Source organism: Leopardus geoffroyi, chromosome A1 (assembly GCF_018350155.1).
Source record: "Leopardus geoffroyi isolate Oge1 chromosome A1, O.geoffroyi_Oge1_pat1.0, whole genome shotgun sequence".
NCBI classification, from domain to species: Eukaryota; Metazoa; Chordata; class Mammalia; order Carnivora; family Felidae; genus Leopardus; species Leopardus geoffroyi.
The window spans coordinates 8,858,494-9,146,851 of NC_059326.1; the positions used below are offsets into that span (position 1 = coordinate 8,858,494).

The following is a 288,358-nucleotide window of genomic DNA, read 5'->3' on the forward strand; positions in this document are numbered from 1 at the left end:
ACGCAAGCCAAGTCTGGAAAGAGCGGGAGGTGGGGAGATAGCCGCAGGGGATCCTAAATGAGTGCTGGGGGGGGGGGGGGAATTCCCTGGTTGAGGTGCTATTTCATGGAATGAGGCTTTCCACCAAATGGCCGAAGGAAAACGGGGCATTACAACATCCGGCTGTAGGGAAACGGGAAAATACTCAAGCAAAGGGAGAGATCTGGAACTCTCTATGGGGCACTGCCAGGCTTGGGGACCCAGCCAGGAGCGGCCACAATGCTTGAGAACACGCTGTAGCGGTAGACAGAATTTATTAGAGTTTGCAGAAGCATGAGATAATGTACCACAAAATAGTTCGATTTTACAACATATAGTAGGAGGTTGTCAACATACAGTGTTGTCAGCAAAAATGGGATACAGAGCAGAGTTTCACATTTTTTTAAAGGTGATGGATGACCTATACGCTTGTCAAAATAAAACCAGGAGGGGCCAGCAGAGACAGGCTGCTTTGCAGTTGGGTGTCAGAATCTTAATCTAGTATCACAATTGTAAGAAACTATAAGAAAACTATTAGAAAAATAGAACATCAAACAAGCAAAAAACATTATACAATTTACAGAATAAGAAACACAATTCTTTTAACAACGGCTGCACGTTCAGGAGAAGAAAAAGTTTACTGGAGAAACCACAGCTCTTCAGGTTTGATAATAAACCAGCCCTCACCAGGATCATCACCCTCTGTGCTTCTTAGAGCCATCGACGCTGAAAGGCACAACTTAAGTGGGAAACTTATTTTAAATACATATATTACAACTTCTCAAATGGGAAAATAAATCCCAAACTTTAAAAAAGAAAAAAGTCTGTCATCAAGAAACACAAAGTCATATACCTTGTTAATAATTTAACAAAGTCTTAGCGCGTCTTCCTGACCCTGTGGGACATGCTCATACCCTGAGAAATTCAATCTGGACTTCACAGCCAAGGTCTTTATTTCATGTGGGTTTTTCAACCGGCAGTTCAACACACTTACAGGGTGATCCAGGAGGGGTCCTTGATAACTGTGCCCTGAGACCCTTGGCTGGTCCCCGTCCCTCTTGAAAGAGAGCACTGCCACTCAATGAAGCGACGGGCACATAAACACTCTGGATTCTAGTGATGAATATGGTATCAAAGTCAGTTGACTTTTTTTTTTTTGCCTTACAAACCCATTATAGGCATCATAACTCTGATGATGAAATATGGAGTGTAGCCTCTTGCACCACTGGATAAAGCACTTCATTACCAAAAAAAAAGTCCACAAGAGTCCAACAAAAGGTCTCTCACTCTCCCTAAGGAGCCTTACTTACAATACTCTCGTGATGATGGCAAACACCCATCTTAAATTATACGTGACAAATATACGTAACACATATTCAGTTCCATCTGCTGGTAACTCTGTAACAGTTCCGCACACAAGCGTCGCACACCTGTGCCCGGCAGAGTGCCGACGTGCCTGGAAACACTTCTCCATCTGTGCCAGAACACCTCGGGGATGGGGCCTGACACGGAGATGGCCCTAGGGAGCCGACAGAGCAATCGGCTCGTACTAGATGTGTGAAAGCAGGACACGTGAATCCAGAAGATGGGTCCTGGCACAGAGCCAGCAGGTTGGCGAGGCCCCTGAAATGCCCACGAGCCCACCTAGTCGGGTGGGGCCTTTACGAGGCATGCCCACACGCCCCCAAGGAGCCCAGCTTCTGCCCCTGTGCTGTACCGGTGTTAGGCTCGGGGCCATCCTGGGCAGACTGCAAACCTCAGTCAATTCAGAACTCCCGTTCAGTGGTGGGGATGGCAGGGACAGAGGGGCGGGGAGAGAGCAGAGCCCAGGTCGCAGCCACGGCCACGGCCACGCAGAAAGCCCCACAAACGACCGCCAGGTACCTCGTCCGGGTGTGCACACGGGAGCGGGCCAGGGCCTGAGGAGCTCGGGGTGGGTGAAGCCCCCGCCGTGGTGCGGTCACCCGTGGGCACGTGGCAGGCAGGGGGGCTGTGATACCCGAACCAAAGCACCAGCACCTGGGACCATGTCCTGACAGAGGTGACTCAGTGGAGCAAAACCACGAGTCAGGGGGCCTAGGGGCTCTGGCAACAGTATCAGTTCAGCAGTCCTTCCGAAACAGCCTGGGAAAGATGGCCCTATCGCTCCCCGCTATTGGCTTGGAAAAACAAACGGGGCCCAGAGTTGGGCTGAGGGGTGTGAGCCGGTGGGGCAGGCTGAGGCGTGTGCAGAGGCCCAATCTCCTGCTGACAGTCCTCCTCCTGGAAGCGGGCTCGGCCTCCCCCACCCACGGAGCCCGACTGCCTCCCCAGCGACCCCTCGCACCCCTCGCTCTTCAGCAGAGGTCCTGGGGCTCCACGGCTCGCTCCTTTGTGAGTCTTCACAGGGTCGTGAGAACACGTAGGGCGGGGGGACCACGGGAGGCAGGAAGGGCTGCTTACTCAACACAAAAGGGTCTTTCCAACGCGGGTTGTTTGGGGCTGGGCCACAGATAAAAGCAGACACAACGTCCCCAAAGGGCATCTCTAGAAGTGTGGAATTTCTGATGATGTAGGAAAATAGTGGCCAAGCCATGACACCAAGAATCAGTCTTGCTTGGACTGGGGAGGCGGGGGTGGGGGGGGAAGGCCAACTGTCGGGCACTTCTGGTGGTTATTTCTTGCCTCTGTGTGTGTGTGTGTGTGTGTGTGTGTGTGTGTGTGTGTGTGTTTGCGGGGAAGGCATGAAGGCTGGGGTAAGAAAAAGCCTGTCCACACGGGGGAGGCTTACCCCAAACAGCGCTCGCGACATCACCGTCCTCGTGTACAGGAGAGGAAAGCTCTGGCAACCGCACAGAAGCTACTCTCAACAGAAGCGCAGTGACCTCGCCAACTATTTATCCATGCCCCCTCAGGTGTCCTGTCCTAAGCGGGAGGCTCCTGGCCCTGACAGGGGAGGCAGCGGGGGCTTTGCACCACCGCGCGGGTGAGCCTTGCTGAGGCACTTGCCGGCTTTGGGGTGAGGAAGGGGGAGACTCACGCGCCAGGAGGCCCTCACCCCGCGGCATGTTGTCTGTCATCAGGCAAACACACCTTGTCGGTTGCTAGAACGATCCACGATGCCAGCTGAAACGCCAACTGTATACACAGTCTGTTGTGTGCTCTCTTGCACAGACATTTCAGAAAGAGAAATTAAAGTTAAAAAAAAATTTTTTTTTCTCTTCCCTCCGCCTTCCGTCTTGGGCACTCTCTTTCCCTCAAGTTCTCTTTGCCTATGTGGAAAAACAACAGACGAATCAAGCAAACAAATAGCTAACAAACCCTACAAGACAGCAGACAAGAAGAACCCCAAAAAAATAAGTTAATATTTATCAAAATATTGTACAGCACCAATCTACATAAATTTAAATATCTTTCTTTGGAAACCCACACTTTGGGCTCTTAGGCCCCTCCCTCTGTAACATTCACAAATGATAATTTAGAATAAAGCTTCCGGCAAGGCGACCGGGGCCTAGAGCAGAGGCGGGCCGCCACCCCCCACCGACTGACCCTGCCATCTGGCCACTTCATGAATTCCTGCAATTCTCTCCAAGGAGCTACCGAGGGAGATGAGACAAGTGCCGCCGATTTATCAGGCTTCGTTCTACCATATTTGTGTCAAAGGCCAGAAGGGGAAGAAATGGGAGTCTGGGCTTCAAAAGCAGCATCTACATTTTCCGGGGGATCCACACGCCCGTGTCCCTCACCCGCCATCAACAGGGGGCCCTTCTGGCTCCTGAGCCACACTCGAATGGGAAGGAAGATGGAATCCGTGCTCGTGTTTCCTCAGGCTCCTATCCGCAAGAAGTGTGTGAGCCATGGAGTGCTCCAGTGCGTGGGAGGGGGCACGCTGTGTACAGGGACCCCAGCTGGCTCTCCAGCTTAAAACTTACGGAGACAGGAGGTCCGCGCCCGGGCTACACACCCATATACAAACCTGCAGCATGTGGACAACAGATACACGACAGGGACAGCAACAGGACCCCAAATTCTCACGCGCGGACCCCACACCGAGTAAATATTTGGCCATTTTCCAAGTTAATACTAAGCGCCAACTTAATTTGGAGCGATTCACAGATGCTAACGGGACTCAGCTCGATTACATAAAGAGAAGGGCCAAAGAGATCACCTCAGGGGCCAGAAGCAGCTGGGAGGACGGGCCACCGTCGCGTCGGGAGGAGCAGACGCCTGCCTTGGGAGCCTGGCAACACTCGAGAAACTGACCCGCACGTGCCAGAGGGAGGGAGTCAGCGCTTGGCAGAGACCCACAGAGAACAGCGCTTTAAGCTCTGCTGATCTCAGGCCAGGCCTACGTAAATGCAGCGTCACGTTCCGGTTGCTCGGGACACGCCGCCTTCGCCTTCGTGCAAGACGCCAGAAGCAGCAAGAACTGGCCTGGACCCGGAGGGAGTACACCTGGCGGAGGGCCCTGTGCTCAGGCGTGAGGAGCGGAGCCGGCCAGCCCTCGGTCCTTCCGCCTGGTTCCCGCAGTGGCCTCGGTGCCACCGTGGAGCGGGCCGGGTTCCGTCAGCTGTCGGGGCAGAGCCGCTGCCAGGAAGAGGAAGTGAGGGAGGGCTCACGTTCCTCACCACCCCTTCTGGCAGCACAGAGGACAGGAGTGGGAGAAGGAAACCAGTCCCGCTTCTCCTTTCTAAGCTGTCCTTTGGCTCCGGGGGTAGCACTACTGGGGACACACTGTCTGGGTGACTCATCCTGCGTGTACGGTCGGCCTTCAGGGTTGAGCAGGGAGGTGGCTGCGGAAAGTGTGGAGTATGCACGTGTCAGTGCCAGAGCGGTCCTGCGGGGGGGGGGGGGGGGGGGGGGGGGGGGACCTGGACTCCCAAGGTGACGAGAAAAGGTGGCCGCCATTCTGCGGCCGCAGCAGCACGGACACAGAGCCAGCGAGGACGGGAGCTGTTCTCTTTGTTCAGAGGGATGTCAGGAGACACAGTGGAAACCACAGCCAAATGGCCCCAGCCGGGGAGCTGAGAGAGGTGACTGGGACCTGGTGCCACCTGCCACGGGGCAAGTCTGTGCAAGACACACGGGCTGTGGGCCGAGGCTGCGTTTCAAGTAGCTGCACCTTCTGCTGCGGTGGGGCTTGGATGTGGGGGGGTCCTGACGCACTGGTGGAGAGAGCGAGGTGCTCCCGGGACCTCTGCGGGCATCCCTCGGGGCTGCTGCCACCTCTGGGGGCGGGGCTGTGTGTCACTTGCAATGGTCCAGATTGCCGTCAGGAGTCCTTGCTTGCTCGGCGGCCAGGGACGCCTCCTCGCTGTGCCACAGACCGTAGCCAAAGTAGATGAGGAAGCCTGCAGGCCGAGAGCAGAGACCGGGAGTGAACAGGGCAGGCAGGGCTCAAGGGCAGAGGGCAGAGCAGCTCTGGGGGGAGTCACGTGGCCCCGCAGGAAAGTCTCTCCGTGCTGCCGGACCCAGGCCTGCACCCACAGCAAGCAGCCCTGTGGGCTCACTTTCTGTATCTGGAGACACACGGGACTCCTCCACTCCAGCCTGCAAAGGTTTCGGTCTTGCCCCTCCAGGCAGCGAAGGCACGCTCCAGGGGCAGCCTCACACTGGAGCAGTTCCTGAGCAGGGGGAGCAGCCGGGGGGTCCCCAGAGGGGTGCTGGTCCCTCAGCTTCATCCACTGACCACCTAGTTGGTGCCCCGCGGCCACTGGAGGGGACAGGATGGAGTCCTACTGTTTCCCGTGAGGGTGGGATTTCCAACAGGGGTGGGGCTGTTCCAACCAGGGCTCCCCAGGCTATTCGTGTGGCCTCCACGGCCCTGACTGCCTCTGTTTCTCAGTCCATTCCAGGGTCGGGGGCTCCAAAGGTCTGTGGTGGGGCCCAGAGATCTGAGCTTCTAACTGGCCACCTAAGGACTGGGGCCCATGTCAGGGACGCAAGGAGAGCGGGCCTTAAAGGAAGGGCTCAGCCACCAAAAGCCCTGGAAAGAAGCCAACGGCTTGGAGCACATCCCGGGAGCTCACGTCTGGGACGCGGGAATGAGCAGCTCCCCCCGAGCCGGCTCTCTCCCAGGAAGGCTCTGTGGGGGCATCTGTGGAACCAGCTCAGGTTACACCGTGCAGACAACGTGGGGCCTGCAGAGCACGACCGTGAGGCGGCAGCTATCTGCCCCTAAGTGTGGTGATGCAGGGCCGAGGGCTTTGGCAGAAAACACAGGCCTAGAGTCCCTGCTCTTGCCAGGGACGCCGAGGGGCAGGACAAGGCCCGCTCCCCAGGTATCACTGCCGAGGACGGAGTCTGAGTCCATTTTCCGTAGTCCCTGGTGTCAGACGCTCAGGGAGGGGGAGGGCCACGGTCAGCCCCCAGCAGGGCCAGCAACCACACGGTCACTCCCAAGCCTCCCACAGACCCCACCAACACGCACAGCCCACATGGGCCAGTGGGCAGCTACTGGCCGGGCCGGGGGAGGCACAGTCCAGGCCTTCTCACGTCAGAGGAGGTGAATCGGTGCTTTGTCAACAGCAGACTCACAGCCTCGCTCTTGTTCCCTTCCACTTGCGCCCAATGACATAACTAGTTCAGGCAAGAGCTATTAAAATGAAAAGCATCTGAAGGGGAGGGGAGGACCCACAATCTACTAGGAGGTCCTTTTTGAGAGAAAACCGCGGACGACGTGTTTTCACTATGTTTTGAAATTTGAAGGGAAGGAGGCTCAATGACAAGAGGCACCCAGCCAAGTTGCAGGAAAGAGGACTGAGCAGCACAGCACCGGCTCTGGGGACTGGTGGGGTGGGGGGGCTCTGAGAGACGCCGTCACAGTGCAATCCAAGATCTCACGTACCTATTAGCATCCACACTGCGAACCGGACCCACGTGCCCTGGTCCAGCTGCATCATGAGATAGACGTTCACAAAGATACTCAGGACGGGAAGTACGGGCAAGAAAGGCACCTGCAAAGATACCAGGTGAGTGTCAAGTCTGCAGGGAGAGGAGCGCGTGGGGACGACGCCTTTTGAGTCCTTTAGCGAAACTACCTAGGAAACGATAGCGTCCCCGAGATTCGGACGGACTGTCCGATTTACATGGGGAGGAGGGAGTGAGCGTAGCCCAGCCCACATGCACACACACACAGACGTGCCCACACACGGGCAGCGCGGGTGGGAGTCTGGTTCTAAGCTACTAAGTGCTGAAGTGAGCTCTATTCTGATCCCCCCCCTTCCTATTCTCCTGCTAAAGAAAGGGCTAGAAGAGGGACTTCCACTTATCTCCAACAGTGGACTGCTTTATTATTTGTGTCACCTCCAAGACTTGGTGATGCCATGCGATCCCGCTGGATCCATGGATGAAAAGCCCCCGCGGAGAGGTGTGCTGTGACACCTGAGAGGCAGGGCAGGGAAGGGTGCCTTCCTTCAGGACCGGCCCCCCTCAGCAGGTACTGTCTGCGTCTCATGTTTCCGGAGGCTGGCCGGCAAGCCCCCCCTCCGCAGACACCTGAGCCTGGCAGAGCCCACGGTCCGTGGCACATGTGTGGGAACCTGCCAGGCGGCTCCCTAGGGGTCCCTTAGAGCTGCTCACCTTAAAGGAGAGCTTGGTCTTGCTCTCAGGCTGCCTCCAGATGATGATTGTCACCACTGAGCAGAGAAGGGCAGATATGGTGAGCATAAAGATTGCCCACAAGTCCCCTTTTGTCAGCGCCTCCTTTCCAAGCACAGCCACAATGCAGAAGGTGAGGATTAGAATTGCTAAGGAGGGGAGAGAGAGAGAGAGAGAGAGGCACGATTCAATGTTTCAAAACCCCACAGATATCCTCAGTTTTCCCCAAAACCTATGGAGAGGGAGGCTGTACTTCTGCAGCCATCAACCACCATCACGGTCCAGCAGCAAGACGCAGGCTTATCCTTTCCTGCACTCGCCTCCACCACCAGCGACAAGAAACCATACAATGCCAACGAGCAAGACCCCAAACACCTTACAGGGAAGGGCAGGCTCTTACCTATGAGGCTGGTTGAAATGTTCACAATTAGCCCGGAGAATTTGGAAGGCTCCATATTTCTGGGTGAAAGTATGGTTTTCAAAGAAAACCTTTCTGCTTCCGGTAAAAAGCCTGTCTGGGAATCACTGGTGCTCACCAATTCATTCTGGTCCACGTGGTCTAGTTCATCGGTGGTTCTGGCCATCTGGTATACCATGTTAGGCTGCTCTGGCTGATACCTGTAAAGAAACGCGGTGCATGACCGCCAAAATATGCTTTAAAAGGGCAGGAGGACACACACTAACTCAAGTCCTAAGTTGCTCAGGACACAAAGCATAAAATGGGAAGGAGATGGTCAGGATGATGCATTCTCTGACAAGGCAGATCCAGGGGAGGGGAGCTGAGTCCCCGCCTTCTGTTCCCGCTTCTGGGCAACACCCTCCTTGGCGTCTCGGATATGAGACAATTTGACCTCCCCCGTGAACCAGCCCAGAGGAATGTCCTGACATGGCTTCTCTTGCTCTGAGAAGTAGCACTGGCCCTTGGATGCTTAAGATATTAGGCCACTTCCAACAGAACCATGGCTGAAGGGAACTAAAAATACAAACGGAACTAGAACGCAGTAACATTAGGACCCTACTTGGTCTAGAGAGCCAGAGAAACGTGTCTGCACGCTGACGGATTTGAGAAATTCCGTTTGTGAGACCTAATTGGATCAATTTATTTTAAAACTCCAAATGCCTCAGAATAAATAACTATACAGCTGGCTAAAGGACTGAGCCTGTGGCCTGATTTCCAAGACACAAGCTTCCTGCAGGTAAAGCATTCATATTAAATGAGGCTCCTTATCTTCCACCCAAAACGACAGAGCTCAAATCGTTTCTACCAGCTGTGAAAAACAAGAGTGCTGGCGGAATTATTTTGCATATAATGTCAAAGTGAACATAAAGACACTTAACCAGTTTTTCACTGATTCACTTATGTTAACACCAGTCAATTAAGAATGTGAGGGGACCTCGGAAAAGACGCCAGTGTTGAGCCCTTAGGAAGGAATAAGTGGTCAGAAAACTAGCAAACCAGTTTTAGCTGATTCTACACAGCCGCTGCTGAGGCTCAACTGAGGCCTGACATACATTAGATGCTAAGCACGTTAGAAATGGAATTAACGATCTTGCAAGTATTCCAGGTGACCACCATTGAGAGTCTCCATGACTCCATATTCCCAGGCTAAGTGCTCCCTTGAGCCACTCCTGGTAGTGAGGAAGTAGAGCCCTGTCCTTTCAGAGCAAGGAAAATTGGAGCCTGGGGGGGGGGGGGGGGGTGTGCTCTGGGAGGAGGGCACTGCAGCAGCTGGGAAGGGGACACCAAGCCCAGGCCCAGAGCTACTTTATTATGGCCATCCTTGGGGCTGGTCTGGACCACACAAGGCTAAAGCAGCCAGAACCTGGAAAGTCTTATTGAACATCATCAACCTTGGCCGCTCCACACCCTACACAGCAGCTCACTCCTCCAGTGGTAGTGCAATGCTGCTGGAGAAGCCCCACACGGACCTCAGTTTCACAGAACTTGGATTCCTGCAATTCCCACCAAGACTAGTCCCCCATGCCAGTGCCCTCCGAACTAAGAACCTGGACCGAACCGAAACCATTACCCTAAGCCTTCAAAAACTCTGTTCCCTGGATCCAGGCCCAACAGTTGGGCGGAGAACCTGTCTCTATCCTCCCAATATCTCACCAGAAAAATGAGGGCACGTAATAGTGAGAGGCGGGTCCCCTGACTCTTCCTTTTCTACGACGTTCTCTGTAACTAGGCTCTCAGCCACCAAATCCCACCCTCTCCAGGAGAGTTCCCAAAGGAGCTATCAACAACCTAAAATTTACACTGTATAAACCATTAACTGGATCTTTTAAAAGGCTAACAGGGGGCACCTTTCTACCACGGAACCCAGAAGAGCCATACGTACCGTAAGACCAACACACAGGCAGCCACCAAAGAGTAAGCCAGGAGAGTGCCAATTGACATGAGGTCCACCAAGTCCTTCAGGTCAAAGAGAAAGGCCATCACAGCTGGGGAGGAGACAAACATCAGGATCCATGGATGGCCCTCTACACACACTTACAGCCAGAACCACCACCCATCCGTGATCCAGGCCACACAGGGGATGTTGCTTTTACTTGCTTTCTCACCCCAGCCCTTTCCATGCAAAGACATGCTGATATTGCTTAAAAGGAAGAAAAGCTCAGAATTAAATCACACACGCAGTCCTCAGCAGAGGGTAATAATAATTAACATTTATATAGAGAGTACTTTGATCAACATGACCTTTATTGATCCCTACGGCAACTTTGCAAGCTATCCCTACTCTACAGATGGAGAAACTGAAGTCAAACACGTTGGGAGACTTATCTAAGGTCACACAGCCAGAAAGTGGAAAAGTCAGGATCTCAGCTAGGTGCTTGTGGCTCTGAGTCCGGTGTGTCTTTCTCTATACCAAGCAGACTCACAGTCAGGTATATCTATCCATCTATCTACACACCATCCATCCATCCATCCATCCATCTCCCATCATCTATCCATCTATCCAGCCATCCAACCACTTATCCATCATCCATCCACCCAGCACTCATTGAGGGTATGCCAGTCGATGAGCACTAGATGTACACCAACAAACAGGGCAGACCAGATAGTCTCTGGCCTCCCTGAGTGTATCATCTAAGACTTAGGCATCAGCAGGCAACAGTAATGAGCAGGTGGGTGAAGTCAAGTCCAGTGCTCTGGGAGGACTCACAGGGGCTCCTAACCCAGACAGATGAGCATGGAAAGCAGTGTTACTTCCACAAACAATAGCATTAGCTTTACCATGACCCCACTTAAAAAAAAAAAAAATACAACATGCATGCTTATTTGAAAATCTTTTGTAATTTTTATGAGAGTATATATCTCTATTTATGTGGGTATACATGTAAAGTTTCCCATTTAAAAAATAACTTGGATAGACCTACTTTGGGATATTTTCAAATATCACATGCAAACAACGCAAGTTAAAACATAAACACAAAGCCATGACTTTTCCAAATACTTCTCAAGCCCCTATAGATCACTCCGACTACAACAAATTTGAATTGGGGCTAAATAACAGGATCAAAGAGCAATGCTGGGCCTTATGGACAATGAGAATAGTACCCGACCGTGCATGCCACAGATGCCAACGTTCCCACTCACACAGAAACTCAAGCCATACTTTTCCCATGTGGGGTGATTTTCGAAAACCAAACACTTCTTTCCCACCCCTGCCAAATGAAAAGAAGGAGCAAATCCCTGGTTTGGTGAATGCATGTGCTTTCCAGTCACTTTAAAGATTATAATTTGATCTCCCTTGATCAGCACAGGAAGGAAATTAAAGGCCAGTCTTCAATATAATCAAATTGCATGTAAATACTGAAAAAACATTTGCTATTTCCAATTCCTTAATCTCTTAAATATATTGGTCACATCCTGACGTACGGTGTCCCTTAACCTAACCACTGAGGTCACTGTCAAGATTGTACAATGACACAACAAATGTGTTCAATAATGAAACACCGGCTTTCTTTCATTATATAACATTAATCCACACGACTAAGCACACTTTGCTAAGGGCATAAATACTACTAACAATTCGTTCATGTAAGGTGGTCAAATGTCTTACCAATGGCTATATGGCAAGTCCCCGCAGTACAGACTAAACGTGTCCTGCTATACCAAAAAGACCCACTGCGCCACTCACACCCTGGAAGGAGCCAGCCACTTTGGCAGAAAGACAAACCAGGAACCAAGAGCCAGATCTACTGGGTGTGGGTGTACCTCCTCACTTCGCATCTCTGTGCAATGGGATAGTGCCTGCCCCATGGGGCTAGGAGGGGCTGTTATTAAAGGAGAAAATACAGAAAACCAACAGCATAGCGTATATGCACGTAAATTTCCTTTGAGGCTCCCCTTTTCTTTATCAGGAGCCCCTGGAATATCACATCACTCCAAAGGTTCTGTGGGCACTGATTTCAGCTTCAAAACTGTCCTCTTGGTGAGGAACCTGATATTTGAGAAGATAACCTGATAACCTCCTCTGAGCCTCTGAGGCTGCAGTATTTATAAACTCATACGGCAATTGACCCCAGCAACACCCTCAATATCTCCTGGAAAATAGCAGCACACTTCATAAGACACTGATACTAAGGGATTCTCATTTCCCCGAGAATTCCCAGGCGAAGATACCCAGACAATGAATTTCCAGGACTAAGAAAGTCACCTGGCTTATACCATGCACGAAGATGTCACCCCACCCAAGTCTACTCAGGGACATTCAGAAAAGGGGCAATGTGAACAGCTCTGAAGAAACAGTACGTGTTCCACGCCCTGCCCAATCAGAGGACAATAATAATAAAATAATTCAACTTTTTGAGAATTCCACCACATCCTCTGTACCACCGGCCTCCCCCTTAAGTCAAAAGGGCAGTTATCTGGCAGTAATCCAGGTTCCAACGGTGAAAACCAAACATGAAAAGGGCCAGTTCCAACTTCTCACAGACCAATACAACTCAAGATATTTCCCTGAGGACACAACAGTTAAAATACTGGCATGTGGAATTCTTACCAGCAATGGCACCTGAGGTCAACGTGGCGATTATTGGTGTTTTGGTCCTATCGTTGATTTTGGCCAAAAATTTAAACAGCAGTCCATCTTCAGCCATGGCATAGATAACTCGAGGCATGGGGAACATGGAACCTAAAAGACTAGACGGGAGGAAGAGGCAAAGTGCACCTGTGACACCAACTCGTCGGGAAAAAAGGCACCATAATGTGACCACTATGTGGTTTGCCATGACGCACGCCACCGAGAGGGAGCCCTGAACTTCTCGCCAAGAGCTGCCACCCTCCAAACTAGGTGAAGTCCACGGCTACGAGACAAATTTCAATACATCAACCCCGGAAAAAGCACTTACTGTGGCTGTGAGTCAGTGAATGGCAAATGTCTAACATAAACGAGGGTAGGGCCTAGTCATAATTTTTATGAAAGGGAAATTCTGTATTCATTCCCACGATAACTCTAGCTCAAACAGAAAATAAAAGGACTGCTGCGTTCACGAGGATCTCTCTGTGGTTAATCAATGTTTACCAAATATTCCCTATATATACAGGCCAATAGGAATTCCAGGGGCAAAATGTTTCTTATTAAAAGGCAATTCCCTTTCTCAAGGGAGCCTCTCCTCTATGGCCAAATTACGGTGTTCAAAGAGGTGGCCTGGTCCAGGGGCCAAAGCTGAGGACAGAAAGCCAGCCTTGCTGAGCAGATGATGTTAGAAAGTGGGCCCCCGACTCTCCAGAATGAAAGATCAATAACAGTTCGTGGTTTGGTTGATAACAACAAGGGGAGAAACCACATCATCAGGGTTGGGGTGCTGGTTCGACTTCAAGGGAAAAGAGTGACGTGAACAGCACCCCCTGTGCGTCAGGCCTCACACGGCCCGCTACAGCTTACCTTCCCAAGAGCTTCAGAGGCCTCACCTGGTAGAGAGAGCACAGAGGGAGCCGACAGCCACCGCATACTTGGCACCTTCCCAGCCCACGTGCTTGAAGGCATCGGGCAGGGGGCTGTCCTTGTCCAGGCAGAAGTACGGCATCATGAGTGTGAGGGCGGCAGACACCCCGAAGTAAGCAATAAAGCAAATCAGGAGGGAAGCGACAATCCCCACGGGGATGGCCTTCTGAGGGTTCTTGACTTCTTCACCTGGAAGCAGCAAGGAGTCAGGCCCAGGAGGGCGAGCCAGCGAGGGGCATCCCCACGAACCCAGAAGACGCCTGAAGACTTTCAGTGTCCAGAGAGCCCGTGCCCCCCATGAACGACTATCCCGCAGTGCTCGGCCCAGTGGGAAACACGGTCTTTCGGGCTTCTGGGACCCACGGTGGGGGCTCTCCCAACACAGACCGGAAGACCCAGACGCCCAGGGATGGCGTTCTAGGCCTTTACTCCGTGGTTCAGCCAAGGAAAAGACTTGTTTTCTTTGGCAGAGAAAATTCAGGAGGCCTGATAGAGCCCAGCCTATTCAATCACAAGAAGAACAATATTTTTAATGGCCTCATTTCTCCCGGATGATGCACAGATATGAAATCAGGCTGCAGCTACGGCTGTCATGATCCCATTCTGACGGCTGAACGGTTAGTCACGTTCATGATGCAGACTTTCCTGTCAGGCGCTGCCGCTTGGGGAAGTGACAAAGGGGGGGGAAGATTAGCAGGAAGCTACAAATCTACACGTTACTCATGTGTGAAGGAGCTGCAGCCGGCACATGCCCGCAGGAAGGAAAACAGCAACCCGTGGGTAAAGTCAGTCCAGCCCATCTGACCAGAAAGGAGGACCCTCCGCCCGGGCTCCGGACGGCGGGCGGGTGGGCGGGCGGCGTACCTGTGGTGGCAATGCAGTCAAAGCCCACGAAGGCGTAGAAGCAGGTTGCTGCCCCGGACAGGACGCCAGAGAATCCAAAGGGCATGAATCCACCATCACCAGGTTTCCCTACTTTCGTGTCACTGGAAGAAAAGAGCCAAAGACCATGAACACCCACTTCACGGTCCTGAAGAGAAGCCATTCCGGTCACCCCACCCGCTGCTGGGCAGGGGCGCTCCAGACCCTTAGTGAATGATTCCCGAGACAGCTGTCACCCCACCGGTCACCCGGTGGGCCACGGGCCTCTGCGTTGCCAGGCGCAGCCACAGGCGCAGTCGCTAAGCCCTTTCCAGAAGCATCTTCTAAATGTCAGCTTCGGGGAGGGGGTAGGGACTACGAGATAGGGGTGTCCAACAGGAAAGCGGGAAGAAACCAGTACGTGAGGCCTCTCCCCCAGGACACTCAAACGAACAACATATACTTTAGAACACAGAGCTGCCAACTGGGTGCAGGGCCCCCCACCCCAGGAACCAAATGTGAAGACTTTCCCATATTTACCAGTAACTCAGGTCTCAAAAGCAGCAGAGATACTGAGGTTAAAAAAAAAAAAAAAAAAAAAAAAAAAAAAAAAAAAGAACTGTGTTATTAGTCGACGAAAGCACCTCCTAAGCCCCCACACGCACGTGGTAAGCAGGGATGCCTACGTGGGTGAGGACCAGCGCCTACATGGCTCGGGCACATGGGCGGGGCTCGGGACATATCTGCCAAGGTAACAAATACCCAGTCCAACACATGTTGTAAGTCCTTTAAGATTCAGAAAATAGTTCCAAGGAAGTGAAACGTGAGTCTCTAAATAGTGTGTCCAGGCCCAGAACAGCCACACGGAGCCCGGGGCTGGCCATCACTCAAATCATTCTGGATGGCTCCTCCAGGCCCTGCCTGTCACCAAGTGATTCTAAGCCTCATATGCCCCGGTCCTCTGCCACCTCCTGAAAATCAGCAGAACTCCCAGCCCCCTTCATCAGCCATACGTTTAGCTGGCTGCCAGGCTGCAGGCTTTCTGTCACATGGTCACCTAATACAGAGTCCCAGAGGACAACTGTCCAGCTCTGCAGAGCAAGCTGCCCCAGACCACGTGACTTCCAAACATAAGAAGAGGAGCCATATAGAATATTCCAGTCCTACAGATGTTACAGTTGGGTTAGCAAATTGTTGGCCAAATTTGCTTTCAGAGGGATTTATCAACTAATAAAACAGACAGCCACTTTGGACCCAATATTTCCTAATAAAGACTGAGCCTGGTACGGATTCCTGGAGGGTTCCTGGTAACAGAACCTGCCACTGAGCCACTGGAAATTAGAGCGTGCAGCCAGTCCTCAATCTGGCACCTACTACCGTTCAGTAAGTAGCAACGTGAGGGAAACCCCAAGAAACACACAAGTGATAGACGTAGGAAAAATTGTTGCTGCCAGACTCAAAGGGAAGTTGTCAGTTTAAGCTAGGACTAAAATAAACTCACGACCCAAGTACAAAAACGGCAGCCCAGGACGAGTCAGTCAGAAGCCACAGGACGCACCCACTGCATCCACACATCACAAAGAACATAGAATGCCCTGGTGGGCTGACGCCTATTATAAAAAATTTTAGGCCAAAGCCCAGAACAAAACCGCTGACAGCCAAATCCCTCAGGAGAGAGGGATAAGAAGATAAACGAGGGGCACTCACCATCGAGAAGGCTTCTGGGGGGCTCCTGGAAGACTCTTTCGACTTCCGAACATGGCTAGAACCTCAGGTCTTCGTCAAGACCCAGCTTCCCTGTAACTGTCAGGACAGACAGACAGGTGTGGAAGGCCTCCAGATGCCTACCCGCCTCCGCGGAGCCCTCTAACATCAAGGGCTATGGAACAGCCGCGAATAAGAATAAATGAGCGCCAGGACTGACGAGTTTGCTTTAACAACCGTAAGGCAGAGGCACCCACAAAGGTTTTAAGAATTCCATTTGAAGGGAAGAGGAAAGTGCAGGACATTACAAACATCAAACCCTGGAAAGAGGCCTCGCAGAAGAGGGATAGGGCCAGAACGTGCCTTTGTCACGCGAACAGGTGAAGCGGTGACCGAGCACGGAGCTGGGGATGCCTAGCAGAGCACAAGAACGGCATCCTCCCTCCCCCCTCAGGACCGCAGCGGGGCAGGACTCCGATGGAAGGGGAGCGACACAGAAAGTCTGTCCCTGCATAAACTCCCGGGGCCACCAGCAAGAGTAACCAGATTGCCACCGACTGTGTGTCCCCTCCAGCCGGGGCCCTTCTCGACTCACTGGCCACACGGGTGCTCGGACACCACGTATTGACAACAAAGGACAAGGTCCTCGCGTGCGAAAAGCCCTGCGGGATATGCTAGCAAGGGAAGCACACGAGGTGCAGAACGTAGCTCTCTTTATGTGAAAAGAGAGGGGAATATACATATAAATTACGTATATGAGTTACAAAATAAATGTAAATGTATACTTACAATTGCTTGTATTTATACAAATAAAAGCTAGAAGCTTACACAAAAAATAGTAAAAATGATCACCTATGGCAGGGGGACAGTGAGGTAGATGAAGGAATGGGACAGAATTTCTCAGTGTAAACCTTTTTATAACATCACGACATACGAACCACGTGAAAACATTATCTACTCAAAAAATTAAGTTCAACGTTTAAGAACAGTGTGGGGATTCCGCTCTCGGTGGCAGCCTATCGCTGGGAAACCACCACAGAGCCCATTCTACTTTGCCTCGAACCAAAACATTTTGCAAAGGCTCTTTATATAGATCAATAATTAACCCGTGATCTGCATGCGGTGGTCGTGCCCGCTCGGCATCTGGCAACTTACACACGAAGAAATGGGGAGGCAGGATCGTGCCACCACGTGGCGAATGTCGCCTGGCGACAGAGCAGGCTGAAGCCAGATCTCAGACCGGTGTCCCCTCCCCTGCAGCCGGGGTGACCGGCTCCTGTGCACCCCACTCAACCGGTTACCCAGACGTTAGCAAATAACTGGCAGAGGAAGGAAGGAAGAAACATCCCTGAGCCTGGGGTGAGGACCTGAGAGGGAGCCTCCATGGTGGTGAGGGGGGTCCTCCGCCTGTGTGGCCTTTTCCCACGACATCAGTGGAAAACATCCTTCACCAAGACTCAACCGCTGTCACTTCCACCCACCAACCCTGACATAAACTGCTGGTTGTCCCCAGAAGCCACACCCCCTTCTCCTCCACAGTCCTAAAACTGAATTATTCTAGCTAGACATGGGAACACCAAGAACAAAGACAACATGCTTCTCAGATTCTCCAGCTACAAGGTGTAGCCACTTGATGTCAGCAGGCCTGGTGTATACAAGTCCTGAGAAACATCAGGCAAGTGAGGTGGAGAGGGAGGCTGCTCTTCTACTTTTCCCATTTTCTTCCTGCTGGTGGGAGCCATCTTGGACCCTGGGGTGATCTTGGGAACGTGGGCCGTGGACAAAGCCATCAGAGGGAAGAACCACCAAAGCAATATGCTGGACTGCCTGCAGATGTTCACTTAAGAGAACTACGCCTTTATCTTGTGGAAGCCAATGTTATTTTGGGGTTTTCGTCCCAACTGAAGAGAGACTGTCCAACCAAACCGTCTCAGTAGGTTTCTATGCAGTGCTGTATCTTTACACTTACTACATCTGTTATCCATCTACCAGACTCTGGAGAAGAAAGCCAGAGGGAGCACGTGGCGAAGGCAGTAGGGAACCAGCCAGACTGATGACATTCCTATTTCAGACCAAGAGACAGACTCCAGGTTCACGGGGGCCTTTACAGCCAGTCACGGAGAGAGCATCATAAAATCACAACCCGATGTGGTCAGAACTGCCACCAAAGCCACGCAGGCTGAAGCTCCGCCATGCTTAGTGGTTTGGTCGGGAAAAGCCCTATTGTTTCAAGAGACAAGCAATTTCATGCAAGGCTACATGGCCATGGTCAGAAGTACAAATCTACGGCTGGGGGGCGGGGGGGAAAAAAAAGAAAGCAGTTTAGAGGTTTTAATAAAATGAAAGAGACCCGCAGCACTCTACTGCAGAGGCAGTGTTCCCGAGGCTGGGGCCAGCACAGTTCATCACCACCAGGACACAAAGTGTGTGAGGACAACCAATGCTAATAAATACCATCAGCTGGCGCAAACCATCTCTTCGTAAACACAATAAAATTACATCTCGATTGACAACCAGGAAATAAGACCTGCCATCTATATTTAATTCCTGATCTGTAAATAGCAACCAGAAAGATAGTCCCCCACGTCTCAGAAATCTACTGTTACTTCCAAGCGTATTTGGAACTGGCTTCACTCCAGGCTGAGTTAATGAGCACCAATAAATGTGGCATAACTGCGGCTCAGGAATGCTACGTTAGAAATCCTCATTTCTCAGGGGTGCCCGGCTGGCTGAGTCAGTACAGCATGTGACTCTGGATCTTGGGGTCATGAGTTCAAGCCCCACACTGGGCAGAGAGCGCACTTAAAAAACAATTAAAAATCCTCATATCTCTGTAATCGATTTGAACCATCAACCACATAGTATTTCATGCATTCAATTCAATAGTTTCCTGTAGTGAACTAGTCACGCATCAATGCCTGTCCAGGGACCGGAGGACCACTGGAAGATATGACCGGGCCCTAACCGGAGACCAAGTTCCCCATGACCGCTCAGATCCCCAGCATGGGACCTCATTTCTCAGCCTCCCTTGCAGCTAGATGCAGCCACCTACTGAATTCCCACCAGTGGAATGTTGGCAGAGGGGACACGTATCTTCCGGATCTGCCCTTGAGAGCCCTGGGCATGCTCTCTTTCCCCCCCTTCCTCCTCTGGGACAGCTGGAGCTTGCCTGTGCCCACAGCCCAGGTCTGACCATGCAGAAGAGGACAACATCCTACCTAGGGCATGACGAACAATCAGGTCGACGACCAGGGTTCCTGAAAGCCTGTGTGCAGACAGGATGGCCAGTCAACCTGGTGTGCTCATGTCAGGATCTGAGACATCCTTTTAAAGCCACTGCATTTCAAGAGGGCTCCTTATCAGAGCAGTTTAACCTTTGGTCATAATTAAAGTAGAATCACAGACAAAACCTCACTCCCCCTTGTCCATCCTAGAACCCTAAGATTTACCTGAAAAATCTGACAACAAAGACCAAAAAGACAACATTCTAATTGGCTGGCTTTTCTTTCCTAGGTAATCTGAGCTTGCTGACGAGGCTTCACTGAGGGCCCTGAAAGAGCACAGGTCCGAGAGCAGGCCTGTCACCTGCCTCCCATCCCGGGCATCTTGAGCCAGAGACTGTAAGGGAGATGGGGCCACTGGCTTTCAGGGCTGGTGCACCCCAAGTCGAGGGTGGGAGAAAGAGACCATTATAATCACATTTCAACACTTTAGTCATTCTGTAAGCCTCTGATAAAAGCCTGTGATAAAAGTTTCACATATTTCTTCCCTCTGCATTATTAATAGGAAGACATTTCAGGGTCAAGTGACATCACCACGGTTTTGCAGAGAAAATCTTCTCTGAATGTAAAACTTAGAGGTTGGTCATGAAACAGAATGTGAGGAAAAACAGATAACTTACGGAGTCTGACAGAGATCCCCAACTATGTGTAATTTTAGAATTAGAATGAAATTTGTTTTCCTGAATAGCCTCATCATACAATGTTCTGTCGAGTTCAGAGAAATGAAACCTAACACAAATGTCAAACAAATAAAACACTCTCAGCTATTTTACTGCAAAAAAAAAAAATTAATTCAAATTCAAATTATATTTGTTGAAAAGGCGTATATTGTTCTAGCCGATTACATGCCCCCAATGCATGTGTGTATTGTTAAGTACGAATCAGTTGTCACATGCTGAGAGGAAGACGAACAACTCACTTGTTCAGGCAGAGATGATGGGATGTGTTCTTGAAATCCTCCTCCGTGAGCTGCCAGTTTTTAATCGATCCTTTCACGAATCCTGACACCATTATGAAGCCCAAGACCAGAACGTTGATACAAGTGAATATTTTGTTGACCATGGCTGACTCCTTCACACCGAGAGTTAAAAGTCCTGAAAAACCGCACAAATAAGAACATTTTGCCTGAGGGTGTTAACTTTGGGCCAGGCAAGTCCTTCCTGGGACAGGAACAGGGATCGGACGAGAAGGTGACTTATAAGAAGAATCCAAGTGGCACCAAACCTCCCAAGATTTCTGTGAGCCTCTGGGAGTGGGGATGACTCAGTAATCTTTCTAGAGGTAGGTATCAAAATAACCAAAGTCCATGGGTGGTTCATAAAGCTGTCGAAGTTGGCCTTCCAGGTCAACTCCCCTCTGGAGTTGAGGATGTCACCCAGGGGGCACCAAAGGACTGCAGAGATGGGGAGCACCACGGCCAACCACCCTGGAGAGCAAGCCCCCCACCCAGGGAAGAAGAGAAGGCCTCTCCTGGCACCCTCTCCCCCTCACTAACGTACTTTCCTGGGACTCCCCTCAGTGGGGCAGGAATTTTTTTTTCTCCAAGGAGGAGACACTTTGCTCAGTTTCTTGGTAGAATGAAGGGAGTTCTTCAGATGAGAAAATTATTCAGACTCACTTTGGAATGTTAGCAATGACAACTCTTGATGATTAGGGAACCACGGATCATGTGGTTCATCATCAGACTCAGTGTATGTAAAACAATGTCTAAGCTAGACTAATTGTAGCTCATAAACTCACATTAAAAAAAAAAAGGTAAGTGATAACAATACACAGGAACCATATGACAACACTGTCTCTGAGGCTTATAGGCCACAGGATCACCTTGGGGTGAATGTGCCATTTGGGGACTTCTGTGGTTAAACTCCTGGCTAGCTAAGAAAAGCTTGGAAAGGCGTCCAGGTGACAGGTGACCACCACTTATGACTTGAGACTGTTGCCCTGCCATGTACACCTTTTACACTTAAAATATAAAATGCATTTCACAATAGATTGAATTCTGAAGTGAAGGCAATAGGAGGGAAGTGAGCAATTAATCACAGCGAATACCTCATCGTGTTCTGCCCTGTCTTCTCTTTGGCGTCCCTCCCTCTCATGTTTATGAAAATCTCACTAGTGCGAACTTGATTTCTGATACGTGTTTCTGCCAGCTGGACCAGAATACTGCTGAGACTGGCCTGTGCAAGATGATTTCAATTACATGGTGCGTAAAATAAGGCATGTTGTTTTTAAAACCCACCCAAGGGGCACCTGGGTGGCTCGGTCGGTTAAGCGTCCGGCTTCGGCTCAGGTCGTGATCTCACGGTCCGTGAGTTCGAGCCCCGCGTCAGGCACTGTGCTGACCGCTCGGAGCCTGGAGCCTGTTTCAGATTCTGTGTCTCCCTCTCTCTGACCCTCCCCGTTCATGCTCTGTCTCTCTCTGTCTCAAAAATAAATAAACATTAAAAAAAATGAATAAAAAAAATAATAAAACCCATCCAAGATTTTCTAACCTCAAAGGGGAATTTATCTGCATTCAGTCTAATGCTTACACCGTAAATGCCGCATAGAACAAAACTCCCATCCTCAAGGCTGAGACACAGACAAACATCACTAAGAACAAGCTGCCATCCGCTGCGTTCAAGCAATATTTGGAATTTTAAAATTCTGGACCCACAATTCTGTCAGGAGACTTACCTATTTAAAGGGCGTTTGGACAGCTGTTAGGTGTAAAACCATCTAAGACTTCTCCAACACCCAAGGCACATGGTGGTGCTCCAGACCGACCTCACCCCCTACATCTTCGGGCTGAAGAATGCCACTTTCCTTTCCAAATGCTCATCCACCAAATCAAGGGAATTTGCACTCCTGGGTCACTTGTACAAAAAGCTTGCGGCCCTCACAAAATCCTACTCCACAAACCACTACACAAACACCCGAGACTCCCCTTTAATTAAATGACATGTGGCCTTGACAGCTATTAAAGTGCCTTGTGTGTACCAGAAGCCATTAAGACAAAAAAGACATCTGTATTCGTTATAGAAAGAAAAACAGAAAATGAGGGAAAAGGAGAAAGAGAAAGGGAAGAAACAGACCTAATGGGAGCCTGTCTTACCCCTCAGGCCCCTCAATGCAACCTGACGTGTGTGTGACTGTGGAGCTTTACCTGTTAAGATAAGAATTATGATCACAGCGAATATGTCTGGGTTTTCGGCCAGCACTCCGGGGGCATTCAGAGCCATGTGCATCCGTGAGAACTCCCCGATGGGTTTGCCAATCAGCTCGTCGAACGTCGCACTCCAGGCTCTCGCCACGCTTGAAGTACCTGCCACGAAACACAGGTACCAGAGGAAACTGAAGAAGAACGATTAACGGTATTTGTCATCGAGCTCAGCTCCGCCTCCGCGCGGGGGGTCACAGATGACGCGCTGGAACTTGGCGGTGGCAGCCGGACCCCGGTCTGTGCTAGCTCGGAAATGAGACTCGATGAGTGTCTGCAGTGAAGTGAGAAGAAAGGGCAGCCTTCACGGGCCTGGAAAGAAACACGACTTCCCATCACAACCCAATGTGAGCACGTATACTGTGTCCCAAATCTACGACTGACTAACAAACGTTTTCCAAAACAGCGTTATGACCCTTATCGCCTGAGACATGCTCTGATGGTATGTATTCAACTCTACATACTTTATTTTGTTACTGAAAGAAATACGGGTGGCAAACCATAGCATCGATTTTGAGATCCACTCACGGGGTGCGGTCGGCAGCCGGGGACACCTGGCTCAGGAAGCTCCTTTTCCAAGACCCTGGGACAACAGAGCTGATGGTCCCCGTCCACAGGTGAACGCTGTTCTCCCCGCAGGAGGGGGCCGACGAGACCCACCCAGGCTGACCCTCACGCTCAGCGACAGAGTCACCGGCTCACCCCGGAGCGGGCGTCAACCCGCCTCTGCCACTTGTGTGCCCAGACTGGACTCGCACCGCCTGACTCGGGGCCACGGGTCCCCAGGTGTCTGAACACAGACAACGCCAGCTCCACGCCCCCGCCATGAAGAACACAATCAGATGCGGCCCCTCAAATGCCGACGACTGTTGACTGCGCTCTCCTCCTATCAACCTGAGTAAAGTCACTGCTTTTCCAGGAAATGTCACTAAAATTCCAGTACTCACATAGAGCATTTTCCTTTGTTTCCAAAGGGGGCCTTGTTGGTGACTGTGGTCTGGATCATCCAGAGGATTTGGCCAAAGAGAACTACAGAGATGCGATGTTGTTATTTGCTATCTTGCCGAGTATTTTTCCATCAACTCAAAAATTTAACCATGTTTCTTCATCCTCAGCATCCAGCCTATTATGACTTCTGTCCATCAAGGCCACAGCCCCAGTGAAGAAAACTGGTCTCCCCACCACCTCCCCGACAGAGGCCAGCTCTCTGCTGATCAGACTCTGAAGCCTACTATGCAGGGTGAGGGGTTGCCCAGCCTTCCTTCCTGGCCTACCCCACTCCCTATCTCTGAAACATGGCTAAAAAAAAAAAGAGAAAGACACACACACACACACACACACACACACACACACACACACACACACACATTTTCTAGGAAAAACTGCCCTTCCCTAAAAGCTAAAGCTGAGAATCACCCACAAGGACGCATGCATGAGTCAGTCCCCTACAAGCAAACAGCACTCTGGCAAATAATCTTTCATTTGTCAGTGTGGAAGCCGTGGACAATTCATGCCTGTGGTTTTGCTTTAGGACCAGGTAAATCCTCTGGGAGCATAACAGCCCATTTCAGACAGCTATGTTCCCATACAGAGACTTGAGGTTGTACGAGCATTTGCGGTTCTAAGTTTTGCTGTTGTACTGAAGAAAAAAAAAAAACCCACATTATTAGGAATTTTATTTTTGAACTTAGAAGCGTGAGCTATTGTGGCTGTCATTTGGTACCACAGTCACTGAAAAGAAAGGGAAGGTGCTGCTCAGAGAGCCTGGTGGGAGCCCTCTGCCAGCTGGCCTGGGCAAGTGGCAGTGGGGGCCGAGGCCAGCACCCAGAGGGCAGCACACGGCCCCCTGCAACATTCCCAGTGTGGGGGACACAGGAGCGAGCCAGGACCCGCTCACCACATCCTCCTGTGTTTTGATGATATTACAGAAAGCTTGCTGAAATATAAGTGGAATGTTTAGTGGCTATTTATATTTCTACTTTTAGGAACTGGCCATTCATATCCTTTGGTTATTCTTATACTCAGGTGTTTGTCTCTTTTAAGTTGATATGTTCAACTCTGGTTGTATTCAAAATACAAACAACATAAAGAGAAACACCTTCTCACCTACCAAATTGAGAAGACTTTGTATTTTTAGTGTCTTTGTTGGTTTCTTATTTCTAATGCCAGTGCCCAGAGTCAGCAAGTACATGAGGAAAGGGGCCCCTGGCCATCTGGAGGATCACAGATAACACGGGCCTTAAAAATATATAAGCCTAAGGGGCGCATGGGTGGCTCAGTTGGTTAAGCACCAGCCTTTGGCTCAGGTCACGATCTTAGGGTTTGTGAGTTCGGGCCCTACACTGGGCTCTCTGAGCAGAGCCCACTTCTGATCCTCTGTCCCCCTCTCTCTCTGCCCCTGCCCCACTTACACTCTCTCTCTCTTAAAACTAAATAAATTAACTTTAAGGGAAAAAAGAACGGCTGACATGCTCAACACCAAAAATACATACACAGGCCTGGGGCACCTGGGTGGCTCAGTCAGTTGAGTCAGCTCAGGTCATGATCTCACGGTTTCTGGGTTCAAGCCCTGTGTCGGGATCTGCCCTGGTAGCACAGAGCTTGCTTGGAATTCTCTCTCTCCGTCTCTCTCTGCCCCTCGCCTCCTTGTGTTCTCTTTCTCAAAATAAATAAACATTTTTTTTAAATATGCAGCCCACTGACCTAGACATTCTGCTTCTTAAGACCATCTTAAAAGAAAAAGAAATCATGTCTATGCCCGAAGACATTAAGTGATTAACTGTTTACAACAATAATAACACAACTGGAAACAATCTAAATACCCTACAAAGACATCTAAAAATTTATGCTATATAGAGAAAACTATATAAGGATATACACTCATTTGGAATAATACTGCAGAAAAATCCTTAATAGTGTAAGAAATGCTTACTATACATTGCTTTATCAGTCACGAGACATACTGGACAAAAAAAATACATTTCTGTTTACAAAAATATTAACAACAGCTAGATCCCTAAACTCTTATGAACAGAGACTGTCTTATTCCTCCCTTGGGTCCCTAATATCTAGCATAATGTCTGGCACAGGGGATGGACTCGATGAATATTTGTTGAAAGAATGAATGAATAAGAATTAATTTCTCTGGGTTGTTACACTGGGCAATGTCTACCTTCTGCATTGCGCTTTTCTGTATTTCCCAAGTTTTCTCTATCAGTGGTATGTTTATGCTAGTAATTGCAATCCAAAATACTAAAAGGGACTACGCTCGTTTAAGTAACAACAGCTTCCCATTGATTCTACATCTCTTGTGTTAACAGGACTGACCTCCTGGTTGGTCTGGCTTAGCGTCACTAACAGTCCGATGCGCCTGATAGTTAAAAACAGGGGCACAGACCAGAAAGAGCAGCGATACCCAAAGGCTGCCCCCTCCTTTCATAAAAGGGAAAGGGAACATGTACAACAACAACAGTCAAGGGAGGATGCTAGACTCTTCGAGAGGAGTTAGACTCAGTCCATTTGGGGAGCAAAGCAGAGTATGGCCCGCCGCTTGGAGGTAAAAACAGCAGAGGGGTAAGGGAGCGGGCTCCAGGCCTCCTGGGACGTACCAATGATGTAGGAGAGGATTAAGTTCCAACCAGTGATGAAGGCCCAGAGCTCCCCGACGGTGACGTAGCTGTAGAGGTAGGCCGAGCCCGTCTTGGGGACCCGAGCCCCAAACTCTCCATAGCAGAGGCCGGCCAGCACTGAGGCCAGCGCTGCGATCAGGAAGGAGATGACAATGGCAGGGCCCGCGTCCTCACGGGCCACAGCTCCGGCCAGGACATACACGCCGGCACCCAGCGTGCTGCCCACCCCGAGTGCCACCAGGTCAAAAGTGTTCAGGCAGCGAGAGAGCCGGCTCTCTTCCCGGCTGCAGTCCACAACCTTCCGGCGCAGCATCTGATGGCCAATGCCGAGCAGAACTTTGCACCCCATTGTGCTGATCGACTCTGTGGGAGAAAGAGAATGGAAGCGCTCGTTATTGCCTTTCATTCCACCCGTTAACCTCATCTTATCACAACACAGACGGCCACCATGTCCTTCACTCTCATTTCCTGCTAACATGTTGTAAATCTCAGAATTCCACAGCTGGCTGTCAGAACATCCACCGGCAACTTGGCCCAGTCTCACGCTTACCCAGCATGGATAGAAATGCCCCGAGGCCAGTCTACCCAGCTGCCTGGACTTGGAGGTCTCTGGCCTTCCACATTTACTTCAGTTCTCAATTGAGAGCCTTCTATGGACAGAAATTACACAGTATGAGAACACAAATTAACGGCATTGTTCTTTTCCTCACTAATCACACAGTGAGTGCACCATGTAAAAGAAGATATTATTCCAAGTGGGATGCTACGGAAGGCAAACCGATCCAAACCCAGAGGCCTTGAATAGCAATGACGACGCCTTTTCAGACCTTTCTGAGATCCCGAGGGCAAGAACCAAGCTGCTTCCACTTTTAAGTTAACACAGAGTTAGGTACAGAGGGGAAAAAATTGTTGAATTGTTATAAGTTAGGGTTTTTTTTTTGTAACTGTTACCACTCCAAGAAGCCCTTTTCTTCTGGGCCAAAATATCAGCCAAATGTGCTACATGATACGCTTCTGAGCACAAATCAAGAGAGGGCACGTGTTCACCAATGGTTTATGTCCCCCCACCTATTTCACCCGGAACAAGCCCAGTGTGGGGCCCCAGGATGAGTGCACATCATGGACAGCATCCCAGGCCAGCATTCCAATCCCTCTCCTATAACACACAGGCCAATTCTGCCTGGGCAGCTCATCCCAAGGGGGCGAAGAGGGCCAGCAGGCACTTGGCCAGGATGTTAGCGCCCACCCTCAAACACATGGAACGTAACCCCCCAGACTTAAGGGTATTGCCCACATGACTTCCCTCCATAGAAGGCAGTCTGGAAAGGGCAGAAAAGAGTGGAGAAACCTAACCAACACTACCTCGGCCAGGGGGCCATGGTCAACAATGATAAACATTTGATTAGGTGATGTGACGGGAAGGGCACTTGATCTCTCTGATCTTTCTCCCCAAACCCATCACCCCAGTCTAATCATGAGAATAATATCAGAACGACGACAGATACGTTCTATAAAACACCTGACCAGTGTTCCTCATAACTGTCAGGTCCTTAAGAACAAGGGAAGGTCAAGAAACTGTCACAGCCAAGAGGAGCCCTAAGGGAGACATGACAACTAAATGTAACGTAGGATCCTGAAGTAGAAAAAGGGTAAGGGGAAAACTAAGGAAATCTAAATAAAGCACAAGTATCAATATTGGGTCATTAGTTATAACCGATCATCCACATGAAGGTAAGGTGCTAACAACAGAGGAAACAAACAGAGGTGTGGAGTATATGGGAACTCTTTTTTCTATACTCACAATTTTTCTATAAATCTAAAACTGTTCTAAACTGAAGAGTTTATTTTTAAAAAAACCATGTGCAGAGAGAAGCTATCATCATGACTTTTAGCTACTGAGGTATAAAAAAAATCACTGTTTTTTCATCTTTATTATCAATTGGCATTTACTGACCCAACCTTGCTACAATTAAGTCACCAGAAAACAAAATAACCTAAACAGAAAACGGTAGACCCAGCAAAGTCCACACCTAACCACCTAGAAGACCTGACCTGCTCACCCACACCCTGTGACCTCAGCCTCCGGACGCAGTTTGGTCTGGCACCCTCCCGGCCCCAGCCAGGACCCTCTGTGTCGTCACACAGGAACAGGGGTGGGCCTCTCCATACTTCATCTGACCGACCAAGAGTAAAAAAAAAAAAAATGTTGATCTCAGGACTCAGGAAGTTTTCAGGTAGGATGAGGAGTAACAGTCACGTGTTCTGATCCCCTTGTTCTAAAGATGAAGAAAAATGACTCAGAGAGCCAAGGGTCAAACAGGGTCATGGCGCTGGGAAGGCACAGTGGCCCAAGTGCTCATCTAGGGCTCCAGCATTCCAGGTGGGAAGGAAATGACATCACTGTGCAGTGAGGTGGGGAGGATGTGGGGAGGAAATGAGGAAAGACGACATTATTTGTGGAGCCACAGTGGGGCAGGAAGACCCCAGACACCAGGGTGTGACAGGAGCTGGAAAGGGCAGGGGCTGCGAACAAGGGAAGAGCAGGCACAGAGACCAGTGGCTCACCAGTCTGTTTCAGGCCACATGCTGCTTCCGAGGTGCCCCAGGACAGCAGCGAGCGATACCCGGGCAAGACAGGTTTCCCAGACAGTCAAGATGAGGCCCTCAGTGACCTCAGGTCCCGGAGAAGGCCCCAGCTCTGCTGAGAGAGCCCAGGGCGTGATTCCTCCCGACCCACCTTTTCTTTTCCTCCTTACAGGATTTAGCTGGATTTACTCAACTCGGTTTGTAAATCACAACAAAGCTTTTAGGAAACAATTGCTCGGAAAATGAGCTAAAGATGCACCATTTCAACACCACCGCTGGCAGAAAAAGCAGCGCTTGGGGCTGTGCAGAATGCCTGTAAAGTAACTTCTCGCCATCATTTTTGGCAGGGCGGGGAGTATGTGAAGTAGACAGGAATCTCAAAGGGAAGCGGAGTGTGAAAGGTCCTGGACTGTTGTGCACTTGCATGGTTTTCAAGCTGATCGGTAAATGCAACTGACATGTAGAGAGCGCCTCCCTGCTCCCCACCCTCTCCTAGATGTAGTCTGGTTAATAATAAGTAGATTCTCTCCCCCAAACAATAAAAGCCAGTGCGAGGCAAAGACAGTGTACTTAAACAGCATCCTCTTTCCTCGGCCTCGCAAAGCAACCCGGGGGCCCAGAGGGCTATGACGAGCCTGCCTTCCCCTGAAGGACAGACACATCTGTCTCTGTAATTTACACTCCGTTCTCCGAAGCTTGTTGTCTGGAGCAGAAGGAAAGGCTGCTGGAGCCCAGACACAAGCCAGGAACACACTCTGCACCTCCTTAGGACGGAAGGCGAACGAGAGCCCAGGGATCACCTCAGGCCGAAGTGACCCACCAAGACGTGCGGAGCTGGGCCCGGGGCCCCGTGTGCCTGTGCGTCGCCAGCACGGGGGGGAGGGGGGGGGGTCCGCGCCCGCCAGCCAAACACCCGCTCCAAGAACTCACTTCCTAATGCTGGGAGCTCAGCACCGTCTTCAAAACAAAGGGGGCAGGTTACTGCACACAGAAATTTAGACACAGACATTGGTTTTCAAACATCATGTGGAAAGAGAACTCTGTTGAGAGTACAAAACGTGACCAGACAGACGCAGTTCTTTTCTTTTAAACAGGCACGCAGTGGCTCTTTTCTCTGGGGACAGTCCTCAGCTGTTCCTCGCCCCCAGCAGTCCTGGGGAAAGCGGTCTGTGAACCACTGCGTGGACCCTGACAGGACACCAACCTCCCGCTATTTTTACCTTGGTTACTTTGCTTTGCTTTTCTTCTTTTTCAGTCTTTATTACTGAAGGACAGTTGACACGCAATGTTCTATCAGGACCTTGGTTATCACTGGAAGTACTTACTGCTTGGTTATCTGGGGAAAGGGTAGTAAGCTCAGGGAAGACACTGGAATAAAAATGCAGTCAAATGCTGCTGAGGGGCCCAGAGTTGACAGCCCAGGGAAGGAAGGGTCTCCAGTTAGTTTCTACTTTCCAGGGTAGCTGAAAATGAGATACCCACCATGTCCTGGGTTTATTTTTAAGAAATATCCTTCCTAGCTCCTTAGAAGTAGCATAATATTACATTCTCCAAGTGGCATCATCTGTCAGGATTTTGTACACATTATGCCACCACTTATGTTCGTGCTGAGACCCGAAAGCTCACCATCCGACCAACAGTGAGATTAAATAATACTTATCTGTACAAAACGAATCTAGCCATTCAACTCCCTGCAATGGTGGGTTGTCATGGCCTTCCTGCTGTGGGGGCTTAGACAGAAAGTTGCCACAGTGCTTGGAAAGCATTACCTGAAAATTAGGCTATCCTTTCTTGCGGGGAGGAATCTGCACAATGGTCAACACCTACACTTTTATTTGAGGTTTTGACAGAAATCTTGCAACAGCGAGAGTCTCAGATCTGTCTTACCCCCTGCTCACTTGTTACTAAAGAGCACTTACCTCAGGTGGTATATCCCCTAATAAAAGCAAAGAAAGTGTGTCTCTTTCCCATGGAAATTCTCACTCCAAGTTGTATTCTAGTAATCACTGTGTAGCAATAGGAGTAAAATGATCCAGTGGGTCAGGATTGTGGACATAAACACTGTTTTGAAGAGGTCTGATAAAGGTGGGCAGATGGGAATGTATGCCTTTTTTCAGTCTCAAACTTAATTAAGGCTTGAGGCAGGGAGGGAAGGGATAAGATATAGGCCTTTATACTAAGTTCGTAAACGCCGTCCTTTGAAGAAAATCTTAGCACTGAAATCTTTACTAGGTTAATGCTTTCACTGCCCCTTTTCAGTGGTTTTCAGAATGGCCCAGGCCCCAGATGATCTGCTCCCCCCCCCAGGGGGAGCCATCCAGAGTGAAATCCATGTGAAATCTACCACTCCCACACCACCTACACACACTGGGGTCTGCCTCCATAGCAGGCTAGAGGCAGCAGGTCCTTGCCAGGTGCTGGCCTTGTGGGGCACCACTAACGGGTGGGCACACAGAGCCCATTAAGTGGCTTCAGCTTCCCTAAAGCGTGAGCAGCTGGCCCATCACGCGGCGGGGGGTGTGGCTGCCCCAAGGCACCACAGAGGGCCACAGAGGGCCTGCAAGTCCAACATGGAAGGGAACGGACTGCTCACAACTATGACCTGCAACCAGGCAGCAGAAGAGGTCCAAGAAAAGAGCGTTCTAGGACGCAGGCTGTGGTGGGAGAAGACGAGACTCCCAGGGAGGAAAACAACCTGCTTTGGAGGAAGTACTCTTGCTCTCAACGTCAGATCCACATCCCCCAGACGTTAGGAGACCCAGAAACAAGAAGTTAAATTAAAACAAAACAAAACAAAACAAAACAAAATCAGAGTGTAAACAGGACCAGCAGACCAGTAAAGATGGAGATGTGAAGAAGCGCGCATGAAGCCATGAAAGGAGGTGCAAATGACAGAACCGAACCGGAAGTATGGGGCCGGGTGGTGGGTCAAGAGCGATGCAGCAAGCAGGCGACGGGCAGGGTTTGCCCTAGGGGCTGACTCACAACCACGCATCCTCCTGGGGGAAGTGGGAGTCCATCAGCCTGCGGTGAGAGATGACTTCAGAACCTGGACTCTTCTAAAGCCCCCAGGCAAACAAGGGACATGCCGGGGATCTAACTAAATTCCACCAAAGGTCACTGATCTCACACTGTTTTGATGCCCTGTGCTCGACCCAGTCAGGGTTTATGGAAATGCAGAAAGCCACAGTCCTACCCCAGGAAGCGGAGTGTGGGGGCGGGAAGAAATGAGCACACACGACGGCTCCGGGAGCTGGGCCCACAGGGTGACGGGACTCCAGAGGAGGTAGAAATCTACCTCAAAGGCCACTTCAGGTTTCCCCTGCTATCCGTTCGTATGGAATCTTTCGTAAGTGAAATGGGTTAAAGCAAAGAAACAATAACCATTAATCTTCACGGAAAAAATTTTGAGCATTCCCAGACCCAAAAGAATCACCTCTGTTAGGCTTTTCGGACACCCTAGCTAGGACACATCTTGCTAACGGATGCACAAAGTAGGTCGAGATAAAGCAGAGACGCTCACAGACACAGTTCAGAGCTCTGGTGAGGCTTGATGCAGGGGACAATTCCTGGGGAAAGAGCGTGGCTCTGGGCACTCTGGATCTGAGCAGCCTCTGTAACAGCTCGCTGCAAAACAAATGCTGAATGTTATTCTGGCTTTTCGCTTCTTTTGTATAAGGAAAAATCTTCCAATTACTTACGGTTAACAAAAACCAGGTAGGTCCTCGTAAGGGCGAAGCATATGCACAATGCAAACCTTCAAAGAGTGTGGGACACCTGTGCTTTCACGGGAAAAGAGGTGTGGTCTCATCAAGCAAGGACAGAGGCATAAAGTCCACAGGTCCACCTACTAGTGCGCTTGCTTCCATCAGAAGCTCAGTCAGAAAGATGCTTTATGCTTTTCTATCACAACCCACAGCTAATGTGGCTTCTCACTGGCACGGGCGGGCACAAGATCCAAGGTGATCGCCGAACCTCACGGTGCCCAACAGTCCTCCAGACCTTGGTGACTTTAACACCTTGGCCATCTCAGAAAAAGCCCCAGCAGCCCTGCCGCCCATGGCCTACCTCCTTCTACTGATGCAACAGGGCTAAATGCAGAAAGCTGCCAGAGGCCCCGTCAACAGCAACGTACACAGCCCGACACACGGCCATAAGCTCTAAGTCTGCGGAGCGGGGCTGCTGGACAGAGGGGTGGCGGGGAGGCAGGATGGCAGAGGTTCTGCCTCAGTGCCGACTTCCGGGCAACAGGGGGACAGGCCCGGGAGGAGGAGGCCATGGGGACCCCGCTTAGGTGCACGCCGATCCGGGCAGGACAGCTTCCAGGCACAGGGCGGGAGGCAGCCAGGGAACAGCACACTACTCTAGGAGCTTCCAGTGCAGAAACGGCAAAGAACAAGGCAAATGAGGACGGAGAGACTGACCGTGAGCACAGCACCAGCCTCACAGCCCGCCAGGAAGCACTAAGGAGCGGGGAACCTGGCTCCACGGTGGCCATAAGTGGTGTCACCACCCCACGAGCTCGCACCTCGCAGAGGACCAAGCAGATAACCCCTGGAGCTGAGAGTGGACAACACTGTTAATCAAAGAACTAAAACAAGATCTGTCAAGTACAAATCTGTTGCCGAAATGGTGTGCAGGCAGAGAAGTGTTTTCGATAGCTTTAATGTCCTGGGAAAACATCAAGCAAACAAGTATATTATTATGTATATCATCCCAGTGAGTATGTTGGGGGGGAGAGGTGTATGTGTAAAGTACCAAATTACTGAGATTACCTTTCAGATTATGGGTTGTTTTCTTCTTTTCTGTATTTGCCATACTATCTGTAATGAGATGTGTTACTTTTTAAAGCAGAAAATAACAGTAGTAATAACAACTAACGTTTGGGGCACTGGCCAAACGAAAGGTCCCTTCCATAAATTCACGTATTTCACCTTCACACCACTTTATCTGGCCAGCAATACTCTGCGTTCCAGAAAAAAGGGAACCCAGCATTACCGGACTCAGGAGGATCAGGTGGGGAGGTTTTTTAAATAAACGACGCCGCCTGGCCTACCACAGATCAAGTCACTTCTGTCACATTCCCCCAGGTAACTGGCCCAAGGGCACGTAGTCGGCGAAAGATGGAGCCGGGGCTCGAACCCAAGTCTTTCTGCCCCAAAGCCCCGCACTGTCCTCTGAAGCGGGCTCTCCGGGTGGAGGGGAGGGGCGCGGAAGGCGTGGCGAGGTTGTAGACGAGTGGGGACAGATGGCCCAGCTGACTGGCGGACAGGAGAGCCCCCGATGTGTCCCACCTGAAGGGCCGCATCCTAACCCGCCTCCGTCCCCCAGCACCCAGGAGGCATCATGACGTGCAGAGCACCCACAGGGGACACGCGGGAAGCATCGGCTGACTTCAATGGTAAGAAACTGACAGGAAACTCCATCGTAGGTAATCACCACCATAACCATCAATAGCTTATGAGGGTCTCTCAATCAAAGGAGATTTTATTGGCTGAAGAGTTCATGGTTTCACTTGCTAAAGAGCACCTTTCTGTTTCTCTAAATGAATATAAATGTAAAAAGCTGCCAGTTGGGTTAAAATCCACCCTAAGCAGCACAGTCTTGTCTACTAAGATTTGAAACAGTTCCCATTTTCTTCACAGACACTTTCTGCTATGGGGTGTATTCTATCTCCCACCTCCCTTCTCGCCCCAGCTGAGGACAGCTTTCCCACTCCACTGGGGGACAGCTTGAGTACCCGTGACACCCTCTGCCTAGGGTTTTCTGAGGTCCAAATTCATATCTTTAAGTCAGGATTTGGGGTCTCTGTTTCCACATCTAAAGATGAGGCAGTACCGCTGTCCTACTGTCGCAGGGCGCTAATGAGGGTTAAATGAGATGATGCATTAGGGAACACACTGGAAGGCCAAATTCGTTCTTCTTCGAACGCCAAGAGCTCCTGTTTTTGCCTCGCTGGTAAGCACTAATTCCTCACATTTCTAATCTTTCTTCAACATCTCGGTTTGTCAGCTGTCTCTGCCTCCGAAAGCAGAAGCAGAAAACCCTATCAGTGAACGGCTCCCGTCACGACAGCTGTTGTGGTCCCTCTTGAGAGGAGGCTGTGCCACAGATGCTGTTGTCTTCTTCACTAGGCTCAAATCTTTTCAACATTGTCCACTCAACTTGAAGAAGGACATAAAAAACAAGAAGCCAATGGGAGAATTGTTAGGGACATTTTCACAAAACCCAGATACAATCTAGAAATGCTCCTTCTTAAGCCAGCAGGATGTGATTAGACAGTATTTGGGTCTCTGGACGGTGTTTCCATCACTCAGGAAGGTTGTGCTGTATCAGGAGAGATGCCCTGACCCTGTGTATAGAGCTGCGTTACAACAAAAACATGTGTTCTCTTGGGAGGTCAGAGCTTCTTTGCCACATGCCTTTAATCACACTTACTTCTGTAGTATGTAACGAAAGTGCTCTGGATCTGCAATCTGAAGCCAGGTGACCTACAAACTCTGTGGGCAGGTCCAGGGGGAGACCTGCCATTGCCTGTCTAGTACAGTGTTGATTAACCAGAACTAAACAGAAGCCTGGTCCTAAGGAGTAGGAGATTTCATAAAATCGGCTTTATATGAGCTGTAAAGCACTTCATTTGGGCCTTAAAAACTGCTGTACATTTGGCTCTCAAATGGAAAAGAAATATCTTAAAGAAAGTTCCCCTCAGATTAGAATTCAGACTTACTACCACAACATTGCCTCTTTAATTCTCTAGGCCTCTAAGGTATCCTGAAAGACAAGAGTTTTCCATGGCTCTTTCCAGAAGCATCCTCTGTTTCCAAAAGCACAAGGAAAACTGGCATCTGGAACCACCACAAGGCAGAGGATTCTACGCAAAGCTCGTCTTTCACTGCATGTTCACACAGACCAATAGTTTTCCATTTACTAATGCATTCACCCGACAAAGCCAGGCAGTTCACTGATTTAGACCCCAAGCTCCTGTAATTTCCGCCCTCCCCCATCTTCCCATGGTCACAAGCAATTGTGTGAAAATAACCTGGAATTTCTAGAAAACGCACTGGTTCCAAAATAGACAAAGAAGCTGTGAAAAGCCAGGTCCAGCTCCCTGAACTGAGCTGGAGAGCAGCCGCGCAGGGGACTGGGGTCCGCTGGAAGCAACCAACATTCTACACCAGCTCCTCAAAAGACACATACGCACGAGTTCATTTAATCCGCATCAGAGACCGTCAATAGCAATTGTTACTCCTCTCGTGAGAGTAAGAGTGGAGTTCAGGCGGCAGGTGCTGTTGCCCACAGTCACCTAACCTGCATGCGGCAGAGCCAGGATTTGGCCCAGGTCACCAGATTCCAGAAGCCCTACTCTATGCCAGCTGCCAGACGCATTCCACTTTGACCAGGCCTATTCCCCGCTGCTGTCGACGATTCTTCATGTGTCACCCGGTCCTACAAATAAAAGATTCCCAAGAGTTAAGGGACACCCTCTTCCTGAGTGATAATTCCTCTGCAAAAATTAAGTCAGTTATTCACATGGTGGAGTGAATCAACGGACTCCACCCATTGGCCAAGACCCACCAGCTTCGAGTCAATAAGGAGCTTTATCTAAGGAAAAGTGAGTAATTTGGGTTGCAGGGCTCAACCAGGGCTTCAGGCAGCATTCCGGAAAGCATACAGACAGCAAGGATTAGAAAAGTATGAAAGGAAACAACCAGCCAAAGAAGATGGATTAAGCTTATGCTGGAGATACTACATCCTGATAAAAGTGGAGAGAAAGTGTCAAAAAAAAACCCACAAAAACCCATGCATAGCATCCCTGAGAAATAATAACATACTGAATATGAGTTTTTATAAAGAATGGTCTAGAAAGAAAACTGAAATAGGTGTTTCTCAACAGGGGACTTAGGGCATTTTTTTAGATTCTGCATTTTGACAATTTTCTCTAGAAGTGTGGTACTGCTTCTGAGTTAAGGAGAAGAAAATATTCTAATAAAACCAACAAACAAATAAGTGGAAAAAAAGGAAGGCATAAGGTCCAAAGACAAGTTGAACCATGTCAGGAGTCTATCTGGAGATGTGGACAATTGAGTACATGGGGTTTCATTATGCTCTCTCTCTATATTTGTGCACATTTGGAAATTTCCAGAAGTCAATGTGAAAAGAAAGGAATTCATCCAGGGCTGGCCCAGAAAACAAAGAGGAAATTCTTCAACAACCTGTATCAGGGCCAGGATAGCCCCTCAGCACTGTTAGCCATGGCCACATATTAGTTAAATAGTCTTTTATGTAGGATTAGGTTGAAGCATATAAAATCGTCAGTATTCAGCTATGTTTTACATAAAAACAGCCTAGAGCAAAGAATCCGTAATCGGCAGGCCTGGTCTTACCTCTTACCAGTCTCGTTCCTATACAGACTTGGGTCTGTATCATACACGGGGAATTAGACTGAAATCAGAAAAGGTAACATGAGTTCCAAAGAACAGTTCCAAGAAAAAAGGAGTGATTCTTAGGTTATTCAGAAGCTGGCAGCTGCTGAAACAGAGACACTTGTAGGGAAAGAGAGACACTTGTAGGCACGCCTGTGTTTGTGCTACATGCTATGAGGGACACAAGCACAGTGTTGTGGTTCATCTGTCACCACTGGGCGGGCTGTGGCCCCACAGGGGAGGTAAGGCACAGGCCTGCAGAACCGCCGGGACCACACAGGTGAGGCTGGCTGTGCGGAGCAGAGCGGGAGGGCAGGGCAGGACGGTCCATTTCCAGGAGTCTTGCACGGCCAGCTGAGGGATTTATACTCAGACCTAAAAATTTTAAGCAAAAGAAGGACATCAAAAAAATATTTTCTTGGGAGGCTTGATTTGGTCTTATTGTGAAGGACAGACCAGAGCGGGAAACAGCACCAGACCAGCGGGAAACAGCTCACTGCTCGTGGCTCAGCCTTCTTTCTTTGGGGGACAAATTCAATTATATTGGTCTTTTGAGCATGATATTTTAATCCAACTAATAAAGCACTTTTGAGCAAACAAATGCTATAATCTTTGATATTTACCTGCCGTTTGCTCCCCGTTTTTTCCTCAAGGAGCCCTGAAATACACATGCTCCTCACACCCAAAGTTACCATGGGAATTATCTATGTGGTGTATCATGCACAAATAATCCCTAAGCGGGAAATGGCTTCCTATACCCATATCTCACAGGCAGCTAAAATTTCAGGCATTCATCCCCAAAGAAAAGCATGTAAAAGTTGAAAGAAACACCACAGCCTTCTCGTGTCATTTGCCACCTCACCTGTCTTGGGTCCAAACAACTACCTGCCGCGCTTTTCGACCACGAGGTGTTTTTTTTATGTCATGTGCTTGGAGGAAACACCCTAGTGCGTGGTGACAGAACAGTCTCAGCAGAGACAGCACAGCAGAGAATGTGCTTCTCGTGGCCTGAAATGACTCTGAGGCACCAGAAGCAAATGGCCAGTGCCGCAAGGGTGTGTGCGTACCAGAACGCTGGACCGAACGGTCAAAGCCAGGGGAGGCCTGGCAGAGGGTCAGGCCAAAGTCAGAGGTGGACAAAGCAGCCCACAAAGTCGGACAAATGTAGTTACTCCCACTGGGCAAGAGAGCTGGACGGCAGCATTAGGTGTGCAGGGGCTCTTTTAGCATGTCAGACCACAGATGCATCGTCCGTCACAGGCAGTGCCACCTGCTGTGTTGTAATGCAAGACCCCAGTGCAATACCATAACCGCACTGTCCTACAGAACGCTACCCGAATTCAACCCCGGCGCCTGTCAATACGACAGCATCCAATTATCCAGGACCACATTCTCCTTTACAAACAACGCCAGAAAACTGCAGCTGGGTTCCGAAGCGGGTCACAGACAGCAGCAACTTAACCCAACATTCCTGATGTAGAGCCACGCGCTCTGGGCATCCACCACCCAGCAGGGACAGTGAGGGCAGGAGAATATCCAAATTGGTTAGAAGAATAAATGGACCCTTTAGGGTCGTGATCCTTTAACAGATTTAAAATCATGGATCACCGTGGAAAAAAGAAAGGAGCAAAACAGTTTCCCACAAAAATGGATAGCAGACGGGAACCACTCCTCAAAGAGCAAGGAAAGGCAATCAGTGGTACGCAGCCTCTAAGGTGGCCCCGTGATCCACTCCCGGTGTCTCCTGGAGTGTGTGTAGAACTGGGACTTGCTTCCAGTCAACAGAACGTGGCGACGGCGCTGGCCGTCACTCCACGGAGCTTACGTTACATGAGCTCCATCTTGCTAGCGTCCTCCTCGTCAGCTTAATGAACGCGGCGGCCACGCCAGGAAAACCCATATGGCAACGAACATGGCCTCCAGGTCGGCCAGAGAGAGGCCAGGGCCCCGGGTCGTACAATCATGAGGACATGGATCTGCCCAACAACCTGAGGGAGCGTAGAAGCAGATTCTACCCCAGCCATGCTTCCAGATGAGAACCAAGCCCTAGGCAACACGTTGACTGCAGCCTCGTGAGCCAGGCCGGGCCCTGACTTCTGACCACAGGAGCAATGGAACAATAGATGTGTGTTGTTTTGGGCCTCTACGTTTGTGGTGATTGTTGTGTGGTGACAGAGTACTCCTCCGTGGCCCCGTCATGAGACAGTGAGTGGGTTTGCATTCGTTCTCTCTTACACCTTCAAGGACTTAAAACCAGAGCCCAACATTTCTCCTCCTCTGTTTTAATGGTGGAGTTAACCTTTTCTGGACCTGAAACTATTTTTTCTTGGTTAAGGATGAACGATTTGAAAGCAACTGCCTCCTCTGGAAGCATGGTATGCACTAAATGACTATTATTTCATTGTTTACAAAATTGCGTATTTGCCCTGTGTCACTCTTCTGGGACTTACGGGAGCTACAAAGATAAGCAGCGCACCGTCCCTGTGCTCTGTCTGGAAAGAAAGACTAAAGCAACCATCTACCCATTCGACAAATATTTACCTTAAGCCTACTATAGGCCTCCCCCGCTTCTAAGTGCTGATGAAACAGCAGGGAACGGAACAAAGCTGTCCGCCCTCTGGGCAGGAAGACATTATGATAAACTGAAGCGCACAAACAAGTATGGCAGAGACCAAAGAGCCTCCAGGGGATGCACCACCTCTGCCGCCATCTGGCACCTGGTCTGTATCTCTTCACTCAAGAAGGGGCAACCTCATGGTGGTTTCCAGTAGGTCGTGAATTCCCCTGATTTAGTTGCAGTTCAGGACTTGTGCCGGAGGACCTAAGAACCATCGATGGCTTCCCCACACATTCGGTCACAGCATCCTGATCCTGAGAAACAGATCTGATACAGACTTTTCATTCCGATGTGAACACTCAGCACCACGTGCCAAGCCCTGGTATTAGGTAACAGGAAGGGTTTCTAAAATAGTCTGTTAAGATAGCAGAGACACATCTGACGACTGCAGGAAGGGGAGGAAGAATGCAGAATGAATTCACTCTAAGCACTCTTACTAAACAGGCCCTGAAAAGAGGAGGAAAGAAAAGGACACGCAAGGTTCACAATGGCTTCTGGCACCACACAGGATGTTCCCCCCTCCCCGGCCGCACTTCCCTGCCGGCAAGGATCCAGTTTTATGGTCTTTTGGGAAAGTACACCTGGTAACTGTGCACCTTGGTTTCTGACATTTACACAGTTGCAAGGGCCTCATAAACATGCGGTGTACTTCCAGCCGTGAGCCTCCCTATGAACTATGCGGTAGGAGCTTTGGGGAGTCTGGCCCCTCCTTCTTATTTCAAGGTCACTGCTCAAAGACGCCTACCTGTGGCAAAGGCCGCTGGCCATATCCCCCACAAAGTTCCTCTGATGAAGGATGGCATGGGCTGCTGACCCTGATTATGTGTGCATTCTTTTTTTTCAACATTAAAAGAAAAATTTTTTTTTAATGTTTATTCATTTTGGGGGGGGGAGGGGCAGACAGAGAGGGAGACACAGAACTCAAAGCAGGCTCCGGGCTCCGCGCTGTCAGCACAGAGCCCGACACAGGGCTTGAACTCACAAACCATGAGATCATGACCTGAGCCGAAGTCAGACGCTTAACTGACTGAGCCACCCAGGCGCCCCTACGTGTGCATTCTTAATACAGCTATTTTTGGAATTAAGAATATGAATGGCCGCAAAGGACAGTAAGAATGTGAGAGGGAGGGAGAGAAGTCAGGGGAGGTTCTTTTGTAAACACACGCACCTGAAAAAACTACCTCCTTTTGATGATGCATAAAATAGCAACAATAACAATGAAGTGCCCATACTCAGTGAACTTGTTATTTTAATCAAAAGCTAACAGGAGTAATAGCTCTCAAGTATTTTAATAGTAGAACCCATCTTTCCCAAACCACATCTGCCAAACCCAAATGTAAGAATCAAATAAAAGTGGAGCCTCTCTTACACAGAGAGACGGGAGCCACTGAGCCCCGCTGGCTAGCCCTGACCTGCCCCCGCCCTCCCTGCCTGGCCCCTTGGCCCCCCCTCAGGACTCTGCGGCTCCAAGGCCCAGCCTGAAATGCACTGGCCTATAGCAGATCACTACAACACCTGAACCTAGGAATAAGCTACGGGAGAATCTCTAAGTAAAAGGGGGGAAAGCAGAGGAATAAAGAGATAGGAGCAGGAGGAAAGGCTTGAGAGCAGGAAGGAAACTGGAGCCAGCCCTTGACCCTGAGAAGCACCAAGGCTCCAAGAGTCAAAGGCAGCACCGCAGTGCAAACCATCAGTGTCACGGCATTGCACACCAGCACGGACAGGCCAGGGGCCGCTGCCCAGAGTGAGGGCCACCAAGGGCTACACACCACGCAGCAGCCCTGCATCCACACCGGGAGTGAGCGGCAGGCTTCGGCAGATCCTCTCTCCACAGCTGCCCTGATGGACATAGATTTCACCTGGGATGTCAGTCTTCCCCCCCCCCCCCAGTTCCCAAGCCTTGCATTGGGCAGGGTGCTGGGAGTTCTGTCTCAAGGAAATGCAGAAATTTAATAAGTCCGCAAAAGTGAAGGGGCACTCGCGTTTTCTGACGAGGGGATGGGCCTGAACTGCTAAGGGCTCTGAAGAGGCAGAGCAGTGATAGATAAGCTTTAAAAGATGATGACGCAGGGTGTAGCTGTCAGTTAATTTATAAAGTCAACAGCCAACTGAAGGTCTAAACGGACAATCCATTTCTAGTGCCCAAGAGACCACCCTGCCAGCGTGCAGATGGGCAGACTGTACCTGGAACAGATGTGAGGACTTGTCACCTTGTCACCCGAGGATCGCCTGGGTCCTGGCGCAAAGACGTCTCAGGAGGGATGAGGTGGGCACTTCCGGCTCCTGGGAAGCAAAGAAGAGACGTTAGGCGCCACCCACCTGGGCCCCAGAACCTCCATGCCTGTGGCTGTGAGGCGAGGGATGATTCTGTTCAGCTCGGAGTCAGAAAAGACACCCGACCTATAACACCAAGCAAAGGTAGGTGGCATCAGAGGCCAGGCAGGTAAGGGTCCCTTCACGGGGACCGAACAGGCATATGGTGAAGCACCACTGGGCAGGGGACAAGACGGGAAACTGGACGAGATGTCCTCCGAACCAGAGATCTTACCATGTGACCTCGACCAACGAGGACCAAATCTCAAACAAGCATCACCCAGACAGACTCCCTCCATAGACCTAGGGCACAAAGGTAGATGGGTGGTAGGTGGGAAGGCACAAAGCCGTGTGGGGAGAGAATCCACCCCCCCCCCCCACCTCTGACAACCGCACTGAGAACTGAAAGTGGCGGGGGCAGAAAGTCTTATCTGGGTCCCTCAGGAAACAGACTCCACCAGTGAGTGGCCATCTTGCCAAAGACTCTCTGGACCAGCTGACGGATGGGCACAAACGTACGCCTGCCCTGGAGACGTCAGGATGGGCCAGGGTGCTCTAAATGTAGAACGCACGCTGTCACCATGAGCCTAGCGGAGTGGCCTGCAGTCCCACAAGGAATGGGATCGAGTGGCCGGAGCCCCCCCATCCGAAAGCAAGCTACCTCTGCTGATATAAAGTCCTCTGTCTCCTCAATCCTACCACTTCTACTTTGCACACACTCACGCGCTCACCCAGGAGCTGGAGAGGTTTAATTAAAGTCTCCTGACGTGATCTGCACTAATGAAACCCAGAGCGGATTATCATTACACCAAAGATGCACATCAAGACGCTAATCAACAGAGTTTTGGAACTTCCACAGCAGCAAACCAGATTTCCAACCACAGAGATCCTACTCTATCCCAACCCACACCTTTTGTATGCTCATTGTACTCAAGGCTTCGTTCTTTTCCGCGATTTGCAAAATGTGAAAACCTACAGAAACACGAAAGGAACGTTTACATACCCTTCATCTACATTTACCGACATTTCTCATTTTGCCGTGTTCGTTTTATTTTTATATAAACTTTTCTCGTGAACCATCTGATAGTGAGCTATAATAGCTACCGTGACACTTGACCTCTGTTTTGGTAACTCCTAAGAACAACATCTCCGGCAAAACTGCAATGCCATTATCACACCGAAGACACTGAACATGCAGTCGATGGCATCTAAAACACGGCCCATAATCAAATGCCCCAAATTGACAGCGTGTTGCTCTTTCTCTATCATATGCCAGGTACCACAAGGGCACTGACAGGGTCACGGCCCTGCAGGGGAGACTGACCTACAGATGCCTTACTGGGGACAAGGGCACTGAGGTGGTGTGGCTCATATGTGAGTCTCTGTCTTGGCTGAAGAGAAAGTGGTTGGCCCCACCTGAAGACGTGAGGAAAGGCCTTTGCAGTGAAGCCCTAAAGGACGAGTCTAGCCAACATATACACAGCAGGAACTGAACTGTGAAACTAGACAGGCTTGAATGTGGCTGCCAGAATAATACCGTCCCCCCCCCCCCCCACCAAACATCCAAATCCCAATTCCAGGAATTGGTGAATATGTTAGGTTACACGGCAAGGACGAATTAAGGTTGCAAGAGGAATAAAGATGCTAATCAGCTGACCTTGAGATGGGAAGATTTTCCTGTGGCGAGCCTGATGTAGTCACGAGGGTCCACCAAGTGGAAGAGGGGGCGGGAGAGTCAGTGTCAGAGGGATGCAATGTGACAAAGACACCATCAGCCACTGCTGGCTTTGAATGTGTCAGGGGACCAGGAGCCAAGGAAGGCAGGCAGGCTGGGAGGGACAAGGAACTGAACTGTCTCTCAAGAGTCCTCAGAAAGGAACACACCCCTGCCACCACCTTGACTTGAGCCTGGTGAGATGTATTTCGGACTTCTGACCTCCATCCAGAACCGTCAGGCAATAAATGTGTGCTGTTTTAAGCCAATGAAAAAACAAAAACAAAAAAACACAGAGGCTGGAAACAAGGCTGGAAACTATCAAAGTGCTGGGAGATAGGGGCAAATTCATCCAAGTCCTTGTGGCCAAGCCAAGAAAACTACACTTTGTCCTTCCGGGAAGGGAGAGAGAGCCAAGAGCCATGATCGGATCTGTATCTTAGGAATAAAACTCTGAAATAAAAGGAGCAGAAGCTAGAAGGTAAATAACTAACAATGCTTTGTTGCCAACGATAAAATTTGAGCTTTCAAACAAAAAAACAAAAAAACAAAAAAAAAAACCAGAATTTTGGAAAACTTGCATCCATCACCAAGAACTCAAAAGATTCCCAAAACTTAAAACAGTTTTCTGATGACACTGGTGGTGATGTTAACAAATGCGATTTTTAGAAAACAATTACATGATGAAATCTGTCAACGTTTGAAGATCTGCATAATTCATTAAGACAGTATTTCACTGAAACATGGACAAACGACTGATTCAAAGTACAAAGTGGAATTTTTGAAAAAAGTACAAAACAGACACATTTTCAAGTACAAAAAGCCTGTCAATATGGTTTTAGATTCCACTGTGGAACCAACTACCTCCTTTCAAGTTTTTGTGCAGTATCGAAAAAGAACACTCAGGGGCGCCTGGGTGGCTCAGTCGGTTAAGTGTCTGACTTCGGCTCAGGTCATAATATCGAGGTTCATAAGTTCGAGCCCCGCATCGGGCTCTGTGCTGACAGCTCAGAGCCTGGAGCCCGCTTCAGATTCTGTGTCTCCCTCCCTCTCTGTCCCTCCCCTGCTCACACTCTGTCTTTCTCTCTCAAAAATAAATAAACATTAAAAAAAAAAAAAAAAAAAGAACACTCATAATTATCCAAAAAGGCTACTATCCTTTTCCAAGTATCTACCTGAGGCCTATTTTCTTTATATATTTCAACTAAAACAGACATCAAAACCGACTGATGCATAATTAGACATAACAATCAAGCTGCCTTCTATTAAGCTGAGCATTAAAGAGATTTGTAAATATGTAAAATGACACTACTCCCATTAAATTATTTAGCAACTAGTTATTTTTCATAGAAATGATACATTAACAGTAAATGGCTTATTGTTATTTTTAGATGGATTAGTACGTAAATATTTGAAGCTGATCCCAACTCAAATTTGTAAGATGATTAATGTTGATACGTACCACCCACATAAGCAAGAGTTCCTTCGAGTCCTCAATAGTCTGTAAGAGCACAAGGCGGTTCTGGGACCGAACAGCTTGAGAACCGCTCCCTTATGGGCTGCCCAATCAAGTGAACACAGCACCAAGCTGGGTATATGCTCCCATCACACAAGGTCCTCTCCTGCTTCTTTGGGCATGATGAAGCAGCCTAAAGGGGATCCCCACTCTGCTCCCATTCTCCTGTCATGGTATGCAAGCAGTTAATGCTCAAGCTGGAAGTCCAGAAGAAAAGCATGCCATACGTTAATCCAGGCTGAACTCATCAGGATTAATGGGGTTGGAATGCATAGCAAATAAACTCATTATAATTGCTTTTCTTTAATCCAAGAATGTTCCAACCGATCATTCTACTCCTACAGATCTGGCGACTCACTTTTTACCAAGGAAGGAGAATGCTACATACACTTCAGACCTTAAGGATTCAATTTCACTTGTGTCATAAACACAGCAAGCAACATTTCAACACCACCCCTGACAAGCTTCACTGAAAGGGTGTGGCTATGACACCATGTGGCTCTGGGTAACGGGGGGCACCTGGCACACTGACAGGAAATATGTACATAAAATAACATGGAAACACCAGCAAACATACTTCCACTGAGTAATTTACACATCAAAGGGAATCAGGTCTTTTCATTAAGTACACTGATGAACCACTAAAAATGCTTTCCCATTTATGAGACACAACCCCCAGCTCTTTGGCAACTTAAGTACCTGCTTTGCCTGTGAATGTGATTTTATTCCATTCATTCTACAAATGTCTTGGGCGCCAGATACAGTTTCAGAAACCAGAGAGGCGGCAGTGACCTTTATTGGACCAAAATCTCTGACTTCTTAAAGTCTATCACTGGAAATACATCTTTGAAAACTAAGGATGGACGAAATAGTCACTGGAGGAAGAACGCTTCTGGTTTCCTAAAGCAACTGCATGAAATTACCAGAAGTAAGATGAGCCCCAACTACACACGGGAAGGTCAGATGTTATGGTTACTGTAAGGAACAAAGCTACAGACAGCACAGTTCAAGGCGATCGGGGGATTTCTGTTAAGTCCACGGACTCTCGCCGAGAACGCTGGCAAGAACGGAGCTCCTCTGGGAAGGCCCAGCAACCTATGGGACGCCCAAGGAAGTTCCCCAGCGGATGTGTGGGCTGTCAGAATCCTGAAGGCGGAGCATCTGTGGTTGAAAAAAGCAAATCATAATTAACTGTTTTCTTTGGCATGAATAGTTTTCAAATTTCACCATAAGATTTCTGTCGGTTAAAAGGGAACACAGGCTAAGAGGCTGAGTAGTTAAACAGAAACCACTTTTCTGCTCCAGGAACGACGGGGAGGATGGAACCAAAGCCCCAAGTACAGGAAGGAGCCTGCAGTGTCCCCAGAACCAGCAGGGCAGGCTTCCGGGCATCACCAAAGGATCCAGAACTGAGCTCAGAGGCTCTCATACTTTCGTCTCCTGGTCCCTGGGGAGCCTGCTGCGTGGGCACTGTAGGAACCGCATCAAGAACAGTCCGGACTGTCCCAGCTGCACCTGCAACCCGTTGAGAGAACCACAGGAATATGGGAGTGATCCCTTCTCTCCTTCGGCCTCCCAGCCTTAACCCCGCACTTTAGATCTACCCAGAAATGATCACACCCTTATTAACTGAAACAACATACCCTCAAGGGGCAGATCTGGAGGGTACCAGCATCCAAAATACTATGTTCTCCTATGTTTCCACTGGACCCACACTTCCTGACTTCCACAGCTCCATGGGAGCACAACACACACTGGCTTACCAGCTCCTCAACGGTAGGGGGGTGTCTTCTACCCGTGACCATGGGCTTTACAGCTGCTACTCAGCAGCTCCCCAGGAAAACTCGCAGAATAGATTCCAGCGTCCATCTCAGAATGTGAGTAACTCACCTCTTCTTCCAATTTCCAACGTCCGTCCTAATCCCGCCTGTATTTGGGACCTATACCAGTTTCTGTCTACTCCCTGAGACGGCAATAGCATTTAAGCATAAATGCTGTTCGAAAGACCACACACTCTGGTCCTACAAAACTTACTGGGGGAAAAAATGACAAACTCTAAAGGAAACATGGTCAAGGAAATAAGAGCAAGACATTTATCCTACCCCCTATCCTTCGATAACTAAAATTACTCCAGCCATTCTGCACCAAGGAAAAGACCGCTGGGCTCACAATTTGATGACTCAACCTTCCTCTGAGACGCAAAATACTCTGGGAAAAGGCCACAAACCCCTTCTTTGCTCTGCACTGCAATGGGCCAGTGAAGGGCGCTCTTCCCCATCGGCCCGTGTCTCCTGGTGATGCCAAGGGAAGAGGAGGGGTGGCAGGAGAAGCTGGCGGGGGCCAGTCAGAGGTCACGGGATGCAGTTCTCAAGCAGGGGTGACTCTGCTCCCACCAAGGGGCATCAGGCAGTGCCTGGAGACATTTCCAGTGGCCATAGCCGAGGGAAGCAGGTGTTGCCATCTAGTGCTCAGAGGCCAGGACTGCTGCACGGACAGCCTTCCAACAGAGAGGCTCGGGAGCACTGGGGTGGAGAAAGCCTGCCTTACGTGTGAAACTGCAGACCGCAAAGTGTTCCATAGAGTTTCCTTTTTAAGTAAACTGGTTTAATAATTCTATCAAAAAAAAAAAAAAAAAGCTACAATATCTGAAAACAAGCACATATTCACAAGAGAGCAAAACCTTGTCACCATATCCCTGGAGAACCCTCCCGGGTACCCAAACCAGGATTGAGAATAACTAAGAGGCAAGGAGACGACGGGAAAAAGTAAACGATTAAAAAACGCCGTGTGGACTAAGACATGCTCCCGTTATTAATCTGAGTTCTCACTTCTGAGGGTGAACTGGTATCTTGTAGAAGGCTTGAGACCCTCGCCCTCTGATGACTCTGCCTGGAAGGTGAAGGTCAAACCGTGAAGGGCTGATGGGACGGCCAGGCAGGGCCCCTGTGAGGGAAAGGAGCCAACCAGCTAAGCCCCACCACGCTCACAAGGTCCGCCAGGGAGAATGCCTCATCCCCAGGTCACGGGGCAGGCACAGAAGCTCCGAACGGCAGTGACCAGGACAACAGAAAGAGCCCACGGCCACTTTACTAAAAAGTCCTCTTGTTACGCCAAACACACCGTTTCAGTGTCTGAGTGGGAAGGACATCTCCACTCTGTGGTTCCGAGAAAGCACTGAGATGAGGCAGCGTCCAGCCTATGAGGAAGGTCGTTTCTCCCTCTCCCAGAAACGTTCTGCCCTCCAAGGAGCCATGGACATCTATTTTTTAATGCCCGAGATTCAAAAAATGAAATCACGAGTTCTAAGAGTTGGAAGGGACCAATCCAACATCTGATGCAGAAATCCTCCCAGGCTGTCACAGGAAACACTGATCAGGGCAGGAAAGAGAGGGGAGAATGGGGGAGGGAGGAAGAGCCAGGCTACTGAAGGCAGGCATGAAGAAGTGACGCTCCAGGCAGCCACTCCCCCCCACCCCCTTCCCAGTTGTCACCCACCAGCCTCTGAATTCTGCCTCTGAGTCTGGAGTAATAAACACGCATCTGAAGCCAGCCATACCCCTCATAAGCAATAACAACAGTAAGAATGGCTAACGTTCATGTTAAACGTCTACCATGTGCCGACACTCCCGTGGAAGGCACTGTATGTATGTGTACAACCTCATCTAACACTCAAACCAGGCCTTGAAGTTTACACAGCTGTCACACCCCCTTCACTTAGGGCAAGCCAGCTGTGTAAAGTAGTTATAAAGCGGAGCCTTGGTTCAAACCTTGGCGCATCCGACTCTAAACCCACCTGGATGCTCCATTATATTTAATGCTACTGAAACACTACATGAGATTATAATAGGTCCCCCAGGGCAATGGGCCATAACGTAATTACAGCAAAACTTTAATTAGACACGAGGAGGATCCCCCACTTAACAGTGACATGCAAAGGAATGAGGACACAGAGGTTTTCAAGGAGACAGACTTTGGTTTGAATCTCTGCTCAAATGCTGACCAGGTGAATGAGTTGGGGCAAATCATTCTGAATCTTAGTTTCCTCACTTCTCCAAAGAGGAAACTACTGTGAGGCTCATGCAATTGTTTAAAAACAACAATAAATATATTTATCCACATAAATGTATCATGCACTTTTGAAAGTAAATACATTCTTGGGAGACTGTCTCTGAGTAAGTGACATATTTCAGAAATACTTTTCTCTTCATTTCATACTGTTCTTCAAATGCACTGGTTCCTACGTGGCATTTTGAAATTTCTCTGCCAAACAGTTAATGAGCTACACAAATAGATAAATGCAGCCAGGGGGGGCTGCTATTTTAAGAAATTCTCCAGTTCAAGTGAACAATTGTTTGATGTGTGAATAATCGGCTCTTAATTACACGGTTTGTCAATATTTTAAAAGAATCATCTCGTTAACAAGCTGAGGGGGTAGGCTGTGGCACCTACCCTGACTTTGGTCATTCGATGTTTCTGTCTGCCAGTAACTGAACCTTAAGAGTTTAAAAAAATAGTCTTTGCCAGTGAGCAAGTGACGTATTATTTAAAAAAAAAAAAAAAAAGGTGAAACATACGAATACAATATAAACATTACAGGGCATTCTCCAAATGGGCAGCAGAGAAAGGAGGCATGGGGGAATTTCGGAGCAACAGACCCAGGATGGAGTGGTCAGGGGAGGCAGCGGACAAGGTGAAGGCGTGACAAGGCTGAGGGAAGAAGGCAGGCACTCCTCAGACAGGGGGTGAGCAACATGCAAGCTGGAGTCATGGACGAGCACAAGGGGGTCCCGAGAGAGCAAGGGGGCAGGCCTGCCAGGGCATGGGCAGAAGGATGTCGGGGCTCTGTTGTCCACGGCCTACACAAACCTTCTCCAAGATCTCTTCTAGTTCTATGATGGATCCCCGGAAACACACACACGCATATATTTTGGCCCTACATTGGTACACTCTCTTGAGACTCGGTGAATAGAACTCGTGATCGCTTATGTTCAGGATTCCCTGAGGCCACCTGTCAGAGCCCAGGTAGATCTGTTGATCCACTAGGAAAATAAGCCTCTTGTACTCCTGCTGTGTGCCCTGGAGAGGTACCTGGGAGGCACCCCAAGAATGCAGGCAGCAGCCCACCTCTCTAGCCCCCTACTCCCAGTTCTTGGGCAGCTTCTTCAAGTTACACACCCCCTCCCCGCTGCTGGTCTTAACCAACATTTTTTAAAGCGGTAGCATCCATGCAGAGACAGACCCTATGGTTTGGGGCCAAGGACCCTTCACCCATTCTAGCTCTCAAAAGGAAGTAACAGTGACTAGGCTTTTTACTAATCTGTCCCCCTCCCTTTGCCAAATCAAAGTTAAAGTTACTTCTCTTCGGGGGGCCAAGAAATGGTGTTGCTTGTTTCCTAAAAACCTAGGAGGAGGAATGTGGCGATGGCCGCACAGCATTGTGAATGTACTTAATGCCACTGAAACGTACGATAAAAAAATATTCATAATTTTTTTAAAACCAAGAAAATTCCTCAAAAAACAACACACTTACCATATGACCTGGCAACTCACCCCTAGATCTATAACCAAGATAAATGTGTACACAAATGTTCACAGCAGCATGACTGAGAATAGCACCAAAATGCTTAAACCACCAAAATGTCCATCAAATGATGAATAAACAGAACACAGAATATCTATACAATGGAATATTATTCAGCCCTTAGAAGGAGTGAAGCACTGACACCAGCCACCACATGGATGAACCTTGAAAACACCATGCTAAGGGAAAGAAACCAGGCACAAGAGGCCACGTGTTGTGCTCTTCCATTTATATGAAAGGTCTCAGATAAAGGCAGAAAGTGTATTACTGGTTGCCTAGGGCTGGGGTAAGGATGGAGGAGGGAATGCGGAGTCACTGTTACTGCTTATGGGTTTCCGTGTAGGGGTGAATAAAATGTTCTGTGATTCTGCTAATGGTTGCTTAACTCTGTGGATATAATCAAAAGCACGGAATTTATACTTTAAATGGATTAACTTTATGGTATTAAAGTATACTCAATAAAGCCGTTAAAAAATAATAAAAGCTAAGAAGAGCCCAATCCGCCAGAGACCTCAGCGTGGTTTTCTATTAACGGCACCTGGGCCGATTCCAGGACTTCCACACAAGTTCTGTGCAACAGCAGCATGTTCTCCGTGTACTTTAATTCCGCTTCAAGTCAAAATTCTCCCCCCGCCCCGGAAATCAATAATTGTAGCTCCGGTTGCAGTTGTGAGAGGAGCTCCACCTCCTTGCACAAGCCACTTATTATATGTAACAGTCATTTTGCTTTGAGCGTTTCACCAAGGTGAAAGTGACTCCTATTTAATACACCCTCCCTGCAAGCTCTGGGTCTTTTCTTGTTCTGTTCCACTGCAAACATAAGTTCCAGGTTTAACACACAGCAAAGATCCTTCATGGTGACAGGGCACAGGATAATAAAGCTGAGGAAGAGCGCAGCATTTGTTGGTTTAAATGACACACTTAAAGCTTTTAACTCAAGATACAGGAGACAGGAAATGCCTCTCTGTGCGCAGGATCTCAAGAAAATAGGAAGGCTTTAATAGGTAATCAGAAGTAAAAGATCATCAGGCGGTAAAAAATTAAGAAGGTCTCTTAGCACTAGCAAAGAATTTCCAAAGATCATCAAGGTGCACTCCCAGGACAGAGAAGTCACCAGTGAGGCAGGGAGCAGACATGCCCAACTTGGGGAGCTGGAAGGAAAACTGTCTGGGAAACAAATTTCAGGATACTTTCTGCACTGAATGTTCGGAATGCTCGCGAGGCTTGGTGGCGGCCTTTTGTCTGCCCAGGCACACCTGACAGGTGAGTTCATGCTACTCTCCGGGGCATTTACAAGCCCTGGGTACACAACTCCCTGCAGGCAGGCGTCAGCCCGCCCCTACCCTCCCACGGATGTGTCCCCAACCCTACGGCAGCGCTGAAGAAGCGTATGAAGACAAATGAGCCTTGCATGTGGCCAGGAGGGCGGCCCACATCCAGGAGAGAAGAGCCTGCCTGCGCCAGCCCAGTGATTACCAGAAAGAATTAAGCAAGCACTTGCAAGCCTCAGCCTCTGAATTTCTGTACTTTGATAGACTTAATTTGTTCTCCTGGGGCTAAATAGCTGGCTGTGTCGCTGCAGTCCTACACAGGAGCACAGTTAGGGAAACCTAATGTGCAGGGAATGATTTATGACTCCACGGGGCTCCCACCCAGGAAACCGTTCTCCCCAGGAGAAGCGGGGGCCAGGCAGACGGGTCACCAGACACACCTGCCATGTATCAGTTGGGACTCCACTTAAAAATGGCTCTGTTCTCTTTCCTCCCATAAACTTAGACAAAATTTCTTGAGGCACTTCTTGAAAACATTTTCATCTGTGTAAGATGGTCCCCAAATAAGAAACCATCAAGGAATCCCAGTGCTGGGAGACAGTCACAGGACCATCTAAAACATCCAAACCAGTCTATTCTCACACCTGCTTTGGGAGTTTTTGCTGTATCTTTGTAGCATGCATATTGTTACTTGTAACATTGTTTGTTAAAGGAATCCGGGGGCGCCTGGGTGGCTCAGTCGGTTAAGTGTCCGACTTCGGCTCAAGTCTCGATCTCACGGTCCGTGAGTTCAAGCCCCACACCGGACTCTGTGCTGACGGCTCAGAGCCTGGATTCTGCTTCCGATTCTGTGTCTCCCTCTCTCTCTGCCCCTCCCCCGTTCATGCTCTGTCTCTCTCTGTCTCAAAAATAAATAAACGTTAAAAAAAATTTTTTTTAAAGGAATCCACCTCTTTATAAATAAAATATTATTTTGTAGAAAGCTTTGTATTATTCCCAAATGGAATACCACCAAAAATGATCTGAACTCAAACATTAAACTCAGCTCCATTACCCAATGAAAAGTGCCATCTGTTTCCTGCAGGGCCCCTGATGGCTACAGCCGTACAGGTAGTGAGCTCTGGACACATCAGGTCTCTAGTTTTTCTAATCTATGTTACCATTTCACATACCTATTAATACAAAAATGTCTGTGCACTCCCTAAAATTGCACACAGGGCACATACATGCTGCACTTTGAAAAACAGCGACCCAAATCTATGACTTGGCAAACTATGGCACTTGGCCCACTTTCGTATCAATCCCAAATTAAAAGTGGTTTTCACTGGTAAGTCTGTCATTCTCTCCCCCACCCCTCTCTTTTTAAGGAGGAGGAGGAAGAAGAGGAAGAGAAAGATTATTATTCAAAATACCACATCGGAATGACTTAGAAGCACCTGCATGTGGGTCTTCAGGATTCTATGTAACTGAAGGAATCTTACCAAAGAAGCCAGGCGTGTAAACCCTTCCAAAATGGGCCTCTGTCCGATCACTTCAACTGTATTTTAAGAACTGAGCCTTGTCTAAAGCAAACTAAAATGTAAGGACGCACAGCTGACCTAAATGGTCTCTGTCCTCCAGTGCCTGAATCACTTCCTCTTCTGTTTGTCCCAGAGCCACCCTCCACCCTCCTCCACCACACCCTGGCAGCCCACCTGGGTGCACCCTGAGCTCTCTGGGCCAGCAGGAGGTGGGCGGCTCTGTGATGGAACATTCCCCCCAACACAGCCAGCTGTGCTCACCAAACCCTCTCCTGCCCCTCCAAGCCTAGGGTGCTGGGCCACTCAGGGCCCCCTCACAATCCCAGGCCACTAAAACCGTCGGACCACCCCTAACCCTGGCCTTGCCTTTGTAAACAGTGGCTTTACTACGCTCACCGCCAATTACCCAGCTTGAGATGGCCATCTGCTCCCTGCAGGAGCCCTGATGACGCCAGCCTTACGGGCAGTGAACTCCGGGCACCTGCAGCTGCTTCTGCCACCTCGGGAATGTGGGCATCCAGGCCTACTCCGAGCACAATGCCTCTGTTCTAGAACTGCACAGCTGGACGGAGTCACGGACCACCTGCGGATTCACCCTCCTCCTCCAAAGCGAGCTGGACCCGAGCTGTCTAAGACCTTGCGTGATCTCAAAAATGCCCAGAGAGATTCTAGTGATTAGTTACAACAACACGCTGCACTATAAAAAGGCTTTTTTCTTTAAAGTCTTCAACTTAATTTAATAAAATCTGAGCAGCTGCTATGTCACAGACACTGTCCTTGGCGTTTCACACACACAGAAGATCAACAATCAATCCTCATGTTATAAATGAGAAAACTGAGCCTCAAAGGGAGTCTGTGGTACTTACCAGAGCTCTAAGTGGCTGATGTGAGAGTCGTCCCCACCTTCTTCACCCAGCCAGGCCCCGACCTAAACCCACCTCTTGGCTGGCCAGCAATCCCCTCCCCGCCCTCCCCCCCCCCCCCCCCCACCCATCCCTGCCCACACCAGGAAACACAGCAAGGCCACCCTCCAGTCTATCCGCAGCCAGCCCAGTCACGTTACACAAATCAGGTTACAAGAAAGACAAGGTCAGGACCAGGGTCAGCAAGCTTTCTGACCCAACAGGGAAGCTCCCTCACAGCCTCATATACACAATCACATTCCCTGGGCCAGCCAACAGGTGAAAATATCTGGTACCTCCAACCTGAGTGTGAATTCATAGGCAGGTGCCTTCACGATGTCTCTGTGGTATAAAATGAAATGGCTGCTGTGTGCAGTGGTCCCTCTCCTGAACATTCTCTGCCCACAAACTGGGCTTGGAAGACAATGCCAGGACTCTGTGCACCTGGGTGGGAAGGCCTGGCAACTCCTATCAAGCTACATTACTGACTTTAAGTCACACCAAGTGGAAGGTAATTTTCCTATGTCCGATTTTATATCTGCTCACTGATCTGAGGAATCAGAAGGCCTGCCTGGCCCTAGCTGTGTGATCTTGGGCAAGTCACTTGACTTCTCTGTTTCAGTCTTATCACCTGAAAACTGGGATAAGGATACTACTTACCTCACCTACACCTCACCCCATCGCTGCCTCTTCTCTACTGTGAAAAATCAAGGAAGACAGAGGCAAGATAGAAATGAAAATCTCAGATGAAACTGGATTCAAAATTTGGTAGGCAAGTAACTTCTCTGAGCTTCCTTCCTCCCCTCTGCAAGATGAAGAGAATAGTAATAATAGCTACTTCAGAGTTTGAGGAGGCTCAAATGAATTAAAACGTACAATGCACACAAGAGCACCTGGCACATAGTAAGTGCTGTATCTTTGTTATTATTATGAGTTCCTTAATTTACAAGAGGTCTCATTAAGAGCCCACTCGTGAAGCGATGTGAAGATTAAGTACTCAGAATAACTGTGCATTTATTATATGAAGGCATTTGGTAATTGACAAAGCACTATTCAAATATAGAGGTAAGGGGCGCCTGGGTGGCTCAGTCGGTTAAGCGTCCGACTTCAGCTCAGGTCATGATCTCACAGTCCGTGAGTTCGAGCCCCGCGTCGGGCTCTGTGCTGACAGCTTGGAGCCTGGAGCCTGCTTCAGATTCTGTGTCCCCCTCTCTCTCTGCCCCTCCCCTGCTCATGCTCTGTCTCTCTCTGTCTCAAAAATAAATAAAAACATTTTTTAAAAATTAAAAAACAAAAACAAACATATAGGTTAAAACATACAAATAAGTTGACAGTCTGATTTATTTCTATCTACCCTCTAATTCAGATGCTAAAAGACTCCAGAGCTATTGCTTAGAAATATGTAAACTGGCTTAAAACTATTAAAAATATAAATATATTGGGGCACCTGGGTGGCTCAGTCGGTTGAGCATCCGACTTCGGCTCAGGTCATGATTTCACAGTCCGTGAGTTCGAGCACCGTGTCGGGCTCTGTGCTGACAGCTCGGTGCCTGAAGCCTGCTTTGGATTCTGTGTCTCCCGCTCTCTCTGACCCTCCCCTGTTAATGCTCTGTTTCTCTCAGTCTCAAAAATAAATAAAACATTAAAAAAATTCTTTTAAATATTTATATATAAATATATTAATTATATATATATAAACAACATAATTAACAATGACTGGGTCTTTAGCCACTCGCTTTTATTTTAAAATACTTCAATATCCCGGTTTCTGCAGCACTAAGACCGATGTTCTCTGCAGCGTGTGTGTTGGGGGCTGGCAGTGACTGTAGCCGTTGTAGATCTCAGTTGTGTCATTGAGGTGCCAGGAAATGCTCAGTGAGTGCCCCTTGAGGAGTGAGCAGGTCACATGCTTCAGGCCGTGTGGCACTCCCCCTGGACAACGCCACACCAGCCAGAGACCTTTTCGTCGGTTTGGCTCTTGGGCCAAACCTGGAAGTTTTCGCCTCCATTTAGAAAAACAAAATGCTTTCCTCCACCTGCTCTACCACAGGGGCGGCTCCTGTGACTTCTTCCACTCTGAACTCAGGCGGGAAAGAATGCCCAGTCAAGAGGCCACTTTCCTCCTTCCAGGAGGTCTGGACACTCACAAAGCCCAGTTATTTGTTTTGCCAAACTGTGTATACATTGAATGGAAATGTTTGTTTTCCGTGTCCCACTTTACGTCTCTAAAGACAAATGATTAAAGAATATTTCAGGGACGCTTTTTTTTTGCTCATCCCCTCCAACCTGGTTGTATCAAGCAGCCTCGCTTCCTGCCTTTTAACTCACATTCTGTCGGCACATCATCCACTCTTCTTTGTTGACCTTTACGTGTACAATGTTGCTTCAAAACCCTTCTTCAAAGGAAAGGTCAAAGTGAAATGTCACCGGGAAGGATGCCAGATGGCCAGAGGCCAGGCGGGCACCGGCTCCCGGCGCTGAGGTTACCTGTGGGGTGTGCAACAAGGTGCCAAAGGCAGGTAAAGAGGCACCACAGCTGGACCACCTCATCTAACGCCCCAGAAAGCCCTGTCCTCCAGCCCTGGCCCCCGGCGCTCAGGGCAGAGTAGGACCCTTCATCCAAGAGGCACTTCCTGAGCGTTCCATCACACGTACACTCTGTTAGGAACAGCACGGTACAGAGAAAGCTACGGGGTCCCTGCCCTAGGGGGGGCTGTAATTTAACAGGGAAGAAAGGACATATGAAAAAGCGTAGAGAGAGAACACGAAGGTGGATTTCAGAAGGACAGAGGGTTGGGGAGCTGAAAGCCACCACTATGGAGGGGACTGCCAAAGGAGAGTGGGACTAGAAAGGAAGGAAGATGCAGGTGGTGGGGGGGAAGGAAGGGCCAACAGGATGCAATGAAACACTGAACATAGAGGCAGGAGGTGAGAACAAGATAGAGGGAACTCTAAAACCGCAAGCCTGCTTGACAGGGAGACTGAGGATTCCTCGAGAAGCGATGTCAAGAAACAAAAGTGGGCAGCGAATCCCAGGTCTGGGTTTGGAAGCACCGAGGTGAGGTGAGATGAGGTGGCCCTGACAGTCTGAGTCTGCCACTCTCTCTCTGCTCTGGTTCATAATATACTAAGGGGTTAGAAGCATATGAGAGAAGAGAATTAGCAACACAGTAGACCAAGGATACCATCTAGAAACAACTGACACGGACACACAGAAGCCAACTCAGTGAAAACTTCAACTCTGCAAACCATGATCTAGGAAAAGTCAGACGTGGATGGAACGAGATGCACAGAACAAAGAGGGGCAGAAGCTAAACGGAGTGAAATCTGCTATAGATAAGGGCTGACGTGTGCAGAAAAACCTTTCCTGAAAATGGAAATGGAAAATAATTTACCCTGATGAGAATAATTTCTGAAAACTGCAAAACTTAGGTGGCTTATCTGCGCTCCAAACAAACATAACTGACTTAAGCTGAAGCGCACTCAGGGAAAAATTTTCATCAAAAATTTACCTGGGATGATACTGCTGATAAAATGTGTACATTCACAGAGTCAAAATAACCTCAGATCAAACCTGTGTGTCCAGCAGAGCCCAGAGGCCTACCCGCAAACAGCTGGACATGTGCAAGTCCGAAATGGAGGCCTCCCTGTGAGAGGTGAGTGTTGACAGGGAGAGGCCTTGTCCCTGGGAGACAAGGAGGGAGCATCACACTAGTGAATAGGAAAAGAGCAATTCCAGAAAGAGTTACGGACCCTCTAGGAGGAAGGAGTGCGGCTCCATGCATCTCTCTGCCGGCCACACCATCGCCTTGTGGCCAGAAGCCACAACACAGAGGAGGGTATTCATGCCAGCTTGGCAGAGAGTTACTAGATCAAACATAAGACATCCAGTTAAATCTGAATTTCATGCGAACAAAGAATAATGCTTTAGTATAAGTATGTCCCAAATGTATCATAATTGTGTCCCAAATATGCCAACAAATACTTTTTGCGGTTAAAAAAAATGTGATACTAAAAAAGTAGCCAGTGCTTATGTATAACCCAAATTTAACTGGGCGTCCAGTATTTTTATTTGCTAACTCCAGGAAGCCTAGCTTGGTGTTGACGGCTCAGGTCTGAGCTCCTCACCTTCTTGCCTTTAGCCATCAGCCCTGATTTCCAGACTACCTCTCTGCAAAGGCTCTTCCACAGTCCTAGCAGAGAGGGGGGACTCCCCCTTACATACTGTGAGTGCAGGGAGCCTGCTGCAACAGACCCAGAAAAGGAGAGATTCTGCAGGAAAAAGGAAAGACCAACCATATTATATATTTCAGAAAGGCAACATGGCGTGAGCACTGACGACCGATCACAGAATCTAACTGGAAAAAAGAGGCAACGGAAAGCAGTTTTAGTATAATAATAAGAGCCTACTTTTCAGGTGAAAGCAGATGGTGAGAACATGGCATTCACTCTAGTTAGCTTCATCATTAAAAAAAAAAAAAAAAGGGTTGTTAGCCAACTGCTTCCACCTTCACAGCATCTGCAGAGAACCCCAAGAAATCACGCCCCAGAAGGGCAAGCACTTGGGTCACTCGGTGTTAGCACCCACAGGCACGCAAACAGCGTTTGCTGAATGAATGAATGAATGAATGAATGCATGCATGCATAAACTCTACACTTCTCAAAAAGCTTGTTCTAAATTTGGAAATCTTATGTTTATCGAAAACGCGAGTCTAGGGTAAATCTGAACGTTTCATGGCAGTGTCACCACAGTGGCCAGCTAATATTCTTTGCTCTTTGATTGGTCAGCTGAGGATTACCTGTACTAGGAATCACAAGGGTCTGTGCTGGGCCTACACCAAACAAAGGAACAAAAACACCTGCTACTCCACCTGATGAAGCACATGTTAAGATTCACATAAATCAAGCAGAGAAGAAAGGCCACCACCTCCCAAACTGAAGTGAATCTGGTTCAGAGCGCAATTTTTTTTCTAGGCCCCTTTGTGTAACCGTTGCAACTGTTTTCTTCAGTTACAGGAGCGCTTAATCAAACAAACATCTAAAAACAGCACAATTTTCTTATTTAAACATAAAAGTATTTTCAACCCTGCACCAATTTCCCTTGATCTGTGTTGGAAGGAATCCCAGGGACGCCTTACCAAAACAATAAACTTAAAAAAAAAAAATGACATATATTTTCATAAAGAGTACTGTATGTATACTGCTTCTAACTTGGGATAAATCCCCAGTATATTCTGAATTTTTAAAAAGAACGCTTTATTTGCTTTGCTACTGTGGAACTTTCCATTCTGCTAAAAGGCCCCAAACTTAGAATTTACAAACAAACCTTGCCTGGACAAAGTGAAAACTGTACTTAGCTTATGGATATGCTAAATCCTGGCATAAAACAAACGCTCAATACCTCTGCCGCCAGACTTCAGGTATTTAATGACAGAGTTAGAAGACGTAGGCTCGAAGGAAGTTTATGTACAAATTAAACCAAAGGTTTTTCGTACCAGCACCCGAAAGGTTTAAATGCCAGACGGAGTCTACGTTCTCAGTACTAATTTTTTCAAAGTTGGTCTAAAGGAATAGATCTGCGTCCCGACACGGAGGACACTGGTGCCAGCTCTGGCAGCACTGCCTTGCGACTTCCAAGCAAGGGCTCCAGAGCTCCCCAGGCAGAGCTGAAGATACGCTTTCTGGTATTCATCTTCACCAAACATCACTGACGCTTCATGTTGCCTACTGCAGCCGTAAATGAGAGCATTAACTCGTGAGCCCGGCAGAGGCAGGAAACGCTATGCATTCTGCAGGTGGAAAGCACCGCCAACTGCCTCCGACAGATAAGACTGACCAGTTCTCTCACAGCTGGGAATTAATGCAACTGACGTGTTTCGCAGGGTCCCAAACTCTCCCTGCTTCCCAAGGGCACACCAACAATACCGCCTTTGACAAACCTGTACTTTGTGGGCCTGCACAGTGTCCACGCTGGAAGGGAGCTGAGCTGCTCAGGGCCGTCTGCCACACACCTGCACTGACAGGCTGCCGTACCCGTTCATTTGCTGGGGAGCCTTGTTGGAGGAGTGGGCTGGGGTTTTCCTGGACAACAAATGCACCATCTCTACCACCATTAGAAGGCAAACAGAAAAATAGGGAGTGATCTACACCGGGAATGAACATCTACTGCCCGACTGCTCAGTGTGAGGCTGGGTACAGGTCCCCGTGTCTGGAGCGAAAGTCACAACCCAGGTCTGTCTGGGACCCAAAGTCATCCAGGAAGCTCTAGGTCAGAAGAGTCCCTGCCCTTGTATCCACAGCTGATCTTTTAAATTAATGACCTAAATTTAAATGCCAACATGAAACTTTATAAACTATCAACAGTGAAATACAGGTCAATTCTAGAACTCCAATGAAGTTCCAAACATAATGTAGCCTTTTTCTTTTCTTTCTTTTTTTTTTTTTTTTTCCAAGTCTGCTTTGGTTAAAGGTACAGAGAACTGGACAGTCAGATGGGGCTGAAGGCTCCCCTTTGCCTGTGCCTCTTCTCTGAGGCCACCCTTCCTCCAGGGCAGACCACTCCTTTCTCCGCAGCTCTGGCCAGTGAGCTGGCTGCACTCCAGCTCTAACTCCATGCTGCCACCCAACTGGGTCAGGGTTAGTCGGAGCAGGGCACCTCTCTCAATGGCTCCCACAGTCAGAGCCAAATGCAGGAGCCAGAAGCAAGTACCCCACTTGGGGGTGGGAGAGGCTGTGGAGGGCACGGAGCAGCCAGAGGGGTGAGGAACAGGCACTAACTGCAGGGCAGCGGTGCCTGCATGGGGGTGGCCCTCTGCAGTCCCAGGTAAGGGAGGGCAAGGTGGAGAACACCCAGGAGACAGCCAAGGAATCTCCTGGAATTTGGTTCCAAGAGGGGGCTGTGTCCATCTTGGGGCTGCAACTCACTTTACAAGAACCACAGAATGTAAGTAAGACAACTCAAGGGGGTAAAAAAAAATTACAGAGAGGGAAGGAGGCAAACTGTAAGAGACTCTATTTTTAAATAGTGAGAACAAACTGAGGGTTGATGGGGGGGTGGGGGAGAAGGGAAACTGGATGATGGGCATTGAGGAGGGCACCTGTTGGGATGAGCACTGGGTGTTGTACGGAAACCAAATTGACAGAAAATTATATTTAATTAAAAAAAAAAAAAAAAAAAAGACAACTCAGATGGGCCTCCCAGGCACAAAGTCTGTCCTGCTCCTGTCCAAAATGCCAGGCAGCCCAGATTTGGAGAACCGAGAACATAAGAAATAACATCTCAGTCAAACTTGGCGTGCTCTGGACAAGAGTCCTGTCTTCAGAGAAGCTCACAAAGCAAGCTTTGTAAGCAGGCACGTCCCACGATAGCATTTGCAAAAGATCGGTGATAAACCCCAAGCATCCCTGGCTCCATCCAACTATCAAGAAGGACATTCTTCTTGAGCCCACTGCCCTTTTCTGCCTCTACTACCTCTGGTTCTGTCCATTTGTTATGGCAGAAAGCACGATTTTTTTTTAATTTTCTTACTGAAGAATAATTTTTTAATTTATTTTTTTAAGCAGACTTCGCACCCAGCACGGAGCCCAACGTGGGGCTCAAACTCACGACCCTGAGATCAAGACCTGAGCTGAGATCAAGAGTTGGATGCTCAGCCAACTGAGGCACCCAAGAGCCCCAAGCACTATTTGCTTTGTATTTATCCTAAGACATTTTGAAGTCCTGACAAGGGACAGCCTCTGACTTCCAGAAATGGCTGATAAATCTGCAGGCTCACCTTGCCCTGGCCTACGGGAGCTTCAAACTCTGGTCACACCTCTTTTTCCTGGTATTACCACACTGGGCAGTCCCAAATCTTCCAGTAAACTCTCCTACAAACTCTCCTCCATTCTCAAAGCCAAAGCCTTTGGAACTCAAAGACTAAAAATTTCCCCTCTTCTGTAATACAACCCTTATCGGATTTCTGTCCAGAGGGCAGATATTTAAGACTTCTGAACTTCAGCTGTACAAGTGAAATCTTTTTTTGCAAATTTGACTCTTTGCCATCCTTTGTCCTCCTTTGAACCTTATATGAACCCGGTGGCACAGCAGAGTGTGCTCTGTTTGATACACCGGTGTGTTATTTTTATATACGCACATCTGCATATCTAAATCAGAAAGCTCTATCATCAGCCGGATCACGTCCACTAAGGCAAATCTAAATCTAAAGGACTTTGGACAGAACGCCCTTAAGAAGGGCGGGGGGGGGGGGGGGGGGGCGGGTCCTTGAAGTTGAAGCCCGTGAAAGGTGCCCAATATCCTGCCGTCTGTCCCCAGGCCAGTCTGCCCCAGGAAGCAGCCACCAAGGGAAAGCTGCCCCAAGTGGAGACAAACGCGAGTCCGGGACCCTCCGCCCTCCACTGCTATTTCTCCCTGGACGTCAGGTGCTCCGTGCAGTCTGAAGACCCATCACCGGAGAAGCGGTGACCCTTCGATACCCCCCATACTGGCTCCCTGTCACAGCCTGTCAAAAGCAGCATGAAAAAGAGTCACGCGTGCCCTTTTCTCTGCATGTGATGCGAGGAAGCAGGCAAGAACCTGTCCCTTCTCTTTCAGACTTTTTTCTTCATTCCACTAAAGGAGAAATACGTCTCTCAGAGGAGGTGGGGGAGAAGCAGAAGCAAGAACACGGTGAAGGGTTTTCCATAAACACCGTTTCCGCAGCAGAAGACCACTGTCTGGAGACGACAACACGGAGCCTCGGAGGGGCTCTGCGTCTGCTGCTGCTGCTGAAGGGCTCACCCTAAACTCAGGCAGGGTGGCTTAGTGGGCAAGTTTGCTTTCTGTTTCCTTTGATGGGGGCTGTATATATTTTGACGTGTATGGCTGGCGAGTCCTGGGAAAAATCACGTCTCTCAAGCTTCCTCCCTGGTGAGATAGCGTGGGACTGGGCTGCTCATGACCTATCCCGACATTCCAGAACCTCCGCAGGAGACGCCCCGCACAGGAGGACACTGCTGCCAAGGGCCTGACACCGGTGGCCGGCTGCCCCTGCTGGAAAGTTCTTGCCCTTGCCCAAGGGTAAACATCCACAAGTGCCGTGCGGGACCTCGAAACACCTGGTCCAAACTCCTCACTCTTTCCTGAGATGCACTTAGGGAACGCACAATTCTGACCAGCACGGGCTCTTCTGGAAGACTCCTAAGGGGGAAGGGGTGAGTGTGGTGGACCGTGGGGATGCTGGTTACCAGGTCCTTCTTTTTTTTTCTTACAGGAGCCATTGTGTTCCCCCTGGCTGCAGTAGTCACCCGGCTCATCATTTCTGGACTAATACAGACAAGGGGACACTTCTTAGTCAAGACCTTTGCACCAACCTAACACCAAACCATCTGTTTTCTACTACATCAGATTACTACCATTCCCACTCCACACCCACTTTTATGGTATGGACACCAAGCCGCATGGAGCTCTTTAGTAGCTCCATAATCATGGAACATCACTAACTTCCTGCTTAAGGCCGGAAACCCCAAAGACAGTCTCCTAGTCCAATCTCATCTGAATGCGAAAGCAGAAAATGTGGCCTTCCTTGGAGAGGAAGACGTGATAAATCCCCAGGGGGACCCTGTGGCTGGGCAGCAAAAGACAAAGGACCTTAGGCGCTAACCACCTCTCATCAAGCCATGTTTAGAGCCCGTGCTTCCTCTCTACCACGTCTGACGTCCTTGCACATTCAGAAAAAAAACCTGTATTCTGGGGCAGCTGGTGGCTCAGTCGGTTGGGCGTCCGACTTCGGCTCAGGTCATGATCTCACAGTTTGTGAGTTCGAGCCCTGCATTGGGCTCTGTGCTGACAGCCCAGATCCTGGAGCCTGCTGGATTCTGTTTCCCCCCCTCTCTGCCCCTCCCCTGTTCATGCTCAGTCTCTATCTCTCAATAATGAATAAACATTAAAAAAAATTAAAAAAAAACAAACCAAAACCCGTATTCTACAAGTTACCCCTTGTATTCAGACAACACACAGACGGGCATGGAGAGAACATGCACTGGATGGTATACACAGCCTTCTCCTTTACAAGGTGTTTTTATACCTTAAAACATGTCTTAATTTCCTTACCTGGCCGCTGTGCTGAACTTATATAAAGCCCTATCTCTGCCAAGGCGATGAGTGCTACAGAGCCGATTGATTATTCACAGGCCCAACTGCAAAGTTTCCCCCGGGGAATTCATTGCTCATCTTAAGGCCTGGTGAGACAAATAAGCAATGTGCAGGTTTCTACAGACTGGAAAGTGTAAACCGTCCTCTACACCCCTGTATGAGATGCCATAAATTAAGGCTGATTTTCGCAAAGAAATGATGTTGTCATGGGATTTCATGCAGAAGGCAAAATGCAGAAGGTACGAGAGGGCATGGAGTGCGGGGCAGCGGTCAGTCCCCTCCACACCCTGACCGCACCATCACCACCGCCGTTCCAGGACCTCCCAACAAGGTCCGGTCTTGGCTCATGAGTTTTTACAGAAGCGATTACAAGCCCCAAATTTAGAGAAAAAAAAATGTAAATGATGCTTTTATATACCATTTGACAGAAAGATTTCTAATGAGCATATGAATTAATGAACCAGACAACACAACAAAAATAAAACTCACACTCGCTGAGTTCAATACCTTTAATTCCTGTTGCTTCTTCCTCACACCTCCCTCCCCCCCTTTTGTATCCTTGTGAAAAGGTATCAACACATTTTGGAGGGCTTCTGGAAGTTTTCACCCCATCTGCAGTGAAACATGGGGAAACAGGACCGTATCAGAGCTTTTGGAGAAACCGTTCTGCCTTGCTTTCTTTCCTACTTTCAATGTCCCAGTGCAAATACGTGTACTAAGCACAAACCTTCTAACTGAAAGACTGTCAAAAGCGGGTAAGTTCTCCCCCAGCTATTCCAAGTCCCTCCCCTTGGCCCAGCCAGCACCTCTGGGAGGCCGAAGGCGGATAGGATTCACGGACAAGCACCCCTTTTCCCTTCAGCCATCCATTCCTACAACTGCCTAAAACCAAACACACGGAACCGCAAGGGGGCTTAAACCCCTGAGCGTCCGCCCTGACACGGGCCCCCCTTTGCCAAGTGGCATCCTGGTTTAAGGTCTTGCGAGCAGGGGACGCGGAACCTCGCCTCCTGCAGCCGCTCTGGCACCGCCATGCCCCGTCCCTTGGCACGTCTCCCCCCACCCCTTAATTAGAAAGCGCCTGACATCCATCTCTTGCGCGAAGAATTTCCTGACTAAGAGAAAACAAGTAGCAACCTCTCCTGAGCCCACGTGCACCACTCCCCAGCCTTCTGGAGGAATCACTTTTGAGTGTTAATTTACACCTCCTCCTCCACCAGCAAAGTAACAACACATGTATGTGCAACCTCAGGAACTGGATGTTTCACTTGGCAGGACCCTCCCACGCCTACTGCAGCTTAACCCTTTATAGGCCAGCCAACCCTGATATAAAATACATAGCTCACATTTATTGAATAGCAGGCAATGTTCTAAACTCACTTGATCTCTTTGATCCTCAACACAGCCTACAACGTGGGGACTGTCACTTTCACCATTTTTCAAATGGGGAAACTGAGGCACGGAGCTGCAGACAGTCGTGCACACAGACCTCCTGAAATGGGGTCGGGTTGCTGGCCACCTTGCGGAAGCATCCTAAACCACAGTGGGTTTTTTTTAAATTATTTTTTTAATGTTTTTATTTATTTTTGAGACAGAGAGAGACAGAGCATGAGCAGGGGAGGGGCAGAGAGAGAGGGGGACACAGAATCCAAAGCAGGCTCCAGGCTCTGAGCTGTCAGCACAGAGCCCGACGCGGGGCTCGAACTCACGGACCGTGAGATCATGACCTGAGCTGAAGTCGGACGCTCAACCGACTGAGCCACCCGGGCGCCCCTGTTACTTAGTTCTTGCATCTCCTTTCATGTTGTGCCGTCCCTCTCCTGCTGCCAGGGCCTCAGCCGCCACTTGTCCCATGGTGAGGAGCCCCACCTCTGCTGGTGATTACCACTTCCTACCTGCAGTCGGCTGTCAACAGATAACCAGGCCAGTCAGACCTGAGTACACCCCTCCCGCCCCAAGGGCACTGAAGCATGCCGCTCTGTGACAGGCGCCTCAGTTCTTGAAAAGGTGTCTTCTGAGCATCTGCTCCACACCAGGGACCGCTCCAGGTTCTGGAGCCACATGTGCCCGGGGCCCTGTCCCGGGGAGCTGGAGGTCTCCTCGCTTGATTCCAGGTTCTGGCAGTTTTATGGATGCCTGCTAGTCCAAGAGATCCCAGGAGTTGGTCAGACACGCCCACCCCGGACCTGCTTTTCAGGGAGACTCCCCAGGGGAGGATCTCTGTGCACGTACTGGGCCGGGTGGTTAAAGGACACCTGAAGTTTGACTGTAGGCTATGAAAGCCTCTATTTTATTGCACTCACACGCTTGCTGAAACGTATTCCTTTTCTCTGTCTTTAATGCCTGCCCCATTACATCTGCCCAATCCATATGTGTGTACCTACTCCATGCTTTCTAGATAGTGACGGAGGAGTACAAGTAATAACGAAGGAGCGTATCGCAAAATCCAGGGACAGTGGAAGTCTCCTGCTTTGGGTACTACATTTCCAGAAACAAAATACTACATGCTTGGTCTCAACCCCAGGTTCAAATTTCTATTTTATTAGTGTACAACCGCATCTGTAGGTGCAGGCCTTCGGTGAGGTCTAGGCCTAGCAGGGCTATGGCTTCAGACCACGGAATTAAAATTTTTTTTAATGTTTATTTATTTTTGACAGAGAGAGAGAGAGAGACAGAGCATGAGCAGGGGAGGGGCAGAGAGGGCGGGGGGGAGACACAGAATCTGAAGCAGGTTTCAGGCTCTCGGCTGACAGCACAGAGCCCAACGCGGGCCTCGAACTCACAAACCGTGAGATCATGACCTGAGCTGATGTCTGACGTTCAACCAAGTGAGCCACCAGGCTGTGGAATTTTAAAGGAGCCTACATCCATGCCCACACACGTAATTAAGTGGACCACGCAGTCCTGCTATCTCAAGAGCAGCTGTTGTCTGGCAGCAAGAACAATTCTAGGGAGAAGGGGAGGGAACCACAGTTTCTGAATCACTGCTCATTTGAATTTGGGGCTGCATTGCTTGTTCCCACAACGCATCAGGATGGAGGGATCACTCCCATCCCTCTCTCCTTGCTCCCGTCGTCTCTCCAGGGCAAATGGTATTTCCTTCCTGTGCACAGCCACATACCTAGCTGGAAAGAGACCCCTCCTGAGGTGCCAACACCCCTAAGCCCTTAAGAGGCCCCAAATCTCCCACCAGCTCAAAGGCTCTCCAGGGTGATTCAGCAAGAGCTCCCTTGCAGATCCTCAAGGCAAAACAGTCAACAGGCAGCCAGGAGCAACGGGAAAGTGCTGGCCTCCCCAGCCTCTGCCCCCATTCGGAGTCACCCAAGAAATCCAGAATGGCAATCCCCCTGCCTTGACTCACCAGACATAGACCTGAGAGAATCCTACCACAAACTACACCTGATAACTTTCCAAAATTCTGATTGTATCCAACTCTGACACTAGGAAGACTTTCTTCCCAGTTCAATTCAGATAACCCAAAGAATTAATGAATGGTCTTGCCTAATATCATCCAAAATTGCCCTCTAGAAAGAAAGAAATGTCTTCCAACAAAAGTATTTTTTTAAAGCAAAACTAGCTGCTACAAATTTGAGATTATAGATTTATGGGGGATGTGTTAAGCAATTAAAATCATAGATTATCCCCTAATTCGCATAATGTTAACATATCTAAGATCATAAAATCAAGTTCATGATGATTCTTCTCAAATAGTATCAACAGTGGTGGTAATATTTGCATCTTACGGAAGAATTTTTAAAAGACTGTAAACTAAGTGCTCTGAATTCTTACAATAAATGTACTTTTATAGAGGAGCATAATAAATAAAAGAAGTTTACAAGAAACAAGGACAGATATTTGTACAATGTTTCAACAAAGGAGGCAATTTATCTTCTTCTGGTTCTGTTCTTTTACTATGCTTTTGTTCCTATAATCAATTCCCTTGATTTACAATTGTTTTAAGGATTATATACACAGCCTTGTCCTTAAAAATATTTATTTTCTAGGCAAAAAAAAAAAAAAAAAAAAAAAAAAATTCAAACAATTCTCAGGTAAGATTTACGTTTATGTAAAACCCATTCTAACTTTTCAAGGAAAACTAATGGCACGATTGCTATTGCTAATATTATAACACACTGTTCAATTTTAATCCATCAGATTTAAGAGCCCAAAAATTAATATTTCTATTAGAGTATCTTTTCTCCCTCTTCTTCCTATAAATCCTTAACTCTAAAAGGCTCATTGTTCAGAAAGGTTCTTCCTCAACTCATAATGAATACAATAAATTCAAAAAAAAAAAAGGCTTTCCAAAGTGCTGAAACTAACAAACTCTGAGCCATCTCTGAAAATTCACACACAGCCTGACCAGGCCACCTTCAAAACCACTAGCATGTGAGGTCAGCGAAGGCAAGAGCCATCTAGTTTGCATCAGCAGGAAACCACACGAGGAATTCATACAGGTCTTGCCCTGTGTCCCCATTCACCTTCTTGGGAATCGTCACAAACAAGAAATGTCCACTTCAGTTAGAAACTCCCCACGCCACCACGAAAAGAAACCTCTACCCTCTGGCTGTCTTTGTCCAAACCAGTCTGGACAGAGAATTACGCCCAGGCCCAAGCCCAGGGAACCTGAAATTCAGGACATCAAGGCGGAGTGGCAGGTGGGTTCGCAGGCTAGCGTGCCCAAGCCTAACAGTGTTTGCAAACTGCCAAGTTGCCACCAGCATTTTTTTTTCACGCAAGAGAAACAAAAAGTATCGGAGTGCACCGCAGGTACAAGAATGGGCGCAATTTCACAAAAACTTTCATTTAAATCTATAGACATGTATGTGCCTGTGTGTGTACTTGATCACAGGATACACTGATTTCTTACTGTGGATTGCAGCCAGAGGAGTCTGAAAGCCTCCACCCTCAGGAGAACCACTGTGTGGGCACGACCAGCCCTATCCCAAACACAGCCTGAAGGAAGCCTTCCCAAAGACCAGGTTTCCAGAACCCTGTGTGGAGGGCAGGTGGAAAGGCAGCCAGCACAGCTCTGAAAACTAAGTACCTGTGTCCTTCTGATAAGAACGAAACGATATCACCAGAGACAGGTATGGGCAGCTGGAACATTCATCCTCCCTGCAAAAAAATCACGACATCAGGGACATTTTCAAAGCTAACCTACCTTGCAGGTAAGAATGCGACGCTGTGTTGTTAAAGAACTTATAAATTAGAAATCAGGACATCGTGTAGGTGTCTCTTGGTAGGACTGATGCTCAAAGATGAGACATCCTAGACAAATCAGGTAAAAATTCTCAACAGGACAGGACAAGCCACTCTGATGGTACATCAGCTACAGAGTATGTAAAAAGATGTTGTAATTTTACCCCATCTGTGAAAGTGCCTAATAGCCAACCCAGGAAAAATTTAATATTCTGATACTCTAATTTCAACACAACAGGATTATTTCAAAACTAGAAATGTCAAAGTCACTCATTCGTAGCCTGATTGGTACTGAAGTACAAAATGTGGCACATATTTGTACCAAAAAAAACCCCAAAATAAACCCCAAACAGAGATGCCAGGGCAAAAGTACAATAAAAATTTAAAATATTTCTTATTCTTTCCACCTGCCAAAATGTTACTATTTAGCCCAAAGACATTTCCTCCTTTAGAACACTACTGTTTCACTAATTATGAAAATATTTATTTAACAAATATTTGTGGAGCACCACTTTAGGTGCTACATACAGAGCAGTGAACAAACCAAAGTCCAATTTTAATAGTGTTTTCTTTCTGCGCAAATACATAGACCTCAGATAAGATAACACTGAACACAGAAAATTGTATCCAGACTTCACTTTCACTTTCGACAGCAAAGTTTTTCCATAACATCAAATATTCTTTGAAAATACCATTTTGGGGAGCACCTGGACGGCTCAGTCAGTTCAGCGTCTGACTTCAGCTCAGGTCATGATCTCCCGGTTGGTGAGTTCGAGCCCCACGTCGGGCTCTGTGCTGACAGCTCAGAGCCTGGAGCCTGCTTCGGATTCTTTGTCTCGCTCTCTCTCTGCCCCTCCCCTGCTCACCCTCTGTCTCTGTCTCTGTCTCTCTCTCAGAAGTAAACATTAAAAAAAGAAAGAAAGAAAGAAAGAAAATACCATTTTTGGGGCACATAGACGGCTCAGTCGGTTAAGCGTCCAACTCTTGATTTCGGCTCAGGTCATGATCTCACGGTTCATGAATTCGAGCCCTGCATCGGGCTCTGCGCTGATAGTGCAGAGCCTGCTTGGGATTCTGTCTCCCTTTCTCTCTACCTCTCCCTCTCTCCTGTGCTCTCTCTCTCTCTCTCTCTCAAAATACATAAATACATAAAAAAAAAAAAAAACCACAGACATTTTCATTGGCTACGTAATATTCCATCCTGCATGGTGTCATAATTTACCAAAAGACATTTCTAAATGCTTACCACAAGACAAAAATACAAACAAGAGACACAGTCAAATATAGCATGTAAAACCTAGATTTAGGACCTTAGGTAGGGGAGACAAATACAATCTTACCAACTCACAGACCCCGGGCAGTGGACGTCAACACCTTCTTCACCTTGCACCACATGAAGGTCTAATTTGTGAATCTCCCTTTATAAGCCTCACTCCCTCTTTGATCCAAGAGAACATTGTCTGCACAGAACAATACGTTTTCATTTCAATTTCCCTTCTTTTCAGGAAAGGAAATGTTTGCACTTCAAAGGGTTTCTTTGAAGAGCAGCCCTCCGGGTCCTGGCCCATCCAGGTTAGGAGTTCCGTGGCCTCAGCGGGGTGTCTACCATCTGGGCGTCTGCCCACCCTGTCACCCTCAAGGCCAGCTCCTTCAAGGAGAGGGTCTGGTGCAGGAGAAGAAAAAATAAACACATGGAAAAATACTTGAGGCTTTTGATCACGCCCTTCAGAAGCCCTTTTTCACACATAATGTAGGTTTACAGCTCAGGGAAACTGAGGTCCAAAGGATGGGAAGCCGTGGACGTCGCAGCTTCTTGGAACAAAACCACTCAGCCAAGTCCCCTTCGGGGCCAGGAAAAAGAGGGCCCCTTTCAGTTACTGCTGGTAATGACTAAGGGCGTGGCCTGGATAAACGAAATGCGGGAGCGAGATCCACCCTTCACATGGAAGTTTTGGAACTTTCCCCTAGAAACTTGAGGGCAGCACAGTTACTAACAAAGAGCAAAATTCACAATGTAGAATTTCACCTCTGGGAGCCTAGGTGGCTCAGTGGGTTGAGTGTCCAACTCTTGATTTTGGCTCAGGTCATGATGCCAGGGTCGTGAGATCAAGCCCTGCATCAGGCTCCACACTGAGCACAGAGCCTGCTTAAGATTCTCTCTCCCCCGCCTGTGCCCTCTCCCCTGTCCGTGCACTCTCTCTAAAATAAATTAAAAAATAAAAAAGAAGAAGAATTTGGCCTGATTTCTCCACTGGCCCACTCGTGGGGGCCCAAGAGGTTCAACAACAGGCAAGCCTAACAACCATGTTAAATAACCACAAATTATCTGCCAAGCGGCCAGCGCCATTTCTTGGATCGAGGCCCTGTGCCCAACCTCCCCTTCTGCCAAGTCTAGGAAGTCAGGGGTACATAGCGGACAAGAGAAGACCTGCAACATTTCTTTTCAAGTCTTGAACAAGTTCTGGGTATATGCTAAGGATCTCCACTCTTGCCTACCCCGAGGTGGTTCAGTTCAGCTGCTCAGGGGGGCGACCGCCCAAGAAGTGGGCAGGAGCAGGGAAGATTCCACTCTGCCCAGCTCCAGACAGGGAGCCCGCTCCTCCTCACAGCCCAAGGACGCCATGGGCTCCTGCCCTGGGTGTCTGGGGTGCAGGTCTGGGTGACCAGGTCACCCTGAGTGGAAGTCTTCCACTCACCTTTCTGCAAGCCCCTTACCTGGCCTGGAGCTAAGCTCCTGCGCTGGAATAACAAATGGTTTTTGTTTTCCCGCTCTCTTCTATTTTTCTGGTTTCCAAATTTTTCACAACGAGCATTCTAACACTCAGAAACAATTTTTCTTAAAGAGCCTTATGAGATTGGAGTGCCTGCGTGGCTCAGTCGACTAAGGGTCAGACTTTGGCTCAGGTCATGATCTCATGGCTGGTGAGTTCGAGCCCCGCATCAGGCTCTCTGCTGTCAGCAAGAGCCCACTTAGGATCCCCTGCTCCCCCCAACCCCAGGCCTGTCCTGTGTGCACTCTCTCTCTCTCGAAAATAAACAAACATTTTCTAAAAAGAGGCTTATGAGAAATTTAGACCACAGTTCCTTTGAAAGATCCCCTCCAATACACACTAAAGTCATATATATTTTTATGCATCTACACATTAATTATATGTAGAGAGAGATGGCTATAAAGGACATTATCTGGACAAGTGAAAGTTGAATACGGACCATGGACTAGATAGCAACGTATATCAAATGTGTATCAATGTTCAGTTTCCTGATTCAGATAACATACTGTGGTCATGCAAGAAAACATCCTTATTCTTAGTAAATACACACTGAAGGCTGTAGGGGTAGGGTAAATAAAAGGCCTGAGGTCTTCAGCTTACTCTCAAATCACTCAGGAAAAAAAAACGCATATAGGTGTGTGCAGACAGATCAATGGAGATAAAGCCATAGATACCTACATAGAAGAATAGAAGGAAAAAGTTAAAGAATGGGTTAATTTAAGAAAGGGGTACACAGGGCCTCCTTGTACTACTGCAACTTTTAAGTTTGAAACGTTATACAAACAAGGTGGGGAGAGCACAGGAGAAATGGAGAAAGGCAGGAGAGTGTTGGAAAACTTCCCTCCCTCCACCTGCCAGCTTCATGGCCCTGGCTGCTACCCTGCCTGGGACAGCCAGCCTCAGCACACTAATCAACAGAGTCAAGACCTGGGTCTCCAGAAGGCGGCCGACTGCGTCCCACACGCCATCCCTGGTTCCCACAGAGGGCTCTCCTCGAGCCAAGACGGCTAGACTTGCAGCAGTAAAACAGGGCTCTCCCGTGGCCTGGGCAGCAAGTCCCATATCCATTCTGCTCCAGTGACGAGGATGCCAAACTGTGACCCAGGGAGACTGCGGCCCTCCTGACGTCCGACACCCACGCCGGCTCCCCGTCTGGACACCTCCCTGCACAGCTGCCCAGGGCACCAGAGCTCCAGCCGTGCCACGAACACAGGGCTCCGCTCTGGGCACAGAGGGGGATAAGCGCTGTGTTCCCGGCCAGCGGGAGTGGAGGAAAAGCAGGGCACCATCCAGTGGCACGGCGGGCTCCGTAGCTCCGGGACTCGCTCAGAAACAAGGGGGGTGTGGGGCTGAGCGGCCGCGGGTGCACGGGCCGAAACCTCAGGCCTGGCACTGCCTGCTGTGTGTGCGTGCCAGAACGCGGTCCCAGGAGAGGCCGGGGCCCGCAGAGGCTGCCGTGCACAGCCCTAAGGCACACTGACGGTCGGGACTCTGAGCCGGGCCCCGAGGGGTCCAATCCTCGCTCTGCCACCGACTGCCCGAGCGCGTGCCTGTGGGCAACTTGCATCACTTCTCAGGGCTTCCGTTTCCCATCTCTCAAAATAGTGGCATCGACCTCACTGGGCGGCTGTGAGGATTCCGTGAAGACATAAAATGCCAAGTACACAGTGAGTACTCACTACGCGCTTGTGATTCTTCATCTTACCCTGCCCTGGGCCTCTCCCTTCCTTCCTATTTGATGTAACAGACTCTGGCTAATGGTACTTGGTAGACAGATAAGAAGACACAGAAGAAAAGAACATTTCCAAGCTGACCTTAAGATGGGAAGACAACAGTTACAACACCGCGATGAAGCAACAGTAAGAGCGGGTAAGAGCGGGTTTGCGCCCTTCCCTCCCACTGCTTCCCCCCCCCCCGAAGCGTCCACCACGTCCACCCCAAGGCACTTAGGGGATCCCACGTTGCCACCTCAAGGAAGAGAGGAAATAAGGTGGAAAACAGAGATGGCTCTAACTGTTTGGCTACGGTTTTCAAACTCAAAGCCGTCAGGGTAATTTGGACAAAATATGTGGGGGATCAGGATGACTGACGAGGGCAGATCACCCCAGCACGCATGCGCACACACACCCACACTGTTACTCACATACGCGTGCACACACGGACACACACCAGCAAGCACCGAGAATGAGGCTGTGAGCTCCGCTTTCCAGAGGGACAAGGAGTGGCTAAACCCAAAGTGCGTGGATCTGACATCTAAAGGAACCTGACCTCCAACACACCCAGAGCAGTCCCTGATCCCCAGAGGGCTTATGGCTGCAAGGTCACGGAGGCAGTCAGAGCCAACACAGCCCCAGAGACCATGGTTCCTCCCCGCCATATCTCCCTTCCCCATTGTAGCAAAAAGGCCACAGAATGACCTCAACTGTAAAAGGACAGTGGTAGAGACCGCCCTCCAGGTCTAAAGGGGACAATGATACAGGAACTAAGGTCATATTCACAGATCCTAGACCTGGGTCAGCAGATGCCTCAAAAGCTCAATGTCCCCCCAAAACCTTGGCACTATGTCCGAGCCCCGCAATACAGACACAATTCCAAGGGAAAGGGACTATGTTTTAACCCTCTGGCAAAGTGGGAAACTGAAACAAACTTGTCCTAGGAATTACTTTTCTCCACACCTAAATCAAAGAACTGAGCTTTCTTTCCAGTATAATAGTTACCATTTATTTGAAGCACTTGGTATGTACCAGAAGCCATGTCAAGTACATAACATAGATTACCTCATTTAAATCCTCTCAATCCTACAAGGTTGGCACTAGAAGCTGATTATTATGCCAACAAAATGGAAAAGACTTTAAGTGTGAAAAATACGATAGGAAAGGCACTTATCCTGTAAGTAGACCGCACTCCAGGACCCAGAACTTTCTTCATGACAAGATCCATGGCATCTCCTTTGACCCCGCAGTGCATGGCCCCGTGGGGAACTCAGGGTGGCCACGCAGAGCAGAGGCTACCCCCCTGCAGCCAGAGTCTCTAGAACACCTGCTAAGTGGTCTCTACAATGGAGAACTCGCTACGCATGGAGAACACAGCATGCAGGTCCCATTCCTAAACAAATGGGAAAATATTTAGTTGTTCTCACAGTCAAGAACGTTATCTGAACAAATATTCTGGACAAAGCACTATAGCAGAAATATGGAATGTTAAGGAGACACAACCGCCCATGCCCTCTGCGCCTCCAGAAAAAGGGAGAAAAGGCTGACAATCCACTCAGGAAAAAGGGAGAGAGGATACAGAACTACACACGGCCCAACTAAGGGACACTCTTCTACCTCCAGGAAAGTCTACCTGGCAGCAGCCTTTGAAGGCTTCCCTGAGCTTGACTTCTGGTTCCCATAATCAGAATAATAGACTGGTAATAGAAAGAACTTACTCCACGGAAGAAATCTAAATGTATTGATTTGGGACCTTTACTCTTCTAAAGTACACTATGGAAGTCATAGTTTGTGAGCTTCTTTACTGTGAGGCCGAGGGAAGGCTTCCCCAGTCTGTGGATGGAGCAGGTCTACAGAGTTGGGAGAGTCTAAATGCTCTGGGAGCTGCACGCAGAGTAGCAAAGTGAGGACTCCAGAAGCCTAGGGTTGGTACTACTCGTCCTGGGCTCCCCAAAGCAACCTCCTTCAGGGCACATCATCTCAGGCTCCACTGAAGCTGTAAAGGTCTCTAACCACACATGGCTCTAGCTTGTTTACACAGTTCGTTCACCAAATGTACGATCTGGTAGTCCGAACAGTTACTGACAATCAACAGAGGGGGAAAGCCAAAGAACAGACACTGGGTGTGGCAGGATGGGTCAACTCTATGCCAGAATCAATCCTAATGTCCAGAAAGGTCTTTCCTACAGCCTATGCTTCTGGGAGGAATGAATCCAGACTAATGGGTAAGGTAAAGGGCTTCACTCACAGCTCTGCCAATGCGTATCTGAAGGAATGCCTTTAGAATGGAATGAACACATTTAGCAGTCCACCAAATCGTTTTACCAATCTGTTGCCCATTCTTCTGACCCACAGGTGGCAAATGCACTAAACCTCCTGTGATAAATCAGGGCGCAGTTTGAACAACTGCAGGGGTGCTTATATTCAAAGCTTCTTTGGAGTCAGCATTGGGTATGGGGGGGGGGAGGGTGGATTATGGAGAAAGAGAAAAGAAAAGCCCCTAAAGTTTACTACGAGGCTGTTAATCTGCCACGAAAGATGGTACTACTCTATCCTGTGACTGGAAGAGACCTAAATCGTTGTGCTGGATAGAACCTTGGCTGGGGATCCGATGCCAGTGACCCAAGGCACAAGAAACCCCTGGAAGGCAGGTGCCCTGAAGACCCAAGAATGGAAAAGGAGGCACACCCCACGTGGCAGAGGTCCCCATCCCAGCAGTGGGACGAACCCACAGCCAAGGTGTCCACTGGAGGGTGGTAGGGAAGCACAGGGAGTCTGCAAGCACAAAGAGATCCCCCAGTTAGGTGTGAGCCAGCAAGAAAGCTAGGTGAAAAGGAAGATGGTCACCAACCTGGGAGAGGTGGCTGTGACACAGTCATGTATTTGTGAGAAGGGGCCCCAAGAGGACAGATCTAGTTCAGCTCTGCCCCTTGAGGATGGAAATATCTAAAAACGGTCAGTTGTGACTTAAGGACAAAAAAAAAAAAAAAAAAAAAAAAAAGGTCCTTCCCAACATGCTCTTTCCTCTACCTTCCCCATCCCGTTAATACGGCAGTTCTACTCCTTGGAATTGTATTTAACTTCTTTCACACCACACACGGAATCCGCTGGCGAAGTTGAGTCTCCCTTTAAAATCTACAGATGGAACAAGGAGATAAGTCTAGAGCTGGGGCAGAACTCAACCACCTCAGGTTTCTACCACCTCCACCCCCGTCCAAGTCACCACCACCTCTCAGGGAAACGACACATGGCCACTCTCTCTTCTGCACAAATAACCTGGAGCTGGATTTTATTCCAGACTTAAGTTACACAAGTCTCTGAACTGGTCTCCAGGCTTCTATGCCTGCCTACTCCCCCCCCACCTCTGTCTCTTCTTCACAAACATTTCAAGTAACCCTCTGATGGTTCCCCGCTTCATCTAAAGTAAAGCAGAGTCCTCATGGTCCATGAGATCTGCCCTCGACTGGAACAAGGCAGTGGTAGAGACAGCCCCCAGGCCCAAAGAAGCCAATGACACAGAAAAACACTAGGGTCCCATCCACAGGTCCTGCTTGGAGTGAGGACCAAGAACCAGGTGGAATCATGAATAACTACATGATGCCTATAGGTTAGAGGAAAATGTTTCTCTCTATAACAAGGACGGACTTATTCCTATTTCAAATTCCTCTCTAGGATTAATAAACCAGTACCTCCAAATACATAGTAATGAAAAGGGATTAATCCAGTTAGACACAATGCTGGCCTCTCCAACATAGTTACATTATTTTTACTCGCCTTAGGCAAAAAGAAACTCCAGACTAGAACAATCAATAAACATGTATTTTTACCGAATATAATTAATATGTGTCTTAGAATTCAAGCTCCCCAAGGTCAGCAATCTTGTCTTCCAAGCCTTTTCCCACTACAGCAAATAGTTATACACGTAAGAGCACTCAGGTGGCTCAAATCCAGATTCAAACAACCGTGTACATTTCTGATCTCTATGAAGTTTTGTCCTGTTAGTCAGAACTCCTTCAACACTCTTTAGATTTCTTTATAATGACCAAATCTGATCTTAATAGGTTAAACCTTTAGAAACTATTTTAAGCCATTGTTGACTTTGTTCCCTAACTTCTATTCTGATTGTGTGTGACTTAAACGAGACCTTTTTGTTTTAATGACAGAGGGTGTGTTCATATAAAAATAACGATAATTTCCACTGAGACCAACTAAAAATATCAGGGGAATAAATGTATCATGGTTTCCTATTATCTGAACCAAACATAAAGGACAAGAAATGTTACGATAACTCCCTAATAAATTATAATTCCAATTAAAGACAAGGAGGAAATTCAACCACAGGCCAAAAGTACACAGTTCTGCCCGGTCAAATTTTAAAGAGCACATTTTTAGGGAAATACACCAGGGACTGAAATCCCAACCCTCTCCTCCTGTAACTAAACCTGCAATAAAACACAACCGTAGGTTAATTCTATAGGAGAGCCTGACCCTGTGTATTGGGAGGTGTAGTTTTCTTGCTGAAGGCACATGTCTGTATCCTAATCTTAACAAGTCAAACAGCACTCCTATCTCCCACACTCACTGAAAAGAGGAAGGAGCTAAAATAAAATAGCACGCTGCTGTAGTACTACAGCCTCACGGCTGCTCTGTGTACACACAGGTTTAGAACGCCTGCCTGACCTGCTCAGTCTGGGACGTTTTCTACTACGCAGAAAGGAACACACTGCGAATAGGTTGTCTTTATTAAGCCGGAAGAACTTCCTCTCGCTCCAAACCATCTGGAAGGCTTGAAGAACTCAGCCTTCGCAGGTCAAATCTAGTCACGAGGAAGCCCACCCAGGGGGGGCGGAACTTGCCCGAAATAACCCTGGAGACTCAGACAAGAGGTGTAGACGGGCCGGGGAGTGACACGAGGTCTAGGGAAGAAGGGTGGGCGCCGCAGGCAGGGTGCGGGGGTGAACCGCTATCCCCAGGCGGGCCACCTGCCGCGGGACCACCCCCCGCGGCCGCAGGGCGGGCTCCCACCGCTGCGATGACACATCGCGGACCTCGTGGCGGGGCGGGGTGCTCCGCTCCGCGCCATGTAAGGGCAGGCCTCCGGATGCCTCCCGGGCCGGCCCGCGTGCCCGCTCCGGCTCTCGCCCCCTGCCCACCCCGACCACCCCGAGCGTCCCGGCGCGGGGTCGCTGGCCGGCGCGCGCGCAGCCGGCATCACGGCGGCGCCGGGTCGTCCACGCTTACTCACTCGGTGTTGCATCATGCACCACACCGCGCCTTCAGGGAAGCAAAATGGACTCCGGTGGAGGAGACAGCCGCATGGGCACCGGCCCCGCGCGCACAGCCCCGCGCCCGCCCTGCCCTCGCCCACCCCGGAGGATGCCGGCGCCCCGGGCGCCCGCCCCTCCCCGCGCCGCCCTCCCGCGGCCCCACGCGGTGCCGGGGGCCCCTCCAAGGTGACCCGGACCCGGGCAGCCGCCCTGGCGCCGGCGGGGGCCGGGCACTCACCGCGGCGGCGGGCGGGCGGACTGCCGGTGGCAGGATGCGGACCGGTCCTCCGAGGGACTCAGGCACGCGCGGCCGGACGACGGCGGCTCGGACGGAGGCGCGGCGCGCGGGGAGCGGGAGCTGAGGTTAGCGGATGCCGGCTGGCCTCGCGCCCCGCGCGGCAGATGACCGGAGGCTCACACCTGCCCGCGCTGACTGAATGGAGCGTGGAGGGCGGGCGGGCTCCGGCGCCGGGTTTCATCAGCCGTGCGCCCGGCCCCCCGCCCCTAGCGCCCGCCCCCGGGCCCTGGCAGCCTCGGGCCCGCTCGCGCGCGTCACCGCCGGGCACCAATGGGACTGCGGCGCGGTGGCGGCGGCGGGCCCGGGGCGGAGGCCGGGGCGGGGCGGGGGGCGGGGCGGGGCGTCTTCGCGCCCTGCGCCCGGACCTGGGGTTCCCCCGGCGGGCGGGCCGGCCGGGCGGTGCCTCCTGGAGCTTTGGCGGCTGCCCCGCCCTCTTGTTGCCATAGCCCAGCCAATCGGAGCCCGCGGCGCGACCGCATCCTCCCGTCCTCTGACAGCCCGTCCGCGCGGGCCAGGGCTAGTGCCGCAGGCTCTGCAGTGCCACCCCGAGCGGAGCTGACACCGAGCTCGAGTCCAGTGTTCCTTTTCCAGAAATGAAACATCTGAGAGGCACTTCAAGGTTTCGTTTTGTTTTGTTCTTAATAAATCGTCATTTCTTTGTCATTGGATTGTTTTATCATTTGCTATTCCTGTGTTTTTAATAAGCAACTTATCCTCACCCTTTGCCAGGAAGCCTGAATCTGCCTGGGTCCCTTAGCAGTAGGACAAGCACACCTGACCGGGTGGCTTGATCACAGCGGCTTACTTCCAGAGTTACTCTTCCGGAGATGGCAAAAACTTTAGAACCGAACCCCACAGTGCTCACCTAACAAGCTCCCTGTTTACTGTCTCTCTTTGCTGCAAAAACCCACGCAAGAATCACAGCCTATAAAGATCCAGTAATCTGTGACACGGGAGACATGAACGGGTCAGAGAATCCCGCCAGCCTCCTAACTTTGTAAGAAAACAGAAAAACGATAGCACAGTGTTCATGACCTTGGAATCCTTTCCACACCTTCTACACACACCCCCTTCAGAAAGGTTTTAATGAACACACAGAAATGGGCTAATACTGGTAATGCACTGTGAACAGTGTTTGGTGTCCTAATAAGCAACTAGGTGTGTGTTGTTTCAAAACGAATTTCAGTTTCAGCTGTACAGTGCTGAAACCATCTGCTGGGGTTGCATTATGGAGGTCTCCCGTGCTGGAGCTCTTCCTGAATCCCACACAGCTTCCTTCACTTGCTGATAATGCCATCAAAGGATGTCCCCTTCCCACAGAAGGAAGCCTGGTGTGATTCAGGGACCATCCTCTTTGCCTTTGCACCAGATCTGGATTTGAATCTGAATTCTACCATTTGCTGTGTGGTCTTCTTTGAGCTATTCCACCTCTGTTTGGAGCATCTAAACCTCATGTTCTTTTTTTTTTTTTTAAACCCTATATTCTTATCAGAAGTCTATCCCTTAGTGTTTGAAATATGACTGCGGGATTTTTTTTTTAAGACTCTTGGCAGTAAAATAGAATTTAGAAGGCTGTAGAGGTGCCCTGCTTGGACAATACAGAGAGGGTACATACAGTTAAGACGTGTACATTCTTTTTTTTTCAACGTTTATTTATTTTTTTGGGAGGGGGACAGAGAGAGGCAGAGCAAGAACGGGGGAGGGGCAGAGAGAGAGGGAGACACAGAATCGGAAACAGGCTCCAGGCTCTGAGCCATCAGCCCAGAGCCTGACGCGGGGCTCGAACCCACGGACCGTGAGATCGTGACCTGGCTGAAGTCGGACGCTTAACCGACTGCGCCACCCAGGCACCCCAAGACGTGTACATTCTAAAAGCAAGTATTTCAGGCCCTGATGGGGGAGAACTTATCCAAGGGGATTTTTAGCACTGTGCTCAGTTTAGCAATCCAACCCAGCAGGCTTTGTCATCAGGAGGACAATAGGAGACCCTCAATGACAAGGCCCATAAGCAAGCAACTTCCTGGCAAAAAGGATTCAGTGTGAACCAGGGAAAGAACAAATATGCTCAAGGTCTCAGCAAAAAGGGGAAAAGCTTTAAAAAAAAAAAAAAAAACTGGCTGAATGTTTTCAGTAAAGCTAAATTTCAGGCAGGTTAGGATTCACACAGCAGGCCCAGAGGGACCAATGAGTGACAGGCAACCTTGATTAGAATCAAGGAGCAAATAAGCCATGATTTCAGAGACCATTAAGGAAAGGAGATGCTTGAATTTAGGCCCTGCAAAGCATCTTAGAAAGTTAAGCTTGACAGACCAGGTCCCAGCCTAGCACCATCAGGCAGCATGGAGATATAGAAAGTGCAGAGAATCAGAGTCAGACAGATGGGGTTTTCACGTCTACCTCTGCTTCCTGCTAGCTGCTGGCCGGAGGAAATTGTGTTTGTCCTCTCTCGGCCTCAGTTTCCCCAACTTCAAAGTAAGGATTTTACCACCTGCTGGATATGCGCAACTTTGTGGCGAGAATGAAAAATATGTATTCAGGAAAGCTGGGGGGAAAAAAGAAAAATACGTATAAAGGTAGAATGGAAAAGAGATCCCAGAAATAGATCCACAAAACAGTCAACTGATCTTTGACAAAGAGGCAAACGCAATCCAATGGAGAGAGGATAGTTTCTCCAACGAATGGTACTGAACAACTGGACAGCCGCATGCAAAAAAAAAAAAACAACAACAACAATCTAGACACAGACCTTACACCTTTCACAAAAGTTAACTCAAGATAAATCACAGACCTAAGTGTAAAATGCAAAACGGTAAAACTGCTAGAACATAACAGAGGAAACAATCTAAGTGATCTTTAGGTTCAGTGATGACTTTTTAGGTACAATGCCAAAAGCGTAATTCACAAAAGAAAAAATTGGGAAGTTGGACTTCATTAAAATTAAAACCCTCTGCTCTGTAAAAGCCACTGTTAAGAGAATGAAGAGACAAGCCATAGACTGGGAGAAAATCTTTGCAAAACACATACTGATAAAGTACTGGCCTTAAGAACTCTTAAACTCTTAAATGAACTCTTAAAACTCTTAAAACTCAACAATGAGAAAACAACCCAATTTTAAAAATGGGCAAAAGATCTGAACAGACACCTCACTGAAGAAGATATACAGATGGCAAATAAGCATATGAAAAGATACTTAACATTATAAGTTGTTAGGGAACTGCAAATTAAAACAACAATGAGATACCACTGCACATTCATTGACTAGCAAAAACCCCAAATGCCAAACCACCAAATGCTGGCAAGGAACAACTGGGATAGCGACTTCGGAAGACACTTTGGCAATTTCTCACAAAACTACACATAGCCCTGTCACGCAGGCCAGTAATTGCATTCCTTGGTATTTACCCAAGTGAGTTGTGTCTACACAAAAACCTACATATGAATGTTTATAGAAGCTTTATTCGTAATTGCTAAAACTTGGAAGCACCCAAGATGCCCTTCAATAAGTGACTGGATAAATAAACTGTGGTACATCCAGTCAGTGGAATACTACTTCTTGACAAAAAGAAATGAGCTAGCAAGGCATAAAAGGACAAGGAGGAACATTAAAGGTATATTGCCAAGTAAAAGAAGCCAGTTTGAAAAGCAACATGCTGTATGACTCCAACTTCTGGAAAAAGCAAAATTATGGTGACAATAATAAGATCATTAGTTGCCAAGGGCTTGTGGGGGGAAGAGGGGAGAGGGGTGAATAGGTGAAGCACAGGGTATTTTAGGGCAGTGAAACTACTTTAAAGGCTACTGTAGTTGTGGATACGTGTTATTATACATTTGTCAAAATCCCTAGAATGTACAACAGAAAGGGTAAACCTTAATATAAACTATGAAATTTAGCTAATAATAAGAGTTCAAATATTGGCCCATCAACTATAGCAAAAGTCCCACACTAATTCAAGATGTTAATAATAAAAAAACTGAATGGGGGGTAAGGGCGTATATGGGAATTCTCCACATATTCCCCTCAGATTTTTGTAAACCTGAAACTGTAGTATATATAGAAACACTGTACATAGTGTGTGTATATAAAAGTAAATTTATATAAATACCATGTATTATATACAGTATGATACTATGTAGTATAGTTATATATATTACTTATTATACATATAATTAGACTCTACCATTGACCCTTGAACAAAATAGGGGTTGGGGCACCAAACTCCCTCCTCCCCCACCCACTGTACCCCCACACAGTCTAAGATATGTGTATAACTTTTGCCTCCCCCAAAAACTTAACTACTTATAGCCTACTATTGACTAGAAGCCTTACCTATAGCATCAACAGTCAATTAACATATATTTTGTATGCCCTATTTTCTCTAGCTTACAATAAAGTAAGCTAGAGATCTGACTATTGGTTAGCTGACACTTAAAATAAAGTAAGCCATATAAAAATGTTAGGAAGAAAATCATAAGGAAGAGGAAATACATTTTATGGGTACTGTAAAATATCCATTATGTGTGGATCTGCACTATTCAAACCTGCGTTGTTGAAGGATCAACTGTATATTATGTACATTTATATAAAATATAATTAAGGATAGATAGATAGACAGACTATATGCAAAGCACCTGGTATAGGTCTACACATAGAAAGTATTCAGTTAATAATTATTATTAAGCAGATCAAGGAAACAGAGCCCGTTCGTTTTCTAGTGTTTCAAGACTGTGTAATGGATAGGTTAAGCACGTGGGCTCGGCAGTCAGAGAACATGGCTTCGAATCCTGGCTGTGCAACTGCTAAGTTACATATACTTAGGCAAATTAGTTCCTTTTCTCCCAGTTCCGCCTTCCTCATTTCTAAAATAAGGATTATGGTTCTGGTAATGAATAAACGATGATATGCACGCAAAGCATTTAGCAGCACAGCCGGCCCATAACGAATGCCCAGAGAACATCGCTATTCACTTCAACAACTAGACTGATTTGTGGGGTCAGGCAAAATACTAAATCGGAGCGTTTCATCTTCTATAATAAAGGACTATTCTTACAACCAGACACTTTGCAGGAAAAGGCTGTCAGCTGGCCCTTCAAGAACTGAGAGGTAAACTGTCACCGCCCTGGTTCCCTGGGGCCCCGGGTGGGGAGGGAAAGGACACAGTTATTACTGCATTCTTCAGAGGACCTCTACTGTTACCTGGCCAGCTCCTTTCTGTACTTCTGGAACCAGCATTATCTCCTTTTCTGGGAGATTCTGCTCTTGTCCCTCCCAACCTCCCCTGCTATTGTGTCTTCAACGGGCACTACCATCTCACGGGGTTCACCTCTGTCAGCACAGAAACGTTGTTGGGGTTGGGAGGCCCCTGATCCCAGCCGATCAATTCCTCCCTGGCTACAGTGAGGACTCATAGCGTGGAGGACAGATGACATAAATTGAGATCACCTTAGAAGCCGTCCCAAGCCCTTGAGGAATTGGAAGAAAGAGAAGTCTCTTTCCTCCTTGTCAGCAGAGCTAGACAGGGGTCAGCCAGGTGCCACCAGCAGCCACAGCAGCTGTGTGGAATTAGCCGGTCTGAGATGATGAAGTGGACACAAAGAAGTCTAAGGTGAGGGACGAAGTGAGTGCTAATAGTCCCCGTCCCGGTGCTCACTGGGGCTGCCCATCTGGGTAGAGATGCTCCTTTTTGCCAAAGCCATTTGTGTTGGGTCTCTGTCACTTATATGCAAAAGATTCCCAATTAATACAGCTTTCCTATCCTCGGGGCTTTCTACCCTGGGCCACATGGGAAGAATTCAGAGACACCTTGGCAAAATATTGCCCCTCCAGAAAAGACAGAGACGTGCCTGACGCCCATTGGCATGGAAAAGTCAGGCCTTTGGGCTTAGAGGATCTGACTGCTGGTTAGCTGACAGAGAATGAAATCAGAACTCTGCCAAATTTTCAGGAGACCTTTGAAACCGGCTATATGCACCACCGTGTTATGGTAGAAAGTGCTTCTGTTCCACCACAAACACAGTGGTGCGCCTACCCTCAAGCAGACGCGTTGTCTTTCGCACAATGTACATCTTTGTAAGAATATGCAGCTGTAAGAAAATGGTGAGAGATGCCACACAGGTTTATGCCCATGTATGTTTATCATGGGGTTATTGGCAATAGCAAAAGAAGAAAGTGCACAGAGGTCCAAATACAAATAATTGGTTAAATACACCCTGTTCCATTCATAAAATGAAACAGACTATTAAGCTGCCGTTAAGTATCACGTTTTCAAATGGTAGTTAATGGTGTGGGAAGTACTCAGATTATGAGAATGGGATAGAATGTTTTTGTCTGAAAAACTGTATATACACACACATACACCTATATTCACATATGTAAACATGTTATACATACATATCATAGATAATCAAGATGGAAACATGAAAATGTGGTCCCTAAGAGTTTTAACTGTTTTGTATACTTACTTATCTCAATATTCCACGTCGAAAATTTATAAGAAACTCAATAGCTGTTATTAAAAATCAGAACTGTAGCCCAGACATAAGATAAGATTCTGCCCCCAGCCCCATTTTCACCCCCAAATCTAGATAGTCAAAGAACACACACGCCTTCATTCTCAGCTCTCACTGATCTTTGTGGTTTGTCTAGAAACCAGCGCGGGCCTGCCATTCAGCTATTGACAAGCATTGCAGGCATTTAGTGCCGGGGAACCAGGGAACCAGGGCAGGAGCTCTGAGACGTTGATGATGCCTTGTCTTCTCCGTACATACTTAAAATAAAAATATTGAAATAAATTTGAGGAAGTCTAACCATTTCCATTTTTCCCCCTACTGCTGTGATTCCCTTCAATTTTTTTTTTTTTTTTTCCTTAACATCACATTTTTTTTCAAACGAAAACCTTTTGGAGCCCCTGTTTAACTAGAGCCCTAGGCTTGGGCTCGCTTTGCCAGGCCAGCCCTCCAGTACTGACGTAAGCTCTAATCTGAGCCCTGGGGAGGTCACCACTGAGAGAGGAATCTTCCTCACTCACCTTCCCAGTTTAAATTTGTTTCAAATGTGGAGGCCAATGATATATATTTCCTATTGGGTTTCCAAAGTGTTTGGAAGTTTTTTTGTGCTCCGTGAAAAAGTTTTTAACTAATCTTCCATACTTTTGCTGTGTCCTTTAACATACAAATGCTATATCCTTTGACATCTAAACTTGGGAAACACATGAGGACATTCTGCATTATACAGTGTTATGGACAAATTGGGCCCCCCTAAAATTCTTGAGTTGAAGCCCTAAACTACAAATCCTCAAAATTTGGATTGTGGCCCGTATTTGTAGATGGGCCTTTAAGGAGGCGATTAAATTAAATGAGATCCTAATCCAATATGACTGGTATATTTATAAGAAAAGGAGATTAGAGAATATGGAGAGACACCAGGGAAGTGTGAGCCCAGAGGAGGGGCCATTTAAGGACACAGTGAGAAGACGGCCATCTACAAGCTTCAAAAGAAACTAAACTTGGACCCAAGTCACATGTCGGCCAAAGATGGCTGCACTCAGGCTAGTCAAGCAAAGGTTGGAGAGAGCCCCAGCGTGGCCGAGGAAGCCCACTGGAGGCACCGGCTGTTGTGAGGAGAATATAAGGCCCCAGATGGAAAATCATGAACCAGATGATACTGTCAAGGAAAACTTAATTTTCTATATCATAACCAGAAAAATTAACCAACTCCCAGAAGCAGAAAGGAATCTACTTGAACATGGAAGAACGTATATTGGACACAAGGCTGCTTCCTGTGGTCAAATAGCAAATAGTTTTTTGACACCTCTTAAGTGTGACACAGGCTCCTGTAGCTGCTGGCTTACCCGTGGCAGCGATCCCATTTTTGACTGCGCACACAGCTGATGAAGGCTTTGTAAGTCTACCTTTGAATACAGGGGACTTGAGCTGTGAAGCTGGTACCACAACACAGGGTGATTGGTTAGTCTTGTTTTTGGCGGTCTGTACTCTATTTTCTTGGCTATACCTGTGAATGGAGGCCTAGCGGCCAGGTAGGAATCAGCCCTGACACCAGAGACAGGAAACAACTTACTAGATTAGAATTTCTAAGCCTGGCTTTAGAAAGGTGTTATTTCCCATTTTGCTCCAGACTTCGTTTACAGCAGACCCTGGGGCTAGACGATACAAGCGAAGTATAAAGCCTCTTCAGTTACCTGGCCCTGGCTTAGAGATTCAGTGACTGTTAAATAAACGTGTACATGAAAATAAAATTGTAATGTATGGGGAAAAAAAAAAAAAGAACAGGGGCACCTGGGTGGCTCAGACTGTTGAGTGTCTGACTGCAGCTCAGGTCATGATCTCGCGGTCTGTGAGTTCGAGCCCCACGTCGGGCTCAGAGCCTAGAACCTGCTTTGGATTCTGTGTGTGTCTCTCTCTCTCTTCCCCTCCCCCACTCATGCTCTCTCTCTCTCTCTCTCTCTCTCTCTCTCTCTCTTTCTCAAATAAATAAATAAATGTAGAAAGAAAGAAAGAAAGAAAGAAAGAAAGAAAGAAAGAAAGAAAGAAAAGAAAGAAAGAGAGAAAGAAAGAAAAAGACTAAACCCTCTGGACTCTCAGGCTCCAGAACTGTGAGAGAAAAAATCTCTGCTGTTTAAGCCACCCAGCCCATGGTATTTAATTATGGAAGCCCTAGCAAATTAGTATATGGTGGAAATCATATTTTATTTTTATTTTTTTTAAGTTTGTTTATTTTGAGAGAGGGAGAGAAAAAGAGAGAGAGAGAGAGAAAGAGTTGGGGGGGGGGGCAGAAAGAGAGGGAGAGAGAGAGAATCCCAAGCAGGCTCTGCACCGTCAGCACAGAGCCCAACGTAGGGCTCAATCTTACAAACCGCGAGATCATGACCAGAGCTGAAATCAAGAGTCAAACGCTTAGCCGACTGAGCCGCCCAGGCTCCCCAGTGGAAATCATATTTTAAATGGAGACTGACTGTCAGAGCTGAAAAACACAAGACCTAAGCTCCACCAGAGCACACATCTGGTTTTACAGAAACAGGGCGACACCCTAGAGTCCCTGTGGTCCTGGAACCAAGTAGAGGCAGAGCCAGGGCCCCTGAGGGCTCTTCTCCACCTAAGACCGATGTCTCCATTTGCTCACTGGTCAATTCATTGCTAGTAAAGTGTTTCCCACAACTGCTCTCTCCCACTTGGCTCCTGAGCCCAGTGTGGACGACAGGTAAACCTTCAAGGTTCTCTCCGTCCTCCTTGTCTATATAACTTGCAGTCTCATAGCTGTGCTGCCCACGAGCAGTCCATTTTCTCTCAGCGGATGTGAGCACTATGCTATGAGCTTCAGAAAACGGTGACTCTGTTGCTAGTCAACTTGTGACTTTGATCAAGTTCTTCCGTGTCTCAGGGTTCCCTTAAATGAGGGCAACACTGTCTACCCTTGACTGATATTGTGAGGATTGAATGAGATGATGTGGGAAAGGCAGGCAATGGTCCACAGACACTAGCTCACCCCTATCCAGTGTCCTTTCCTCTATCCTCCTACTCTTCCTTCCTCTTGCCTTCTGACCTGAAGAAAAGGAATCAAAAAAAGGTCACGCACCCTCGTACCCAGATTTCTGACTCTCTTCCGCTGCCCTTTCCATCTGTCTACTCAAGCCGCGAAGGTCTCCCTATAGATCTTAGGGTTCTGCATGGCACCTGAGGGCAGTTCACCAGATCATCACTGTTTGTGAGGCTTAGCTAATTTCTGCAGGAATTTGATCTGGCAGAAGCCATCTCTTTCTCTGGATTTCTAGGAAGGCATGCCATCGGGTGATAGGCCAGCTTCAGCCAAGCCTAGCACAGTGTGGTTCTTGCACTCTGGAAATGTTTATTGCTGATAAAGCTTCTTGCCGCATTAAGATAAAAAATTATGAGATCTCAAACACCCCAGAAGTCTCTACTTGATAAAGCAAAAGTAGAACTTTATGTGAAGACATTTTAAGCTTCTAAATAGCCTGCCCATAACCCTAGCCATCCCATTCCAGGCTTAAGCTACTCTCACCTCACAATCTTGGAATTAGGTCTCTATGTTTGCATCTCACACTGAACATTCCGTCTAGGAGAGTGGGCTATCAAGGTAACAAACCCAGTGTAGTGGGTGGTAGAGACAGAGTTACTTGCGGGACTTTCAGTAGGTAATTGCCCTTTCTAGAACAACTTAGTTCCCTCCTCTTAAAAAAAAAAAAAAAAATAGGAAAGCTAATGAGCTGCTGTAAGAGTTGAGATAAAGCCTAAAAAGCCCCTATGCAGTGCCTAGTACATAATAATAATGACTGCATAAAGGCTACCCATCATTGTTCCTACTATCATTAATATTTTTCACCTAACACATGCTTCGCTGATAAAAGGAAATACAAATGGAATACCTTGATTAGTCCCTGGTTATTTTATTCTCTGACCACTAAGAGGCTTAGTGGAGGAAAAAAAGCCACAGGGGCAGTAGTATTTATAAAGGCCTTTTCCATATGAACCAGTGGTGTATCCCCAAGTTGACAAGCTGAAAGGAGTCGCCAACACGACCATCTGCAGAATTGTTATAATTCACAGCATGGGTAGCTCTGGGGCAGCTGAGGATGTTAACTGGAGCAGGGTTCCTCGCTCTCTCCACTGTTGACATTTGGGGCCAGATAATTCTTTGTCGCCTTGCACATTGTATCGTACAAAAGTCAGCAGGATCCCTGGCCTCTACCCACTAGATGCCAATCGCACCCTCCCACAACCCAAAATGTTTCCAGACATTGCCAAATGGCCTCTGGAAGGCAAAATCACCGCCCCCCAACCCTCCCGGCTTTGAGAGCCACTGGCATAGAGGAACTCTGATGGTCTTTCACAGGGTGGTGAATATGGTCTCTTGGTGGAAAGAGAATACAGGATTGCAACAAGCAGGGCTGAGATTCAGCTGGCTGGTACCAGTTTAACCGAACCACTGTTTATAGTCCAATCCTTATTGATTGATTGGTGTTTGTGCCATACTGGTTAGCAAACATGCTTAATATAATTCCTACATTGTAGTGAACCTTAGGTTGAGGTTTCTCTAAAGGAGTAAAGGTTAGGGGCACCTGGGTGGCTCAGTCAGTTAAGCCTCTGACTTCGGCTCAGGTCATGGTCTCCCGGTTCGTGGGTTCGAGCCCCACATCAGGCTCCGTGCTGACAGCTCAGAGCCTGGAGCCTGCTTCAGATTCTGCGTCTCCCTCTCCCTCTGCCCCTTCCCTGCTTGTGCTCTCTCTCTCTCTCTCTCTCTCTCTCTCTCTCTCTCTCTCTCAAAATAAATAAACATTAAAAATGTTTTTAAAAAAGAAGCAAAGGTTAAAGGAGATCCTAGCTGTTCATGTACTGAAGACAAAGTTCACTCAAACAGCATCGTGGTGGCTAAAAGTACTCAGATGGTTGTTATTCTACCTCACAGCCTTCCAACAATGCCTCAATATGGTCTTTTCACTCATTGCTGTCTTCTTCCTCATCTTTCCCAACCATAGCACAGAATGGCATTTCAGACTGCTTGATGTTAATGATGACTACAGACTGCTTACCTGGTTCTAGAGTTTTGCAGAGCAGGTGTTAAGAGATGACTGTCTTCCAAATGTCTCTGGAAACAGAGATATACCATTTCTGATGATATATCCTTAGGCTCTAGGGTGATGCATGCATACCATGTTTCTCTACAGGATGGTTTCAGACTTTGGGTCCCAGAGAGCTTGCAGTGGAGATGGTGACCCTGCTATAAAATGAAAGACGTCCGGAAATGTTGCCACCTGTTTTGACCTATGTCCAGACACTTCTCCAATGTGGGGCAAGGGAGAGGGGGAACACAGGGAACGGCAGTACTAATGAATTCAGGACCAAGGGGAAGATAAAAGATCAATTAGGTTGAGGGATGCCCTGAGACCAGCCCATTTGCCAAATAAAATCACACAATTGCCACAGGCAACCACACAATTGCTGCAATGCTGTTAAAACCATTGGAATAACGGGCTACCCATGTGAGCCTTCCCAAAAAGACCAGTTTAGATAGAGGCATGGTTTTTGGTAAGAGCGCTGGACCACGGTTCTGGATGTGAGTAGGGGATTCAATGTCATTTATCATCCAGCCCCTTTGTCACTGAACAGGCTTATCAGTCTCTAGAAGCAAAGCTCTAAAAGAATGTTAAAGGGAGTGGAGAAACAGGGGTACTAAAGTCCCCAATTCGCTCACGTCTACCACCAAGTCCGCTTCCCAGAGGCGCTTCTGGGTCTGCCCACCTGCGCTTCCCCACCTGGGACAGCTCCCCTCCCGACCCACCTACCCAACACTCTACTCATTTACTACCTGCCTGGCTTTGAGGGCGTTACTTAACTTCTCTGTGCTTCGATTTCATTTCCTCTGAAATGGGAGAATAATCATTCCTGCTTCAGCATGTGGTGAATATCAAATGAGAATACATGCGTGAAGAGCCTGGCACATAGCAAGCCTGCAATAAATGTTACCTATTGTTATGAGACTTGTTATTCATCCTTCACATGTCCGTATCCTCCAATAAACCTTTCTTGATGCTCCTAATTAGGTACACATGTTATCTTCAGGGGCTGCCAAAAAGCATTCACGAGTATACCTCACGGGGGCACCTGGGTGGCCCAGTTGGTTGAGTGTCCAACTCTTGATTTCAGCTCAGGTTGTGATCCCAGGATAGTGGGATTGAGCCCCGCATCAGGCTGTGTGCTGGGCTTGGAGTCTATTTGGGACTCTCCCCACCCTCTCTCTGCCCCTGCCTGCTCGTACGCTCTCTCTTCTCTCCTTCTCAGAAAAAAAAAAAAAAAAGTATAGCTCACAGATTCGTAGTGCAGCCTCAGGATGTACCCACAAACAAGACCTGCCATGAATAAAACCTCAAAATTCTGGGCACAATTATTGATACAGCGGTAGGCATGAACCAAAAAAATAAAAAATAAAAAAGGCTATCTGAATAATTGAGGAGATTGCTGTGAGGACTGGGAGAAAAGGAGACCTCTTTTTACGAGATCTCATGTACTGAGGATGATGTTTTTCGGGAGTTAACCCGCCAGCAAGAGAGGCTGCCTGAGAATGAAGATGATGCAGAAGCAAAGGTCAGAGGGAGATAGAGATAGGAGAAGGAGGGCAATAGGGACAGAGAGACTGGGTTACGTTTTTGGGACCCTGGATCCAGCCAAGCCTGAAGACATGTGCCCGGGGTTGTAAAAAGACGTCAATAGCCTCTTTTTACCTCAACTAGCTTCAACGTGGTTTCTCTCATTTGTTAAGAGTCTTGATTAACACTGCATATTTCTCCATTCATGACACATATTACATTTCATCTTAAGTAATTGTTGAGTTGTCTATCTTCCCCCAGCTAGGCTGAAATTCCATAAAGGCAAGGCTCTGTCCTACCTGTCGTTGTTACGGAACGGAAACGTTTAGGATCTGCCAGGTGTACGTAGGGCTGAAGCTAAGTCCTCGAAGCCTGTCTTGTTCTCTCTGCCTCACAGTTTTTCTCCCGGCTGTGTTTTCTGCCACATCTGTCCTTCAAGAGGACTCCAGTGGGGTCTGCTCGCATCACTTGCCCGAGCGTATGCACCTTTCACTGATTGCAGTGGAGTGGCATTCTCTTGTGGGCTAGCCTGGGTCACACGAATACCTCTGTGTGGCCTGGGGACAATGCGGGGAGAAGGCCGATCGGTGGTTCCGCTAGCATCACAGAAATAAAGGGGCAGTTCCCAAAGGAAAGGAATGTGAGCAGACAAAAAAGAAACCGGTATCCACTATCTATTCCTGCTCCCCCACTTGCTCAGATGTGTCCCAACCCATTCCCAGGGCGCCCAGAGGGGTCCAAACCTTGCGTTCTTAATTGCCACATCTCCCATCTGGCCCCCGGGGAGCTCCCCAGCCACATCTGTCCTGTGCTCCAAGCTTGTCCCGGGTGGAGAAAATATGCCTAACATCCAGTTGCGCTAATTCTGACACACAGCTGCACAAACCACACACCAGTGCTGCCCTGTGCTGCCGCTGCATGGACAGACCTGTCACGTGTTACCCCTTCTTTTAATCAGTCTCTTCTTCCATGAAACCCCGGGAACGAGACGGAAGGATACAATATGAACAACCGGCCTATCATGAGAAACGTCCTCCTTCTTTCATACTGGCTTTGGACCAAACTTGTGAACGTGCACTTTCTCTCCTTAGTCTGAGCTCCACCCCAGAAGCTTCCTTCGTCTCTCATGCCAATAGGCTTCAGGCGGACCAACCCCACACTCCCACTAGATCAAGCTGGGTCACTGAGCATAGCATACAGCTGGGATCACTGCTGTGCTTTTGTCTTTTGTTTTTGTTTTCTTCAAGAGGAATTTCCAGAAGAATATCTTACTCTTACTAGATTTCCTATTTAAGTGTCACCAGACAGATTTATTTGTTAGTTATCCTGAACAGCTTCTACCCCACCATTGAGCAACCGTCAGACTGGCTGGGCGGTGCTCTAATCCGTTGTCACAGAAACAAAAAGCGTCCATGTCTCTTCTTGGAATGTTCTTTCCTTGGGGAGGAGGGGGTAGCAGGGATGCTTTGATTTGTACATCTCTGTTCCCATGTAATAATCTTAAGTTTTTAAAACGCTGTCCATAAAACATTGCTGTCACAGTTAATGTAACTGTTGACTTACCAATGGACTGTGGGCAGAACTGTTTTCAAGCCAAAGAGAAATACTTTGATTGACTCTACAGTGACCAAAGTATGTTTACAGTGGTGCCTGACCTGTCTCTACCAAAACTTTCTTCTCGTTCATGGGACATACTGTCAATGAAAGGGAACGATGCGATTAGACGTTGGCAGATACTCTGGGCAGTATTTCAATACGCTTTTACACTCTTGCACCCATAATGAGCAAACGAGCATGTACACTCACGTTGTGGCCAGGTGCCCATTCTCCCACCTAACATGCGTTCTCTTTTCCTGCCTTCCAACATATGTCATCACTACCCCCTAATCTGTGCATCTTTCCTCCCAGTAGACCTCATTCAGTCCCACTCATTTCCAGCATTGATTTCCATCTATCTGCCCATCGCAAATAACCACTCAGGAAACAGCAACTCAGGAGCCCTGCCCTCCAACGTACACACGCATTCCCTCACGATGAGCCAACCTTTCCAAACTGACATTAGCATTGTAACCAACATAAGGAAATGAAACAGGTAATTTAAAAATCCTTGTTTATCTCTCGCAATTACAACCCGTTGTTTTTCTGGTGTTGAAAATTACCTATAGGTTGGGGCGCCTGGGTGGCGCAGTCGGGTAAGCGTCCGACTTCAGCCAGGTCACGATCTCGCGGTCCCGTGAGTTCGAGCCCCGCATCAGGCTCTGGGCTGATGGCTCGGAGCCTGGAGCCTGTTTCCGATTCTGTGTCTCCCTCTCTCTCTGCCCCTCCCCCGTTCATGCTCTGTCTCTCTCTGTCCCAAAAATAAATAAACATTGAAAAAAAAATAAAAAAAAAAAAAAAGAAAATTACCTATAGGCAAAGAATCAAGGTCTAAGGCAAACACTTGTCAGATTACACCAACGATAATTGAGAGAAATGGACGACATTAATTCTGACAGTAAATCTGTCGTATTGCTTTGTCTTGGGTAGCAGAGAGTATAACAATACGGACATCTCCAGTTTTGCACATTCCTTCGTGTGTGGTACACACTTCATAACAATGGACCGGTTCTCCTGGCCACAGGCTAGTGCCTGGGGAAAGGTGGGCTGCTGATCGATACAAGCTGGAACGTGTGTGTCCGCTTGCCTTCAGAGTGTCCCAGAACCCTGACGCCCATGCTGGAAACTTTTCCTGTGTTTCTTCCACTCTAAAAACAGCAAAAGAACATATATTTTCCTTGTTCTTTGCCAAGTAATTCAACAAAGAAGTCTCTTAGGATACTAATAGAAGATAATTGATTATATGTGCATTTTAGCTGGGGCCTCCTCGAGAAATGCTTTAAACAAAATAAGGCTCACTGTTAACTTATACCTTCTAAGCACGATTGATATAAGCACCATGCTATTTGAGTCTCAAAGAAATCCCACAAGGTGAAGATTATAATTTTCTCTCCTGAAGAAGAGAAAACTACATGTTTAAATGGTTTGTCCAAAAGGCCTCACAGCCTCACCCCAGCTCCTTCACCACACTATGTGGCCCTAAGAGAAACTTGCTGCTGCCTGTAATCACATACTTGGCAGAAAAAGGTATTTGAAGAAATAATGGCAAAAAAAATCCCTGAATTTGATGAAAAATACTTATTTATAGGTCCAAGAAGCCCAGCAAACTAGAAATGGGACAAATACAAAGAAAAACACACTACCTCGCCAAACTGCAGAAATTCAAAGAGAAATTCTCTAAGGCAGCCAGAGGGGATGCGGGAAGAAATCTCACAAACACAAGAAAAAACCATGGATTTTCATCAGAAACATTGGAGGCCAGAACGCAATGGGTGACATTTTTGGAAACAAATAAATAAACAACCCCCCCCCCCAAATAGCCAATCCAGAATTCTGTATTCAGCAAAAAATATCCTAGGGTTGAAAGAAAGACAATTTTCTAATGAATGAGAATTGAAAGAATTTGTTGCCAGCAGACTTGCCCTAGCATTTCTCAACACTAAAGATGTTCTTTGGGCTGAAGGGAAATTATAATGGATTGAGGCCTGAATCTACAGGAAGGAAAGCATCCTGTCATAATGCTTTTACCAGGTTATTAGACACGTTTCTGATACCTGGAGGCAGCATTTTGAGTGGGGAAATAAGTGAGTTGGGGGAAAAAAAAGCAGAAACTAAAATATTTTAGAGTTACAAAGCAATGTCACAGGTCATAAGGACAGAGGAATCTTTTCTCTTTTTTATACTGTTGAGGATTTTTCCCTAGGTGATAGTTTTCTAATTCTATGACTTTTGCCATACAAACTTTCTATTTTTATCTAATTATTTTTCCTCATGTTATGTCTCCAGTTGCTTTTGTTTTCAGAAAGGTTTTCTTGACCAGGGACTGTGAGCCACTCACACAATATATGACTTTACAACTGCTTTTATAGACAATTATTTAACTTATCCCAGATTTATCAAATGTGAGCAATAAAGGGAGAATATAGACCTCCCCCACCGCATAATCTGTTTACATTTGTTGAATAATGCACCCCTTTACCATTGACTCATGACAAGTTCTCCGTTATATATTAAGCTTATGTTTTATAGGGTCTACTTCTGAGCCATTCAGGCTCTTACATTTATTTATTATTAATTATGTATATACCATTTCCTTTGGACAGCTTTATGATATAGCTCAATATCAAACAGGTAAATTCTTCCCTCTTCCTATTTCTCAATTTCTTCCTCTTCACATGAATTTATTCTTAGAATTATTTCACCACATTTCTTTCCTGCCACACACATAACTCTGGAATGTTGAATGGAATTTCTTTTAAACTACAAATTAATTTGAGAAGAATTTGTACCTTTGCTGTGGTCCATTTTACCACTAGGAATGTAAAATATCTCTTATCTTAATTAAGGCTCAGGCAATGAAATAAAGCTGAGAGCCTGCTAAAATGAGCAAATATAAAAGGAGACACTCCCTCCTGCATTCAAATGGGACCCAAGGGAAATATTCTGTCTGTGTTAAGGTGAAAAAGAAATAAAAACCAACATGCATTAAGAAACAATGGAGAAACCTTGACCTTGCTGTTCACTGAAGGGGTAAAAGTCTCTCTTGAGAATTCATAATCTTAGTCTACTCCCCACATAAATTTCGGTACAAGTTTATACTACCTAGGAGTCTGAACCACCTCAAGCCAGAAATAAATTTAAAGTAGTCCCAAATTAGCAGTGCCTTCCAGGTGCTGGTAAAAGTCAACACAAATCCTTTCCAAAGGAGCTCAAGCAAAAGCCCAAATAATTCCCACAGACAAGTGTATAAGGAAAATAGGAAATTCGTAATAATAATTTAAAAACTAAGCAGAGAAGAAAGCCACCACTAGTGAAAGGAGTAGTAAAAGTGATGATTGAAACTGATATACGAAAACTTCAAATACAGAAATATCACATTCAGAATAACAAATAGTCATATTTAATGTTATTAAATAAAATGAAATAAAAGTCTGAAAAACATGGAAACTCTAAAAATGAAAAACGTAATCACTGAAACTAAAGACTCAATTGATTGTATCCATAGGATGACTGTTATTAAAAACAAACAAACATGGGTGGCTCAGTTGGTTAAGCGTCCAACTCTTGGTGTCAGCTCAGGTCAAGATCCCACGGTTTGTGAGTTCAAGCTCCATATTGGGCTACGTGCTGGCAGTGTGGAGCCTACTTGGGATTCTCCCTCTCTCTGACCCTCCCCCACGCACTCTCCCTCCCCCCCCCCCCCCGCCAAATAAATAAATAAACTTAAGAAAAAAAACAAGGAGCAAATAACAAGTGTTGGCAAGGATAAAGAAATTGAAACCGTCTTGTACTGTTGGTAGGAATGTAACACGGTGCAGCTGCTCTAGAAAACAGACATAGTTCCTCAAAATATGAGACACAGAATTACCATATGAGGGGCGCCTGGGTGGCTCAGTCAGTTAAGCATTGAATTCCTGATTTTGGCCCAGGTCATGATCTTATGGTTTATGAGTTCAAGTCCCACATCGGGCTCTGTGCTGACAGTGCAGGACCTGCTTGGAATTCTTTCTCTCCTTTTCTCTCTCTCCCCCTGCCTCACTTGTGCACACTCTCTCTCTCAAAAATAAATAACAAATAAACTTTGAAAAATCAAAAAAAATAATTACCATATGATCCAGCAATTCAATTTCTGGGTATATAACCCGCAAAAATGAAAACTAGGGTCTCAAACAGATATTTGTACACAAATGTTCAAAGCAGCGTTATTGTCAGTAGCCAAAAGGTAGAAATAAGCCAAGTATCCAGTAACAAGCCAAGTATCCAATATCCAACAAGATAAATAAAATGCAGTACGTACATATAATAGAATATTCATCAGCCATAAAAAAGAAGGAAAGTCTGATACTAAACAACTAATAAGTCAATGAAGAAATAAAGAAAAACACCGCAAGACAAATTAAAATGAAAATACAACAGTTCAAAGCCTATGGGACCCAGCAAGAGCAATTCTAAGAGGGAAGTTTATAGCAATACATACCCACCACAAGAAAAATCTCAAATGATCTAACCTTATACCTAAAGGAACTAAAAAAGAAAAACAAAGCCCAAAATTAGTAGAAGGAAGGAAATAATAAAGATTAAAATAGGAATAAATGAAACAGAGACTAAAAAAGTAGAAAAAAATCGATGAAACTAAAAGACGGTTCTTTGAAAAGACAAAAATTTGATAAACCTTTAGCCAGACGCATCAAGAAAGAGAGAGGGCCAAAATAAATAAAATCAGAAATGAAAGAGGAGAAGTTACAATTGATACCCCAGAAATACAAAGGATAAGAGACTACTATGAATGATTATATGCCAACGAATTGGAAAACCTACAAGAAATAGATAAATTCTTAGAAACATAGTTTTCCAAGACTGAATCAGGAAGAAAGAGAAAATTTGAACAGACTGATTATTAGCAATGAAATTGAATCAGTAATTAAAAAAAAACTCAACAAACAGAAGTCCAGGACTTTTCACAAGTGAATCCTACCAAAAATTTAAATACTTAATGCCTATCCTTCTCAAACTATTCCAAATAAATAGAAGGAATGCTTCTAAACTCATTCTACAAGGCCAGAATTACCCTGATACTAAAACTAAACAGATACCACAAAAAAATATTACAGGTCAATATCCTTGATGAGCATAGATGCAAAAGTCTGCAACAAAATATTAGCAAACCAAATTCAAAAATACATTAAAAGGACCATACTCCATAATTAAATGGGATTATTCCAGATATGCAAGGATGGTTCAAGATCTGCAAATCAATCAATGTGATACAATATGTTAACAAAATGAAAGATAAAAATTCATAAGATCTCAATAGATGCAAAAAAAGCATTTGACAAAATTCAACATCTATTTATGATAAAAACTCTCAATAAAGTGGATTTTTAGAGGGAACATACTTCAACAGAATAAAGACCATAAATGATAAACCCACAGCTAACATCATACTTAATGGTGAAAAGCTAAAAGCTTTTCCTCTAAAATCAGGAACAAGACAAGGAAAAAGAAGCCTTAAGGGCAGAACTTTTCAGCAAGCTGAGAAACACATCAAATAGTGGCAGTTCTTAGGGGATGGTCCTTTGGGGGGCTCATTTTGTCCCCTCTAGTAGCTGCTAGGCTGCTGCTTTTCAGAGCTATTTTATTTAGTTTTCAAGGCCACTGAACAGCTAGGGAGATGTAAATGGGATTAGGTCAAGTTGAAAGGTCACAAGGTCACTCCATTTACTGAGATTCAGCTGTTTTTCTTGAATAAGCACTCATAAGATTGCTGAAGATTTTAATTTCCAGAGTTTTGGGGAAAAGTTGATTTTGACAGTTTTTGCCACTGTTCTTTGTTTTTCTGGAGAAGTAAAGGTTCAGAGGTCCTTAATTCCCTGTTCTGGAAGCTGCATTCATAATAAGAGACAGCATTATCTCTGCAAAGCTATTGTCTCCTGATCGATGAATACTACTAAACAAAAGACTTCTGGGACACCTGAGTGGCTCAGTCGGTTAAGTATCTGACTCTTGGTTTCGGCTCAGGTCATGATCTCACAGTTTGTGAGTTTGAGCCCAGCAATGGGCTCTGTGCTGAGAGCACAGAGCCTGCTTGGGATTCTCTGTCTCCCCCTCTCTCTCTGCGTCTACCCAACTCATTGTAGCAAAAAAGGTCTACAACTAGATAAAACATAGAGGCACTGTAGGTCATAAAAGATCAAAAGCAGCTCTGGAAAACAACCAGGAAAAAAGCCAGATTACCTACAAAGAAATGTCAATGAGAGTAAAAGCTTATTTTTCAGTGACAGTAACATAGTGAATTATTTTCATTGTATTAAGAGACAATAAAGAAGCATCCACAAAGGCAACTTTTAAGGAAATATGGAAAACATGCCCCAGATGGAATTGTAATGTCTAGGACCAGAAGAAATTGTGAGAAAAGATACTGCTAAATATACATAAATATAGATGGCATACAATAAAAAAAAAAAAAAGTAATACCCAATTTGGGGATGAGTGTAACAGACTAGAACTAAAATACTGAACAACTGGATGGGTGGTCAGGTTTGAGTGGTGCTTGGGTTAGAGAACAGATCTTAGGGCCAGACTGCCTCAGTTGGAATCTTGACTCTGGTACTTATTATCTAGTACTTACTAATTTGCTTTGGACAACTAACCCACATCTCTGATGTCTCTATAATTCTCTTAATATGAAGGTAGTATCAGTATTGAGCTCATCAGGTTATTGTGATGCTTAAATCAGTTAATATATGTAAACCACTTAGGACAATGCTTGATATAGAGCAAGCGTATTGGCCATGATTCTCAATAAAGCATTCTAAGGTCCTCGTATTGCCAGGTAAAAAAGCACAATCATGATGAGAGACTAACACACCTCTATTGACAGCAATAATCAAGAATATAAAAATACTATCGACAATCTTGTTTTAATTGTTCATTGCAAAACTTTGTACCCACCGAACTCCTAACACAGAGACTTAAAAAAAAAATCCATTAGTTTCCAAGATAGTTTCAAGAAGTAGAAATTGAACACATTGAGGAAGGTGCTGCTAGTTGCCTTATCAATGATCAGCCTGCCATTCGTAGGCACGGAACACTGATTTCCTGGATAGTAGCAACGTGTGGAGCTAAGGCACTCACTCTCCCAGGTGTCTTTATGGTTAAATGTGGGCATATGACCTAGATCAGATCATTGGGATTCAAGCGGAAGTCACTGGGTTGGATTTCTGGGAAAGCCATCTTAACCTTTATGCCTTTAAAGCGAATATGCCTCCAACCAATATGTTTCTCGTCCTTTGGCTCTGGTGTGTGTGGACACGTATCTTCAAAGCTCCTGCAAGCAGTTGATAACTCTACTTTAGTTCTTGCTTCTTGCTTGTGCAGAGCTTAAAGGTCAGCAAGAGGTGAGAACGTATGGCCTTCTCAGGTGTTCCTAAGAATGTGCACAACCCTAGGCCTGTACACAGCCATGTACACGTGCATGTAGCCTTTTAGGTTCACAGGAACATGTAGGAGCTTGTCAATGCCCCTCCCCACCCCCGCCGCCCATGGACTTTATTTTAAATCATCTTTATTCAAGGAGATTTCACTAAAAATTTCTATGACTTTAAAAATGGACTCTGATGAGTCGTTTCCTGAAATTGGCCAAAAAGAACAACAAAGTAGATTTGCTATGTCAGACATCAAAAGACTTTAAAACTACAGTGACTATAATAGGGTGCCATTATTGCTGACATACGTAGCATAATGGGGAAAAAAAGCCCAGAAATACACACACACACACACATTTTGTATATTTTAAATCGTATTTATGTAAAACTATAAAGGTATTTAATAAGCTTAGCCTGGGGAAGGAATTTTTTGAGGACAAAAGGAAAACAAGAAAACATAAAGACAAATCTTGACAAGTTGACTATATAAAAGTTAAGCACTTTTTTATACCAAAGGGCATTAAAGACAACAGGCTGAGTGGCAATTCTTGTAAAATATGCAATTTACTCTGGGGGGGGGGGGGCAATTTGCAGGATCTAATATAATCTTAAATGCGTGTCACTTGAATGCTAACCCACATTTGCACCGAATATTCTGTGCTGCAGAATATTCACATGTGCACAAAGGTGGATATGCATGAAGCTGTTTATTCAGTACTGCTTGTGACAGTCACCAGCAGGGAACTTGAATGTCCACCAGTATTGTGTGTAGAGCGGGAGAGAGGGAAGGAGTTACAGAAAGAAAACAAAAAAGAGACTTCAATAAAGATTCAAATGGCTTTACCGTGTTTTGGGGCAATGAACTTTTTTTCTCTATTACTTTTTTTTTTTTTTGGTGACCCAGAATGATGACATAACGACTTGGCATCATGGGCAACTATACCACAAGAGAGACCTCTATCTTGCATCGAATATACTTCTATGTGATTTACATTTTTTAAGTGATTTGAAAACAACAAAAAAGCAAGCTACAGAGCTGCGTATAGGTTCCCAATGGGGTAAAAAGAACTCCGCGGAAACAGATACACATTTGTTCGCCTACACCCGAGAAAAACACACAAGCGTTACCGGTGGCTGCCTCCTGGGAGGGCGGGGAGGTGGCGGGCGACGGAGCGGAGGGCTTTGCGCACATGGGCTGCACTTCCGGCGAACGTTTCCATGAGGTATGTTTCGCTGCTGAAATTAAAAAAAAACGAAAACGAATAAAATAACAAACACACGGCCACAAAGGGAACGGCGGTCGCCCCCAAGCTCAGAAGGAAGGCCAGGAGGTCTTTCAAGACCGGGGAAGCGTGAGCAGGCAGGCCTGACCGCAAAGGCCGCAGAGAGCATGGTGACGTGATGACGTGGTGACGCAGGGGGCGCTGAGATCCGTCTGCGAGCGCGGGCAGGGCATGCGCTCAAGGTCCGTGGCGGGGGGGTTAACATTGAGGAAGAGACGTGATCCACGAGGCAGAGCGTGACATGGTGTGCCCGGGAGACCGGAGACAAAAGTTGGCTTCCCGCTGGAAGAACGCGGAGCAGGTACTGAATAAATACCACCGGGGGGTGAATGAAGGTGTTCTCATTTTTAGGCGTGTACCCCTAAACTATGTGGGTGATTCTACTTCTGTGAAAAACAGAACAGCGTTCTTCAGTTGGAAACATTCTTGAGGGGCGCCTGGGTGGCTCAGTGGGTTAAGTGTCCGACTTGGGCTTAGGTCGTGATCTCACGGTGTGTGAGTTCGAGCGCTGCCTTGGGCTCTGTGCTGACGGCTCAGAGCCTGGAGCCTGCTTCGGATTCTGTGTCTCCCCCTCTCTCTGCCCCTCCCCCGCTCGTGCTCTTGTCTCTCTTTTCTCAAAAATAAATTTTTTAAAAAAGAAAAGAAACGTTCTTTACATCCTGCCCCTAGGCCTGCCACCTACCTGTGCCTCGGCTCCTGTGTGATTCCTAATGAATGACCCTTGGAGGCCGTTGGATCTCTTTATCTCTGGTATTTTATAGTTCTGCCGCAGGGCTGGGGATCTAACTTTTGCCAGAGGACAGAGGGACGGTGTGAGAGAAGAGAAATGTGTATCTGATAAATTAAACTGTGATATTAACATGATATTACTTTGAAGGAGACTGACGTGAGAAAATCGCCTGGTCAACATGCTATTTGTATAAAATACCCTTAAAAACCCATACAAAAATCTATACAGTCTCTCTGGACGTGACACAGAAAAAAATCGCAAGGATGCGTGCTGAGTTAAAACCAAGTAAACTGGAAGGAATTTGTGTTTGGGGGGAGAGAGACGTCATGTACCTTGGACTTAAGAACAGCCAGGCTCTTGCTGAAGGAGACACATATGGTATCTATTGTGCTGTGTCGCTTCTTATTCCCCTTGAGTAAGATTAAATAATTATTTTCTTTGCTCTTCAAAATTCCTCTCTGGTTGTTCTTTTTTTCTGGTGCAGCTGGCCAGCATATTCTGATCCACAGAAAGCGATACTGGGGGCCACGTCTTCCTTTCCCACTGCCTTCTCCGCACAGGTGAGTGGCTTTGAAGTTCCGGGCCACGAGGTCATAAAGCTCACTAAGCTAGACATATTTCTTGGAAGATACGTATGTTATGGCACCTTCTTAGGTGGCTGGCTTTTATACACAGCTGTGCAGTTTGGGGACCATTTTGCTCTCGCACCTGTCATCCTGTCCAACCATAAACAGTCCTACCTTGATTCTCAAAGTGAACAATTTGCGGTTTTAAATTGGGTGGCTCAGTTGGTGGCTCAGTTGGTTAAGCGGTCGGCTCTTGATTTCAGCTCAGGTCATTATCTCACGGTTTGTGAGATCGAGCCCTGTGTGGGGCTCTGCCGTGGAGCCTGCTTGGGACTCTCGGGACTCTCTCTCTCCCTGTCTCTCTGCCCCTCCCTCTCTCTCACTCTGTCTCAAAATCAATAATAAACATTTAAAAAATACAATAGGGAGGGGCGCCTGGGTGGCACAGTCGGTTAAGCGTCCGACTTCAGCCAGGTCACGATCTCGTGGTCCGGGAGTTCGAGCCCCGCGTCAGGCTCTGGGCTGATGGCTCGGAGCCTGGAGCCTGTTTCCGATTCTGTGCCTCCCTCTCTCTCTGCCCCTCCCCCGTTCATGCTCTGTCTCTCTCTGTCCCAAAAATAAATAAACGTTGAAAAAAAAAAATTAAAAAAAAAAATACAATAGGGAAAGCTAAAAAATAAAACCGACATGAGAAGTCAGTGAGATTTCATTAAATATATCTGGATGTTAGTGTACATCAAAGCACCAAATATTTGAGGTGCCTCCTGTGAGAACCAGTAAATATAACCAATGATCTTCATATGATGAGATCATATTGCCAGAAATTTTGGGGTCATAGCAGATGATCTTTCTTTTTTTCTAATTTTTTAAATGTTTATTTATATTTGAGACAGAGAGAGTACACAAATGGGGGGGGAGGGGTCAGAGAGAGAGGGAGGCACAGAATCCGAAGCAGGCTCCAGGCTCTGAGCTGTAGGCACAGAACCCGATGGGGGGCTCGAACCCACGAGCCATGAGATCATGACCTGAGCCTAAGGCAGACGCTTAACCGGCTGAGCCACCCAGGTGCCACAGACAGTCTTTCCTTTTATTTATTTATTTATTTATTTATTCATTCATTTAAATTTTTTAATGTTTATTTCTGAGAGACAGAGACAGAGTGTGAGTGGGGGAGGGGCAGAGAGAGAGGGAGACACAGAATCCGAAGGAGGCTCCAGGCTCTGAGCTGTTGGCACAGAGCCCGACGTGGGGCTCGAACTCACAAACTGCGAGATCATGACCTGAGCCGAAGTCGGACGCTTAACCGACTGAGCCCCCCAGGCACCTCAGATGGTCTTTCCCTTTAAAAGGTGAATTTTCAGGAAGAATTTCGAGTCTAGTCAATGGCATGGACCTGAGAACTCTTCTACCAAGTGATAGTAATGATTCACTTTGAGGTTTTGACAGCCCCTCCCCCCCCCACACCTCTTAAGTTTCAGTCATTTCTAATGTCCAATCCAGCTTCCAAATGCTGTCCTTCTGTGATAGACCTGACCTTGTCTCTGAGCCCAGGGCAGCAAATGAACACAACAGAATATTATTCAGCAGGGCTGCTATTATGAGAATGCATAGCCCTGGCAAAGGTTCAGAGAAGAAGCATTCTCGTGTATTGCCACTAGGTGTGTGCATTGCTGCAATTCGTTTTGCACAGCAGTGAGACAATATCTGGTACACTGGATAACTCACACGTCCCTAATCTTGAAGAAGCAGGGCACCGACGGAAGCAAGCAGAAAGCAACTCGTTTCTGTCTCCTCAATGGCCCTTCAAGCCTCTGGTGTGATTCTTTTTCCTCCTCCCTAGCTAAATTTGCAGGCATACCTTTTTCCGTCCCTTCCAAAAAAAAGTCTCTGGTCGCTTTTATTCACAACGTTTAAAACGTTCAGTCCTGTGTAAAAGTCAAAATTCTGGATTTTGCGTGAAGCTTCTCCCTGCGCCAGGCAGGCGCGGCAGAGGGAGAGGAGGGGCCGGCGGGCCGCTGGTCTTCGTCCTGCCCGCTTCCACCCCTGGCCCAGGCTGGAGGTAGGGAAGGGGAGGTAAGGATGAGGAGGCCAGGCAAGGCGTTGCTTGTCTGCTACTTGCTGTTCAAAAGTGGGGGGGTGAGGGGGATGCTCTTTGGGCTTGGTGGATCCTTAGAGGTGATGTTTCTCTTCCCATGGAGCACTTTCCTCGAGGTTTGGCCACTAGGAACCCCCCACTGCTACTTCTGCGATGTGCGGAGTGCCACCTGCATGGGCCACTTGAAGTGTCCTCCTCTGCCTGGGCAGCGTCTGCCACATTTACTCCGTGTTCGTAGATGCCCATCGCTCCCCCAGGCACCTCTCTGAGCAGGATTCGAACTTCCTCGAGGCTCCCCCTGTCCTGCACGTGCCGCATCTAGTCCACGGGAAACACCCACACTCTCTTGTCTCCGCTGACGGTGGAAGGGAGGCGCAGGGCAGAGGCAACTTACTACTTTGCTGTCTCAGGCGACTGCCGTCAGCCTCTTGACTGCAGAGTCTGAAACCAGCTCATCATGACCTCATATTCCAAGGGACACATACGGAGTTCTCATGGTGGTCCCCTGAAACCCCTCACTAGCTTGAGGTGGCAGAGACACATCCTGCAGTGTTCCCCTTGGGGTGACAAGAAGGACAGTGCCACAGCTGTCCGAGAACTCTCTGCACAGAGAGTGTCTCTCAGCCCGGCTTCTTCTATCCCCACTCCTGACTCTTTTTTTTTTTTCCCCAGAGATAGCACGAATGGGGAAGGGGCAGAATGAAAGGGAGACAGAGAATCCCAAGCTGGCTCCACACTGTCAGCACGGAGCCCGATGCTGGGCTCGAACTCACAAAACTGCGAGATCATGACCTGAGCTAACACCAAGAGTTGGATGCTTAACCAGCTGAGCCACCCAGGTGCCCCATCACTCTTGACTCTTAAGTGAGTGTTGGCCAAAAGAATTTGACCACCACCTTTGCAATTCCTGTACATACATTGGTAGAACCTCTGTGAAGTATGAAAAGGCCCACCATCTCTTTTTCTCAGACTCTTGGGGCCTCTGGTTAAAATCGAGTCCTGTTTTACCTCTTGTCAATTTACATCCCCTTTGACTTAGCCCTTTAGGGAATCTAGTCTATAGAAATAGAAGTACTGATGTACAAAGATATTTATAAGGGCAGCGTTTATAGTGGAAAAAAGAGAAAGAGGGAGGGAGGAAAAGGAAAGAAAACTTAACCTCCATCTGTAAAAGAATGGGGAAATGCTTGATTGAATCCAATATGTTTAGGGCAGTTGGGTGGCTCAGTCAGTTAAGCATCCGACTCTTGATTTTGGCTCAGGTCATGATCTCATGGTCGTGTGATTGAGCCCCATGTGGAGCCTGCTTAAGATTCTCTCTCTCCCTTGCTCTCTGCCCCTCTCCCGCTCAAGTGTGCGTGCACATTCTCCCTCTCTCTCCCTCTCTCTCTCTCTCTCTCTCTCTCTCCCCCCTCCCCCATCAGAAAAAAAAATCACAATATGTTTGTTTAATGGAATATTATATATCCATTAAAGATAATGAGTTGTACTCTCTCAGTTATCTGAAGGGATATATATTCTCTATTATTTGTGGGGAATAAAGGAGGTTTCAGAGTGATGTATATAGTATGTTTCGTTTTTGAAGAAACACTAGTCATTTGTATATGTCTGTGTGAGTGTAGAGGAGGGTGGAGAAGGACAAATAAAGTATTAAGAATGGCCACCTTAGTGGGTGATAATGACAGCAAGAAGGGGGGAGCGTCATCATTTTGAAAATATGTTGTTAAATTGTTTTGCATATTATGCAAGCATATATAATCTGGCCATTAAAGAGTGATGTTATAAAGAAAAATTAGAGGAAGAGAACTGAAATATGAAGCACAAACTATAAGAAGAAGGCACCCAGAAAACGTTATGGGTTCTAAAAAATCTTCCAGGAAGAGATAATTCCCATGTTATAAAAGCGATAGCAGAGCATAGGAAAAATGGAAACCTTCCGATTTAATTTTTGGACGCTAGATTTACCAAGATAACAAAACTGAAAAAGAAAATTAGACTGATTATTCATGCAAAACTCTGAAACGTTTGCAAATTGAATCGGTATATTGGAAGGATAAGGCAAGGTGATCGAGTTGAATTATCCTGGTAACAGAAGGTAGCTTAACAGGAGAAAATCTGTTAATATAATTCACAACCTTAACAGATGAACGGAAGAAACTATAGGTACGGAAAAATAATTTGATAAAATGTGGCAGTAATACCTATTAGAAAAAAAAAAAAAAAAGCTTGTTAGTAAATTAGGAATGTAAGGATCTTGCCAGCAGGTGATCCCATCGTGCTGCTCTATTCCTTGTGCCCTGAAGTCCAGTCTTCACCCACCTGTGTAGACAGGACAAGCACTTCCTCTCCTTGGCTGCATCCTCTGCTTCTATGCTGAGACTGACTAGCAGGAACCTCAGCAAGAAGACTGAGGGGAGGAGAGGAGTGAGTTCAAGGTATCTGTTCCTCAGTCTCCATCCCCCCCAGGTCACTGGAACTGTCACTGTGCCTCTCAGGGCAGTGGACTCCCCAGGACTCTTTGGGTTCCCATAATTGCTCCCTCCGCTGTTTTTTGACTGACTTTGAGTTGCTGAACGTGCCTCTCTCGTAAGCCCTGGGTAGGTACATTTCTCTTTGCGGTACTCTGGCACCCAAATCTTTGTAAATACAGATTCTCTTTATTCGCGGTTCTATAAAGTCACCAAGAACACTGAATTAGGGAATACCGAACCGTTGCTCCTAGGGGAAGGACAGGGTTAGTTTCCAGCAAGACTTTGGTCACAACATTTTTGTCAACTGGTCAACACAGAACCGTGTTTTACCTGTGTTTTCTGTTTAAAGGCACCTTATTGAATATATGCCATTGATGCGCGAACGTTGAACTCAGGGCCAGCAGCACTATAATGTGTGCCTGAATGAAGCTTATCTCATGCACAGATTTTCTCTATAAGGCACATTGCAGCTATTGTGGGTTTCAGAACACCAGACAGCACTTCAGCACTATGCTTGGGGGCCATTTTAAACAGCAAAATTGTCGACAAAAGTACAAAAATACAAAAAAGGTGTCGCCGTCACTCATCATCAGGGAAATACATATCAAAACCACACTGAGATGCCACCTCACACTGGTCAGAGTGGCTAAAATGAACAACTCAGGAAACAACAGATGTTGGCGAGGATGTGGAGGAACGGGAACCCTCCTGCACTGTTGGTGGGAATGCAAACTGGTGCAGCCGCTCTGGAAAACAACGTGGAGGTTCCTCCAAAACTTAAAAATAGATCTACCCTATGACCCAGCAATAGCACTGCTAGGCATTTACCCAAGGGATACCCAAGAGTGCTGATGCACAGGGGCACGTGTACCCCAATATTTATAGCAGCACTTTCAACAATAGCCAAATTATGGAAAGAGCCAAAATGTCCATCAACTGATGAATGGATAAAGAAGATGTGGTTTATATATACAATGGAATACTACCTGGAGAAAGAATGAAATCCTGCCATTTGCAGCGACGTGAATGGAACTGGAGAGTATTATGCTAGGTGAAATAAGTCAGTCAGAGAAGGACAGATATCATATACAAGTTTTCACTCATATGTGGATCTTGAGAAACTTAACAGAAGACCATGGGGGAAGGGAAGGAAAAAAATTACAGAGAGAGAGGTGAACCATAAGAGACTCTCAAATACAGAGAACGAACTGAGGGTTGACGAGAGGTGGGAGAGCGGAGGGAAATGGGCAATGGGCATTGAGGGGGGCACTTGTTGGGATGAGCACTGGGTGTTGCATGTAAGCGATGAATCACAGGAATCTACCCCCAAAACCAAGAGCACACTTTACACACTGTACGTTAGCCAATTTGACAATAAATTATATTTAAAAAAAAAAAAGTGTCATTTGTTTGCAGTATGAGAGCTGAAACAAGAATGCAGTGTGGCCTTGCCAGCTTCCGTTGGAAGGGTGCATGTCAGTTACAAATTTTTTGCCACTCTACACGTGTGTAGATGTGCAAAAGCACCACAAGTATTGATTTTCGGGTTACAAATACATTTTAACAAGCAGGCGAATTTGCAAATATGACTCATGAACAATGAAGATTGACTCTAGTCCCTTTATAAACAAATCCTTCTCAGATTATGATATTTCAAAATGCCATGGGTTTCTTACTGGAAGTCTGATTTTATAGATGTATATGCCAGAGATCTCCTGCAAATGCCACATCAAATGATGAAAAATTAGAAGTATTCCTATTAAAAGAACAAGGAAAGACTGCTATGGCATTCATTGTGCTAGAAATCTTCAGCCAGTGTGATAAGAAAACGAAATAAGATATTAATATTGGGCAGGAAAGACAAAAAATGCCTTTGACATAGGATGACATGATTATCCACCCATAAAATCCAAGCGATTACACTGAAACCTATTTGACCAATAGAAGTGTATCAGTGTGGCCGGGTGTAAAATTGACATATCAAAAGTAATAGCTTCCCTGTATGCTAACGCAAAGCAATTAGAAAATGTAATTGAGGGGCGCCTGGGTGGCGCAGTCGGCTAAGCGTCCGACCAGCCAGGTCGCGATCTCGCGGTCCGTGAGTTCGAGCCCCGCGTCAGGCTCTGGGCTAATGGCTCAGAGCCTGGAGCCTGTTTCCGATTCTGTGTCTCCCTCTCTCTCTGCCCCTCCCCCGTTCATGCTCTGTCTCTCTCTGTCCCAAAAATAAATAAACGTTGAAAAAAAAAATTAAAAAAAAAAAGAAAATGTAATTGAAAACAAAAAACAAAAAACAGTTCCATTCACGACAGCAACAAAGCCTCTACAATTCCTAGGAATAAACCCAACAAGCAAAATGTAACACTTGTGAGAACAGAAAATAAAACGTGTTAAAGAACAAAGAAGAGCATCAGATTCCTAGTTTGCATGACTCAATATATTTTAAATGTCACTTGTCCCCAAAGTAATCTGTACATTCATTCCAATACGAGCCAAAGCCCCTACTTCCACAGCCCAAATCTTCCAACCCATGTCAAATGTTTTCAAAAATTCATTAGGAGCAGAGCATGCACCAGACCAGCAAAAGGACACTAATGAGGGCATCAAAGTACATTATAGTTCTAGTCATTCTTAGAATATGACATAAAGGGAATAATAGATCCCTTAAATACAGAGTTCAGAAAATGGAGTCCAGAAACAGGCCTATGTACATACAGGCATTGTGTAAATGACAAAGGTGATCCTTTGAACCACGAAGTAAAAAATTCAGTGAATGATTTTAGAAAATAAATGGTGCCAAAGGAATTTGCAACATATATAACAAAAGACAAGGCATAAATATACAGACTGTCTAAGTAATCCCTACACATCAGTGAGAGAAAGCACCAAAGAAAAGTGGGCAGTGGGCAAAGAATGTGAAAAGGCAATGGAGAGAAAAACATCCAAATGGCCAACCACCCAATGACAAGATCCTCAATTTCAACAGCAATCAGGGAAATGAAAATCAAACAGGAATGAGCTATCATTTCCAACCATCAGTCTGGAAAAAATCGAAGAGACTGATAATAGCAAGTGTTAATGAGGAAGTGGGCAAATGGTTATTTTCCTGCCTCGCGGATGGTTCAGCTCTCTTGGACAGCAACATGGCAGTAGGAGATAAAATGTTAATATGCACACCGTATGATCCCAGAATGCATCTCTAGCTATCTAATATAAAGAAATACTCTCACGTAAGCTCAAAGAGATATTGACTGTTATAGTACAATAATCGGAAACGTCTATTAGAAGCAGTATCATTAAATCATCTGTTATACTCTTAATACTGTGGGTCAGTGTGGCCGTTTAAAAAAAAAAAACGGGATGAATATACACCAGCATTAAAATATCTCTGGTGTAGACTGTCAAATGAAAAAAGCGTATTGATGAAAATAGGTGCATCCTATGTAGTATGTGTTAAATCAAAAATCCACACAAATTCTATTTTTATCTATGTATTATGTAAACCTATAGAAAAATAATTGCAAGCATACACATCAAATTAATAAGCAGATGTCACCTCTGTAGAGGTAAATGAGATTGGAACGTGGTCATCCGGGAGACTTTTGCTTTATTTTCAATGTATTCTTAATTTTTAAAGTTTAATTATGGTTAAAAAAAAATAAAATTAATCATCTTCACCATTTTCAAGTATACAGTTCGGGAGTGCTGAATATACTCCCATTGTTGTGCAACAGATCTCCAGAAGTTTTTCATCTTGCAAAGTAGAAACTCTGTCCCTATTAAACACCCAACTCCCCACTTCGCCTCCTCCCAGCTCCTGCCCATCACCATTCTACTTTCTGTTACTATGAATTTGACTACTTTAGATACTTCGTTTCAGAGAAATCACTGAGTATTTGTCTTTTTGTGATTGGTTTATTTCACTTAGCATGTCTTCAAGGTTCATCCATGTTATAGCATGTGTCAGAATTTCCTTCCTTTTTAAGGCTGAATAATATTCATGTGTGTGTGTGTGTGTGTGTGTGTGTGTGTGTGTGTAAAACCACATTTCATTTATTCCTTTATTCATAGTTGGATGCTTGGGTTGCTTCTGTCTTTTGGCCATGGTGAATAGTGCTGCTATGAACATGGATGTGTGAATATCTCTTTGAGACCCTGTTCTCCTTTCCGTTGAATATATTCCAGAAGTGGGATTGATGGACCATTTGGTAGATGTTTTCAATTTTTTGAGGAACCACCTTATGGTTCTTGTTATATTTTTATCACCTAAGTATCTCACAACAAGAATATATTTATGTGTATTTTATGTAATTAAAGGTAAAGCAAAAAATTAGTTTAGGCAAGCTTAGTTCAAAGGACTTCAAGCACCAGGTGCCTGGGTGCCCGGGGTGCCTGGGTGGCTGTCTGTTAAGCGTCCGACTTCGCTCAGGTCATGATCTCACAGATCTTGAATCTGAGCCCTGCATCAGGCTCCATTGCTGACAGCTCAGAGCTGGAGCCTGGTTCGGATTCTGTGTCTCCCTCTGTCTCTACCCCTCCCTGCTTGTGCTTTGTGTCTCACTCGCTCAAAAATAAACATTAAATGGGGCGCCTGGGTGGCTCAGTTGGTTAAGCGGCTGACTTCGGGTCAGGTCATGATCTCGCGGTCCGTGAGTTCGAGCCCCGCATCGGGCTCTGTGCTGACAGCTCAGAGCCTGGAGCCTGTTTCAGATTCTGTGTCTCCCTCTCTCTGACCCTCCCCCGTTCATGCTCTGTCTCTCTCTGTCTCAAAAATAAATAAACGTTAAAAAAAATAAAAATAAACACTAAAAAAAAAAAGGACATCATGCACCAAGTAAATAGTGGTTTTGATGACGGCTAGGCATGGGCAGACTTGGCAGTCCCCAGCCTACCAAAAGGCCTGTGAATGAAAGATGTTGAAAACTATGAATCTAGCATTTAATTAGCATTACGGATTGTTTTATTGTTCATAAATATCCACTAGCTTGCCTTGGGGAGGCTTATGCTGGCATGGCCATCTGGCTTGGTCTGGCCAATGAAACATGAGCAAAAGTGCAGAGAACCGATGCATGGTATTCCATGTCCTGTTTGCCCTCTGCTGTGATAACTAGCAATGTCCCAAGAAGAGGTTGCAATGGCAGTTGGGATCCCAAAGGGAGGACGTATGCAGGAGAGCGACAGCCAACCTTTGATGCACATGAAGCATGAGTGACAGATAAATCTTGGGGGTTGAAAATGACTAGATTTATTCTTGAGGCCACAGGACAGTGTGGCCTGTCTGTCTCATGCAAGATGTTTATGTAAACCCCTTCATCTCCGTGAGCGCTGTGGACTCCGAGTGGGAGTCTGTAAACCTGAGGCCTCTTCTCCGGCAGCCTTTGGTCCTCTTCTGAAGATACGCGGGCACTGCTGCAGTGCCGTGGAAAATGCCAACACCAAGTACCCACGTTGTATTTCAGGGAAGTGGCCATGCAGCCCAGGATGCGGGACCTCACAGATCATGCAGAGCCCTGTTAGCCCGCAAGAGATGGAAGGTATAGCCCTGATCACTGCCTGGAGCCGAGATATAATTAGGACTAGGTTTAGATGCAGTGCGAATAAACCAAAAGAGGGTGCACCCACTCCGTTCCATCGAAAACCCTATTATGTTGAAGTAGAGGAGTAACACGTCCGTCTCATGAGTTATCTTGCCAAGTGCAGCTTTGAGAGACTTTACCAAAGCGTGAGCCATGAATCTGCTGGTCATGGGGATCCATCAACCCATTGCCTTTGGAGCGATGGAAAATGTAGGATATTGTAACTGCGTCCTGAGTACCTTGTCTCAACTGGAAAAGGACAGTCCGCTTCCTTCTGATGGGATCACACTTCTCTGCTTTGCTGGCAGGGTTGTGCCTCGCTGGCACTAGTCCAACTCAAGTTGAAGGTGACACCGGGTCCTGAGCTTAACTTCGTTCTGTGGAGATAGCTAAAAAATGTCCTTTAGATCGGTTAGTTGCCTCAGTGTCTTTTTTAACAAAAAAAAGTTCTGACAGATGGTTATGTAAGACAAGTATTTTAGACAAGCCATGGCAGAAGAAAACTGAATCATTACAAGAATTAATCATTACTGGCCAAAAAGAGCCTGATGTTAACTCCATGAAAGCAGCTATTAAATCAAGGGCATTGGATTCTTCCAGCTAATTTTCTCATTCTCTGGCCTATCCCCAGTTGGCTTGAAATGCTAACACAATCACTGAGAAATTGATGGCAAATCCAAACATAGTATAAATCCACAGAACGTCAGGGTTTCTGACATTCTTTGAAACAGTCTTTTTAAGCACGTGTCAATCCTCAAACCTCAGTAAAAGTATCCTAAGAATTTTACTGTCTCTAAGAAGACACATGATGTCAAAGATGAGGCCTACTCAAACGAATGTTTTCTCTTGACCTTCCTGTATGTAATGTTGCAAGTTTCCCAAGGTGCGGCATTAATTAGCTTTTTCTTAATTAGTATCCTTCAGTCTTATAAGTCAAGAGCATGCGGGCTGAAGCATGGTACACTGGGGGCTAGGAATTCAGAATTCTACCTCTGACTTCACCACTGACTAACAGGATCTTGGGCAAGTCAGAGCATCTCTGGCCTCACTTTTTGTCTATAAAATGAGGGTAAAATAATTATGGCTCATTCATATTATCTGATTTGTTAGGACAAATGTCATGACCACATCAGCATAAAATTTGGATGAGACCGACACTAAGAAGGTACACTTAATCAGGATCAAGATCAGGATCAGATACACTTAATCAGGAAGGCGAAGGGAGAGGGCGATCACAGCAGGACCTCACTGCCGTCTCTGGAAGGGCTTCCCCAGCGTGCAGGGGGCAGGGGCAGAGACCGGGGGCAGGACCACCCTTCGTAATGGCTATTTGACATTGTAGTATATTTGGCTCTATTTAAGTTAATTTTTACTAAGTTATAATACATAACACATTATGGTGTAAATGCTTATATATGCTCTATATTATGATCCCAAGAAAGGAAGAGAGAGAGAAACTTGATGTTTCAGATACTCTCAATTGATTTTTTTTTTTTTTTTGTCTTTTTAATTGTCCAAGTTAGAGGAACTCTGGACGGTGTTAAGGAAAGAGATTCGAATCAGATGAAGCTAATTCTGGTATCTTGATCAGTGAACCATTTCCATTCCCTATTCTGGCTCCATGATGGATGCATGAGGCAGACCCAGTGAGCACCTCTCTTTAATTATGAGAACCTAAGAGGGATCATTCTGGTAGGGGTATGCCATCCCTTCACATCTAGACCTTTTCAAATTGACATGAAAGCCGATGCTGCTAATTGGCATAGCACTAGGTATTTTCAGAGACAATGTATGTGTCACGTCCTGGGTACAATTATAAAATCGAGGGGAACTCCAAGCTTTATCACCAGGCACTAACATACAGGTAAATCAATATAGTTAGCATTATTTAAATTGTATTTCTTTCAGGAAAACAAATAACAACAATAACTGGAAATAATAACGTGCCCCCCCCAAAAGCAGGGGGTTAGAATGATCAAAAACAGAATCTTTGCCGTTAGGAAAAGTTCAGTTCGTGGTTCCTATTTATAGGCAATCTTTGCAAGCATTCTTTCGTCTATTTATGTAAAATCAACTTGGGCTTCATCAGATCTGCTGAAAGAACAAGATGAAAAACACCTGTAACCACCAGCAAGTGATCCAGAGGGGACAGATTCTTTAATTGCGTCATTAATTTCCAAAGGCATATCCATCACACTTGAGCTTGCAGAATGGAAAATAAATATATTGGAGAAAACCCAATTTCAAGTGCTAATAAAAAGAGGACACAAAAGGTTTCATTCACCAGCAATCTCTATTTCCTCTGATTTACAGTTTTCAGAAAGCAACAGTGTCATTCAGCTGCAGGGTCACAGAGCCGCCTTCCGGTAGAATGCTGATCTGATGGCCTGCCCCGATGTACACGCAAAATGAGTGGCTGACAGCCAATTCTTCATTACCAGGGGGCACAGCGGACACAGGGTCGTGGAGAACATGTTCACAGGGAGCTGGCCGGTCATTGCCCAAGGGGCTGCTGCCCCCAGAGTTTGTTGCTGACTTTGATTCGGGCATCCTCTCAACGAATTCCTTCTTGCCAAAGGAAGAGAGCATTATGCAGATAACACAAAACGGTTTAAAAAAAAAAAAAAAAGCCCAAGGCTTTCCTCAAATCCCTTCTCTCTGTTTCCTGAGAGGCATTTTCTGGAATTCCCATCTGGAAAACTTAGGGCAACTCCAACATCAGTTACTGTGTTGGTCACAGAATGATGAGTAGTTCTCAATTCTCTTGGAATTGTTGAGTAGAAATGACAAGGGAGGGGCGGGTGGGTGGGCACTCTATTGTATTAGCAATGTTTGATTTCTTAGGTGAGGAGGACATGAGTGTCCTTGTATTATTCTTTCTTTATCCCTTTTTTTTTAACATATCCCAACTATCACATAGTATATATTTTTTAAGTTTATTTAAACTTTATTTTTTATTTTTTATTAAACATTTATTCATTTTTGCAAGAGAGAGAGAGAGAGAGACAGAGCGCGAGCCAGAGAGGGGAAAAGAGAACAGGAGACACAGAGTCTGAAGCAGGCTCCAGGCCCCGAGCTGTCAGCACAGAGCTCGGTGAGGGGCTCGAACTCACAAACCACGAGATCAAGACCTGAGCCAAAGTCGGATTCTTAACCGACTCAGCCACCCAGGTGCACCTGCCTAGTATGTTATTTTTAAGAAAAGTGGACTCACACACGAGGACTTGGGGAACTAATTCGATCCTCTTATGTAATCAATGTCTGTGTACCCTTTGATTGTTCCAGCAAGAGTTGTTTCATGCAATTAAAATTTTCTCCACTCATCAAACATTTCTTGCTAGTTTAAAAATTGTAAAGACATACACAGAAGCAAATAGCAAAGACAAAGCAGTGGTTCCTCTTGGGCCCCTGTTCTAGCTTCACTCCCCTCTCCAAAGATACCCGCTCTCTCTGGTTCAGTGTATATCCTTCCAGACCATACTCTATATCTATATATACATGTATTTACACATATATGAATATAATATAATGTAAATATAGTGTCAGTTTTCACCTATGCATCTTTCTTGGGCATTGATCATTTAAGGTCAGCAAGAAGAAAGAACTCTTGGCCTGGGTTACAAGGCCAAGGAGTGACTGAAAGGAAAACTTGAATAAGAGAAGGACAGCTATGATCTTCGTGGTTAAATTTGCCCTAGACTGTGTGCCCAGACACTTGTCCGGGACATTCAAAGTGAGGGAACAGAGGGGCAACAGTCCCAAGCTGGGGTCGTTAGAACCTTTTCAGTCAGTTGTGCCTGGAGAACCAGGGTGTCCCTTGGCTCAAGGGCTGGTGGCTGAGAGGTGGACCCTGAATGACCTAGCACACATAGGTCAAAGCTGAGCAAAGAAGCCAGTTTTATGACCGAAGCTGCCTCCAGAGATGCTATGCTTGTGAATAGTTTATAATTGAGGTGAAGTAGCTTCTCGTAAGAGTCAAGAGTGGGGTGAGTCACTGCTGAGGGAAAGCGTGGGTCACAGAGGAAGAACAAGGCCATGGTCCTATAGTCCAGCCTAAAGAGGGGTCTCCTTTTATCTCATGGGTAGTACTGGGAGATATAAGTCAACTAAGTGATAAACCTAAGTCAAATAAATAACTATATAATCTTGGGGCCTCTGCCATTTTGTTGCTACTTTGGGGGAAAACCTCTTTTCCCTTTTTTTAAAAAAAATTTTTAATGTTTATTTTTGAGAGAGAGACAGAGTATGAGCAGGGGAGGGGCAGAGACAGAGACAGAGAAGGAGACACAGAATCCGAAGCAGGCTCCAGGCTCCGAGCTGTCAGCACAGTGCCCGACGCGGGGCTCGAACTCACAAACCGTGAGATCACGACCTGAGCCGAAGTCGGACACTTAACCGACTGAGCCAGCCAGGTGCCCCCAAACTCTTTTCCCTTTGACTCCACGGGCATGGGACTCTTCTGACATAAAGTGAGACTTGCCCCCTGTGACAGGAGACCTGTAAACACACACCGTGTGCACATGGTGAGCACAGAGCCAGGTGCCCTGTCTGTTGGGACTTCCAGGTTCTTTGTGCATATGTGTGTTTCCTCACTCTTCCTCACACCTTTCTCTTCCTCCTTTCGGGATGTAAAACAGAATCCCTTGGCGTATTTTATTTTCTCGTACAACCTTTTTTTTTTTTTTTTTTTTTTAGCTGGGTATAATAATCTGCATACCATAACATTCACCCCTTTTAAGGTGCACAATTCTGTGACCTTAGCAGAGACTTTTTCACTGGAGCCTGTTTTTCTTCCGGGTGCTTGCAGGTTGTTCTCTGTAGAGGCTCTTTTGAGAAGCAACATTCTTCCTGTATTTGTTTCCCCCTGGCAAAAAAAAAAAAAAAAAAAAAAAAAAAAGAGCTGCTAGAAAATAGGAGGTCTGCTCTCCCCTACAGCCGCCTCTGTCCGAGCTAACATAGCCTCCTGCCTGTGGTTGATTGGCACTCAGGCTGGCTTCCCCTACGCTGAGAGCACACTTCACTCAGGTTCTTGGCGTCGGCTGGAGGGAGACAGAGAATTCAAGCAGACTCTATTGATTTTTGCTATCTCCTTGGTCCCCCCTTCCTCCCTCTTTCCCTAGAGGGACAGTTAGGAAGTAGCTAGCAATCCTTGAAGCCAAACTGAGCTCCTGAATTCATTGCATTCTTAAAATAGGGGGAAACAAATAAAAAATGGAGCCTCAAAAATATCACGTAGAAGCAAATTATGTTCCTGTCTGATTGCGAGGCAGCCCAGCAAATCCATTGCTTCAGGGGTGACATTTGCCGAGACAGGATACTCCTTGATGTTAAGAAAATAATGGGCTGGCTTGTACAAGTGAGTATCTTTCTCCTTGAAACTAATTAGACAGTTCAGGAAACCTTGTCAGGGAAGGAATAGGTGATATTTGTCTGGTTGCCCACGCAAATTAATAATCCAGTGGCCAGAAATAACCATGGGTGCTCATAATTGTGTGAGAATGCAACAGCAATTCCGAATTCACAAAACATTAAGAATTAAGGAGTAGTCACTAGCTTTCCAAAACAATTTGGCTTTTTTGTCCTGCTTGAAACTTTGTTGCATTGGATATGGCTGACGGCAACATAGGTCAGAGAACACAGAAATTTCCATGCTAAAAATTCTCAGCGTCATCACGTGAATAGCCCAGACTGTAGAGTAAGAAAGCGTCTCGCCAAACCAAGGGCCATGGGTACTACATGATTACCCAATATCATGTGCCAGTGCAGAGTCGATTTTTACATTTTAAATTGACGTTGCCGGACGCTTCCCTCTATAAAAGCTTATGAAAATTATAGCCTCCGGAGTTCCTGTGAAGTTGAGAGGTTGAGAAAGATACTAAATTAGCTTTCCTGGTCTTTGCTGCTTGTCTACCCATGCAGCATTGAAAAACCACCAGACAGCAAACTTTTCCTCCCACAGCCTCATGAACTAGGCAGGGGTGTGAATCGACATACCCGGGGGAGCTTATTAAAAATACAGAGGCCTGGGTCCCCTGCCTTGAGCTCATTCAGTGGATCTTGGGTGGGATAGAGGCCTCTGAAATTTTAACAAGCTCCCTCGACGATTCTGAAGCGCATCAATATTTGAGAACCTCTAATACGGTGAAAACGGTTTGAGCTTTGAAATCCAGCAGACATGAGTTCATGAGTTCAGACTAAGAGGCCACCATTCTGTGACCTTGAGCAGGCTAACGCCGTCTGCGCGTTTACCTCGCTTGCGGGGCCGTAGGGAGGATTAAGTTAATGGCACGTGCTGAGTGTTGATCCCAATGCTGGCCACCCAGCGCATGATTAATACATGTTACTCCTTGTATTAGTCAGCCCTGGAAGCCATAGCAAAATAGCACAGACTGAGGGGCTTAAACAAGAGGCATTCGTTTTCTCCCAGTTCTTGGACGTCCCAGATCAAGCTGTTGGTAGGCCCGGTTCTCCGGAGGCCATTCTCCTTGGCTCACAGATGGCGCCATCTTGCTGTGTCCTCACATGGCTTCTTGTCTGCACCAGCGTCCTGGTGTCTCTTCCTCTTCATGTAAGGACGTCAGCTCTGTTGGGTTAGGGCCCCACCCTTACAACCTCCTTTAACCTTAACTACCTCTTTAAAGGCCCCATCTCTAAAAACAGTCACATTGGGGGTGAAGGCGTCATGTATGCATTTTGGGGGGACGCAGTCTGATTCATAACACTTCCCTTCACCCAGTCCTTTTTCCCTACACTCCTTCCCTTTCCTGTCACCGCCAGCCATGGCTTGTGTTTGAGCTATCTGTAACTCAAAGGAATAAGTTTACAATACCCATTTGATAAAAGCACTGGTTGAAGGTGAGAGTGAGGACAGGGTGTGGGTATTTTGCTGAAGGCAGCGGCTTCCTAGCCATCCAGTCCCCAGAACCCTGGTCCAAGAATGTAACAGAGACTCTACTCTTAGCAAAAGGATCCGGAAAAACTCTCACCACTCAACATTACATGAAGAAAATTTAAAAAAGTGACCTAGATGGAGAAGGTACAGAATACCCCTGTGTCCAGATTCTGAGTTCTGTTTCTGAAGGGTGCTTTCTTCTTCCCCGCTATGACAGATCACAGCAGAGAAAAAGAAAAGTCCTTTCACATTTCCTAAGTGGAAAGCTCAACTGTGTGATCTATTATTTCCTGACAGAGTGGTTACTTAGCACCTATTTTTAGAGTCCATAATATTCCATTTCAGACATGTGAGGCTTCATTCTTACCAGGCAGCTTCCCCCTCCCCTACTGCCCAGATGTCTCCTTCGTGGTCACCTACAAAGCTCCGTAGAGGCCAGCAGCCTCATAATAGAATCTGTGATGTGAATTTTATTCATTCTGATGTTACAGGGCGCACCTCGCTGCCTCAGAATCCATCCCTGATGTAACTGGCAACGCACTGAAATGAGTCAGTCTATGAATCACTCAAGATGAAGTTAGAAATCTCCCGCTGCCACATTGTTCTCTTATGCATATTACAACGAATTAAATGTTCTGGCCTAGACTATGAATTTTATCTCTTTTCCGATTATGTTCCTTGGCTGTATATTTTTTTCCATGAAACTGAAGCAGGCTTCTAAAAATACATGCATTTATTATATATCTTCCTCAGCTTGATTTAAAATGCGCCACTACGATTACTCTGAATTGTAAATGACAAACTGAATGAAGAAGGCTGGGAATGGTTATGTACTTATAAAATGCAATGAAAAAATGCAATATTTTTTTCTTTGGTAACTTAGGTGGAATTAAGCCTCCAGTTAGGGGCACTTCTGATGCGTTGTCGACAGGCCCTGGCCACTCCAGTGACCTGAATCAGTCAAGATGGCCCACGCTCTTTGCCCATCTCCCTCCTCTTTGCCCCATTTCTGGGAATGGGAGCTGTACGGTTTAATTCTAAAATGTCAGATCCCAAAGAGATCTTAGCATCTCTGAATTCAATCCCCTCTGTTTTCCTCGGCTTTTAATTAAAGCAAAGTCAAACATAATTTTCCGGCACTGTCCCACTGAGACAAAGGTGTAATTAATTTCCTGCTCCTGGGCTGAGCCATGTGATTTCCTCTGGCCAGTGGGATGTTAACAGATATGACACAACAATCTTGAAAAGTGCTTATGCAGTTGGACCCGCTGTCTTGTACTTCTGCTCTTGCCATGAGAATAATATGTCCGGACCAGCCTGCTAGGTCCAGGAGGAGGAAAAGACAGTGTGATCTGAATTGCCTCAGCTAATCTTCCTCAGCCAAGCCTAGAGCAGAGCTCCTCAACCGCTCTGCAGGTAATTGAGTGAGCCCAGCCAAGATCAGCAGAACCACCTAGCCAAGCCCAGCCTAGATCAGCCAAAACTCGGCCAACTCACAGATAGGTGAATTATAAAGATAAATGACCGTCATTTGGAAGTCATTGAGTTTGGGGATGATGCATGATACAGTATTTTGGAAACGATAGCTGATAAGTTTGGCCACTTGTTTGGTGTTGTTTTCTATTATCTCTCCATTGTCAAAGTTCTTTTTAATCTTTGTAATTATAAGTAATCTGCAGAATGATACTTCAAGACCATGTGAACATCCAGTGACTTAACTGACTGAGCTCCGTGGCACCCTCTTTTGTCTTAAAGCATTTCTTTGTCTTTAGCAGTGTAAGGCATTCTCTCTTGCTGGATTGCATTGACTAGTATTTTGTTAAAGATTTTTGCATTGGGGCATCTGAGTGGCTCAGTCTGTTAAGCGGCCAGCTCTTGCTTTCTGCTCAGGTCATGATCTCAAGGCTCACGGGTTTGAGCCCTGCATTGGGCTCTGTGCTGACAGTGCAGAGCCTGCTTGGAACTCTCTCTTTCCTTCTCTCTGTCCCTTCCCTGCTCACACACTCCCTCTTGCTCTCTCTCTCTTTCAAATAAATAGACTTAAAAAAAAGATTTTTGCATCAATGTTCATGAGGGATCTTGGTCTGCAGTTTCCTTGCAATATTCTTGTCATGTTTTGGTATCAGAATAGTGTCCTTACAACATGAATTGAGAAGTGATCCCTCCTCCTCCATCTTTATGAAAGAACTTGAGTAGAATTGGTATTATTTCTTCCGTAAATATTCGGTGGAAGTCATCAGGGAAGTTATCTGGGACCAAATGGTGGTTGTAGGAAGGATGTGAACTATAAATTTAATTTATTTAATAAACATAGGGCTAATCAATGAGCTATTTCTCCTTAAGTGAGTTTTGAGAGTTTATGTCTTTCAAGGAGTTTGTCCATTTCATGTAAGTCATGAAATGAATTGGGATAGCATTGTTCCTAATTTTGTTATTATTCTTTTAATATCTGCAAGGTATATAGTGATATCACCTCTTTCATTCCTAATATCAACACCTTCTTTTTTTTTTCTTAGTATGTCTAGGAGGTTATCAACTTTACCGGTATTTTCAGGGAATCTGTTTTTTATTTCAGTGATTTTCCCTGGAATTTTTCTGTTTCCAATTATGTTAATCTCTTTTTTGTTATTTCCTTTCTTCTGCTTGGATTGGGTTTAATTTGATCTTTATTTCTTAATTTCTTAAGGTGGAAGCTTCTACTGTCAATTTAAGGCTTCTCTAGGGATGCCTGGGTGGCTCAGTCAGTTAAGTGTCCAACTCTTTCTTTCAGCTCAGGTCATGATCGCATGGTTTGCGGGTTTGAGCCCCATGTTGGGCTCCGCGCTGACAGCACGGAGCCTGCTTGGGATTGTCTCTCTCCCTCTCTCTCTGCCCCTCCCCCACTCTCTCTCTCTCAAAATAAATAAACATTAAAAAGAAAACTTTTTAAAAATTTTTTAACATTTTTAAGTTATTTTTGAGAGACAGAGAGACACAGAGCATGAGCAGGGGAGGGGCCGAGAGAGAGGGGAAGACACAAAATGTGAAGCAGGCTCCAGGCCCAGAACTGTCAGCACAGAGCCCAATGCAGGGCTCAAACCCACGAATGTTGAGATTACGACCTGAGCCAAAGTCGGATGCTTAACCGACTGAGCCACCCAGGCACCCTGTGATTATTTTTTTAATGTTACATTGATGCAGTTTTGGTTTCCTCTTTAACCCCAGAAATATGTACAGTGTATATGTTGGTGCATTTGTGTGTGTGTGCGTGTGTGTGTGTGTGTGTGCGCGCGTGTGCGTGTGTGTGTTATTTAAGAGAAGTAGAGATTTTTTGTGGTACCGATTTCTAGTTTTATCTTGATTAGATTGTGTTATTTGTACCTGTTTTTTGTACACTTAGTAAGGCCTTTCTTGTGTTTAAATTTTGAAAAAGATTCAAAATAAATGTTTTTTTTTAAAAATCAAGACCTTTTTAGAACAGTTTTAGGTTCACAGCAAAATTGAGGGGAAGGTGCAGAGATTTCCCATATACCCTCTGTCTCCTCACATGCATAGCACATGGGCATTTACAAAGATTTAATATCTGCTTTATGGTATAGAGTTGGCATTTTACAAATGGTATAGAGTAAGTCATTTTACAAATACGGTGTTCACGTCTTTTATATCCAAAATATTTTTTATCTGCCTAACCTTTAAAGGACTAAGTAAGAGGGTTATTAACATTTTCTCAATATTATTGCTTTTCTGAAATTTTATACATGTAATACTTTTGGGTTTCTGCATTTTTGTGTCAGTAATCGGACACATAATTATTTATGCTGGCAATTTTCTTTGTCTTTTGTATTCTCCTTCAAGAAAAGGTCACTCGCCATGTCCTTTTAATACTTACCCTTAGAAGCGTCCATTTGATATTAATAACTCAGTTCCTACTCTGATTTTGCTTGTATTTGCACAACTTATTTATTCCTTGTTTTCCTTTTTACCTTTCCTGGTCACTTGGTCTAGTACTGTTCCTTTGGGGCAGCATATGGTTGAATTTTGGTTTTTGCAGGTTGTGACTTCTTGTGTTTCCTGGGACTTTGGCACCCATGTCACTATCCCTGCTCTGCCTGAAGTCTTATCTGTACTCTTCCACATCTTCTTCACTAGTGCTCCCAAGAATTCTCTCTGCCCACTTGAAACTACTTTCACCTGCACGTGGCCCCACTGCCACCTGCTGATTCAAAATTGCGTCCCCAGAGCCGGCAACCGTGCCCAGAACCCCGGAGGCTCTTCGATAAATGTTTAGTGAGTGATGATAAGTATAGCATTAGTTAGGGTCAGGTTCATTGGTAATAAAACCCAAATATCAGTGCCTTAAAAATGAGTCTATCTCTCCCTTATGTAAAATTCGTAAGCCTTTAGGCGTTTAATGCAGAGCTGGTAAGAAGGCTTTGTTCCACGGAATTTCCCAGTTCCTTCTAAATCACTGTTCTGCCATTTCTAGAGTGTGTTCCTTATCCTCGTAGTCCAAGAGAGTCTACATTTCAGACCCCAAGATGGAAGAAAGAACAAAGAAGAACCAGCCGGAGCAGTGTTCCAGGAGTCTGTTCCAAAAGGTTCCTGGAATCTGCCATGCACACAGATCCTTCTACTTGCATGGCATTAGCCGGAATTTAGTCACACAGCCATGCTTCCTACAAGAGAAGCTGAGATGTGTTAATCTGGGTAGCTATGTGCCCAACTAAAATTGTATTCTATGGAAGAACACTGAAGACCTGAGAAGGAACAGGCTACTTGCGGAAATCGCAAGAAGATGGGAGCTGGGCCATAGCATGAATGAGGTAACATGGTAGATCAGTTACGAGAAAAGGAGGGCCTAAAATGTGAAGTCTTAGACAGCCAAGACCATGGATATAATCCTATAGACTCTTTATTTGCGAGGGTCCTGAGAGGAAACAGACAGCACTCTTGAAAAGGTGACGTGAGTTCAATGAAGGGACTCTATAAGAGGTGGGCAGGGCCAAAGAAGACTAACGTGGGCTGGCGAAGCACCCCAGGGCCAGCAACTGCAGGAAGCTACCATCACTTCTAGTACTGCTGAGGCAAGTGGATAAACAGGTACTGGAACCCTGCAGCTGTAGTCGTAGGAAAGGGGTCTCAGACAAGAGCTGTGCTTTTGGTAGAGGGACATTGCCACCACAACATGAGGCCCGAAAGAGGAACTGGTGATATAATTTGCCAGGCCCGGTGCAACATGAAACAAAAGGGCCACTTGTTCAGACACTGCTGAGAACTCCAAGATGAGGCCAGCAGGGCATTAAAGCAAGCATGGTGCCCTTCCGAGCACAGGGCCCTGTGCATCTGTACAGGTCAAACATCTGTGAAGCTGGATTTGCCCGGCGGAGAAATAGCCAAGGACGAGTGCCCCCCAGACTTCTCTCTCTTCCAGCCCTCTGACCTCTTCCAGTGCCTCTCACTGTCCACACCCAAATGGAAGTCGAAGCAAAAGTGTTGGGGTGAGGCAGTCCGTGGCAGTCGGCCCTGGGGGAGAAAATGGATAGCGTGAATCCGGAAACAAGCAGAGAATATCCAGCTCAGCTCTGGAGGGCCATTAGAGATTTTTCAGCAGAGTGACGTGTCCAATTAGTTTTTAGGAACAACTTTTTGGCAGCAGTGTGGAGGATGGATTGGAGAGCCTGGAGGCAGAAAGACCAATTAGAAGGCTATTATGTAAGTTCCAGAGTTGCCTTCTCTTTTTTTTTTTTAAATATCAAACTCCCAGGAAGGAACAGATTTTATATTTATAACGCCGGCCAAATAACACACACAAACACACGTATATGTGTGCGTATATCTATATGAAACCCAGAGTCCACAAAACACAAAGCCTTAGTGAAACAATGCTTCACTTTACTAGAAGCAAAGTACTCTGATTTCACTAAAAAATGCTGGTTGCATATTACAATAATCCTTTCACAGTATATGAAAATCAAACCATCATATTGTACGCCTTTAACTTTTATATAATATATGTCAATTATTTTTCAATAAAGGTGGAAAAAATATTGCTTCCAAGCCACCATGTTGATTAAGAGCCACAGCTTTTAGCTTGAAAAACCTAGGTCTGAGAGTACAAAGGTAAAGTAATAGCCCGCAAAGGTGTTCGTATCCTAATCCCCAGACCCTGGGAATATGCGAGCTTACATAGCAAGAGGGATTTAGCAGAATTTATTTCATTGAGGACTTTGAGATGGGAGGCTATCCTGGATTATCCAGGAGGGTCCAGGGTAATTACAAGGTCCTTATAAAGGAACAAGGAAGGAGAAAGGGTTGTTGAAGGAAGCAGCGTCAGGGTGGTACAGCTGGCCAGTGCTGGTTTTGAAGATCCTTGGCCATGAGCCAAGGAGTGTATTCCTCTAGAAGGTAGGAAAGATAAGGAGTAGGATTTTCCCCCCGAGGCTTCAAAGAATGACGCCTTGATTTTCCGCAGTGACACCCATAGGTCTCTCACCGCTGTGTGGTGTCTTAAGCTGTAGAGTTTGTGGCGATTCGTTACAGCAACGATGAGAAACTAGTACCCAGAGGCCGACGGTGAGAGTCGGAAGGAGGCAGTGTCAGGGGGGATGGATGGAGAGGAGAGGACTGGATATTCTAGTAGGACCTTTAAATGTGGAGTCCAGGCTCTCTCTTAGGGTGGAGGGCCACAGGACAAACCACAGTTTTTCTTCCTCTAGCGTTTTACATTTGCAGGAGGATTCAAATGAATGTCAAAGACTTAGCGGGGCAAAAAAAATCTGTTTTAAAACTCTGTTTTCGTGGTGTGAGTGTAGGGATTCAGGGCAGCTCAAGACATTGTGCTGTCAACCTGTGAGCTGATCTGGAAGGTGGAAAGAGCCACCTGGATGGTGTCTTTTTAACTGACTAGCTTTGCTCTCACAGATGACTCTTGGATGTATGTAGAACTCACAAAGCCAAGCAAATAATGTTGATTTTTCTAGAAATCGAAAGAAGAAAGTGCTCCAGTATGGAAAAGGCCATCAGCCACACAGTGGGGCTTGAAGGTGAATGATTTGTAAATGGGCAGATCACCACATGAGTTTGTGCAAGGTGCTTGTATCAATAGTTGGACGCAGGGCAGGAAAGTCAGCAACAGGATCTGGTAATGATCAGCTTATATAAACAATCAATTTGCATTTGTAAGTTACTTGTTGTGAACGCACAAACCGTCTGAAAAAAATCTAACAAAAACTAGAAAGCATACTTTAAAATAAATCATTTACAATAGCAGTAGAAAACATAAAATAAGGTGTCTAAAAATCTAACTATGAGCAATACTTTTACATAGAAATGATAAAACATTATAGAAGACATAACAAGCTCTAATACATGAAAAGCTATTCCATGTTTGTGGATGGCAGGACGGTCTTAAGGATGCCAGATGTCCCAAATTATTCTAGAAGCACAGTGCAAGAAAAGTCATACTTCAGTTGACTATGCGCTCATGTCCATGCACACGTGTGGGGAACTTAACATGATAACCCTAAGGTGCAGGCGTAAGAACAGAGTCAAGAAATCACTGGGGCTGTTGGCAGTTTTGCCCTCCCAGATGTCATTCCTTGTTATTAGGCTGTGTCCAGTAGGACCGTGCGGTACAGGAGCAGGAAAAGACACACAGGCTAGTGGGACAGAACAGCAACAGATCGTGTACCCACGTAACCATGGTCAATGACAGAAGGACACCACAACTCAGAGGGAAGGGATGGAATCTTCAGTAAACGGCCATGAGACAAATGATTATAGGAGAAAACATAAAAACTGGACTCGGATAGAGAAAGCAAACTTAACACTTTTAAAAGGAAGATAGAGTAGAATCATCTTTTCACATCGAGGAAGGAAATAAAGTCGAAGGCACACACATACACACAACAAAAAGGAAAACACAGATTCATTCGATTACGCTAAAATTTAAAACCTTTGAGTACAACCAAAGACACCGTAAGCAACATGAAAATGTGAACGAAGCCTGGGAGGAAAATGGTGTATACAGGTAACTAATAAAGGAGCAGAATCCAGGATATGTTAATAATTCTACACATCAGTAGGAGTCAGCCAACCCAGTAGGTAAGCAGGCAATGGATATGTATTGGCAATTCACAAAAGACAAAACCTGAACACCAGTGAATATGCAATGGCATGTTCCACTTCACTCGTCAGTGAGGAAATGAAAACAAAAATGAGATTCCCACTCTCACCAAAGTGGCAACAGTTTTAAAATGTGGCCCTCTCAGGTGTTGGAGAGGATGTAGAGAAAAAAAAGCACCTTCATACTTTCCTGGTAGGAGAATAAACTGGTACAAGTAATCTTTCTTTCTTTCTTTCTTTCTTTCTTTCTTTCTTTCTTTCTTTCTTTATTACATTTATTTTTGAGAGATTGAGTGCAGGTGAGGGAGGGGCAGAGAGAAAGGGACAGAGAATCCAAAGCATTTTGACACGGGGATTGAAATCACAAACCACGAGATCATGACCTGAGCCGAAGCCAGAGGCTCAACCGGCTGAGCCACCGGGGCACCGCCTGGTACAAGCATTTTAGAGAACACTCCAATGGTATCTAGTGACCTTGAAGAAGAGGTGCAAAGTTGACGACCTGAAACTCCATTCCTAGCAATGTTTCCTGGAGAAACTAAGGCATGGACACAGGACCCAAGCATCATTCAAGCATCGTTTATACTGGAAACAAAATATCCATCCTTAGGAGACCGGACAAATAAATAGGGACTGAGTCATCCAAGGAGGTACTCTGGATGATAGCTAAGAAGGAATTAACCGGAGCCTTGTATATCCCCGCAGACCAATCCCGACAACATAATGTTGAAGCAGAAAATCAAGTTGTAGTAAAATAAGTGTAGGAACATAGCATGAAAAACACTGTGTTTTGTGTGTACAAACATACGTATGAAAATTATAAAACAAATACCAAAATGGTAAGCACCAAGCTCAGAATAGTATTTAGGTTTAAGAAAGGCGGAGGGGCACCTGGAGGGCTCAGTTGCTTAAGCATCCAAGTCTTGGTTTCAGCTCGGGTCATGATCTCACAATTTGTGGGATTGAGCCCTGCATCAGGCTCTGCGCTGACAGCACAGAGCCTGCTTGGGATTCTCCTTCTCTGTCTCCTCTCTTTGCCCCTCTCTCTCTCTCAAAAAAAAAAAGAGGGAGGTGAATGGAATGGAGGAGGGTGGGAATACACAGAAGGCTGTATCTGTAATGCCTTGTTTCTATCTTACACTCGTTACCCTATTTTATGCTTTTATTTACACGGCTTTATATGCTTGAGTAATTATATTTAAAAACTCAAGCCTGGGGCGCCTGGGTGGCGCAGTCAGTTAAGCGTCCGACTTCAGCTCAGGTCACGATCTCGCGGTCCGTGAGTTCGAGCCCCGCGTCGGGCTCTGGGCTGATGGCTCGGAGCCTGGAGCCTGTTTCCGATTCTGTGCCTCCCTCTCTCTCTGCCCCTCCCCCGTTCATGCTCTGTCTCTCTCTGTCTCAAAAATAAATAAAAAAACGTTAAAAAAAATTTTTAAAACTCAAGCCCTTCACCATGGCAACAAAGTCACCCACGATCTTGCCCCCTCTGAGGTTGTCTTTGCAGCTTCTTCCAGTCTCCCCGTCCATCACTCCTGTGTACTGCTGGGCTCCAGAGATACCAAAGATTCCTGTTGTTTCCTGAATATATTCCTTTTCACAGCTGCATGCTTTTGCTTATGCTCTTCCCCCCGCTAAGGTCTTCCATTCTAGACCCCACGTGGAAAACTCCATCCTTCCAGATTCATTTTCTATTCATCTATCTCTGGTGTTCTCCAAGGAAATGCTTCTCAAACTTCAACATGCATAGGAGTCAGCCTTAGATCTTGTTAAAATGCAGGTTCTGATTCCGCGGGTTTGGGTGGGGGCCCCCATTCTGCCTTGCTAATAAGCTCTCAGGTAATGCCAATGGTGGCACAGGTCGGAATCACACTATAGTAGCCAGACTCTTCTTCTTGGGTAGTTAGGAGCTCCCGGCTCCAGATTTCCACAGCCTCCTCTACATCCCTTATTATAATATCCATTGCATTGTTCTCAGTCTGTTTTTTATATCCAACCTTTTTCATGACACTCTGAAAAGTAGTTATCTCGTAAGGGTAGTAATCCTGCCCGGGGCCTCACTGCATGGCCAGCACCTAGCATTCCCTCGCTGAAATATTTGAAACGTTCCAGTGTTAAAAATACAATTGCCTGTTGCACCTCTGGTGAAACCTCATTAAATCTGTTCAAACGTTTCTGTGTTTTATATCCCAGGCCAGTAGCAACAGGTAGGCAAAGTGGTAAATGCATAGTGTGTGCAGATCCGGTCTGAATAGGTTCCTAATTACGGTGCTCAACTGGAGAGGGGAACTGGAAACCCTTAAAAAGGTTCAGAACCCTTAGGGCAGAGAGAGCTTTGGAGATCCAGGGGATTTTCGTTCCTTAGTCACAGGGCATGGATTTTGTTCTAAGCATTAAGATGGTTTATGGGAGGTTTGTAGACCTGTTGTGAGAACATAGGCCCTCTGAGAAAGATTGAAAGGGCAAACGCAGGGCTGGCTGATGACTAACAGCCTGGCCAGGGTTCCTGCCCGTTGGGAATCTTCTCCGTCGCCCTGTTGCACCCTGTGCACGTACCTGCGGAGGCTGGCGGGTGCAGGGAGGGTGCAGCCCAGCACGTGCCCCCACCTGCCCACCCGTCCCAACTCTGGCCCTCCCGCTTAGCGGCTGTGACTCCCTGAGCAACTGACTTCGCCTTTCTGGACCTAGGAGCGCCAGCTTTTAACCGAATACCGCGTGGACATATACTGAAGATATAGTCCTCGTTTATCTGAAATTCAGTTTGTAATTGGGCACGCAATATTTGAATCGGCAAAATTATCTGGGACTCACCTTCTTTGTTTCTAAAATGAGGTGCTAATGGTACCGATCTCATCAGGTTGTGAGGCCGAAATAATTTAATATGCGGAGAGGACTTAGAATGGGACCCGGCTCAGAGCGTGTTACCCATAGGATCAAATCCACATTCCTCAGTCTTGGGGGGGGGGGGACTTTCAAGACTTGCACCTCCCCCCTTGTCTTCCCAGTCTCCATTACCACTGCCCCTCCCCTCTGTGATTCCATGCCGAGCCTACACCAAACCAGGTCCTGCCTCTGCTCCCTTTCTTGGCAGCTGCCTCTACCCAGAATCCCTTTCTCGTGAGTGCCCTGAAGAGAAGCCACTAGTCCAGGGTAGCTGTACTTAAGACTGCCCCTCTGTGGACTTCTCTGCTCCACCGCTGTGAGCCTCACCTCGTGAGCCCCTTCACAGCACTTTATACAGACCTTTATCTGTCCCTGTCTCACTGTAGTAAACTTGTTTCACTCTTTGTGTTATATTTTCTTTAACAGTATAATGTGTGTGTGTGAATTAATGTTAATCCACGATCTGGTGCTTTTAGTTACTATCTGAAGTCTCTTAATCAGGAACTCCTATACCAAGGGTGATAGGTGAACATTTAAAAAGCTGCCCAACTTCAAATATTCTTATTTAAGTCTGCACCAGAGGACTTGCTCTTTGAGTAAGGGGTGTGGAAATAATTTCTCGCTTATAGAATGGGTGGTATTCAAAATATACAGTAGAGCAGAAGGACTTCACCTTGTCCTGTCGTGGGCAGAACAGAGGAAAGCCAAGATCTAAACCGCACACAGCCCTGGGTGTTGCACTTACTGAAGGCTTCTCCCATCTGATTTGATTGATTTCATCTATTGTCAGGATACAGATGCATTTGCCTCTAGTGAAACTTGCAGTGCAAGGTGTTGGAGAGTCTGAAAGAACAGAGAGCAAGGACTTCGCCAGAATTACAGAACAGATTGAGAGCTGGTTTTTTTTTTTTTTTTCACTTGCTTGCTAATAAAAGTTGGTTCACCGTGTGGAAAGTGGGCTAAGATGTGCCCTCATCGGTGCTATACCACCTGGTAGGGAGGGGGTGGGACAAGGGACATCTGTATCCTTTCTTGTACCCTACGCGTTGGAGGCCACTGTCATCCGCCAAGAGGGACTCGATGATCACGAAACCAAATTGGTTTAGTTCAGTTTGCAACGCTTTGTCTCTCCAACCGAAGGTGAGCTCGAGAGTCGGGACCTGTGTTAGTACTGTTTCACTCCAGCCCCTCCCCCTGCAGCTGGCCCAGCAGGAGGTGCTCAGTATGGAAGGGGTGACAGGACCCTTGAAAGACCCTTATTGCAGAGCCAGCTTGAAAACGTTGAGACAGAATCAGACATCCAATTAGCCAATATGATCAGGGTGAAAACACAGAAAAAAAACGAAGGATACACGAGAAAGGAACCCTTTGATACGCCTTCCTTGAAATTCTCTAAGAAACCGCTTTCCCTCTTGAGAATTCATAATACATAGCATCACCTTCACATTAAAGGTGTTGAAGAGTGTTCTAAAAAAGTAAATCCTCCTCAGGCACTTTACCTCTGGGTATTCTTCCTCAAACCTGAGGCCTTAGTCCAATCAGGAGAAAACATCACTCTAACCCAAATTAAGCAACATTTTACAAAATGTCTGGCCAGCACTCTTCAAAACTGTCAAGTTCATGATAAACAAGGGAAGACTGAGAAACTGTCAAGATCAAAGGAGCCTATAAAGAGAAATCCTAAGTACAGCGTAGGATCCCGGATGACATCTCAGAACAGAAAAAAGACATTAGTGGGAAAATGGATAAAATCCAGATATGTCTGGAGTTTAACTGATGGCACTGTACCAATGTTAATTTCTTAGTTTTGACAAATGTACCGTAGGTAATGACAGATGTTAATATTAGTGGAAACTGTATTCATCACTTTTCGGTGCAACTATCATTATTCTAAGATAAAAAGGTCATTTAAAAAAGGAGTTTTAAAATAAGGTAAATATTTGAATGACAATTGTAGAAAAAAGAGGAATCTAGCTTTTGACACTAATGAAGCCGAACATTTAAAGACAAGTCATGGATTCCAGGAAGAGCCACCTGCTAGGCTGGGCCTGATCCTGACCACTCGCCACCGAGGTCCTACCAGCTTTTCAGTTAGAATCTTGTTTCCACTTGGTTAATCTGCGTGGCTTTGTTAAGGATAGATGGCTGGCTATCGTGTGTGATCGACTTTGGGAGAAGTGGAATAAACCTCTTCAGGGCTGCGTCTGCAACGCTAAAGGCATAGAGAGTCACAAACATCACAGGGTCACATTCCTTTCTTCTCATGAGTATTAAGCATCGAGACCTACTCCCTCAAGTGCCTCCCTCAGGACTTGGCACACTATTGGTATATCGGAAATATTTGCTGGCTTTATGTTACCATGGCCCAGTTCAGAGTCGCCCACTTACTCTGATGGGGGGGGGAAACAACAACAAAAAAACCAACTCCAAAGTGGATATGAAACTGAGCTCTTTCTGCTGATGTTGGCTTTGGGGCCTTTATTTTTATTTTTATTTTTTTCAACGTTTATTTATTTTTGGGACAGAGAGAGATAGAGCATGAACGGGGGAGGGGCAGAAAGAGAGGGAGACACAGAATTGGAAACAGGCTCCAGGCTCTGAGCCATCAGCCCAGAGCCCGACGCGGGGCTCGAACCCACGGACCGCGAGATCGTGACCTGGCCGAAGTCGGACGCTTAACCGACTGCGCCACCCAGGCACCCCTTGGGGCCTTTATTTTAAGTGCAATAGGAGGGAGAAAGACAGAGGGCAAGCAGGGGAGGGGCAGAGAGAGAGAGGGAGACACAGAATCTGAACAGGCTCCAGGCTCTGAGCTGTCAGCACAGAGCCCGATGGGGGGTTGGAACTCCTGAACCACGAGATCATAACCTGAGCCAAAGTCGGCTATTTGACCGACTAAGGCACCTAGGCGCCCCCATACTGTACATTTTTTTAAATGATTGTTCCATTAATCAGTTTTATGATTTTAAAAATGATAAATAATATTAGTCAATACTAGTCAATGTAGCACTTACTATGGGCCAGGTGGTATTCTAGGGCTTTACATATACTAACTCGTTAAATTCTCACAACAATCCCATGAGCTGGTTACCATATTCATTCTTGTTTTACAGATGAAGAAATGAGGCACAAATTAGTCACGTATCTTTCTCAGGATTATATACATTTTGCTATTTGATAAAAACACTTTATGTGGATGAACTAGGATTTGAACTAGATTGTGTCGCTTCAGAACCCACACCTCTAATCATGACACTACAGCTGTGCCCCATGAATTCATTTGCAAAGTGTGAGACTGTGGAAGCCGGCTCCAAAATGGTACTCACCTCCCGGAATTCATCCCCTTGTGTAGTCCCCTTCCACGAATCAGGATTAGTCTGCGTGTCCGATAGAACATCGTGGAAGTGACCATGTGTGACATCTGAGGCTAGGTCACAAAAGGCATTGCAGCGATTCCCCTGGGTCTCGAGGGTAGCACTGACTCTGGGGGAGGTCAGCGCTATGCTGTGTAGACACTCAAGGATAATTGTGGAGAAGGAACCCACCTGGCAGCCATGTAAATGAGGCACATTGGAAGCAAAAGCTCCAAACCCAATTAAGCTTTAAGTGAGCACAGCCTCTGCTGACATCTGACTGATCCTAATGAGAAATTGCGAGCCCAAACTACCCAATGAAGCTGCTCCAAAATTCTTGACCCATGGTAACTGTGAGAGAAAATACATATTCGTTGTGTATTCAAGTTGCTAAGTCTGGGGACAATTTGTTACACAGCGATTGGATAACTAGTACAGAAAACACTCAGAAAAGTGTGAAAAAGAAATCACTTCGAATCTTACAATTCCGATTGTAAGATTCCAATTAAAATTTTTTTTAATGTTTTATTTACTTCTGAGAAAGTGTAAGTAGGGGAGGAGCAGAAAGAGAAGGGGACAGAGAATCCAAAATGGGCTCTGCGCTGACAGCAGTGAGCCCCATGTGGGGCTCAAACTCACAACTGTGAGATCATGACCTGAACTGGTTGGATGCTCAACCGACTGAGCCACTCAGGAGCCCTAGAATTCCTTCTTTTTATGCTCAAACATACTTAAGCTAAATGCGTGTCGTTTTAAAAAATATAACTTGGTTCATAACGTACGTTCATTTTTGTATACTGCCATTTCCCCACTTAATGCGTAAACAGATATCCATGTCAGTAGAAAAGTCTTTCGAAACATAAGTTTAATGGCTTTATAACAGTTCACAACGGAGCTTTATTTTTGGACATTTAAGTTGTTTCCATATTTCTGCTATTATAAACACTAACACAGTAACTACTTTGGAAAGAGACAATGTGGCGAATTGTCAAGACCACAGCCTTTGAATTCTCTGTATGCAAATTCTAGTTCTGCCCTTCCCTAGTGCAACTTTGAATAAGTTCCTTAGTCTGTGCTGTGTTTCCTTTATCTATAAAATAAGAAATGCAGTGCTTTTGCGGGCATTTCTTCTTACCTTTTTATTGAACTAAAATATACATAAGTTACCATTTTAAGCATTTTTTTTAACGTTTTTATTTATTTTTGAGACAGAGAGAGACAGAGCATGAACGGGGGAGGGGCAGAGAGAGAGGGAGACACAGAATCGGAAACAGGCTCCAGGCTCTGAGCTGCCAGCCCAGAGCCCGACGCGGGGCTCGAACTCACGGACCGCGAGATCATGACCTGAGCCGAAGTCGGACGCTTAACCGACTGAGCCACCCAGGCGCCCCCCATTTTAAGCATTTTTAAGTTCAGTGGCATTGAGTACATTCACATTGTTGTGTGACCATCACCACCATCCATCTCTAGAACTTGTTCATTATCCTGAACTGAAACTCTGCATCAGCTAAACACTAACTCCACATTCTCTCCTACACTTAGCCTCCGCTCCACTTTGTGTCTCTGTGGATTTGGCTATTCTAGGTACAATATTTGTCCTTTTGTGTCTGGCTTATTTTACTTAGTATGTCTTCAAGGTCCAACTATGTTGTAGCACATATCCAAATTTCATTCTTTCTTAAGGCTAAATAATATTCTCTTGTATGTATATGCCACATTTTATTTATTCAGTCTTCTGACGATAGCCTTTTGAGTTGTTTCCACCTTTTGGCTATTGTGAATAATGCTGCTGTGAACATCGGTGTATAAATATCTGTTTGAATCTCTGCTTTCAGTTCTTTGGGGTACATACCTAGAAGTGGAATTGTTGGATCGTATGGTAATTTTATGAATTTTGGGGAGAACGGCCATACGTGTGTCTTCAACAGCGGTTGGACCATTTTACATTCCTATCAGCAATGCACATCGGTTCCAATTTCTCCACATTCGTGCCAGTATTTATTTTCTGGGGCTTGGAGGGGGGCAGTAGAGAGGAGTTTTGATAGTAGCAGTTCTAATTAGTGTGAGGTGGTATCTTACTGTGATTTTGATTTTGATGATCAATGTTGTTGAGCATCTTTTTCATGTACTTATTGGCCATTTGCATATCTTTTGGGGGAATTTTCTATTCAATTCCCCTCTCGACCATCACTTCTTTCTTGAAATTCTTGTCTGCCTTTACTTCCTCTGGCTCTCCCCTCCATCCCTCTGCTCACCTTCTACTTTCTTTCTTTCTTCTTCCTCTAAGCTTCTCATCTTACTGTGGTAGAGTTCTTTCAAGTTAGGTCTTTGACCTTCCCTGTATTAATTTCACTCTTGCCACCTCAAGGAAGCTAATAATGGCTGATGTGGAGATTCAAGAAATCAAAGAAATGAAGATGTCAGGTGTTCAATTAACATATTATAAATAAATGAATAAAATGAAACAAAGAGGTACAGTTAAATAAAGGAAGAAAAACTGAGTACTAAGAAACGTTGAGGTAATCACAAGAAGTCAGGAAAGGCAAGAAAAAAAAAAAAGAGAGAGAGAGATATTAAATAAGACCGAGAATGAAATTTTGCCATCTGTGACAACATAGATTGATGTCAAGGGCAATATGCTAAATAAGTCAGAGAAAGACGAATACCATATGATCTCTGTTATAAGTCGAATCTTAAAAATGAATAAAAAAAGTGAAGCTCATAGATACGGAGAACAGATGGATGGTTACCAGAGATGGGGTGGGGGGAAGGGTGGGAGAAATGAGTGAACTGCTTTTGTTTTTAGTTTAAATACATTGAATTTTAAAAAGGAAGATCAAATTGAGAGAACTAACATTTACTGTATTCAAAATTTATTACAAAGCTACAGTAATCAAGACAGTGTGGTGCTAGCCTAAGGACAGACATATTAATCAATGGAATGGGGAGTTAAAAAGTCCATAAGTAGAACAGAGTGGCCAGAAACAAACCCATATGCACACAGCCAACCAATTGTTGACAAGAATGCCAAGACCACCAACAGAGAAAAAAGAACAGGGTTTTCAACAAATGGCACTGGGGCAACTAGATGTCTACATGCAAAACAGTAAGTTGAACCCCTCCCTCACAGCATATACAGAAACGAACTTAAAGCGGATCAAAGAGCTAAATGTAAAACTCTTAGGTTTGGGACCTGAGATTAGGTAGCAATTTCTTAGATATGATACCAGAAGTACAAGTAACAAAAGAAAAATTGTGTAAATTAGACTTCAGCAAAATGTAAAGCTTTGCGCTTCAAAGTATGCTATCAAGAAAGTGAAAGTGAGAAGTGAAGAGAAAATAAGAGAAAAACTTCATGAATCATGTCTCTGCTAGAACTAGGGGAAAAAAAACTATTATAACTCAGCATTAGAAAGGACATTTTTTAAAAAGGGGCCAAGGATTTTAGTAGACGTGTCTCCAAAGTAGATATAAAAATGACCATTAAGCACAAGCAAAGATGTTCAACAACACTAGTCATTAGGGAAACGCAAGTCAAAATCAAAATGAGATGTGAATTCACACCCACCAGCACAGCTATTATTAAAAAAAACAACAGAAAAGGAGAAGTTTGATGAGGATGTGGTGAAATTGGAACATCGCTATCAGGAAACAGGTTGGTATTTTTTTCAAAATGTTAAACATGGAATTAGCATGTGACCCACTAATTCCACTCCTACGTATGTGCCCCAGAGATCTGAAGATACGTATTCACATGTAAACTTGTATGCAAATATTTACAGCAGCGTTCTTAAATAGTCAAAAAGTGGCAACAGTCCAAATGTCCGTCACCTGTTGAATGAATAAACAAAAGCACTACATCCATACAATGGAATATTGTTCAGCCTTAAAAAGGAATGAAGTCCTTGTACTTGCCACGGCAGGAATGAACCTGGAAAATGTCAGCTCAGTGGAAGAAGCCCAACACGAAAGACCCCCTGTTGTATGATTCCATTAACACGAAATGTCCCAAACAGGCACATCCGTAGAGACGGAAAGTAGCTTAGTGGTTGCCAAGGGCTGAGGGAAGGAGTAAATGGAAAATGCTCATGAATGACAGGGTTTCTTTTCTGGAATTAGACGGTGGTGATGGTTGCACAGTGTCATGTAAATCTTTAGTAAACCACAGAACTGTACCCTTTAAAATGGTGAATTTATGGTATATGAATTATATCTCAAAAAAAAAAAGTATAGAAAGAGGAAATGCTTTCCAACTCATTTCATGAGGCCAGCATCACACCGTGATGGTCTTCTTGACACATCAACTTGGCTGTACCACCGCCCCAGCTACGGAACGCTGAGTTTGCTGTGCAGGTGTTTTGCAGATGTGATTAAAGTCCATCATCAGTTGACTTTACTCAAGGGGGATTATCCCAGATGCTCTGGGTGAGGCTAATCCAGAGCAGAGTTTGTGCTTCCCGGAAGAAATTCTGCCTGTGGACAGCAGCTTCAGCTCATGCCTGGGAGTCCTGGCCTGCCCCTCCTGATGGCCTTAGGGATTTCAGACTTGCCTCATCTGCCCCCACAATCACATATTCCTCACAATAAGTCCCTTAATGCATCTCCTCCTGGTTCTATTTCTCTGATTCAACCTTGAGTGAGACTGAGAGCAAAACCAGAAAAGAATATGTATGACCAAAAATAAAAAACGGACCAATATTCCTCATAAACGTAGACACAAAAATCCTTGAGACAATGTTAGCCAGTCAAACTCAGCAATATATACAAGGTACAACATACTATGACCAATTAGAATTTATCCCAAAGGGTGCCTGGGTGGCTCAGTTGGTTAAGCTCCAGCTTCAGCTCAGGTCATCTCACGGTTCATGGGTTGGAGCCCCGCATCAGGCTCTGTGCTGACAACTCAGAGCCTGGAGCCTGCTTCGGATTCTGTGTCTCCCTCTCTCTCTTCCCCTCCCCTGCTCACTCACTCTCTCTCTCTCTGTCTCTCAAAAATAAACATTAAAAAAATTTTTTAAAAAGAATTTATCCCAGGAATGCAAATTAGAGTTATTTTAGTTAATTTAATGAATCAGTGTAATTTGCCTCATTAACAAAATTTTTAAAAACTCATTTCAGGGGCACCTGCATGGCTCAGTCAGTTGAGCATCTGAATCTTGGTTTCAGCTCAGGTCATGGTCTCACAGTTCATGGTTCAAGCCCAGCATTGGGCTCTGAACCTGCTTGGGATTCTCTCTCTCTCCCTCTCTGCCCCTCCCCAACTTGTGCTGTTTCTGTCTCTCTCAAAATAAATAAACTTAAAAAAAAAAATCATTTCAGTTGAAGCCAAAACAAAAAAGAAAAAGCATTGAGAAATTCAACGCTTTGTTTATAATTAAAAAAAAAAAAATTCTCAGCCAACTTGGAGTAAGAGGCACTTCCTCAATGTCTGTGTCAGTTTGCTCGGGCTGTCGTCGACTGGGTGGCTTAATCAGTAGAGACTTATTCTGTCACAATTTTGAGAGCCAGAAGTCTAAGATGAAGGTGCTAGCAGGGTCGGTCTCTTCAGAGGCCTCTCTCTTCAGTTGGTAGATGGCTGTCTTCTCCTCTCTATATTCTTACATGGTCTTTATCCATCTTTTTATCCCAGTCCAATTATTATAGAGCGTATTCTAATGACCTCATTTCAGCTGTGTCACTTCTGTACAGACCCTGTCTCCAGATATGGTTCCATCTGAGGCACTGTGGATTAGGACTGCAACATACGAATAAGGTGGGGGAACACTGTTCAGCTCATAACAACTGATGCACAACTGAGTGTATCCCCTTAAAATTGAGGATAAGGCAAGGATTTCCACCCTTACCACTTCTTTCCAACATAGTACTGAAGGGCTTAGTGCAATAAAGAAAAACATAAAGAGTGTAAAGAAAGAAGCGAAGGGGTGCCTGGGTGGCTCATTCGTTCAGTGGCCGACTTCGGCCTGGTCATGATCGCACAGTTTGTGAGTTGGAGCCCCGTGTCAGGTTCTGTGCTGACAGCTCAGAGCCCGGATCCTGCTTCAGTTTCTGTGTCTCCCTCTCTCTCTGCCCCTCCCCTGCTTGCACTGTGTCTCTCTCTCTCAAAAATAAATAAACATTAAAAAAAACTTAAGAAAGAAGTAAAAATGTCTTTATTCACAGTTGACATGGTTGCATACATAGAAAATCCCAAGGAATCTAACCCTCCAACCCCCTCCCCCAAAATCTTAGGAATAATAAGCAAATTAGATGTATTTTTATATATTAACAATGAGCAGTTGTAAATGAAATTTAATGAAACACTACAGTTGCATCAAAATCAGGAAATATTTAGAGATCAATTTAACAAATATGATCAAGACCTGTATGTTGAGAAATTAAAGAAGATCCAAATAAATAGGAAGGTATACCATGTCCATAGACTGGAAAGCAATATTGTTACCTGATGTCATTTTCCCCTATATTGATCTATAGATTCAATGCAATCCCAATCAAGTCCAAGAAGGCTTTTATTATAGAAACTTGCAAGCAGATTCTAAAATTTATAAAGAAGTACAAAGGACTTAGAATACTTAATTTTGAACAAGCTCCAAAAGTTACCGTAAAATAACTATAAATGATGAAAGAACTTTTAAACAAAATTTCAAGGGTTACTATAAGGTACATTAATCAAGAAAATATGGTATTGGCATAAGGATATACCTATACATCAGTGGAGTCCAGAAACGGACCCACAGTTAAATTGTCAATTTGTATTTACTACAACTGCCAAAACAATTCGATGGAGTAAAGGAAAATCTTTTCAACATCTGGTACCAGAGCAACTGGGTGTCCATGTAGAAAGAATCAATCTTGACCTTACCTTACACCCTACCTCCAAATTAATTCTGGATAGATTATAAACCTAAATGTAACAGCCAAAACTACCAAGCTTCTAGAATACATAGGAGATTACATTTGCAAGCATATAGGAGGCAAAATTTACTTACCTAAGACACAGAGAACACCAAGCATAAAAGAAAATGTTGATAAATTGGACTCCACAGTATTAAAAAGTTCTGCCCATCAAAAAACACCATCAAGGGGCGCCTGGGTGGCGCAGTCGGTTAAGCGTCCGACTTCAGCCAGGTCACGATCTCGCGGTCTGTGAGTTCGAGCCCCGCGTCGGGCTCTGGGCTGATGGCTCAGAGCCTGGAGCCTGTTTCTGATTCTGTGTCTCCCTCTCTGTCTGCCCCTCCCCCGTTCATGCTCTGTCTCTCTCTGTCCCAAAAATAAATAAACGTTGAAAAAAAAAAAAATTAAAAAAAAAAAAAAAACACCATCAAAAAGTTAGTAGATTAGGGCATCTGGGTGGCTTAATCAGCTGAGTGTCTGACTCTTGATTTTGGCTCAGGTCATGATCCTAGGTCTTGGGATCAAGCCCCACGTTGGGCTCTGTGCTGAGTGTGGAGCCTGCTTAAGATTCTCTCTCTCTCCCTCTGCCCCTCTCCTCCACTCATGCTCTCTCTCTTTCTCTCTCTCTCTCTCTTAAAAAAAAAAAAACAAGAAAGAAAGTTAGTAGATAAATCACAGATTGGGAAAAATTTTACTATGTCTGTAATATATATTGATACTATATAACTGACAGAGGATTTGTATTTAGAATATAGCAAGAACTCTTATAACTCAATAATAAACGGGTTAAGCTTCCAATAAACGAGTAAGTACGTGGTCCTGATTAAGATCCTGAAGACAAAGTTCACCTTATACGTCTCTAGAGGTGAAGAAACGGAAGCCGAACCATACTGTAAGAAAATCCACTCCATCGCCAATAAGGCCCTCCAAGGCTTTCAAGAGAAAATAGCCACATGAATTCAAAGTACAGTATCACTATTCCAGAAATCTTTGGGACATTCTGCACAAAAGGTCTGCAAAGAGCTTTGGAAAGATTAACCAGATGATCCTCCCAGCTTCGTTAAGAGACAGGTGGGGAGTGGACAGTTCAGCCTAATCCCACAAAGAGAGAGCCACGGACAGCCTGTTTCTGAGCCGCAGCGACCTGGGCTCCTGGCAGATGGACAGATGCACTCAGTGAGATGAGCCAGGGATCAGCGATTAGCACCGCAAGCGCTTGCCTCTCCCACCCTTTCTAAATTGACTCACCCACCGCTCACTCAGCAGAAAGCTATTAAAGAATGCCTCCCTCTCTGTGAGAGTCAGGGCTTGTAGCTTGACTGTGGCCTCTCACTTCAGAGGTGCCCCTTGCCGTCTGCCCTGGGGGCCTCTGGTGACTCATTTCCTGCTCCCAGGCTTGCTCTAGCACACAGAGCAAGGACCCCGGGGTCCTGTGTTTCATGCTCTGCTTCTCAGCCCCTACTGTTCCCGACCTCTCCCTGGCTTCCAGGGCCCCAGCCCCTCCTGTACCCCTCCTGGGTACATTCCTCTCCGCTCTTCCCATCCCGGTCCTGGGCAGCATTTGATGAGGCTAGAGTAATAATAGTAGATGTCATTTGCTCAACCTCAGGATGAACCCACTGTGCTTACAGAACTTGCACCATCATCCTGGCCCCAGAGCCTTCGTTTCTGCTGGGACCCTCCCTTGGAATGCTGTTCCATTCTTCAGCTCTCCAAACAGTATTCACTGTCCAGTAACCACCACACCCATGAAATCTTCTCCGCGTTTCCCCTCTTCTTTACCCTCAGCACTCAGGAAACTTCACAGTACATACCTCTTGCCAGGACAGATGCCCTTGCCCTCCACAGAGGAGAAGGCAGACAATAAATTGGCAAACATAGAAAAAAAAGACAAAATACAGAGCACTGTGAAGTGTAGGGGCCAAGGTCAGGCTGCCCCAAGATGGACTACTTTGTCATGAAGATTATTTGAAGTTAAAAAGCAATCAAAACCCAGCAGATTCAGGACCCTCCCCTACAGCTACCTAAAAAGAATTTAGAGGACTCACTCCAGGAAGAGAGCTATCTCCGCAGATAACTACTTTATACTATGAACTACATACAGTGAACAGGGAGGAATCCAGCAAGGCCTGTTTGACCAAAGTCCTCTTCGTCCCGTTGTTTCTTAGCGGCCCAGGAAACGTTTGTTGACCAAACATTTGCTCTTTTTCATCTCCCTGTGAATTGCGTTCCTTCCCTTTGAACCCCTCTAGCCCCTTCTCCTTGTTCAGGATGACACAGATACCTCATTTTTCCTGACTCTTTGGAATCCCCATGTCTGTGTGGATTCCCTGTACATACAAAATGAAATTTTCTTTTCTCCTGTTAATTTGGCTCGTCAATTTGATACTCGGTCCTATGAGAAGGACCTTGAAAGGGACAGGAAATTCTTGCTTCCTGACGGAAGAAAATAAAACTAGCTACGTGACTTGCAAATGAAGGGTGGGGAGTGTTTAGATGGCATCACCCCTGAGGAAGTGACGTCTGAGTTGAGACCTGAGTGATGCAGTGGGGCCAGCCTTGCAAAGACCCCAGGAAGAATGTATTTGGCAAGAGGCACGACCTGTGCAAAGGCCCTGAGGTGGGAACAACTTGGGCATTTGAGGGAAAGAAAAGCAGGATGATTAGGGGGTAGTGAGTGGGCTAGGTTAACTCCTACAGGACTGTGTAGGAGGTGAGGGGAGGCAGATTTCATCCTGATTTCTTCTCACTTTGGGACCAGGAATAGGACTGAATGCTGTGTGTCCCGGGCCCTGTCATGCCATGTAGTCAGGACCCCACATATGGGAGGCATTTGGTCCTTTCTTTCACAGACCTTAGAGCTGCGTTCTACTTGCCAGGCCTTCTGTCAACTATTCCGCATGCCTCACCGGGCTCTTTTGTTGGAGAGAAATTAGTTCCTGTTCCGAGGACACAACGAGAGAGCTACAGATGGAGGAGGCGATAGGTAGAAATTCTTCCAGATATTCAGGACAAATGGTCAGGAGACAAGGCACAGCAGTTTCTAATAACTTCCTACCCCTTGGTTCCCTGTTTCTAGAATCAGCCTTGCATTTTACATAAATTAGATCATGAAAAGAAAGTCTTGGTGTGTCAATGATTGAAAAATAAAACCACCTGTAATGGCAATTAGGCTAGAAAGTGGAGGAATTCACGGGGTGGAGGGCACTGGTTGGCAGTTCTGTTTCCCATCCATCAGCCCTGAGCTTTGGGGGGGTTCAGATAAAGGGGTGTGACCAGCTTTGGGGGGTTCAGATAAAGGGGTGCGACCAGTTTCCTTCCTCTGAGTAATAACCATAACAACGGGCACTTGCTGAGTACACACACTGTGAGCCAGGCACCTGGTAAGCCGTCTACCCAGAAAAGTAACAATTTTCACAACCACCCGTTCTTTAGATGAAGCTGGGAGACGTTGCGGAATTTGCCCAGAATCACATAGCTGGTCAGTGGCAGGTCTAGGCTTCAAATCCAGACTGATTGTGGAGTCTAGGGACTTACCCACGGCCTGTAAGTTTAGGCTGTGCCCCATCACCGTCTGTCAGACTCTCAGCCGCCCTCCCTGAGGAGCTGGCCTGCACATTCAGGACTGAGGGGCCAAAGCACAGAGATGGTCTAGGATTGGCAGAGCCGGGCCAAATTCTCTTTATGATCCCGCAGCGGGGAGAGATGAGGAAATTGTGTGCTTTATGGACGGGCTTAGCCTGGCTTCTTGTTGACTGCACACCCAAGCACACGCAACCCTCTTTAGAAGCTCCTTTCTGGGTAGTTGCTGAGACATTAACTGCAGAGGGAAGAATTCTCCACACCCTTTGGTCTCAGGTGATATGACCCTCAAGGCTGGGTGTTTGGTCCAAGGGGAGGCCCTGGGCCAGCCAGGTCCTCACAGGTGCTTTTTCAGACCCGGCGGTGAAGTCGGCTTAACATTAGGGCACAAAATGCAACAGCATTTTGAAGGGGCATCTTCAGTGAAAGCAGTCCGCCCCCAGATGGTCCCGTAGGTTGGCTCTCCCTGTGAAAGTCTGCGCCCTTCAGAGGCTGGCACTACATGGCAGGCCCAGGGCCCTGAGGTATACAGTTGGTCCAACTGTGCCCCCTCCAAAAGACATGCCCAAGTCCTAACTCCCAGAACCTGTGAGCGTGACTTATTTGGAGAGGCGTCTTTGCAGATGTAATTAGTTTTAGGATCTTGAGATGAAATCACGTTGAATCTCAGGTGGGTCATAAATCCAATGACAGATGTCCTTAGACACAAAAGCAGAGGAAGGTTTGAGACACAGATGCAGAGGAGAAGGCCGCATGATGATGGACCCAGAAACACAGTGGTGCCGCCATGAGCCAAGGAACACCTGGGGCCACCAGAAGCTGGAAGAAGAAAGCAAGGATGGTCCTCCAGAGCCTTCAGAGCATGTGTTGGCCCTGCTAACACCTTGATTTTGGACTCTTGGCCTCCAAAAGTGCGAGAGGAGAAATTTCTGTTGTTGTAAGCCACGAAGTTTGTGTTCGTTTGGGAAGACAGCCACGAGAAACTAACACAGGCGACCGCCACTCCTGCTCTTGGGGCCTGATTCACTAGTTACACGCCATCCTGTCCATCCCCAGAATAAGGGGTCACCTATTTACAGAGAAACACAATGGAGAAAGGGAGGTCACCGTCTGCCCAGTGTCTTCTCCCTGTGTGGGCAGAGCCCCAGGCCAGAATATCAAACGTTGGCTGCTCTCCATCTTTAGAAAGAAAAGCCTCCCAGCTGAGGTCCAGCCCGGCTCTGGGGGCCACCTTGCCAGGCACTAACCCTCTCTCCCTCCTGAGGTCGTGTGGCCAATATGGCTTCGCTAACCTCCTCTCTTTGTGCTGCCCTGGGGCCCACAGACTCACCCCGGGGATTCTCACTGCCTTCCCCCGAACGAGGCATGAGCAGGACCCCGCTTACTACATTATGACCAGAGGCCAGTTTTCCTCTCTGGGTCACCTTGCGTTTGGATGGTTCCAATTTCTTTAGTGATGTTTGCCGACGGTTTCCACAGTTATGGAAAATCTCCTTTATTTCATCCAGTTTCACTTAAGGACAATTTGCATGTTCTCCAGAAGTAGGGGAGGCACTGTGTGGTTGGGACTCCACACTCATTGGCAAGATGGCTAATGGGGCTGTACTGGGGTCTACAACCATGGGACACAACTGGCCCTCCTAATGTGAGCTGGGTAGCCATAAGCAAGGAGCCAAAGTGATGATCTTTAGTTGGTGCGTAACATATGGCAGAGTCTTTCTTGCTATTCTTTCCCACCCCCCTTCTGTGTGTGTGTGTGTGTGTGTGTGTGTGTGTGTGTGTGTGAGAGAGAGAGAGAGAGAGAGAGAGAGAGAGAGACCGAATGTGTGTGCATTGAGGTGGGAGTCAGTCACTGGCCACCAAAGCTCTTGTCTTCCTCTAACTATAAATAAAGGGAGAAGCTTTGAAAGTCTTACTCTTTTTCCTCTTTAGCTCTAACATCTTAAGATTCAGTGGAATTTGTCCCAGGAGAATTTAAGAGAAGAAATAACGAGTTCACAGATGCTTTCAACCACTCAAGCTTACAGAGAACTCCAAATCCACAAGAATTTCACAGTCTGCAGTAACCCACCTTTTCTGGTAGAAGGTGTTGGCTATGAGGGACTCATTGTTCCTGTTTTCATGAACTTTGCCCTTGAGCGACCTTCCCAGAGACAAGACTGCGGCCCAGAGGATTTGCCTGGGATGGATGTGCTTTGCCACTGGCCCTGGGTTGCGTTTCTTCATTCTGTGGCCCTCCCATCCATTCCTGACTGCGCTCTTTGCAGATTTCCTTGACCATGATAAAGACAGACAGGAAAATTGAGGAAGAAATGGACGCCAGTGTGGAAGAGCAGGAATTAATATGCCGGGGCTCTCCGCAGCAGGCATATTCAACTCCACCGTGCTCATTCCTGGATTCATCTCCTGGATTCACCCAACAGCTGTGTCTCAGACTCTCAAACACTCTCACCTGAAGACGTCGTAGCCCCAGTGGGAGGGCTTTGTCCTAGTTTCCGTTACACGCATGGTTTGGGGAGTAGGAAAGGCGGGGGAATAGGGATTGATCTTGCAGAATTAATTAGGCTCGCCATTGGTCTTGCCAGCACTCAGCTCTATGCAGTGCGAAGACCAGCCAGGTACTCACCCCACTGGGAAGTTTACAGGAATTTATGTACAACTCTGGTTTCTGAGACAGACGAGGCAAAGACCAGAGATGTAGCCTAAGAACATATGCATTTAGATCTAGTCCAAGAATAATACGGTCCAGCATGAATTAGTTTCCCTAGACTCATGTGTTCATTCATTCCATTTGAGAAGTGTGTTTTGTGAGCCTTCCTTGTACCAGGCATCATGCTGGACACTTGTGGATTGCCTGATGAACAAAACTGACATGGATCCTATCCTCCCCCGGAGCGATTGGCTTTCCTTCCCTAATGCTGAGGAAATGCCCACGCAGGAGAACGGGTCTGTCTCCTCCCTGCCCTGAGCGTGTGGTCACTGGGTTCACTGCCTTCCCCAGCTCCTGTGCTCAACGCCCCATCTCCGCCTCTGGTCTGCACTCAGCCAACAGCTCCGTCGCCTTAACATGCCAATCAGGCTTCTGGCACTGGACCCACGCTTGCTCTTTCAGGCGTATAGCGCCCTCTGTTGGAGGCCTGGACCCAGCACCCTAGCCTTGGGCCAAGACACCAGGCTGTATCTGTAGCCTTTTCTGCTCACGTGAACCCTGCTGTCCACCCGTCCACCCAAACAACCACTGCTAAGTGCCAAGCCCTGTGGCAGGGGTTGAGGATATAAAAATGCACGATGTAAATTTTCAGTCTTCTTACAGATTTCAAGCTCAACTCCCTTCCCTTGAATGAGGGACCCAATTCCGATAGGTGGATCGGGAGCAGGGTATGTTATAGGTCCCATAATCTCTTTCAAAGGACCTGGGGCTGAGGGGTCCTCCTGTCAAGTGGACCCTTCATCATTGTCCTTTGCTTCCTAGAGGTGCCTAAATGAGCAGGTCTGTTCCCACTCTGACCCTGTGCTGCATGAGGAATAATGGACTGAATTCCTACGGGGAGAATAACTCCTGTCCCCATACCTATCTCCACCATCGCCTGTAACTCTTCCCTCCCCCTTCCTAATTGGGAAGCCGCTAGCAAGGGGCACGACTGAAGAAGGGCAAGTCCCACTCAGAATCTTCTGCCATATTCCCTCCAGCCAACAACCATTGTTACTGGGCTTAAATGTTACTAGGCTCATCTCTGCCTTCAGGATGCGGGTCCCCCACTGACACCTCCCACCATTTAAAGGCCAACCCACACACCTTGATTCTCAGCAATGACTGTGAGGAACCTCATACTCCTTCTCTTGATCCTACAAGCCTCGTGAAAATGCAGGAGTTGTGTGCAAGGGGCCCTCCAGAGGCCAACAGGAGTTACCACATCCTTCCAGAATGAATAACCGGCCTCTTGTGAAGGCGCGGGCCCTGAGAGTACAGAGTGCTCGCTGGCAGAAAGACCGAGCACGAACTTTTTTGTTTTTCCCTTCTAGCATTTCTGTGGGTTAACTCTTTATTAACTTTTGTTTTAATAGGGCAGCTTTACTGAGCTACATAACTCATATAGGGTACAATTTTGCCCATTTAAAGTATACAACTCGGTGGTTTTTAGTATATTGCCAGAGTCTCCCAACCAGCATCACGATCAGCTGGAGAAGATTTTCCTCACCCCAGAAAGAAACCCCTCACCCATTAGCAGTCACTCCCCATTTCTCCCCACACACCCCCCCCCCCCCGCCCCCAGGCCCTGGCTACCGCTCATCGACTTTCTGTCTCTACCGATTTCTAACAATTCACAGATCATGGAATGTATAAATGCATACATGGAACCATGGGACGTGGGGCCTTTTGCGTCTGGCGTCTTGCTCAAAACAAGCTTTTGCTCGTTATTTTATGTGCTCTTTAACCACAGTGATACAGCTACCATCCCTGCCAGGCTCTTCCTGGTCCTCTTGGAAAGGGTTTTCAGTGTTTGCCAGCAAACAAAACCTGTGTTTTTTTTTTTTTTTTTTTTTTAATTTTTTTTCAACGTTTATTTATTTTTGGGACAGAGAGAGACAGAGCATGAACAGGGGAGGGGCAGAGAGAGAGGGAGACACAGAATCGGAAACAGGCTCCAGGCTCTGAGCCATCAGCCCAGAGCCTGACGCGGGGCTCGAACTCACGGACCGCGAGATCGTGACCTGCTGAAGTCGGACGCTTAACTGACTGTGCCACCCAGGCGCCCCAAAACTTGTGTTATTTTTAAATTACACGTATCTGTTGGGTAGAGGTACAAGTTGTACCTGTTGGACAGGATGCTCTCACCGTCGCCACTGACGAACGAGCCAGGGATGGTGCTCGGCAGATAGATGTTTTGAACTCTCAGCTCCCTCCTTGCCGCGACAAGGCTTTATCAAACCAGGACCTCTCCTTATCACCAAACGGAAGTCATCGCCATCTTCAAACGAGCACTGATGGCCCACCACGTGCAAGACGCTCTGCTCCGTGCCGCCTCGGAAAGATGCCACCTAAAAGGGAAAGCTACACAAAGTAACCAAAAAGTCATCTCCCCTCATCTTTGGCTCTGATCATACCCCTCCCTCAGCCTTGAGCCTCCATTCTCTAAAGAACCGAGTGGTTTCTCTATGATTTGTGTTCCGAATTCCCCACCGAGGCCGATCTGGGACCACCCTTCACAGCGACGCCGACTTTGAGTCCTGCTAGCCAAGCTCAGGCTCTGTCCTGGGAGCCAGGCTTTGGGTCTGAACACTTGCAAGCCCGCGAGGCCCCGTCATGCCAGTCCAGTTCCAGACCCCAGATGCAAATGTGCTCCCCCGGTCTCTCAGGCAGCTTTTGTTTGTGTGTGTTTTATGTCTGAGCCCATCCATCTGGCTCCCCTTCTGCCACCTCTTCTCCTATTTACAACCACCAGTCTCCATTTGTCTTCCAGCTCTTTCCGAACCAATTATGCTATAGACAGATTTAGTCGATTTCTAGGCCAGATGCTCAAATACATCCTCTTTTGCATTAAAAATAATCAAAGTAGGCTCCCAGCCAGCCGTGGGATTTACAGACCCTTAAAATTCTAGGAGAAATCCACAGAAACGTTTCTGATTCTGGCACCATCTCCAAATTCATTCATCCAGGGGATGTGGGGATGCGGGGGTGGGGCGGGGGACGGGCATTGATTTCCCACGAAGTGTGGAAAACAGCTTAAATGTCAGTCAGAGCACCTGGCCTCTCACCCAGCCAGAAGACCTGGCCTAGACGAAGCGGAGCAGTTCTTTCCTGGTACGATATTCCTCGCCAGCTCTGTCACACACCTTCTGGGAAAGCTAAGCCACTGCGGAGGGGGTCGCTTCGCATTTTCCCACCTGATTCCTCAAGCCTGGGAAGCCGGGGCTTTCTTGTGAGCACCAGTTCCCCGCTCTGTGGATTATTCGGGTGTGTTTGTACCGATTTGTCCATATTCTCGAGGTACGTTGTTGTGTGTGTAAGTTAAGACCAACATCTCCGGCCTCACCTTGAAGCTCCAGGAAAGGGGTTGCCCGTGAAATGGGTATGGTGGCATTCCAAGGAGAAAAAGGTTCTGTCACCCTATCACCAGGGAAGGAAACCACTTCCTTAACTGGGCTCAGGGGAGTGCTTGCGGAACGGGTGTTCATGTCCCTGGGGGAAACCTACAGATGCTCCAGAATTCCTTGCTCCGAGGAGGGCTGCCTACAGCTCTCACACTCACACAAATGCTGCCCCCACACCTGGCCTGCTCCACGCCGGCCTTGGGCGGTGAAGCGAGTCTCAAAATCCAACACGCAAAAGGACTCCAATCTGCTCCCAGGGACCTCAATTAGGTGGATCTGAGGTGAGGCCCAGGAACCTGCATTTTATTTTATTATTATTATTTTTTTATTTATTTTTGAGAGAGAGAGAGCACGAGCAGGGGAGGGGCAGAGAGAGAGAGGGGGAGAGAGAGAGAATCCTGATGTGGGACTTGAACTCATGAACCAGGAGGTCATGACCTGAGCTGAAATGGAGTCAGACACTTAACTGACTAAGCCACCCAGGTGCCCCAGGAATCTGTATTTTAAATGAGCACCTAGGTGAATTTGGTGCAGAAGTCAGCAACCGCCAAAGGCATGACCTCCCTTTATGTCCCAGAATGCTGAGCTCCCAACACAGGTGCACTTCATGCATCCTCATAGGCCGCATGTAGAATGTTCCACCTGCCGCCCAGGTGTGACAAATCCAGTCAGAGTCCAGGGTATTGGGGCCGAGGGAACCAGATAGAGCACTCTGTATGTAACATGCAGGCAGCCTGAAAAGCCCCTGTGCAAATCTGAAGGCAGTGAAAGGCAGTCTCACCCTGACCCAAGTCACCAGAGGAGCCACTGGTCCAAGGGTCTAAGGAAAAGAGAGGGATCGGATATCACCAGCACCTGTCCCAGCGCTATAGATTACCCCTGAAGGTCAAGCCTTCTAACATAAAACTAGCTCTCATGTATCAATTGTCAACATGACCATGAACTACGATATAGCTCATTTGGGTATACATATGATCCATTTGATATTACCTAATGAACATTTACTCTGCCACAAGGTAGGGATCCTTCCTGTGGGAGGGAACAGCATTTGTGAAGACCCCGCATAAGACCGTGGTCTGGTCGCTGCCTCCTCAAAGTGTGGTCCACGGACTGGCAGCAGCAACGACACTGGGGAATGTGTTAGAAATACAGACTCTCAGGAACCCCTGCCCCCGCCCCAGACTCCCCGAAACAGAATCTGCATTTTAACCAGATCTCCAGGTGACTTGTAAGTGCATTGAAAATTGAGAGGCACTGTTCTGCCCCAATCAAACCCCGGCAAGCGAGGATTCACAGAGGCGCCAAAGACTTAAATAACTTGCCCCTATCTCGCCATGAGTAACAGCCTTATGGTTTTTGTCTTAACAAATCAATGTGCCTCAGCCCGTGCCTTTTTTTTTTTTTTTCTCTTTTAAAGGCACGAGTGCAGGTTCCTAATAATAAATGGACTCCAAATAAGTGATTTCTGAAGGCAGAGCTGACCAGGCATCTCTGTGCTCCGATGGGAAAGGGGAGCTATTCCAATTGTGCTGACTCCCCCAGCAGGTCAGAAGGGATTGCCCACGTGTCCTGTTAACCCAGCCACCTTGACTCCTCAAGGGGAGGCTTTAAAGATGATAGACACACTTCTCACACCTCTCACCCCTCATACTCAACCCGGGTCCATGTTAATAAAACGGCTTTAAGACCTGAGCTACTCACTGATCAATGTTAATATCTGGACCATACCAAGAGTCATGGCCAGCGTTTCCTAGCGCAGTCTTGGGGCACAAGCATTTGGCTTCCCTCTGAGCTCCACCACTCGTGAGAGTATATTCGTCTCAGGTATGTCAGCCTTCGCCACACAAGCCTCGCTGCTCCGTAGCAAGAGCCACTTGAGAGCGGCCACTGTGTTTTCAGGCTTTGGCCGCGGTGGAGGAGTCAAAGGCAGAAGATGGTTCTGCCCCCACTGCCTGGACTTGGCTGAAGTGGGAACAAGGGCTCAGGGAGTTCAAGGGCAATTCGTGGGGCCTTTTCTCGGGACTGGGGTTCCTACACCGACCCGAGGGCCTCCTGCCACTTCCCTCACTGGCCCAACTGGAAGCAGCCTCTCCAGTTCTGTGTGCCTGGGTCTTTTTGTTCTCAGCCCCTTGCGTCCCCCAGAGTCACCGTGGGAGGAGGCCGTGACTCTTCTTGCCTTCTGTCCTCCCCCGTGCAGTAAGCCCATTGGCAGCAGGGACTAGACTTGGCTCATTTCCTCCCCCCACTCCATGGCAGGAATCCAATGAAGCACAGTCTTAGAGATACATTTTCTAAATGGCCAAGTGTACCCCCTTGTTAAATGGAAGTTCCCAAACCCCAGCCGTAGAGCCACAGGGCCTGTGTTTGCTGAGACTGTGGGCGGGGCCTCATCCGCGAGGAGAGCCAGAGACAACGTGGGCGCTCAGGGACCCAGCCATGTGCACTCCTCCAAACGTCTGCTTCTTTCCACTGGAGTGTTGAAGGCTGGCATGGGATGAGCACCCAGGATAGAGCCATCCGCTGAGCAGTGACACGGTTCCGGTCTCCCAGACTTCTGGTCCGACATTTCATCCAGAATAAAGCAGGCATGAGTTTTCACCACCTCCTTGAGTAACAGTCAAATTAAGTGTGACCAATTAGTTGGAGTGCGAGTCACGAGCTGGCAGGGAGACGGCTTCCGTGTTGGCCTCAGAGCTGGTGCTATTGGGCCTTAACCATCTGTCCACACTGGTGGCATCTTCCTGAACCTCCAGCTGTTCTCCCAAAGAATACAGAACCCTATGGACTGGATTTCAGAGTTCCCCATGGCTTGGGCCAAATTCGTAAGTTCTAAGAGATGCCGTCTGGGTTTCCTTTGGTGGCTGGACAAATCAATATTATAAGTTATTGCTAAGAGGTGACAGGGAGGAAGGAGGCTTGTCGACAAATCAACATCAGCTGCAGAAATCGCTGCAAAGAAAAATTCTTTGTTCAGTCCTCTGTTTGCTCAGCTGCAAACTGGTGACAATATGAACTCTCTCGCAAGATTTTTTGAGGAACAAATGAGAAACCATAAATGAAATTGCTTTATGCATATTAGGTATTCGGTAAATGTTCTTAGGATCTGGACTCTTGCTATTCACTACTGACTAGAATATGGACGGGCCCCGAGGTTGCTCAGTTGGTTACGTGTCCGACTTCAGCTCAGGTCATGATCTCATGGTTCATGAGTTTGAGCTCTGTGCTGACAGCTCAGAGTCTGGAGCCTGCTTTGGATTGATTCTGTGTCTCCCACTCTCTCTGTGTCTCCCACTCTCTCTGTCCCTTCCCTGCTCACGCTTGGTCTCTCTTTCTCTCTCAAAACTAAATGAACGTTAAAACAAATTTTAGAATATGGAAAATGGAAAACCCATTTTGAAGTCAATCCCCAAGATGGTTTCCAAGAATGCCGCATGGGTATCATTTGAAGGCAATTTGGCCCAAAAGGCATTCATGTTCACGGAGGTGGAGTTCGGCTATATTTACAGGGGATCATAATGCAAGACAGCTCCCAAGCTACCTCAGAGATACATCAGGACACTTGTGGAAACCCAAGAGGAACAATATGAATTCTTTCCTGCCAAGCTTTTTTTGAACACAGAACTCCCTTCATTGGTCTGACCCTCCCAACAGTGGGTTCACAGAAACACTAGAGGGCAGCCTGTTGACCACACACAGCTCTTAGGGCCTTTTTGGAAGATGTTGATGGGAGAGAGTTAGTCCTCTCCACAACCTTCCTAACCAGGTTGTAATTAAAAGAAGTCTCAAATCAAATTCTGTCACATTCATTTAAGGAAACAAACACTTATTAATAAGAAGGCACAAAACAGGTGGACATAAGGGAAGGGAAGGAAAATATAAAAACCGAGAGGCGACAAACTGTAAGAGACTCTGAATCCAGAGAACAAACTGAGGGTTGCTGGAGGGGTGTTCAGTGGGGGATGGGCTAAATGGATGATGGGAATTAAGAAAGGCACTTGTTGGGATGAGCGCTGGGTGTTGTATATAAGTGATGAGTCACTAAATTCTGCCCCTGAAATCATTATTACACTGTATGTTAACTAAATTTGATTTAAATAAAGTTTAAAAATTTTTTTAAAAAGGATAGGATAAGGATAGGATCCTTGGGGTAGGGTACTTAAACTATTAATGATGAAATTAATTGTTCAGTTAAGTTTCCTAAAATTTAAAATTAATACGAACATACAACGAACATAAGCTTGAGGGACAAAACCAAGCCAAATTCCCAGTTGGAGTCCCATTTTTTTTCTGTAGCAAACTAGGTAGGATTCTAGTTAATTTATAATTCAACTTCTAAAGTTCACATAAAGAGAGATGAACATAAAGTAAATACCTTATGTAAAATGAGTGTGTTACCATACTTTATTATTAAAAACAATTAGAAATTAAATTCTTATGTCAACTTTTATTTTGAAATAGGGAAAAATAAATGGCAATCTGGACTCCTCAGGAACTTACAGATTATAAAGATCAGGTATTGACTTAGAGTAACTACACAGTGGTAAAATACTTGAAATGCTTCTGTGAATCTGAAACATTTTGCCAGTGAATCAGATCCACTGAACCCATTTAAAGTATTTTGTCCCTTGTTTTTTTCTCTATTTTTAAAAATATAATTTATGAATAGCAGGGTGGCATATAAATTGTTGTTATGTGCTTTCCATACTCCTAGATTGAGAGAAATATTGTGACTCTAACCTGTGAATTTATGTATTTTCCCTTTACTTTGTTCGCTAATAAAGACAGACGTATTTCCACTAAAAAAAAAAAAAGCCAAAATAGTACCCCCAATCTGTTTTGTAAATTTGCAGATGTCCCAGATCCCCATATTTTAGGTGTTTGACCGCCCCCCCTCCCCACCTTGTGAAGGATCCCAAGGTACATAGAACAGTGTTCTGACACAGGCTCTGTCACTTTCATGGTCAGCATTAGGTACAGGGACGCTCCTAAAGCCGTGGCTGGACACAAGGCTGTTCACAGATCAAGGCCTGAGTGTCGTCCTGAAGAATACAGGCCACAGATACCCCTAGACTTAGACTCTCTGTTCAGGGTGGGAGTGTGTCCTTTAAATATTTTAGCCAACTCGTATTTTTGAACACCTTTATTTTTATCAATGAGATCCATTCCAATATTCATTATATTAATTCATTAGTGACTAATTGCTAATCAATACCCTTTTCAGACATTTACTGTACACACTCATAAAGCCTTACTATTGCTAAGGATTTGGGTATCAAAGCTTTGGGTATCAATGGTTGGTTATCAATCCAATATTTCTGGAGTGTGAATCCTCAAAACTGGCAACTGACTTCTCTAGCATTGTAGCTTGAACTAACCAGTGACCACATAATACCATACAGTTTCAACTGAACTGTTTTAAAGTGAATTACAGATTCTCTACCGAAGAGTTACTATGGGTCCATCAGTTAATCAGTAGGTATCGAGTACCATTTCTACCATGTGGCAGGCTTTGTGATAAGCCCCTTGGGGCTTTAAAAACTGGTAAAAATTGCTTGAAGAAATGTGTGAATACGTTGAAAGATGCTTACAGCTGGAATACTTAGAGAGGAGTGAGAGAGAGAATATACAAACCAGAGTTGAGGAGATGGGGCCATTCCTGGAGACCTGGGTAGTCAAAGGACAGAGGCCTTGAATATGTCTTGGGTGGTGGGTAGAATCTGGACAGACAGAGGGTGAGAGAGGGATGATGCTCTAAATTTGACATGTGGATCGGGCACAAGAAGGTCTTCCTGTTGGAAGGCATGGACAACTTTAGGTTTTTCCAGGGGCGGGTTTGTACCACATCCTTGGTCCTCCAGACCAGTTCTCCTGCTCTTTGTAGGGAACAGCTGTCCTCTCGGGCCTACCTCCTCCTAAAAGTGGTCCACGCCAGGCCGCTCCTAGGCCGCTAGGGTCTGGGGCGTCATCCAATGCAGCCAGTGGCCCCCTGTTTCAGAGCATTTCATTCTCACCATGTGTGTAAGGGTTGGCTTATTCAGTTTGCGAGCGTTATTTAAGTATTTGGGAGAGTTTTGTTTATTTGATGCCTAAAGTGCTTTACAAGAAAATTAAGCATATTTAGACTATAAATGGACTCTGAACTGGTCAAGGGAATTTAATTAACTAAGCTCCGAAGTCTTCTTGAAAACAGTCACGGGACTTTGAATAGACTTAGAAGTAAAATAATAAGCTTTGTTAAATTTAACTTGAAAGCTTGTGAAAACCTGAATTTTAGAATATGTTACCTTAAAAAGGTTGAATATTAATTTTCAACACCGAAGCCGTCTTCTCTGTGCTCAGAGTCTCCTCTGGAACAACAGAAGCCTTACAATAACCAGGATAAATGAGAGGCACCAGGTGATGTGCTTTCCCAGGGGAACATGATTTTTCTTACTCTGCTCTTATGAGTCATGTTCTGTCACTGGATCTGGTTTTGCCCTTTGAAGGAGGAAAGAAAAATTGTGAATTTGGTGCGTGATTAGAGACGACAGATTTTGCATGCTGAGCTCTATTTTTCTGTTGGAAATCAATGCCTTCCACTTTGACTCCTCCTAATAAATGATCGTCCGGGTTCATCCTGTCTCCCTGAGATATCTCATCTACTTCCGGATCCCAAACCTCTGCGTCTTTGCTTCCACCCCTAATCAGTCCACTAGAGGTCCCTAGGAGAGGCTGCTCAAGCCATCTCAAGTTCAACACACCTCTGTGACCTCCTGTGCCCCCTTCTCCTTCTTGTCACCAGAGGCAGGATCTTAGACACTTTCTATGTCTTTGCCATGGTCCCCAATTTATTTTTTTTAAGTTTATTTATTTTTGACAGGGATAGAGTGTGAGCATGAGCTGGGGAGGGCCAGAGAGATGGGGAGACACAGAATCCAAAGCAGGCTGCAGGCTCTGAGCTGTCAGCACAGAGCCCGACATGGGGCTCGAACTCGCAAACTGTGAGATCATGATCTGGGCCGAAGTCAGACGCTCAACCGACTAAGCCACCCAGGCGCCCCTCTCCCCATTTTATTTCAGAAGTTAATTCTTCCTTGGAGATTTCCTTACTACCACCACTATCACTAGAGGTCAACTTTTTTTACTTCCAGACCACAAGAACTTTTTCTGCCAGGGGTGGGGGGGTGGGCGGGGGGGGGGTGGAGGGTGGGGAGTGGGGTTGATTTTAAAAATTGAGAGATAATTCACATACTGTGAAATTTACTCTTTTAAAGTGTGTAATTCTGTATGTGGTTTTTCATATATCCTCAGACATGTACAGCCACAACCAGGATCTAAGCCAGAACACTGTCATCGTCCCCCAAAGGAATCGTAAAGAATGACCTTTGAATTTAGTCTTCCCATTGCTGGTGATTCTTGCACTTAAGTAAATATACCCAGAATTGGTTTGAGGATCCAGCCCCGCTTGGTTCAAGTCCTGAGTGTGCCTAATGTCTTATTAGAATTAACTGTAGTGCAGAGTGGCTCAGGGCTCCGAACCCCAACAATGTGACGCACTATTTTTATGGCCTTACTATTTCCAGCGCCCAGTTTTATTATCTGCAAAGTAGGCCAACAACGGTACATTGCACAAGTAAGTGAGCCAAACAGATAAAGTAGCATGATGCAAGATCAGTAAATACAGTCGCTATTTTATAAACTTTGGATCCAACTAGATAACTCTGCAGCACATTTTTAAATTAAAGTTTTAATTTTGAGATAATTATAGATTCACATGCAGCTGCAAGAAGTAATCTGGAGAGATGACTTAGTTTTCCCCAGTGATATTCTAAAAACCCAGATCACAACCAGACTATTGACACTGATACAATCAAGACCCAGAAGACTTCTGCCCCCACGGGGGTCCCCCATGTTGCCCTTGCACAGCCCTCACTCACTCCCCAACTTCTGGTTTGTAACGTCAATAGTGTTAAATCAGTGCCAGCCGAAGGTAGTTACCTTTTGAGATTGACTTTTTTATTTTTATGTATTGTTTTTAAGTTTATTTCAGAGAGAGAGAGAGAGTGGGGGAGGTGCAGAAAGAGAGAAGGCGGGGAGAGAGAGAATCTCAAGGAGGCTCCACGCAGCTTGGTACGAAGCCCGTCGTAAGACCCGATCCCCTGACCCTGGGATCATGACCTGAGCGGAAATCAAGAGTCGGCCGTTCAACCAACTGAGCCACCCAGGTGAGCCAAGTTTCCAGAGTTTTACTATTACCATAATGCACATTTATGCAGACTTCGCGGTTTAGGGAAAAACCCTCTCATGGATCTCATCTGTTCCACTCAATAGCTTTGCGAGATCGACAGGGCATCACAGTCTCATTTTATAGTTGAGAAAACGGACTTGCCCAACGGGAAACAGAGAAGCTGTGTTTGAATATGCGTTTCGGGCAGCCTAGCGAGGTCCCTGTATGCGGTGGCCGTGGGGCAGAGGGGGGAGGGTGGCTGCGTGGAGACAGATGTTAACACAGTTAAAAGCAGTTGTAGGTGAGCGCGGCTGGATAGGAAACCTGCTGAAATTTTCTGCTTAAGCATGACCTTCCCTGAAGGTCATGGGCTGGGACCGATGCAGGCTGGAAGCACAAGTCTCATTTCTGCGACTACTCAAGTCCCGGAGATAAGCAGAGCTCAGTGTCCTGAGACTCTGCGAAATACCACTTTCCCAAGGGAGCCTCTGCAGAAAGAGGGAGGGAGGTCACACTCGCCTAGGAGACGGGGACTCAGACACCGTTGACGCGGGGACCCTGAGGGAAGTCCTAGGCCAGCACAGGAAATGAGCCCTGCTGTTTCTCAGCTGCGTGGCTTAGGAGCCGGCTCGTGCACACGGTCCTGAGGGCCGGCCGCCCCGACCGTGCCCTCGTGGTGGGGAAGGTACGGCGTGCCAGGCAGTGTGCAGGGGGCTCTCGTGTGTTCCGTCATCTGGTCTTTGCCACAGTCTCGCGAAGAGAAGCTGTTGTTTTCATCCTCCTTGTTCAGCTGAGAAAATGGAGGCCCACAGATGGTTAGGGAGCTTGTCCATGAGTACTTGGACGTGAGGAGTACAGCTGCACCGTCGGGGGAGCCTACGATCTGGGATTCGGGAACCTTCCTTCACAGATACCCGAAGAGAGAGGGAAGAGTGGGTGTGGGGCTGAAGGTGCTTGGCTGGTCCGGGCCGGCACTGTGTGTGACTTCGGGGCCATAAAGGGCCTGGCACTGACTCACCCAGCTGGGCCACAGAGGTGACGGGGCTGTGGGGCTCAGATGCGGTGTATTTGAGGATGGGGGGACCAGATGGATGCGGGAGGGGAGGCTCGTCTGCTTGTATTTCCAGGCACATTCTCCTCCCACATAAAGACACAGGGGGACATAAAGATGTGGCAGGGGTCTGCCCGTGGCCTTGGGCCTCCCCCTTCTCATGACGTGGGGCGCGACAAGGATCAGGTCCCGGACACCCACCATGCCCGGACTCACTTCTGTGAACTTCCTGACATCACAAGCGCTGTCCTCCCCCCACCCCCCCACCCCCCCCCCCCCCCCCCCGCCGGGTGGACAAGAAAGTGGCCACGACAGTGTCTTGCACAGCTCCATTAAGAGCCTGGTGACTCTGGCCTGGCCCCTTTTCCAGACGAAGTTGCCCTTGTCAGTGACAAAGTAAGGGAAGGGGAGAGGGTCGGGATACCCAGTCCTCAGCACAAGCTGCCAGGGAGCCCAGCCCCTTCCGGGAGGGTGAGATCTGAGCAGCACGCAGAGCAAGGCCTTCCGAGGCTAGAAGGGATGGAACATTCCACCCCAGGCCCAGGACGCCAGGGCCTGGGGCCCACCTGCGGCCCACTCATCGACCTCGCTGGCCCCGCAACCTGAGGGATGTCCTGCTCCACTGGGGACACATTTCCAGCCCCCTCCTGAGAGAGGCAGTGCGTCAACCAGACTGTGTCCACAGACGGAAACGTTCAAAGCTGCTGATCGATTGCTTCTTCGCGAGCAGTGTGCTCCAGTGATCAGGAAGATGGACTTTGGAGCAAGCCGGCCTGGCTCTGATCTTGACCCCCACCCCCGCTTCCTAGCTGCGTGTGACTTTTGACAAGTCAGCTACCTTCCCCCAGGCTCAACTCTCCCCCGCGCCCCCTAAGACGGGGATATGACTCAGCTGAAATTCTCCCATCACAGCTGCGGCACTAAGTGCACCGATGCCAGCCGCGGGCTCGGCAGCGGCTGGTGCAGCTAGGAGCCCGGTAATTATTATATGCAAATAGACATCTTGTCGCCTTCAGGACAAGCTGCCACGTGTGCCTCCTGTTCCCACCCTTCCTCGGTCCACTCCAGGATTTCTGTGAATTTCAGGTTGCTGGGGCTCCCGATTCTGCCCCGTGTTGCAGGATGAAAGGAGGGCGGCCACCCCTGGAGTGAGCTCTGCGTGGGCGCCTCCCTCGACCCGCAGCGCATCCCCAGGTCAGCACACATCCGGGCAGTGCTGGCCAGGCGAGCATTGGCTGGCTGGGGCTGCAGGGGACGCAGAGGCACTGGGGTAGATCAACAGGCCATCACTGGCAAGGACTCTCAGTTCAGAGCTTCCCTGTGGCAGTGGCGGTTCCATGGCTGTGAGCAGAGGTGCTTGGGAGGTAGCCAGGTTAAAGGATGAAAGCGCCAGCATTCGCCAACACATCTGATTCTGGGGCCGTTGGAAGGTGTGTGCGCGAGGGGCGCCTGGGTGGCTCAGCCGGTTAAGCATCAGACTCTTGATTTCTGCTCAGGTCATGGTTCCAAGGATTAAGCCCCGAGTCGGGCTCTGCACTGAGCAGGAAGCCTGCTCGGGATTCTCTCTCTCCCTCTCTCTCTCTGCACCTCCCCTGCTCATGCTGTGTCTCTCTCTCAAAATAAATAAATAAAAATTAAAAAAAAAAGAGAAAGGTGTGTGTGTGTGTGTGTGTGTTTACAGAAACATCACTGACATTCATCCATTCGTTAAACATCTCTTCTGCGTTTTCCAGGCACTGGGTTCAGAAATGATCCTAAGAGCACACCTGTCCTCACAAAGCTGGTCATTGTGCAGGAGAGACAGACCAAAGACACGCAGCTTAGATAGTGTGGTAGTTGGTAGGTAGGTAAAAGCCATCCTGCAGGGCAGAGGGTCCGTTTGAAGGAATGTGGGAAAAGTTAAGAGTCAAGCCCATGGCGCTACTTGCCAAAAGTCTGTGGCCCAACACTGCCCACGGGGTTCCTATCCGGCCCCAACTAAAAGGAGAACAAGCAAACTGGGTTTCTCAGCTTGACGGGATCCTGGCTCAAGGGCACAAGTCTGCAAGCTTGAGGCCACTGCTCCGAAAAGAACAGCAAGGCAGAGATAATTCCATAATGTTAACGTTAATGACCCAGGGAACTGGGGGGGCTGACTTCCTCTGCACCCTCCTCCGCCCGCCATCACACATGGGTGATGGCCTTCTGTGGGCCAGGAATGGCAGCGGCCACTTTGATGTCAAAGTAAGGAAGTCCCAGTTCAGGGGGGACATAGACAAGTAGGGGGCCGAAGGCATGGTGTGTGGGTTGAGGACCGAAGGAGGGAGCCAGCAGTGTCTCCTGAGGGCTCAGGAAAACCTCCATGGAGAAAGTGACCTCAAGCAGTACACGCCGAAAGGCTGGGGCTTTTTGTTTCCGTGGCCTCGGCTGGGCCTGGCCGCCTGGAGTTCACAGAGAGCCTCACGCCTCTTGCCACCTGCAATCTGTAGACGGGCTTTGTGGTTCTTGGAGGAGACATCCTGAGAAATCTCTGCACAGTAAGATCTGTCGGGCATCGGCAGCACTTCAAGCTCCTTGACGCTGTGGACTAGGAACTTCCGGAAGCCACTGCGCGACATGTGCTTTGTTTCCTTGTTGTTCCCCTAACCAACCAAGCTGGGCATCAGGATCTGGCCCTCGAATCTTCTGCGCACCCTATCGCCAATGCCTCTGGGCTTCTGCTTGGTTTTCTGGGTTATCGCTTACCCAATAGCTAGACTCCTTGCTAACGGAACGCCATCTTGTTCCCGTATTGGGCAAAGCTTCCGATGGGGGGAAGCTGGAGTAGTCTGAGGTCAAGATGATGGTAACTCATGGTTTACGAATGGATGTGAGATGCACTTGTAGCCCATGGGGCGTGAAAGTCTGCTGGAGGACCTCTGGAAAAGCTCTCTTAGCTCTTAAACAGGATGCAGAGAAGCAGTCCTCTCTCTCCACTGGGGACGTGGGTGTCAGGATGTGATGCCTGGAGGCGCGAGGAAGTGGCAGCCATTTTACAACCGCGTGAAGGGACCAGCCTGAGAACAAAATTCACAGAATTGAGGATGACAGAGCAGAAAGGTGGAGAGAACCCACGTTCGTGCTTATATTGTTGATCTATTTGAATTACCTCTCAATTCTTGTTACAAAATAATGAGTCCCTATGTTTAAAGGCAGGAGTCAGCCAACTATGGCCCGTGGGCCAAAGCACCCTGCAGCCTGCTTTTGTAAGTAAAATCGTTTATTAGGAAACAGGCACGCTTATTCCTTTACTTACTGACTACAGCTACAATGGCAGAGTTGTAGAGTTCTGACAGAGGCAAAACCTAAGATATTTTCTATCTAGCCCATTATAAAAATGTTTGCCAATCCCCAATTTAAGCCATTCACAGGTGGGTCATCTATCACCTCACACCAAAAAATGGATAACCTTGCAAGTTAGCATGTGGTATAAATATTTGTCTCTGTTCTCTGTGGTATTACTTGCTTTAAAAATTCCAAGGTGCAGTGAATTGGGTCACAAATTCAACGAACAAGTATGGAGGACCTTACAAACCACTCCGAAACCTAGTAACATAAAAATCACAACGTATTATTACCTCTCCTGGCTCTGAGGGTTGACTGGGTTCGGTGAGTAGCTCTCACCTGGAGTCCCTTACATGGTCTTGGTCAGATGTTGGCCACAGCTGGACCCGGACATTCAAGATGGCGCCGACAGCTTATGTGGGCTGTTGGCTGTGGCCCCTCTGTGTAGCTTGGGGCCCTCACAGCATGGAGTCTGGGCTCCAGAGGGAGTGTTCTAAAAGGCAGGAAGTGAAAACTGCCAGGCCAGTGAAACACTGTGTGGACACAGTGGACACGGTGGGCCCAGCAGTGATGCTGCCATATTCTACTGGTCACGGCAGACACAGGCCCTTCCCAGTAGAAGCAGGCAGAGAGAAATAATCTTCACCTCCTGATGAGGAAGTGGCGAGTTCCCACCAGTGCGGAAGAGCTTGGGGGATGGAGACTCTGTGGTGGCTGTCTTCAGAAAATCCCGTCTGCCCTCCAGGCACGATAATTCACATCCTTCCCTCAAGCAAAAATGTTCACACCCTTTTGCACCTGCCCCCAAAGCGCATAAGAATCAGATGGAAAAACCTGGAACTTGTCATCTAAATACAGTCCAGGCACAAATGGCTTCCTCTTCCGGTGGTGTTCCTCAAACAGTTTCCTGTCAATAGAACTACCTGTGAACGAAAAAGACAGGCTACCTGCACCCCTACACACAAGCACCCAATATACACTGGGGTGTACAAATACCTGTAGGAGACACTCCTGCTCAGAGGGGGCAGGAAGAACGGGAGGCACGTAGAGAAGTCACTTGTCGGTAGCATTTCTGAAATCCGGAGATGGCTCACTTTTGCCACTGAATAGCTCCCTTAGCCGGCTTCCTGCCCATACAAGTTCGAAGGTCGAGAGGCTCTTTTCAGTTTTGAGTCGTTCTGCCCCTTTTAGTTCATGCTGGCTGATGGTGCAGCCATCCACTCAAACTCATAAACACATTGTGGGGTTCCTAGGAATCTTGCAGTTTACAAAAGCCACACTCACAAGAGTTTTTGAGATAGGACCCTGTCTGGTTTTGGGCTTAAGGTTAGGATTCTGTGGGGCAATGCTGTTAAAACTGTTAGAAATCTTTTGCCTAGCTGAGGGTTCTAGGTAAGAGGCACACCCCTAAGTATTTCTGAAGTCTTAAAGTAGAGCCACATCCTTGAGATGCTCTTTGGTCATCCTGCTTTATAAAAAATTTACTCTCCGGGCGCCCGGGCGGCTCAGTGGGTTGAGCGTCTGACTTCGGCTCAGGTCATGATCTTGTGGCCTGTGAGTTCAAACCCCACGTCGGGTTCCGTGCTGACGGCTCAGAGCCTGGAGCCTGCCTCGGATTCTGCGTCTCCCTCTCTCTCTGCCCCTCCCCCACTCTTGCTCTGTCTATCTGTCTCTCTCTCAAAAATAAACACTAAAAAAAATTTAAAATAAATAAGAAAATAAATAATTTACTCTCTGGCGGGGGGTGGGGGGCGGCGGATACCAAGGAGCTTAATTTTGAACCTAGGCAATCCTGGATTCTCTTCATTTTCTCTAAATTACATCTGAAACCTAACAATTTCTTCTTCTTGTTCATTTCTCTCTGCCCCTTACCATCCATGGTTAACAGGACTCAAGTGACACTTTCAACATCCCACCTGAAATCTCCTTAGCCGGTCTCACTATCCACTAGTTACATTTTTTTCTTTTCCACGTTACTGCAGGTGACGGCCTTGCTCGTCACTTTACTCCTGCTTCCAATAATGATTTCCCTCGCTGTCAATTTTCTCACCGTTCTTATAGGCCCCAATAACCATCTTCCCGAGACTCTGTAGGCCACGGCCTGTTCCAAAGCCAATGCCGCATGGTTTAAGTTTTTAATGCCAGACCCCCCCCTCCTGGTACCCACTTCTGTTCTGCTTATCTATTGCTGTCTAGCATACCCCCCCCCCAAACTTAGTATCTTGAAACAGCAATATTTAATGTTTTCTCGTTCTGACTGGTCACAGACGAGTGGTACTCCTTGGGGTTTCCCAAATGACTACAGTTAGATTTTGACTGGAGCTTGTCCTTTGATATGGTCGAGGCAGAATGTATGGATAGATGAGAGAGAAAAGTCAGGGTTGTGTCTTGAAAGACTAAGATGCCTGACTAAGGAACTGAAACTTTAAAACGTAGTCAGTGGAAAGCCCTGAAAGGATTTGGGGCAAGAGAGTGAAGTTATCATGTCTTTCCTAAGAAAACAATGAGAAGCAGTGTGGGGACAGGACAAAGGACAGGCCAGAGAGGTGGAGGCTTTGGCCGGAAGCTGTGCAGAAGGCAGAGGTGGGGGCAAAGGAGAGGAGTGGAGAGGAAAACCTGACGTGTAAGGACAGAAAGTCATGTTGAGGCCCATCTGTCTTCTCCATCACTTCCGCTTACCTTCTAATAGAAGTCTAGAACAGAGTCGTTTTCCTCTTAAAGCATCCTGGACGGTACTCTGGGCCGTTGGTGGTTTAGAAATATTTGGAATTATGGGTAATTTTTTTTTTTTTTTTTTTTTAGGAATCATGTTTTAATAGCCCCAATACAGCCTTATTTTTTCCTAAGTCTTTCAGAGGATACTCTTGCGAATCAAAAGCCGCGTTCCCCTACGTCCTTGTCATCTTCTGAACTTAGTTCATCTCCTCTGCTCTTCACTTGTTGGATGGTCTCCCACTTTTGGCCACTTCCTCTTCCTTGACATGCTCTCCTCCTTTCCTGTCCAGAACAACCAAGTTTCACTTTCCTTCTACCCCTCAGCTGCGTCTGTCTCTGTTGGTGGGTGGTCCCCTCCTCTACTTGGCACTTACACCTTAGAGCTCCCGGAAGCTCGGTCCTGGGCCCTCCTCACCTCTCGTTCCACATTCTCTTCTTGAAAACCTGGTGTTAAATTGAGCGGTGTCTCGCACTTCCTCGCTCCCATGACTTTCGTGACAGTTAGGACTGGGTTTGACTACAAGTGGCAGTAACTTAAATACTATAAAAGTGATTTTTCTTTTCAGGGAACTAGTCTTCTTTCTCTGCCGTTGCTCTGCCGTTCTCAACATCGGACTTTCACCTCACGGCCCAGGTTGACCCCTTGGGCTTAAACCATCACAACCACATTTCTGCCAGCAGGGACCGATAAAACAGGAGGAAGGACATACTCTTTCCTTTTAGGATAGTTTTTAGAAGTCATAATTGACCCTTCCTGTATTTCATTGGTTAAAATGTAGTCAGGCAACTACTCCATTCAAGAGAGGTTGGAAAAGAAAAGAAAAACTCAAGGTTCGACTGAAGAAGAAGGGGTAAGTGGATGGATATTTGGGTACAACTGGCAGTCTTTGCCATAATCTCCCCAGTACATACCCCCAGGCCACGCTTCTCCGTAGCTCCTGCCACTTTGCTATCCAAAGACATCCCAAACCAAATATCCAAGACTGAGCCCAGGGGGTCTCCCAAGCCTGATTCATTTCTTAGGTTTCCTTTCTCAGGGAAGGGCACCACAATATATCCAGCTGGGTAAGCCAGAAACCTAGGGGCCACCCTTGATTCTTAAGACAGAGAGCATTATTTGTTACAATTCAGTCTTGCCATGGCTTCTCTGGGGCAGTTTAGTTCGCTGCCCCATACTTTGTCTCCTAGTATCCTTCAACCGATGGTATATGAGTAGACATTTCCTAGGCCCTGTCCAGCTAGAGGATTGCAACATACTTGTGTGTTTTGGCTTGGGCCCTTGGCCTCCTGCCACCCACCATGGAAGAGCTCACCCCCGTGTAACCATAGGTCCTAGAGTAAGAGACACATGGACCAACTATGACCTGACACAGAAATGTCCAACCAATCTGCAGACCTATATAACAAGACAAAAAGATTACCGTAAGCCACTGAGAACTTGGGGCTGTTTGCTTTCAACATTATGGTGGAAACCATCGAAGCTATTTGCTGATCTATTATAGAAACCCAATTAACGAAGCTCTCTTATACTGCCTTACCTGCCCCTTCAAGTCCTGTCTGTTTACCTCAGTTACATCTCTCGAACCCAGTCACTCCTCTCCATCCCCAGGGCCACCATGTTAGCCCAAGCCATGGCGACTTTTTGCCCGGACCACTGACATAAGCTCCTGTCTGGTCACGAAACCTCAGCTCTGGCCCCTTGGCATTCAGCTCTCCACCCCACAGCCAGATTAACCTTTGCAAATGGCCAACCTCATTTTACAACTGGGCTGGGTTTCACCGCGATCTTGACCCGAGTGACTCTATTATTCTCACCTCAGTACAGATAACAAAGGGGCCTGCTCATCCACAGCGTCACTGTACCGCCTTTGACTGTATCCAGGTTAACTATTTCACTGTTAGCTCTCAGGGGAGAAAGCGGGTCCTGAGCCTTTGAGGAGGGAGGGTGGGGGATAGTTTGTGTGTGTTGAAAGGTGATTCTCACTCCTGCTGAGTAAACAATGGGCGAAGTGCAGTGAGAAAGACGGGCTCCTCAGCCCCGGCCACCTTCATGCTTCACACAGCACGTTCCCCAACAGATGCAGTCCCGAGGTTCCCAGCTGGCTCTCTGATGCCTGCTGGGGCAGAGGAGGGGCAGTGTCTCCATGCCCAGGACGCTTCCCTCTACGTGGTTTCCACCAGCCAAGAAGTCTCTCTGGCCTCAGCCCTCCTGCTTCTCATCACTTCCCTCCTCCCCACACAGAGACCAGTTTATTATCTACTCATTTTAGGGGAACTTTATCCCCTCTTCTGGCCATTGCCTTTTGATTCACTGAGAGCTCTGCTCTTACAAAACAAAGCTTGGGCTTTTACAACTGTTATCTCTGGAGTGAAAGTCAATGGTTGAACCTTGACCCTGTCTTTGTTTCTGCTACCCAGGAAAGCACCAGTCTTAATTCTCCCCAGGAAGAGATGTGCGGAGTTAGACATGCACAAGAAGAAAAGTACAGCAATACACGAATATATTTGCGAGTAGCTCAAGGCAGGATAATGCCCAGGCTCCTCCCAGGCTCCTCTCCCACTTAAAACTATTCAAGAGCTCCCTATCCACCTTAAGATAAAGAATACGACCTTAAATCTGGTCCCAAAGAGACTAAATGCTCTGGCTTTTGCCTTCCTCCCCAGCCAATTGTCCACCTGGAGTTTTGAACACCAGCCACTCCAGCCTGCTTTCTATACCTTCAGGGAGCTCCCTCTCCCATTGGGTCTTCTGTCTATCCACCCTTGACTCCCACTCCTCCTTCCTCTGGGAAGCACCTCTAGACCCGCCCAGCCTCTGTGGCTCCTCTGTAAACTCCCTGAGCTTGACTCCTTTTATCCAAGGTGTTTCTTTCAGTTGCAGGATTAGGAGATCACTCTCTCTCTCCCTGAGTCTGTAAGTTGCTAGAAAACTGATACGTCCTTGCCTTTCTCACCATTGGTCTCCAGTGAACAAACGAATGAATGAAGTAGATGGATGAATGGATGGACAACAGGGATTGTAGTTACTCTTTAACGATGATCTTGCAACCCTAGTCTGGGTCCTAATCCAGTTTGGTCCAGCAGAGTGAACAATGAGCAGACCTGGCCTTATGAATGGCCAGAATATATAACTGCCTATTTGGAATAATTTGAGATGGGAAGATTAAGTCCCTCTAAATCACCTGCCTCCACTCCTTGGAAATTTTAACGCTCAATGTTATTCCTTTGAGTTCAAGAATCTTCTACCAAAATTCAAATAACCCTAGGTGAGTCCAGTCTTCATGAACTCTATGGTAGGCAGCTGAATTCACAGCTGAGCCCGGGAAATCACGGAGAGTGGGAGGGGGAGCAAGAGAAATGCAGAGGCGAGGAGGGACACAGAGATCGTGAACGGGACCCTGGAAGAGAAGTCAACACATCAAAGCTGTCATCAGCCTCACGGACTTGCCAGGCTCTAATGCTTTTACTTTCATGCTTTGTGACCCAGCAAAAAGTCATTTCACTGTTTTGATTTTCTTGTTCCCAGGGAATAAAGATACAAAAACAAATAGGAGAAACTTCTTTAGGGGTAAATGGAAGCACATAGACATAGAGCCCAAGTGTTTAGCATTTGAATATATCCACTTGGAAAGCTTCACTCATTCGCCTGTTTATTCATTAAAGAAACACTATTATTGATCCTGGACCGGGCACTGTACTAGGCGTTAGAAACAGAATGAACAAAGCAGACACTGTTTCTCCCCCACAGAATAGTGGGGACTTTCCACAAGGGCTTTTAGAGAAAAAGACACATGTTCTTCTGGTCGGCCCGGACTCCCATGGCTTATAACTTCCTGGAAATGTTAGGATGTGGAGATTTGGGGAAAGTTGGGGGTTATATTGTATTCTTAGGAGGCCCAGGGAGCTTTGAGGCAGGAAGGAAACAATATTCTCCTTTCCCATCTTTTTCTGTTTTGGTGACAGGACAGAGGACGATGAGGGGAGAGAGGGATGACGGCTGGATGCTGGACTCCGGGAAATGTCATCATTGTGGTCTGAGTGACTCTGATGGCCTGATGCCCAGCCTGCAGCTTTGAAGCTTTGCTGCAAATAGAGGAAAGATGTCTGATCTGCAAAAGAGAGTTTCACTGGCTGGTGATGAGAATCAGTTAAATTTGTGGCATCTGATTTCCTTTATTCCCTGAAATGCAACTTCTACCCTTCCTCAATTACGTAAGAGCTGGAACCTTCACGTTCTAGCATCCTACCCTTAATGAAATTCCTTCTACTCCTTTTCTTACACATATCACACATCCTTCCCCGTAGGCCATCACAGAGGGCACGTACAGAGTAAAGCCATTCTGCAATTTCAGTAAAAGCCATGTCAAATCCTCCTAAAGCGTGCGTCGCTTTGAAAGATCAATATTCCTCCATTGGCAATTTCCCCTAACGTAGTTAGTTTAACAAAATGCAATTTGAAAAACAAAAACGTGAGAACAACTGCGTCCTTACAAGTCCTCCTTGATTTCCTGCCCTCCGACATTTCTTAGACTCTTTCATGTCCTACCTCATTGTTGGCTAAGTGAGAAAGCCGAGAAAATTTAAGAGGAAAGCGTGTATGAGTCAGAAGCTCACCTTGAGCTGGCTGACGTGAGAATGGTGTGGAGGGAGGCCTGGGGCTCATGGACAGGAAGGGAGAAGGGTCCCGGAGCCAAAAACTGGGCAGACATCCACCTAAGAGGTCAAAAGCAAGTGGTTCTTTGTCACGCCTGCCCTCGCCAGGGTAATTATGAGGATGATGGGGATGAAGGTAGAGAGGTGGAGAAGGAGTCTCTTACTCTCTGGGAAAGGTGTCTGGGCTAAAGGGTTGACGGTGGTTAACTGAGAGAAATGACTGTCCTCTTGCCCAGGGGTCCCGAGCTCCGTCCTGGGCTCCCCTGCCCGGCAAAAAGGACAAGCTTTCAAAAGAGCCGCTTACACACGCTCTACCTGCTTCCTCACCAGCCTCTCCCCATACCCACCTTTGCTCTGAAACCGTGTGGCCAGATTACCAACAACCTCCATATTGGCCAGTCCAATAGGCTCTTGGGTCTTTACGTCGCTTTGTCAGACACACTTGACCACCTTTTCCATCTTGAAGCTCTGTTGCCTCGTCCTGGAAGACACCCCACTGTCCTTGTTTGTCCTATTGCACCAGCCCGTCTGTCAGTCTCTTCCGGCCCTCTCCTACTCCTCCGCCGTCACGCCCCTGATTAGCAATGTCCCCGGGTTACTGGGGACCATCCTTGGCCCCTTGCATTTCTGTTCTCCTCTATGTAACCCAATAGTAAGTTCTATTTGCTTTCCTTCAGATACATCTGGTAGGAGCCTGTCTCCCTGCGGCCTCCACCACAACCATCTGGGTCAAAGCTACCGTCATGTTTCCTGTGGTTGACCAAGCGGTCTCCTAACTGGTCCCACTACTTTCTCTCTTGCTTGCTTTCTTCTTCTCACAACAGATATTTTCCACAGAGTGTTCTTTGAAAGGCAAATTATTTAAGCTGCTTCGCTACTTAAAATCTTTCAATGATGTTGCATTGCCCAGTAGATAAAGGCCAATGTCTTCTCCCAGTCCCCCAGGTACTGCCTCTTCTAGCCCCTCTTGACTTTATGACCTCATCCGTGTTTGTCTCCTGTCTCTCACTTTGTCCCAGGCACAAAGGCCATCCCTAAGTTCTTGGAATACACAAAACTCTTTTCTGCCCCAGGGCCTTGGCACCCACTTTTCCCTCTGCCTAGATCACTTTCCTCTATTGCCCAGTGTTGTCTTTGAGTTGTGACTCAGTCAAAATGTCACCGCCTCAGAAAGACCTTTGCTGGTCACCCTATTCTCTGCCGTAGCCCTTATTTTCCTTCATGCACAAATCACCATTTGCAATCGTTTATTCATTTGTTTATCGCAGCTCCCATTAGACCATAAGCATCCCAAGGACAAGGATAATAAACATCTGTCACTTATCCTTCATGCCTAGCAAAACACCCTGCAGATAACCTGTGCTCAAAGAATGGTTTTTGCATGAATGCATAAGGATAGCATCAATAACTAATACTCTGTCAGTAAGGGCTCTAGTCTTGATTACTGACCTATAGATACTTTTGTTGGTAAAACCTTTTTGGGAAATACTTAAATAATCTGCGATTGACATCCTGCATTTTCTTAAGAGGTACTCAGAGAATTCCATGCTGCATTAATTTTCAAATAGAACAAAGCTACATTCCTTTAGAAGACATTGGAGCAGGACAATTTCTATGGGAGGACTCTTACCCCAGTGAAAACATTTTCTCGCAAGCAGGATATAAATGGAGTATCTTTGAGAGTAATACGGAAACTGAATTGAATCTCTATTGGCGACAAAGCAACGAGGATAAAGATAAGACTGAAATGCTCTTTTGAGGAATAAAACTACAACTGGCTATCAGTGAAAACTTCCAGTTTCTGACCACCATTCTCCACCCCAAACCCCCAAAAAGTTACTTTGAAAGAACTCTGGGAGTCATCAAACAGGGGAAAAGATTATTTGAAGATGGAATCTGGTTTATTACTATCTCCCGACAACTTCTAAACTGGTGTAAGATGAAAATAAACTTTTCCAGTGGCAGCAAAATTTTCCACACAAATATGTTCACCATTCAACAATGATATCATTGGGCCGTTTTGTTTCTTAGGACCGAACTCTGGGGAAAAAAAAGATCCATTACTGAGGATTAAGTGTTCTTCATTTTATGTCGTTTTTGCTCAGTTTCCAAACACTTCAATTTTTAGTGAGGTTTCCTAATAATTGAATGTCTGAACAACCAAAACATAACAATTATAAGTGCTTTTCTTGCTATCTGTAATATGCTTACAAGCATATTTCCTCTGATGTGTAAGATATAAAATTTCCGTTTTCACTTTTTTTTTATTTAATAAATTTTGCAGTCATAAAAATATTAGTGTCAGTGCCAATACTTTATTGTAAATCCAAAGCGATATGGACCACATGCCCACGTTGTTGCTTTGTTTCAGTTCTGCGATCACTATTGTCGCCTGGCTCCAGAAACCAGCAGTGGCCAGAGGGGGAGACAGGCCAGCCCTGGGGCACTCTGTTACTTGATGCTTCACGCCGATTGGAAAGTTTGACCTTTATCGGGTTTGTTGATCACAGCGTTCCTAGCTTACTTGCTGCGATCTTGACCGGGGCTGGTGTACCTGAGTCAAACTGAGGCCATATGGCTTTTCACCCAGAGGAAGAGGACAGACGTTCGCACGGCATATGGCAAGTGTCTCTCTCAATCACTACGTCACCCTATGGTGCGGGTGGCACTGGTACCATGTTTCAGCTGAGGACACTAGGGCTTCAAGAGGTTAAGTAGCGTCCCCAAGATCCCAGAGCCACTGAGTGTGGGAACCAAGAGCTGAGCCCACGCCAGTCTGACGCCGAAGCCTTTTCGGCTCTGCCTCCCTAGCTCATGGCAGGAACCACCCGAAATTGTGTTTTTGCAAGAACACAGCCCCAGCCTTTCTAAGAGAAAAGGAAGAAGGGTTGAAGTGGTTTTGTGTTGTGCCACAACATGGCGATGGAATTTCTGAGCCAAGTCCCCAGCTGCAGAGGGTGAAACAACCGAATTGGCCACCGTTCAGAGGTACCCTACCTTCTGCAGGGCGTTCGAGCCCCATATAGAATGGAGACGTGGGGCACTGGGCTGGCTCAGTCGGTTAGGCGTCCGACTCTTGGTTTTGGCTTACATCATGGTCTCACAGTCGGTGATTCTCTCTCTCCTTCTCTCTCTGCTCCTCGGCTCATACGCACGCGTTCTCTCGCGCTCTCTCTCTCAAAAACTGTATTTTAAAAGCCCCTCCCCCAAACAACAACAACAATAACAAAGCACAAATAAAATGGAGAACGGTCTTCTTTTTTTCACTCTTGCTTCCAAGGCTGGTTAACCCACTAGGAGAATGAGGAGAACCTTGTCTATAGGAACATCTGGGGAGGCTTTCCTCAAGTTCAAATTCCTGTAAAATTTTAACTGCAGGTGGTCCACTTATTAAGTTAGTGGGGCGCCTGGGTGGCTTAGTCGGTTGAGCGTCCAACTTCGGCTCAGGTCATGATCTCACAGTCCATGAGTTCGAGCCCCATGTCGGGCTCTGTGCCGACAGCTCAGAGCCTGGAGCCTGCTTTGGATTCTGTGTCTCCCTCTCTCTCTGACCCTCCCCCCGCTCATGCTCTGTCGCTGTCTCAAAAAAATAAATAAACGTTAAAAAAAAAAATTAAGTTGGATAACAAGTACTCCTGCTCTTCCTGCTAATACCACCACAATTATTGCTACTATGGGGTACGGTTTTCAGATACCTAACTCAACCGTCCTTGATTGGGGCTTCCTGGTGGATTCGTGATCTGCCGAGAACGTGGCAGGGTGTTCGAGACACCTCTGGTGTGGCAGTGTTGATGACAACTGAAAATGAAAGCTTACTGTTTTCAGTGTTCGGCACCACAGAGGTCACACTTGAGTGGGTACTGTGAATATTTAAAATAATTAAATTGAAATGATCACTGTATTTCATTAAAGTTGTGGGTTCTAACCCAGCAGGAACTTACTATCAACTTGCATTGGGACATGCTGTATGCTCTTTGCCTCAAATTGATTTTTCAATACAACTCACAGGTTTGTTTCAATCAGCACGCATTCTTTCAGGTTATTGTGTTCGCTTTTGTTGTAGACTTCCAATAGAAGTTAGCCGCTGCTAAATTGAACGGCTAAAACGTACCAGCAATAATTGACAAAACATTCATGGCTCGTTGAAGTAAAAATCCTTTGGAAACAGAATAAAACAGTAGTATGCGCCGAAAAGTATCGCAAAACACAGTTAAATCTCTCCAAGGTAATGGCAAGTCAGAGAGGCTGTCGCCTCTTGGATGTCACTCAATGCCTGCAATAAATGATGTCAGCCTTTCTTAATCTAGGAGTTGATTTTAGCAAAGCAATTCAGCTCCATACCAAGTTGCGATAAAATGCAAATGATTGTCAGGCCTTGTACGTTTCCGGGTTTGTAGCTAAAGACTTAAGTGGAGTCCCACCAGGCCTTCCTGGCAACACTCAGTCAACGTTTTAGGGAATTAAGTGCCAATAAATCAGAGGTCGAGTTAGGTTTGGGTTTAAGTTGTACACATGGAAGAAAAGTAGCACTGCCGTATCGGAGTTTCGGGTTTTTGTCTTTTGTCGTCGAAACCGTGACATTCAGGAATATGGCTCTGCTGACTTCTTAAACTGAGGGCTTTGGTTCTTTTTGCTTTTTCCAAAGGCACGGCAGTTTATTCAGGCTGCTATCACCGCTCCTGTTCCCTTACAAGTTTAAAGAAACTGGACTATGTAAGCTACCAGCTCGACCCAAAGAGCTATTTTGTGACATAAAGTCTTTCTCGGCAAACCCCGGAAACAATTTAAAAGCATATCAATAAGGGAAATGCTCATAAAGTCCAAAAGACCTCGGCGCCGTCTGATTAAGTAAAAGCAAAATTGCCGAATGATACGTACAATATTTCTAGAAAAAGAATCCTCTAGAGGCATGCATCCACGTACTCCAGACTGTAACAAGGACCCCGCGGGAAGAGGAGATCGCAACGGGGCGCAAAGGGGACGTGTCTGGGTCTTATTTTGAAGGTAGACATTAAGAAGCAGAGCAAAACCAGGTGCAAACAGGCCAACAAATAACCGAGAACCCCGAGGCTTCTGAACGACTCGCAGCGTGTATTAGTTTGCTAGTGTGGCCGTAATGAAATAGCACAGATGGAAGGGCCAAAACAACAGAGATCTGGCTTCTCACGGTTCTGGAGGCTGGGAGTCTGAGACCAAGGTGTCAGCAGGCTTTCTTTCTCCGGAGGCCTCTCCCCCGGCTCGCAGGTGGCCCTTCCTCCCTGTGTCCCCCCGCCGCCTTTTCTCCAGATGGGTGCTCATCCCCCGGGGGACTCTCCCTCTATGGACTCATATCCTTTGCTGAGAACACCAGCCATATTGGACCAGGGCCTGCCCTAAAGGCTCCACAGGAGCTTGGATCACGTCTTTGAAGATCCTACCTGCGTCCAGTCAACGTCCTGAGGTACCGGGGCTGAGGACTTGAACACATGACTTTGGCGGGTGACACAATTCGGCCCATAACACAGGGTGTTCGTTTTATTTCATTTGTTGTTATGGGAATTAAGCCTGCTTCTATCAAATGCAACGCGATTTTGATTTTTATTTTTTTAAGGAGGTGTCATACCCAGCGTGGAGCCCAACGTGCAGTTGGAACTCACGACCCTGGGATCAGGACGTGAGCTGAGATCAAGAGTCAGACGCTCGGGGCATCTGGGTGGCTCAGTTGGTTAAGCGTCTGACTCTTGATCTCCGCTCAGGTCATGATCTCACCGTCGTGGGATCTAGCCTTGCATCGGGGCTTTGCAGCCATGCTTGAGGTTCCCTGTCTCCCTCTCGCTCTGCTCCTCCCCTGTTTGCATGTGCCTCCTGCCCCCCCGCCCAAAAAAAAAGAAAAAAGGTCGGACGCTTAACCGACTGAGCCACCCAGGTGCCCCAAATACTAAACCATTTTAATAAACCACATGAGGAGTACAATTCTTCATGAACATCTGAACATTGGTTACGCACTTACTTCAATGCATTTCCCAAACAATTTAAATTACAATTATAGGCTCACCGTGACTGATTATTTGAAACTTCAAGTATTTCCACTTTATACTCCAGACCGGCCTGTGTATATTCCACAGCATATTGGCTTTAACAACGGCCATGCAGTTCTGCACCAGAGAGAGACCAGACATACACCAGGGAGGACTTTGAACTTGTGTCCTGGTAAACCAAGTCTCAGATACTACAGCCCCCCTCAGCTTCACACTAAAGAGCAACTTAAAGATTGTACCTCTCAACCCAGTCCTCAAATGCCATTTCTGTAAGGTGCCCTCCTTTCTGCTCCCATGGAACTTGGCTCGTATCTCCACTGTCCCGCTCATCAACCGTATCCCGGGCTGCAGAATGCCCTGCTGGCCGTGTTCCAGGCTGGCTTGTGGGAGAGCCAAGCACAGGCTGTGTGTCACCACCTCTTTCTCTCCCTCAGCTTCTAGCAAAGGTGTCCACGCAGTAGGTGTTAGGAGTTGAATTGTATCCCCCACAAACGTACACGTTCAAGACCTAACTCCCAGCGCCTCAGAAGGTCGCCGTATTTGGAAATAGGGTCATCACAAGTGCCATTGGTTAAGGCAAGGCTATCCCAGAGTAATTCAGGATGACCGGCGTCCTCATAAAAAGGGCAGATTTGGACACAGACATGCCAACAGGGAGCCTACCACGTGGCCACGAAGACAGGGACCGGGATGATGCTTCTGGAATGTCAAATCTTGCCAGCAAACACCAGAAGCCAGGAGACAGGCATGGAATAAATTCTCGCTGGTGGCCTCGGAAGAAGCCAGCCCTGCCAAGGCCTCGATCTTGGGCTTCTGGCCTCCGGAACCGTGGGGCGATCGATTTCTGTGTGTAAGGCGCCCAGTGTGTGGTACTTTCTGGCACCTCGGGGAAACTGATTCCGTGCAGATCAGTCAATAGAGTGAAAAAGAGCCCGATGAAAACCGCCCGCAGACAGCTGGCCTCACTGGGACCTGTGGTTGCCCTTCCTGTAATTATCTGTGGAATCTGATTCTCTCCAGGTGCCTGTCCCCTTGCTGCAGTGTCTCCTGCCGACAAGACGGCACAGGCTCCTAAGTGACAGGAGGAAGGCTTATTTCAGGCATCGTGCAGGGCGCCCGCCTCCTTCTCCCTCCGGGGAAGCAAACATTTGTTTCTGAGTGCTGCGGAAGCTGTCCTTTGTTTAAAGGAAGGCCCACCCCAGAGGAGGGGTCAGACGGCAAGAAATGAGCTTTGCGGCTCAAACTTTTTTGCAGGCACCGATTTGTAAACAGCTCGGCCTGCGTTCCCAGGCCAGGCACGGGCTGTGTGGTGACACCCACTTCCTCCTCTCACGCCTGTTTATCGTCTCGGAGACCATTCTCAACGCCTTGCCGCCTCGGCTGCGGGTCTTAACGCGGAAGCGGGTCTTGGGGATTCCCAGAGCCGCTTGGGGAACTGAGATAGAAAACCAATCTGCACGTGTGGCTGAGGCACATCCCCCCATCCTACGGGGTGCTAGGTCCTGAATGTTCTGTGGCTTACAGTTCAGGTATCCTAGCGGCCGCGGGTCAGCCGCCACAAAGTCCCAGTTTTAATGTTTGCTTGCTTGTTTGTTTACTTGTTTGTTTGTTTATTTCACTATGTATCGCTCAGGATTGTTCTGCAAATGCGTCCCTACGCAAAACAGGGCCAGGAGGGGTTCATCTGGAAAAGAAAAAGGAAAGGGAATCCACCTCCTTGGAGCAGGGCTAGCCTTCTGCGCAGACGTTAGCTCACTGAATCTCAACAAAGATAAAACCTACTTGGAGACTAGGTATTATGTCTCTGCTTTCACAGGGAGAAATTGACGTTTGGAGAAGTTAAATTGCATGCCCACATTCACGCGACTCACGGTAGGCCGGGGATTCACAAACCACATCTGCCTGACTGCCGGGCTGGTGCCTTGTCCACGTTACCAGCAGGGTTATGTAAAGGCTGGGCTGCTGTGCAGACAAGAAGCAGAAAAGCAGGCCAGGGATCATTGCTGTAAATGGGTACAAAGCAGAGCTGAGAGTTTCCACACAACCGAGGAACAGATTGCGGGCTCTCATCTGATAAGTAGGTCAGAGCAATTCCTCAGGAAAAAGAGACTTTCAGAGAAATTTGCTACAGTGGCCTTTTATAGTTATGGCATCAATATAGTTATGCCCGACGTCTCCCACCACTCAGGAGCTGTCTGATCTCCCTCCCTGGGAAACCGGGGGCCACGATGGAGCGGGTTCAGTCGTGGGAGGGAGCGTAGGCAGCCCGGGGAGGTGAGTCACAATTACTGGAGGCAGGGGGCCAAGGAGACGCCAGGCCAGAGTTAGAATGGACAGGCCAGGGCGGGGTCTCCAGGCCACATGGGTTTGGGCCCCGGGGGGTCTGTGTGCCTGCGCGTACACACAAAGGCAGAGAAGGAGCCAGTGCTTGGAAAGGTCAAAGCAGATGGAAATAGGGGAGGTCTGGACTCATCCCCGACCCAGAGGCAATCTGCTTATGTGCTTTGTTTATTTTAAGTAGCACCTTTGGGTGCACATATGAAGACATACAAACAGGCGTAAACATTTTCCAGCTGGCCATTTTTTACATCATCCCTCGCTTTTAAAAAGAAATGTTTATTCATTTTTGAGAGAGCAAGCATGAGCAGGGAGGGCGCAGAGAGAGAGTGATACAGAGAATCCCAAGCCGGCTCCGCACAAGCCCAACGTGGGGCTCGATCCCACAAACCGTGAGATCATGACCTGAGACGAAATTAAGACTCAGATGATTAACCGACTGAGCCACCCAGGCGCCCCTACATCATCCCTTGATTAAAGGTGACACCAGTCTAGCCCCAGGAAGCCATTGGGCGGTTCAAGTAACAGAACGTCAGCCTTGGATGAAGAGCCGTCTAGAAATAGCTGGCACAGGGGCGCCTGGGTGGCTCAGTCGGTTAAGCGTCTGACTTCGGCTCAGGTCATGATCTTGCGGTCCGTGAGTTCGAGCCCCGAGTCGGGCTCTGTGCTGACGGCTCAGAGCCTGGAGCCTGCTTAGGATTCTCTGTCTCCCCCTCTCTCTGCCCCTCCTCCACTCTCCCTCTCTCTCTCAAAAATAAATAAATAAAGCGGGGTGCCTGGGTGGCTCAGTCAGTTAAGCGTCCGACTTCATCTCAGGTCATGAACTTGTGGTCCGTGAGTTCGAGCCCCGTATCGGGCTCTGTGCTGATAGCTCGGAGCCTGGAGGCTGCTTCTGTTTCTGTGTCTCCCTCTCTCTCTGCCCCTCCCCCAATTGCGCACTGTCTCTGCCTTTCAAAAATGAATAAATGTTAAACAAACAAGAAAAAAGGAATAGCTGGCACAAATGGGTCTAAAAGCAGCTGAGCATTTTTTGCGGGGTTCCCGTGCCTTGGGACGGCCTGCTGAACCCGCCTGCAGAGAAGCTCTAAGGTGTTTCCTCTGGGGAAGCCCGTCCCCCTGGTGACCCCAGGGGCCTTTGCAGTGGAGGGGAATCAGAGCAGCCCGTTCCTCTGAAGCAGAAGGGCCGAGTGTGGCGTCACACTGGCCTCGTGGCTCTGCCCGGTCAGTCACCCCAGGCTCCGTAAGTGGACGTTCATCAGCGCCGACCTTCACAGCGCCTGCGACCAAGCCTGGCATCTCCCACAGCACATGTTCGGGGAGCTGGTCCTGGACCCTCCCCAGTCGGGCCTTAGCGGGGGGCCCCGGGAGTCCGGCGGACAAGCTGGGTAACCGAACATATGCAAGCTGTTCACTCTGTCCGTAAAACAGTGACGACACCAAGGAGAAATTGCCTTGTTAAGAAAGAACTCAGCTCCTCGCCATTCCGTGCCTGGCTCGGCCAGCTGCAGGGACTTCTTTCCAGCGATTAAAATCAACAGTCCCACGTGCGCACAGCCAACCTTGGGGAGAAGGTGTCAGGAACCAAAGATGCCTCGGAACTTGAAATGAAAGGCGCTAAGAGCAGCCTGGCTCTCTCGAGTTGGGAGGCGGCTTCGCTGAGAGGGTTGGCGTCTCGACGACTTTGGAACTGGACGAGAAGGTCGGGCTCACGCGGCGCGGCCTCCGCGTTTAATGGCAACGGAGCCTGGCGACTAGTTTTTCTGGGATCACCACTGGAAGAGAGGAGCTGAGACCGTGGGCTGCTCTGACTGCGGGTGCGGTGCTCCCCCTGCCCAGTAGAGACCACGGGGCAGGGCGCAGGCTCCCGGGGGAGACGGGGCCGGCTCTGATTCTGGAACCGGAGGCCTCGGGGGGAGGGCTACCCACGGGGGAAAGAGTGAGTGGGAGGGAAGCCATGGGGCAAAGGCGTATAAGGTGTTCCTGGGGCCAGAAGGGAGGCCAGCCTGGGGAGCAGGGAGAATTGAAGCTGAGTGGTAAGGGTCAGAGGTCATCCTGGCAGAAAGTGGCGACCGAGCTGGCTAGGGAAGCGGAGAGGAAAGGGCGAGCACGGGGCTTCCCAGCCGAGCCCCTGACAATGACCCCCGCAGCTGTGCGGCCACGCCGGGCTGCCGCGGAGCTGAGGCCTCCGTCAAGGTCAGAAAGCTGCCGGCTAGGACGTGCTGCGTGTGTGCGCCAGCAAGTCGCCGCTTCCCAACCAGAACCCACCGCCCCTGCCGCGATCCCTACCGGCAGACTGGATGTTCTGTGCCCTGTTTCTCTTCCCACGGACCTCAGGTCCGCATCAGAATCGCACCCGAGCGCATCCGACCCCGAGCATCACGATCAAAGCTGGAACGCTCACTTAGCTGCGTGGGAGTCAGGAAAATGGGATTTTAGCCTCCGCTTGTACAGCTGATGTTGAAACGCTGGAAGGGTCCGGAATGGATGGTGGACAAGCCAGTCCGCAATATTCACTACAAAGGCAGGGCCTGGAGCCCCAGAACGGGGACCGTGCCTGGGAGCTTGGGTATTATGGTCAGAAGCAAGGATGGGGCGCCCGGGGGGCTGAGTCGGTTAAGCGTCCGGTCATGATCTCGCGGTTTGTGGGTTCGAGCCCCGCGTCGGGCTCTGTGCGGACAGCTCGGAGCCTGGAGCCTGCTTTAGATTCTGTGTCTCCCCCTCTCTCTCTGCCCCTCCCCCAACTTGTGCTCTGTCTCTATCAAAAATAAATAAACGTAAACAAATTAAAAAAAAAAAAAAAGGAGTCGCTGATGAGTGCTTGGGCAGAGTCAGGAAGACAGTGCTTTTGAAAAGACTTCTGTAAAAACATTTTTCAGAGGCACCCAGTGGCTCAGTCCATTACATGTCCAACTTCGGCTCAGGTCACTATCTCACGATTTGTGAGTTGGGGCCTCCAGTCGGGCTCTATGCTGCCTGCTTCAGATCCTCTGTCCCCCCACTCTCTCTGCCTTTCCCCTGCTTGCTCTCTCTCTCTCAAAAATATTTTTTTTTTAAATATAGTTTAAAAAATAAAATTAAAATAAAAAAACATTCTTCAGACCAGATATTTCTCTGAGAAGTCTTGGGCAAAGAGGACTGTTCAGGAGCTGGTTGCTGTAATATTCTAAAGTCAGAGATGCTGACAGCACAGAGTGGGGGCGGTGGGGGTAGAGAGGAACAGAATAATAGCTAACAGCAAGCTGCGAATATCTGATGACTGAGGAGATGGGTCACGAAATGAATCATAAACTATGTGCAGAGGCTGTATCACCTGTCCTTGAACTCTCGGTGTCCCCCCCCCCCCCCCCCCCGCCAATACATGGCTTGTAGGTGATCAATAAACAAAGAACGAGTGAACGAGAAGGGAAGTCAAACATGGCAAGTGGTTGTCAAAAGGCAGGTAGGTGATCAAATAACTACTTAAAACAATGAGTCCGTTGGTGGCACTGTTATTCCCTCCGTGTAGCCAGTAGCCTGAGAAGTGAATAGAAAGAGCACTTTACAAAGAGTCAAGGGAGGGACTGAGGAGTTTGGGGGGTAGAGAAAGGGGAGACAGTAACAAAGGGTGCTGATTCTGCAGCAGAAGGGAGGGTCCCGGGAGAACAGCCTGCACCTTGAAGGTGGCCCCATGTGGGAGTGAAAGGCACCCCGGCCAGGCGGAGGGAACCCTGGCTCAGCCACAGGACAGAGAGGGCAGGCTGGAGCTTCTCCACAGGGACTGTGCAGCAGTGCATCTGAACCTTCTTCCTTTCCTTCCATTCCCCTCTGCCCCTGCCCCCTTCCGCACACCCCGGAGCATCATAATTAGATCACTAAGGTATACATTTAAAAACCAAAGGACTAGCTGTTGCTGCAAACCGAAATGCTGACACAGAAGGAAGACTTGAAGTAATCACAGCAAATGCAGACGGGAAAGACACGAATGTTAAGGCAAACAGGGACGATACTAGATACGGTGCAAACATGAAGATAATCCAACATAAGGATAATTGGCGTCCCTGCAGCAGAGGACTGACAAGTAGAACAGAAGATGTGCTCAAAGAGATATTCAAAAAAACTTCCCAGAGGGAACTGAATCTGCAGATTAAAAGTACACCCCACGATCCTGCAGATTTTCACCCTCAAGGCCCTGTTCCGCAGCTCACCCTGGAGAAGCTTTTGAACTCTTGGCGTCTGCAGAGAAGTTTCCAGGCACCCGGTAAAACACCATCAGCTCTAAAAGAAACAAGTGAGACTGACCACAGCAACCAAAGCCTTAGTGGATTGGAAGATGGAATCCACTTAAATATAGGGTCAAAACGAAATAATCATGGGAACACGTAATTACGGAGCACAGTGTATGTGTTAGGAATCTGAAAAATACTAAAATTATCACACAACCGACAAAAAATTCAGAGGAGTTCAGTTGGAAGAAGCAGAAACGTTTTCATCCACTGGAGAAAGGAATTGATCGGTGTTATCTGACATTGATACAGAAAGTTACAGAAATAAATAATAACCCAGCCTCTTTTTTCTTTTTATTCCCCCTTCATAATTGCTTTCTTTGATCCTACAGGGATCTTTGGGAAACAGCCCTCTCACACTGAGAAACTTTTACGTGGAGCAAAAGGAAGATGGCGGTGTAGGAGGACGCTGGGCTCACCGCGCGTCCTGCTGATCACTTAGATTCCACCTACACCTGCCTAAATAACCCAGAAAACCGCCAGAGGATTAGCAGAACGGAGTCGCTGGAGCCAAGCGCAGACAAGAGGCCCACGGAAGAGGGTAGGAAGGGCGGCGAGGCGGTGCGCGCTCCACGGACTGGCGGGAGGGAGCCGGGGCGGAGGGGCGGCTCGCCGGCCAAGCAGAGCCCCCGAATCTGGCGGGCAAAAGCGGAGGGGCCTGATGGACTGTGTTCCCACAGCAAGCGCGACTTAGCGTCTGGGAGGTCCTAAGTTAACAGCTCTGCTCGGAAAGCGGGAAGGCTGGAGGACAAAGGGAGGGAGAGCTGCTGAGCCCCCGGACGACAGAGCTCAGTTTGGTGGGGAACAAAGGCGCTCGCCAGCGCCATCTCCCCCGCCCATCCCCCAGCCAAAATCCCAAAGAGAACCAGTTCCTGCCAGGGAACTTCCTCGCTCCGCGCAAACACCCAACTCTGTGCTTCTGCGGAGGAGCCAAACCTCCGGCAGCGGATCTGACTCCCTCCCACTGCCACAGGGCCCCTCCTGAAGTGGATCGCCTAAGGAGAAGCGAGCTAAGCCTGCCCCTCCTGCCCCCGTGCACCTTGCCTACCCACCCCAGCTAATACGCCAGATCCCCAGCATCACAAGCCTGGCAGTGTGCGAGTAGCCCAGACGGGCCACGCCACCCCACAGTGAATCCCGCCCCTAGGAGAGGGGAAGAGAAGGCACACACCAGTCTGACTGTGGCCCCAGCGGTGGGCCGGGGGCAGACATCAGGTCTGACTGCGACTCCGCCCACCAACTCCAGTTATACACCACAGCACAGGGGAAGTGCCCTGCAGGTCCTCACCACACCAGGGACTATCCAAAATGACCAAGCGGAAGAATTCCCCTCAGGAGAACCTCCAGGAAATAACAACAGCTAATGAGCTGATCAAAAAGGATTTAAATAATATAACAGAAAGTGAATTTAGAATAATAGTCATAAAATTAATCGCTGGGCTTGAAAACAGTATACAGGACAGCAGAGAATCCCTTGCTACAGAGATCAAGGGACTAAGGAACAGTCACGAGGAGCTGAAAAACGCTTTAAATGAAATGCAAAACAAAATGGAAACCACCACGGCTCGGATTGAAGAGGCAGAGGAGAGAATAGGTGAACTAGAAGATAAAGTTATGGAAAAAGAGGAAGCTGAGAAAAAGAGAGATAAAAAAATCCAGGAGTATGAGGGGAAAATTAGAGAACTAAGTGATACACTAAAAAGAAATAATATACGCATAATTGGTGTCCCAGAGGAGGAAGAGAGAGGGAAAGGTGCTGAAGGGGTACTTGAAGAAATAATAGCTGAGAACTTCCCTGAACTGGGGAAGGAAAAAGGCATTGAAATCCAAGAGGCACAGAGAACTCCCTTCAGACGTAACTTGAATCGATCTTCTGCATGACATATCATAGTGAAACTGGCAAAATACAAGGATAAAGAGAAAATTCTGAAAGCAGCAAGGGGTAAACGTGCCCTCACATATAAAGGGAGACCTATAAGACTCGTGACTGATCTCTCTTTTGAAACTTGGCAGGCCAGAAAGAATTTTCAGTGTGCTAGACAGAAAAAATATGCAGCCGAGAATCCTTTATCCAGCAAGTCTGTCATTTAGAATAGAAGGAGAGATAAAGGTCTTCCCAAACAAACAAAAACTGAAGGAATTTGTCACCACTAAACCAGCCCTACAAGAGATCCTAAGGGGGACCCTGTGAGACAAAATACCAGAGACATCACTACAAGCATAAAACATACAGACATCACAATGACTCTAAACCCGTATCTTTCTATAATAACACTGAATGTAAATGGATTAAATGCGCCAACCAAAAGACATAGGGTATCAGAATGGATAAAAAAACAAGACCCATCTATTTGCTGTCTACAAGAGACTCATTTTAGACCTGAGGACACCTTTAGATTGAGAGTGAGGGGATGGAGAACTATTTATCATGCTACTGGAAGCCAAAAGAAAGCTGGAGTAGCCATACTTATATCAGACAAACTAGACTTTAAATTAAAGGCTGTAACAAGAGATGAAGAAGGACATTATATAATAGTTACAGGGTCTATTCATCAGGAAGAGCTAACAATTATAAATGTCTATGCGCCGAATACCGGAGCCCCCAAATATATAAAACAACTACTCATAAACATAAGCAACCTTATTGATAAGAATGTGGTAATTGCAGGGGACTTTAACACCCCACTTACAGAAATGGATAGATCATCTAGACACACGGTCAATAAAGAAACAAGGGCCCTGAATGAGACATTGGATCAGATGGACTTGACAGATATATTTTGAACTCTGCATCCCAAAGCAACAGAATATACTTTCTTCTCGAGTGCACATGGAACATTCTCCAAGATAGATCACATACTGGGTCACAAAACAGCCCTTCATAAGTATACAGGAATTGAGATCATACAATGCATACTTTCAGACCACAATGCTATGAAGCTTGAAATCAACCACAGGAAAAAGTCTGGAAAACCTCCAAAAGCATAGAGGTTAAAGAACACCCTACTAACGAATGGGTGGGTCAACCAGGCAATTAGAGAAGAAATTAAAAAATATATGGAAACAAACGAAAATGAAAATACAACAATCCAAACGCTTTGGGACGCAGCGAAGGCAGTCCTGAGAGGAAAATACATTGCAATCCAGGCCTATCTCAAGAAACAAGAAAAATCCCAAATACAAAATCTAACAGCACACCTAAAGGAAATAGAAGCAGAACAGCAAAGACACCCCAAACCCAGCAGAAGAAGAGAAATAATAAAGATCAGAGCAGAAATAAACAATATAGAGTCTAAAAAAACTGTAGAGCAGATCAACGAAACCGAGAGTTGGTTTTTTGAAAAAATAAACAAAATTGACAAACCTCTAGCCAGGCTTCTCAAAAAGAAAAGGGAGATGACCCAAATAGATAAAATCGTGAATGAAAATGGAATTGTTACAACCAATCCCTCAGAGATACAAACAATTATCAGGGAATACTATGAAAAATTATATGCCAACAAATTGGACAACCTGGAAGAAATGGACAAATTCCTGAACACCCACACTCTTCCAAAACTCAATCAGGAGGAAATAGAAAGCTTGAACAGACCCATAACCAGCGAAGAAATTGAATCGGTTATCAAAAATCTCCCAACAAATAAGAGTCCAGGACCAGATGGCTTCCCAGGGGAGTTCTACCAGACGTTTAAAGCAGAGATAATACCTATCCTTCTCACGCTATTCCAAGAAATAGAAAGGGAAGGAAAACTTCCAGACTCATTCTATGAAGCCAGTATTACTTTGATTCCTAAACCAGACAGAGACCCAGTAAAAAAAGAGAACTACCGGCCAATATCCCTGATGAATATGGATGCAAAAATTCTCAATAAGATACTAGCAAATCGAATTCAACGGCATATAAAAAGAATTATTCACCATGATCAAGTGGGATTCATTCCTGGGATGCAGGGCTGGTTCAACATTCGCAAATCAATCAACGTGATACATCACATTAACAAAAAAAAAGAGAAGAACCATATGATCCTGTCAATCGATGCAGAAAAGGCCTTTGACAAAATCCAGCACCCTTTCTTAATAAAAACCCTTGAGAAAGTCGGGATAGAAGGAACATACTTAAAGATCATAAAAGCCATTTATGAAAAGCCCACAGCTAACATCATCCTCAACGGGGAAAAACTGAGAGCTTTTTCCCTGAGATCAGGAACCCGACAGGGATGTCCACTCTCACCGCTGTTGTTTAACATAGTGCTGGAAGTTCTAGCATCAGCAATCAGACAACAAAAGGAAATCAAAGGCATCAAAATTGGCAAAGATGAAATCAAGCTTTCGCTTTTTGCAGATGACATGATATTATACATGGAAAATCCGATAGACTCAACCAAAAGTCTGCTAGAACTGATACATGAATTCAGCAAAGTTGCAGGATACAAAATCAATGTACAGAAATCAGTTGCATTCTTATACACTAACAATGAAGCAACAGAAAGACAAATAAAGAAACTGATCCCATTCACAATTGCACCAAGAAGCATAAAATACCTAGGAATAAATCTAACCAAAGATGTAAAGGATCTGTATGCTGAAAACTATAGAAAGCTTATGAAGGTAATTGAAGAAGATTTAAAGAAATGGAAAGACATTCCCTGCTCATGGATTGGAAAAATAAATATTGTCAAAATGTCAATACTACCCAAAGCTATCTACACATTCAATGCAATCCCAATCAAAATTGCACCAGCATTCTTCTCGAAACTAGAACAAGCAATCCTAAAATTCATATGGAACCACAAAAGGCCCCGAATAGCCAAAGGAATTTTGAAGAAGAAGACCAAAGCAGGAGGCATCACAATCCCAGACTTTAGCCTCTACTACAAAGCTGTCATCATCAAGACAGCATGGTATTGGCACAAAAACAGACACATAGACCAATGGAATAGAATAGAAACCCCAGAACTAGACCCACAAATGTATGGCCAACTCATCTTTGACAAAGCAGGAAAGAACATCCAATGGAAAAAAGACAGCCTCTTTAACAAATGGTGCTGGGAGAACTGGACAGCAACATGCAGAAGGTTGAAACTAGACCACTTTCTCACACCATTCACAAAAATAAACTCTAAATGGATAAAGGACGTGAATGTGAGACAGGAAACCATCAAAACCTTAGAGGAGAAAGCAGGAAAAGACCTCTCTGACCTCAGCCATAGCAATCTCTTACTCGACACATCCCCAAAGGCAAGGGAATTAAAAGCAAAAGTGAATTACTGGGACCTTATGAAGATAAAAAGCTTCTGCACAGCAAAGGAAACAACCAACAAAACTAAAAGGCAACCAACGGAATGGGAAAAGATATTTGCAAATGACATATCGGACAAAGGGCTAGTATCCAAAATCTATAAAGAGCTCACCAAACTCCACACCCGAAAAACAAATAACCCAGTGAAGAAATGGGCAGAAAACATGAATAGACACTTCTCTAAAGAAGACATCCGGATGGCCAACAGGCACATGAAAAGACGTTCAGCGTCGCTCCTTATCAGGGAAATACAAATCAAAACCACGCTCAGATATCACCTCACGCCAGTCAGAGTGGCCAAAATGAACAAATCAGGAGACTATAGATGCTGGAGAAGATGTGGAGAAACGGGAACCCTCTTGCACTGTTGGTGGGAATGCAAATTGGTGCAGCCGCTCTGGAAAGCAGTGTGGAGGTTCCTCAGAAAATTAAAAATAGACCTACCCTATGACCCAGCAATAGCACTGCTAGGAATTTATCCAAGGGATACAGGAGTACTGATGCATAGGGGCACTTGTACCCCAATGTTTATAGCAGCACTCTCAACAATAGCCAAATTGTGGAAAGAGCCTAAATGTCCACCAACTGATGAATGGATAAAGAAATTGTGGTTTATATACACAATGGAATACTACGTGGCAATGAGAAAGAATGAAATATGGCCTTTTGTAGCAACGTGGATGGAACTGGAGAGTGTGATGCTAAGTGAAATAAGCCATACAGAGAAAGACAGATACCATATGTTTTCACTCTTATGTGGATCCTGAGAAACTTAACAGGAACCCATGGGGGAGGGGGAGGAAAAAAAGAAAAAAAGAAAAAGAAAAAAGAAAAAAAAAAAGAAAAAAAAAAAAAAGAGGTTAGAGTGGGAGAGAGCCAAAGCATAAGAGACTGTTAAAAACCGAGAACAAACTGAGGGTTGATGGGGGGTGGGAGGGAGGGGAGGGTGGGTGATGGGTATTGAGGAGGGCATCTTTTGGGATGAGCACTGGGTGTTGTATGGAAACCAATTTGACAATAAATTTCATATAATAAAAAAATAAATAAATAAAATAAATAAAATAAAAAAAAAAAAGAAACTTTTACGTGACCTTCGACCTCAGTAACTCTTTCACCTGCCCTGAGTCTCTTTTGTCCAGTGCAACTGAAATGCAGCGCCTACAGAATTGAAGACAGCTTCTATCTTACGACCCCGAGTTTCTAAAAGTGACTTTGCTCATTAACTGTCTCTACCCACAGTGTGAATAGAAAAGACTCAGATCGTGGTCTTATTTAGGAGTGAGGGGCTTGCGGTCATCTCTCCGTCTTTAGGACTGTTTGAATTCTTCATGATAAAGCAGTTTTTGTTTTGCTTTTAAACTCTCTAAATTCGAGCGTAGCTGACGCGCAACGTTCGCGGCAGGTGTAAACATAGTGATCCTACAACTCTGTGCGTTCTGCTGGGCTCACCGCAAACGTAGCTACCATCTGTCACCACACAAGGCTGCTATAATGCCACTGACTGCCTGCCCTACACTGTGCCTTTGTCCCCGAGACTTAGTCACTCCATCCCTGAAGGCCCGTGTCTCCCGCTCCCCTTCACCCATCTTGCCCATCCCACACCCACGCCCCTCTGGCAACCATCAGTTTGTTCTTTTTATAAGGCTGACTCTGATAACATGCATTTTTTAAATTTATTCATTTATTTTTGATAGAGAGACAGCGCAAGTAGGGGAGAGGCAGAGAGAGGGGGAGAGAGAGGATCCCAAGCGAGCTCTGCACCGCCAGCACAAAGGCCCATGCGGGGCTCGAACTCACAAACTCTGAGATCTTGAACTGAGCCGATTATCAAGAGTTGGACGCTTCACTGACGGAGCCACCCGGGTGCCCCCTGATCACAAGCATTTTTTGACAAGAGCAATTTATAATTTCTCACGCTAGAAGGGCTGGTGGGAATTACGCCCAGATGATCAGAGCCCATCCGGGGTGCTGTGAAAGTGGGTGACACTTATTCGGGTGGCTGTCTTCAGAAAAGGTCCAAAGTCCCTGGCAGGGCTTCGAAGGTTCCTCATGACACGCTCCCTGCCCACCTTTCTAGCCTCAACTTTCTGACGTACTCGTTCAAGGTCATGTATTTCAAAATTTCAAAATCTCCTGGCCAGGTGCCCCCACCCCACCTTTCTGACACTCCACCATGCCCCTTTCCCTGGATAATACTCATATTTTTGAAAAAAAATGTTATTATTTTTTATTGTGGTAAAATATATGCGAACACAAAATTTATCATTTACCCATTTTTAAGTGTGCAATTGAGGGGCATTATGCATATCGCACTGTTGTGCGACCATCACCACCGTCCATCTCCAGGACTCTTTTCATCTTCCCAAACTGAAACGCTGTCCCCATTAAACACTAACTCCCCATTCCTTCCTCCCCCCGGCCCCTGGCAACCTTTATTTTACTTTTCACCTCCATAATGTTCGTCCTTCTGAGTCTGCTTATTTCACGTGAAATAGCATCTTCAAGGCTCATCCGTGTTGTAGCATGTGTCAGAATTTCCTTTTAAAGGCTGGATAGTATTCCATTGAATGGAAATACCCCATTTTGCTTTCCCGTTCATCTGTTGATGGACATCTGGGTAGTTTCTGCCTTTGGGGTTTTGCGAATAATGCTGAACACTGAACGCTGATGTACAGATCCTTCTCATTTTTCTTTTAAGTAGGTTCCGTGCCCAGCATGAAACCCAATGTGGGGCTTGAACTCACAACTCTGAAATCACGACCCGAGCTGAGATCAAGAGGTGGTGCGTAACTGACTGAGCCACCGAGGCGCCCCTAAATCCTACTCATTTTTAAAAAATGTTTGTTTATTTATTTATTTATTTATTTATTTATTTTGAGAGAGAGAGACAGAGTACAAACAGGGGAGGGGCAGAGAGAGAGGGAGACACAGAATCCGAAGCAGGCTCCAGGCTCCGAGCTGTCAGCCCAGAGCCTGTCACAGGCCTCGAACCCACAAACCGCAAGATCATGACCTGAGCCGAAGTCAGACGCTTACCCAACTGAGCCACCCAGGTGCCCCAAAATCCTACTCGTGTTTAAAGATTCTACTTGGACATTATCGTCTCCCAAAAGCCCTTCCTGGTTTCCCTGTTTCGGATTGGTACTGGCCCACTGTGTTCTCATGAAATCTCGTGGATATACAATCGTATCTGTCAGGTTATATCACAGTTGCTGGCTTATAAGTTCTGCTTATCATCTGCCTCCACTAGACTATTGGCTTCTTGAGAGCAGGAATCATTCCATTTGACTCAGAATCCCTGATGGCTCACCTATGCTTAGAACACAGGCAACACTCGATTATATTTAGGAAAGGGATTCATCGGCCCAGGTTGCAGCATATTCTAGTGAAACAGCTGAAAAAAAAAAAAAACAGCTGGACCACTGATGTCAGAGAGCGTAAGAATCCCACAGACGTTCTAATATGCAGACCCATCAGAGTTCAAAGCTGGTAGGGAAAGGGGAAAACAAAACAAAAAAAAAGACTAAACAAAAAAGTAGTGAGACGGGATCCCTGAAGATGTTTTATCCCTGGGAGCTTTTATGGTAGCAAACCCCACCCATATTGCTGAATCTTTAACATTTCTTAAGAATTATCAGTTGCCTACTGTGTTGGTGTTCTCTAGAAAGACAGGACCAATAGGATGTACGTACACGTAGAGACAGGATTTATTATAAGGAACTGATTCATGCAATCAAGGAGGCTGGCAAGGCTTAAGATCTGCAGTTGGCAAGCTGGCGATCCAGAGAAGCTGATGGTATAGTTCCAGCCTAAGGGCCAGCGGGTTTGATACCCAGGAAGAACTGATATTTCAGTTGTAGTCCAAAGGCAGGAAAAAAGCCCATGTCCCCAGTGTGAAGGCCAGCAGGCAGGAAGAATCCTCTCTCACGCCCAGGAGGGGCCACTTTTTTTTTTTTTTTTTAATTTTTTTCCTGGCGGCGTGTTGGGGGAGGGGATGCCCCGTCAGGACTTAGGGCCTTTTTTTTTTTTTTTTCCCAACGTTTATTCATTTTTGGGACAGAGAGAGACAGAGCATGAACGGGGGAGGGGCAGCGAGAGAGGGAGACACAGAATCGGAAACAGGCTCCAGGCTCTGAGCCATCAGCCCAGAGCCTGACGCGGGGCTCGAACCCACGGACTGCGAGATCGTGACCTGGCTGAAGTCGGGCGCTTAACTGACTGCGCCACCCAGGCGCCCCGGAGGGGCCACTTTTTGTTCTAGTCAGGCCTTCAACTGATTGGATAAGGCCCACCATATCACAGAGTGCAATCTGCACGACTCAGTCTGCCAATCTGAAGGTTAATCTCATGCAAAACTAGCCTCATGGAAATACTCGGAATAACATCTGGTTGCCCCCCATGGCCCAGTCATGTTGACACACAAAATTTTAGCCATCACACATAGCTTCCGAAACCATACATGTGCCCAATTTTCTGATCCCACATAGGGGTGAGCAGGGAAATAACATTAGAAGACTGTGTTTGTCCTTAAAATGCATACACAAGAATCTTAATGGCCTCTTCGTTCAGAATCAAGAAGCAACCCAAATGTGCATCGACAGTAGAATGGAGTTTTAAATGAGGTGTTTTCACATATCACAGATGCTCTGCACCCTGCTGCTGGGAAATGATCTGGAAAGAAAACAAGTGTGAATCGGGCTCCGTACAGGAGGCTGGGCTCCTTATATTCATTCCATGGCTTTCCTGTGCTCTCACTTTTCTCCAGTTTTGCTTCACTCAATTTTAGAATATAATGTTCTCAAAATAAGATTTCAAGGCCACATAATAGTGTTTGGGGCAGCCTGTGTCCTATTTTTTTATATGTATTCTCCTACCCAGCTGTGCTCACTGGTCCCAGCACCTAAGTGTGACAGTGGCCCGTGCACCCAGCCAGGAGGGCTGACTGAGGACCCCTCCCCCCCCCACCCCCCTCCCCCAGCTCTCTACCTCCAGGGGGCGGAAGTTCGGTTCCCTTCATGGGAGTTGAGGACCACAGGAAAAAGGTTAATGGGTTCTCTGGTCTGATGGCAGGAGATTCACAGCCGGGATGGAAGAATGGTCCCTCGGGAGCAAGGAGGACAGAGAAGCAGGAGTAAAAAGACTCGAAAATCTCTCAAGAGGTTACACAACAACTAGCCTGGACCCTTCAAGAATATCAATGTCTTGAAAGACGAAAACAACAGGGGATTCCCCTGGGAGGAAGAAGACTAAGGTTACGTGAAATTAAATGAAATCTGTGGGGCGCCTGGTGGCTCAGTTGGTTGGGCATCTGCCTTTGGCTCCGGTCATGGTCTCACAGCTCGTGGGTTCAAGCCCCGCGTCGGGCTCCGTGCTGACAGCTCAGAGCCTGGAGCCTGCTTCGAGTTCTGTGTCTCCCTCTCTCTCTGCCCCTAATCCACTTGCATTCTGTCTCTGTCTCTCTCAAAAATAAATAAACATTAAAAAAAAATTTTTTTTTAAATGAAACGCGTGATAACTTGATTGGACCCTAGATTGGGGGTGGGGAAGACAGCTTAGAGAGTGTTATTGGGACAATTGTGGGACATTTCAATATTGGCCGTATTTTAAATAACATGCTTCAAATCAGTTAAATATCCTGACTGTGAAATGAATTCCCTGAATACTTGTCAGTAAATAGATGCTACAGGATTTCGGGGTAAAGGGGCACGAATCCTTTCAAAGGATTCAGCACTCACCTCCCAAATCTTTGTTTCTTTCTATTCCATGTACCTATTTGTCTTTACAGGTCTAGAGAGAAAGCAAATGTGGCAAAACGGTAACAAATGATAGATATGTAGACGAAGGCTAGGTGAGTTGTCATTGGACAATGTTTGCAACTTTCCTGTGGGTTTGGAATTTTCCAGATGCAAAGTTGGAGAAATTTTTGTTTTAAGATGATTTATTTTGAGAGAGACCGAGAAAGCAAGTGGGGGTGGGGAAGAGAGAGGAGAGAGAGAATCCCCAGCAGGCTCTGTGCTGTCCGTGCAGAGCCCCACATGGGGCTCAGTCCCATGACAGTGAGATCATGACTGGAGCCTTAACCGACCGAGCCACCCAGGTGCCTCAACATTTTCCTAATAATTTCTCGTATTGATTTATGTGTAGAAATGCTTGAAATAGCTTACATGTCCAAAATTAGGTGAAATCCAGGAAGCTCGGAGGCGGCCTGGACTACTGTCATTAAATCCCTAGTGCCTTGCGCCTTTCCTGGTGTGCGTTAAAAATTTCTTTCTTTGCCCTTTGTTTTTATGGAGCTCTAACTCATATCCAGGGATTACATAAAGCACATAAATCTTAAGCGAACAGCTCGGTTGTTAGAGGTGTACGCGCACTCCCTTGTAAACATTTCAACATAGAGAATATTTCCAGCGCCGCGGAAAAGCCCCTCATTCTCTCTCCTAGGTAATCGCACCCCTCACCAGCAAAGGGTAACGTTATTCTGATTCCATCACCAAACACCAGGTTTGCCTGTTTGTGAACTTCATTTAGATGACCTCATACAGTATATATATATATTTTTATGTCTAGCTTCTCCCTTTAATAATGTTGTCGCACGTAGCAGTGGCTATTGTTTTACGCTGCCCTATAATCTTTTACTGTCTGAACGATACCGCAATTTAAAAATCCATTCTGCTGTTGATGGGCACTTGGGTTGCCTCTTGTTTGTGAATCAAGTAGCTATGAAGACCCTTGTACATGTCCTTTATGGACAAACATCCGTCTCTGTTGACTATTCATCCAGGAGTGGAATTTCTAGGTCCCAAGATATACATATTTTTAGCTTTGGTAGATAACGACAAGAGCGTTTTGTACAACAGTTGCTCTAATTTACAGGCTCACCAAGAATACGCGAGCATTCGGGTTGCTTCACATCTTTGCCAACACTTGATATTGTCATCCTTTTGATTTTAGCCATTCGAGGGGCACCTGGGTGGCTCAGTCGGTTGAGTGTCTGACTTCGGCTCAGATCTTGTGGTTCGTGGGTTTGAGCCCCGCGTTGGGCTCTGTGCCGACAGCTCGGAGCCTGGAGCCCGCTTCGGATTCTGTGTCTCCCTCTCTCTCTGCCCCTCCCCTGCTCGTGCTCTGTCTCTCTCTCTCAAAAATTAAAAAATACCATTAAAATTATTTTTGAGCCATTCCGGTGAGCTACTATTCCATTGCAATTTTTATATTAGACATTTATTAAATGCATCAATGAAAATGATATGCCTCCAAAATGGACTACTATATAGCTACAAACAAATGTGTGTGCAAAGATTTAATATTCTGTGGATGCATACTTGTGTTAAAGATGAAAAATAATATATAAACTGGGCTTGTAGTATCTGTTGTTTTTATTTTTAGTGTATACATATTAACAAAGAGGACTAGAAGAAATATACCCAGATGTTAGTGGTTGGTTCTGGAGGATGGGATTAGTTTCTTTTTCCTCCTGCTTTTCTGTAATCATGAGATGTGGTACAATGAGCAAAAATTACTTTTAAAAACAAAAGAAAACAACGAAGATTCTTTTCAGGAACAGTGTCTGCCTAGGAAAATGAACCTCTTGGGTCAAAAAATAAGCTGTACGTCTCTGGGCCTGTTTTCTCCCCCGTAGTGCGAGCCCACGGCACGACCATGGAATGACGCTTGTCTCCATGGAAGCACTCAGGCAGTGACAGCTTTTGAAAACACAGTACTTCCGGGATTGCCCAGGAGGCAGCACCCTCCAGGGGGAGTGAGAAAATGAAAGAAAACGTCCAGGTCGAGGCAACGTGGCGGTTTCTGCCGGATCCTGAATTCCTCAGGGCCCAGTGAGAGGGTTTCTGGGATGAGGGGAGGCAGGGGGAACAGAAGTGGGCATCCTGGGCCACACAGGGATCAGGGACAGCGCTGAGGATGCTGGGAGGGCTGGCTGGGCCTTCCTGGGCTCCCGGAGCAGGGGCGGTGGGGAGCACGTGGGAGGGCCAGCAGGAGGGAGGGGGTCTAGGGCTCCCCCTTCACCCCCCGGCCACCATATGACGCGGTCACTCAGAGCATGCGTCCTTGAAGAATCCTGAAATGTTAACTGGCCGGGGTCTGGGAGCTTGAGCCCAGCGTAGCTGGCACCTTGTTCCTGTCTCCAGCATCCCATTTGGTTTCCAATCCCACTTTCACTTCTACATTCCCACCTCTCCACTGTGTTGCTTTGTATTCCTGGTATTTAACGTGGGTCTGTTTTCTGCAGAAACTCAGGCAACCGCTCCAAGCCACAAGTGTGCAGAATTAATCTGGCTGATGTGAGAGGCCCAAGCTTTACTATTAAAAAGAAAGGAAGAAAGGAAAAGAAGGAAGGAAGGAAGGAGGGAAGGAAGGAAGGAAGCAAGGAAGGAAGGAAGGAAGGAAAGAAGGAAGATGGAAGGAAGGAAGGAAGGAAAGAAAGAAAGAAAGAAAGAAAGAAAGAAAGAAAGAAGTAAGGAAGACGGAAGGAAGGAAGGAAGGAAGGAAGGAAAGAAAGAAAGAAAGAAGGAAGACGGAAGGAAGGAAGGAAGGAAAGAAAGAGAGAAAGAAAGAAAGAAAGAAAGAAAGAAAGAAAGAAAGAAAGAAAGAAGGAAGACGGAAGGAAGGAAGGAAGGAAGGAAGGAAGGAAGGAAGGAAAGAAAGAAAGAAAGAAGGAAGACGGAAGGAAGGAAGGAAAGAAAGAGAGAAAGAAAGAAAGAAAGAAAGAAAGAAAGACTCCCTAGGTGACTCTAAGGGACAGCCAGGGTTGACGACCAGCGGTATATCCCTGCTTTTTCTTTTGTTTTGAACACAGCAAACATGTACTTTTTGTCAACGCCACCTCATTCCAAGTCTTTCTGACACTATTCTCAGAGGGGCTGGACGCTGAGTACCTCCATCTCTGATTTCTGTGTCCACCCTCCCTTTTGCGGCTCATGCCTTCTAAAACGTTACAAGATCGGAGAGCTGACCTGTGGCATGATCGTCTTCAGATGTCTCTTTTTTCCTTCACCATCAGGACAATTTGCGACAGAGATCGATTCTTGGGAGATGCGAACGCAGAATCATTTCGTAGTTTTCTCTCATCTTTTTGCACACTAATTTCATACGGTTTGGAGGGTACGTCGATGTCTAGCCGTCCCTTCTAGGTGTCATTAAGGATGTTTATGTCGCCAATAAATATATGCGATGGGCTCTCGGGAGGTCTCGAGCACGGGCTTCACACGGGCAAAGCGGTTCTGCGGTACATTCGGGGGCCGGGAGTCTTTCCGTGTTTCTGCTCTGCAAATGCAAGGCACTGGCTCTGGCCCCAGGCCGGCCCACCTGAGGGTCACAAGGTGGCTATAGAGGTTTCCATCGTGACATCCATAATAATGTCTGGAGGCAAAACAGTCTCCTGTAAGGTCCCCTTGGGAGTGAGAACTTTCTCTAGAAACACCATCAGCTGAGTTCCCTTCCAGTTCCGTTGGCCAGGATTGGTCCCATGGCCGCCTCTAAACCATCACGCCGAAGGGAATGGGAGTTAGCCTGGGAGCTGGGACAAGGCCATGCTTCCCTGAGCCACATGGGGGAGGAGGGCGAAGAGTGAAAAAAAAAAAAAAAAAAATCAGAGCCCTGCCAGCGAGGAAGAGGGGAGTGTGTTGGAGAAGCACTCAGCAGGGCCGGCCTTAATTACTTTGATCATCACAGAAATCTAGGAGGACACAACCATGAGACGGCATTTCCACGAGTCAAGAGCCAACGGATCGTCTTGGTGAATAAGAACTGCAGCGAGGTCCCGGGGCGCCTGGGCGGCTCAGTAGGTTGAGCGTCTGACTTCAGCTCAGGTCATGATCTCACTTTTTGTGAGTTCAAGCCCCGCATCGGGCTCGTGGGTCACGGGCAGAGCCCCCCTCGGATCCTCTGTTTCCCTCTCTCTCTGCCCCTCCCCTGCTCATGCACACCCGTGCTCTCTCTCACAAATAAACGTTAAAAAAGAAAGAACTCCAGGGAGGTCCTGCTCCTTCGGCACAAGTACCTTGCCTCAGTGGTTCCTGGATTCAGAAACCAGTAGCCCGAATCTGAAGCGTTAGCCCGTATTTTTGCCTCCTCTCCCCATCATCAGACACTTCTCACCCACCTCACCCCTCCCATCTGTGAAGTTCCATGTATGTGTCTAGACAAGGCCCTGCTTCCCACCCCTTTCGGCCTCTTTTGAACAACGTACACGTCTGTTTTTACATTTTAGTCAATAAATCTCATCTCAAATTTTGAATCGCGTTCTTCTGTTAACACGTCTAGTTCCAGGATTATCGTCCAAGCTCTATAACCTGGTACCCATATCTGAAGCCATGTCTCACTGGTGAATTACTGGGTCCTCTACTTTTCCTCTAACGTAAGGCTTATTTTTAAGATCTCCCCACTTTTGGCTTCATTTTAAAGGTCTCTAAACATAGGGGCGCCCGGGTGGCTCAGTTGGTTGAGCCTCCGACTTCAGCTCAGGTCACGATCTCACGGTTCACGGGTCTGAGCCCCGCGTCGGGCTCCGTGCTGGCCGCTCGGAGCCTGGAGCCGCCTTCGGATTGTGTCTCCCTCTCTCTCTGCCCCTCCCCTGCTCATGCTGTCTCTCAAAAACAAACGGTAAAAAAACTTTTTACAAGTCTCCGTATACTTTCTGACATTTTTGCAAGCTACTTTTTGTAGAGTCCCTGTCGATGCCTGGCATTTAATTTTTGCCATAAAGACTTCTGATAGCTTTGCCAGCTTGCCAGGTAAGTTCTTAGGCAAAACAGTGCTCTCAATATTTATTTTAAGATAACCTTATGACCCTACAAAATAGGTATTATTCTTATTCTATATGAAGAAAAAAAAAAAAACAAAAAAAAGATCGAAGCCCACAGATGAAACAACTTGTTCCAAGTCACTAGCTTGAAGCCAGGCCTGACTTCGAAGTCTGGGTATTCTCATGGTATTCTGAAATCTGAGGACTGAGGACCAGTCGAATGGACCGTTAAAAAGTGCTTCTGAGAAGCACGAGGGCAAAAAGTGGCACACAGATTGGTGGAACCCAGGAAGCGATGCCCCCAGAGACCCAGGGGACCCGAGATGGCCAGGTTCCAGACTACTGGAAAAACGATCTTATCGGGCAGACAGCTGTGAACTAAACAGCCCCCAAAGTTTTATTGTCGTGTGCAGCGTCTGGAAAGTCCAGAAGCAGCCCCCAGCGGAACCCCGAGGTCCCAGGACCACTTCCGGTCAGCCACTACTCCCCTCTAGATTGTCCCCTCCGTGTATTATTTGAATAGAGCAAAGTTGCTCTCAGTACACCGTAGGCTTCTCTTACACCAAAACACAGCTCGAGAAATGTAAAAAATAAAAATTAGGTAGTAATGTTTGAATATGTAGTAACTATTCTTTAAACCCAGATAGATTCTCACAACTCAAACACAAATCCCTTCTACAGGCATTTTAAGAACTGTGTGTTTACCTCTTTTTATTGGTGGAAATCCTAGGAGAAACTGACACTCCCTCTTCTCGTGTTGATGCCCTATGTCTACACTATACTTCTTGAAAGCTGTGATCTTGAAAAAGAGGCAGAACCACAACAACAAAATAGTATTCAAAGACAAACATTTGAGAGCATTGTCAAAGACCACCAAATAGTAAGGAAAATGTTTTCATGCTCTAGTGCTGGTTTAAACTCTACTCCCCAAGGTTACGGGTTTCTCACTTAATTTTGCCCATGACCTCTTCCAGGAGCCACGCCCCTCTTGCCGAGTCCCTAAAAGAGCTTCGCGTGCCTTGTGGTCCTGGGAAGAAAGCGCACTAGGTGGCGGGGGGTGGGGGGAGAAGCCGAGGGGGCCGCAGTGGCCACCCGCTGCCTTGGCCAAGACGCCCACTCCACCAGGCTGGGGTGCCCGCGGTTAGAGAGAGGCTGGCGGCCAGAACGGTAGGTTATCCGCCCCCCTCAAGCCCTCCTCTCGCCTGTCTGCTGTCTGGCTACGAAGCGACTGTCAGCTGTCTGCCTACTACAAAGCCGTTATGGGAAAAAAACCCGAAGGCTTGCCTGTGACAGTTACCAATAAGGATGGCGTGAGGGCATGCCGAAGTTTGAGGAGTCATTTCCCTTTGATTTTGGTAAAGGCCGGTGCAGTGCGATTTTACTGCAGAACGTAAGAAAATAAATCGAAGGGGAGAAAGAGAAAAGCAGTGAATAGGAAAATGCACCAAAATTACAAGCAGAAGCCATTTAAAAGAAGAAAATATTCTACAACAGATGAAGAAAGTTTTAATTTCTTTTCACATTAAACATTGTTTACCACAATCAGCTAACAGAAATTTCTGCAACATTGGTCAAGATGACATAAAACTAAGGATAAATATTTGTTATGAGAAAACCTCATTTAATGTGACTGACGATGTTAGATACTATATTTTTCATGATAGGAGAAGATACAACCTATCTCGAAGAGAAAGCAAATAATTCAGATCAAGGAGACATGCTGAGGTTTTAATAAAGAAGAAAAGCTTCGCCTTGTCCAGAACACTTAACGGAGTCTAGGATAATTTAGGTAAAAGAGGTGAGTTAGATACCAAGCACTGGGCAGGGTCACAGGCCCATAATTCAGGCTTTATTTACATTACCAGATCTATGCAGCCTTTACCTTTCGGTAAGTGAGCTGTTATTTTTGGCAGAGGGATCTTCAATAGTAGCCTTGGATATGATAAATCATATTGTAATCATCAGGCAGTCCAAGGAACTATTTTAAGAGGGATAGTTGAGTATTTTCGTGTATATGCTATTAAGGCATCTAAATTTTTGGTGTTTTCAGTATATAATTTTACTGCTATTTTTTTTTTCCATTTTGCACAACAATGTTATTAGGAATTAAGTGACACAATTCTTTCTCTACTAATGAACCAGTTTATCCATTTTGCAAACTTTAAATTGAGGTCTTGTAGAAGGGAAATTTATAACAGGAGAACACACAGAAAAATATATTGAAAACCAATAGAGAATATTTTTTAAACCATCATACAAATTCAATCATAATGAATTGATAGTCTTTAACTTTGGAAAAACAGAAGAGCAATTAGAATTAAAACAGGTATTAAAAATAATCACCAGTAGTTTGCTTTACAAAAGAACAGAGCCATAAATGGCTTAATTGCCCAATTTAGTAACTACCAGATTCTTCTTTAGTCAAACACTAACGGAATTCACATTTGAGCTAGTCAACAAAGCATATAAATATTTAACATCCGAATACAACATTTTAGTGATAACAGAGACTGCATAATTCTACCCATTGTTGCTCTGTGCACAAATTAACCAGGTTAAATATCAAAGATACACTGTGAATGCTCCTGAAACTAACAATGGAATATTACACAAAATTTTTAAAGACTCAGAAATAAAAGTAGAACACAATTTTAACATGGATGAGACGGTGCTTAAACAACAATCAATTTAATCAAGACCTTTAAAATTACCACTGAAATAAATGCACTACGATATTTTATTTTTAGTTTACAGAAAGAATCTCTAAGTACAGGTTGCAGAAAGAAAATGTTTAGTGCTATTTACATTCATTTTAAAACTCTGCTCTATACAAATTTAATTCTGATCAGTATGAACAATATTTTCGTAGATCTACTGCATATAAAGCCTTTTCATCAAAGCACTGACAATGAGTAAAATAACCTGATTACCTTTAGACAAAGCTGACCATTTGAAACCATTTACACTTAATGTTTTCTTAAGGGCCATGGACACAAAGTACAGAACATAATGTCAGCCTGCAACTTCGTTCTCGTAAAGGCTAAAGTTATTTATATGGAATATTGTTCTATATACTACACGCCAATCTATATTTAAGTTCTATAGTTAGGTATTTTATAAGTTTTTTATTAAATATATTCTACACATATTTGTAATTTCATCCAGGAAGAATTTCTTCCCAGTGAAAAAATATAAAATCTTTTATATTTTTACAGGTTTAGATGAAACTAGCTCATGCTTTAGTGCTGTGCAAATTGGTTTTAGCATTATCAATTTTTAAATTATTGGTACAAAACAAAAGAACGGCATCCTTAATCATGTAGTACGCCTTAAAAAATCAGCTTTTGATTTTAATACAATTGCAAGCACTAATGCCAAATGCAAACTACATAAAGAAACAAAATTGGTTACTATGGAGAATTATTTCAATTTTAAGAATTCATTTGAACCCCAATGAGTGAGTGTGACACTGGACGGTTCCAGACGAGCAATTTTGGAAAAATCCAATTTGCTGATCTTCAAATACATAAAATTGATAAGTAAATGAGGTTTTCTATTATCTCTGTGCGGCAATGAACGTCTACGAGAATGGAACTGACCCTCCCACGTTAAGGCTAGGAAGCGCACTCGCACCCCTTTTGTGCTGTGTGGACAAGCACTCAGTGACCGCGGGACTGAGGAGTGCAGGTGTGAAAGGAAAAGCAATTCGTTTCGTCAGCTCTCCGCCGAGTGCTTTAAACAACAGGCACGTTTTGTTTTTTCATTTGTTGCCATGAAAATAGTCACACTCAGTTTTGTACTCTGTGCCAGTGCAGCCACCATGGCTGACTTTGATAGAATTCACCCAACATTTCCATTTCTATTCCATTTTTCCCTCTCCAGTGGGCCCACTAATTAACTTCATTAATTGCTGAGTGTTTTCCAGTGCGGAATTGTGTTTCCGAGCACTTTTAAGGTACCATACACCATGTTGTAAAATCTGCTGATGAAGAAAACAATGTCAATCTTTTTTAGTGCAAACTGTATTCGGAACACTTGATTTGTTAGTTCTGGTGATGAAAATTTCTGTGGCGGCAAAATGGTTTCCGCTAGGAAGGTAACTTGCGAACTGTGCGCCTAGAGATTGACAGCATCCAAAAACCAATAGATTTTAAAACTGCTCAACAGAAACGAAGAAACTAGAAATAAAAACGCATGGTGAAAAAATGTTCTTGGTTCTTTTTACTTTGATGAGGAAAGATGACAGTGTTCATGGGATCAGGTCCGTGGGTTTACAGGCAGACTCTTCCTAAGGGTTTCCGAAGCAATGTCGGGTCTCTTCTGTCCCAGCAGCGTGAAAGACACAGACCACATGACAGCACACGCAGCACACGGCGTTTACAGGATTACGCAACAATTACTCTCTCCAGTCTTTTCGCGATTCCTCTGACCTAGAGAAAATGCAGAAAAGCCTTGCTTACAAAAGTGCTCGAATCAGGGGTTGGGGGGGAGGGGTGGCATCCAAACATAGTAAGAATTTGTTTTTAATGTCTGCAATTTTTTTTTTAATTAAAAAGCTGTAAGTATAATTATAGCCTGTTTTCATTATAGCCTGTTTCCAGGATGTCTGGTTACTTGCTTAACAAGCTCTGTCCATAAACAATGAAAACTTCCTTTCCCTCAGAAGGTTCAGAAAAAAAACAAGAACCATCTCGAGTGCCTGTCTCCGCGGCTCAAGTTAGTAACAACCTCTGCAGTACCCGGCTTACCTTGAGAGTTTGGCTCTGGCAATGTCTCTCTGGCCACCAAATGCATCACCGTTGTTTTGCCAAAAGGAAGTTTTAATGCTATGGGAAAAGCAGAAGGTAGTTTGTGACATACATACTGACTGACTGAAATCACCAGTCGGAACTGAAACCACTTGAAGAATCGATCGCTTTCTGCAGGACTTCCTCAGCAGACTGAACTTCTTACCAGTTAGAGCACGTCTTACAAAATGAGATTAGGTCAATATTCTCAGAAACAATTCAGAAATTATTCTGCCCAGCTATGGCCATTAGTCTGACACAGATATCAGTAATGCTTAAGAAAGGGGACAAGAGAAAATGCGTAAGAAAGGGGACAAGAGGAGAAAAGAAACTAAAAAAATTTTTCGAGACTACCTTTTCTAGATTAGGGAAAAGTTTAGATTAAGAGAGACTTGTTTCTAAATCTAATTATCTGTGAAATATGCAGTCACTTAAGAAAATTACTGCCTTGAACATACCACCGTGGTGTCGAAATAGAAGAAACAACAAACTTAATTTTAAATATTTATTCTCAACCCTGTAGCATTCAGTTAGAAAACAATTGTCTCTCAAAGGTTACTTTAAGAGAATCACTGTCTTGGTATTCTTAATAATCACTGTTTTCTAATTAAGTCTTAATTTAAAAGGTTTTTCTCATTCCTAATAGAACGGTTTTATTATGAAAAGTTTGAGACGTAGAATAATGTAACACACACCCATATGTCCACGAACCACTTAAGCAAATACAAACATTGAGTTTCATGGTGAATGTCTTTGTTATTCTGTATATAAAATTAGAAGCAACCAGTATAAAACAACTTAGGAAGTTATTGCCACAGGCGGGATGTTTCAGGTCTGACATCCAGAACTACGTTCTCTTCACTGACTACAAACTTAAGGCAAGTTTATAATCAGGCAAGTGTGGCCCTCCCGTTACCTGCTTCTGAAATTCTGCTCTATAGGATGATGGTTAACATGCAGATTTAAAGCAGTACTAAATACCTTCAATGCTATTAATATTTAACGTAACCAAGGTGAGTTTCCATCTTACTTAAAGTTGGTCAGCCATTATTTGGTCTACTCTCTTGACTTCTCAAGTTCAAGTGAAGTAGGATGGCTCATAAATACACACTACGATGAAAGAAGAGGAGGGACTTTTCCGGAGAATCCCCTAGGTTTGATTTAACAATAAAATGCAAATAAGATTTGCTATTATAAAAAGTCTCATTAAGTGTACTGGGAAAACCTGACTGCACTTAAAGCTGCATATCACTCCTCTTCCATTTCTGGACTCTATCCAGTAAGCCAGATCTGGGTTGAAAATCGCATCTCTGCTACTTGCCAACGGGACACGAGCCACGGGCAAGTCAGTCACCTGCTCCCAGGCCTCAGTTTCCCGTGCCCAAATTGGAGATGGCCATTCCATCACCTGCCCCTTCCAGCTGTATCGATTAAATGAAGTAATCCAAGAAAAGTGCTTACGGGGCTCGGAACAAAGAAAGCAGGCGGTAAACACCACCCTGTTGTGGTCATCATCGGTTTGAGAAAGCAACGAATCTCAGAAAACAGGTAAGTGAATGGAGACGCTGCACAGGCCTGCGAAGCCTGCTGGGTAAAGGTTTACCATTTGAAGCGACACATTTGATGGGGATTATTATTTTTCTTCTGCATTTAAATTTTAACTAGAAATAGTAGATATTGATTCTAACAGTATCAAAGAAGGTAAAGGGAAGAGGGATACAAGAATTTAAGAGGCTTTGTCTTTCCTTCTCTGCGGATGCCTCTGCTTTCTACTGTGACACTGTACAATATCCACAACAGTTTTCAACCTTACATAAAAATCACCCAGGAATTCAATTATTCCAGTTGTAGACTGGGAGATGGGGAGGAGGAGGAGAAAAAGAGAGAGGGAGAGAGAGAGAAAGAGAGGGAGGGAGGGAAAGAGACTGCGAGAGAGAGAGAGAGAGCTTTCCTCCAACTAGCCAGCATGCAGAAATCTGCATTTTTCAAAATAAGTATTCCAGCTGATTCTTATGCCAGAGTCTCCAGCACATCTTGGGAAACAATGATCTGGAATGTACTGGATGTCAAACTTGTAGCTGATCTTATTTTCTTTTATCCTTCTTTATCCTTAAAAAGACAGTTATCATACCATTTCTTTGGTAGACTGAAATTCTGTGCAACTAAAAGGTTGTATCTCAAAAAAGGACATTCAGGGCTATGTTTTAAGGAAACTTGGTAACAAAAAAATTACTAGAAGCACCAAGTCTCCTGGTTTAACCACCCACAAAGTGCCTGAACCCCACCCATGGCTGTACCTACTACTTGTACGGAACAAATAACAAGGATTTCACTCTTTTCCCTTAGTGATATATCCCTTCTTTAGGCAGCCTGACATGTTCACATAATTTTGTACTGAATAATCTGTCCACTTGATTTCCAGCTGTTGGTCCTAAGTCTAATTCAGAGGTTAAACCAGAGCAAGTTTCAAGCCATGCAAACCTAGCCTACGCCCTTCTCCACACAAGCCATTCAAACATCTGAAGATAGTTACTACGGCCCTGTGTACCGTCTCCTTTATTATCCACACTCAAGAACACACGGAGACTAAAAAGAAAAATTGTGACCAAAAAACAAACAGTTGAATGTTATTATTCAACCTTTATCAAACACCCAGGTATACTGATCAACTTGAAAGGTCTGGCTTATGCTTCCATGTTATTTGTCTAAATCACTAAGACCAGAAGTCATTTATTTTGTTTTTGAAAATATTGACAGCAATACAGAAGGAAAATAGTAACAACAAGTCAATCTGTTAATTATACAAACACAAATTCCAAAGAAGTACTAGTAAAAATTTATACTTTAATGGGAATGAATCAGGAGTTTGATTTTAACACAAATCCCATGATCTTCCTTTAATACAAAGTTGAAACTTTGGGGCCACAACAAAAAGATAATGAAAGATGTAAGGGAAATTTCTCACATACGTCAATACTCAAACAGAAACAGAGTCTCAAGATTCATCCATGCAGTTAAGATATTAAATTCAATCAACATCACAAGAGCTTATATGCAGCAGAGACAATCAAGTAAAGACTAAAGACAGCCTATCCTTCATGAAGGACTTGGTCCATGCAACTGTGTGAAAGATCTAGAAAAAGAACAACAACAGAAAGAGCTGTATTTTATTTATTTAGTTTTACTTATTTGTTTCAAATGTGTAATATATACTTGGAAAAGAACCATCTACAGGCAAAAAAAAAGATTGGGGGGTCAGCTATCTGGAGATGAATGGACTTGCCCAGAGATCAATATCCTCTAATAACTTATTTTATTTTAATGCTTAGTTTATATCACTCATTCATTCTTCAATTTATTTCAGCTAAGACACACACACACACACACACACACACACACACACACACACAGTTCACTGATTTCTCCTACCTGCCCCCTCTGGCAACCACAAATCTGTTCTGTGAGCTTGGTTTGTTCGTTTCTGTATTTATCGATCATCCTCATATCAAAGAGCATGTGGTGTTTGTCTTTCTCTGACTTATTTCATTTATTTCCATGTTGTAAATGGCAAGACTTCATTCTTTTTTATGGCTGGCTAATATTTCTGTGTGTGTGTGTGTGTGTGTGTGTGTGTGTGTGTCCCATTTTCTTCAGAAATGCGTATCATCAATAAACACAGGTTGCTTCTACATCTTGACTATGTAAAAGACGCTGCAACGAACATGGTGCAGCTATCTTTTTGGAGTCAGGGTTTTCATTTTCTTCAGGTAAAAACACAGAAGTGAAGTTGCTGGAACATATGGTAGTTCTATTTTTTACTATTTTGAAAACATTTTTAAAGCTACATTTTGAAAGTAGCTCGGTAGACAGCAGCACTTTTTAGACTAGTTATCTAACACTGCCACTGAAACCTGGTCATGAGTGAAATGCTGTCCTGAAATGTTCCACCTGCCTGATACTGTCATCATAAATCATCTGCATCCATCTTCGCCAGCCCTTATCACCCCCTACGCTGAGTGGGTTTTATCCGTTTCTACAACACAATACTAATGCACCCTGAGGATTCTATCTTGTTTGACCCACTATCTCCGTGTAGCATGTAAGGAATAAATACATGCTGAAGGAACGAATGAAAATATCCTACCTTTAAGGAAACACAGTAAACATTTCATTGTTAGGTTTAGAGAAAAAAGTCATACTATATTTAAACAAAAATATAAAAGTAGATCACCTCATCTGCCTACCAATCTCTAATTATCAGAATACACTTACAAACCCTGCTGGTGGTAGAGAATGTACCCCATTAGGGGGCACTATTGAGCTACATTTCTCCAATCACATGTAAAGAGCAGTAGTACCAAAGAAGTGTTTACTGTGTGCCAAGCACTGTTCTAAGTGCTTTGAAGACAGAGACTAATTTGACCCTCCCAACCTAGGAGGTAGGCACTGTTGTTAGCCCATTTTGTTGATGAGAAAAGTGAGGTAGCTACCCCAAGGGTACACAGAAGGAAGTGGTGGCGCTAGGATACAGCTTAGACCATCTGGTTCTAAATCTGCTTTTAATCCCCGTACTACACTGTCTCCCTGATGTTACTCCTTTACCTTCATTCTTGCACGACGGGCAACTGTATCAGTTAGAGTCAAACTGAAAACAAATTATCATAAATTTTTCCTACTTTGTGTGTCTGGCTTTAACTTAAAAATATTACATCTGATTTATATTATCTAAAAAGTACAATAAAATTAAATTCACAAAATAATAGGTATAGACTACTTCTAATGAGATTTATTTCATAAGGGAGTAAATACTTATCACAGGGCTAAACTTAAATTTATGAGAATGCAAAATGTAAAGAATAGGCAGAATTTATGAATTTGAAACTATAATTTTTTTGTAAAATCAGACAATAGCATTTAAAAAATGTTTTTTTTTGTTTTTGGTTTTTTTTTTAACATTTTATTTATTTTTGAGACAGGGAGAGACAAAGCATGAACAAGGGAGGGTCAGAGAGAGGGAGACACAGAATCTGAAACAGGCTCCAGGCTCTGAGCCGTCAGCACAGAGCCCGATGTGGGGCTCGACCTCACGGACTGCGAGATCGTGACCTGAGCCGAAGTCGGCCGCTTAACCGACTGAGCCACCCAGGCGCCCCTAAAAAAATGTTTTTTAACATTTATTCATTTTTAAGAGACAGAGAGAGACAGAGCACGAGCGGCGGAGGGGCAGAAAGAGGGGAAGACACATAATCCAAACCAGGCTCCAGGCTCCAGGCTCTGAGCTGTCAGCACAGAGCGCGAGGGAGGTCTTGAACCGACAGACTGTGAGATCATGACCTGAGCCAAAGGCAGTCACCCAGGTGCCCCCAGACAAGGCATTTAAACAAACAAATGAATAATGTTGCATGAAGTAAACATTAAATCCCATTACAAAGGTGATTATTACCTCCTAATGTGACATTTCCATGTAGAAATCGTCCTTGATAAATAAGTCGTAGAATATTTGGGCTGCTGACCTGTTCTTCCTCCCAGTCTGAAAAGAACGAGTGAACCGTTAGGTGTATTTAAAGACAGAGTTAAGGTATGATTTCATTGTTCAAAACATTCAGATGCAAATCGGATAGAGAACACATCCTGGAGCCTCCCAATAATGGAAACAGTCACCACTCACAACAGTCACTCACCGCAGGCCTGGTTCTTGGTAGTGCTTCTCATTAATAAGAGCTACAGAAAGACTAGTGTTTGCTTAAGAACAAAATACAGTCCTGAAGTTTAAAACTTAAAACAAGATGGGGAAAAAAATCTAATCCTAGGTAAAGTGAAATGTCATTTGAAAATTAATTGCTATTACCAGTAATTAACAAAGAATATTACAATGTTCCGATATCCGTACCTGTTAAATTATGTATCTGAAGCTAGAAACAATTTAACAAAGATTTTAATATACCCATATAGAGAATAACAAAAACATTATACCTCAATAAGGCTGGAGAACAAAAAATTTTAAAATAACAAAAAAAAATTAACAATGTTTACTTCTGGATGTTGATTTATTACGTTGTCTTCTGAAGCCAAATGATAAACATTATAGAAGACACAACTTTTAGTTCACTTTGCCCAAACAGACGAAACTCGAAAAATAACATACATTAGAAGATACTACACAAATATGAAAGCTAGGGAAGTATATAAAGAAAATCAAAAGACAAACTGGATGGGTAACAGAATATTTCATTTTGTGTATAACGTATGTTATAGTGAAATATGGAATACGACTCTGTTAAAATAATGATTTAAGGGGCGCCTGGGTGGCTTGGTCGGTTAAGCGTCCGACTTCGGCTCAGGTCATGATCTCACGGTCCGTGAGTTCGAGCCCCGCGTCGGGCTCTGTGCTGACAGCTCAGAGCCTGGAGCCTGTTTCAGATTCTGTGTCTCCCTCTCTCTCTCTGTCCCTCCCCCGTTCATGCTCTGTCTCTCTCTGTCTCAAAAATAAATAAACGTTAAAAAAAATTTAAAAAAATAAAAAAAAATAATAAAAAAATAATAATGATTTAATAAGGACTGGTACTGGACAGGGTCCAGGGTTAGTAATTTTACTAGCTGGTGGATATACTAATTTAAGTTCCTACTGTGACAAAGATTGGAGAATTCTATTATCATCTTTCTCAAGAATTCTAGTATGATGTGTTTGTTTCCTACAGAAGCTCCTATTACCAGGAGGTAACTATCAACACAAGGGTGAGTTTAAAATACCCTAAAGAGGGGCGCCTGGGTGGCGCAGTCGGTTAAGCGTCCGACTTCAGCCAGGTCACGATCTCGCGGTCCGTGAGTTCGAGCCCCGCATCAGGCTCTGGGCTGATGGCTCAGAGCCTGGAGCCTGTTTCCGATTCTGTGTCTCCCTCTCTCTCTCTGCCCCTCCCCCGTTCATGCTCTGTCTCTCTCTGTCCCAAAAATAAATAAACGTTGAAAAAAAAAAAATTTAAAATACCCTAAAGAGAAGTGACAGAAGAGGTAAGCAGAGCACTTTCCTTCTGAGTGTTCAAAATGATGACTATGAACTTGATAAAAGCGTGACTTTTATCAAGAAATGGGAGAGGAGACATGAACAGGAGTCATTTCTCCCCCAGCTCCCGGTACCTTTTCTCCTGGTCCGTCCCCCCACCCCCCACCCGCCCTTAGGTGCCTCTGTTGCCTTCTGTTCCTAGTGCTCTCAGGTCCCTCTTCTTCTAAAAGAAAGATCAACTAAGCCTTTACCATTTTAGTATGGACTACTCTGAACTCACCACACCCCAAATTACTGTTTAATAGACTATTTCTGGTCAAGACGAAAGTGTCCATATAAATAAAGACAAATGACAGGGTCTAATTCACTGGGAAAAAATATTCTAAAAATGTTTAAACTATTGTTTTGAGATGCAGAAACTTAAAGCTACACACTTCATTATTTTAGAGACCGTTGTGATTTCCGTGTACTTCATGGGTTTAATATGCTATCTACCCTCCCCTCTCAGAGGATCTAAAATTTAGCAAGACCTATAGAAGAACAATGCTTTAAGGAGGAATTTCAGCAACTAGTAACATGCATTTAGTGGCTACTGTTTTGCACCCCAACCCGGTAAGAGCTAGGTGTCTGATTACTCCGCCTATTAGCAATATTCCGCTAAACTGCCAGAGCAGACCAAGTACAACTAACTGTTGCCAAAAATACACCGCACCAAGTGTTTTTTTTTTCTACTTATTTAATGTTTACTACTTTCATTATTAGCACTAATATTTCATATTAGCAAATATTTACATGTGCTGACCTTTAGTGTATTGAGATAAAATGTAGAGCTAGGTTTTTAATTTAAATATTTTATATAAAATAAAAATGACTGATTCCTATTCCCTGCATTGTCTAAAACTGCAGAGCAGAAGTGGTAAACTTAGGAAAGGCTGGGCTCAAAAATTTGTATGTGAAAATAAGTAACGTAAGATTGATACGATTTCAGTGCTCGTAGATGGCGGTTCATTCATTTGGGACACCATTCATGGCAAACACCTGCACTTGAGTCCTGTCTTTGTTTACTCTGTCAGGATTTTTAAGGAATTAAAAGCAATTTTAATATCTAAGTCTAACAATTATGATGGTAAAGGTATTTTTTTTTTTTTTTTTTGCCACAAGTTACAATGCTGCCCTCCACAAATTACTGTTTAAGAGGGACTGCCCTTTTTTGTCTTGTGTAACATTTTCTACAATACCATCGATGTCCAAACTGACCTTTACCCTCTCCTCCCCAAATCATAGAAGTAATCTTCTGTATCATATTTAGTAAAACATCACTATTAGACAGGTATTTAAAAATACTTCTCCAGGGCACCTGGGTGGCTCAGTCAAGCGTCCAACTTTGGCTTAGGTCATGATCTCATGATTCATGAGTTCGAGCCCCGTGTCAGCCACTATGTGGACAGCTCAGAGCCTGGAGCCTGCTTGAGATTCTGTGTCTCCCTCACTCTCTGCCCTCCCCTGCTCGTGCTGTGTGTGTCTCTCTCTCTCAAAAATAAATAAACGTTAAAAGAAAAAAAATTTAAATGCTTTTCCTACTATAGTTATCTGTCCCGCCTGGCTATGAAGAAAATCTAATATTCTTAGAGCCCCAAGTTTAATCTTCTTCCGCTTTTCTGAAAGTCCTTCTTACCTCTAACCTTTAGAGGTTACCCTTAGAAGTAACCATTCCCTTGGTTACCAATGGAAAAAAGATCCCGTCATTTGAAAGTATGTGTCTAAACCACTGTTTCTCAAGCGCAGGTCTGTGAATCCGAGTTCATGAACAACACAGCCGTCCGTGCTCCTAGAGTCTAAAAGTCCTCCTCGAGAATTTTTAAATCATGCTTTCATTTTAGTGATAATCTGGAAGAGATTACCCACATTGTTCAAATAATCACCTTGTACTGCCTTGGGATTTATTGCCCACATATGCAGTTTATGATCGTACTGGCACCAAGCAGTACCTCTGTAATTGTCAAGAGGCTCATAAGAAAAGAACGGAGGTTGGCTAAATACGTAAACAATGCATTCTTGCTAAGTGACAACTGGGTACACTGTGTGAAGGAAGCTTTTGTGGTGAACCTGCAGATAACTGGGTCCTCATACAGCACACAGTAGCAGAGGCAAGCCAAGCTCAACGGTCCTTTACTCGTGGTGCAAGCAGGGAGTTGGTTTTAGCAAATATACATCATCTGGCACATTAATGTTGTTAATTTGAACATTATTGGTTTTTGAGTTATACTTGTGCTTGTGGTTGTATATGAGTTAATAAGGATAAAGCATCTTAATTGGGTTTTATGTTTCTATCTTTAAAAAAAAAAAAACACTCTAACAAAAATAATTGGAATCAGCACTAGGGAATCTACAGGAATTTTCTTCCTCTAAAGGAGTTCCATATATTATTTAAAGTTCAGAATCACTGATCTGATTGATTCATTTTGAATACACTGTGCTCTTTGTTGAAATGAGTCTTGTCCTTTAAAAGTCCAAACTGGGGGCGCCTGGGTGGCGCGGTCGGTCGAGTGTCCGACTTCAGCCAGGTCACGATCTCGCGGTCCAGGAGTTCGAGCCCCGCGTCGGGCTCTGGGCTGATGGCTCAGAGCCTGGAGCCTGTTTCCGCTTCTGTGTCTCCCTCTCTCTCTGCCCCTCCCCCGTTCATGCTCTGTCTCTCTCTGTCCCAAAAAAAATAAACGTTGGAAAAAAAAAAAAAAAAAAAAAAGTCCAAACTGTTTTCACTAGTAAAATTAAGTGAAATCAGCTGAAACCTTCATATCACTATAACACATGCCCTAAAAAGGATCTAGGTGACTGAGGCAAAGTTCAAAGGAAAAACACAAGCTAACGACGCACTTTAGGATGGCAAGACAAAGTCTTATTACATGGAAAAGAATCAGAGAAGAAAGGAATGCCATCCTCCCCTCTCTCAAATTTTGTTTTGTCATGGATACTGGGTTGAAAATGCAATGTGTAAATGGATTTTATACCTTCTTGCCCCTTGTAGATCAGAGGACACATGAAGTGACATGAATTAGAAACTTTGTGTTAAAGTCAATGTTAAACTGGTTACATATAGGATAGAACAATGAGAATGCATTATAATTTTTTTAAAACCTTGTTTCTCTTTCCTCTTACTTTGTATTCTGGTATAAATAGATTTACTGATATGAAAGTGTGCGCTAGTGTTAGCTATGTTGTGTTTTCCTTTTAAAAACTAATTTTCATTTACGTTAAAATGGTTCTGAGGCAAAAACAGGGGTTTTGCAAACTGGCTCCTTCCCCATTTTGCAATGAGGTAGCAGGAGAGCAAAACCTAAGGATGAACACAGTGTTCCTTCCCCTTTAACGCTGAAGCCTGATACCCCCAATTATTTGTCCTTCTTTTATATCTTTCTAATTTTTTCAAAATGTTTGTGAAACAAGGTAGGGTATCAAGAATTAACATTATTCATTCTCAAGAGAAAAACACCACTCACCCATTGGCCAATTGTCATACACATGCTTCGCAATGTCAGAAGCAGAATCATTAGGAGAAAACAGGAACTCTTTTGTTTTCCCGCTTACCAAGATGAGGCGCAAATTTATCTGAAAGAAGACAATGATTCTTTTAATATAAATCTTGAAATTTGTAAAGTAAAAATATGACTCTAGGCTTTTCATTTCAATCACATTCTAAAGTATTACTAAATGCCATTTTCTGGGTTTTACTTATTTAAATTCTATAAAGCCTTTCTTTTTTTAAAGAATGGGAATTTCGCATATGACTTTATTTCCATTATTTTATTTATTATATATGGGGGCAGATATATTTGCCTTAATAAATGAACAAAGGAAAACCAAAATTCATCATACTTTTATATTTAATTGCTCTAACAATGTTCAGAATTGGACTTTTATATGTTATCACTATTACTGTAATATACATACTACCCATTGAAAAACAAAAGTGTTGACCTTGCAGATCACATCACTAAATGGGAAAAAAATTTAGTTGATAATCTACTTCTTAGAAAAAATGAGGAGGGAACAATAAATTATACATAGCATTTTAGCCTATAAAAATCACTCAAGTCTAAACAAACTAACCAGAAACAATAAAGACTTTACAGTGGTTACACGAGGAATCAATAATAGTAGCTGTATCAATCCCAAACGCAATCACTTATTTGGGGACAGTAAAGGAGGAGCTATGTGTGACAAAGGCCATAAATTCACGCTCAGTGAATAAACTAAGGTAAATAAACAAAGGAATTAAAGTTTTTGAGATCCAATGAATTTACATCTCCAAATAAATATATTTGTTTATACCTTTTGTAACACATTTCTAAATGTTCATTTTTTAAAATATTTTTTCGCTATCCCGAATTAATTTGATGTTATTTTTAAAAACTATGGTATCACTCATTTCTCTGTTACGGAAATGCAGGTGGGGTTTTCTGTACCTCTGGGACTGTTAAAGAGAGCAAATAAGACCTTCCCCAAAGTTGGGCCTACTCCAGAGCAGAGTCCTGGGACCGGCCCAGCTGCTTTATATATAAAGAACAGAGAACGTCATTGTACTGGTTTGACTGTACCCAGTCCCAGGTTAGCCAAGCTCTCTTCTTCAGTTACCAATGCTTTTTCCTATAAAAAAAAAAAAAAGAAAAAAGAAAAAATACCAGAACATCTTGAAGATGGCCACGTCTACAATGAATAAGTTGGCTCCTAACACAGTACTATCATTAAAGATACCAGGTCACTGATTTACTATCTCTCACCACCATGGCCAATGCCACTTCCCAGTGCCTCAGCACTTTGAAAAAGTATTGAAAGTTATAAAATAACTCCTCTAGAAAAATGCTCTGCACAAACAATTCCTCATTCACTGGGATGTGGCTGGATCCCATATTAGATGGGGTAGATACAATATTAGAAATTGTATTCTAACTGTATGTGCATTGTATCTCCATAAAAAAGTTTTTTAGAAGATCAGAGAAAAATCTGTATTCCGGGTGAAAAGCTCTTTCTATACGTTCAGTAAGAATTTCTTGCCGCCTTTCCTAACCAGAATGGAATTAGACCAAAGAGCCTAATATAGGAAGAAATCTGATGAAATCACACCGCAGCAAACAAGTAAATTCTTTAAGTTCCATCTGAATAATTCCATAATAGTTTGTAAGGACGATTACATTTTAAGAAAGCACCACATATTTATTTCCTATAACAAATCAGTAATGAGTGATTCTTAAGGCAAGAAACCCAACAAGCCTACAATACGAATTTTAGTTGCCAGAGATGCCCTACTCATAGCAATCTCTTTATATGTGAATATTGATAAATATACACTATACTCTGAAATTATATGGAGACTTTCAATGGCTTCCCACTTCTACAATAGTATACGAGCCCTTCAGTCATTAATGCCCAAGAAATCATGCCCCTCATAATGGCTCAGTCACATGTGTTTAACCAGAAAGATAATTAAATTCAAGCCTCCTAAAGATTATGTAAATGATATGAATCTACCTTTTCTCAGAATCATCTTTTTAAGTTCAAAATTAATTTCTACTGGGCTTTTATCCAAACTATAATATCTAAAAATAACGAAGAAAAAAGGGAAAAAAGACTCCTTAGGATCTGTAAAGACAACGCCAAAGTGTACTTCAGATTTTCCCTAATATCCATCAATATGGAAACAGGAAAATAAATGACAGTACATCCTTACTATGGAAATCTGCACAGTCGTTAAACAACATGAGATATAGATCTATATGATTTGACCAGGAAAGGTGTCCATAATAGATTAAACAAAATAACATACACACACCCCCGCATAAATACATAACACTAAATGGGTTCATGCGGCAAAGTTCTCAGCATTTCTTTTTTTTTTTTTTTTTTTTAATTTTTTATTTTTCAACGTTTCTATTTATTTTGGGACAGAGAGAGACAGAGCATGAACGGAGGAGGGGCAGAGAGAGAGGGAGACACAGAATCGGAAACAGGCTCCAGGCTCTGAGCCATCAGCCCAGAGCCCGACGCGGGACTCGAACTCACGGACCGCGAGATCGTGACCCGGCTGAAGTCAGACGCTTAACCGACTGCGCCACCCAGGCGCCCCTCAGCATTTCTTTTTTTAAAACTGATACCAATCACTGTCACCAGCAAACTGATGTTTCCCTTTTGCTTCATAATCAATGGTCTAAAGAATCTGTGTGCATCTAAGTTTTCAGAATGTTAGAAACTTTTGGCCTCCAGCTGTATTTGTCACAGGTTAAAAAAATTTTTTTTTCATGTTTATGGGTTGACATAAACTTTTCAGTTTGACACAGGCCTACTAAGCCCTACTGGTTATTCACACTGGCCTGCTTCATGCCCTTAAGATACCTGCCTGCTCCCAGAAAACAGTTCAGTTTGTAACTCATGGTAGAGTTTCAAAGTGGCTTTGGGCTACAAAATCAGAACAAAAAGCAAGGTAAGATTTCAAAATCTACCTCAGAGAGAACCTAATCCCCTCTGTGGGTAGGGAAGAAAGAGAATATGAAAAACTCTAAGTCTGTATAAATACATAAATCTAGAACTTATCAAATCTGAGAGTTAAAACTATCTCAAACTGACAATAACAGTTAAAGACCGCTTCAGGAATGAAGTTTATGTCCCAAATTAAAAATAACAGCAATAAACTCACAAAATTCAGTTGCCGAGTAAAGGAACACGTTGCCCAACACACTTCCAGTGCCCGGTACAATGCCTGGCATACAGTATGCGTTATTTGTTTACCAATAGTTCAGTTTCTTCAGTTTCGATATCCAAGTGGAAATATACTGGAAAAGTCAAGCACTAGGATTCAAATCCAGGCCTCAGCGTTCTGGGCATTTTATCAAATGGCCAGTGTGGGATGGAGAATAAGAATGGATAATAATCATTTCTTGGTAGTCCTATGGACATACGGATACTTCCAACATGTGACCACCTCTGTGCTCAATTTGTCAGGCTCTGGATCGTCACTGTGAGCAACGTGCCACAGTTTACACAAATGCTGTCAGTTAGTAAGGCATTTCCAAAAATAAAATTAATTCTGATCTACCATATTCAACATGTATATTGTTCCCAATTTTCAAAAGAGGCTGAAGATTGGGTTACTGACGCGGAAGTCAATGGATGAGTCTAGATCTGTTCTTAGGCTTATTTCTCTATGTGATGACCTTGCTTCTAGACTAGAAGCTTCCATCTGCCTCAGTATACAGCCAAGTGTATCTTAGGACCGTAACACCAATGGAGGAAAACAGCAAATCCCATAGCCTCTTTTTAGGAAAAGTCTTGAAAGCAATCACCCAGATAAACATCTGGATACACAGGTGGGTCAGTAGTTAGCTACTTCTATCATAGTAAAAATTTTCTCAAGCTTATTCAGATAAATAATGTTAATTATAGCTACTCTCAGTAAATGCAGGGCATTCCTATAAATGTGAGCTAGTTTCCTTTAAAAGATTATGTTCCAGGGGTGTCTCGGTCGGTTAAGCGTCCGACTTCGGCTCAGGTCATGATCTCACAGCTTGTGGGTTGGAGGCCTGCATCAGGTTCTGTGCTGACAGCTCAGAGCCTGGAGCCTGCTTCGGATTCTATGCCTCTGTCTCTCTCTCTGACCCTCCCTGGCTCATGCTCGCTCTCACTCTCTCAAAAAAAAAAAAAAAAAAAAAAAAAAGATTAAAAAAATTTTAATTTTTTAAAATGTTTATTTATTTTTGACAGAGAGACAGAGAGAGGGAGAGAGAGAGAGAGATCGAGCATGAGTGGGGGAGGGACAGAGAGAGAGGGAGATACAGTATCTGAAACAGGCTCCAGGCTCTGACTGTCAGCACAGAGCCCAATGAGGGGCTCAAACTCACAAACTGTGAGATCATGACCTGAGCTGAAATCGGACGCTCAACCGACTGGGCCACAGAGGCACTCCTAAAAAAAATTTTTAAAGATTATGTTCCAGTTAAATATTTATTAATGAAAGATCGTTTTACTTCTTTGAAAAGCTAAGTCAGTACCTCAAAAGAACTTTTGCTTGTGAAGCAGTAGGATTCTTGGCTCATCAACCATGGATTAAAAACAACTCTTGGGGTGCATGGGTGGCTCAGTTGGTTAAATGTCCAACTTCAGCTCAGGTCATGATCTCATGGTTTATGGGTTCAAGCCCCGTGTTGGACTCTGTGCTGACAGCTGGGAGCCTGGGGCCTGCTTTGGATTCTGTGTCTCCCTCTCTCTCTGCCCCTCTCCTGCTTGTGCTCAGTCTCTCTCTCAAAAATAAAATAAACATTAAAATTTAAAAAAAAACACCTCTTATTTACAGCTTAAAATGTGATATACCACATGTACATACTTGTCTAAAAATTAAACTGTTAATGAGGACTCTGAATGACTTCATGAGATGGAGTTATTATGTCATACAATCCCCAAGGATGGTGTTTAGATATCCAAAAGAGTGATACATTTCATAATTATTTTTGAGGCAAAACAAATCAAAACAAGACTATTAGTGAGGTAGCTACCACAATCATTTTCTTTAAGGCCGGTGGAAATGATAAGGATTCTTCTATGTATGTAATTTCAAGTTAAAAAAAAGTTTTTAGTCAAATTGTCATTCCTATTTGTCAGATTACAGCAATTTGGAGAAATCGCATCTAGAACTTAATTCACACAACAATTTGTATTCAATTGGTCAGGATGAAAAAAACTTAGAGGAAGTAAACAGGGAGAATGGAAGATGGAATTAATTGGAATGGTCTTTAGAAATAAGACAGACAACTATGGAGATAGACCATGTCCTTTAAGAGAGATAGGGCTGTTTTCTACCAAGAGATCAAGAGGTTCACCAGAAAAGGAGTTCCCGGCTTCTCCTCTGAGTCTCGGAAGAATAAAATGAGTACCGGGGTACTGCACGTTCAAGTGAGGAACCTTAGCCCTTGTAGTGATCATTCCTGCCCTTTTTGCTCAAGGGCAAGCAAGTGGCCAGTGGAGAGATGTTAGACTTTCTTTGCAAATCAGTTTTTTTTTTTCCCCGAAGCTCTCAATTTATCTCAAGGGGATTATACTGAGTAGATAAAGCCAACCGCAAAAGGTTACAGACTGTGCGATTCCATTAACATAATATTCCTGAAATGACAAAACTATGGAATGGAGAACGGATTAGCGGGAGCCAGGTTTTAGGAAGAGAAGGGGGAGGGGTGGCTGTGTCTATAAAAGGGAAGCACAAGGGATGCTTGTGATGGAACTGTTCTGTGTCTTACCGCAGTGAGTGGTCACATGAATCTGCACATGTGATAAAACTGCACAGAACTAAACGCAAACGCACACACACAAATGAGTGCACGTAGAGCTGGAGAAATCTGAATAAAGTCTGTGGATTTTATCAGAGTCCATTTTTGCTGTGATAACCGTCCTACAGTTATGTGAGATGCTACCATCAGGGAAAACCAGGTGAAGGGGATATGGGATTCCTCTGTACCATTTCTTACATGGGCATGCACACCTATAATTATCTCAAAATAAGATTTTTTGGGGGGTGGGTGATGGGTATTGAGGAGGGCACCTTTTAGGACGAGCACTGGGTGTTGTATGGAAACCAATTTGACAATAAACTTCATATATTGAAAAAAACAAAACAAAACAAAAAATAAATAAAGAACATTTAACCAAAAAAAAAAAAAGATTTTTTTTAAAGTAAGCACTCAGGGGCACCTTGGGTGGCTCAGTCGGTTGAGCGTCCGACTTCGGCTCAGGTCATGATCTCACAGTTCATGGGTTAGAGCCCCACGTCAGGCTCTGTGCTGACTGCTCAGAGCCTGGAGCCTGTTTCGGATTCTCTCTCTCTCTCTCTCTCTCTCTCTCTCCCTCTCTGCCCCTAACCCACTCATAATTCTGTTTCTGTCTCTCTCAAAAATAAACATTAAAAAAGTTTTTTTTAAACTAAGCACTCAGCTTGCTAAGAATGTATATGGTATTATATGTCTGTCTTTACTTATTTGCATTTGAAGACAAATTAATGCTTTTTAAAAATTAATACTGTATTAAAATAGCTACTTGATATAGAAAAAAGTATATAAGTCTATCAGTGACTTATTTTAAGACAATGTATAAATTTTAAAATAGATAAGCATATCTTCTTTTTCCTAGAGTTATGGATTTATAAATGGTATATTCTGGATTTCTGTTAAACATTACAGAAAAATGGAATGAGGAAGAAATGTGTTTTTTTTTTTTACATAGAACTGATTTAAAACAAATTATTCACACAACTGCAGTGCTAAATTATGGTAATCATATTTCATAAACTTGCTTTTAGTTGTTCATTTCTTCAAATATTTTCTGAAACAGACAGTGTGCTTGGTGTCTGTATTACAAAAGACTTATTATGAAAGCCTTTGAGGATTTCATAACCTTGAAACTATGAGAGACATCATTGTGGGGGAGAGGGGTAGCTGGGATGTAAAATTTAAGTGCTCATAAATATTAGCTGAATTAATTTTAAAAACAAAAAGGAGAACCTGGAACCTGACATTCCAGAGTTGGGTCTTTTTTTTTTTTTTTTTTTTTGGTACAGTGAATAAAGGAGCAGAAATGCTAACACCTGCCATTTATTGTGTGGCTTTAATTGTATTTTGGGTACTGCACTTAGTTACTAGTCACCCAGCCCATTTCTGAAGCAGTTCTTCCTACTCCCAGTTTAGAGTTGTGGGAATGCATTTAGAGACTTTAATAAGCGGGTAAACTGAGATTTGAACCGGGGTGTGCTAACAGCCCAGTATTTGATGTTCACCACTTGGGTCAAGTGAACCAGGTGGTCGTGGCAAATTCCTTATCAAGGTCTCCACATTGGTCATCATCTTAACTACTCTTGCCCTCCCTATGCTCGGACCACAGGTAACTTTTTCCAGCTCCTCAAAACTGCCAAGTTCTTACTTGCTTAAGGCCCTTGTGTGTAGAACGCTGGGTGCCCTATGCTCCCCACCCCAAGCCCCACACACTCTGGCTTCAATGTGTTTAAGGCGGGACGGCATAAATAAATCCTCCTGAGCAATGACACAAAATTTTTGAAGAAAACAGTAGAAAAAAAATTCAAAATAGAATTAGAGAAGCCAAGAAAGCGTTCCTATTCCCCACTGGAATGAAGCAGAAGTCCTATTTGTGGAGAAGTTAAGGCATCCAAGGAAAGAGATTTTTACCTCTAAGAAAACACACCTAAATTCTTGTCTATGAATTTACTTGTATTGTGGGGTCATAAACTAAGGTACATTGAGATCTGCTAAATGACTTGAAACTATGGGATCTTTTTCTACACTCTTTTTAGCACTCAGCATGATGTCGACTCTAATACACACGGAATATAAAATCTTTATAGGTAACAACACTTACCTGCCCTGAACCATAGGCAAAGGGGAGGCTAGAGAGTTCTCCAGTTTAAGTTCCAAAGTAAACTTTCATGACATCTCATTTTAGTTGGCATGTGATTTTCCAGAACACTTAACTCATTTCAAAATGTAGGTGGAGAACGACATTCCAAAGCAACACTTCATGCTTTTTAAATTATATGAACCTATTTATTATTTTTTGAGCACTGAACACAAGAAACCGTTGGGCTATACAAATGAATTAATAATAATATTAAATTAGCGTATTTGCTTTCTAGAAAATGTCGACTGATTTTTTTGTTTTTTTTTTACTCATCAGTGAAGAAACAAAAGCACAGTTCAGAATCAAATAATGTAGCTCAAAATTTATATGACATTTAGTGCCTGGCACACAGTCAGTGTCTAATTAGCCATTATCACAAATTATCTATCATTGTCATCATCAAAACCATTGTTAGTTTAGTAGATCACAGTATACTAACTATACAATGCTCTTTCTTTAAATACTTTATAAAGTACAAAACAAGTCTGGGAAACCTTGGTAAAATTAAAACTCCATGAGAAGACTGAACAACATATTTTCTCGAGAGAGCCTTCCAAATTATTCTTAGAATTATAATCTTTCAAGTTCCAAATCCTGTAAACTTAGAAAACATGTTGGTTCTGAAAATGAATTATGGCTCTGGTTCACACTAAAACCTGACAGTAGGATACAAGCTAGCTGCTTTAACGAGATTTCAACATGCAAGTGTAGCGGTCTAATTTCCTATACATACTATGGACTAAATAGCGAATTTGAATTTAACCAAAGCAGTCTCTCTGGGACACTGGATTTGTATCTAGGGAAACCTTTGTTTTGAGAAAGACTTTCAGGCCTTAGGACTCAATTAAGAACAACAGTTCAGTACAACTGTTTCTGTCAACCAAGCACCGAAGATATTAAATTATAGATAGGAGAAACGGAACTGGCAAAGGCAAAGCGATAAAGAGGACATTGGGGAAGGGAGAGAGTAGCTTTTCCTGTATTTATAATATTATAAATGATCTATTACGTATTTCAGGAGGATGACAACTTCCTTTTCTCTGCCCATCTCCCATGAGTGGAAATCTGACGGTTTATGTTTTTTGGCTAATGGCCTGAAATCATGGGGAAGGAAATTAGAATTTACTGAGTATCAACTATGCACCAGAAGTTTTCCTCACATGTAGTATCTCATTTGAGTGGTTCTAGCACACATCCTATTTTGGTGTCTCCTAATAGTACTCTCTCTTCTCTCTAATCACCTAGCTGCTCTGATAAAACCAGGTATGACGCAGGATGAATCTTTTAGATCTCCACACTTACTCATTTGTCTTGGCTGTGCCATTGCTTGAGCCTTGGCCATATTCCCCTTGAGGTGAGCATCTGCCTTTCTGCTGGGGTAGCAATTTCCCTTGCTGCTTCTATGCTATTATCAAATTCTCAGCACTACTCTAAATACTATGCCTTTCACAATATTCCTCAATCATTCAACTTTTACAGAATTCTTCTGGTTCACAGAATGCACAAGGGAAAAGAGGCCCCGAGAGGCCGGCCAAGTAGTGGTGAGGCCAAACAGAACCCAGATTTCCTCTCTCCAGGGTCAGGGTTTGTTCCAGCATATCCTTCAGTGTCTCCCCAACTCTCTCTCAACCTCCTCCTACAGCTTTCTCAACATTGGACTTCTTGTCTTATTCATACAGCCACTCCAGAAGGGCTTGCTTCTCTTAGGATTCACACAACTTGTAAGACAAAATATTCCTTAATCTGCTACATAGTAGCTGAAAATTAACCCTGTTTCTCTGAGTGATAGAACCTGTATGGAATATAAGTAAATGTTAAGAGAAAAAAGAGTTCTATATTATACACTGTAGAATAAATCTGGAAATGCCAGGTTAAAAAATTCAAACAAGGTGTCTGTCAAGAGCTGGTGGGGAGAGTAACAGAGAGTTAATGTTTAATGATTACAGATTTTCAGTTTCGCAAGATGAAAAGACTTCTGGAAATGGATGGTGGTGATGGTTGCACATTATGAATGTCTTTAATACCACTGAACTGTACATTTAAGAACAGTTAAGAACACAAAGACAATGGTTTGTTAAAAAAAAAATAACTTCCCATTAATAATTAATCTTGATCCTCTAAAGTTTTAAATTATTGAAATATAATAAAACAGTAGGGGAGTCATCTCATCTAGGTAATTCTGATACAATAAAGTGTTTCATTTTATACAAAGTATAAGAATGGTTAAGATGGTAAATATTATGTGTATTTTACCACCATCTAAAAACCAAAAAATATTTTTTAAAAATTCGGTTTCTTCTCTGCAAAACTTCTCAGAATCATTCATACGCCAAAATGAATTTGTGAATCTCTAAGGGGAAGAGGGACTGATAATGCTACTTTCAGCTGATACTTCAAAAGACTGAACACACAAATGTTTGTTAAACAAGATACGAGGCTAGATGCTACAGAAGATACAAAGATGATCAAAACATAATAAGTACTTAGGATTTGCGATAAAGCATTCAATCACCTCAGGAGGCAGTGGGGCTAACATAAGCAGGTCATTGAAAAAGTCTGTTTACTGAATTTCAAATCTGTCAGACATAATATATTGATGTGGAACCTGACTTGCACATAATAAAAAATCAACCATCAGTGTTATGGCATAATATTTTGTCATAAAAAATGTTGAAATAGTTGTAATTAAAATAACCTATTTTATACCCATTGTTAGAGGATGTCAAAGTGACATTCCTTTTTGCGGTATAATTGTGAATTAGGTATTTGCACCACTGCTGAAAGGGCAGGATATACCCAGAAATGGCCTTTACTATTAGACTATAATACACATTAAGATGAACATCTTAAAACGCACAACTAAGGGGCACTTGCGTGGCTCAGTGGGTTAAGTGTCCGACTTCGGCTCAGGTCATGATCTCTCGATCTCTCAAAAGTAAATAAACATTAAAAAAAAAAAACTTAAAAAATAAAAATGCACAATTGCAAAGACTTATCTTTCCATAAACCTTTTTTTCAATGTTTATTTTTGAGAGAGAGAGAGAGAGAGAGAGAGAGAGCGAGCGAGCGCAAGCAGGGGAGGAACAGAGACAGGGAGACACAGAATCCGAAGCAGGTTCCAGGCTCCGAGCTGTCAGCACGGAGCCCGACGCAAGGCTCAAACTCATGAGCCGTGAGATCATGACCTGAGCTGAAGTTGGACACTTAACCGACTGAGCCACCCAGACGCCCCTAAACTTTTTTTTTTTTAATCAGGAAAATGGCTTAGACTTGATGCCATGACTATGGTTAGAAAACAAAATAATTTTTTAATGTGTGCCTTTGCCATATGAAAGGGAAACAAACGGTTCTCTGAGGGACTGTTTAAGTCCCTTCCAGCTCTAATGTCATGTGATTAGCATTAAACAAAAAGGTCATGTTATTTAGAAATATAAGAATTTTATTATACATAATAAAAAATATATGTAGGCTATGTAAACATTCTAATGACCCTGTTATTCCTATCAGTCACACTTCTTATTTGAATTCATAGAGGTGGAATGATGTAAACCCACTGCCTTCATTTCCTCATCACTAACTCTGCTCTTTAATTCCCTGTGAATCTGCCTTGGAAGCCACACTACTGAACCGTACTCTTGAAGGTCACTTACAACCACCTAATAAGAAACATCAAATAGCTTCTTCTCATTTCTCATCTTCCTTAGTCTCTCTGTAACATGTGACACAGTTAATTCTTCTCCTCGTTAGGTTTCTGTAATTCCCCGAGTGTGTTTTCTGAAACACTGGCCTCCAGGAAGGATTCTGGGAGAAAAAACAGTTCAGTGATCAAGTGAATCTGCAAAACACTGCTTCATAGATTTCCATCTTGGAGATTTGTCATGTGTGTTAACATTAAAAACCCAGAGAATTGCAGTGAACAAATTCACCTAACACTGCTGTAGTATTTAACCACAGAACCAATGTTCTTTCCCATATTACCTGTTGCCCCCCTCCCAACCCCCCCACCCCCCCACAGATCTAGTGTCTGGTAAAACATACTTTGGGGAATACTATTCCTGCTTCTCTGACCCACTCTTTTAGCTGTTCTTTTTCCTCTTGTACTCCAAATATGGGCCTTCCAAGGTTCCCTCATCAATCTTTTCTTTCCCCAACACCTTCCCCACACTCTGGGGGTGGATAGGGCTTCAACTGTCACCTGTGTGGAACATTCCCAAACTAATTCTCCACGGGACACCAATTTTGTTTCTCCAACTGTCAGCTGACCATTTCTAATTGGATAGCCTGTTGTCCTCTCAAAGACTGTTTAAACTTATTTCTTCCTAAATAACAGTTATCATTTCTACTAAACTCTCCTGGTCTCCCAGTTACTCAGGCTTGAAGGCTCAGGGTTGTCATTTACTCTGCGCCTTTTTTCCCCTTTACTGGGTTCCTAAACTCTTGCAAATTCTCTCTGCTGCCTCTCACCCCTAATCCCTCTTGCACATTGCCAAACAATTTCAACACCTTAAAATTTTCTCACTGTGCTATAGGTAGCTAACATTTGCTAATCACTTACAAGTGATACAGTACTTTGCATGAGGTATACAGTTAACCGTTATACAACCCTATGAGACAACGCCTCCATGTTGTAGATGGTAAACTAGGACACTGAGATTAAGTAACTTCTCAAGACCACATGGTTCACAGTCCAAACTTCTCAGTCCAATCCAATTACGACTCTTCCCCTACCCAAATTTCTATTCCAGCCAGATTCGTTATAATTCTATCCTGCCAAGAATCATAAGAATGAATTCCTGATTCTGTTCATTCAGTTCGAATGCCTCCTTTGAAGCCTTTGTGACCACTCTGGATGACAGTGCCCATTCCTCCCTCAGGGCTTCCATCCAATCATGGCATGTGTCGGAGCGGCCCTATGTGTTCACGGTTCATCGGGGACAGTTCTGATCTACAGTTGTGGGATTACTATTAGGACGAACAGTGCTCCCTTTTGCTCTCAAAAGTATCTTAATGTACATAATAAATTATAAGGTTATCCTATCTATTATCATTTATTGTAGCAAGATACATTTTATATATGTTTTAACTCTCCAATTAAATCATGGTCTTTGAGGATGGAAAATCAATCTTAAAACTTCTTAATAGTTCTCTCAGAAGTTGCTAACATATCAATAAGCACAGTTGTGGAGATGAGGTGCCTTTGGCTGTTTTGTGTTTCCCAATTAAACCTTCATTTCAGATCAACAGAAGAAAAACATGTATATTTAATTAATGCACATAGTTAACCTCATATGATTAACTGTGCCTGAAAAAATAGTAGGTACATAATATACTGGAAGATGAATGAATAATGTACTAGAATATGCCAGACTAGAGACAACATTCCTAGAATATTTCAATAATGTACATGTAACAGAATATCCACGAAGGAGATCTACCAACAATTACCAAGAAGAAAGTGTATTTTAATATTTTTTACTGTTATACAGTTAGGTGATGATAGACTAAATTTTCCACACACAACTATCTTGCAATATAAACCCTGAAACAGACCACAGTGAGAGTGAAAAACAGTTGCCCTGAAAAGGGAAAAAAGAAAAAGACATTCAAAAATCATTCTATTCTTTACAATATGTTTGTCAGTCAACTCATTATTCAAAAGTGATAGCACGCTCTCCTATTTAGGAAGAATACATTTGTCTGTCCATGAAGAAACCGATTGTTCCAGGCTGCCTGTGCTGTGCAGTCCTATTCAGCTTGCACAGACAATTTGCATCAACCTGTGACTAGGGATACTGTCACTTAGTGGTGCCCCAGATAGCCATGACCTCATGTGCTCTTAATACTGAGGTTCTCATTTATAAATTACTGTCTCTGGAATACCCATGGATTCTTACTTGAATACAAGTATGCTTTAATTATTATTTATTAAATTTTGAAACTTTAACAAATAATCTATCAGTTCACTTAGGATTAGGATGACAAATTATTCAGCAGCACAGTTGTGCATAACAAAAAGGGAGCGAAACAGGCAAATGTGATAAACGCATCAACATCGGCGTATAATATTAAGTACGATTTTCAGTACAACACAGCATAAGATCTATGCAGGATATACTATCCAAGAATGTTAGATCTAAGAATGTTAATTAACATAATCATCGAATGCTAGTCACTGGAGATGAATGCATCTTAAAAAAACAAACCCTGAATGTCCATAAAGAGTTGGTACAGAACATAAATCCAGCAACATCAGAACATTTAGTATTACAATACAGAAAGCAAAACAAATGATAGCAGATGGTTTCAAAGAAGGGAAACAGAACTGCAGGGCAGTAAAGTACAAATTATAAATAAAAGGGAAATGTTCACAAAGAAATAGTTAAGGAAAAGGTCAGATGAACTCCTGGAAGAAAGTAAATGACTAATAGCAAAAGAAGAAATGTTTATCAACAGGAAAGATTGTTATGAGTAGATTAGACAATTATCTGAAGACATGAACAAGAAAAGATCAGGAAGTATCGTTGCCAGACAAATAATTCAGGAACTAAAGGACCCCCAGCACTGAGCTGCAAATACCACATTACGCTTTTTGCAAATTTAGAAACTTAGGCTCCGAGATAAAGAAACGTCGTGTAAGGTTATAAAGGAACCAGAAGATAGAACTCTTCATTTGAGCAGTTAAGTGTCACTTGGACTATCTGCTGAGCAAGGCTTTTTTTTTTTTTTTTTTAAACCAGTAAACTAGCCTATGCTCATGTGTATTAAATAACCATCTGCAGAATATGTGAGAAATTTCAGAAGTTGCTAACTTCTATCAACAATAACAGAGTAATTAACACCATAAAACAGATATAAAAGTCTGGGAAAGATATTTAATGAGTCTCTGGACCTCTTACTATAAGAACTAATGACAGTGTTCCTATCACTTTTGTTCCCTATATCAGATTTTATTTTCAGAATATTCATGACGTTAGTGTGTGAAAAATTACTAATCCCTAAGGAACTGTCCTTACTTTATCTTCAAAGTTTTATAAAGTAGGACTATGGCATAAAAGATGGTATTTTAGGTAACATAATAAGATTATTTTTTCCCAGTTTTCTGCAGAAGCAAATGAAGCTAAGAGGCACTCCCTATTAACACTGCAGCTACCACCCTCCATCTTACACACACACTCACACGCACACGCTCGTACCCATATGTATGTTGACCCTTCTAGCTTACTTCTGTTTGTCAGGTGACAAATAGGTACCCTGTAAAGGTTAATGTAGAGAATACAATAATGATTCTGGAAGGTAGAAGAAGGGGGGCACCCAGGTGGCTCAGTCGGTTAAGCATCTGACTTCAGCTCAGGTCATCATGATCTCATGGTTTATGTGTTCGAGTCCCGCATTGGCCTCTGTGCTGACAGCTCCAAGCCTGGAAGCTGCCTCAGATTCTGTGTCTCCCTCCCTCTCTTCCTCTCCCCTGCTCATGCTCTGTCTCTGTCTCAAAAATAAATAATAAACATTTTTTAAAAAGTTAGAAAATACGAAGAACACAGATTCCTCAACAAGGGAGGCTGCTAGTGGATATGATTTTAAATATTATTTTGAGGGGTGCCTGGGTGGCACAGTCAGTTAAACATCTAACTCTTGATCTCAGCTCAGGTTATGATCTCACAGTTTGTGAGTTCAAGCCCCGCATGGGACTCTGTGCTGATGGTGCGGAGCCTGCTTGGGATTCTCTCTCCCTCTCTCTGCCCCTCCCCGGCTTGTGCACGTGCTCTCTCAAAGTAAATTAAAAAAATTTTTTTTAATTTTAAATAAAAAAATAATAAAATATTATTTTATCACAACTATTTTTTCCATAGCTCCTCAGTTACCAGATTTTATTAATTTTTCTTCTGCAGTGTTTACTGCATTTATTTTTTCCCTACCCCTTGCCCCCATTCTGTCAATATGCTAGTTGTCCCTCTGTCAACATCCTAGTTTAGACTCTTACCAGTAGTCTCCTGCTAATTGGTCTTCCTGGGTGTTCTGTGCCACCCCCCTTCCCCCGTGCCATTCTTAATCCTTGTACTACAACTCATCCATGCAACAAATATTTGTTGGACACTTACTGCTGGCCTACTATGTGAATGCTTAAATATTTAAGACCTACAAAATCAAGGGAAATTAGCAGGTACACTTTAGTATGTGCTTCTAAGATCATGAAATTGGCTATATATTTGATTATGTTTTCTGGCAGCAGTTTTGGGGAAGAACTGAATGCATTAGGCCTATGAAATAACAAAGGCAGGATTCCACCCAAAGTTACTGTTACAGTTCTTACCTATTGAAGCCAACAATCCTTGGCAGTCTTAAGCTGCTAACACTACAACCATTCATTTCACATTTGAGTGTTCAGGCTGTTCACTCATGATTGGAGTTAGGGATTTTGGTTCCATATACTTACACATAAGCTTTTATGTATACAAGATCTAATGCCTTCGAGGAACAGCTCTATGATAAATGGCTTTAATTTAGCAAATACTGGGGCGCCTGGGTGGCTCAGTCAGTTGAGTGTCCGACTCCGGCTCAGGTCATGATCTCAAGGTGAGTTCGAGCCCCACATCAGGCTCTGGGCCAACGGCTCAGACCCTGGAGCCTGCTTCGGATTCTGTGTCTCCTTCTCCCTCTGCCCCTTCCCCACTTGTGCTCTGTCTCTATCAAAAATAAACAAAATATTTTTAAAAAATGTTTTTAAATAAAAAAAAACTAAAAAAATTTAGCAAACACTAAATAATTTGGATTCCAACCAATTCTAATTAATAAACTTTTATGTCCCCAAGTTTCATTTGTACATCCATTGTTTGTGACCTGAATTACATTTCTATAGAAAAAAGTCTATATATGGCTTGTCAGTTTCCCAGAGAATTCCTTTGTCTATTTAATCTAATAATAAGACTACATATACCTAACATGCAGTGAAAAGTAGTAACACTATTAATAATCACAAACACATATAACTCTTACTATGTCCTAAAAGATCCTCTTTTAGGTATTTTACATATATTGACTCATTTACTCTTGATAGCGACCCTACAGGAAAGTTATTATTATGTCCATGTTTACAGAGGAGGAAACTCAAGCAGAGACTCTAGAACCTGACCAAGGTCCAACAGTTAAGAAGTACCAGAACTGGGTTTCGATCCAATCCTGGCTCCCAGCTTTGTGCTTTTAGCCACTATGTTAAACTGCCTATAACTATTAAAAAGTTTTAGTTAACTCTGTAGAGCAGTCAAATTTTTTAAAGTACACCAGGGTTTCACTTCAAATGACTCCTCTGATATTTCAGGTTCTTCTGAAGTTGAATGGTATTATTACTTCTCTCATTGCTATTTACTTACTGAATTGCTCGCATACCTTTATACAGAATTTACTTCAGGATTAGCTATATGGTCAAAGATTCTGGGTAAGCTGAAGCTCTTGGACTGCCCCATTCATTTCCAAAATATAGGCTCCCTAAATAAATAAACCTGACTTGTTCTGGCTTTAAAAACAAAAAACAAAACACAAAACAAAAACCCAACAATCTGTTAGAAAGTTAACTGTAAGGGAAAATATTGCCACAACTTCTATAAATCACTCTGGAAATATACTGAATTAACTTCTGATTCCAGTTCTAAGTGTTGTCTTGTACATTTACTGAGGGCAGGGTTATAGCTGGATAGTTTCATCTGTTCATTTTCTGTAAATTTCCCTCCACCACCGACTGCTCTTGGTAACACCAATCTTGGTAGCACCATCCACTTACCCCAAGAATGTTTTCTGGAAGCAATTTTGGGGAAGAACTAAAGGCATCGGGCCTACAAAATCACAAAAGCAGAATTCCACCCAAAGAAACTACGAACATAGGTTCAAATCAGACAAATTTATTGCTATGCATTTGAGGGTAGTTTTTCCATGAAGACAAGACTGAGGTGGGGGTGAAGGGCTTGGAAGATGGAGCAAAAGCTTAATGATGATTCAAACTAGGGAGAAAGAAATGGAGACAGAGTCCCCAAGGAAAAGGGAAAAGAAATCACTGACTCAAAGATCAGGGGTGTAGTATGGACCTTCTGTTGACCTGATAACTTGTGGACAACTGAGGTCAACAATCCCAGATGCTCGGACCACCTTCTATGGGGGCAGGAGTGCGAAATAAAAATCTTGTCCTCAACCCAGGTATAAGTGAACAGACCAGTGGGAAATTTCCCTCCAGGTAGAACAACAGTGGACACATGACTGATCACACTATATGACCCCTCAAATCAGGGACAATGCCTTTTTCTCCCTTGACTAGCGACTTGACTTCAGAGTAATCAAATCTGTCTAAAAACAGTATGTCATTCCTTGGGAATCATCCTGGTATTCTTAAAATTGTACTTTTTTTTTTTTTTTTAAGTTTTATTTTGAGAGAGAGAGAGAGGGATGGAGGAGGGGCAGAGAGCGAGGGAGAAAGAATCCCAAGCAGGCTCTGTGCTCTCAGTGCAGAGCCCCACACGGGGCTCTATCTCACAAACCGCAAGATCATGATCTGAGCTGAAATCAAATGTTGGTTAAGTAAAATATGTCTGAAAGGTGCAGACAGGATCCTAGAATTAAAGGAGTACAATGTCACTGTAGGATATTTTTGTCAACATAGGGTTATCTGGTGAACACTGGTAATCTCCTTTCAGGTTTCCTAACACATTTATGTCCACTGGCCAGGGCAGCGCTGGAGACAGACCATTACTCTTCTAATTGCACACAGATATTTCCCAATACATGTTCAAATCTACAGTTTCATTCACATTACATTCATGACCTCCATGCATTAGGGAGGCACTTTAAGAACTGTTACTTTACCTTTTACAGCTACCGCAAAGATCAAATAAAGTATGAACATGTAGTGTAAATCCTAAGACCTTAAAATACTGTTAGTCTCATATTTATATAAAAGATATACTTAGCTTCAAATAAAATAGCAGCCCTTGATTTTTCCCTTTCCTAACCTTGCTCAGTTACTTCCTACTTTATATGGGAGGTCTAACATACATGTAAGCCTATAAATCCTCTGAATAGGAGTTAAACTTGTAAGTAAGGTGTAACTCCTCAATTAGATTATAAACTCCTCAAGGGCAAGAATCACAATATCTTCTGTTCCTTTTGTCTCTTTACTTCCTTCTACTTGCTTTCACCATTAGCCAGCTTTTCACAGAGTGGGTATTTGTGGTGGCATTATTAAAATCCTTAATGCAGGCGTGGTGGAAGCACTGAGCCATCTGATTATCTTCCCCAATGTGCGTCAATAAAATCATCAGGGGGCCATTAGAGAGGAAGACGAAAATACCATGATTACCATGATCGCCAATGCATGATTTCTACAGGAACCACTCACAAGGCAGCTCTAAAAAGCAGCAGCTATAGCCCATATGCTTACTAACCATCCTTCTTCCAAAGAGTCAAGGTCCTTCAACACCTGCAATCATTCTATACACTTTTTCAGTCTTTAAACCATTATTATTTTGATAATTTAAGTCTGAATAAGGTAGCTTGAAGCACATATAAGAAGATGTAGAAAACAAAGACTCCTAGGTATACAACTGCACAGCTATTACACAAAGAACACATATATGAATTACTTTTCAAATGAGGGAACTTAGCAAAGAAGTTGAAATGTAGGATCTTCATAAGCGCTCATCAAACTTTACCATTCTAGTAATTTTTGACATGGTTGATATTATTGGTGGTGGTGCTCATAATAACACTAAGATTTACTGACTGCTTACCATGTGTCAGAAACTATGCTAACTACAATTATATGAAAAGGATATTATTATCTTTATTTTCCAGATGGGGAAACTGAGGCCTGAGATTAAACGTCTTGCCAAGGTCAAGTAGAAGATTGAATACAGCTCTGACTACCTCTGAACCACGAACTTAGACTGAGATAGGGTTTCTTAACCTCGGCATGACTGAAGATTTTAGAATGGACAATTTTGTGCTGTGAGGGGCTGTTTTGTGCACTGGAGGCTGTGTAGTATCATTCCTAGTCTCTCTCTACTAAATGCCAGTGGCACCTCACCGTCTAAGAAGTAATGGCAACAAAAAAATGTCCCCAAACATTGCCAAATGTCTCCTAGGGGGGCAGTATCATCTTGGTTGAGAAACACTAGACTAAGCACTTTAACCTGTTGAATCATCAAGACCACATTTTGGAGAAATCCAAGGCAACGAGTAACTTCATGTGTTAAACTACACAGCAAAAAAGGATATTTCAGGGGCGCCTGGGTGGCGCAGTCGTTTAAGTGTCCGACTTCAGCCAGGTCACGATCTCGCGGTCCGTGAGTTCGAGCCCCGCGTCGGGCTCTGGGCTGATGGCTCAGAGCCTGGAGCCTGTTTCCGATTCTGTGTCTCCCTCTCTCTCTGCCCCTCCCCCGTTCATGCTCTGTCTCTCTCTGTCCCAAAAATAAATAAACGTTGAAAAAAAAAAAAGGATATTTCAAACCATTTGAAATAAGAATAACTAGAGATATTCTATGGGTAAGTAAAACTGTTTTGATGGTATTTAAACTCAATGAATTACACTACTGTATTTTATTTTATTTCCTTCCATATACAAAGACTATAGAGTTTATCATCATTTTATTTCAGACTTTGTTTTGAATGACTTTTGCTTGCTTTCAAAATAAGACCAAATCTTAAAGGACAACGTTTGCCACAACTGTGGGTACCGAAAGAAAAGTCCAAAGAATAAAAGTATTTTACACAATGGCAGGATAAATGGGTGTAGGATAAAAATTCCTAAAATGATTCTGGGATGAGGGCAAAAGGGAAGGAACGACTATATTACTATCTAAAGGTTTCAAGAGTTTATTTCAAAATCCAACTGCCGAACAGTCATTCTTTATCATGTTTATATTTATGATCTTACAAGGGGTTTTACTTCTCCAAACACCCTACAGTCAATCCAAACAGATAAATCACTGAGTTTCACAATTTTATTTATTTATGCTTTTTAATGTTTATTTATTTTTTTGACAGAGAGAGACAGACAGAGCATGAGTGGGGGAGGGGCAGAGAGAGAGGGAGACACAGAATCGGAAGCAGGCCCCAGGCTCTGAGCTGTCAGCACAGAGCCTGACACGGGGCAGGAACCCACAAACCGCGAGATCATGACCTGAGCCGAAGTCGGACGCTCAACCGACTGAGCCACCCAGGCACCCCTGAATTTCACAATTTTAAAATGTCTTTCGAAATACCAGTTTTTGACATTTTCTTCTACTATATATTTGACAAAAGATACCAACAAAGTAATATGACTGATAGATTTAAATTACAGCTCATTTCCCCTTCTGACCCTAATTAAGTGAATGAGGAGAGGTTTAAATTCCAGACCCTAGATGAATGAGTAAGCTCTGATAGCGGATAGGTGGACAGATTTCAGGAGCAAGAGGAGCTTAGATGGTGTAAACCCTTCTGGATGGTCATTTGGTGATTAGCAGTCATGATCTGTAAAAACCGGTCCCCCTCTTTTACTGATAGATCCCACTCCTATAAATTCATTTGATGTAAGTTGTTAAAAAAACAAAAGAAGCAGAGGAAACGAAGCTATGACATATAAAAATGTTTACTTCTAAAAAACCCCAACAATGTGTAGATTTAATATCCAAAAAAAGAAAAAGGTGAAAAATAGGCAGATCAAGCTGATGGAACATTATACAGTTATAAAAATGTATAAAATTGGGGCGCCTGGGTGGCACAGTCGGTTAAGCGTCCGACTTCAGCCAGGTCACGATCTCGCGGTCCATGAGTTCGAGCCCCGTGTCGGGCTCTGGGCTGATGGCTCAGAGCCTGGAGCCTGTTTCCGATTCTGTGTCTCTCTCTCTCTGCCCCTCCCCCGTGCATGCTCTGTCTCTCTCTGTCCCAAAAATAAATAAACGTTGAAAAAAAAAAAAATTATAAAAAAAAATGTATAAAATTGGGGCACCTGGGTGGTGCAGTCGGTTAAGCGTCCGACTTCAGCTCAGGTCACGATCTCGTGGTCCGTGAGTTTCAGCCCCGCGTGGGGCTCTGGGCTGATGGCTCAGAGCCTGGAGCCTGCTTCCGGTTCTGTGTCTCCCTCTCTCTCTGCCCCTCCCCCGTTCATGCTCTGTCTCTCTCTGTCTCAAAAATAAATAAACATTAAAAAAAAATTTTTTTTTTAAATGTATAAAATATGGGAAAATATGGACCCATTCTAGAATAAACTGGTGTGCATCCTAATTAGCAGATTGTATCGTCTGTTAGTAAATTACATGCAAGTCATTCAATTACATAAAACTGTGTCATGGAGGGAAAAAAGTCCTTTACTCCATTAGTGGGTAGTTACTTCCTTTTTCATACTGATTGACATACTAACCTTTACATTAGTCTACTTTAGAAAAAAATAGTAATAATTACCAGAAAATATCTAATGCCAGGCTGGAAAATGGGGTGTATTACTCTTGCCAATTCCTACTGATTTATAGCAGATGCCAAAAATGCTCCATTAGGAGGGATTCCACAGCCATCTCTGGGCTCAGTATAACATGAGTTGTGATTAATTATCCACGTCTATCATGGGCAACGGGTAGGGCTTGGGGGCCGGGGGAGCAAAACTGTAGCACAACGATGCCATGTATTTACTGATCCCAGTCTAATGCTTATTTTAATTATCCCAAAATCTTTGCTTCATTATACACTAAGTGAGGAGTTCTTTAGCTTAAATACATATTGCATTAAAAAAACACTTTCTTTGGGGTGCTTGGGTGGCTCAGTCGGTTAAGCATCCGACTCTTGGTTTCAGCCCAGGTCATCATCTCGTGGTTCCTGAGTTCAAGCCCTGCTCTGGGCTCTGTGCAGACAGTGCGGAGCCTGCTGGGATTCTCTCTCTTTCCCTCTCCTTCTGCCCCTCCCATGCACGTAAGTAAATAAACTTAAAACAAAACAAAACCACTTTCTTCATTCTGAAATCTGTCTCTGTGTATCACATGGCGATTCCCTGAAAAGACATGCTGTCTTTGCCTTTGTCATCGCTCCTGACCCAGTGATACACGTGCATACTCCTAATTCAGTTTTTTGTTTTGTGACTGCTGATGCTTTACGCAGCAGCTTGCGTGTCAACGAAGCAGTTCTAGGCTTCACAATAACATCTATCTTTTTTCCTACTGTGGGGCTGTATTTCCCAATTCATATTTAATATACTTCATATTGAAGTATTATATTACTTCAGTGATAATTATCAGTGTAAACTTTATGTAATCTAACTACAGACTGAATTATTTCTCATGAAAATTTAACACCTAAATTGAAATGTGCTGTAAATAGATTTCAAAGACTTGGTATGAAAAAAATGTAAAATACCATTAATAATTTTATTTTAATTATATGCTGAGATGATAATATTTTTATATATCAGGTTAAAAACATTAATTTCAACCATTTCTTTTACTTTTTAAATGTGGCTACTAGAAAATTTTTAATTATATTTATTGTTGCACTGTATTTTTACTGACAGTGCTATTCTTTAAATAATCATTTTACCAAATTGTGAACAGGAGTTATGACATTCAAGATTCCCTATATTTACTTACTATACTACTTGATATCTCCTTTTTTAAAAAATGTTTATTTTGAGAGAGAGAGAGAGCGCGAGCGTGAGCACATGCAAGCAGGGGTGGAGCGGAGAGAGGGAGACAGGGTCTGAAGCAGGCTCCAAACTCTGAGCTGTCAGCACAGAGCCCGACATGAGGCTCGAACTCACAAACCGCAAGATCATGAGCCCGAGTTGGATGCTTAACGCTTAACCGACTGAGCCACCCAGGCGCCCCTTGATACCTCTTTTATAAACGCCTATGTAAGAATTTCAGACTTAGTACCAGGAAAAACAATTTCCTTTTCCTAAGCAACTGGTAAAATTTGCTTTACAGTGTTAACCTTATTAACCTCATTAAAAAAATGAGGTACGGGGCGCCTGGGTGGCTCAGTCGGTTAAGCGGCCGACTTCGGCTCAGGTCATGATCTCGCGGTCCGTGAGTTCGAGCCCCGCGTCGGGCTCTGTGCTGACCGCTCAGAGCCTGGAGCCTGTTTCGGATTCTGTGCCTCCCTCTCTCTGACCCTCCCCTGTTCATGCTCTGTCTCTCTCTGTCTCAAAAATAAATAAAAACGTTAAAAAAAAAATTAAAAAAAAAAATGAGGTATCTCTTTTTGCTTTGCCCCCTGGAAAAAAGTATTTTACCTTACTTTCTCTTTGCTGATTTTATTTTTCTTTTCGAAAGACACACATTTTTTTTTTTTTTTTTGGTAATGAGTTAAGAAGTAACCCTATATAAGAATCAGAGCCGGGGCGCCTGGGTGGCTCAGCCGGTTGAGCGTCCGACTTCAGCTCAGGTCATGATCTCCCCGGTGTGTAAGTTCGAGCCCCGCGTCGGGCTCTGTGCTGACAGCTCAGAGCCTGGAGCCTGCTTCAGATTCTGTGTCCCCCTCTCTCTCTGCCCCGCCCCTGCTCATGCTCTGTCTCTCTCTGTCTCAAAAATAAATAAAAACATTAAAAAAAAAAAAAAAAAGAATCAGAGCCTAGATAAATATTAAAAACAATTTCAGGCAAAGGCAAACTTAGGGAAAATACTAAAAACTGTATCCAAATCTTCAAAATGCTATTTCTCATTTTCTAATTCACTCTGCATAGTTCATTCATTTCAATGAAAATAAAGTAACCTTAATTAATACACCACAATACTCTAATATACTTTGGAGAAGGAGAATCAAAATCACTTTTGAAATAAGATGAAAATCCTTAGAAGAAAAGGGTGTCATTAGTGAATATTAGTGACACTGTTCTAATGAAATAATGTTCATGGTTACAAAAGAAGGAATCCCAGGGGCACCTGAGTGGCTCAGTCGGTTAAGGGTCTGACTTCCGCTTAGGTCACGATCTCGCGGTCCGTGAGTTCGAGCCCCGTGTCAGGCTCTGGGCTGACAGCTCAGAGCCTGGAGCCCGCTTCAGATGCTGTGTCTCCCTCTGTCTGCCCCTCCGCTGCTTGTACTCTGTCTCTTGCATTGCCTCAAAAAGTAAATAAACATTAAAAAAAAAAAAACCACACACACACACACACACACACACACACACACACACGAGAAGGAATCCCACTCAGGCTCCTCAAATTTAGGAGTCCATTCTTATTCTGATGAACACATCTAACCTTAGAGGAAATAGCAGTTTGGGGTCTAACTCTGAAGCTTTAGGAAAACAAAAACTGTATATAATGTTACTTGGATATAGATTTTGTGAAATTATCTTATTTTACAGCGAATATGAATAAACAGAATGAATTACTTCCTTCAAATATCATTTGTAGCAACAAAATCTTTACATATGCCCCTATTTTACTCTTCAGTCCTTAACTAAAACTAAGGCTCACTGCTAGCTTACAGATACCATCAAAGAAAACAAATTTCTATTCTACCAAAAAGAAAACTTAATCTAGGAAAGAAACTCTTGGTAACAACCTGAAAGTTCTGCTAAAAGGTTCTACTCTTCACATCAAGAGACCACTTAATATACAGAGATACACATTAACATGTAATAAGAAACAATGATAAAACTTTTATTTCTGAAATTCCAAGCCAAATTTCTGCACATAGGTAACGGGGAGAAAAACTAACACTCTTAGCAATTCATCAAATGCTTACTGAACACCCACTGTTTTCTAAGATGCATGGGCCCCATTCTCTCCCTGGAGAGACCAGAGTCTGATAACGGCATGGCCCAGGTAGGCTGCTGTCTAGGAATTCAGATCTACAGGGGACACTAAGTCACTACGGCAATACACTGGCCATATTTGGCTGCAGTCAGCTCAGGTTCCACAACTGAACAGTATAGAGGTTTTTTCTAAAATTTAAATGCGCTTAAGAAAGTTGTCTGGTTCAGGGGCGCCTGGGTGGCGCAGTCGGTTGGGCGTCCGACTTCAGCCAGGTCACGATCTCGCGGTCCGTGAGTTCGAGCCCCGCGTCGGGCTCTGGGCTGATGGCTCAGAGCCTGGAGCCTGTTTCCGATTCTGTGTCTCCCTCTCTCTCTGCCCCTCCCCCGTTCATGCTCTGTCTCTCTCTGTCCCAAAAATAAATAAACATAGAAAAAAAAAATTTTTTTTAATAAAAAAAAAAAAGAAAGTTGTCTGGTTCAGAAAAAAAAAACATAAATTAAAACTACCAAAGTTTGGGAAATGTCTAAGAATTTTTAGAAAATTGACCTTGCTTCAGCCAGTAGAAATGAATAAGGTGTTTGCTCCTATATAAAAATGTTACCAGAAAAAAAAAATCAGTTTATCTTTCTTCCATTAAATATATGTTGAGCAAATATTTAAAGAACATTATTAGTTCCCAATTCACATGAATTGGCCTAATCCTGGGCAAAATAACTAGCAACTGAAATGTCAATCTAACATAACTCAATACCACAACCAAATCTTATGTCATCAGGCACAGAGAGAAAAGCACCAACATAGACTTAAAAGGGTCTGGAATAGCACCCCAGAGAAAGAGACTCCTAAACTGAAACCTGGAATAGGAGTTAGTGAAGTGGAAAGTGTGTGTGTGTGGGGGGGGGGGGGGGGGGGGGGGGGGGCGAGGGGGGGGCCTCTTAAAACTGTTTGAAACTTGTGAGATCCTCTAAGTGTGAATGCTATAACATTATAAATACATATACCTCACGAAATTGCCCTGAATTACACTCTGCCATGGATCCAAGGGATCAAAAGATATTAACATTAAAATTACTTTACCAAGTTAAAACTTTCCGGAACAAATAAATGTGAGACGGCCAGAAGCCAGGAAAACATATTACCCATGGCAAAACTAAAAACATCCTTATTTTATTCTCACCCTTCTGAATGCCATTTAATCCCCCATTTTCTCAACTCAGAACCATAAAACAAAAATGCAGGCAATGTTACTGTCACTTTGTGGAAATTCTCCGCTGTGCTTCCCGAGCTGCACTGAGACCTGTCTCTAAGTTACAAGATGAGTCCCACGCATGGGCAAACAACTGACTTCTCACTCACAGGTTGATCAAATGGATTCCAGTCCAAACAGAAGAGCACTCAATAGAAGCTGTCTGAAGAACTCCCTTACTGTAATGTAATGAAGGAAACAACCCATACATTCCTAGCTTAGCTTTATTTTCTGGAGCCAATTCAAGCTGTGAACAGTTGCATAATCTACACATTTCTAATGCTGATAAGCTGAGCATCCTTCACTATCTATCAAACAATCGGTCTCTGCTCGAACCATCATAAATATTTACCACATGAAATGTGGTACTGAAGACACTGAGTCGATTATGGAATATAATCACAGAATTTAGGGAACTTACTTTTGGAACCAACCAACATAGGAAGGGGTTTTGATCACAGAAGCTGCCTGTCGGGCAGCATGCTGTTTTACCCGGAGGGCTTATCTCTTGCTATGGGCGGAGTTATAAACTGTCTAAAATGAGAGCGACAGGGGCGCCTGGGCGGCTCAGTCGGTTAAGCATCCGACTTCGCTCAGGTCATGATCTCGCGATCCGTGGGTTCGAGCCCCGTGTCGGGTTCTGTGCTGACAGCTCGGAGCCTGGAGCCTGTTTCGGGTTCTGTGTCTCCCTCTTTCTCTGACCCTCCCCTGTTCATGCTCTGTCTCAAAAATAAATAAACATTAAAAAAAAAATAATAAATTATATTAAATAAAACAAGAGCAACTATGCCGCCAACGTTGAACTCTGAAATCTTTTAGTAATAAGCTGTTATCAATCTGGTTACCAGACTTGGTGTGATTTTTGTCGTTGTTACTGTTTTGCTGTCTGGGAGACCTTTGCCGTTACTTTCTTGGTCTTAGCTAAGCTGCAGGTAGCAGAGATTGCTTAAAGATCACCACTAGGCAAATTAGGGATTATCTACCTTATGTTGCATCATTTCTTGATTGAAGCTACGGAAGGAACACAAGCTGTCTTGGCTGCATGCAACAACCTCAAGAGCAAGACAAAATCTGTGGCAATGTGCTATGCCGTGTGAGACCCTTCAAACCCAAGCCACGGTGCCAAGTGATGAACCACTTCATTCTTTAAAATCATGAGTAGAAAGAAGGTGAATACATAAACTTAATCTGTCTGCTATATTGTAGGCATTCTGGAATAAATGAACAAAAAAAGGCATCTAAACCAGAAAAGTTTAGATTCTGAAGGTCAATATGGGGGAGGACTACTAGTTACTACAGCAGTATGTTAAGTGTTCTGAATGAAAATATAAATTGTAATAATTAAATTTCAGTTTCTCTGTTTCCTTTGCCTCCCGTGTGGCATACATGTAGAGGCAGCAGAAGCCCTGAATTTTTAAAACTATGATTTAAGCCATTTTACACTTGTGCTCATACTTTCATCACTGCTTCAGTCCCTTGCCCACCCTTGTCGGGCGTTGTGGGGGAGGGGGATGCTTAGGGTTTCGTGCTCATACTTTCATCACTGCTTCAGTCCCTTGCCCACCCTTGTCGGGCGTTGTGGGGGAGGGGGATGCTTAGGGTTTCGATGTTAAGGCTAGTAGTTGCAGTGATGGGAATGACCGAATGGGTCAACGGAGGCACACGAAGAGGCCATAAACAAAATAGTTTAAATGTATTAGAGAAGACAAGGTTTCTAAAGGTTTTTAATTTTTTAAATGTCAATCTGTGAGCCAACTCTAAAAGGAGAAAGTAATCATAGAAAAAATGACCTCCAGGTAACAGAAGATCAACTTTGTTAAGTTCACATGTACACGTGGCCAATCCCTACTCTGGTAGCGAAATGGGTCAAGGTTTTGAGAGACGGAAAAGCAGGGAGCTGGGTAAATGGCAACCAGACATAAAGAACTGCTTTCTCTGTAAGCCACGGATTCCAAGTTAAATTTGATTTAGAGAGTTTTATAAATACTTGCTTTTATTCAAAGTTATACAAATCATAACTTCTAGCTTGAACTGTTTGCAAACGTTTATATTTAGTTCTCCTTTCACCCTTAACTGCATCAAGGAGTGAAAAAAGGAAGTTAAGAAGCAGAAACAGCGAAGAAATCAGAATGCAGCCGTATTTCACCTCTGGTTCACATATATTCACAAGCTTTTTAATTCATTATCAAGAAGTCTAATTTTAGACTGACTAAAGAAAAAAAGATACTATCACGCACATCCTCTTTGTCAGGAAGAGAAAGTTAATAGTATCTGGAAAGCCTTCAAACCACAGGAATTCAGGGACACTTAACATCAATTATTTAAATAAATACTAATCTATTGCAGAGCAAAGGAAAAAGAGAACAAACTATTTAGGTCACTTGACCAGAGGTAAAAATACTTATTTTCTTCCTTTTCCTCTCAATAAAAAAGGAAGACAGCAACATAATGATTTCCCAAAGTAAAGCCAATCAATCACCAGAAAGAAATTTCTGTTCAAGAACTATTTTTAGATCTTGAGGCATTTTTTTTTTTTTTTTTTGCCTTTCAAAAAGTTTGTTACTTAAAAAAAAAAAATCTTACTTCACAGAATATGTATGTCACAAATGTGTATGTGCTTGACATTAGCGGCCAATGTATGTATTCTGACGGCCAAGTCAAAATGCTTTTTTCTTTCTTTCTGATGTAAGATAGAAAAGCAGAACTCTAGAATATTGTCTAAAGTAGGATTTAAAAAGAACTGTCCTAGGGGCGCCTGAGTGGCTCAGTCGGTTAAGCGTCCGTCTTTGGCTCAGGTCATGATCTTGCAGCTCATGGGTTCAAGCCCCGCATCCGGCTCTGTGCTGACAGCTCAGAGCCTGGAGCCTGCTTCAGATCCTGCGTCCTCTTCTTTCTCGGCCCCTCTCCCGCTCGTGTTCTCTCTCTCTCTCTCTCAAAAATAAAATAAATATTTAAAAAAAATAAAATAAAAATAAAAAAAACCTGTCCTATGTATTCTCTACTTTTCAATGCTCTTAAGACAAAAACCATTTAAATGCTAACCACCTTTTGAAATGTTAATTTTTCAGTGGTTTCAGTTCAAACTAACAGGTAATATAAAAATTTGCCTTTATATGCTTTATGTCTAAATGTTTGGTAATCTTAGGTAATTACTGCTAACTCTGAAGCTGTGTCGGGTATTACGGCAGTTTACAAAGAGTCATTATCACATATCTCAACATCTGTATCAAATATCACACATAATTGAGATTTGTTTCAAGATAAGCCAGGAGCAAGTAGAGCAGGTTTACAGATAAAACATTTCTGACCCTGAGTTGAGAACCGGTGAAGCTGGAACACGGATACACAGTGGTTTCATTATATTACTCTCTCCATTTCTGTGTATGTCTGCAATTTCTCATAGAACTGTAAGCATTTGCAAACTGCCACCTAAGCGACTCCCAATGTTATAAAGAGTTGAGTCAAACCGTAGGGCAGGTCATCTAGCTTGGGACCAAAGAGAAAAAGAGAGAGAGAGAAATGAACAGTCAGTGTAAGACTGAAGAGAAAGGCCAAGCAAGGCCAACTGTTTTGTTGCAGCGTGTATCCACAGCACAAGTCCTGGAATAAAGAAACATGGTTACCGGGGCGCCTGGGTGGCGCAGTCGGTTAAGCGTCCGACTTCAGCCAGGTCACGATCTCGCGGTCCGGGAGTTCGAGCCCCGCGTCGGGCTCTGGGCTGATGGCTCAGAGCCTGGAGCCTGTTTCCGATTCTGTGTCTCCCTCTCTCTCTGCCCCTCCCCCGTTCATGCTCTGTCTCTCTCTCTGTCCCAAAAATAAATAAACGTTGAAAAAAAAAATTTAAAAAAAAAAAAAAAAAAAAAAGAAACATGGTTACAGACTTCAAAAGAAATACAGCCACCTGCGAACACAAGATTCTGCCAAGTCCTTGAATACAAGATTCTGCCAAGTCCATAAACTACGAAGATGGTTTTAATAGTACTACAAATCTGGGAAAAAACTTAACCCACCTATTATGGAATTACAAGACCTGATATAATAAAGCACTTACACTTTCTGTAACTGATTCTGGATAACTACTGGTTACTTATAATAATAAATTAAAATACTACGGCACTGAAAATTATATAGATTTCTTTTATTAGTCTTCTAAAATAAAATCTGCTCTTACAGACATCATTTTTTTTTTTAATAGGAAAAGTTAAAAGAGAAACATATTAGCAATTTAGAGAGAAATGTTTTAGAAAGAATCCAAACCCCCTGGGGCACCTGGGTGGTTCAATCCTTTAAACATCGGACTTGATTTTCCACTCAGGTCATGATCGCATGGTGTGTGGGCTCGAGCTCTGTGTCTGGCTCTGCACTGACAGTGTGGGGTCAGCTTGGGATTCTCTCTCTCTCTCTCTCTCTCTCTCTCTCCCTCTCTCTGCTCCTCCCCAGCTTGTGCACTCATGCGCAGGTGCTCTCTCTCTCTCCCCCTTCCTCCCTCCCTCCCTCTCTCAAAATATGTAAACTTAAAAAAACAAAGACTCCAAACCCCTCAAAAGAATTAATGAGCAACATTCGTTAATGTCAAAGGCTAATTAAAAGACCTGAAGCTTCCATCACAAGGAAGGATAATGATCCCTTTCCCCTATTCCTTACCCACCCACCCCCGCCCCCCGCAGATTTTTCTAGAGACCACTGCAAGGATGAAATATCAGCCACTTCAGAAATTGTAAGAGATTCTACAAATAAACTCAACAGAATGATTTATGGTGTTTGGATAAGCCTAATAATGTCTCTTACAGCACTTCTAACATACGGCATTTTGTTTTTTTCTGGAAAGAAGCTTCTCTAATGAAGACCCTAGTGCTAGTGGTATGTTAGTGACTCTGCAAAAAAGATGTACCGGAGACTAGCAGCATCTCACCGGGAGGTCCTCAGATTTTTATAGTAACATAAAATGAATTCTAGATTTTGGCTGATTCCTTGCAACCCTGGAGTTTATTTTGCATTCATGGTTCCTATATTTGAAGTGGTATTAGACATTTTAAAACATTACATTCAAGGGTTTTTCGTCCTTGGGTTACCCTCCACCCTACTTTTGTTCTCCTAATCTCAAGAATCGACGATGGACATTGCTCAAATCAACATGTTAGGTTACGACCATGATATAAACAGTAAACTGCACGCTAAAGATAATAAAGTTGACCCTTTAACTTTGCAAACTTAACTACATGCTAAAGATACTAAAGTAAACCCTTTAGCTTTTTTACTCTTATTTGTTAAATGAAGGCCGCCGTATTTCTAACATCACCACATGCTTACGTAAAATGAACTGCTTCATTTCTAATATATGTAGTATTTCATAATATAGCACAACTTCCCAGAAATCCAGAGGCATTACCTATGTCACATAATAGGCCCTAGAAACAGAAGGTCTGGGTTTGAATCCTAACTCCACCAGATATAAGCAAACTGCTCAATTTCTCCATGTTTCAGTTTCCATATCTATAAAATGGGAATAGCAATACCTAGCTGATAGCACTTTGGGAAATTTTATTGAACATGTCTGATGCACTTAAAACACTGCCCACCTGCCCACTCAATACATGCTAATCTAAACTGTATTTACATATTGAAAATAACACAAACCAGACAAGAAGGCATACTGACTTAGGCTCCAAAAGGATCTTGTTATAAAAGACTTAATTCTGAGCAATGTTTCACTATATCTGATGTTTGTGTGTTTTTTAAATCTGTTATGTGTAGACTACATACCTGATTTAGTATACTAGATTCATCACAGAGAAAAAATAATTTCCTCATGACATAGCAAAGCTGTATACATATCAGGATTGAGCTTGTATTTATTATTTACAGTTGTACTACGTTATTTCATAGGATTCACGGTTCTTGGGTAACTAATCAAATTGCTCAGAAAGCCATTCTGTAAAGTTTATTGGTAGGTCTAACTAACCTTTCAAACAAAGACTGTGCTACTATTCCTCTGCATCTTAAATTTCACCTGGAACTTGAAGACTCTGTCCTTTCCAAAAAATATGCTAACTTCTTTGGTTGAATTTTCTACCATTTTCCTTATTCATTCATTAATCACTGAATGTATCCTTTATTCATTGAATATGTATTCCACAGATAACAAGGTTTAGTATGCCAACTTACTTGCTTAATATTTCTCTAGTACAAGGGCATATAAAAACTTTGACCAACGTTCTTTAAACTTACTTTTGGTTTATGGTATCGTACTGATGTGGTAAAGAAATACATAATCTGAATTACCTGATTGCACATTAAGTTCCCAAAATAGAATCATTAACAAATGTGGCTCTTAAGGAACTTAGATGTAACTAAAAACTATTTTATAAGTAGTCACCAGGTGACTGCAACTGGTCTTTTTAAAGCCCTCTTTGTTGGACTACTTAAATTAGAAGCAGAAATTGCTCATCTCAGGACTGCTGAGAAACAGCGCTGATGTTATTAATTTTGGTATAATTAACAATACCACCACTAGAATACTCTGCTTGGTTGAACAGATCTGGCAAGCAAAGTAGCTTATAAACTGACAGAGACTAAACTGAGTAAGTCAGTGACCTTTACACAAATGTGATTTCTAAAAAGTAAACACAGTGTACAAATTTTGTAAGTTCTACATGTAGGAATTTGTTTTTACCTTATTTGACAGGTGGACAGGGGAGTAAATAAACTATAAATAAAATTCAAAGTATAAGATTCTTTTAAAACTCTTGTGTACTATGAAGATGTATATAGATGCTTTTATCATATACTATATATGTGTCTCCAAACTAGAAATAGGATAAAGCAAAGTATTATTTGAGGGGGTAAAAAAAAAAAAAAAAAAAAAGTTGAGTCCTTTGGAGAGATTAGAAAGACTTTAAATAAGCATTTCTGCAAATCTCAAATATAAAAATACTCCCAACTCCTCCTCCTTTTGATTCTACTAAAATAAAGTACTACTCTGATTTAGGTGAATATTTGCTTTGCTTTGACTTTAGGGAAATTACTGAATTAAAATTAGGCACATCCATATTAGACTCTACAGAAAGTCCAGAAAGACTGCATCTTTAAAAAAAAGGTAATGGTACAGATACGATGTGTTAAAAAGAAGCCTACTTCATTCTTTGGACAAAGTCAAAGATTTAAAGGTTTTTGGGGGGTGCCTAGGTGGCTAAGTCGGTTAAGTGTCTGACTTTGGGTCAGGTCATGATCTTACAGTTCGTGGGTTCAAGCCCCACACCGGGCTCTCTGCTGTCAGCACAGAGCCCACTTTGGATCCTCTGTGTCTCTCTCTCTCTCTCTCCCAATAAAATAAACATTTAAAAATATATAAAGGTTTTTTTCTGAGTTGACGTAAACTGCCTACACTTAAATTTGATCTTTAAGACCTCCCCAATCACAACAATCCAAAATGAATCATCAACTGTGCACACACACACACAAAGTCTAGAGAGTCGAGAGCAAAAACATTAATAGTATTTGTACTAAGTTTATATATGGCATTATTTTCTTTCAAATGTTTTCTATTTTACAAGTTTTACAATGATGCTATTGCTTTTCTAATCAGTTACAAAATTAGAATAAAATAATAAAACAATGAAATTCAGATTTGTAAATGCAAATACATAAAATAAATAGATTATGGCCAAAAAAATGGCAAAATAAGACAAGCCAGATAAATACTTCCCTTTAGAAAACATTGGACAAGTAAATCTAGAGATCACAGAAAGGAAAAGTATCATTTCGTTTTACTATGTAAGATAAGTTACGTTCACTTATTGCTGAGTGTCAATCTCATTAACCTACTTGATAATGCAGAATTATGATTACCTTTCCTTCTAAACAGTTTATTTAAAAAAAAAAAAAAAAACAGATGCTGGGGCGCCTGGGTGGCTCAGTCGGTTGAGCGTCCAACTTCGGCTCAGGTCATGATCTCACAGTTCGTGAGTTAGAGCCCCACATCGGGTTCTCTGTTGTCAGCACAGAGCCTGCTTCAGATCCTCTGTCCCCCTCTCTTTCTACCCCTCCCCTGCTCATTCATTCTCTCTCTCTCAAAAAATAAAACGTTTAAAAAAAATAATAGATGCTAAGACTAACAAAACAAGGATGGTCAAATTGAGAAAGTTATTCTTTAGCTAAAATGAATATACGTACTGACTGTTTCAAACAGAAGGAAAATGGTGGGCACCACTCTTCTTGTCTCATTACTCTCTGATGGACCTATTCTCAGACATCTCCCTTTGTACTTATGACTATCTCTAGTGCATTTCCCAGGTAACTATCACTGACATAAGGTATTCAAATCACCTGGTAAACAAGGAAAAGGTTTTACAAATTCAGGGTAGACTGCTCTCCCCTTGTGTCCAACTGCAATGGCCACTTTAATTATTCCAGGAAGGATTCAGCTGTACATGTGGTGGTTCTAATTGAGAAACGAGATTTCAGAAAAGACCAGGGTTGGCATAATTTGAAAAGAAAAGTACAATAAGCTTACATCTGCTCTGTGCACTATACACAACCTAAGAATGAACCCATCTCTATTTTAGAATAAAGATATTTAGGGGAAATGTTTTCCCGGTTTTTTATTTTTCTGGGCTGCCTGTCCTAAGTCCCAAAGGTGTGAAGTAGACGACACTTTGGGAACTGAAAGAGCCATGTGCTTGCTTCCTGTGCCAGCTGGGAGTCTGACAGCACCCCTAAGAGGCAAGTTGCCCCAATTTTTAGCAAAACTGTCTTTCTCCGGGCATGGATAATTTAACAAGCAACGACATCTCTTAGTAAACCCGGCATCAAAGCATGAACTGAAGGGTTGTTACTGAAACAACAGCCCTAGTATTAGGAAATAAGGAAAATCACCTGTGCAGGATTAAAAAGAATCAGTGACAGAGCAAAAAGAACCATTAACGCCTGTCTAGATAATACAGTAGCAAAGCAAAACATCTGGACACACAGCAAGGGTTGAGAAAAGGTAGATGTGGACGCGAAAGTAAACAACAGTAACGACTTCAAAAAGAGTGGCCATATCGAATCCATCGAAGCCTGGCACTTCAATATGGAAGAATTACAAGCAAAACACTGTTTTGACCCCACTGAAATACTTGACAGTGAGTTAAGATCCACATAGCCTTCACCATATTACCCCAAATGGACTTTAATTCGTCCTTATTCTTCACTTCCTGCCGTGCCTACTATCGCCCAAGACTATTCCTCCTTGAGTTTCTCCATGCGTGGCTTTCACTATAAACAGACTTTAAAAAAAAATTCCTGTAATTCTGCTCTTTTTCTCTCCCATCTCTAAATAGAGGTATTGTACTTTTGGGCTGTCCCCTCTCTCTTGGTGAATTCATGTAATCTCATATTGATACGATTTTTTCTTCAATTGCCTGTGCACAGTTATTTATATTTTTAGCCCTCTCTTCTTTCCTGAACGCTGATTTCACATTCTTACTGGGGTTAAAAAGAGGTCAAAGATGACTCCCAGGTTCCTACCTATCTGCTCTTTTTTAAGAGGATGCTATAAGCTTGATTACAGGTCTTTTTATGCCACTTAGACTAAAATCCAAAAAGCTTTAAGTAAGGCTGATGACCGTATACATAACGATAGCAGCAAAAAATGAATGCTGACATTGAGAGAACAGAAAAATCACACACACACACACACACACACACACACACACACACACACACACACACAAACAGGACCCAAAGCTTAGCAACTTGGGACCATTTGGAAAATAAGCAAAAGAAAAGAGAAAGAGAAAGGAAAAAAAAACAAAAAACAAAAAACCCAGAGATCTCTTTAATCCACCGAGAGCATTAACTATGTAAACTATATATGACGGCACTGTCCAATACAGCCCATTAGCCACAGATAGCTATTTACATTTAAGTTAATTAAAATAAAATTTAAAAATGTAGTCCCTCAGTCACACTAGCCATTGTGCAAGTGCTCAAAAGCCACGGGCAGCTAGTGGCTATTTACTGGACAGCACACATAAGAACATTTTGATCAGTTCAGAAAGTTCTACTGGACAAAGCTGCAGTGCTAATTCAACATTCATGAAGTATTCTCTGCATAATAGGCACGGCGCTAGGTGCAGGAATAGAGCAAGAGGAGGGAGACAGGGCTTCTCTCTTGCCTCAAAGAACAGATTCTCTGTCTAGCAGAAGAAACAGATAGAAATATCTACAAGGACCAGAGTAGAGGAAATAACCTTTGCTCCTGCCCAGTCGCCTAGGATTCCAATCCTTTCGCCTGGCTTTTCTGTAGATCTGGCCTTCTTCATCTGGAGTTATGATGGTTCAGCAGGAAATGCTGTGACTCGCCGCTACCTAGAAATCTCTGGACTCAGAACCAGAGATGCTTAGTTAGGCCCAAACAGGATTTAGGCCCCATCTCTCTGGACTTGGTGCTTTACACTGTGGCTAACTCTTGCCGGAAAAAAGCAGTCCTGCCCTCTGGCTATCCTCCCCTGGTCCCTCCTAGGAGGCAGCTCTGCCTCAACTGTCACTTGGTCTGGAGCCTCCAGCATGTGATGCCTACGGTGCCCGAGTGCCTGAGAACAAGTCTCAGGTACCAATGGCACCAGAAGGGGGAGGAACGGTGCGTCCTAAGCAGAGAGAAGATGAAAGACAGAAGCTAACAGTTAACAGAAAGATGTGTGTCAAGCAAGAGGGTCATCAAAACTCAAGCACACGCCACATCCGAGGGGCAGCAGCAAGAGAAGAGAATGGATCAAAACCCGACCACGAAGAGCCTTAATGCCACCAACTAAGCAGCGTGGCCTGGACTGGCCTTTAAGTGGTGGCCAGCCACTAAGTAGAACGGTCAAATGAGGAGATCTGTGTTTTCAAAAGCAAACCTGGGGAAAGGGTGAAAGGTAGATAATAGTGGAGAAAGCAGACCAGTATCTGGATGAAGACCTGGCTGAAGGTAGTGGAGATAAGAGGAAATTGACCCGAGAGACATGAGAGAAAACTGATGGGCTCTAACTATTGACAGAATCTATCTGGCACAATGGAATCCAACAAATGTTTGCTGCAAAAAATTGTGAGGAAGGTAATAATCACTTAGTTCACGCAGAAGGAAAGAAAACAGAAACCGTGAGAAACACAAACATTTAAGGGGAGGGCTGGCGGAAGAAACAGCGAGCGAAACTGAAAAATAAGAAATCGAATGAGGCAGTATTCGCACAGCCTGGAACGTGATTCCTCAAATGTCTGGATGGCTTGTTCCCCATCTCCTTGAGATCCATATAAAAATGTCAGTATCTTGGTCAGCTCTTCCCTGAACACAATATTTAAAACCGACCAACACAAGCATGCTCTTAGCACTCTCAACCTCTTTCCTGCTTTATTTTTCTCTGTAGTACTTACGAACATCTACTATACATTTTAGTTATTTGTTCAACGTCTGTCTTCCCACTACTTAAATGTAAGCTCCCCTTGGGGGGGGGGGGGGCGACTTTGTTTCATTTACCACCGTATACCAGAGACTAAAAAATGCCTGGCATGTAGCATATGCTCAACAAATAGTTGATTAACTGAATGAATAATGCAAAGAAATAAAAAGGGCAGGGTTATTGTATTAGACTAATAAGTACAGACACAAAATGATGTCTACCATGGAAATTTTATAATCGTTTTGAGTGCAAAAATCAAAAATCTGTATAACTGATGTCCTTTAGGTATAAAAGATTCAAAATGTTTTATTCAAATAGGTATTTAATATATATAAATATTCAAATATATGTAGTTAATTGTAACGTAACCTTTTTATTTAGTCACAAAAGGATGAGATTTTATAGCTTGAAAGTCACAATACTTGACAGCCATACTGAAAATTCACCACTTCAAGTATTTAAGTCCTATTAATACTTTCTCAACTTCCATTACAAATTTCTAATTTCTTTTCTCACATTTTGGCTATTATTAGGCAAAAAGCTTAAGTTACAATACCAGAATATTTGTATGATCACAGCAGTTAGTTTTAAACACACGGTGAAGGGGCGCCTGGGTGGCGCAGTCAGTTAAGCGTCCGACTTCAGCCAGGTCACGATCTCGCGGTCCGTGAGTTCGAGCCCCGCGTCAGGCTCTGGGCTGATGGCTCGGAGCCTGGAGCCTGTTTCCGATTCTGTGTCTCCCTCTCTCTCTGCCCCTCCCCCATTCATGCTCTGTCTCTCTCTGTCCCCAAAAAAATAAACGTTGAAAAAATAAATAAATAAAAAATAAACACACAGTGAAGAGGAAATGACGTAAGCGAGGTAAAGAATGGTCAAAAAATTGGAAAAGTAAAAACCAATCCAACAACACAAAAAAGCCCACCTAGCCAGTGGCTTCAGGAAAATGACCAGACATCTTAAATCTCACTTTCCTTAGCAATAAAATACAGCTAACGCTAGAATCTACCTACCTGACAGGCTTATTCTGAGAGTTTTTTTGGAGGATTAAACCTTTTGAGTAATAAGCTTGGTACAGTTCTATCACAGCCCTTTATTCCTTTCATCCACAACTATTTATGAAGAACTTACTATACAAAGGGCACCATACTAGGTACTAGCTATATATATCTATTCTCATAGACTCTATCTGTGGTCTACTGGGAAAGACAGACAAATGAATTACAAGGTGTGACAAGTTCTATGGAGGAAACTAATGAGTCCAGAGGCATATACCAAGAAGGCAAGGAAATTCAACTTTAGATAATGGTCAGGAAGTATCTTCTGAGGACAGAAAAAATAAGGCATTAGCCATATACAGAGGGCATAGAAGTATACTGCTAAGTGTTTTTGGCATAGGTACTGAAATGTGCGAAGATTCAAACTAGCTGTGGAAAAGAGCTTGTGACTTGTTTGAGGAACTGAGAAGAACCCAGTGTAACTGAAGCCTCACAAGTCAAATGACAAAAAATCAGAGGGATAGGCAGGAGCCAGATGATGACTCTGAAGGGCCTTGGGACTGTTATATTATTCTATGTGAATTTATTCTTTAATGGAAAGCTGCTTAAGTTTCCTGTTTTTCAGAGGCAAAGAGAATGCAATTTATGTCTTATAAACATCACTCAAACCATTTTTGGAAAATGTAGTATAGGGTGATGCGAATGGAAGGAGAAGAATTAGCTCCAAGACTAATGCAGGAGAGTCCAGGGGAGAAAGACGGTGCTTGCACTGGAGTGGTAGTATGGAGATAAAGAGCAGTTGACAGATTCCAGAAACATCTGGCAATGGACTGGATGGGGGGGTGGGGGGGGAAGCGAGGAATCAAAGATGACTCCTAACTTAAGCAACTGCTGGGCTGATGATGGCATGGGAAGTGACATAGTTAAGTATTTAATTAATTGTAGCTATTCTCAATTACTATTAGAATAAAAGAGAGAACTGGTGAGTGCATGGCCAAAATGGGAGTGTGGGGGTGGGGAGAGGAGTTTGGTCAAGGTATGAGGGAATAGCAATATCAAACAAAATTTCCCATTGAAAACAACGATAAAAGTGAGATAAAATTAAAAAAACAAAGAAACTCAGCTATTTGAAGGCATAGAGGGAGCAACCAAGACATCCAGGACATTGGGAGCCAAAAGCCCACAGAGAAGAGAAACACCTCGCGATCGCCACTCTTTCCCCTTTGGGTATCTGCCAACTACCAATACACGGCATAAAAGCCAAACACAAAGCACATCCTGGTGTTTGCATCAGTCTCACTGGACTGAGAAGACAAAACTGGAGTTCTGTACTACCGAGGTAAGCAGGAATTGAGGATCTCAGATAAAAAGGAATCTCAAAGAATGAGCCCAACATTTGGTTCCATTTTTGCCCTCCAGAAATGTGCTGAATCATAAACATGGACTGAAATGCAGGAAAAACCAGCAAAAAGATGTTGCCAAGAGACTAAAAGGCTAAGCAGGGCTTTCATCAGCAGGTGACCCTTGAACAACACGGGGATTTAGGAGTGCCAATCCCTCTGCAGTCACAAATCCACATATATCTTTTGACACCCCCAAAACTTAACAGCCGACTGTTCACCAGAAGCCTTACCAATAAGATAAACAGTCAGTTATTGCACATATTTATTTTGTAAGTTATTGGTATTTTATATATATATATATATTCTTATAATCAAGTATGCTAGAGACAAGAAAATGTTATTAAGAAAATCACAAAGAAAATACATTGACAGTATTGTAAAAAAAAATCCACATATATGTGGACCTGTGCAGCTCAAACCTGTGTTGTTCAAGGGTTAATTGTACTTACAATTGCCAAGGCTTACCAAAAAGAAACATCTTGGTAAATACTCCAAACTTTCAAGTGAGAGCACAGAAGGGCTACAAACTAGGAGTGAATTTCCTGACAGCCCAGAATTCAGCCTCATGTCATATCAATCACTGATGAATTAAAGTGACCAATGTTTTTCTAACTGCCTGCCAGAGAATATTAAAACCTACCTGTAAAAAGATAACATCATTCAAACCCTCTATAATTTTTCCTCATAATGTTAATAAAACATTACCAAGTATCCTAGGAAAAAGGATCAAATGATCAAAAACCAGACAACAGAAACAGGTTCACAGGTAATCTAGGTATTAGAGTCATCGGACAGGAATCGTACACCAATGATGAATGTGCTCAAGAAAATTTATGTACGCACTGTGAGAACTTGTAAATTTTAGGCCTGAACATACTGAAACTGAGAGTTTAATAATTGGGTATAAGTGAACAGTGCACAGAGAAGACACGGTAAGTGAACTTGAAATCAGTAAAAAAATATCCAAAATGATAGAGTAGGGTAGGGGGTGAGTGGTCAGAAACTATGAAATGACCTAACATACATGCAACCGTAGTCACAGAAGGAGAGAACTGAACAGAAACAATATTTAAAGAATACCAGCTAAGAAAATCCCCAAAGTGACAAAAATAACAAGCCACAGAGTCGAGATGCTCCACAAGCTCTACACAGAATAATTACAATAAAAGTCACATATAAGCACACAATAGTAAAATTGCTGGAAACCAAAGACAAAGATAAAATCTTAAACACTGTCAAAGAAAAACACACTGACTTCAAAGAAGCAACAGTAAAACCAAAAGCTGACTTAACAGAAACAGTGGGAGCCAGAAATTACAAAATAAGTTGAAAGTGCAGAAAGAAAAGACCCTTTAAAAATGAAGGCAAAACAAATGCACTTTTAAGGCATCTGAAGGCAGAGAATTTATTACCAGAAGACCTGCACTGAAAGTAATACTACAGGGAACTCCTTATAACAAAGGAAAATGACCCAGAGGTCAATGCAGCAAAACAGTAAGAAATGAAGGCTTCCAAAAAGGGTAAATGTGATGATAAGGTGATGAGTAACGGCTATTTTAATAAAAACAGCAACACTATTATTACTAATTACTACTACCATTACTATTATCTCAACAGCAACAATAATGTCATCTTTGGGGGTTTACAATAAAGCAAAGCATGGAATACAGAAATGGGATTCAAATATTGTAAGGCCTTTCCATTTTCCTGGAAGCAGTAAGGAAATAACTTATGATAGACTCAAATAAGTCAAAGATGTATATTGTAATCTTAAGGTTGCCAGTAAGGAGATAATAAAAGAATTTATAACAAAAAAGCTAAGAGGGGAAACATGGGGGGGAAAAATGTTTAATCAAAAAGAAAGCAAGAAATGAGGAAAGATGTTATAAAAGATAGTACAAGTAGAAAACAAATAAAAATGGTCAATTTAAACCCCCAAATTGTGCTAAAGCAGTTACATTAAATGTGAAACAACACAGATTATCGAGTTTAAGAAAAAAAAACCAACAACAACTATATGGTATGTGAAGAGATTCATCTTATCTCTAAGGACAAAGAAGCGTTTTTTTGTTTTTTTGAAAAGTCTTCTTTTTTAAAAAAAAAATTTTTTTTTAATGTTTATTTTTGACAGAGAGAGAGAGAGAGAGAGAGAGAGAGAGAGACAGAGCATGAGTGGGGGAGGGGCAGAAAGAGAGAGGCAGACACAGAATCCGAAGCAGGCTCCAGGCTCTGAGCTGTCATCACAGAGCCCGACGCGGGGCTCGAACTCACAAACCATGAGATCATGACCTGGGCCAAAGTCGGACGCTCAACTGACTGAGCCATACAGGCGCCCCCAAAGAAGCGTTTTGTTTTTTTTTTTTTTTTTAATTTTTTTTCAACGTTTATTTATTTTTGGGACAGAGAGAGACAGAGCATGAACGGGGGAGGGGCAGAGAGAGAGGGAGACACAGAATCGGAAACAGGCTCCAGGCTCTGAGCCATCAGCCCAGAGCCCGACGCGGGGCTCGAACTCACGGACCGCGAGATCGTGACCTGGCTGAAGTCGGACGCTTAACCGACTGCGCCACCCAGGCGCCCCAAGAAGCGTTTTAAAAAAAGATGGAAACAGAAACCAAAAGTATACTACATCCAATACATACATACATACATAAGCAAGCAAGCTTTAAGGCGAAGATTATTACTAGAGATAATGACAATAAACGGATCAATCCAGGGGTGCCCAGGTGGCTCAGTTAAGCGTCCAACTCTTGATTTCCACTCAGGTCATGATCTCACAGCTGTTGAAATAACCCACGGATCAAATAAGAAACCACAATGGATATTTTAAAATATTTGGATTGGGGCGCCTGGGTGGCGCAGTCGGTTAGGCATCCGACTTCAGCCAGGTCACGATCTCGCGGTCCGGGAGTTCGAGCCCCGCGTCGGGCTCTGGGCTGATGGCTCGGAGCCTGGAGCCTGTTTCCAATTCTGTGTCTCCCTCTCTCTCTGCCCCTCCCCCGTTCATGCTCTGTCTCTCTCTGTCCCAAAAATAAATAAACGCTGGAAAAAAAAAAAAAAAATTAAAAAAAAAAAAAAAAAATTTGGATTGAGTGATAAATAAAAACCTATCAGACTTGTGAGACCCAGCTAAAGTTGCTTTTATAGGGAAATTCCATGACTTAAATACATACATTAAAAAAAGAAGACTGGGGCGCCTGGGTGGCTCAGTTGGTTAAGCGTCCGACTTCAACTCAGGTCATGATCTTGCGGTCCGTGAGTTCAAGACCCGCGTCGGGCTCTGGGCTGCTGGCTCGGAGCCTGGAGCCTGCTTCCGATTCTGTGTCTCCCTCTCTCTGACCCTCCCCCGTTCATGCTCTGTCTCTGTCTCAAAAATAAATAAACGTTAAAAAAAAAAATTAAAAAAAGAAGACTGACAGTTAATGATTTGAGTATCCATCTCAAGAAACTGGAAAAAGAACAGCAAATTAAATTTTTTTAAAAAGCTAGAAGGAGGGGCGCCTGGGTGGCTCAGTCGGTATAAGCGTCCGACTTCGGCTCAGGTCACTATCTCGCGGTCCGTGAGTTCGAGCCCTGCGTCAGGCTCTGGGCTGATGGCTCAGAGCCTGGAGCCTGCTTCCAATTCTGTGTCTCCCTTTCTCTCTGCCCCTCCCCCGTTCATGCTCTGTCTCTCTCTGTCCCAAAAATAAATAAACGTTAAAAAAAAAATTTTTTTTTAATAAATAAATAAAAATAAAAAGCTAGAAGGAAAGAAATAAAGGTAAAAGCAGGAACCAATTAGAAAATAATGTTTTAAATCTGAAAATTGGCTCTTCAAAAACTGATGGAGATAAAGAGGAAGCACAAATCACCAGTAAGCAGATTTAAAACGCAGGTATCATTACAGATATTATGAACATCAAATAAATAGACAGATAGATAAAAAAGATAGCATGTAAAATTGTAAGCCAAATTGGAAAATTTTGATAAAATGGACAAATCCCTTGAAAAGCAAAACTTGTCAAAATTGACAAAGTAACAGAAAATGTGAATAGTCCTTCATGTATGTATGTAAGAAAGAGTCAACAATCCCCATAAGAAAACTCCAGATGGCTTCACCAGTGAATTCTTCCAAACATTTATAGATGAAATAAAATCAATCCTCACAAACTCTACCAAAGAATAAAAAAACATTTCCCAGCTCATTTTATGAAGTCATCATAAGCTTGACAACTAAACCTTTACTAGTCAACCTCTTTCATGAACAAAAATGCAAACATTGTAAATGAAATATAATCTAGCATACGAACAGGGTAACGCATAAACAAAAGTTAAAGTTATTGAGTATTCCAAGGATGCTTTAAACTTATAAATATGTATCCCTCTTCCCCCCCCCCCCCCAAATTTTAACACATATCTAACACACAGCAACTACATTCCTAAGAGTTTTATCCTAAGAAAATAACCAGGGGCGCGTAGGTGGCTCAGTCCATTAAGTGTCGACTTCAGCTCAGGTCATGATCTCACAGCTCGTGGGTTCGAGCCCTAACAGCTCGGAGTCTGGAGCCTGCTTCAGATTCTGTGTCTCCCTCTCTCTCTGCCTCTCCCCCACTTGTGCTCGTGCTCTCTCTCTTTCTCAAAAACAAACATTTTTAAAAACTAAATAAAATAATCAGACGAGGTACAGAGATATGTTTTAAAATATGCATTAGATCATTGTTTATAATAGCTTTTAAATGCCCATAGGTATGAAATTAGCTAAACAATTTATGTACATCAGAATCAGTTCAAAATTATAATATGGTTCTACACTTATTTGTATGGATAGCTCTTTATGACATATGACTAAGTGAAAAAAGCAGCATACAAAAGCAGGAATATTTCTAAGGCAAAAACACTAATTTTATATGAAAGTAAGGAAAATTGAACATGTATCATGAGAACATTTTCTCTAAACATAATGAATTACCATCTTAATTTCAGTTCATAAACAAAAGATTTAACGCCTCAGACAATTTTCATCAGCAGGAAGAACATTTTCTTCTCAGAATCTAGTCATAGAAAATTGCCCACATATATATTTTATATAGACCACAAAAATGCTACCGGATTTGAACCAATCAATAGAAAGCCTGCAATACAAAAGTATCTACAGTACAAAGACAAAACCAAAATACTCTGAAAGCACTGAATCCATTAAAAATCTGCGTTAGATACATAAAGCAATAATAGTTTCTACATTCAAAGTGGTGAGTTTATAGGAAAAAACTCTACTGTATAATATATATATTCTCAAAGCTCCAACAAGTTTAAAGAAAACTCCCTGGGGCGCCTGGGTGGCGCAGTCGGTTAAGCGTCCGACTTCAGCCAGGTCACGATCTCGCGGTCCGTGAGTTCGAGCCCCGCGTCAGGCTCTGGGCTGATGGCTCAGAACCTGGAGCCTGTTTCCGATTCTGTGTCTCCCTCTCTCTCTGACCCTCCCCTGTTCATGCTCTGTCTCTCTCTGTCCCAAAAATAAATAAACGTTGAAAAAAAAAATTTAAAAAAAGAAAACTCCCTTTAATTCTAGCAATTAATAAAAGAATCCACGCTCATTACAATCATTCCAACCCAGAGGTTATACGGTATTTTGCCAAGATCTATAAAACAGGTGTCAGCTCTACCTTACCACGCTATCTCAGACCAACCAGCAGTGAACGCCAGCAGTGAGGTGTTGGTAAGGCATCTAAGGTATTCTGCTTTGGAGAATGTGCTTGAGGGATTTAGCAGGTACAGGAGGGGGAAAGGGCTTAGCTCGCTTATCACTGTTACCATCAGACCCAAATTCCTATCCCGGCTCTACTTTTTACCGGCTCTATGACCTCCTTACCCTCTCTAAACCTCGACTGTGAGAAAGTAAAAAGCAGCTCTGCTGATAATCACCCTGTGATGTCTGGACAAGACACAGCAAGGCCAAGAGAAGACCAATAGGCAACAAAACTTCTCCCACGGCCACACCAGAGTTCCAAAATGACTAACATCTGCCCCAGCCCCTTTATTTCTCCTGCCTCCTAAACAAAGACAGCTGAGAGATCACTGAGAGATTACTAACCCACCTGCACTTCGTGGCTGAGGGTATACAATCCAGAGCTAGTCTGTACTTCCCCCGGCTCCTCATTAGAATCATGCAGCACGACCCAAACCCTACCCCAAACCTCTCCCATTTCCTGTCACTGAGGCTTGGCATGGTTCCTCCGGCAGGCGCCCTTCCTGGCTGCAGCATGTCATTAACCTAATTTGTTTCACTCCATCCAGATGCATTCCTGGTGGTCTTACCCTGGTAGGCAGTAGCAGCTTCTTTACCTATAAACCAACTCTATTTACCCAGGGTCACCTAAAGGAAACGTTATCATGTAAAATGATATATAAAATGCCAAGCAGCTGCCTGGTGTAGCAAGCACACAGCAAAGACCACCTACTCCTTGCTCTCAGCTCAAAATAAAGCTGTACGTGTAATTTTATTGTTTTAATCATGTACCTTTCACTGTCAAGAATCTACATCTCTGCAAAACACAGTTAAGATCAGAAAATGAGCCCCTCAAGTGAACAGAACTCTAAGCAACCAGAATAGACGTGATCAAGTCCATGAAATAAAGATCATGCACTTTGCTATACCGGCAACTCCTGAAAATCCTACTTGGACACCATTTGATATTTTTAACATACTTTAATAAACTTTGAAAATCTGTCTTCCACATCCATAGCAAATAAGAATCAGCAACTGTAAATGGTCAGAGAGAGACAGAGGTAAGCATACTGACCAAAGAAAAATATAACTGCTCAACAAGGCAGGGGACAAAAAAACTATAAATATCAAACACAGTAACTCAAAATGCTCAGAAATCTGCAGTCATCTTATGCAATGGTTCTAAATTCTTTTGACTGAACATCCCAGCTCTAAAATGCTTGCGCATATACCCCCAATATATGTATCTTCATTTACAAATCATATTTTATGTGCATTATGAAACAAACACCAAAACAAATTAAAAGATTAAAATATTGTTTTCAATTTTAACTATTAACCATGTTAAATATTAATTTGTTTTAATCTTGCAATCACTAAAAATGCTATTACTATTAACATTTTAAGTGACAGCACTGTTAACATGCCTTTTTAAAAGTCTTGCTTTCCTGGGGCCTGGGTGGCTCAGTCAGTTAAGCGTCTGGCTTTGGCTCAGATCCCCGCATCGCATCGGGCTCAGTGCTGACAGTCTGGAGCCTACTTTGCATTCTGTGTCTCCCTCTCTCTCTGCCCCTCCCCCACTCACACTCTGTCTCTCTCTGTCTCAAAAATAAATAAGCATTAAAAAAAATTTTTTTTGAAATCTTGCTTTCTCAATTTGTAAAGTTCAATGTATTTTGACGATTTAAGAACTGTTATAAGTCAGGGGCGCCTTGGTTAAGAGTCTGGCTCTTGATTTCGGCTCAGATCATGATCTCAGGGCTCATGGGATCAGGCCCTGCATTGGGCTCGGCACTGACAGCATGGAGCTTGCTTGGGATTCTGCCTCCCTCTCTCTCTGCCCGTTCCCCACTTGCTCTCCATATCTCTATGAAAATAAATAAAAACAAACTTTAAAAAAAGCACTGCTATAAATCCTAACTGAAAAACTTAGTTCACAAAGATGCATAGATCTTTATGGAAAAATAGGTCACTTACTGGTTTACTAAACTGTATCACTTTTCTATCACCAAATATGCACAAGTTGGTTGTTGCTGTTGTTTTAATTTTACAGAGAAAGAGAGCATGTGCGCAGCAAGTGAGGTGTTGGGGGGGGGGGGCGCAGGATGACCGAGGGAGAGAGAAAATCCCAAGCAGGCCCCACGTGCAGAGCCCCACACAGGGCTTGATCCCAGGACCCTGGGGTCATGACCTGAACCGAAATCAAGAGCTGAACACTCAGCTGACTGAGCCACCCAGGCACCCCCGCACAAGTTTTTATTAAAAGTCAGTTACTGCGGGCACCTGGGTGGCTTACTGGGTTAAGCATCCAGGTTCTGGTTTTGGTTCAGGTCATGATGTCACTAAGGGGCACTAAGGAATCCACTCCTGAAATCATTGTTGCACTATATGCTAACTAATTTGGATGTAAATTTTAAAAAATAAAAAGTTAAAATTAAAACAAACAAAAAAAAAGGTCACGATGTCACTATTCGTGAGTCTGAGCTTGACATCAGGATCTGTGCTGACAGCGTGGAGTCTGCTTGAGATTCTCTCTGTCCCTCTCTCTGCCCCTCCCCTGCTCACTTTCTCTCTCAAAACAAACTCAAAAAAGTAAAAAAGAAAAAGAAAAACTTAAAGTCAGTTACCAGATGTCAATGTTATGAACATTTTCTTTTTCCTGACGTCAGATATTTTTGCAAGCTGAGTAAAATGTGTTGCTTTTTAGGTTCTAACAAACGGGTCCAAAGTCCACCGAAATTCTCTGTAAGATTTTTCAACAGACTGGAAATGTCTAAACATGTTTTCAAAATGCTCTCTCCATAACATTAGTTTCTTGTGAAAAGCAGATACTTTCTCACTTAATGATTAAAATGTCAATTTTGCCTTGTAGAGACAACTTACTGTTTGTTTTCTCAAAAATATCTGCTAGGTAGCATAATACTGATAGCTTCTTATCACCGTGGAAAAAATCAGCATCTATAATAAAATGTGTAATTCAGGTTTAAGTTCTACAACTCCTTTTTTTTTTTTTTTTTTTTTTTTTTTGCAACCCTTTTAAATACTTGGGACAGTGAGCCTCTGCTCCCCATCTCAATTCAAAGTCATAGTCTTTTAAAAGGCATTTTTTAAAGTAACTATGTAATATACCACAGAAACACCACAAAACTTCTGAGAAAACTCATGCTGTTGGCTTCTACATTACACAACTCCCCTAAGTTCCCGCAGCAAACCACACTCATTGTAACCATCTGAATGTGGGCCTAGAAAAGCCTCAGAGACAATCCATAGATTAATACAAAACCTCAATGCCTCCCCCTTTTTGGAGCATAAAATTAACCAATACAAATTCTAATATTATTATTCTCACATCTCAACTGACTTGCCTCATGTCACTTTGTAAATTACTGACACAGCGAAGGGGCATAAAGCTTCACAATCTATATTAGGTGTTCAGGGTGTGAAATTGTAGCTTATAGAATAATGATACGTTACACAGAGAAGTACTCAACAAGGAACGGTCATTGAACCCAATCGATATTATTCAAATGATGACTCTAGATCACCAAAAATAAGTTAAATTATGTGTAGTGTATTATGCTTAAGTAAACAGGACAGTAATCCAACTCGTTAGATTGAACTATTTCCAAAAGAGCCTTCATGTACTCAGAAAATTTACTGATTTAGAATGACTTATTCCCCAGTGTTTCCAGTTACCATATATTCTGCAATCACTTTCAATTTCTTCTCCCAGAATGAGTGGAATTCTTAAAGAATATATTTAAGAAGCATACATTTCGCTCTCCTAAAATACTTTCACTGTTCCTTATTATGAAAACTAGAGCCATTATTAGGCAACCGCGAATTTAAAATAATTTCAAGCCTTAATATTAAAAATACAGTTTTCAGGGGCGCCTGGGTGGCGCAGTCGGTTAAGCGTCCGACTTCAGCCAGGTCACGATCTCGCGGTCCGTGAGTTCGAGCCCCGCGTCGGGCTCTGGGCTGATGGCTCAGAGCCTGGAGCCTGTTTCTGATTCTGTGTCTCCCTCTCTCTCTGCCCCTCCCCCGTTCATGCTCTGTCTCTCTCTGTCCCAAAAATAAATAAACGTTGAAAAAAAAAAAAAAAAAAAATTAAAAAAAAATACAGTTTTCATATTCAGAGTAGTAAGAGAAGACGACATCCTACACTTCATATTTAACAGCATAATTAGCAGTGGTATGGAATATTTACTTTTTCTGTAAGTAACAAAGAAAATAACGCTCCATGAGTCAAGAAAATTCACTCATTTGTTCTTAAATATCTATTCTGTTTTAAAAATCGGAAATAAGACGTATCTATATAATTGTCATCGTAGAAGAAGACTCTCAAACGCACTGACAGAAGAGGATTCACACTTGAGGGCTAGAAATGAACTAAAAGCCATTTTCACGGGAGAGGAACGTGAGCCGGAGTAGGATTCAGAGCTAGAAAGGAAAAGGCATTCAAAGCGGAGGTAAGTTGTCTTTTGTTTTCTTAACAATAAGTGTCTCCTCCAGAACACCGAATGCAAGACATGTTTAAGGCAAACAACTTTAGAAGAACATTCCACTGGAGATACATTCTTCAAGCTGTTCCTCAGGTCACATACTTCTATATATAAACGTACTTATTTATCCACCCTTTAGCTTCATAAAACCTCTCCACTTATACTTGAAAGAAGACTTCCAGCAAGAGAAAGAAAAATGAAAAGGAGCTGTAGGTAAGGAGAACATGTGAGGTACTACATCCTCTTTTTTCGAAGTTAAAAATGTTCTGTTCCCTGGGCCTTTTCCTAGCATGACATCTTCCCCTGGTAGACTCTACGTCCGTCATTTTACTTCAACTTGGAAAAGTGATAGAAGTTCACTTTGAAAGGAAATTCATTTTGGTAATCTCCTGTCCACCAGAGGGCTCCCACATTTCTCCACAAATGGAAGAGATACGTTACAATAAAAATAGTCCTTAAGCACTGAAAAAACTCAAATTATCATGATCTTATTTAACCTCAGACTAAAAATTGTTTTATCTGTTACAATTTCTACATGAACAGCTTAAAAAGATAGAGCTTTTCTCCAAGAGTTTCATCACCGAAAAATGTTTCAAATACCAAAACTGCTTTGCTGTTATCCTCACAAGGCCAATTTCTTTCTTAAGTAGGGCTTTCAATTTTGTAGATATCATAAAATATAATTTTAGTCCAAAGCTCTAAATAGCAGCTCAAATGTTTTATATAATACTTTCATAAACACAGTAATTTATTTCTTGATAGCTTTCCCAGTCCAGAAAACAAAATCATCACCTTATCTACCCAGCCTTAGGCCTTACTATTAACAGAAAGAGTAAATATTCTCTTTCAGAAAACCATCCTACATTAACTCATTAACATAATCCATCCTACAATTATTAACAATGAATACTGCCCCATCATGAATTATGATTTGGGCTGGGAAAACAAACATAAAGGAAATGAATCATTTAAACACAACGCATTACAATGATATTCTGTTCAGATATTTTTAGACTTTTTTTCACAAGTAAGTTATTACACTAGAATGTTAGTAAATCTCTTAGTTCAAACCCAATCACTCTTAGCAAAAGAAAAACCAGTATTTTATGTAAATACACTTATTTATAGATCACATTTACAGAATGTTAATTGCTAAAGTACCAACTGTAAATTTTACAAATCCATTCACTAGGGGTGCCACTCCCCCTCCAAAAAAGATGGATTTGCTAAATTCGGATTATAAAAAAAGAGACTCCTTATGGTAAACACAAAAATTTATTGAATGTTTCGAAAGAAATTTGAAATGTGAGTTATATTTATAAAACAAAAAACGATGCTAAAAAACCTATTTTAAAGTCAGTCACAATCGTTGTCATATAAAGACTTTATCAAAAACATCAATTGATTTAGCAATTACTGTAGCTCAAGAATGAATTATCTTCAATGAAAACATGATAGAGGTTATAATTTCACTGCCCCACCTCATCTCCCAACTACGAATTTTCCTTTACAACAGACAAGCATCATTAACATGTAAAAGCGTAACATTTGTTTCTACACAGCACATACTAGCTGTCACCACTTAGAAAGTCGAAAATTTTACTGCACCTAGCAAAAGTGTATGTATTCATACGTATCCTGATCAGTTTGGAGTTTATGCTGCAAAAAAAAAGGTCAGACTGTGGAAAGCGGTGGGGGCAGGGTAGGATTCGAAGTGGTAAAACTGTTCCGAAAGTAAAAGCAAACTATCAGTTATTGATACGAAGAGTTTAACAAATACAAAACATTTTAATCAACAACCTCTAACCAATATTTGTCATGTTACGTTTCAAAAAGTTGAGAATTCTAGGCACGTATCTAATGAAGGCACTTTTTAAGCAAAAATGCAATGTTAAGGAAGTAACAGCAAATGAAGGTTTAAGAGGTTGTGACATAGGAGGAAAAAAGCCTCAAGACTTCCAACAAGTTGAGCAACTTCAAAACTAGACATGAAAAATACTCAGAACAATCTAATCTGAGGTGTAGATTAGGCACACTCTGAAACAGCATCATCAGGGCATTATATGTTTATTACATAATACTGCTTTGCCCTTGCATATCACCTTTAATCAAGGGATCTCAAAGCACCACCGAATCAAGGCCTTAAAATTCAGTCTAAAACAGAAATAGTTATATTTTATAACTGCACCTATTAATAAAACCTTGCCACTAGTTCCCGTCCCCCTGATCCGAGCATTAGCTTCCGAACCTTCTCTCTGACTTGGAAACCGTATTCCCCAAATCATTTCAATTTGTAACTGATGCTATGCACATTCCAGCTTGTCTTCAGCACTGGGCCTAAAGAAAGTAGTGGCACTGTTTTAATGACACAAATCTATTTCATCACAATTTCTGTGGCAGAATAAACAGTACTTAGAGTGGACATACCTTGCACTGATATAAAATGGAGGCTTTAGAGAACCAATCTTTGCTGGGGGCGATGAGCCCAAAAAACACTCAACTAACAGGGCAAATAGCACTTTCCAGCTCAGTCCAGAGACCTATCTAGGCAACTTCGAGAGTGGAGTGGAGGAAACCATATCCAGCTACCATTAAAGGGGCAGGCAGGACACCATTCTGGGGTGTGCACACCAGGAGGGAAAGGAAAACTAAAGGGACGATGCACGAGTTTTAAGACTCAGGGAAGAGAGTGTAAGTTGCTGTGTGGCCACACAAGAGACACAACATTGTGGTTCCTATACATTAAAATAGCATGTTAAATGGCAAATCAAACGTAAGCAAAATGGCTTTAAACCAAGGTCAAAGATGCCATTTACAGCCATTTAGGTGGGTGGTTTTTGGGTTTTTTTTTTTTGAGTCTGTAAATGAGGTTCAATCCCATAGAAACATCTGACATTTTAAAATTTAACCAGCAAAGTTCAATTTTGTTTTTTCACTGGAACACACGAACACTCAAATGTTAATGTTATGTTAACTTCAATTCTTTCATAAACAAGATCATTCATCTTCCTGTTAATTGCATTATGTTCGTCCCTAAGACTGCGAAGTGTAATTTCAATTCGCACAAACCCACCCCCTCCCAGCGCTGTAAGCCTGCACGGTTACTGTTAGCCAACGCACTCACAGTATTAACAAACACGAACCTTTAGAAACACAAAGAAAAGCATCAATAAGCAAGAGTACTTTTTGTTTCAAGTTCTCAAAATTCAAGGATCAAGGCTCAATAATTTGTTTTATTCGCTTTGAAAAGTCCAACGATGTAATACGAGTAAGTATTTGCTACTGAAAGTCCTGAAAATCCGTAAGAAGCACCAATATGCGGTCAGTCTAGACCTGTAAAAATTCCAAAACATCTTAACATTTCTGTTGCCGTACTTGTTCACCCAGACATACTGAAAAGCTCCCAGCGAATTCTAGTAGACTTTTTCTTGCAGACCTACACGTCCCTGCGCTTGAAAACATCAAGTTTGTATCTACTGCATTAATGGTCCCGTCAGCGTCATAGAACAAGATTCCCGTTTTCCTGTCTACCTCTGTATCCAGTAAGGACACCCGTCCTCAGCTCTGCCCACTGTCACTGACGTTTTCAGAAGCTCTAAGATCAAGTGTTCAAAGGCTTCTAACAGACAGGGGGGAGATTTTCTCCACTTCAAGCTACATTGCCACATTTCCCCTACTTCTCCATCGTCTTAAATGATTCAGAAAACACAACCAAATGAGAAAAGCCATATTAAAAGCGGTACTTCCTAAGACGGGGACACCAGAACCTCCAACTTCTCCAAATCTCCCAGCACCGTGGCGTTTCAACAGTCCCCCGCAGACCTTCACCCCACGCCTGCATCCTTTCTGATTAAAGAAGATTGGAAACCACAATGAAATCAGTGTCGTAACTTACACTTCACTTACCATATCCGCCGGGACATTACTGGACATCTTGCCGTTTGATATACACCCAGATGTTTACCGGGGGGGAAAAAAATTACAACAAACAAAAAAGAGCAGAAGTCTTCAAGCTACAGAAATCAACCTTAACGATCTCGATCGGTTCGTGATGTGCTTTCCAAAAAATAAGTTATTTCGGAGTCACAGTGCCGGCCTGGCCGAGGTTCCGAGCGAAGAGGAACAATCCCCAGGAACTGGGTGGCCGGAGCCGGAGGGAACTCCCGGGCGGACAGCAGCAGCCCCCGTCGTCGTCGTCGTCGTCGTCGTCGTCGTCGTCAGCAGCAGCAGCTCCAGGACCGGCCGCGCCAGGTAGACCGAGCCGAGTGACACACGGACATGGAGCGGGGTGGGAGGGGGTTAAATCCGCCTTCCTCCTTTCCCAGCCCGGCAGTGATTCACACTTGCTCCCGAGTCAAGTCCTCATTAAGCAGGAGGAAAATGCCCCGGCGTGGATGTACATAGATAACTATGTGGCTACACATGGACGCGTGAGCAGTGAGTGGCGGCCGCGCAGGAACCGGCGCCGGCGGTCGGCTCGGGGAAACGGCTCAACTCGCGCTGCCGGGGCTGAGAGCCGGGCCGCGGAAACCCGCGCTCAAGGGCATTTAACTAGTTGGGGGCCGAAGCGAAAGCCCGGGGCGGCGAGCGGGGGGAGGGAGGTGGGGGCGCGGGGAGCTCGGGCCGGGCGGGAGACCCCACGGCCCCTCGGGGCTCAGGCCGCGGGCGCCTCCGGGCAGCGGCGGGTCTCGGGGCGCATCGTCTCCGGCTTCTCGGCGCTCCTCTCCTGCCTCCGCCACCCCCCCCGTCGCCGCCTTCCCCTCCCCTCCGACGCCGACTTCGGCTGGTCCCCGGAAGAGGCCGGGTCCTCCCTCTCCTCAGCCCGGGAATGGTTTCCTCTCGGAGCTTTGTCTCTCCTCCTCCACCTCCTCCACTTTTCAGTCTCAAACGCCGCAGCCGCCTCCTGTCATCGCCTCTCAAGCCAACATGGCGGCGGCGGCGGCAGCCGCCTGAGCGCAAGTCGGGGACACGGGGAGAGCACGGCCCCTCCTCGCAGCCGCCGCCACCGCCCCCGCCTTCCTTTCTTCCCCGCCCCCCCCCCCCCCCACCGCTCCGCGGACACCCAGTGCGTCACTACGGAGACCACCCTCGAGCATCATGGGAAGTGTAGTCTACGCCGGGGGGGGGGGGGGGGGCGGCCTAAGGCGGCCTCTCGGGACTCCGAAGCCACGCCCCTCCTAGCAACAGTTGCTAGGAAAGGAAAGCTCGCTTTAGCTCAGCTGCCCTCTAGGAGTTAGGTGATACCTGCTACCAGGAGTGCTGTGAGCGTGCGAATTATTTGGAGAAAATAATTCTGCACAGAGAAATCCCCTCAAGCACAATATACGCACAGACTAAAAATACGGTTTACCTCCAAGAAGAATCATTCATTTTAATGACAGCGCGCTCTCCACATCCTGCAATCTCAAAAGCATTTTGTATAGTGATTGCATCTAGGTCTTTTCAGCATTGCATTTGGAAGATCAGAAGCAATCATTGATTTCCAATAAGGTCGTAGAAGTTCAACAGGAACAAGGATCTCATTAAGCGGGGAGAATGTTTGAACATGTGTTTCTTGAAGACCTAGGGCCATAAAGCTACAATTCAGTTAATTGAAATTACCAAAACCTGTATGAGGTACAATAGTATATCACGCCAAATGTATATCAATAGGAAATAGCTGCTACAAACTACATGGGGATTCACCAGTTTACCAAGCCAGCCCCCAAATTTTATTTAACTCAAATGTAATAAAAAACCTACACACCCACAGTGATTAGCAAATAGCACAAAATCATACCATTAGGGAGAAACTTAGAGGAGGACTATGGCTACTCCAGATTTAGGAACAAAATTCAGAAACCACCAACGTCTATCTGAATTCCTGTCCAGATCTCTCAGTACTTTGGCAGAGTATCTTAGCAAGGGCAGTCTCAGTAAGACACTTATAAAAGAATGTCAACAGATTTAGAGTCTGAAAGTCACCTCTCCAACCTACAGCGATGTGACCTCATCTGTAAAACAGTCTTGCCTACCATCCAGTTGTGCGGATGAGTTAATGCATGGGAAATAAATCACTTTGTAAATAATAAGGCGTCATTTGATGTGAAATGTTACTACTCATTCATTCAGCAAACACACGATCCAGGCTCTCTGCTAGGCACCAGGAGTTTAAAAATGAATAATCTAGGCACTGTCCTCAGGGAACTCATTGTTGAGAAGCCTATGTCATTCCCCACAGCAATCTCCGCAGTCAGGTTTGTCTCATTAGGATGGAAACTCACAGGACGCTGGGAGTATTTGCCTCCTGTGTAGCCCGGCTGGAGAAATTCCAAGCACTCCTAGGGACCCACATCAGCCTGTGGTGAGTTAGGGTGGTAACCAGGAGGGAGGGTGGCTCCCATCCACAGAGAAACTGAAGGACGGATGAAAAAAGAGGCCCAAATCTCACCACAATTAGGCTTCAGGCCTTGGTCTAGAAATTCCTGATTCTCTAGCCATGTGATTTTCCGGGGCCTCTGGTTGTTGGTTGCTCCTTCTTCATGGTTAGCCACCACAGAGCTGTTCCCACCAGGCCTCCCGGAATGAGAGCCATTGAAAATGCTTCAATTGACCAATGAGTTCAGAAGGAGTATGAAACACATTTCGAACTAACTCACAAAGTTAGTTATCCACCACTCCCCTAACTCCAACCTTTATCCAATGACCCCCCCTGGCCCAGGCTGTGCTAGGCCTGAACGCAAGTGGAGGTAGAAAGGCAGGAGGCAGAGAAGGACCTACAGAAACCCTGGCTCACACTTCCTCTGCGGCTTTCTAGTAGCCATATGGCAACGGACGTAGTGACCGCCACTGCCAGCCCAAGACCCTGGCATTTCTGACACATGATGTTGCTGCTCATTGCCGGGTACCTCTACCACTGCTAAAAAAGGCCACATCTTTCAAAAGGAAAACCACTGCGCCTAGCTGCGTTTCGGATCGCTCTTCTAAGAGAGGCGGAGACATCATTCTCAGTAAAGCTCGTTATAACTCTTTCCTAACAGAATCCAAGGCATAAGGGAGCATTAATGAACAGTTTCAAATTCTCCCACTTTTCTCCTCTTACTCTCGGCTTCCTAACTCAGGCAGACGAGAAGGGAGGCTGAAGAAAGAGCCCGGTCGTCCGCGACCGGGAACAGTGATACCTCCTGAGACTATTCATCTACTGTAAGCATCAGTTTGAAAGAACGCGAGAGACAGCATTTTTGTACCAGCAAAAATAACTTCCCAGGAAATGAAACGGCCTGACGCTGTCATGAATTAGCTATGAGACCTTTGCCAAGACGCTTTGCCTACCTGACCCTCGATTTCTTCATCTGAGGACGTAGGACTAAATCTCTAAGGTCCCTTCTCTAAGAGTCTATGAGTGTTGAGTAACACCTGTGGCCTGTTAAAGATATCTTCCCCAAATGTTTGCTCGGGGGTACGAGGAGGGGCTTTTAGGAGAGGAGGGAAAGTTTTAAAATGAGATTATTGCAATGGTTGCACAACTCTATATGTACTAAAAACCATTAAATTGTACACTTTAAATGGGTGAATTTATTATTTTTGTAATTATGCTAAAATACATGTAATATAAAATTGACCATCTTCACCGTCTTCAGGGGCACAATTCAGCGGCTCCAAACCCATCGAACAAGCCCCCATTTCCTCCTCCCTCCAGCCCCTAGCAACCACCATTCTACTTTGTGTCTCTATTACTGTGACTACTCTTGGTACCTTATGTAAGCAGAATCGGAGAGTAATTGTCCTTTTGTGACTGGCTTATTTGACTTAACAGAATGTCTTCAAGTTTCATCCATGGTACAGCATGGGTCAGAACTCCCTTCCTTTTTAAAACTGAATAAATCTTCCGTGGTATATATACACCACATGTCGTTTATGCATTCATCCATTGATGGACATTTGAGTTGCTGCCACCTTTTGGCTATTGCAAAATGGGTGAATTTTATGATATGTAAATTGTATATCAATGCAATTGTTAAAAATATATCTTCCCCCATCTGCCATTAGGGATCTGAAATGATTCCCATCTTAGGATCTTTCCTTAAGGGCTTTCTCAAGGAAACTCATGAATTTTAACTAGACAGAAGTATTCCTTTCTATGAGACCAATAACCTTTAATCAAGTATTACTTTGGTTGATTATCTCATTATACCATTCGTTGTCAGTTATTAAAGCTCTGAGAGTAGGAAAATGCCACAAGAGGCAGAGAAAGGTCTCCAACAATGCCTGGGGGGTGGGGGAGGGAGGGGGCAAGGAGGCACAGACACCTTAGTACGGCCAGAAAATAAAAGAGCCCCAAAGACACCCTTTGCCACATCTGTCCAATTTTGCCCAAGGCTGGCCCGGTCCTCTTTAGCTCCCATGGAAGAATCATTTCAAAGGGTCACTTTGTAAGATTCTACATTTCTTTCTCTTGAGAAAGTCTATAGGAAGCCCCCTAATGCCAATATAAAGATTCCTAACATACAAGGGGTCTCAAGAAATGTTAATTCCCTGGCACAACCGGCCAAGGTCTTTTCTCTGAAAGTAGAGATAATTTGCTTACTGATTTAGTCATGGACTTGTCCCCTGTAGTCTTTACTCTTGCAGGAGCAGAATGAATGCATGAGTGCTTCTGGTTTGAGAATTGCGATCTGAAGGAGTTTGGGATAAGAAGAATGGAATTAAGTTGTATAAGTCATAGATGGGACACTGGGGCTGACTTAATTTTACTCCCAGGAGCCCCCATACACACACACACTGCAAACGTGGCCAGCCCTTTTCACCCTATACCTCCCTGACCAGAGATTCTCAACTTGGTCCTCATCAGAGTCACTAGGAGCCATTTAAAAAAAAATTTTTTTTAACGTTTATTTATTTTTGAGACAGAGAGAGACAGAGCATGAACGGGGGAGGGGCAGAGAGAGAGGGAGACACAGAATCCAAAGCAGGCTCCAGGCTCCGAGCTGTCGGCACAGAGCCCGACACGCTGGAACTCACGGACCATGAGATCATGACCTGAGCCGAAGTCAGACGCTCAACCGACTGAGCCACCCAGGCGCCCCACTAGGAGCCATTTAAAAAGACAGATAGATGCCTGAGCCATAGCCCAGAACAACTACATCAGATTTTCCGGGGGCAGGGCCTGGACCTGGTATTGTTCAAAGTTCCCCCTTGTAATTCTCACATGCAGCCACGGTTGAGAAACACTATGTAAGCTAAATACCTTCAAGTTCAATTCCCTCTTTTTCCCCCATCAAGGTTCCTTTATAGGACTGATAACCTGAAGGTACTGTGATTTGTCAAGGTGACCTTTGGCCACAGTCATAGTGGTTTAAGGAACAAGCTTTCACACTTGTCCCCCGCCCCCCACCCCATTGCACTCATTTAGCCACCAGGGCATTGACCTCACCTCTGATATAACCCAAGTCTCTCTATCTTAAGGCATTTCTCTCCTTTGCTCAGAGTCCAGGAAGAGGTAGAGACAGATAAAGTGAAAATGAAAATGCCGTGTGATGAGTTGATAAATGCCACCATAGGAATAAGCACACAGGAGATAAGGCAAATTTGGCATTGAGGTGTCTGGAGTCGAACCAGGCAAAAGCCAGTGGAGCAGGCAGAGTGGTCAGGAAGAGAACACACGAGTCAAGACCCAGACTAGAGGCTAAGGGGTGCAGGAAGGGGAGGTAACTGAAGTTCAGGTTCCTGCTTGGGAGTAGGGACAGGGGTGGGATAAGAAAATGGCAACAGAGAGAAACAGAGGCCAGTCCCCCAGGGCTCTACGGTTTAGACACTAAATCAGATTTTCCAGGGCAGTTTGGATTTACCGTGAGAGCAAATGGAGCCAACGGGAAGCATCATGATAAGATTTGTTTTCATAGAAAGATGGAAAAGGGGGCACCTGGGTGGCGCAGTCGGTTAAGCGTCCGACTTCAGCCAGGTCACGATCTCGCGGTCCGTGAGTTCGAGCCCCGCGTCGGGCTCTGGGCTGATGGCTCAGAGCCTGGAGCCTGTTTCCGATTCTGTGTCTCCCTCTCTCTCTGACCCTCCCCCGTTCATGCTGTGTCTCTCTCTGTCCCCAAAATAAATAAACGTTGAAAAAAAAAATTTTTTTTAAGAAAGATGGAAAAGGCCTCAAACTCTAATGACACCTCTTCTCTGTGTATTTTGGGTTAGTTGTCCTGTTGTGTGACCTCTTGGAGCCACATAATTTAAAACCTCTTAAGGGGTCTCGGGGATTGTCAAACTCCCCACTCTTCATTTCACAGATCAGGAAGCCACCTGATCATGAGGACTGACTCCGCAATACAATGCTTATTCCTCTACTGCCTGTCCTGCCAACAGAGTCCCGCAAAAACAGGGACTTTTAGTCATTCTACTACATGACATATATTCATCCCAAGATGTATTTTCTCTCTCCTTTTTTTTTTTTTTTGGTTCCACATATGTGAGGCTCACACAGCATTAGTGTTTCTTTTGACACTTTTTTTTTTTTAAGTTTATTTATGTATTTTGAGAGAGAGAGAGAGAATGAGTTGGGGAGGGGCAGAGAGGGAGGTGGGAAGAGAGAATGCAAAGTGGGCTCTGTGCTGACAGCAGAGAACCCGATGCGGGGCTCAAACACATGAGCTGTGAGATCATGACTTGAGATGAAGCGGATGCTTAACCAACTGAGCCACCCAGGTGCCCCTTGACACTTTTTTTTTTTCACTCCATTGTGGGTATTCTGGAAATAAGTCCTTTGCGAATATATTCCCCAGGCTGTAGCTTGTCTTCTCATTTTCTGAACAGTATCTTTTGGCAAGCATAGTTGTAGCAGTCTGATGAAGTCTTAGTTACAAATATTTTTCTTTAATGGTATTCCGTCTCCCTGCTTGCCATCAGGTCATGAAGATATTATCCTGTGTTTTCTACTTTGTTTTAGCTCTTCTATTTATATTATTATATACTTTTAGGGTTGTTCCACACCATTTGGTGAAATAACTTTTTTTTTTTTCCATGGAATTTATTTGACGTCTTGGTTCAAAATCAACTGACTGGGGCGCCTGGGTGGCTCAGTTGGTTAAGCATCCGACTTCAGTCAGGTCATGATCTCACGGTGTGTGAGTTCAAGCCCCGCGTCAGGCTCTGTGCTGACAGCTCAGAGCCTGGAGCCTGCTTTGGATTCTGTGTCTCGCTCTCTCTCTCTCTGCCCCTCCCCTGCTCACGCTCTGTCTCTCTCTGCCTCAAAAATAAATAAAACATTTAAAAAATTTTTATAAAAAAAAATAGATAAATAAATAGATAGATAAAATCAACTGACTGTATGAAAATAGGTCTATTCTTGGACTCGGCTGCCATAGTCTATCCCATTGATCTCTTCAAGTCTTGAAGTCAGGCAGCCTATGTCCGGTAGATCTGTTCTTCTCTTCCAAGATTGTTCTGGCATTCTAGATGCCTTGCATTTCCATATAAGTTTCAGAGTGAACTTGTCAATATCTATTTTTAAAAGACAGCCTGCTGGTGTTTGAGGTTCCATTGGTTCTGGAAGTCACTATGGGAAGAATTGACATCTTAACACTATTGAGTTTCTGCTCCATGAACATGATACACCTCTTCATTTTTTAGGTCTTTACTTTGTCTCAGTCATGTTTTATAGTTTTCACCATAGGCATTTTACATGTCTTTTGTGAAGTTTATTCTTCAGTATGTTATTATTATTAACACTGTTAGCAATGAATTAAAATGTTTCCCAATTATTTACTGCTCGCATAGAGAGATACAACTGGTTTTTATATGTTGACCTTGTATTCTGATACCTACCTTGCTAAACTTATGTTTTAGTTCTAGTTGTGTTTGTTTGTTTGTTTTAATTCCTTAAGACTTTCCACATAAACAATCGAGTTGTCTGGTATTTCTGAAACAAAGAAGAATATCAATATTCTGGAAATTCAGGAATTTAGAAAAACCATTTTCATTTTATGTATATTTCCGTCTAGGTTTTTTGTGCACGAATCTTCACATATTTATGGGATACATAATTTTTTCATTTAAATATTAAATGAAAGCTCCTTTTTTGAACGTTATAAAAATATGCATGTTTACAAATGGCTATGTAAACTTCCTATTCCTCACTTTTAAATGCTGTATGCTGGGGCACCTGGGTGGCTCAGTCAATTAAGCGTTTAACTCTTTGTTTCAGCTCAGGTCATGATCTCACAGTTCCATGAGTTCAAGCCCCACATCGAGGTCTGTGCCAACAGGGTGGAGCCTGCTTGAAATTCTCTAAATAAATAAATAAATAAATAAATAAATAAATTTTTAAAAATACAAATAGAATAAAAATAAACGCTGCATACTATTCTGTTGCATCAATGTGCTACAACTTAGGAAATCGCTTTCTATTTGGAGGACATAAGGATTTGCTCACAATTGTCTGGTTTTCACACATATGGTTTTTGCAACAATTGTTTGGTTTCTGCATTTTGAATTACCTGTTTAGGCAACAGTCCAGAAACGGTTATCACTGAGTCCAAGTCTGTGAGCATTCCTGGGGTTCTTGAACCGCACAGCCATGTTATTTTCCTGCTTAGGATGATACTTTTGGAGGCTCCTGGGTGGCTCACTCGGATGAACATCCAACCCTTGGTTTTGGCTCAGGTCATGATCCCAGGATCATGGGATTGAGCCCCGCATTGGGTTCTATGTTGACTGTGGAAGCTGCTTAGGATCCTCTCTCTTTCTCTCTGTCTCTGACTGTCTGTCTCTCTCTCTCCCCTCCCTCTATCTCTCTCCCCTGCTCATGCTGTCTCTCTCAAATAAAATTAATCTTTACAAAAAAGAATGCTACCAATGAACGAGAATACCAATGTTAGCACCCTACTTCCAGCCGTCATATGTACCTACTGTATCTACGCGTTTATGATACATACGTATTCTGTTGACACAGCATCAGTGTTCAGTGGTAACAGAGAGGGGTGTGAGCCCCTCTTAGATCATCTCATCCATTCCTCCCCACTTCAACGAAAGATACACTCCAAGTAAAAACAAGTGTGTGCTTTGCAAGTTCAGTTTCATACTCACACCCACATCCATACACACACACACACACACACACACACACACACACACACACACCATATAGAAAAACCTCTTCTATTTAGACTTTTGGGAGCTGTCCCTGCCCGTGTATGCTCATTTATTACACTAAGAAAAAAAAATACCCTGTGCTTTGTGGTTGACCTGCCCAGTTCCCCCAGGGGGCCACTCATCTGGGAGCTTGCTTTTGGACTATAGACTCACTGTCTCCGCCCTGAAGGGTCATTTTAGGACAAATATCAATTTGCTAAAATTCCGAAGTTATTTCCAGATTTACAAAAAGTTACTGACGTAATACAGTCTCTGGGCCACCACATCAGGGATGGAGGAGGGAGCACCAAGTTTTGCTACAGCTTGGCAGCTCTGTTATTTATCTCGTAGACCACATCCACCTGTGCGTCCATGGGTGCCATGGGTCTCCGCCTACTCTAGCTACCAATTCCTGAATGGCCAGAGCTGACGTTTACTCATCTTTGTATCCCTAGAGCCTACCAGTGAATAAACAGCATTCCCCAAAACTTGTCCATGAAAGCATTGAAGAGATGAACTTCTAAAATGCCTTTCCTACTTCTGTGATTTCTGTAAAGCCAGGGATTACCCTCTCGTATTATCTTCGGGCCTAGAGGCGTGTCTCATTCACACAAACGATATACAAAGCTTCGTTCAATGGCTCTCCCGCGACTAAGAGAATGTGCCAACAGAAAAGAAGGCAATTTCTGTGTGAAGTCTGGGTCCTTTTTTGAAAAACAAAAGTTGCATCTTTTAGCAGTAGCCTGTTTTTAGCTGGTTTTTTTTTTTTTTTTTTTTGGTTTTTTTTGGAATTGTCTAAGACTTCATAAGCCCCCAGAATGGTAGTTCTTGTGTTTTGCTCCTTACAGATGTCCCACAATGCCTTTCTTCCTGACCTGACCCTACTGTTGCTCACACTATTGAAGCATCCGATGCTAAAGCTGGAAGGGACCTAGAGATGGTATCATCTCCACCTTTTCTAACAAATGAAGAAATATGGGGTGCCTGGGTGGCTCAGTTGGTTGAGCGTCTGACTTCGGCTCAGGTCATGATCTCGCAGTTGATGAGTTGGAGCCCACGTCGGGCTCTGTGCTGCCAGCTCGGAGCCTGGAGCCTGCTTCAGATTCTGTCTCTGTCTCTCTCTCTCTCTCTGCCCCTCCCCTCTGTCTCAAAAATAAAATAAACCTTAAAAAATTTTAAAACAAAAACAAAAACAAATGAAGAAATAGACCCATCTTGAGAAGCAGCCACATTTTGTCTGTAATTTTCAAATGTGCATAAGAATGAGTTTCCTCTAAATATACTTACTACTTAGGGAGTGAGATTTAAAAAAAAAAAAAAAAAGAATGCGTTTCCTCTCAATGTTCCAAGAAACAAAGAGGCTAAATGGTTCCTAGTGACATTATGCAATTGTTGAATTATTTTATAGTTTTGTGTTAGGTCATGACAAATACGACAAATAAATATAAGATATATTATCAAATTGATATTATTATATACAACATTACTCTTGGTTTTCATTGTCATAGGAATCAGCCCACCATAATAGGGTTATTCAGTGAAAAACAAAATTTTTAATGCCAAAGGTAATAAAACCTTAGACAATTTTTAAAAATTCCTAAATCAGCATTATATCCCCGTCACTGTAGTCAAGAGAACTGTCCTGATCACTAATCTTGTGACACGAACTATAAATTCTATTTCTTTTGTGTCCCAACAATCTCTACCGTAGTCATTTTTTGACACTAGTTTTTTGATCGATTGAGCCATAATTATCCCACACTGTTCACATTGTTTTTCTACTCCCCAAAGGAGATAGTGGCATAATCAACAAACATGTTGCATACTATATTAATGTTTAAAAGAGCAGAATAAAGAATCAAAGAGATTTCTCCAAAGCCTTATGCTTGTTCTTGAAAGCTTCCGACGTATTAACATTGACAGGGAGGTCGCTACAGCTGGAGAACGACTGGAGTCAGAGAGTGGCCTCTGTCACTGCTGATTCAGTCTCTCAGTTCTTTTACTGGGCGACTGCCCCCATGGCTGACTTTCATGACCGTGTTTCTCAAACTGAGTAATCCAGCCAGCATAGCGTCGCCCAGCATGCCCCTTAGAGCCTTCACATGGCGGCCAAGACCCAACTGTCCCATAGGGGCAGCAACAATCAAAGAACCGATACCCTATTTAACCGGGGGTCTGGTCCCACGCGTCAGCAGCCTACGTATCAGATGCCTGCCTCATCTCTTTCAATGGGGGGATTCAGTGGTCATTTTATCGTAAGGACAACTTTGATTAACGCCACAGATAAAGGAGAAGACCTGAAATGAACTGAAATCAACAGATTATAGTGAGAGAGGGGGAGGGGATGATAACATACTGGTTATGAGTATGAGCCTTGAATTTAAATGTTGGTTCTGCCACTTACTAGGTATGTGAACTTGGGTGAGTTACTCGATTTTCCCACCAATTATAAAAAAAAGGGGGGGATCATAAAAATAGAAAAGCGCATACGTTTAGACTATTATATTAAAATATAGATTTAAAGTAGAATTCTTTCTAGAACATAATAAGCTTTCAATAATAAGCTACTATTATAATTACAATGAAATTGGAGAGACGCTTCAAGCATTAGTGGTGTAGATTTGTCTCATGCTACTATTCTGTGCTAACATTTTCATAGTAACACGACTAAATCACCTTCTCTTAGGGCACGTATTTTCATCGATTTGTTCAGGCTCAGCTCGGATCTCCCACACTGTCTGCTTCTGTTATAGAGAACCGTGGAAACACCTAAGTGAAAAGGTTGGCTTCATGGCTAACAAACTAAAAAGCTAATTGACCATGAAATTTGAACCCTAAGCTGTGACCCCATGGCCACTGGTTTCACAGAGAAAAGGGGTCAGGCAAGAGATCTCACAAACTTGTATCCAGCCCCTGACCCATTAGCATCCACACTTCCTCTGACCTCATGGCTCTCTTCTTCAGGGGAAGCCCTGTGGCCCTCCTTCCAAGACAACCCTCTACCTGCCCAGGAGCTCTCCCCTCTATCTCCAGAACCTCGTTCCAACAAACAGCCCTTCTCTCTTACATCTTCCGTTTCTCCCCCTCCCAAGATTCTTCTACTTAGAACGACCATATAATATGTTGTCCTCACCAGGAAAAGCTGGAGGAAAGGGGACACTGTTGACAATTTTACAGGGAGGCTGGGACCATCCCAGGCAACCTCTTCTTTACCATTACAATATGCTTATATATCTCTCATCTTAAAAAAAAGGGGGGGGGGCTCTTTCTTTTCTTACTACTCTTTCTAACTCCTGACTTACGTGGTTTCTCTCTCTTTTTTTTTTTTCAAGCTTATTTATTTATTTTGAGAGAGATAGCCTGGGAGGGGCAGAGAGAGAGGTGGAGAGAGAATCCCAGTCAGGCTCCGCACCATCACCGTGGAGCCCGATGCGGGGCCCAAACCCACAAACCGTGAGGTCGTGACCTGGGCCCAAACAACAGTTAGAAGCGTAACTGACTGAGCCACCTAGGCGCCCCCCTCCCTCGTGTCTCCTTTAACATCAGTTTCTTTAAAATTTTTTTTTTTGCAACGTTTCTTTTATTTATTTTTGGGACAGAGAGAGACAGAGCATGAATGGGGGAGGGGCAGAGAGAGAGGGAGACACAGAATGGGAAACAGGCTCCAGGCTCTGAGCCATCAGCCCAGAGCCCGACGCGGGGCTCGAACTCCCGGACCGCGAGATCGTGACCTGGCTGAAGTCGGACGCTTAACCGACTGCGCCACCCAGGCGCCCCAACATCAGTTTCTTTAAAGTATACAGGAGGGTGTCCCGGGAACTCCATCTAACCCTCACGCCGGGCTGCTGCTTGGAGCTGTGCCGGCTCCACACCTGTCAAACACGGGAGGAGTGACCCTGCTCATAACAGAGGCGACGCACATTTTTCAAGACCATACGTGGCAGCCGTATCTGCTTCAATGTGACATCCGTCCTTTTTGCTTTCCTCACACTTCACCCGGACTCTCGAGCTAAGATTTTGAGCTACCAAATGCCACGGACACATTTCGGGCCTGGTCATCCTTGACCAATTCTCTGAGCCCTTGACGTAACTGACCGCTCCCTTGCCCTTGCATGGATCTGCTGTCAGACCTTCTGGGACCGGATTCCAACTCTACCACTCACAGCATTGTGAACAAGTTTACTTAATCGGTGTCAAATGTGAGCGTCTCGACTGTAAAATATGGTTAATAATAGTATCTCCTTCAGAGGGTTGCTTTGGGGGCCAAATGAAATAGTTTATAAAGCACTTAGCACAATGTCTGGTAGATAAAAGGCACTCTAGAAAAGTTCGCTGTCATTATCTTTTAAAAAATGACACACAGTTTGCTACACTCTCCCCCTTTGCAGGTTTTCCAACTACTATCTTGCTCCCTTTCCATCTTCTTCCCTAATTTGTGTGCTATATCTGATCCTTAAATGTTGATTTTGGCCTCTGTTTCCTTACCTGGGTGTACTTCTTAGCTAAGAGGATGACTGCAAACGTTCAGTAAGGCATTAGATGCAAAAGAATTGTACAAACTTTAAATCCCTCTACAAATATGAGGGGATCCTATCAAAGGTTAGTAGCTTACCTGCTTCCTTCTATGGTGCTTTGCACTCCTAGCTGCTCATTAAAGTTCTCCGGTTGGGGTGGGGAGCTTAAGAAAATACCAATGGCTCTTCTGCCCCCGATCTTCCCCTCCTCCCCTTCTGCACACGCTCTACTCTAGGTATTTGAAACCTTCACTAAAGCTGATGGTGTCCAATTTTGTATCTCAAGCATAGACTGCTCTCCTGGGCTCCAGATCCAGGCATCCCAACTGCCCATTAGACCTTGCTACTAGGATGCCCCATGGAAACCCCTGAGCAAAGGATCACACACTTCTCCACCAAACTTCCTTCTCCTCCTATGTTGGATCTCCTTCTCCCCATGGTTCATCCTTGACTTTCTCCATCTTTCACCTCCAACATCCATCGCCTACTGATTCTGCCTTCTTAGTATTTCTTGAATCTGTCGCCCCATCTCCATACCCATTCCCATAACCTTGGTCCATTTCTTACTGGGACCAACTGCCCCCCAGATTGCCCCCCTGCGTCCAGGCTCATACCCTCTAAGGAAGTCTGAATGTCAGAGGTTCCAAACACCAACGCAGCATAGAGTTTTCATTGATCTGAGGGAAAATGTTGAAAATAATGCAGTACGTTTTTCCATAAAGTGATATTGTCCACTTTGAACATGAGCCCTTTGTTTATAGATAATGTTCTCCCTACTTACTTTTGGCATTAAAACAATTTCTTTGGAAATGGCTTACAGTAGGTCATCACTGTCGTGTATTTTTTAATAAGTGTGTTTGCCTATGTTGGTCTCCAGATATTCTTAAAATGTTTTGTCAAATCAGCTACTTGAAAACAGGCTGTTTATTGTGCGGCGACTACACTTCAATGAAGTTGGAAACAAAGAAACAAACGAACTGTTTTTTCAGGTCATGCTTTCTGGAAGCTTATCACATCTGTTCCGCACTGATTCCAGAGGGCTCTTTCTAAAATGCACAAATAATTTTGTTGTCCCCAGTACTCATCACCCAAGCATAGAGCGATTGCACACTTTCACACGCCTAGCACAGGGCAAGGTGACTTTGCAGGCATTCGCCTTCACAACAAGTGTGCAGAGTGGGTTTTGTTCTTATTCCACGCTACAAATGGCACAGACAGCGGGTCACACGACTTGTAAGCGGTACAACTGGGGTTTGGACGCAGGTTGGACTCACTGAAAAGCCACTGCTTAGTCTTCACCACGATATTTTTTGCTTCTTGGCTTAAAAATCTTCCGATCACATCTCCAAACCCCTACTTTGTCTCCCTGGGTATTTTGCCTCTGCTTTCTTGGTTTTCCTCTTTCTCTCCCCCGGTTCACTTTTTCCCTGTCTGCACCCTTCAAGGCCTGCTTCTGTTGCACAGAAAAGTGGCAAATCTGAGAGTTTGTTCATTCAGGAGCCCGCGTCCTTGTGTGAGCTGTCGCTTCTGCCTGGCGTATCTTTCCCCTATCATCACCGGGCTAACTCCTACCCATCCTCTGAAACTCAGTTGCCTTCCCGGAAGGCGTCCCTGACATTTCCCAAACCTCAATCATAGTGTCAGTCTCAGAAGGAGCAAAGGGAATACACTGAGGACCCCCTTGTCTGAGTGGCATCCCTTGAACGATACTGCCTTTGTAGGTATGTACTTGGCTTTTGCCTTCATTTACCTATGAGTGCCAGGTACCCAGCGGGTACATGGTCAGGATGGAAAAGGGCCAGCTCTTACGCATCTCATATTTTAGTCGAGGAGACAGCTAATATACCCAACAAGTAAAACACGTGAGCATACAAGATAATTTTAGGTAGTCGTAAATGTTTAAAGAGAATAAAAACAAAATGAGGTGATGCGATGAAGAGTGACGGGTGCAGGGGACCGAGGGCAGCTCTAGGACGGATGGTCAGAGGCCTTGGAAACAATGATATTTGATCTGAGAACTATAAAAAAGAAGGAGCCAGCCAAGTGCAGAAGGTTGCAGGTATTCCTCACTTAAAGGAAATGCCATAAACATCTAAATTCCTGACGTTACCTGGTATGCCGTCACAATCTGGCACGTAATAGTTGCTCAATAAATGCTATGAGTTGGATTGTGAAGTCAAAGAAACTAGGAGGTCTACGTAGCTGGGCTCTGCATCTCTTAGGACTCTGCTAGCTTCCCCTGTTGGGAACATCTTGCTTTACAAGATTCGTTGGTTTGTCTTGGGTAGGCAAAGACAATGGAGTCAGGGGGGAATTACTGTTTCTAACTTGTAAACAAAGCTGCCTTTGGCTCCTGGGTATGACCAGTTCTGACAGCTTCAAAATTCTATGGGGATTTGGAGATGAATTTTGCCTTTGTGGCTAGGTTTCTCATAAAATGCTTCTCTGTATGTTTCCTGCTGTTATTTTCTTCTTTGTCCCTTTTCCATCCCTGATCTTTTACCCAAGTCACATGAGATCAGGACTCCATGGAGGAGAAACACAGCCACGTTGTCCATTTGTTAGAGCCCCGGAAGGGCACTTCATAAATCCACTTAGTGGAGTTTGTGTCTTGCCATCTTTAAACAGAACGGAAAGCGTAAACATTCAGATGGAGCCGGAAATTAAAATAGACATAGGTTTTAAATCACCTATGTGCTACATTAAAAAAAAAAAAAAAGTCAAATATAAACAGGAGAGAAAATCGAAGAAACAGAGCTCTACACCCAGACATAAAGTTTTCAGAAGAGCGAGTTAACCAGGAGCAGCAAATACAGATGCCGTGCCCTGCACAGGAGTCAGAGGACAGCAGTCACCTGCTTTGGCGGTTCTGCTTCTCCCCTGAGGAGCCAGGGCAAGTGTCCAACCCTCTCCATCTCCTCCTGGCTCTTACCACTCGGTGTTTGTAAATTATGCCTGGGCTGTTTTGTTAACGAGCCCAAGGGGATTCACACCAATTACAAAGTCATGGACGTGAATGAATTTGTGAAGTTCTTTTACTTGCGACTTTTCATACTGCGTGGGGCCTTAATCAGGTGGCAGAGTAGGCCAAGAATATGGAATAACCACCCATGTGGAATCTACCCCATATCCGCCTGTCTTAAAGATACAGAAGGCAAGGACAAGAGAAGGAAAAAGACAAGAGGAGGACAGAGAGAAAAAGGAGCAGTGACAGAAGGGTACCTGTATGGTG

General features: G+C 44.8%; 2 protein-coding genes, 3 long non-coding RNA genes and 1 pseudogene across 10 annotated transcripts; 2 read left to right on the forward strand and 4 right to left on the reverse strand.

Moving 5' to 3' along the window:
* Positions 1–276: 276 nt before the first annotated feature.
* On the reverse strand, positions 277–80,080 carry SLC7A1 (solute carrier family 7 member 1). Of its 3 annotated transcripts, none has more exons than XM_045466930.1 (13): positions 79,990–80,080; positions 42,035–42,133; positions 26,204–26,587; positions 22,542–22,700; positions 20,316–20,490; positions 14,415–14,536; positions 13,517–13,739; positions 12,606–12,745; positions 9,939–10,041; positions 7,997–8,214; positions 7,579–7,745; positions 6,845–6,953; positions 277–5,348 (listed from the first exon to the last, which is right to left on the reverse strand). In XM_045466930.1, exons 3-13 carry the CDS (start codon positions 26,571–26,573, stop codon positions 5,245–5,247), a joined length of 1,890 nt encoding a protein of 629 aa, XP_045322886.1. In that variant the 5' UTR covers positions 26,574–26,587; positions 42,035–42,133; positions 79,990–80,080; the 3' UTR covers positions 277–5,244. The 3 variants fall into 3 exon arrangements, with proteins under 3 accessions (XP_045322886.1, XP_045323057.1, XP_045322975.1); XM_045467101.1 differs by lacking the exon at positions 79,990–80,080 and adding an exon at positions 71,342–71,438; XM_045467019.1 differs by lacking the exon at positions 79,990–80,080 and adding an exon at positions 69,847–69,918.
* A 7,604-nt stretch (positions 80,081–87,684) lies between these two features.
* LOC123575683 lies at positions 87,685–88,270 on the forward strand (annotated as a pseudogene).
* A 15,385-nt stretch (positions 88,271–103,655) lies between these two features.
* On the forward strand, positions 103,656–109,915 carry LOC123598098. Its single transcript, XR_006712462.1, has 3 exons — positions 103,656–103,768; positions 104,682–104,757; positions 109,679–109,915. It is a non-coding gene; the product is annotated as an uncharacterized LOC123598098 (long non-coding RNA).
* A 4,383-nt stretch (positions 109,916–114,298) lies between these two features.
* LOC123592283 lies at positions 114,299–136,220 on the reverse strand. 4 transcript variants are annotated; one of them, XR_006709745.1, is made up of 3 exons: positions 136,104–136,203; positions 133,523–133,620; positions 114,299–115,303 (listed from the first exon to the last, which is right to left on the reverse strand). It is a non-coding gene; the product is annotated as an uncharacterized LOC123592283 (long non-coding RNA). The 4 variants fall into 4 exon arrangements; XR_006709761.1 differs by lacking the exon at positions 114,299–115,303 and adding an exon at positions 117,157–117,470; XR_006709722.1 differs by lacking the exon at positions 114,299–115,303 and adding an exon at positions 119,840–120,749 and having other exon boundaries at positions 136,104–136,220.
* A 35,353-nt stretch (positions 136,221–171,573) lies between these two features.
* On the reverse strand, positions 171,574–175,768 carry LOC123592437. The gene is made up of 2 exons (XR_006709784.1): positions 175,622–175,768; positions 171,574–174,664 (listed from the first exon to the last, which is right to left on the reverse strand). It is a non-coding gene; the product is annotated as an uncharacterized LOC123592437 (long non-coding RNA).
* Positions 175,769–203,377: 27,609 nt separating this feature from the next.
* UBL3 (ubiquitin like 3) lies at positions 203,378–272,534 on the reverse strand. The gene is made up of 5 exons (XM_045467551.1): positions 271,412–272,534; positions 216,583–216,691; positions 211,529–211,615; positions 206,047–206,124; positions 203,378–205,728 (listed from the first exon to the last, which is right to left on the reverse strand). The coding sequence occupies exons 1-5, from the start codon at positions 271,436–271,438 to the stop codon at positions 205,676–205,678; spliced, it is 354 nt and encodes a 117-aa protein (XP_045323507.1). The 5' UTR covers positions 271,439–272,534; the 3' UTR covers positions 203,378–205,675.
* Positions 272,535–288,358: the final 15,824 nt, after the last annotated feature.

Excerpts from the sequence above, each read along its gene's own strand:
- SLC7A1 (XM_045466930.1), bottom strand. The coding sequence starts at position 26,573 with ATGGGGTGCAAAGTTCTGCTCGGCATTGGCCATCAGATGCTGCGCCGG. Across the intron at positions 22,701-26,203 it reads AATCCTCTCCTACATCATTG|GTACTTCAAGCGTGGCGAGA; the intron begins GTACGTCCCAGG and ends GTTTCGTGGCAG. Across the intron at positions 14,537-20,315 it reads CATCATCTCTGCCTGAACAA|TGACACGAAAGTAGGGAAAC; the intron begins GTGAGTTGTTCG and ends CTTTTCTTCCAG.
- UBL3 (XM_045467551.1), bottom strand. The coding sequence starts at position 271,438 with ATGTCCAGTAATGTCCCGGCGGATATG. Across the intron at positions 216,692-271,411 it reads GTAATGTCCCGGCGGATATG|ATAAATTTGCGCCTCATCTT; the intron begins GTAAGTGAAGTG and ends GTCTTCTTTCAG. Across the intron at positions 211,616-216,582 it reads GTATGACAATTGGCCAATGG|ACTGGGAGGAAGAACAGGTC; the intron begins GTGAGTGGTGTT and ends CGTTCTTTTCAG.